Here is a 249859-nt window from a genome sequence, read left to right as displayed (position 1 = left end):
GCTCTGGTGTGGTTCTGAAATACTTTAAAATCGTGTGAATAGATAATTAAGTTACGTTAGATAAATTATAAATTTGTAAAATAAAACAGATAACTAATTATATTTTATTTTATATGTACATTTAAAACGAGCAATAACTTATTCACCTCGTATTATGTAATGTATATTTATATTTTAAAAATATGCAACATAATACTGTAGGTAAGCATATCACGGAGTTGTAGGTTATTTGTTTCTAATTTAATTTATTCCTAAAGGAAATAAAAGCATTATTTATATATTGTCACATCCACCATTATGGCCTCGGCCGACATTCAAGGCAGAGAAACAATTTTGATACCAACAAGGCCGCTTTTCCAAAGCAAGCAGAGTCCCACAGGCTTCTCTACGCAATCCTTGTGGTCTAGGCGACGATTGGTACCACAACAAAACCTAGATAGCACCAATCGTAATTGCCATTTGTTACAGTATTGTATAGCTGATGTACGATGTTAAATGCTTGACAGTGCTATGTGGTCTGAATTGTTAAATAGTGACCTTGATTGCTGGTTACTAGGTGACAGATGATGGCCTGTTTTTGTAATGTGTCCCTTTTGTATCAGTAATCATTGTATAGGAGAATTGTATATAAATTTGATATAAACCTACCCACACAGTGAAATAGTTTAATAAACTAGGAAAGCATTATTTCACTAGAAATGATATTGAGCTCTCATCCTATCTCTGGAATGACCTTCAGATAGGGATGCAACATCGCTCTTAAAAACATCGATATCACGAACATCGATGTTCAAACGAAAAAGCATCGATGTTAAAAAACATCGTTCTGACAACCGATACATCGATGTTTTAACCGATGTTTTTAAATATCAGGAAAAACATGCCAAAATGACTTAAACTATAGTATGTAGCCAAAAACCATACCTACTACAGATTCCTGACCACAATATCCACAACCTATTTACAGTCGTGTCTCGTGCAGAACAAAAACATGTATTAAATGCAAATTCTCTGCTACCAAAAACTTAAAAATCTGCATGAACTACTTGGCCAGCTCTCAGTAAACTTCAAAGAGTTGTGGACAAATTTAAATGACTACAACTTCACAACATTACCAGAAGTAAAGGTAAACATTAAAAGGGCATGTCTGTAATTTAAATGTATGTAAAGCTGGCCGTCTGTTCGGGGTTTATGTGTGTCGGTGAGGTGGGATGATAAGCGCGACGCTCGCTGGTGCTTCTAGCGCGGTGTCTCTTCTGTAATGGCGCGCAGTCTTCTCGTCGTCACATTAGCGGTGACCGTAACATTATATTGCGGAGAAATGAAGTTAAAGGTGTACTGCACTGCCCTTGAGTGGTTTCAAGATTCTGTATCGGTTATTTTATGCCTAAAAATTACTCCGAAAACACGCCTTTTAGCCATTTTCACTCTACTAAAAACACAGTTTAAAAACTTAATCCGAGTTCAAAAGTACCTTTCGACATTCAGCGAACACTTAAATGCTTTTTGTAAACAGACCCCACTTGGATATCTTGAGTAGTTTTCAAATCACGTTGGTTTTTCCTGAAGCTCTGCGCACCGTGTGTGTGCCCGGACAGACTGCAGCCTTCAGACACAGGCTTACTTAAAATAAAATTACCCTTGTTTTTTATGTTTTTAGTTATCATTTCATTAATATATTGTAAATAGTACAGATCATGGGAGATCTATTTATCCTAAAACCATTGCGATACGACATTAAGTTTTCAAAAACTTTTTTTTTTTTTTTTTTTAATTTTCGACACTTATAAAACTTACATTTTTAAGTATAATAAAAAGTACGTAAATGCTAAACCATTTTGGTTGGTATCCTTATCATTTTTTTCCCGTATTTTAAGATGTCCAAAATCATTTAAAAAATAACTATTTTTTTACACAATTTATTTATAATTGAAAAAAAAAAACAGGGAAAAAGCATGAAGTGTGTGTGCAGGTTTAAAATGTAATATTAATTTTCTCGATAGAGCTAGCGAGACCGTATCGGTACCAATCAATAGCTTGTATGTACAACAAGCTATGAAATTGTCCATAAAGTCTCGCTGCTTTTTCCCTATATTTTTCAAAATTTTAAAGAAAATTCTTATGTAAACAAGTTTTTTTAATGGTATTCATTTTTTCCTAATGATTTTACACATCTTTAAGAACTGGAAAAAATTTATACTGAAATAAACCAAATAGTTCAGTATTTACAACATTTATGATACTTACTTAAAAATGTAGGTTTTTATAGTAAGTATAGACAGTTAAAAAAATTGTATCTTAAAAACTAAATGTCGTATCGTAATGTTTTTTTTTATATATTCAATAAATCTTCATAAAATGATAGCCAAAATATTATCAAAAACTAGGGCAATTTTAATGATGAACGATGTCGATGTTTTTGGTCTTTTTCGTCGATGCATCGGCGATGTATCGCTCTTCAAAACATCGATGCTAACATCGATGCTAACATCGATGTTTCATGAACGATACATCGATGTTTTCAAAACATCGATGTATCGTTTGCATCCCTACCTTCAGAAGCTCGCTCAAGAATCCTTTCCCCCATTCCCCCCTTCCTTTGTAACAGCCTTCAGGGGCTTGCTCTAGATTCCCCACCCGCCCACCCCCTTGTTATTGTCATCAGGTGCTCGCTCTAGGGCTCTGGCTGAATCCCCTTCCTCGCTGAACCATGCCCGGCAAGAGGCTGTTCGGCGACGACGTGTGAGCACTCTTAAGCCCAGAGGGGTTTTACCCCCACCTGAGACTCACAACTGCCTTGTCCCGCAACCAGGGATAAGACAATATACTTAAATCAATACATACACTGCAAACATGAATGCCCTAATTTAAACTTCTCGATATATGTGTGGGCAGCTATCCACCCATAAGACATCGGGGTCGTTTTCTTCACTGCACTAACTTTTACCACAGGTTGCGTTCACTGTATGCATATGCTATAGAGACTGGCATCTATAGGTATTACGGCCTTTGGAACAAAGAAGCACAAATGTTTGTTTTAATATTTATGATTTATTTCAATTTTTATTAAAATTCTAATGTTGTATGCCTAACTAGCGTAAAATACCCAAACCAATTGAAGACACCCGGCCTCTATAGAAGGCTCGGGAAGTACCTGAATGGCGCTACGGGCGTCGCGATGCTGCTGTTGTCCGGGGGTGCCAGGCTAGTGGGACACTAGGCCGTTGGTGATGGGTCGTGGGTACTCTGCCCCTGCGTGCCCCGGCAGGTACGCAGCTTGAAATCTATCCTGAACTTCCCTACTTGGATGTGAGGCCGCTCGGCTATGTGGAGGGCGGAGTGGTGCGAAATAATCGTAAGCCACACAGTATATGTTAATTTGCATTTAATTCACGGACTTCTTCGGTGGTACACATGGGTACGCGGTACTCCCTATACATACACTTAGCGGTGGCAGAACCGCTACAAAAACTATGAGAATTCGATATGCGGTGTCTGAGCCATTGTACAGTTACATCAACACATGCTGATTACAGAACAAAACATGACACTAAAATAACACTGTAAATTTGCCACGGCAGTCTCGCGGGAGCGCGGTTACTAGTGCTCTGGAGACGGCCAGCACCGAAAATTAACTGCCTTAGGGGGGCTCAGTGAGCGTGATCCTAAATTACACTATACACTTACTTGAGGTTGCAACCAGCAGGCGTATGCATGGCGATCTTAGCGAAAGCGAGTTGGCTGGAGTCGGCCAGTGCCGTAAATTGCATGGTTCGCGATACGGTGCGGAACCACTAAGGAAAACGTTCGAAATAAGCCTGGGTCCGCGAAATACACGCCGAGTCGACGTGAGCAGCAATAAACTAAAAAGGTTTGGATATTAAATCGAGTACAGAGTGAATGATGGAACGAAATTGAAGGCTGCTCACGGACACACGTCATAACCCGGCGCGGAGTGGTTTGAGACTGCCGAACATGGCCTCCTCGCAAGGGAGGGAAACTTTCACCTCCTTTGTGTGTCGGTGCCAAAAACGTACATTAACTTAATTTGCTCTATAATAAGATAAAAACACGTTTCCAGGTGCCCAACTAAAAAGGAAGCACCTGGTAATTTGGTTCTTAAAGCTTAACAATTGTTTTAGAGTATTTAAATATTTGAATTGTGGACTCAAGTTGGCGACTGTAAATTTATTAACATATTGTATCCCTGTGAACTGTATTAATGGGATTTCTCCTAATCCAACTTGATCATTGTCAAGGGCACTTTAATTAAGGCCAGTGGCCGCAGTGACTGTTAATGAGGTTCCTTGTCTTCTATGTGCGTGCGGTGCTCGCTCGGAGTGGCTACGATGCACTTGTTTAAAGCCTGTGAATTAATAATTGTGTCCTAGTGTCTTGTCCCTTAATTGTTTTATGGGGTCGAGCCCCCGAAGTTTCGTGCCCTTAAGATTAATTGAGTCTAGTGGGATCACACCCGAGGCGCTCACCTGACTCATTCCCGCTGGGCTAGGGGTGCACTCCGAAAACGGAATCTGATACTAGCGGTGCGGAACATGAGCATAGAGACCATGGTCGGGACGGTGTCACAATGGACTGAGTTGTATATTTAAAGTTATAAATATATTGCTTCATTAAATAAATAAAAGTAATTGTACAAAGTTCTTTCAAATACAGTTGACGTCATCTAAAGTGCTCCTTCGGCTCGCTGATGCCATTATTGCCCGTTGCTGCATCAGGCTTGCGTGTGAGCCGAATGCGCCCGTGCGCGAAAGTGTAACAAATGGCCTTGGCCTTGAGGGGAACGCCCTGCAGAGGCGCAACCATAACAGTGGTGTGTCTTTTCATAAGGGTTTTGTATATATGTAATTATGTGAGTGTGTAAATATCTATTTGTGTGTTGTGTACCTGTAGATGTGTTTCCCTGGCGACTAAATCGCGTCTCTCCACCTGTGACCATATTGGGCTCCATGCACAAGCACACGAAGGGAAGGAGGGGAGTCATGTGCACGCGGCAAGGGGGGAGGCCGCTGAGACGTCGCGGAGCGTGGGTCGAGTCAGTCGCCTGAGTGGGATGAGAGAGTGCGGTCGTAGAGTTGTGAGTGGGAGCAGAATAGACACTGTCAGTCGCGTCAACATTGTCACATCCCCGTCATTCGCATCTTCGTCCGTCACGTCTCCGTCGTTCGCATCGGCGGTCCCGTCACAGTCTTTTATGTCATCATAATTCACGTCCCTGCCGGTCACATCACCGTCATTCACACCACTGTCAGTCGCATCACTGTCATGGCACCGCTAGTCAGGTCACTGCTAGTGAAGTGTCGCGCTCAAAGTGCGTGGAACCGGGTCTCACCTTGATGGACTGTCAAAGATGTGGGCCGTGACAGCCCATGTGCAGTGTGTGACTTGTGCAGTAAACATAACTGAACATTTTAAACTCTTTTATTTCACCCAAGTTAGGCTAGTTCCTTTGCAACATGATACGAACATTTTCTGAGGAGCAGCTGGGCAGCGACTCCGAACAACAGGAATGGCCCTAACATCGACAAAATGGCGCCAGACTAGTGCGGTTGACCATGAGCTATTACATACAAACGGACATAAAAATTGCGGATTTTCAAAACTTTTGGAAGCCGTGAGGATGCTGCAGGGAGTCGAGCAGGGACAAGAGCGGCACGGGAGTGGAAGCCGTCATGCCAAAATGGTGTGAGATTGTGCTGTCAAGTGATAAGAGCACATCACACAGGTATCGAGTTTCATTTGGCCGCGCGAGTGATTTCACTCTTCCCCCTTTTTCTCTTCAAGGGATCGCACCGAGTGAGTGCAGGCGAATTGCGCCCTTCGGGTCGAGCGGGAGAAGAGTCCAGCCGAGTGACGACGGATGCAGCCGAGTCGGACCATTCAAGATCACCGTACCGCCGGATCAACTTCCGCGGGACATAGAGCGTGCGGAAATGGGACCTCTGGCCGTGGAGGAGGGGAGGCAGGCCCCCCCTTATTTTCTGTTCCCCGCCACCCGACGTCCCGGGCCATCGCTCGGGCTGGTCAGCCACGCACGATGTGGAATACTACACACCTGTGCGCGTGAATATGGACGGGGTCTGCCAGGTGTGTCATAAGCCACATGGGGTGGGCAACTTGCGAGGGGAGGGAACTATGCTATGGTGCTCATGCACCCCTAAGGAAAAGACTGTAAAAAGGAAATATATAATCATGACACTGAGCAGGCCGTGATAAGGGAGAGCGTGACGTGCGCGATGGTAGGCTGTCCCGGCGCGACCAGGCGAGACGGTGCGGTGCTATTTGTGCAGCACTGTCAGATACAGGATTTGCACAATTGCACGCGAATTCTGTTATTTCAGGGACGGACTATTCCTATGTGCATCATGTAATGAAGGTGTGCGGCGCTATGGTGAGACACAACAGGAACCGGTACCGCGAAATGCAAGCGTGGTGGTGTCGCTGCCTGTATTCACGGGGCGAGCACATATAGATCTGCATGCATTTTTGCAAGCATGCTAAGACAGACTATCAAGACACACGGTGCCTGAGGACGAGTTCACGGGCAGAGTTAGTGGTCAGCTCCAGGACAGTGCCCAAGCCTGGTGGGCGATGGCAGGCAAATACCGGATGTATTGGACAGAATTAGTAACCCAGTTCGAAATCCCATTTTGATGATACTCATTCCTTTGTCAGCTGTTGGTACCAGCTGTACTGTCAACACAGCGGCCGGGGAAAGTGTGGAAGGCTTTATTTATGTAAAGCTACGCCTCCACCGACGTCTGACAAGTGGCTCCGTCTCCGAGATACTGCCTGTGATCGTTGATCTACTGTCACCGGAATTACGACATTTCATGCGTAATGCCACGGGAGGAAGCATGGATGATTTCCTAGCCATAGCGAGAGAAACATAGATAGACATCCAGGCCATTAAGAGTGCAACAGAGACCACGATGCGGTGGAGGCCCAACCCCACCCTGGCGGTGCTGTCACCAGAAGATGCAGGAGCGGTGGTGCGGTTCACTGGCCCACTAGCACCGCAGGAAGGATCCGCCCAGTCGCTGGGGTCGCAACCTTGACCCCAGGGCCAGTCGCGGCTGACCTGTTGGCAGGCCGACCAAGGGGAGCGACGTGGTGGCCCGACAGCCCGCGAAAAGCATCCTCCCCCCTGCAGGTACTGTCTAACAGAAATGTACCACTGGCACCACGAATGCCCAGTCAAGGCCGCCGGAGAAAGGGGAGGCGGAGATGACAAAACACCCTCGGGAAATGCCTAGATGAGATCGATGAGTCAGCTGGGCCCCGCTCTCCGAAACTCCAACCAGCCATGCTGCCCTGCCTACCTGATGTCGGCGGGGTGGTTGGCACCGGCCCGACATGCTGTGTCCAAAGTCTCCAGCGAGCTCTGCCGCTCGCCCCAAGTCGTCGGCGTCCCCGCCAGCAGCTGCAGGCGCCAGTGAGCTAGCACCCCGCCCACCTGATGTCGGCAGGGACGGTCATCGTTTGCCCAATGGGCCGTGCCCCGAGTCTCCAGCGAGCTCTGCCGCTCGCCCTACATCGCTGGGTGCCTCGACAGTAGTTGCTGGGCTAGAGTATATGCTGTCCCTGCTCGGGCGCATGGGCCCCAAGGAAGGCAGTCTGCTGCGCATATCAATCTGGGTGGATGGCCGGGAACTGGAGACACTGGTGGACATAGCCGCCACCCACAGCTTTATTGCTGCCCACCTCATCGCCGGTGCTGACATGATGGCTGACCACCAGGGGGGCTTGTGCGCACATGTCTGGGCGCGACTAGGAAAAAATCCACATAAGGGACCATGTTAGCCAAACAGACACCATAGTATTGCATGAGCTATGAGAGGAGATGATCCTGTGAGTCCCCTGGCTAGCCCAGGTCGATGCTGCAATCGAATTCCATGTCCTGGATGGCTACAAGGGCAAGTTTTCCCAAGCCTACCTGGACGATGTGATAATCTGGTCATGTTCGTGGGAGGAACACGCACACCATCTGGCCTTGGTGTTTTAGCGGCTCGCCAGGCACGAGCTGACGTGCCCCCCGAGGAAGTGCCACATTGTGGCGGAGAATATCGAGTTTCTGGGCCATATTGTGGACGCGGAGGGTTGCCGCCCTCTGCACGGCCGATGTCAAACGGTTCGTGCGTGAGTGCCAACACTGCCAACAGTGTAAGGTGCACCGACCTGATGGCGTGGAGCATTAAGTTCCCCGATGCCCTGACCACCCATTCCACGAGGTGGACCTTGACATTATGGGCCCCTACCCTCTCATCTACTGGGGAAAGAAGTTCATCATTGTGGTCACTGATGTGTTCACGTGATGACTGAGGCTATTGCTGTCGCCAATGTCAAGGCGGGAACAATCATCGCCCTACTGGGTCGAGAGTTGTTCCCACGGTATGGGTATCCGCGAGTGCTGCTCACGGATAATGTTGTCCAGTTTACAGATCACAGCTGGCGGAACACATGTGGATGGTGGGGGGGTCCATCATCACACCACCCCTACCTATCATCCCAGATCAAATCCCACTTAATGCCGCAACCAAGACATTAAGACCCAGCTTCATATCCGCCTTGATGAGGACCAAGTGGGACATTCACCACCCCACCCTCTTGTACTGCCTCCGACAGTGCACAAACGAGGTCAGGGGATATTCTCCAGCTGAGCTGATCCCCGGTCACAACTTGGCATTGCCAGCCAAACTGGGCGTCATTCACACAGAAGAGCCTTTCCCGTTAGAGGTCCTACGGGCTGGGGCATGCCAGTATCAGGCCCAGTTTCTGGATCATCGAACGCCCCAGTCCTCAAATCAACCCCTGCAGACCATTCCAAGCCAGTTTGTGCATGTAAGGCTCCAGCATCTGTCAGCCAGGGGCCATGAGTTTTGCACAGGCCTCGCGCCCAAGTGGTCCGAACCCAGGGAGGTGGTGGCTCGCTTGGGGACGACCACTTACCTGGTGCGGCAGCCGAATGGCCGAATGGCCAAAATACACTATGATGCTCTGCGGCTAGCAACGGTCCCGATGCCGCAGCAGCCGCCAACCACAGGAGTCGGGGATGGTTTTACAGACCGGGACAGCCCCAAAGACCAACCAGCGACACCGCGGGGAGGCTGTTGTTCCAATTCTGACCCAATGTCCTTAGACACCAACCCTGGAAAAAACCACTGCAGTAGGGAAGGAAGGAGATCGGACTTACCTAAGGTGCCAACGAACTTCAGCGACGAAATGGTCACTCACTGGCAATACCAACCCAGCGGGTTGCGATGTTTCTTTAAACCCCGAAGCTCCGGTATTTTCCCGAGAAACTGCGCCGGCCCAACAAGCATATGGGTACGAGCCCAACGGTTTTTCCAGGGACCACCTGGATGAGCTCGCTGACAGGCTGGACTCCAGGGATGCCCAAACTCTGTCATTAACACATTCCTTACCCCAATCCCTGACGGAGAGGACCCTGAGTTACCAACTATTGACACCATCCCTAATATCGTATTCTCCAAGGAAGTAGTGGAAGGGTTAAACGTGGATGGGTGCTACCACCACACATGTTATCCACCTGAAGGGTCCTGTGGCCCCAAGGAAGGGGTCATCATTGAACTCCTTGATGAGGTGAAGGAAGGGGACATATCTTCACCTATGCACCCAGACACCGCCCCGAATTCCCAGGTTCCAGAAATAGCCCGCCGTTCCACTCGTCACTGCAGGCCACCCTCGTACCTACTAGACTATTGGCCATGGGTACCCACCGAGCGGGTTACTCCTACTTCCGCCCATGGGACGCCGATATGAACACCCGAGTGCCCGAGTGTTAATGGTGAAGTAAGTGTGATAGTAACATCAGTGGGAAAAATGGCTTTGGGAAGGGGGGGGGGCATTTGACGTCGTCCCAAGTGCTCCTCCGGCTCGCTGAGGCCTTTATTGCCCATTACTGCTTCAGGCTTGCGTGTGTGCCGAATGCGCCCATGTGCGGAAGTGTAATAAATGGCCTTGGCCGTAAGGGAATCGCCCTGCAGAAGCGCCACCATAACAATGATGTGTCGTTTCATAAGGGTTTTGTATATGTAATTATGTGAGTGTGTAAATATCTATTTGTGTTGTTGTGTACTGTAGATGTGTTTCCGGGCGACTGAGACGCGTCTCCCCGCCTGTGACCATGTTGGGCTCCACGCACTCGCACACAAAGGGAAGGAGGGGAGTCATGTGCGTGCGGCAAGGGGGGAGGCCACTGTGACATCGTAGAGCATAGGTCGAGTCAGTCGCCTGAGTGGGATGAGAGAGTGCAGTCGCAGAGATGTGAGTGAGAGTAGAACGGACACTGTCAGTCGCATCACCGTTGTCACGTCCCCATCATTCGCGTCGTCAGTCACGTCATAGTCATTCGTGTCTTTGTCAGTCACGTCACCGTCGTTCGCATCGGCAGTCACATCACAGTCTTTTATGTCATCATCATTCACATCACGGCCGGTCACATTACTGTGATTCACACGACTGTCAGTCGCGTCACTGTCGTGTCACCGCCAGTCAGGTCACTGCTAGTGTCATGTCGCGCTCAAAGTGCATGGATCAGGGTCTCGCCCTGATGGACTGTCACAGATGGGAGCCATGACATCCTATGTGCAGTGTGTGACTTGTGCAGTAAACACAAATTAACTCTTTTATTTCACTCGAGTTAGGCTAGTTTCCTTGCAACGTGGCACGAACCTTCTCTGCCGGAGCAGCTGGGCTGCGACTCCGAACCACGGTATCAGCACTAACATCGACACGGTGTCAAATGTAATGAAGAGTCTTATAAGATAATTAAAAAATATGTTGTGCAGGAAGAAATTCGATCCCATGAACATACAATTACCAGGAACACATAATAAAGCAGTGCTAAACACACTAACTTAATTTATGAGTAAAGTATTGAGTTAGTATCGTTGTAATCCCCACAAGTATTATGTGACGTCGACCCAAGTGTCTCCCTGGCTCCTTCAGGCCGTTATGCCTCGCCAGCGCCATCTCTTGCGTGTTTAGTGCGACGCAAGTGTATGTGATGTTTCTGTACAGGATTTGACATATTATTTTATTGTAAATATATTTTTGTTTTACATTGTTTGTATATATTTTGCTTATATTTTATTATAATTAATTTTGTATTGAAGGGTTATGTATTTGTGTTAGTTTTATTTGTTCACCGGGCGCCAAGGCCGTGGCTTCCGCCTGTGACCAATCAGTGTGTTCCGCGGGCTCGCGGAGAGGGGAGAGACGCGGGCGCTCGTGCGTGCCAGGGGAGTGGGAGGCAGTCGTGGACCCGGCACAAGAGACAACGGACGTGTTTGTGACGTCACTCCGGGACGGTGAGATTGAGTGGGCGCGGTATTTATTGTAGCTCTAGACTTTGCCGTGCAGAAGTGATTTCAGCTTTGCAGTCGAGTTTGTTACCTATTTTGTCATTCAGTCACGTTCTCTCATCTTGTCATTTTTTTCACGTGTGTTCTTCTCTTAATTTTGCGAGTCGCTGTTTATTTTTGCAAACTGGACATTCGCCGTCGCATGTACTGTACTTTTACGTTTCTTCCCGGTAATTGTGGTGTACAGTCAGACAGCCATCTTATTGCACCCGAGTATTAGCGAATCCAATTCTTTGCAGTGTGAGTAATACTCGTCACGGGCGGGACGTCCCGTATTTTCAGTACCATATAAGTGCGCGGAATTGGGCCTCACCCTATAGAAATAGTCTCAGCCGGAAACGCGGCAGCCCCATGTAAAGTGTTAATCTTCTTGAATATAAAGAACCAGAAAACTTTATTCGAGCTGTTCTAATTTCAGTTCTGGAGACTAAGTCCCTCGGCCACGCGGCCCGAACCCCCCTCTTCCGAATCCTGAGTAGCCAGCAAAATAGAAACATTTCAGGGACTAGTCGACCAGCCTACGACATATGTACTTTTAAAATTGCTACTATTTCTTGTGTGATTATTTAAGTTTGTAAAATTTTATTTAGAATATCTTTGCTATTACCTACAGAAATTTATTTAGCACACCGATAAATTTCATGTGTCTCCCAATGTTCATGTAAGAGAGTTTAAATTTGGTTATTTCCGCGACACGCAGAAGTCTTAGGCACCAAGGCGAGCAGTTAACAACATCGTAGTTGTTGAACCAAACACTGCACTTACTTTACCAGCTATAATAAATAATTACAACTCCTTAAAACTTTGAGAAAACGTACATTCGAAATTGCCATAATATCCTCATCACAAATGCGCTAACATAGTATGATAGTATGATTAGACGCTGGCGTTAGTATGCGTTTCGTAATTTGTGTTCTTTTTTTTTCCTGACTTTCCTATATTAACCAACTACAACAATTTGTATGGCTAATGTTTTTGTAACGGTGGAAACGTCATGGCTTCCATATATGTTTATATGTGAAATGTTCATGTTTGAATTCATTATTTTTAAACCGATTGTTGACATCCCCGAAAATCACTATTTTCCTTTATACTTATTGTAGCTGAATATATTTATATATATTTAATTTATCCAATTGAAAAGGTTTTATTTCATAATGGATAGGTTTAACAAAAGGAAAAAGTTTTTTGATGGTGACTCGTACGAGTCTTACTCCCCAAAACGAGCGAAGCAAGAAGGTACGTATCTTAAAATTCCGGCCACATTCATTAGTCACGTCTGTCGGATGTGTCGGAGCTAATGGTGCAAATGTGATTGACATTTGAATGGTTAACGTGTTGTATGTTGTCAGGTTCTGGTAATTTTTCCGTGTCGCGGCTTTTTCGTAAATAAAATAATAAAATTCGGGAAATACCTTAATAGCACTAAAGATGTTCCTTTATTTAATCTGTAAACAGCGTTTCTTAATTCCTAATGTTTTTTTAAGAAATTACCGATTATAATTCACATTTTTGTTAGAAGATGGCGGCAGTAGAGGTGGTCGCAGATAGTCCAGGTGTAAAACTTAAGCGAAAATATAATGATAAATGCAAGAAATGTAAAAAGTCTGTGAAGAATGGTATATTGTGTGATAATTGTGATTTTTGGTTTACTTTTCGTTGTGCTAAAGTAGATGAAAATGAAATATTGCAGAACAATGAAGAATGGTGGTGTTTACAGTGTAAAGAAAATGGAAGTATTGAAACTGTAAGTAAGTTAAAGGGTGAAGTCAATGATATGGAAAAATCACTAAATAAAATAATTGATATCCTACAAACTGAGGTTCAAGAGTTACGAAGAAGTAACATTGAGTTTGAAAAACATTTATGGAAACTTTCTCAAAGACAGATTGATCAAGAGTTTAAAACACCGAGACGCATATGTCCTATACGTGTTACAATGGCAGAAAACCAAGGGATTTCCTTGTCTCCGAACAGGTACGATTGTCCTGAATTAACCGACACACACTTCCCAGTACTGCAACAGGGTGTGGCATCATCACAAGGACGGGAAACGAGTTTAACCCAAGCACAGCTGAATACCTTAACCTATATGCAGCGAAATACCATAAGTACAGCTCCAAGAAATGTGATGGATCGTCAAACTAATCAAATAAAAGTTCCGTATACAGAAGTTAATCGAGGTTTTTCCTATCAAGGTAATTTCAATAAAGCTCAAACTATGCCTCAAAATTTACAACATTTTAGTGATTCAAATGTTGATAACTGGGTAGGTAGGTCTAAATCTAGGAAGCTAACTAAGACATTGCAAGAAAATTTGAATAATCCTGTAATTGTGAAAACTGATTGCAATCATGTTAAGGTATTTAGTAAATCAAAACAAGTCAACCTATCGACTAAACCTTCAGTTCTAATTCTGGGGGACAGCCACACTAGAGGACTCTCTGGAAAGGTTTTGGATCAAGATCCAGGAATTCAAGTACTTGGCTTTACCAACCCAAATGCTCCGATGAGTGTGATATTGCGACCGGTGCAAGAAAAGTGTTCATATGTGGAATCTAGTGAATGTATTGTCATTATGGGGGGATCAAATGATGTTGCAAGAGACAAAGGAGATGTTGCCACTGCAAGTTTGGAAAGTAGTTTACTGTGTTTAAAAAATAAAAATGTTATAGTTATGAGCATTCCACATAGACATGACTTACGCGTATCTAGTTGCGTGAATACAGAAATTAAAAAAACTAATTCTAAGTATGTGAATATATGTAAATTACACAGAAATGTAACCTATGTTGATATAAACAGCATATATATAACCATGCATACTTCACATGGGCAACATCTAAATAGTATGGCTAAAAATTATGTGGCATCAATTATCTGTAAAATAGTATCTGCTACAGCAAAACAACATAATAAACAAACCTTTTTAGATAAATGGTTAAAGAATAACTCAAATAATAGTATAAAAAATAAATATTGTATTAGTAAATGTGTTGCTCCAACTTTTCTTGATAAGTGGATCATAAGGCGTAAGCAGGAAAGTATTAAAAAAATTTTTTTAGGGAATCATGTGATCCCCGACCAGTTAGTACTGTTATAGTTAGTCAGAAATTTCAAAATAATAATATTTCTAAAGTGCCAGGAACCCCACCTACCACAACTAATGATGCAACAAATGAAAATATTGGTAGTTCTGTTACTTGTAAACCACATAAATATAATCCCCATTGTAATCATTGTAAGTTATTTGAACTCCCTGATTCTCAATTCTGTGTGACTTTATTTCATCAGAATATTAGAGGTCTACTAAATAAGATTTCTGAACTGGAAATATGTATAAATAATGGTGAATTTTTAAATGTTAATGTTATATGCATAACAGAACATCATATGAAATCAGATGAAATTACACAAGTATCTATTGATGGTTTTAAGTGTGGCTTTTTTTTCTGTAGATCTCAATACAGTATGGTTGGTGTATGTATTAATATAGCTGATAAGGAGAATATTAAATTTTCTCCTTTAGAATTACCATTAATTTGCACTGAGAAGGTTTTTGAATGCTGCTCCTGCACTATGGAAATGAAGGGCTAAGGATTAGAAGGGGGCTATCAGCCAAAATTGCGAAAATGACTTTCCAGCATATTATTATAGGAAATTTCGTGTAGAATTCGTTGGTATCATTGGTTTTGTCCGTAGCCCACTTTAAACACTCAAAATATAGTTCTAAACTTCTCGAGCTGCATTTTCTGGCAACATTATAATGGAGCTATCAACCAATAATATTATAACGGGGCTATGAACCACATGCCAAAGAACAAAACAATGAAAAAAAGTTGTTTGGTGAAAAGAGAAATATTTGAATGTACAAAATGAAAACTCAGCGTTTTGTAGTAGTTTAATACAATACTTATATTTCCAAACAAAATCTTCTTTTCACTGTTCTCAAACATTATGAATTGGTTGATATCACCCTTCTAATCCTCAGCCCTTCAAATTGATAATTTTAAATTTATAGTAATAACTATTTATAGAGCACCATCTGGAGATTGGAAATGTTTTTTATTTATCATTGAGTCATTATTATTGAATTTATACTCTAAATCAATCAGTTTAATTGTATGTGGTGATTTTAATGTGGATTTCCTATCCAATAATGTTTTAAAAGATCAATTACTTTCTTTAATTTTAACATTTAATTTAATACAAACAGTAAATTTTCCAACACGTATATGTACAACTACCTCAACAGCTATTGATAACAATTTTGTTAGTCATAATCTCAAGATTGTTACAACTTTACCACTTGTTAATGCCTTATCAGATCATGATTGCCAAATAATAATAATTTAATCTAATCAAATTAGGCATACATTTATGAAGAATAAATATTTAAAACAGAGGGTTAGGCTTTATAAGAAAGTAAATTTAGAGTCCTTCATCAAGGAAATCTCCAACCAAGATTGGAGGTTAGTTTATGAATGTAGTAATACTATAGATAAATTTAATGTATTCCATTCTATTTTTATTCAATTATTCGAAACACATTTTCCTTTTAAATATATTCCTATTTGTAGTACTTCAAATGGTAACAAGGCATGGATTACAACAGGGATAAGAAACTCTTGTATAACTAAAAAACTACTTTATTTGGAATGTAGGAAAAGTAATGATCCTAATTAAAAAAAAGCATTACAAGGTTTATTGTAAAATCTTACATAGAGTCATATGCCAGGCCAAATGGATATATTTTGATAATATACTTTCAGTCTCAAACAATAAGGCCAAAACCAGTTGGACCATAATTAAAAACCAGTTAAATAAATCAACTGACAAGAAAGACATATCACTTAATGTGAATAATATTATTTTGAATGACTCTGATAAAATTGCTGAAACATTTAATTATTATTTTGTTACAGCTGTAGATAAACTAGTGGATCATGATACTGATTTGACGGCATCCCTACAATACCTATCCAGCAATTATATAAACTTATTTCCAAAAATTACCATAAATTATACATCAGCTGAGATAGTATATATTATAAACTCATTAAAAACATCTAATTCTTCGGGTTTCAATCAAATTAGTAGTACATTATTAAAGCAATTTAAATATTCTATTTCGAACCCTTTGAGTCATATATGTAATAGTATGTTAGAACAGGGTGACTTTCCAGATAGATTAAAGGTTGCAATTGTTAAACCTTTATTTAAAAAGGGCAATAGAGAAAAAGTTGAAAATTACAGGCCTATTTCTCTATTATCAACATTTGCCAAAATATTGGAAAAGGTAATACATTGACATTGACCGGGGCTACGCCCTCCCTTAGCCCGATGTGCCACGTCACGCCGCAACTGACCCCCCTCTCCTCCCACCACCACCCTCTATTCAAACCTCCCGCCCCGTGCATGTGTGTGTGTGTGTTGGGCGCCCGGCAAGAGGCGGTGCTAGAGTCAGTGCGACGACCCCTTTCTTTTATTAAAATAAACATAATGGATAAACCTTTTTATGTAATAAAATATCCCTCATTGTCACGCCTCAAGTTTTAGTAAGTAAGGACGGCCTAGCGCCCCATGCGGGCATCCGCAGAACTACCCGCCAATAGTTTTTAAACTTTAATAAGAAATAACACCATAACTAAAGGTTGTTAATTATAAATAAGTGTACTTAAATTATGTTTGTTTTTTTAAATAATATTTGTTTGATTAAGTATGTTACCGGACGGCTGCCCGGTAACAAAGCGGGAACTTAACCCTTCCTGGCGGCCATGATGCTCTGGTCTCGTCAGTCTGTTTCCGTTCGCCGCCTGGAGTAGGAGCGGCCCGCGCACCTCGTCGACTTCATCTCTTTTGTTCACTGATCCATTTTTCCGTTGCATCTTTAAATAAATCTAAAACCTTGTAACTTCTTCGAGGCCTGCTCCAGGTGGTAGACTCTTTCGCCCAAATATTTGTTTTCCGTTTACGGATATTTCGTACGCGTAATACGTGATTGACTCTCGAGGCCAGGCCACGCGGTGACCTGGTCAGCCTATAAACTGGTTATCACCCACAACGGTGTTTTTTAGTACTTTACGTAAAACTCTTTTAACATTTTTGTAACGTGCCGTGTAATAATTCGCCTGTGCAAGTTCGCTGGTAATAAAATCACTAGCTCAGAATGTGTGGTTCAGTGGTCACGTGTATAATTCCCTGAGTTCCGAGGCGTGTGGGACGCCTCAAGAGCCCACGTACACGACACCCGAGGGGGGAGATTAGCCTAGCCCCACACGGGTCACGTCACGACCCTGAGCCGAGAGTTCGTAGCCGGGTCCACGTGCCCTTCCATGTGGTGGCGCCCAAATTACTCCTTTTCGTCCATCCGGAAAAAAAACCCTATGACAACATATAAGATTAAATAAACACTTACAGTTTTATGATATTTTAACTGATTCTCAGTATGGTTTCCGAAGTAAATTGTCCACTAATGATGCAACATTTAAACTTACTTCTACAATATTGAATGCCTGGGACAATATAGGCTGTTTTGTGATTTGTCAAAGGCATTTGACTGTATTAACCATGAGATTCTTTTGAATAAGTTGCATTTATATGGCATAACAGGCATTATGAATAAATTAATTAATTCTTACTTATCAAAACGTAAACAACAGGTTTCTATATATAGGTAATAATAATTCACATAGCCATATTTTTTCTAATGCAGAATATATCAAGCATGGTGTTCCACAAGGCTGGGACCTTTGTTGTTCCTTGTATTTATTAATGATCTTCCTTATAGTCTGGGACCTGGAACTACCCCTATCCTTTTTCCTGATGATACTAGTATCTTAATTAAAATGAATTCTTATAATCAGTTATTGCTAAATAGAGACAGAACACTCTTACAACTTAAAGAGTGGTTTACTATAAATAAATTGACTTTGAATTATGATAAAACAAATTATTTGGAGTTTTCATTAGGTAATAATAATAATCAGATAAATGAACATATTGCAGTAAATGATGGTAATTATGCGAATGTTAAAAATGTAAGACTAACTAAATTTCTTGGCTTATCTTTAGAAAGCGCATATTTCTGTCATTTCTAAAAAAACTAAGTTGAGCAATTTTTACATTGAGATACTTGTCTTCATTAGTATCACAGGCTACTTTAAGGAAGGTCTATTTTGCTTATTTTCATTCCTTAATGAAGTTTGGTCTTATGTATTGGGGTAATTCTGTTGATAGCCGTAAGGTTTTTATATTACAGAAAAAAGCAATAAGGATCATTTGTTATAAAAATAAATTAGAATCTTGTAGACCTCTTATTTACATATCTAAAAATTCTTCCTTTACAATCTCAGTATATTTTAGATGTTTTGGTTTACGTATCAAATCATAAGGATAAGTTTGTATTAAATTGTCAAATTCATGAGTATAGCACAAGATCAAAAAATAATATTCATGTTAAATTTTCGTCACTGTCGGCTTCTCAAAAAGGCATAGAGTGTATAGCTGTTAAATTATTTAATAAATTCCCCAAAGTTCTTCAAATTTTCTGTTTTCAGAACAGTATGTTATTTAAAAAAAAATTAAAGGAATTTCTCCATATACACACCTTTTATACTATTATTGAATATTTGGATCACCAATATTAATATGTATAAATTTAATTCTGATTTCTGCATAATTATAGCTTGGTGTTGATTTTATTATAGCCCTACTGTGTGTGTGTATTTTATTATTTATTTATTTTATAACTGATATAGGTTTATATACCGTTAATTTTTATTATTGAACAATTTGTAATATGATTGTATGATTTGTATTGTTGATTTATAATTAACTTCTATTTTATTAAATTGTATTTAACTTGCTCCATGTCCCTAATTTGGGACTAAAATGAGTGCATGAATAAATAAAAAAAAATAAAAAAAAAAAAATTCAATAGCCTATGCTTTGAAGTGGCCGTCACCATTTTGAGCTTTAATTCCGTTACCCATCCTGTGGTTTTCTATACATTAGAACGTGTATAATCTAATAGACCAAGCAGAATATTGCTACGTTGGAAATTAAAATTTAAAAAAAAAAAATTGGTTGTCTGTAAAGTCGGTTTACGGACGATAGTTTAACGTAACATCATAAAAAAACATTGATGAAATGATTGCATACTTTTATGAATAAAATTTAATCATTTTTATTGTATATGGATACAAAGAAGGAGTGAAATGAAATCTACAATTTAATTGATAAATAAACTTTTATTTGCACTAATCAATTCAAATATGTTTATTACTTTAACGAACAGATTATTTTAACTATAACGTTTATACATGTTTGCTATTTAACTTCTTCCAATCTGTGTTATTCTGTTAAGGATAGGACAATGATAAGAAAAGTAGGAAACGAATGGGAGTGTTTAAAGTTTAATGTGCCTCGTAAAAGTCAAATCGATGGTTCCAATCGAGTGGAAGAGAGATAGATGCGACGCAAGAGTACAATGAGCGTAACGGGACAATGAGTCATGCTTTTACGTGCGTGCAGCCGGCGTTCATCGATTACTATAATTATGGTACCGTCAAGCGGGGTGACTACGGTCACGGGGGTGACTATGGTCAAAGCAAAGATATATTTTAAGATTGCTCCTATCCTACAATAAATTACACTACTAGCAATAACTATATTTTTTACAGAATATATGAACATATTGAAATATAACAGGAGAATGTTAACTTAAACTTCGCCAATATATATATATTTTTTGTTAAATTTTTTGTACCAGCAAATTTACCCCAAAATAAATGTTGGCTAAACTGTTTAACACAGCTGATCAGTGTCATGTGGTATAGCAAAAGGAGTACTTGTGTAACCTGCACCAAGATTTCAGGATTTTCGGTAAGTAAACATGTAAGCATTTATTTTAAAATTGCTGTATGCCATTAATATTTCTAATAAATAGTGTAAATACATAAATATTTTGGGGTTACTATGGTCATTTGTTAATTTTCATTATAACCTATGAAACATGCATATTTTTTAAAATATTAATGTCTACGATAGGTAACCTATTCAGAATTAACTAGCAATTAGGCCTTAAATGTATAAAAACAAGAATACAGATACTTATACCACTGTGTTCTTTTTATATTTATTTGCAGGTGATCTTCATGGTGAGAACCTATCAACGATCCCCTGGGTCGTGCTCCTACATGGATTACAGCCCAGAACAAATGGATTCAGCAATTACTGCTGTTAGAAAGGGAATGAGCATGACAGCTGCCGAAAGATACAAAGTAAAAATGGAAGCGTTGAGGAAAAGATGCAAGAACATGGACATGAAGAGACCATGGGGACAGACAATATTAACGGAAGCTGAAGAATCTTTGTTGTGTTCTTACACCACCCAGCTTGCTGAATGGGGCTTCCCAATAACCTCATTTGAGTTACGTTTGCTCGTGCGATCAAACTTAAAAAGGCAGGGTAAAACAATCACAAGGTTTTCTGATGGGTGTACCCCAGGAGTAGAGTGGGCTCGGTCGTTCATAAAACGCAACAGTGAAAAAATATGTTCCCGCATGGTCTCAAACATCAACCCCAATCGTTCTCAGTGAAATCCTGAAGATGTTAACAACTATTTTGACAATATGGCAGACATTAGTAACAGAATCTACAGACTTATGACTTTTCTTAAAAAATCTCGAGGGGGTTTCTTTATTTGGTCAGACAAGCCAGATGTTTTTGTCATTGACAAAGCACAGGTAATCAGAGTTCTTCCTGCATCAGTTGAAGAGAGAAGAGGCAGGTTAATGTTTCATGTAACGATTGATAGCTTTAATGTTGGTTAAACTGTTCAACCGAACGTATGTTTTTTAGTGACGTTGTTGGAGAATTTACAAATTGGTTGGCAAAATGAACAATTATGGAACTGCATGTAACATAACTATGGATACCGTAGCTATGATGCCCTATTTAGGCCTGTTCCACAATGACACGGAAACGGAACAGACGGAAACGGAGACGAAAACGGAGTATTGTTCCGTTCCGTCCGTATTTTTCTCGTTCTACAATACACGGACCCGTAAGAAATCTTGGCCAATAAGAAAGAGCGAGCGTGACGTAACTGAAAACTACGAGTATCAAGTGAGCTACCTGTTAAATCGAAATGTATGGTTGTTAACTTGGTAATGTAAGTCGATTTTTTTTTTTTTGCGTTGTGGCGGTGGTAAAGTAGTCCTCCGTATTCTCATATATATCAGGTATATCTTTAACCATGAAAATTAAATGTTCATCAAAATTCGTCATGATGAAACCCACGTGCACAATTCAAATTTCAAAACAAATCTTGTTTTGTTGTTCACGCATAAAAAAGTAGTCGAAAATACGGGAACCAACATTAGTCAAAACTAATATCTTAATTAACATGAACGCACAACTGTAGCTTGACAACTGCAGTGAATAAATAACGGGCTCCTATTGGTCTAACGGAGTAACGTAAACGGAAGACTTCAGCACTGCTGAGCAGGTCCGTATGGGTCCGTCTCCGTTTGCGTGCTATTTTAGAAGCTCTGTTCCGTGAAATCCGTCTTCGTTTCCGTGTTCCGTCTCCGTTTCCGTGTCATTGTGGAACGGGCCTTAGGACTATTTTATATATTTCACTCTTGTGTATTGCTATGTATTCATTATTTTGTGTGACCATGTTCACCCCTTTAAAAATTCACCATTTTCAGAATTTTTTGCATTGGTTTTGTGTTGTGACCATAGTGACCCCAATCGGTGAGGTGACTATGGTCACAATGTATTATTTTTTTACTTAAATATATAGGCTCAAAAAAATTCATGCTAATAGTATTTTGAAAGCCAGAATCAAGTACTGTGTTGTACAAATTTTTAATGAAATATATAATTACATATAACAAATGTGGTATGAAAAAACCATTAAAAGTGACCATAGTCACCCCGCTTGACGGTACGCGTTTCAAAACGAATCTGAGATTCGAATCTAACTTCACCTCAGTAGACGGCACACAATTTAAAATTGATTTTCGACAGCTTGTGAAGTATTAGTTTTATTACAAACGAAACAATTAAAAATATAACTCTTAAACACTGCCCGCCCACATGGTAAACATGTTGTACTTGATAGCGGCCATTTTACAATAAACACCGGAATTATGTACAAACTGCTCCTTCGTTTGAAAAATAAACTATATAGAGGCCATGGATGGACGAGAGGGTTACTAACGGACGCGACGGATCATTGAGAGTTCAGTTTAATGCTATTCAATGTCTATAAGTGCATGGTTCAATTATAATTTTTAGAACTTTTACAGATGAAATTTTATTGGCGTGGTCGCATTGAATTTTTTGGGTTGTTGACATGTTTAGGTTATATTTAATATTTTATTGTGTTGGTAGCCCTGAATGGTTGATTCAGGAGTCATAAATTAAAAAATGGCGTCTCTAACCTATTAATGATGTTTGTTGTGCGCGCGTGTTTTTAAATTTTTCACGAATTACTTGATTAATATTTAATATCAAGGATAGTGTATTGTTGCAAGTTTTCTTTTTAAAATGCTACGTAGACAAGCCCGATTACGGCGCGAGTACTTATACCGCAAGAGTATTGAAGGTAAACAGCGGGCCTTCCAAGATAAGAAAGACAGGTTGAAGCAAAGCCTGGAAGAAAACGTCCCTATCCAGACTGACCTGCGAAAGAATGCTCTGCAGCTGCAGAAGAAGATAGACTGGGAGGACGAGGGCCCGCAGCGTGCGGTCGCTATCGGGACGGAGGTCGGTGGCGGCGGCGGGACGCACGAAGACGACGAGTACCGCTGGGCGGGCGTCGAGGACCCGAAGATCATGATCACCACCTCGCGGGACCCCTCGTCGCGGCTCAAGATGTTCGCGAAGGAACTGCGACTTATCTTCCCCAACTCACAGCGCATGAATCGCGGTAATTACGAGGTGAAGCAGCTGGTGGACGCGTGCAGGGCCAATGACGTGACGGACTTCATCGTCGTGCACGAGCACAGGGGCGTCCCTGACAATCTGGTGGTGTGCCACCTGCCCTACGGCCCTACGGCCAGCTTCACCATCTCGGATGTGATCATGAGGCATGACATACCGGAGATAGGCACCATGTCCGAGCAGTACCCGCATCTCGTCTTCCACAACTTCAAGACCCCGCTCGGCCTGCGCGTTGTGAACATCCTGAAGTTCTTGTACCCCGTGCCCAAGGAGGACAGCCGGCGCGTCATCACGTTTGCGAACCATGATGACTACATCTCATTTCGCCACCACATGTACAAGAAGGTGAACGGCAAGGATGTGGAGCTGTCGGAGGTGGGCCCTAGGTTTCAACTGAAGCTGTATGAAATAAAGCTCGGGACTCTAGAGCATTTGAATGTTGCAGAAACGGAGTGGGCTCTGCGGCCGTACATGAACACTGCGATCAAACGCAGATTCTTGTCGAATGATGACGGCTGGAACCAGGAAGACGATGTGGAAGCCTAATGATATGAATTATACTTGGCACAAATACTGCCTGTGTATTTTGTCACATATGTTTTTATCTGAATTTAAACTAATAATACTGTTTGAATTAAATATAGACGTCATGTTTTGAACTGATAACCATTATTTGTGTAGTTTTTTATATACTCTAGGTTTTGCATTGTAATTTGTATAGGCCTACAAATTGTCTTCAGTTTGGTGACAAAGATGCAGTTGTTTAGGTGTAACTGAAGCCACAATCTTTTATTTTACGTGTCAGTTGTGAGTGTATTTATAGCACATCTCATCCTCAGTTTGCAGTGTGAGTGTAATGGACAGTCACGCTCTGCCACTAGTACCTACTGTCCTTGTGTGGGTGTGCTCTGTTGCCAGATATAGGCTATAGAGCACAAATTTTTATGCTTGTAATATTTCAGAAAAATTGCTATTCTGTAAATTAATGAAATAATTTTTATAAAAAAAAAAAAACTTTAAAAGAAAATTAAAATAAGTATTTTGGAAATAATGCATCTTCATGTATTTTGTCAAAAGCATAATTTATTTATTTTTTATTTATTTTATTTATTTATAAGCCTCCATTTCTCCAGGCAGCCTGAAGGGGAGTTGTCAATACAAAACACATAGGACACTCACATACAGAACTCAAATTCAGTACAGCGGATATTTTGTCATGGTGCTACCAGCAAATCATATACAGTAGCAATTATTATACAGTTTTGATACATTAAATTATATAACATATATTAAAAAATAAAAACAAAAGTGGGACTTATATACATATGTAGATAGATACAAGACAAGACAGATACAAGTCATAAATAGTCGATGTTTACAGAGCATTTAATATACAAAACAGATACAATAACTATATTTGCAAAGCATTTAATATAATCACTTTTCAAAAAATATGAATCACCCATCTAAAAACTCTTTAACAGAGTAGAACGCTTCTTTAGTTAAATACTCTTTTAATTCCTTTTTAAATTTCTTATCATTTCTAGTATTTATCATCTGTCTTGGAAGTTTGTTAATTAATTTTATGCCACAATAGTACGGGCCTTGTGCAAATATATTGGTTCTATGCCCTACTATCTGTAACTTATTTTGACCCCTGGTATTATATTCATGTATATCACTATTTTGTTTAAAATTTATATGTTGAGTTACAAACAATATGGTATGATATATGTACAAGGAGGGGAGTGTAAGAAAGTTTAGCTCCTTGAAGAGAGGTTTGCAATGGTACTTTTTATTTTTACCTTTTATTATTCTTAGTATTTTTTTTTGTAGGCGAAATAATTTAATTGCTTTACTTGAGTTTCCCCAAAAAATAATACCATACTCAAGGATAGATTGAACGTTTGAGAAATATAGAGCTCGGACAGCTTGAGTCGAACAAATATTTTTAATGGTTTGCATAGCATAACACATAGTGCTTAATTTTTTAGAAATAGTGTTTATGTGCACATTCCAGGATAGATTTTTATCAATTACTAAACCAAGAAATTTTATTTCATTTTTAATTTCCAATTTTCTGTTTCCAATAGGCTTAATATCGTCTTCCAGAATTAAATGTTTTGACCGTGAAAATTTCATTATAGTGGATTTAGAAATGTTGAGGACAAGTTTATTTTTTTGGAACCAATTATTGAGTTCACTTATCACTGTATTTGTTATGTTTATAAAATCTGTTTTTTCAGTTCCTGATATTATTACACTTGTATCATCAGCAAACATAGTTGCTTCACCTTTAATTAATCTTACTGTTTGTGGAAGGTCATTGATAAATAGTATAAATAATATTGGCCCCAATATCGAGCCTTGAGGTACACCAATGGTTACTGGATTTTTTTGCGAAATGTATTCTATTGATCTTCCATTGTTATTTCTATGAGTAAGTGCTGTAACTTGATAACGGTTATGTAAATATGATTGAAATATTTTAAGTGGTACTCCTCTTACCCCATATGATTCTAATTTTGTAATTAACAACTTATGATCTACACAATCAAAAGCCTTAGAGAGATCAGCAAAAATACCTAAGACATGGTTTTGTTTATCAAAAGAGTCAACTACTTTGTTTATAAAGTGATATATTGCTTGTTCTGTTGATTTCCCTTTTAAAAAGCCAAACTGATTTGGTGATATTATTTTATATTTTTCTAAAAATGCTATTAACTGGTGGGCAATGATTTTTTCAAGAATTTTTGAGAAAGAAGAAAGTACTGCAATAGGCCTATAATTGGTCATACTAGTAGCTTCTCCCTTTTTGTGGATCGGGATTATTTTAGCCCACTTTAGCCTATCAGGAAACACTCCGTTTAGTAAACAATGATTAAAAATATATGTTAGTGGATACTTAATGGCATGACAGCATTTTTTTATTATGGTCATAGGTATTTCATCTAAGCCAGCTGAATTCTTTGCTTTTAGAATATTTACTATTTTAAGTATATCATTTTCAGTAATTGGATTGAAAATTATAGATTCTTGGTTTATGTTTATTGAACCTTTGTCTTTTTGAGGGATGGTAATATCAGCTATTTGTGGGTCAGCTTGCCTTACTAGTTCATGAGGTACTGTTGTAAAAAATTTATTAAACTCATTGACAATTATAATTGGATTTTCAACTAGGCAGTCCTTTATTTTTAGAGATAGATTTACATGGCAGTGACCTTGTTTAGTTTCTTGTTTTATTAAATTCCACATTTGTTTACACTTATTAGGTGCTTTATCTATTATATTATTATTATATAGCTTTTTAGCTGTATTAATTAACTCTTAATATATCTTTTCATAATTTTTAATGTATATTTTTTGACTTTCACTTATATTTCTCCTTTTTTCTTGGTAGAGTGATCTAAGTCTATTGTATGAAATGTGAAGTCCTCTAGTCATCCATTTGTTGGAAGTGTTGTTTTTATCCTTTACTGTTACTTTTGGGAAGGCTCGTTCAAATATCCGTGAGAATGTGTTGGAAAACACATTCCACGCCATATTAGAGTCATTCTGAGAGTATACCTCGTGCCAGTTCTCCTTCTGTAGCAGGTTATTGAAAAGAGTAATTTTATCATCATTAAATTTTCTTATATTGTAAGTTGTAAACAACTTTTTAATTTTGATATTACTATCTAAAATAGATTTTTCTAGTGCAATGATTTGGGCATCATGATCAGACAGGGCTGTTACATAGTTTAGAGATGTGTAGTGTATGTGATTTATGTTTGTTATGATGTTATCTAGGGTGCTTCTATTTGAGTAGGTTATTCTAGTGGGTTCAGAAATTGAGCATTTTAAGTTAAATTGTAAGAGGAGGTTCTTGAAAGTGTCTGTTTTATTATTACTTTCACTCATATTAATATTAAAGTCTCCACAGATTATTTGATATCTGCTCTGTTTCCTTGTCATAACTAAGATTTTTTCAATACTTGTGAAAAAAATTTTTAAGTTAGAGGTAATAGGTGATCTATAAACTACAATAATACAAGATTTTAGATGAGGTAGTATTACACAACCTGCCTCGATAACCTTATCCTGGCACCAGTTTTCCAGTTTTAAGACTTTGAAGGCTGTGTTGTTTTTTACATAGATGCAGACTCCACCCCCACTATCTTTATCTCTACAATAGCTTGTTGCAAGTACATATTTATCGAAATGACAACAGGAAATCTCTTCCTGTTTTAACCAATGCTCTGATAAACATAGAATGTCAGGTTGCAGCAAATATAGAATATTTTCAAGTTCAATTTTTTTATTTCTCAAACTGCGCATGTTTTGGTGCATGATAGTAAATTTTTCAGATAAACTTGGCTTGGAAGCATTTGAGAGTTTAGAGTTTCGTATGGTGTGATTTTGAGGTTGGTTAACTTTAACTTTAAATGCAAGGGGTGTGCATTTATTTTCCTTTAAAAGATTTAATCTAAAAAGGTGGCTTCATGTTTTTATTTTTATTTCCAAGTAGCCATTTATCAAGAAAAGTAGATTTTTTATTGTTGGGTTGTAGTTGGGGACTATGATTGACTGTTTTATTTTTAACAAGGTTTTTTCCACTTGCTAACCAGTGTTCTAAAAAAGTGGGTTTATCATGCTGATGTTGTTTAACCATTTTAAAAATACTGCAAATTTTGGATGCTACATAAGATTTCCCAGTTCTATTGAGATGTTGTCCATGAGTAGTGTGCATGTCTCGACTAACATCAGTTACATCAATAAAATTTACATTTGTGTAAAGCATGCAAACACCCTTGATTTTACTATTAGTTGTTTTGATTGCTTGGTTAACACAAGAGTTTGGGACCAAATTTTTGCTTATAAGGAGACAACTCAAAGTAGCCATCTTGGTTTTAAATGCCATTGTAAACAATTTCTTTTTGCAGTTAAATATTAACATTAAGGCTGTGTTCAAGCATAGCTCATGTTAAATGGAATGTCTAACTTTAATAGTGACAGGCTGCTACAAATATTTCTTGGTTGAAGTTATTGGCATTTAGTGTTGAATTAGTGTTTTCAGAATGACTACTACTGTAATGATACATCAGTGGACACTAATTTATAGTCCTAAAAAAATTGAAAAATTTTACACTTAATTTAATTAATCATGGCATACAAAATAATTTTTTTAGTGTAAGTAAGCTATATGATTAATGTTAGTGGAATGCAACTAATCTGTCACCGAGTAGTATCATTCTGGCAACAGTGCACGCCATTTACTGTATATGTACTGCAAACCAGGAGTGAGACACTCAATAGTGACAGCGACTCACAACATGAAAAATATGTTACAAGCATTGAAAAATAATATTAAGTTCTTTAGTCAATTTTTAATAATGAATAATAAATTGGTATTTGGATAACATCTTTTTGTTACTGCAATAACACAGCACTGTCACTGCACAATCAACATGTAAGGGCAGCACAGCTGCTACTACCACGTTTTTCCAATTAATTAGGTACGGTGAAAATAGTAAATATTATTTATCATGAATAAATCTATCATTGAATTTTTTAATATGTAGGAATATTTTCATAATATTTTACTTATTAATGTAGCTGACCTTACTTAGCAACCTTTCACTTCTGGGTCCCGCCTACCTGGGCACACTGATGGTGTGCAGCGCTTCAGAAAAAGCAATCGGAGAAGACTGCGCCAGTTCATAGCCTTGAGCATAGAGGTGATACCACAGATTGCACTTATCGTACCGCCTCCCTAACATTAATAATACACCCCTGAGTACTAAGTAAGCAGACCCCTTAAAATATTACTTTCCTTATTTCTCCGAACTCTTGAGGTACTGGCCTCTATTTTTATATGAAGACTTGTAGGAAAACTGGCACCACTTTTCTTAATTGTAGTAAATTTAGCTCTATCTGCTGGCACTATTCTGACACTATTAGAGTGCCCGGGTGCATCATCATGCAAAGCTCTTGGCACAACTACGCCTAAGGTTGAGTTAGTAAAGCAACCAAACATACAACTTGAAATTGTAAAATGGTAGATATAAATTTCTTCTCCAGGCTTCTTTTGATAATTAATGTTTATCATGAAAACATATTAAATCATCAATAATTGTAATTAAGTATTATTTTCTTTCACTGTGCAAAAGTTCCACAAGTATAAATGTTGTGTTTATAATAAAAACAACTTAGTGGCCTTCCATACAAATAACACCTGTGTCTTTAAAATTTTTGAAACACTTAACTTCAAATATGGAAGGTGAAAACGCAAGCCAAAGTGCAATTTTTTGGAAGTGGGCAGATGCTTGCATTGTGTAGTTTATAAACCTGGCCAAGGTCATACTGTGCAGCAGGGTTGGCTGAATGAAACCTCATTGTTTTAAACCAAGTGGTTTTTATAAAATCAAAAGGTTTTTTTAAATAATGTATTTTTCAATAGAAGAACATATATTTTTTTAATGAAAGGTCTGATTCCACACTAATAGCAACAAAGGTTACCTCATTAATGTTTCTTGTGATTGACAGAAAAACAAAATTATATACTAATCAAGATCTTTATAATTTAAATTATCTGAATAAATCATAAATGATAGTCAGCTAAATACTCCTGTAAAAATTAAATTAATTAGTGAATTTTAGACAGAGCGTAAAGAAAGATGAAATAAAAGGGTTTATTATTTTTTTGAAAAAAAAAAAAAAAAACCTATTCTGTGTGAAATCCCTGACTATAATGTAAATCCCTATTCTGTGGGAAACACCCATTCTATGGAAAATCCTCCTCTTGTTGGGAAATACCCTTTCTTGTGGTTTAAGTCCCAGTCAGATGAGCTGATTTGCTGGATTTCAATTTGAAGGGTGTTTGGAGCCAGAATCCAGTTTCCCAATAAAATGTTTAAGTTTCTGTTATCATTTATTCCAGCCTGTGCACTTATATATGCTGGGTTATACAACATGAAAAATCAAAATTGGACATAATCTCAATAAATAAATCTCAAATAACTGTAGCTATGTGTATGCATGTACAAATAACAAAATATAACGGATAAATGCTGATAACCCAAATTACGTTACGTTAAATGAAAGTTGTATAGTTTTAACAAGGATGAAAAATAGGAACTATGAATTATGCTAGCATTACACAACATTACCAGGAATCGTAAATGAAATACGTGACATGTAAATGAGAGTTTACAAAGTGGCCAAAATATTACATAAGGGGTTTGCAACATAAAAATACTTCAACGCCTCAAAAACTTGAAGTAAAATATGTATAATATATTCGGGAGCACCAAACTGATTAACAATATTTTACTGTGAAAATATAGCATAACGCATACACATGAAACAAACTCTAACAAGCATAATTAATATCATTCTACAGCGTACGCACAAACGATACATAAGTAATTACTGATGTTATAGGCATTGCATCGAAACCTCAGCTACAAAGTTGATAAAATGGTAGGTAAAAAGGCCATACATAGACGGGAATATTCGTATGAAAGCAAACAGCATAAGGCAGGTACGGTACAGCACACCAAACATGAAAAGATGACAAGCTGCAAAAAAAAAAAAAACAAGACTAGATAGCTTATGCATTAGACCACAAGAGTAACATGCTGTGACAAAAGTATGACCGCTTACACAAACAGTATTTTAACTAAATATTATAAATGCAAATATTTTTAATTAGCAAACTTATTAAGCTACATGCAGCCATACTGAACAAGAGGAATACCAAACTTTAGTGATGGGCACCATCGAATAAGAACTATCGACTAAATCGATAGTACGAAACCATCGTTATTCGTGACTAAATCGAAAATCAGTCGAATGAATTTAGTCATTCATTCGTTCATTCGCTTGTTGTCGGTCAATCGGTGTGTTGTGTTTGTTAGTATTTACAGTATCAGCTGAAGTTAATCATTCTGTTTGAGCTACATTTTCATGATTATTCGTTTTGATGATTCTATCTCACACATATAAAATATCGTTGTAAGCAATTTCGAAAATAAAACTTGTTTGAACAATGTTTTAAAACCTTAATGTGCTAATATGTACTCCAGTCGCAAGTTCACATTCACAGAACGATAATCAAACTTTTTAAAGCTGATAACTAACAGGCGTTCAGCTAGCACAAAGATTTATTTTCTGAAAAATTGAAATATAAATTCCATATTGCATTTTTCAACTTTCCCGGGATGATTTAAAACAATTTATCAATAAGGGCATCGTGGAACTTCAAGTAGTTCATCAATACTTGACAATTTTAACATAAGAAATCTTAAGTTAGCTGCATTAAAAATACTGTATACCTAACTGAAAACTGCTGGTTAAGCTACATTTTATTTTGGTAATTTTTGACTCATTAACATAAGATTTTGCAGTATATTTAATGTAGCTAACCTAACCTAACAAACTATTGTAGTTTTAAAGTACCTATTTTAAATGTCACTAACCTAACTTAATTAACCATCGACATTAGGTTAAAGTGTTTTAATTGTATATAACCTAACTGATCATTCTCACTATAATAGTATTTGTAATGTGTAAACTTACCTCATTAAAATGTAAACTATTGGTAAATAACTTGAAGTATCACAATTCCCTGTTAGATAATGGTTCCAAATTATGTCATGAATTGTAAAAAAAAAATGCATTTTGGAATTTTTGTTTTACTTTTTTAAGAAATGTAGCTCTTCTTCAGAAATACCACTTAACTGGTAGTTGTGACTCTTATTTGAATATGAACACTAATAAATTTAAAATTCTTGTAGCATCTTTACTTAAAACACCATGAAAACATTATGAATAAATGCCAATCAAAATATATATTTTTAAACGTGAAATTACATTTTGTTCCGTATCACGTATCCAAGTTAAGCACTTGATTATGATGGCATGATCCTGTAAATATTGATCCTGTGGTAAATGATGCTTGCTGTTTTAAGTACGTCAACATATCCTGACATAATGAAAACTTTTGATATAAAAATGAACAATCATCTTCCGTTGAATAAAAAAGAAAATTTATTTAGTATACAACTTATGATCATAATTAATTTTTACATCATGGGTTTTTCTATTTACCTATGTATGTATTGGTCGTACTACATTAAAAAAGCAAGCATCATGTACCACAGGGTAAAATTATATCTACAGGATCATGCCATCAGGATCAAGGGATAAAATTGGATACGTGATACTTAACTTTTACCAAGTTTCTAATAAATAGTTTATTAGTATCACATTTCCTAATGCACATTTTTTGACTTGACCTGCTAGGCAAGATTCATATTTTAGTTTCATTTTCAGATAATTTGAGATGCCATTATTAACAGAGCATGCTAAATGAGAATGCTGGAGTATGTCGCAGCAGTGTGGGACCCTTACACAGCAGTACTTGAGAGGGAACTGGAGGGGGTGCAGAGGAGAGCAGCTAGGTGGGTGAAGGGCAAGTGGAGGAGAATGGACAGAGAAGGGAAGGGGGAGTGCAGTACCACAGAGATGATGATAGGAATGAGATGGGAGAGCTTAAAGGATAGCAGACAGGAGAGATTGGTCAAGATGTACCAGGTGCTGAGTGGAGTGGGGGGATGGGGAGAACTGGGGAGACAAGTTAAAATGGGATTGCCTAGAAGTAGAAGGGAAAATACTAGGAAGGTTTTCAAAGAGGAGGAGGACAGAAAGGGGAAAGAATGCGATGGTCGTGAGGACGGTAGGGGATTGGAATAGGCTGGAGGAGGAGTGTGTGTCGGCTGGGAGTGTGGATCAGTTCAGAAGAAGAGTGCAGGGGAAGTAGAGGGAATGCTTGCCACCGGGTATTTCTTGCCCAAACACAGCTAGTAGTTATTATTATTATTATTATTATTATTATTATTATTATTATTATTATTATTATTATCAGAGATTGCATGATTCATTTAGTATGTTATATTTCTCCAATGCCCATTTTATGCTTAATATGATACAGCAGATTCATACATATTGCACTCAGCAGTCCCTTTCATACAACTGAAGAAAATTTATTACAGTAAAATTATAGTTATTTTTAAGTGAAAACTTTAATTTTAATTAATTTTGTTTTGTATTAATTGTTTTGGTCTTTTAGAGAATACATACCTTAATGTGAATTAAAATGGGTCGCAGAAAGTCTTCGGTGTGGACATATTTTGAAAAAAAAACTGATACATCTGCAGTATGCTTACTGTGTAAAAAGGTTTATCAATCAAAAAATAATACCTCAAATCTACATGAACATTTAAACAGAAAACATATGACTGTCTTGCAAGCAGCCCAATTGATAGAACAGGTGGAAAACTTTCGTGTTGATGACCCAGATTCAGAACCAAGGAAGAAACTTTGCACCTCAAATGCAAGCCAACAAAACCTGTCTGTTGACAACCCTGGAATTTCAAGTTCTTCAGTTTCAGTTACTGCATCTTCATCAGAAACTGGAGCATTGCCACAGTTTCCTGCAAGCGGAAATGCTTTAAGCAATAGCCGTATTAACACCTTAGTGCCACGACAACTAACTCTGCACAGCAGCTACAGATTAAAAGAACTGCCTGAAATGCAAAAGAAAAAGTTGGATAACATGGTCGCTGCTTTGGTTTATAAAGATCTACAAACGTTATCTATCGTAGAAGATGAAGGGTTTAAGTTGTTTATAAGGGAATTAGAGCCAAGATATAGTTTACCTACTCGAAGAACATTAACGAGGAAAATCATTCCAGAATTGTACACATTGGCAAGACAGCAGTTGCAAAATAAGCTTAATGATGTTGAGTATGTAGCCATAACCACTGATGTTTGGACATCATTAAATACACAATCATTCATGACCGTAACAGTTCATTTTGTAGCTAACAATGAAATGCAGTCAGCTGTTCTTGAGACAAAAGTGCTGGTAGAAAACCACACTGCTCTTTACCTAAGCAGTGTTTTGAAAAGTTTATTGACTGAGTGGAATTTGATCAACAAAATAACAGCTGTAATAACTGATGGCGGCCCTAATATCAAAGCTGCAGTAAAAATTGTTGGACTAGCGCAACACCCTTGTTGTGCACACATGTTGAATTTAGTCGTTAATGATGCCATCAACAAAAATGAAGATTTAAAGCAAATTTTGTGTGCATGCAGAGCTTTAGTTGGACATTTCAAGTCAAGTGTAGTGGCAGCAGACAAACTCAGAGCTATCCAAAATCAGCTACAGATGACACAACTGAAAATGAAGCAAGATGTACAGACCAGATGGAATTCCACTTATATAATGCTAGAAAGACTTACAGAGCTTAAAGAACCACTTTCAGCTGTCCTTGCTTCCTTACCTACAGCACCAAGTGCTCTCTTAGTAGACCAATGGCAAGTAATAGAAGACTGTGTACCTGTTCTTAAAATATTCAACCTTTTAACAATTGAGTTTTCTGCAGAAAAGTACCCAACCATATCAAAAGTTATTCCCTTGGTGAGAGGTGTCCAAATGAAACTACAAACAGTAAGCATGAAAACTGCAGTTGGATGCGAACTAAAACGTAATTTGTTGGAAGGTCTCTCCAGCAGATTTAGCCAGTTTGAAAAAGGCAAAATATCATCCATTGCTACATTTGTTGATCCACGATTCAAAAAGATGGGTTTCAGAAATGATGCTAATGCAGCCTGTGCTCAAGAACTGGTAATGAAAGAAGTTCAGAATCTGTGTACGAGAAGTGCTCCACAGCATGTGTCTGAAATCGAGCCCAGTTGCACCAACATCAGTGCAGAAAGTGATGACTTATGGGAGTTTTTTGACTCAAAAGTGTGCAATTTGAAACGTAATTCGAATCCAGGAAGTGATGCAACAATTACTGTTCGACAGTATATTGAATCCCCATATCAGGATCGAAAACTATGTCCGCTTTCATACTGGAAAAAACACAAAAACTCAATGCCACATATGTACCAAATCGCACACAAGCCAGCCTCATCAGTACCATCTGAAAGAGTATTTTCCAAGGCAGGGCAGATAATGAGTGAGCGAAGGAACAGAATTAAACCAAAAAATATGGACATCCTTATTTTTTTAAATGGACAGTAAAAAGTGAATTGTTAAAAAATTGAAATCTCACTGATGTCCTTCAAAAAACAACTAATTTCAGTTTTTGGGTTATTTATGTAATTATGGTATTGATAAGAATGTTGTAAATACATTTATTATATAGAGTGCATGTATTAAACAAATTAAATTTAAGTATTTTGCAATGTAAAAGGCAAATGCAATCTTTTTGCAAAGCTTGCCTTTATAATTAATTTATGAATATTCTGAGGCATCAGTTTATGTATTTGAAATTCCCCAATTAGATGCTATCCACAACATGCAGTTAATTATTGTGTACATACATGAAACATGTTTAAAAATTACATACACATAAACTGTACTACTAAAATGATATATTACCAAGAGAACAAAAAAAAATTTGTGGTAAAATTCTTAAGTAGTGGCTTTTCCAATAATTAATAATAAAATTCAGAAATATATTTAATTTTTCAAAAACTAGAGACATTCCTGTATTTACAAAAGAAAAAAAAAAAAAAACATATTTTTATTCTTGCTGGTTTCTGAGAAATAAAATGTATAGCTTACATTACAAAATCTGTGCATTGAAACTGCAGCTGTGTGTTAAGTTTTGGAGAACGTAAGTCAAATTGTGAGAATGGTCGATTAGTTTACGTTAGCTACCTTAAAAATACTTAAAAATCTTTGTGGACAGTTGGTTAGGTTAGTATCCCTACACTCAATATACAGAAAAAAAAAATTATGGTTGCTTAGACATTACCAATTTAAGATGTAGCTATCCTGACCTAACCAACAGTTCTTACGATTTACAGTATTGTTACTGTAGCTATACTAATCCAACAAAACCATCCACAATATTTTTAATTATTTTTAATGGATCTAACCTAATCTAAACGACCATTCTCACTATGTAACAAACCTTTAATATTTATACTGAACATGCACAAATATGGCTTCAGAATGGAAGGTTGTGAATGTTAGGTTTGCCGATCCAGTGATTCTCCATGTAAAAAAAATTGCGATGGCTGTGTCAATGCATAGGTATTACAATGTAATCTATAAATTGTTTTTTCTCAGAAACCAGTAGGTATATAAAGATGATTTTTTTCTGCATAAATACAAGAACATCTATAGTTTTCAAAAAGTTTTTCCCCCCCCCCGCAATTTATCATTAATTTTCGGAAAAGACGCAACATAAGAATATTACCCATTTTGTAAAGATACACTTTAAAATTCTTGCGCTCAATGCTCGGGAATAAAATTTAATGCTTTTTAAGGTTAATGTATTGTGTTTGTGTATTTTAACAAAAGTTTTGTACTATGGTTATGCAGTAAGTCTTGTCTATTCATAATTTTTTTTTATTGTAACAATCGACTAGTCCATACTTAGATTGATAAAATGCTTTAAAAGATTTTTGGTTTTGTATTTGTTTTATTACCTTGCTACTTATACATGGTTACAATTACAATGCAAGTCATGCTTTAAGAGGTAATCCAAGTATTAAGATTTTTGAGGTTTGGCCCGTAAGATTGTTTTCAGCACAGCAATTATGGTTACAGTTTATTACACTTTTTTTCATTACTTTGTGCTCGCGGTATTTTATATGTAAATATTATTAAAATAGTCCCCTCAATCATTCGACTAATTTTAAACAATATTATTAATACATTAAACCTTTATGATGTTATACTCAATAATTTTCGTTATGTTAACACTGAGCCGGTAATTATAGTTTTAAAATTGGTATTAACAACAAAAATAATATTTATATTTGCAGAGTGAATATCAATTGGAACAGTTTTTAATCGTTCACACACATTTAGTCGTCAAAAACAACACCGTTCAGCTTGCAGCGAATGAAAAATAATTCGACTAAAACTATCGAATAATTATTCGATAGTCCAGTACGAATAATGATTGATTATTCGATAGTAGAAATTAGTCGATGGTGCCCATCACTACCAAACTTTAAGACATGGCGGAATGTACAGAAAAATGAGTCCAAATTATTTACAAGAAATAACTTTACGTTTAATTGTACATACGTGTCTCAAGTGGGAATGCAAACTGCAAATTACAGAAAAATCATGAATGACAGAAACTATACAAAGTGCCACAACTCTACAATAAATAGATATCACTAAAGGCACACTGGCAAGAAGTGCATTAAATAATAATGACAAAGAAAAGTTAAATTGGGTGGACACACACCCAAGACGAAGGCAACTGCAATTACGAAAAACACAATTTTTTATGGCGAACACATCTGCTATAGAACCACAACCCTAATTGAACGAACAAAGATAATAACATGTGATGAATCGTGTTTTTTTTACTTATGACCCTGAAACTAAGTGCTAATCCATGCCAAGAGCCAAAAAAGCTAGAATGTGCATATCAAAATTCAAAGCAATGATGATATATTTTTATTATTATTCATGGGATTCACTTGGTTCCTGAAGGTCAAACTATTAATCAACATTACTACCTACACATTCTTGCTGAACTCAGTGAAAGAATGTAAGGAAAAAATGACCAGAATTGTGGAAGGACAAGTCATGAGTTTTCCATCAAGACAATGCGCCAGCTTATTACGCATTGTCTGTCAAGAGGTTTCTAGCCAAGTACAGCATCCCAGTGTTATACCATTCACCTTATTCGCCAGATCTTACACCGTACGACTTCTATCTGTTGACTAAGGTAAAATCTGCATCAAAAGGAACAAGATTTCAGTCTGATAAAGCTGTGAAGAAGAAGACTTCCAGCACTTTTTTCCAACAATGGAAGATTCGTATGGAGCATTGTAGGGATAGAGGAGGGGTGTATATTGAAGGTGATAGTAAGTAAATATGCATGAAATCAACATTAAATTTTTACAGAATCAGTCTCATTATTTAATAGCCACACCTCGTACACTGAAGGTGTATGGCTACCACAGTTAAAGTTGTTTGCTATAAAAAAATGTGTAGCTACAAAATTACTTGTGACAAGCAAACAACTCGTTACTGTGAGTTAGGTATAATGTTAACTTTACTACAATCTAAATATGCCAAGGTACAGTGTGTTGACTTATAAGAAAGCTCGTGGCACCAAAACATAATAGACATCAAGTAAAATAAGAGTACAATAAAATATTTACAAAAAACTACACTATAAATGACCGCTTTATAAGCGCTATGTTTACAAGCATGGTTTATGAAATGTAATACTGAGCTTTCATAATGAATACATAAATTGAAAATTACTCAACAACAAAAGTACCAAATATTACTTAAAATGGTTAAAGTCCATTTCACACTTTGACAAGAAACTTCAAATATGTGTTAAAGTTTGATTACTTCATTATATATTTATGTGGAGCGACTGGCATTTTATAGAATACCCAGCGGAGATTGCGGTATGCTTGTGCATTCTTACTCGCCTTCTAAGTAAGTAGACTCGCTGAACTCGTGATGTGACGACGATTTTGGACACTAACCGGTGCGGTCACACCAGGCCGGACGAATGTCTTCTATCTCGGTAAGCTCTTTACGGCTCGAACTCGCTGAGTGGACAGCGAGCAGCCCTTCAGTAGTTCGCTACAATCATCCGTTTCGTGGGCTCGCGTTGCAGCTTCTAGACACATCTCAACAAAGTGCAATTAATGACTGTTGAAGTTTTATGGCAACCAAGACATTCCTCAAAATCAACAACTTTTTAGGACGAAACTGCACTCAATTTATCAGCGTACAACTGCAGAAGTAGGGCGTCTTAATAAAAACAAGTCCAGAAGTCATAAATGGCATTGTAAATATGTCTACACCAACACTGTCAGTTTCCAAAATCAAAGTCCGCATCAAAGTTTGATGGTTGCCCTCGCTCAAACACATGTCGCTCCCAGGCACACTGTTGCCACAAACCACACACTATTGTAAGCCCTGAACACATAAAAATTTCAAGTCACGACAAATATCAATTACCACTCGTAACGGCCGACTGTGAAAATCTAAGTCCCAATTGCCACTGACAACCACTTCAACAACTACAACTTATGACTTCTCATCTCTCACTCAAGGCTTATCGAGGCTAAGTCCATTTAGTGGCAGCGACTGGTAGACAACAGTGGGTGAGCTTGATGGTGTAGCAGTTGGGCAGGTCTCCCTTGGGCGTAGCTCCCTCGTCACAACATTTGTTCGGAGCGAAGTCTCTCTGTAGTACTCCAAATGGTGGGTATATATACTCCCAGAACCTCAGCCAATGACAAAATCGAATGATCTAGAGTCCTAATTAAACAGGAAGCGCCGCTCATGACCATTTCCGCCGCCAAGCCCGCGATGAAGAGTCTAACAGAAGATCCCCAAGTGGCTCTGATCTGTCATCGCTGCATGCTACATTCATGCTGAGCGCACGCTGCGTGGCAAGAGGCCTCTTCACGAGCGCAGGCGCAAAGTCACACTCCATGTATGCGGACATGGTCTGCGTAACAAGATGATGTCACGAGATAAGGATTAGCCTGACCACAATTAGTAAAGGACATCACCGCTGTGAACTTTCTGGGTTGTTCAGTGGTTTTACGGTGTAGATGTCACCGTGAAAGTATACACTGCCAATAATTATTATCATAAAATATTCTTATTGTTAGGGTTTTTGTTGCTTGCTCTCTCTCCAGTAGCGATCAGGAACACTGCTGTGGGTGTAATTATCCAGGCCGTTAGTCCAGCTAACACGTCACTGCAATGTGTTCCAGCTGAGAGAGTAATCATTCAAAAGAAAGTTGGTAGTGTTGTATGATGTGTGAAGTGTGAACAATTACGTTAACTGTAACCAGGTGTGTTTTAAAAGTAATTTAAAATAGCATGAATAAAATAAAAATAGAAATAGCTGGAAAAATGTGATTTTTATATGGTCTTAACTTTTGAAATTCACGTTGATTAGAGCCAGAGGATCAACCAAAGACATTAAATTGAATGTTAGATTATCTGCCAGACCTGTATGTTTGTAAAAAAATGTTAACGGGGTCACAGGAACACATCAACTACCATGCCGAGTCTAGCTACAAGCTGTCGGAGGCCTTCTTCTTTCTTCTCTGGACCACCAGGTAGTCTACCGCGACACTGGAACGCTGGAAGGGCAAGCTGAAAGTGGCGAACTAATGAAGTTCTGGTACAGCCGGAGGTCTGGTAGAAGATCAGCTTCCCTCTCGTCCTAAAAACTCTGTTCAATTAGGATCAGTCTCACCAAGTGTAGTGACAGATCGTAGGTGGTGCTGCATCAGTCGTCAGGAACCACTACGAGGACGGACGGGACCGACGCAGAAGTTGGCACTAGATCGCAGATACTCCCTATCTAAGACTTGTGCCGTCTCAAACTATTCTCCCAAACAGTGGTCTGGAGAATACTATTTAACATACAACCGCGGATGACGTGATTCTTCAATTTCTCAGGTGGCAACCAAGGCTTTGGTTCGCCCCAGCCCGAGAAACGTCTTCCCGCTGCAATATGGTGATGGCATAGAAAAGAGAGGGAGGGATAGAAAGGCCACTCTCTGAATAACAGCTAGAATGCTATTTACAGCGCTGTTGTGGCCGTGCACAGTACTAACCGTATAAAAATTGGTGGAAGAATGACCTAAGTAGCTATTTATCTTATGCTAAAACCACCTATGTCACAAGCTAGCATTTTCATACACGTGGCGGCATTGTATTTTACTTAATACGTAATTTTATACTCAATTTAACAATGTACCTCAATGAAAATATGGCCACTAAATAATTGAATAAATAAACACCAGATATCAGATATTTTCCAGTTTCCACCTACGAAGCAATAAGCAAGTAGCACGCAAATAACCTAAAGTCCTAAACAAAAATACGAAAGAAAAATTGCCGCCATTACAAATGAGCCTTGGCAACGAATCGTAAACAAACATTGAGCAGTGAGCACACTAGCGCTCTTACGGCCGTGCACACAATCAAAACGTTGTTCAAGCATCTCTCTAATGAGTGCACATCCCGTGGGTGATGGCCTCTCTTCTCTTTTTCCTTCCAACTATTTACTTTTTTTGTCCCTAGCAACCAAAGAGCTATAGGGCAATAAGCAAAAAAAAATTAACTGCATAGTGAAATAAATAAATGAATATCAGCATGTAAGTGTACTGAACTAAGGCAAATGAATAAAAATTCCAAGGAATAATACTTAGAAGACCCTGAGGTTAAAATGGGTTGTATCTGGCAATTAAGTGTGGTTTGTATGGCAAACTATGGTTGTCCTCTTTACAATAAAATATTTAAATACATTCAATTGGCTCACAAAATATACAATTAATTTACAATAATAATCAAAATATTAACAACATAACTGTAAACAGTTGGAATGGTTACAGAGCCGCTTCAATGTTTGTTGTGATCTTTTCTTCCAGAAAATCAGAATAAACTTTCTAAGTTGACATTGAATTAACATGATTACTCTTTTCTGGAATAACAAATATTAAATTTCTCACTTTCTTTCGTTGAAAGTCTATCAGAGTCTGTGTGAGATAAATTTCATGACGTTACATTCTGTATACTATAAAAGCAATAGTTATTCACATAATATTCAAATTAACAAAATCAAAACATATCCCTTGTCTTATTCTAACACATAACAGGACACTATCACTTCAATCAACAAAATCGCTTACTTACAATACAAATCATCATGGTATATATAGGTACACAACATAACATTCATCAGTACCATATACAAGAGATAATATATCATCAGTATCTCGTCTTGAATGAAATAATTCAGTGTCTTTTTCTTTCTTTGATAAGGATAAATAAAATTTTAACTCAGAATAAATATATACAATCCATAAGTTCAGCAAAATGTTAGTGATTAATTCGTAGATTGTTTGACAAAACACCTGACAATGTTTTCAGTTCAGATCATGCACAAAGTTACAAATCACAAAAAAAAAAAAAACACACGTAATTCTCGTGTTTTTGAAAACTTTCTCTTGGTCGACAAAAATGCACTCACTAGTGTTCACTTTCTATCGTTTATCTGGCAAAATATGTAAAATAAACTGTTGTCCTCTGCTTACGAAAATTGCTTATACCTTGTATGGAGTAGCTTTCTTATACAAGTTAAAAATAATGGTTGAGTATTATGATCCTCAAAATTAGCTCATAGTGTAAGCTTTTGCTTTTGTAAGAAGCATGTGTCAAATGACAAATACAGTTAAATTAAATCTCATCAGATTCATATGTTCATAACGAGAGTAATGAAATATTGGCTGCTTTGCTTAGCAAAGAGAAATAACTTGGAATGTTGAGTAGGAACAAATCGTAAATAGAAATGAATATGAGTGTTGAAGCTAGGAGAAATGAAACGAAGTAGTGTATGGGTAAGTGTGATAAGGACGGAGCTGTGTTCAGATATGTACGTAGGTTTGAAGGAAGGACGGTAATGTGAATTATACCTCAAAAAAGCTCTCAAGTATTAAAATGCGAATGTTACAGTGATGTGTTTCCCTTGACTAAAAGCTGGCTCTTCTCTCTTGTATGATGCCTCTCGAAGAATGCTACTGGATCTCGACGAGCAATCTTCATGATCTTCAAATCTTATATGACGTAGAAATACAGCAGATATCAAATTCTTCAATAATTTCAATAATCAAATAATTATGTAGCATGGCTTAAAACTTGCGCACTGGCTAATAGAAAATCACACCACTACCTATAGGTGTGACAAACATCGACAAAGAAAATCGCATATCAGCGACAACTGTCTGCACTGGCCTACATGCTCAGTGGACAAAAGAAATCGTCGATAAGTGCTCCATGCACAAAAATGTCCTCACTGGTACTATGATACAGTGGACACCAAAATTAGCCACCAGCATGCGTGCTTGTTTTAGCGATGCAACATGCTATTCCTTTATACTGTTGGGATAAACAGCATTAATTAATGCCAAACAATAAATCTGCTTCATGTCGAATGTCACTGATGACTTGACCAAACATTATCTCTTACATATACGTCATAGATCAGCGTATCTAAGCCTTAGGTTGCTTATAAAGCCATAGCTGCGTTAAATTAAATCTTCCAATGACCTTGTTGCTGTCAGTTTCCTTCAGAGTGTAACAGTTCTCATTTACTCATTCACAAACTTGAAATGGTCCTTCATACAATAAAAATAGCTTCTTCGTCACCTGTTTCCACATGTTACTAACGGAATTAGTTTGTTTAAGCACTTCGTGTCCTATATTTAACTTCGTTACTCGTTTCAGCTTCTGTGGCTTACTCCGACGTTCTGCAGCTAGATGTAGACGAGCTCTAACAAACTTCTCTATTTGTTCCCTCATATCTTTGCTTATCGGTTCTTGCTCTTTCGTGTCTTTATCATGGTCGCGTAACATGGCGATCTGTAACGCCTCTGATCGTTCCGCAGTAATGATCTCATGGGGTGTTAATCCTGTCGAACTGTGTACTGTGTGAATAAGGATAAACCCCTTATTACAGTTTACGATTGGTGCTCGGGGCATACCATCACCGATCACTTCAAGTGTAACTTTCTATTTCCCTGGCTACTACTGGCGCTAAAAGTCACAGTATTGGATGTAGACTTCGCCAGTATCGTTTCTATGCCCTGGGGATTTGCATAGTAGGTGATAGTGTTGACGGGTTCTTGAATCGCAAAATACCCTGCGTACTGCGATGATGATGAAGGTTGATTCTGGAATGTGTTTTGTGAGATTTGAATAGCTTCATTAACGGCGGCTTCGCTTCTCAGTTGGTTAACCGATAACTTGCTAGGGGAGCTTGTGTTGTGCGGCTGTCGGTTCCGGGAACCACTAGATGACTTCGCTTCTCCTCGATTTTTATAGTAATGTTTCAAGTTGTCGTAGTTTTTACTCGAATATTTGGGCGAACGTCTGTCGTCCTTGTAGCGCGGCGACCTGGGAGGCCGTCTTGGTGAGGTAGGTGGGGTTCTAGGCTGTTCGCCCCTACCTTCTCGCCTAGGCGTTAAATCATTGCTATTTCCTCCGCGTCTGTATTCTTCGCGTTCCTCGCTGTTACGCCGCGAGCGGTTGTGTTTTGGATTTCCCGACACACGTGACTTTGAACCTCTATGGTAGGAATCGCTGCTGTTACGGCCTGAATACCCAGTGTTTTGTCTATGAGCCGACTTATTCTTACACCAAATTAGAGTGTTCACCTGTGGCTGTTTGCGCTGGTTGTTGTCAGTATAGTTATCATTACGCCGCTGATTCCAGGGCTGATACAGCGGTTGTTGTTTGTTTACAGGCAACTTTTCCAATTCCTCTTGCTGGTTATTTCTATTTTGATGGTCGAGCCTGTCGTATGCGAGTAGCTGTTCCCTGAAATCTGATACGCCATCAAAACTTCTCCCTGTCAAATGCAATTGGTAACGCATCGGGAGTTGGCCTAGAATCATTGCCACAAATTTGTCGTCGCTCATGACAATGTCTAGATAATGCTTACGCTCGATCATGTCGCTTAGATGAGCTTCGAAAATCTTGTTTTTCTTCGGATCGTATTTTTCACTGTGTAACTGAGCGTGTAAATTTCCCTGGATTTTTAAGCTCCAGTGTTGTTGTAGGAAAGCTGCTTTAAACTGCCCAAATGACGACACAGATGTTTGGTGAACTTCCCACCAATAATACATGGTACTTTTCAAACAGTTTGTGCTGTTACTATTTTCAGAATGCACAGTAATGATTTATTCTAATGATATTATTATTTATAAAATTTATTATTTTGATTGTTATTATTATTATGAAATTTTATTATTTAATTTGTATATTGTTCGCCCGCAAAAGTTATTTAAATATATTTTTTTTAATTATGTATATCTATGAGAGCTATGCTCTATGACCTGAAATGGACTTATATGAACAGTCAATTGAGTATACCCCTCTAAGGACTAATCTTAACGAATGAACGATGATTTTATTCGGGGTATTACTTTAAGAAATTTTCATTGTTGGAAATTTTTGTTTTAAATTTACCGCATTTCAGTGTTTTCAGTTGTATTAATAAGTGTTATTTACGGTATTTATATTGTAAATTACGCTAACCGATTTTGGTTTCGGCCAATGAGAGGCCGTGTTTTAAAGGTGAGGCGTCTAGAACGTCTTAATTAATAAGAAAGAATGGTTGTATGAAGGCGTCTGATGCCGACGCAAAGGCGCGAGACCTATTTTAAATTTGAAAGATAGCTAGTTAAATTATGCCATCCGACACTCAGGATGAGCTTAATCGACGTATAAATAAATAATGTGTAAGATTATAAGAGCATATTCTGACGGATATGTTATTAGGAGTGAAAATCTGTAAGTAAAGATCTTGCATTTCGTATCGCCCATAGACATACCCAGCTATATGTAATTTCGTTGTAAATCACTCCGATTTGACTACAAACTGATTAGTTTTCACGTAAAAATTGTCAATTATCATGAACTACGTCATGAATTGTTATTTCCAAGATTTAAATTATTATTTTATTTTGTGATACCCAGAGGTGAAACGGGAGTACTAGTTTTGTGTCTCTACCATATAAACTGAGTTAAGCCAAGGCAAATACGACCCAAATATAAACGTTACAAGTAATCATACTAACTAATAAATTGTGCTAAGATTTCAAACATCTTTCTTTTATGTAAGAATGCGTCCGTAAAAATATTATTTGATTGATTTTCTGAACTTACACTAACGAACTTTTGTGAATGATTCATGTGTGCTACGTATAATCCTGATGTTTAATTTACATAAGCGCATATCCACGAGTCATGTTTAGTATCGTTAGGATTGTTTTTCTGTGATTTTTATCTAATTATATTAATATTGATTCTATCTCTACACATATGTTAGTTGTCCCTGATGAATAGCCATTTTATTCTTAATAATAAAAACCTGAATTCTATCCCTATGTGTTGATATATGTTACCTAGCTACCTGTGTCCAAGAGTGTGTGTTTTATGATAAATAACATTATATGCATGTTTCTAAGGGTCACAGTACAAGAGCATAACAGTACCATTGACACATGTATATATGTATATATATATATTTTTTTTTGAAAAATATTGACAGCCGGTGTATATTGTCCCGACAACACACACACACACAACAAAAGTGTCTATATATAAATCAACGAGTACTATTAATGGTACTGGCGCCAGCAGTAAGCATACACCAACAAGAGTAGCAGTAAGCAGCAGTAGAGAGAGTGGCACATAAACGTGGGGCCCGAGTGTGTTGAAACTGAGTTGTCACACCATATTTCAAGTTGTCATTTGGTCCTGCATAGTGTATCTAATCCATTATAATAACATGGCACACAACCACCCCACATACTCGCTCAGTAGTAGGCGTGACAGTATGTGTGAAGACTGCGATAACACAGGGAATTCAGGAAGTGACACGGCGACTGTATCATCAGCAGGGGGTTCACCAGGGAACACTTGTGTGGAGGGGCCTAATGATCACTCTACTACCGTGACAGAGAGGTTAGGGCGGCCCATGTCACCAGCAACCGGGGAGCAGGAGGAAAGGGAGGCCACTGTCCATAACATCACACCATTGCCAGATAATACTGCTACATCACCTGTGACACTGGAAGCACTCATGCAGTTATTACGGCAGAATAATAGGCAAATGGAGCAGCATAATGCATCCCTAAATGCGAAACTTGAACAGAATAATGCATCCCTAAATGCGAAATTAGAACAGAATAATACTCAAATGGAGCAGCATAATGCATCCCTAAATGCGAAATTAGAACAGAATAATACTCAACTAAATGCGAAACTTGAACAGAACAATACTCAAATGGGGTGGCTTACGAATGAGTTGGGAGCGCTGAGGAATCAGACCAACTCAGGATTAAAGAGCCTGGAACACAGCATTGAGGTTAGGCTGGCCCAGCAACACGAACAGGTCCAACAGATATCTGAGCAGGTAACACAGAACAGTAGTCGTGTGGACAGTCTGGAGACTCATGTAACATCCATACGAAACATGATCTCGAATGAACTTCAAGGACAAGCTAGCGCCAGGGAGGAGGTGCGAGGACATCTCCAGCATCTCGAACATAGACTAGAGGACATGGAGATGGCTACTGCCACACTAAGAGATAGAATCGAGCACCTTAGTGTACACCCCAGTCCCAGGAGTGAGTCAGCTGACCGCCAAGCTCCTGTACCGTCACACACAACCCCTGTGTCAACTGTACCGACTGCCCCAGTAGACAGGCAACCGTACCCCAGTGAGATGAACACAATTCCACTGCTACCCATCCACAATCATCCTACCATTCAAATGGATCTGCCCAGAGAAACCCCTGTAGTGAGCCCATCCAACATTGACGCGGCTACGCTCATGCACCATCCAGCTAAGCATTGGGCAGAAGCTATGCCCACATTTGCTGGCAGAGCTACAGAGAACCCCATCCGTTTTCTGAAAAGATTTGAGGAGTACACCTCAACCTTTCATTTGAGAGATACAGAGATACTGAAGTGTCTCAACAGCGCCCTGAAAGGACCGGCATTTTACTGGTGGGAGATGCTGAGTGCATCAACGCATAGTTACGCCCAGTTCCAGTCCCTGTTCCACAACCAGTATTGGAACATCCGAATACAGAGTCACCTCCGTGCACAGCTTCACATGGAGAAGTATGACCCAAGGAAGTGCGCGTCCTTGGAAGCGCATCTATCAGCAATGTTTGAGAAGACACGCTACTTGGATCAGCCCATGACGGATGATGAATTCATCGCGGCCATCCTCACGCAGCTTCCACTCAAGTATCAGAAGCAGTTATCAGGCCTGCCGTACCGTGATGTGACAGAGTTCCGCGAGCGCCTTCTCAATTATGATAAACTGGAGAAGATGGACAGAGCACCCAATACCAAGGAGGCGAGTGAGAGGGTACCACAGCCCCACCGACAACAGCCTGTCCACAACTACTGGCAGAATCGCGAGGGAAAACCCAAGGAGCTCAGACAGGCAGCGGTGAACACGATGAACTGGCAGCCAAGAGGAGGAAGACCTAGCCGGAATGATCAATACCAGACAGGCTACAGGAAGACCCCCTATTACAAGAGGAAGACGTGGTGGTCCAACTCCAGGAATTACCACAGCGAGGACGAAGCAAACCACCGCCGGAGGCAGGGGGACTACCGAGACAACAAGCGAAGATCATTCTCGCCAGAGTCATGGCCACCCAGGGAGTCAGCAGACCGCCGCCGGAGAGCATCGTCAGAAGACGAGCTGGAGTACTGCAAGAAGTACTGCCGTACCGACGAGCCCCGCTACAACGGCAAACCTGAGGACTACCGCCAGCCATACCACTATGCCCCCAGGACTCACGAGACGAGTGGCGGCCATGCCCAGAACAGCCACCTCTCGTACAACCGGAACACACAGATGACAAAATTCCCACCACCATTTGCTGCACCGTTTACATCTCAGCAGACGACGTACTACAACCAGGGACCAGCAAATCAGTTGGCAGCAGAATTCAAAGCTTCTGTGTCTGAAGCAGCAGGGAACCGACCGTGGAATCGTCAAGAAGGAGCCAGATCACCAGCTCCAGGTGGACGTGCCAACACGGGCACGTTAAACTAGAAAAGGTTTCCGTGCGATCGCCTCGAACGGAATCACCCCTAGCGAAGTTTTGAGCCTGGATAGATCGGCGGCGATCAACCCTGAATTTATACCCCATTGTGACAAGGAGCCCGAAAGGACAAGACTACCCACAGGAGAAGAAGTGGAAGCATTCGTAAGAATGAAGCTCACAGCAGAAGCTGATGTACGAAGAAGGAAACCAACATCCAAATTGTCTAAATTTACTATCGGCGACCTTGTGCTCAAGTAGACATCTCCTGTCAGCAAGGCATGGGAGAATGTCACCAGGAAATTATTTTTTTTTGACGGACCATATGTCATAATGGACATAGTTCAAGAGAACTGTTACGCTCTGGAAGACCCATCTACAGGCCGACCAGTAGGTTGGTATAATACTTCGCAGTTGAGAGCCTACAAGAAACCTGTGTCCCAGTGAACAAGTTCGACACAAGCTAGTGAGACACCTGTATGGTACGAGTATAGATATTATAACAGCTGAGCGCAATCGGAATGTCTAGGTCAGAGCCAGGACCAGACCAGTATGAATGTGAAAGGTATTAATTGGTTACTGTGTAATTTGATACGCCATGTGAGGCATATTGCAACCACTGACAGGTACCTAATGTGTAGCGGATGTGTGATACCCGCTTGGTACATTATCGTCGCGTTGATGTGGAAGTGCAATTCCCGCTTATTATTGCCTGTAGTGAGGTGAAGTGAAACGCCACCCACACAGATGTAATAATTCTTCGAATTTAATACTGTATTATGTGTATAATATTGTTTGTCAGTTGGTCTGCGTTATTCTTCGTGTGAGTATAAGTTCACTAACAGTAATACCTGAATCCATGTAATTAGATGCGCCTATCTGTAGGTACTATCATACTAACTAGCAAAAAGAAATGTCAAGCTTGTGTGTTGTCGACTACCTTGTGTGAGAGAAGTATGGCCTAGCTGTGTAAACATGGGTGAGCACTGTTCTACAAAGCATCTAAGAAGCACATGAACACTTTGCAACTACTAGCATAATAATAATAATGTTACCTTGAATTACTGATGTGGTAAATCCAATTTTCCGAAGCACAACACTTTACTGAAGTTACGAATAATCGCCGAGATTTATCTTTTTTTTTATTATTAAACACTGCTGGAGAAGAAGATAATTTTTTTTTTTGCGAATTTACTACTTTTGTTTTACACGAATTCTATGACTGAAGTAGGGCTTTGCAAACAATCTCATAGGGTTGCATTCTGCCCTGAATGCAGAGTAGAAAAGTATGCATTCCTTTCGCATACAAATCCACTCAGTATTAGAAAGCTATTTCTTTAAATTAACTTGATTTGGTTATTTTAAATAATGATATTTATGAAATGATAACAAGATATATACGAACGACTGTGTTATTTATTGTGAAAAAAAAAATAAAAACTTTACAAAAGACTTTAATTTCATTCAACGTGGCACTTGAGATTTTGTTTGTTTATGTTTGTAATCGTCGAGTAGGCGAATATGATGTCAAACGAAGACCTGAAAAACTCAATGTCTAACAACTATGTCGCGGACTTAGTACACTGTTGCAGTAAATGTCAGCAGGCTGTATTATAAACAAGTACTAAGTTACTGCAAAATTGAGCCAGCCAGAGAAAAAAAATTTTTTTGCAAGCTATCATGAAAGCATTTTTTTTTTGTTTCACTTAGCTTTGTCAGGATATAATTATCCTTTGCATTGAGATCATGAATCTCAAGTGATTTTAACAAGAAACAATTCCTATCAGAGAAATTTCTGAATGATATGAATACACAGTCAGGATCCTGCGAAGCCCTCATCGGATGCCTGAAAATGAAACTAATGGTTGAGATGAGAGGGAAACTGCTATGCACTTTCCAAACAGCTGTTTGTGTTATCTGAGAACCCAGCTGATTACAGAAAAAAAAATTACTACCTTGCGAGAAATGATAGGAATAAAAGTTCACCAGACACTCGAGTAAAATAAAAGAAATAAAAGAGAGGCCGCCTTCGCCGAGCGAAAGCTGCGATAAAAGAGAGATAAAAGAGAAGGAAACACTGTGCGTTCCCTTTCCAAGCACAAGTTACACATAATGTGTGTACTTAAATGAAATCAAGACTATTGTTGATTTGTTTGCTAACATAAACAAATGTCTTTAATGATATCATAGATGAAATGTTCCTTGAAGTGATATTGTAAATATGATGTTATGTATATGATATGAGATGTTAGTGAGAATTATAATGTTATCAATTGTTGATATTATGAAGTTATGAAAGATTGGGAGATGATGCTTATGGAAATGCACGAGATGCATAATGAAATTGTACATAGAATAAAACAGGTACAACCTGAAGGCATAAGGATGCCTAACAATGATGTAAACAAACCCTTTCATTATCATGAAAATCAGTTTAGTTAAAGTTATGCTTGAATGTTATCTAGCTAATGATACCTATTGTTAAGATGTAACAATTTCACTTTGAAAGTTATTAAATGGTTAACCTAAGTTACTATACTTATTATTTAATATCTGATGTTATTTGATCCCATTAGTTACTATTTGTTTTAATAGAGTTAGTTTATACTGAACTGGCTTGTGGATAGGCTACGTTAAGTACAGAAGATGTCTTAGCCTGCCGACATTCGTGCGTTACAAGTGCACGATTCACACGAGTGAATAGTTTTAAGACTGTTTAATGACCGGGACACTTGTTAGTTAAAATGTACACAATACAGTTCGCAACGGCTGTGTACCTATCAGTGATGGGACCCGACGAGTGCGTCCTTGTGAGAAGTGGCGGTTCCGCCGACACGAGCAGCACCGCAGACGTCCCAACGCCGCCTCTCACGTGTTTGTGAGTTAGGGCGGCAGCTGCAGCCGCAGTCCGCCGCTGCAGATGTTCGCCGCGGAGCCAGGAGCCGTGGTGTCCGGTACTGCAACGTCGCCACACGCCAATCCCGCCGATGTGAGGTGTGGAGCAGGTGTTGGTGTTGGCCGCTTTGAGGTCGGGCGCTGTCCCGATGCCTCCTCAGCCGCCGCCGTGGATGTCTTTGCACCGCGGGTGGACGTTGATCCACTGCCGTGACGTGTCCTGGAGAACGTCATATTGTTGACTCACATGTACATAAACCCGTTACAGCCATATGAGATTGCTACTTACAGTAAGTATGTCCTCCCACGTCCCTCTCAACAGGAGCGGCTCAAGGGAGTAGATGCCGTCGGAGAGCTGCAGCAGGTCCAGCAGAGAAGATTTTGCGCGGGAAAACCCGTGGACCATTCCAGCGCAGGTCTGCTAGCGGCGACGACCCGATGCAAAGTGATTAAAATTGCGCGAATTGTCTGGTCTAACGGTCGAAAGGACGATAGAAAAAAAAAATATAAAAGGAGGAGAAGGAGAAACTCGGTCACTCCAAGTTTTTTTTTATGTGTGGTGCACGCGCCGCTAGGCGACAAGGCTATTCGTTGTACATAGTGCGAGAGAGACGGTAAACTGCCAATCACATTGTACTGTTTTGAACAGGTCAACGATTGCAGTTCAATATGATTGACAAGGGCGGCCATTCTGTGCTGTTACTATTTTCAGAATGCACAGTAATGATTTATTTTAATGATATTATTATTTATAAAACTTATTATTTTGATTGTTATTATTATTATGAAATTTTATTATATAATTTGTATATTGTTCGCCCGCAAAAGTTATTTAAATATATTTTTATTAATTATGTATATCTACGAGAGCTATGCTCTATGACCTGAAATGGACTTATATGGACAGTCAATTGAGTATACCCCTCTAAGGACTAATCTTAACGCATGAACGATGATTTTATTCGGGGTATTACTTTAAGAAATTTTCATTGTTGGAAATTTTTGTTTTAAATTTACCGCATTTCAGTGTTTTCAGTTGTATTAATAAGTGTTATTTACGGTATTTATATTGTAAATTACGCTAACCGATTTTGGTTTCGGCCAATGAGAGGCCGTGTTTTAAAGGTGAGGCGTCTAGAACGTCTTAATTAATAAGAAAGAATGGTTGTATGAAGGCGTCTGATGCCGACGCAAAGGCGCGAGGCCTATTTTAAATTTGAAAGATAGCTAGTTAAATTATGCCATCCGACACTCAGGATGAGCTTAATCGACGTATAAATAAATAATGTGTAAGATTATAAGGGCATATTCTGACGGATATGTTATTAGGAGTGAAAATCTGTAAGTAAAGATCTTGCATTTCGTATCACCCATAGACATACCCAGCTGTATGTAATTTCGTCGTAAATCACTCCGATTTGACTACAAACTGATTAGTTTTCACGTAAATATTGTCAATTATCATGAACTACGTCATGAATTGTTATTTCCAAGATTTAAATTATTATTTTATTTTGTGATACCCAGAGGTGAAACGGGAGTACTAGTTTTGTGTCTCTACCATATAAACTGAGTTAAGCCAAGGCAAATACGACCCAAATATAAACGTTACAAGTAATCATACTAACTAATAAATTGTGCTAAGATTTCAAACATCTTTCTTTTATGTAAGAATGCGTCCATAAAAACATTATTTGATTGATTTTCTGAACTTACACTAACGAACTTTTGTGAATGATTCATGTGTGCTACGTATAATCCTGATGTTTAATTTACATAAGCGCATATCCACGAGTCATGTTTAGTATCGTTAGGATTGTTTTTCTGTGATTTTTATCTAATTATATTAATATTGATTCTATCTCTACACATATGTTAGTTGTCCCTGATGAATAGCCATTTTATTCTTAATAATAAAAACCTGAATTTTATCCCTATGTGTTGATATATGTTACCTAGCTACCTGTGTCCAAGAGTGTGTGTTTTATGATAAATAACATTTTATGCATGTTTCTAAGGGTCACAGTACAAGAGCATAACAGTACCATTGACACATGTATATATATGTGTGTGTGTGTGTGTGTGTATATATATATATATATATATATATATATATATATATATTAAAAATAGTGACAGCAAGAGTATATCGTCCTGACAACACACACACACACACAACAAAAGGGTCTATTTATAAATCAACGAGTACTATTAATGGTACTGGCGCCAGCAGTAAGCATACACCAACAAGAGTAGCAGTAAGCAGCAGTAGAAGTTGTTTAAACATTTCAGTTTTTCGCCGTCCGAAAGGTTAAATCTCGCTATGTACTCTTCAAATAGTTTTAGAAATTTACGTGGATTTTCTGTTGATTTTGAGGAAAATACAGGCATTTCATCTGCCCAATGCCTAGCAGGGTGATTTAAATCTGCTGTATCCACTACTATTACAGATTGAACGGTCACAGTGTAGTAATCACGGGTTGTAAACTAGAAGTAGGCGTAGCCTGGTGTGACGGCGCTGACGTGTCTCGCTGCGTTGATGTCATCGTTTCCGCCGTAGATGCGCTCGGTGATTTAACGTTTATCGGTGTTTGCGCTGCTGCTCCAGACAATGACAAACGCTGCACGCAGTTCAGACGCCTCCCATACCCCTTATTCACATGAACTAGAGCTGTAGTTTTCATACGAGGGATGCATACATAGTTTCTGTTACCATTATTTTTAATTCAAAGATGACATGAAAATCCTGATAAATATTGTGAACTTTATCAGATAGTAAGAATTGAACCACAGGGAATTCAGACTTCTCTTAAATATTTGGATGCAGAATATGGTGATAATAGAAGTATGGACCTGATTAAAGTTGAAATGAACAAATTGATGGCAAGTAAGGGCGGTCTGTTTACCAGTTCAATGATCCTGAACGGTTTGCTGACTTTGAATACGTTAATGATATTTCTGTACATCTCAATGACTTTACCTTACAAGCACATTGTGGTTAGTTGGCTCTAAAAGAGACTCGTTCACTTCCCAATTTTATCGAACTATCTGATCTACGTTCCATTGTTACTGTGCGTTTTCATGTGTGAAATACAAAGAAAATTTGTTCAGCATATTTTATATTCTATTTAGTGTTAATATTGAAGAGATACCTAATAATGTATTAATGGAGCTGACCTAACTGAACTGCTGTTTAGTACTCATTTAAAAAATAAATTTATGAATTTACATATTTTGTTTATTTGCTATAAATGTGTCGAGAAAGAACAATTTCCAAACATCCAAACTAATGTTCTATTTATTATAGCATTACACTTTGGGTACACCTATTTCTGTGATCAGATTTTTCTGAAAGATGAAGAAGAGTCGATACTTGAAAAGATTGGCTAACTGATGTCTGACTTAAAAATTTGCTTTGAATTGCTTCATAAGGCATTATAGATGATACTGCTTGATTGGTTAAGAAAAAACATTGTTATGTGTTTAATTCCGTGTGAATGTTAAAATTCAGTGCTTTTATTTTATTACAATTAAGTACCACAACATAGCACAATAAATGTAAGTTTGTAATTGTATTTATGTTACTTTTTCATCTTGAAAAATGACAGATCCTCATGAAAAAAGTCATCTGTGAATTTAATAAATGTGTTTGATTCAGTTAGTGCAGCTTGTGACATTTTATCTGAGAAAACAATTGTTTCTCGAGTCAAAACTGTTGCAGGCCACTACTTTATAGTGTTGTATCAAACTGTTATTAGTAATTACATTATTAATAAATTATATTACAATTTTATAATTCCACCTGAAATAAGCATGGCAGTTTATGTGATTTGTATAATTATAGAATGTTAAGTCATTTGAGATATAAAAGTCTTAGGCCTTGTCATTTTATTTAATAATTAACAGTGTTTAAAATATCCAGCAAATACAAAAACTTTTGACCACCACACAATGTTTACTTCCATTACAAACTCCTTAAGTAGGTAACCCCATTTGGTTACTAAATACAAAATTTTAAAATCTACTTAAATATTATTTGCCGCAGATGCACTCTACAAACACAATACATTATTTTAAAATTTAAAATTTAATTAATACAATTGTTTTGTAATTTAGAGAAATTTTACAATAATGGTCATGAAAACTTTAAATTTACAAACCTACCTGCACAAAAATACAATGTCAGACTGCAAAGGGAGAGATGCCTTTGAATTTATGAGAGTTAATGTTTCATCTTCTTGACTGTAAAACTGTGAAGGCCAGATATGGTAGGCAATAGCTGCTGGTTTCCATAGTACATGAAGTTGTTTACTTCTTATTCTAGTAAACAAATTTATTGGATCATGTAAATACTGTGATAAAATATTGCCAAAGCTAAACATGTTGTATCAGAACTTCCAGCTGTTAAAGCAGCTCCAAATAACACTTATTAGCTTAGAAATAATTTTTAGATGATGTAACATTATGATAACTAAAAATTTCACAAAATAAGAGTTAATGAAAAATGAAGATTTGGAAAAAACCGTCCAAGTCTATAAAATTTTTTCTCCCGGTCCTTTGCTGTTTCTCGACGGCTGTAGTGTTCAGTGATTTAAGGGCTTGCCATGGTGATCAAAACTTGGAAACAAAGATGCCCAAACAACAGCACTGTTTATAAACAACTCTAGTGGAAGCAAAAACCTACATTCACAAAGGAGGAATTGAACTAATAGATATGGCATGTGACGGGTGGTGTAACTTTCTGTGCCATTGTGTTGTGTTGTAACAAAGCTCCATTGAGAAACACATGTTCTAATTTATAGGGCGATTTATTATTTCCATTGTTCATTACCTTTAATCAGATGGGACAGCCATGTGCATTCAGCACTAACCTTCATCTGCGTAAGTGTGGCCACCCTATTTGTAAGGGTTTTAGGTCCTTAGCACCACACAAGTTAATTTGTGAACACGAAGTTGGTATCAAATTGATGAGGAACCACCCTCTAATCTTAGAAGTTATGCTGTCTGATGTCGTTCTGCACTTGTGTGAGCAATGTCAAAGTTCTCAACAATTTTGGGCAAAAATAATTCTTGAAAGTTGACTAATGTTAAAGAATGCATGCACTGAAAACTCAATTTTTTCATTGCTTGCCATTTATAATCAAGTTTTGTAAATAGTAGGATTATTATTTGTTTTCATTTAATTTAGGTGTGTAATTATTATACACCAAATTAAGATGCAACAGAACAGTACTGGCAAGAGGGACAGGACAATAGACAACAGTTCTGCCACCACATATTATGTATACATATTAAGTATATGTATGTATATATGTATATATGTATATAAATGATTTATATATATATATATATATACATACAAATTATTTATATTTATGTAACTGGTGTTTGCATTTTGTAATGCTCCTAGTGGTTGTTGACCAGGGACTTATTCATAGGGTATAATATAATTATTGCAGGTTATGCGTATCATGTCTTGTTTCTAAAGTAGCCATTCAAGAATTTAGCCTTTAAGACTTGCAAACTACCGTTATGCTGACAAATTCAAGATAAGTTTCTTTTATTCCTAGTTTTGATAAAACATTTTTAAAATTTATTTTTATAGTTGTTTAGTTGAATGTAAGTTTCCTGTTGAGTTGACACAGTGTATAAGTTGTAGATGGAAACTGTGAGGTTGCATGCTGAGAGCTGGTCTCTGTTGTCAGCAGATCTGGAAGTGACCGGTGTCTCGCGGTCGGGCCGTGTCCGCAAGAAGTCCTCCAAGTTGACCGACTTTGAGTCTCCAGATGAAATTGACAACCGCTACAAGAGGAGGGAGCGAGGTGATATGTCTCCCATGTCAAGTAAGTACTTACTGTTGTCTCAGCAGTGAACAGGGTATCCACAAATATCTTTAATAAAATTTCCCTGACTTTCTCTGACCAAAATTTCAACTTTCTTTGACTATTATTATAAATTTTTTAAAAATAATTTACCTAGTTTTAAATTTTTTTAAAGAAATAAGGAAATTCCACCCCCCCCCCCCCCCCCCCCAAATCCCCATAGCTCTCTCCCTTTCTCTCTCTGCTTGTTTTAATAACCGACTTCAAAAAAGGAGGAGGTTCTCAATTAGTCTGTATTTGTTTTTTTGTTTTTTAAATGTAATGTTTGTTACCTCAGAACTTTCGACTGGGTGAACCAATTTTGATGATTCTTTTTTTTTGTTTGAAATCTGGTGCTTCCCGTGTGGTCCCATTTCAATTTGGTCCAGTTATGACAATGGCATCCATTAGAAAACCTTATAAGACTTAAATTTGCATTAAGTATGTGCGCGATAAATGGACTAATAACTCAATATCACGCCAACCAATTTCAATGATTCTTTTTTTATTGGAAAGGATATACTTCAAGGGTAGTTTGATAAAAGTTTGGTTAGGTTCTGATTGTGGGATCCATGACAAAGTAACGGAACTCTTCAATTCTTAGGAGCAAATTAACGATACTCGGCCGAATCTTCTATAGGCTATCCAGATATTTTTGTCACCTAACATAACGTGGATCAAGCTGAGACGGTTTGCACGTTGCTCTTCTGTCTCTTTGGATAGACAATCGTGTATCACAGTCGGTGGACACATTGTTCCTCCGTCTCATTCGATAGACAATCGTTGATCAAGCCGAGACGGTGACTACGTTTTTCGATATTTTCCCTGTTCAAAACTTTTTCATGTAAAGCCACATTTTTGAAAGTCTATTTTTGCGCTCTTCGCAAGTCTTTTGAAATTGTCCTCGAGGTAGATTTCTTCTGTTGAGATAGGCGTTTCTCCCTGACTTCATTTATTTCATTTAAACGGCGCTGTCTCATATGAGCAGAACATTTAGTAGGTCTACCCATATTCAGACAAATTATTTAGTGTACTTCAGATTCACTAAAAATCAAAAAAATAAACACAAATTTTAACAAAAAAAATAGACTTGAAAAAAAACTATTCCAAAACAAATTAATATGCACTAAAAAGTAAAAAAAAAATATTTCTGTATTCTTCTACAACTTAATAATCAACTTACTTTTCTACTCATCAATATGTAGGTACAATCTAAGTGTTTACCACGCGTTAAGGTAGGTATAATGTAGTTACAATTATTGTTATTTTTTGGAGTTGGTGTCAGCCAAGGAAATACTACAATATTCCTAGCAATAATAATATGAGAATACTTTTAGAAATATTTTTTTTTTCACAAATTAATTTTTATACAAATGACAATATACTGTGAGTACTGTGACAGAATACCAATACCAAATTAAACCCATTTACAAATTAACTTTTATACGACAATGTACTGTGAAAATATCTGCGACCTTGAAACGACATAAATAATACATAATTAAACCAAACTAACTAACTTTAATACGACACAATGCTGAGACATAATGTAGCAAACGGTGATGCGAAAATATAGCCAATATTAAGTAGGTATGTGTTGAGTTAGATTTTAAGTGTGACACCGACTCCAAAATAAACAATAATTGTTACTACATTATACCTACCTTCTTGCGTGGTAAACACATAGATCGTACCTACATATTGATGAGTAGGAAAAGTAAGTTGATTATTAAGTTGTAGAAGAATACGCAATTATTTTTTTTACTTTTTAGTGCATATTACTTTGTTTTGGATTATTTTTTTTGTTAAAATTTGTGTTTATTTAATTTATATTAGACTTTTTACAAATCTAAACTAATTGTAAAAAAATATAAATACAAAAACAGTAAAAATGCAAAACAAACATGTTAAGAATACTACTATACATTAATTTTGCACAAAAAATAAACAGTAGTATGTTTGGCTATGCACTAAAACAGCATGATATTTTACACTCAAGTTGCTATCACTGGGGAATATCCATGACTTTCAGGATTTCAAAGGAATTCAGTGACTTTCCCTGACTTTAATCTGATTTTCCCTGACATTTGCTGTGTTTTTTTTTTTGTGGACAACATAAGTTAAATAATCTAGGTATTCCGAAAAATTATTTTTGATGATTACAAAATTGTTGGTTGAATTTAATTTATTATTTCTCTAAAATAGTTACTTGAGAAGAATTAGTTATACTAGAAAATTTTTGCCGTATGAATGTCACATGTTATCTGCTATAAGCAAATTTCAGAAAAATATTCATAGTTAAAATATTTACCTGGCTAGTTGCATTGTGGTTACTCTATGGATTTTTTTTTTGTAAATGGGTAACATATATAAAATTCCTTCTGCAATTTGATTTTAGGAATATTTTTGTTATCAAAATTTGCAATTAGCAAAAAAAAAAAATTAACTTGGAGTGTTAAGAAAAATTGAATTGGTTTTTGTAGCCTTGCTTGAAATCCACTTACAGTATTTTTCCTCTACACACCTTAATAACTTTGTCTTGAGCCTAGTGACTTGTAGGCATCCATCCAGCAAGATGAAAGATGAATGGCTATTCAGCATCACAACTTTAAGGAAATCTATCACACACTGCTTTAAGGAAAAAAATATATAAAACTTGCAAGTGATGACCAAGTGAAGTTTTAATGATGTGTAGACAATAACTAGGCCTGTATAAATTTTTCAAAGTTTCTAATATCAAAATGAGTAACTTAATATATTATTCATATTCAAAATAATAAATATTTGATCTTACTTGAAGTGTAGTGACGTATTAACTACAGACATTAAGGCCTGGTGGCGAGTGAGTGATGGCTGATGGCTTGTGCTGGCAGTGGGCTCAGGCCAGCAGCAGATGGCCCTGCAGCGCGGCCGCAAGCCCGCGGCGTACCTGGAGCCCCCGCACCAGGTCAACATCAAGGTGGAGCCCCAACAGGACCTGTCCGACTCCGTGAGTTGACGAGGCGGCAGCGCTCCTGTACTGTGTGTCTCTTACCAACGTATTTGCTATATTGATATAAGGGCATGGATCAAAAATACAAAAGAGTTTAATAAACTGTACCAGATTGGGCTCAGTTCATGGACCCATCAGTGGTAATTGTGTATATATAATATTCTTCATCCCCGACTTATTACTTTGGCAGCAATCTCCCGTATCCATGGCCAAGTTTTGCATCAACCTGTTTCATCTGTGAACTTTTTTTTTTTTCAAATTTAAATATCATTTTTAAAACTTATTTAGCCTAATTAAGTTTTTAAAACAGTTTAATATTGAACTTATCTTTTTGTAAGTATTATGACTATTTTGAATAAAAGTGGGGTAAAAAAAATTATTATAGTATTTTTTTTTTTTTAAAGAAATTTCATCTTAAGAATAAGGAAAAAATATATGAAACTTGCAAGTGATGACCAAGTGCTTCATATAGGTGAAATGCCTTGTGTTGGATACAGTTTTGACTAGGGACTCAAAAAACAGTTTGCTATAATGAGGTTTATTATTAGAACTTTAAGACATCTCATTACCATTAGCCTTATCAATGATCATGCACAACCATAAACTCTACAATGTAATAAATATACTTAATCGTACCTTTACCTTTTGACACAATGTGTCTCCTATTGTTCGTCATAGTTACAATTTCTGTGCAGGATGTTTTGGCTACTGGCAGTATTCTTCTGCCTGCTTTGAATCCATAACATTTTCATTGTAAGATTTCATTCTTATGGCATCTCCAAATTTCCAGCAGGACAGTAATACAAACCAGTAACTTCCTCAGCCATCCTAAATTGTTCATTTGCCTGCCGTTAAAATAGTACATCAGAATACTTTTGAGAGTTTGTAGGAGCCCAGGAATTTACCCACTGCTGGTGTTTCCAACCCCAGCACTCCAGCAGGGTTACTGGGACATCTTAGGTTTGTTTGACTTGAGGTCTCTCATGCTCCTCGGGAGTTGAAAGAGTTGGGAGCAAGTTGACCTGAGGGCAAAAAGAGTCTGTAACTTTTAATACACGAAGAAAACGCTATTTGTTGTAAAACAACGATGGCGGACAATATAGCAGACATCGTGAGAAATTTGTTTGGAAATGAAGATTCATCTGAAGATGAAGCTGCTATTGATTTACCATATATTGGACTACAAATTATGAGAGAGCTTGATGAAGGTAAAAAATATAAATATTGCTTTTTGTCTTCAAACCGCCTGTGGTATGCATAAGCTAACCTGTACTAGGAAACGATTGCAAATCTTGTGATTGTTAAATAAAGGACGCCAATTAAGTTATATTGAAATGTTTTTCCGCTTCAATGTCGTCATCTATTAAAATATTACCGTCATCACCAAATGTAACTTGATAACATATTGACTCCATCGTCAAAGTCGCGCCAAAACAACCAGCAGACGACTTGCCCTCGCAACTCTTCCTCGAGAGGAGGAGCATCGAGAGCATGACCTGAGTGACCTGAGAGCAACTTGCCCCCGCGAGTAAAACGACCATCCGCCAAACTGCTTCCGGAAAAGGGCGCCCCGAGAGTTGACAGATCAAAAGGAGACCTCGAGTCAAACAAACCTCTTATTTCTGTTTTATCAGGAGAAGAGAAAAACCAAATAGGTTGTGGTTGTGTCATCTTATTTTTTTTCTTAATTCGTATTGTAAAATTAAAAAAAAAAATCATCAAAAGTTTGTTTTCTCAACATTTTCGTTTTGGAAAACGGTGTATATGATATATGAAACCTGAAACAACACTAGTTTACTAACTCTGTTACAATAAAGAGGTTTGTTTAAAGCCCCTTTGTCGCAGATCAATTACAAAAGTAATCACAGTCACACACACTTATTGAAAGAGTGGAGGTCAACCTTTGCAGCCATCCTTGCAAGCAGAAGGTAACGCAGGACTAATAGTAGCTCAAGCTAACTTTGAAAACATGTACATTATTGGAAAATTACTGAACTTTCTTCTGCTTGTTGATCTTTTAACAGCATTTAAATATTTATCTATACAGTCATACCTCTCTGAAACGACCCCTCACGGTTCCCAGGAATAGGGTCGTAATAGAGGGGGGGTAGTAATAGATGTTTTCCGAAATTTTCAGTTGATTTCAACACCCCCCCTCCCCCTTCCCAAACCGCTACTCGCTAAGAAACCAGCCGTACAATTGCAGGATGCTGTCACTCACAATGCTAGACGGCTTTGCTTTAAACCCACTTCAACGTTCATGACAAGTCCGTCGCCCTACAGGCCACCTCTAAAGAAAATATGTCAAAAGACAGTTTATTTTTATTGGTTAGTTTACATGTACGTTTTCTGCTTGCCGTAGTTAAATACACTAGAACCCTGATGTCACGAACCCCAGATTTAACGAAGCAGTGATTTTACGAATACATTCTCGGGAACCGTAAAAAAATTGGACATTTTGACCAAAATGTGAAAATCAGAAAAAAAATTAAAAAAAAAAAAACGAAATGATAGATCATTAAAATCTGTTAATTTTAACACAAAGCGTATTTTTGTGTCTGCGTTAATACTTTCAATAATGTTCATTTAAGAATAACAAAAAAATAATGGCACATTTCCTTTAAAAATATGGCAGCGGTAGTTTCTGCAACGAGTGGGCGCACACGAAGCTCGCCCGGCTGGCTGGTGGCAGCGGCTTCATAACGCATAAGCTCACCTCTCCCTCCCCTCGTTCACATTCTTCAAGGCTAGCTCATCCCTCCTAGACACACGAACCATCTAGTGTCCTCCCTTATAACACCCCAACTTCACTCTCCTTTGAAAAACCTTCAGTGAGAAAATGCTCTTTTCACCCTCCCTTCTCCCGTAAAATTAGGCTAAGCTTTCAAACTTAAATATACCAAATCGAACTTCAAAAACTAAGCAAACATTGTCAACCAATAGTAATCAAAATCAAGAGAAATTCAGCAGGTAGCTTTGCCTTAACTGCGTACCACACTAGACACTCGCAAAAAGCTAAACGTAAACACGTTGCCACAAAAACCTATATCTGCACCCTGCCGGCAAAGGGACGTGGAATGGGGGTTGTCAAGCGCTGACAGCGGTCGACAGGAAGTAGTATCTATTTTTAGATATTCGCTGCCTACGGCAGTACAGCACTCGGCAAGAGAAACGTAGTAACATGCTACTCACCACAAGAAACTTATATTCTGTCCGATTTTCTTCGGATTTTCAACAATTTTTTTCACGGTTCCTCGAAATCGGGTTGTTTTAGAGAGGTGGTCGCAATAAATGGGGTCGCAACAAAATGGTTTTACTGTATTTGTGTCTGTTTCGTTGCTGCACATTAAAATGTAGACTTTTAAAATTACTTAAATCGGTATTTTCAAAGTGTATCTTAGGTAAGAAAGTTTTTATTATAGAATATTCTCTAATGTAGGTACTATAATCACATAGAACTAAACACAAATATGAATCAGCGCATCTTACGTGCATATTATCTTGCACCTTTCAGTACACAACAATGTAAAATACATACCAATTCTAGTATTGGACATGACAGCTTCTTTTATTAAGTGATTTTGTTAAGTTTACAGACATAATATTTGTTTGAGTCAGGCTAAGTTGATTTTGGAAAAATACAACCATAACACTGCATATTGCAGAAACAATGCATTATTACAAATGGACAGATACAAGCGCTGCTTTCCAATGCCACTCTAGAATATTGATTATTGAAATGTTAAATGCTAGTGAGTTAAGAATATACCACGATAATGATAACCAAAAATTGTGTTTACAGGTGCACTAAACAATTTATTTACAAATAAGGACTGCACCGTATCTGCCCATGCTAAAATATGCATACGCCTAACTGGAAATCAATAAGCACAACTAAGTTTTCAAGCACAGCTTGGTTTTCATCATGCATTTTCAGCTCTACCTGGATGTTACTTTTTCAAGCATTAATATTTACAACAATCTAGAACATTTAACCATTAATTACATATCAAGTCACATAGCTGGCGAATAAGGCAGTGCATGATGACTGGTGAAATTTGGCTGCAAAAGAAATAGCTTTGTGCAATCAAGGCGGCACGAGCTATACCGCCACGAAAGACTCAATGTCAAGGCCAACTAAGCTTGAGGGGAAAACTTACTCAACAAGAATGGTCACCAAGGGACATACATGAATAATCAAGAACCAGACAAACTTTGCGAAGTACATTACGAGCGACAATAGCATACTGAATCTAAATCACAATATCTATGTGGGGGTTGAAATTGATTTTGGAATAGTCCACACAGTTAAACTTTGCTACATGGTGCTGCCTATATCATCTACTACAACAACAAAGAACTTATTTACAAGCTCCTGGTTACTTTATTATTTATACTGTGCCATCTGGGAACCCAAATGACGACCAAACGAAGTGCTGTCCGCAGAACAAGAACGAGAACAAGCACGGGCCTCATCCCCCTAAATGCCTGCAGAATTTGTGAGTGTTTAAACCAGTGCATATGCGAAACTTGTCCAGCGAGCCAAGAGGGAAGGGATCGCCACCGGAGGTAGGCCACTAAACAGAGGGGTTGGATAACATTGAGAATGGAAAACAGCACGTTCTCGGGGATACGTAGACCGCAGAGTGCCACTGTCTATGCAGACAGGCGGGTTTAAGGTGTAATGGTTGCACACATGCGCACACACAATGAAAACTTGGTAATGTAACTGTCATGCATTCTAGTTAATATGATAAAATTTAGAGTATGATTTTGTTAGTAAAAAGTTTATTTACTAAACAAACCCAAGAAAGTGATAACCTTTTTTAAGGGTTCTACTGAAAACCTTTTTATTCTTCAAACAATTCACATTTTTATGTGATTAATAAATGTTTACACCGAAGGTAGGAAGTTATTGTTAGTGCCAATTTGGCATGTATTGGGAGAAATCACAACAGAAATTAATGAGAAATTTATCAGGCATTTTAGATTTGTTTGTTTAACTGCAAACCAGCTGTGCTTCACTAAACCTCGCTTATAATTTTATTCATTCTAATGTTGTAAAACACTTGCATTATGGAAAGTGATAGCATGCAAGCTACTTGAAGCACTGGTAGTGAGAGACCTGCTTTTTGCAGGATGGTGGTGACGACTACGGCATAAAGCAAGAGCCCTGCTCATCCGATAGCGACTCTGATGGCGGCATGATGCAGCCCGATGTAGGCGACGACTTCTCCAGCATGGACTCCATGGGTACGTCTGTTCCACTATGTGTGTTTCAGCTGTTCTCTGCCTACAACATCTAGATGATTATACTTTTCCAGCTTTTGTTGTGTGTTGGGCTATCACAAATTTGTTGTCACTTTTAATGAAATTTTTGTATATTTACTTTGATGCACACTAGAGGTGTACTGTTTTTAATGTGGATTTGTTCAAATATGCCATAATAACTCTGTCGGTAAATAATCCAGGGGGTCTACCAGTCACATAAGTTACAAAAAAGTTACAGAAATGTACATAGAAGTTCTGGAATATTCATTGAAGTTTTCTTGTTGGATACAATTTAACTTGTGAGCCAGAGATGGTTTTCAGTTTTGCTGGTACTGACAGAGATGTCATCTGAGAGTACCTGAGCCTCTCATGTATGTATTTTCATTGTATGAAGCGTTAATGTTTACATAACATCTTAAAATTTTGATTTTTTTCCTGGAGCTGTACCGAGTCACAAAAACAACTTTGCCGATATGCCAAACGCAGATATGCCAATACAACTGTTGCTGATTCACCGATTCCAAACCGATGCAGGAAGAAAACTCATTTTGGTTAAAATATTTTTATATATTTACTAATTTACCCAATGCAAATGCACATGCAATGCAAATGCACATCTATTTTAGTTTAAACTGAACCTAACCTCACTTTTTTTAACTCGTATTTTTGGATTTTTTTCATTTGTGTGTTGACAACCCATTAGTTGCTTATTGAAAAAAAAATTACTAACGGAGGCTGGAAAATTTAATTATTTAATTCATAATTATATGAAATAAGTTGATGTGCAGAGTAACTGCACAACCACGAGATCGGAGCCACTCACCTGGACACTGGCTGCGACACCACGGCATTTTGCCCCTAACGTGCCTGAACAACCTGTGTTCAAATTTTGCAAGGAAGAAATGTGCTTCCAGTTTACGAGTGCTTAAGCATGGAACTAACTTTGTTTGCCTTGGCATTTATATTTTTGGAAACTATTTCAGAACTTTGGTTACCACTACAGCTTGGCATAAACTTTTATTTTAGTTTGGAACTCATACTTTCACATGACTACTGTCACGTTTCTGTCACCTGCACCAAAAAACAGTTTGCTGTAAGCAGTGCGAGGGATTGCACGCTCAATGTAAACGAGCCTCGCAAAATAAACTCTCTGCATGCCGCACGTGCAGTATAATCGCTGCTGTGGACACCTGTGTGTCTGAAGGGGGAAGGAGGTGGATGTGAAGCGCTGACAGGATCTCTACACTAGTTGTGCTCCACAAAAACATTTAACGAAATTAGACTTTGGTACTTAATTATTTTACACAAGACTGCAACAATATCATTGAACATTACTTGATTTTTCATCCTGGCCCTGTTTGTGTGAACCTTGCAAGTTTGGAGTGACCTTTAACAAACATGCATTTTGTAAATCTTTTATTTACGAGTGGTTCTGTAAAGCAATCGTACAGACGTGAAAATTAGTAAGTTGGTTGCACACCCAATTGATGATCAAACAAGGAACTTAAGTAGAGACTGTAAGTTAAGCTATTAAGATTTACTTAATTTTTGTAGATTTATGTCGAATGTACACTCTTGTATAAAAATTTTGAGGGATACTTTAAAAAATATGTTAATATAATACAGTAAGAAGTCATGTTGAATTATTTCTTGCTGAATGGGCTTGACCTTGCCCTCTGTTACATTTGTCTCTCATTTACTCAGCAGTATGTAATGTTTATTTATATGTGGTTGGTATTTTGACTATTAGTTAACGTCTTTTGTGTTGTACCCCTGAAACAAGGAAGGGGGCGGGGGCTTCACCATCCTAACACATGCAGCGGCGAATATTTATGGTACCAAACATGTATACGGAAATGCATTTCATGTGGTTGTGTTGCACGGGAAACAGTAAAACTAATACGTTATGTGAAGTCCTGTATTATTTGGTTATGATTTTTGTATTCAATTTAAAAAACTTTATACGAGTTAGTTAAAAAATGTCTTCATCACGATATTATGAACATCTCTTTGCAGTTCAAGCAGTTAGTATTTTCCATTTTTGTAGTGGTAGCCAAGCTCTAAATAAAGCAAGTTTTTGTTCTTATGTAACTTTTCCATGCTAGTGATATATGTGTGTGTGTGTGTATATATATATATATATATACACACACACATATATACATACATATATACACACACACATACATACAATGTATTAGTTATAAGAACGTTATTAAAACATAGGATGTTTAAGTTTGATATGTACGGCTGGTACATGCAGCTAAGAAATAATGTTCAAAGTATGTAGTAGTACAAAAAGTGAAAAGGTTACTGGTGTATATTTAGGTTTTGACAGGCACTTTAATAAATAAATTGTTAATCAGCAGAAATGCTGATTCAACTAAATATCGCCAAAATCAGCTTCTGCCAATACATATCGGTACAGCTATAATTGTTATGCTTCATCTACTCAAAAACCAATCACCTAACGAATACCTTAAAACTACTATTTTTTTATGTGTAAAATCTTCTCTCATATACGTTTGGCATTTGGTAGGAGTAATTTTGTGTATGGAATGTAGATTGTATGGAACGGAAATATGAAACCATAGTGCTGTGCTATCTGTGTTTGGATGGTGTGAACCTAAGTTCACAAGGCCAAAGGGAAACTTTGTTGATTAAAATTTGGCTCTGGAAATTGAATGATTCAATAGTGGACGTAGCTGCTCTGACAATCAATTCTAGCAATGGGTGTGGAAACCACGCGTGATTCATGTCATGTAATATATTTGAAAACATAATTTTCATATATTTATCATGCTTTGGATTACTTTAAAGAATTCTATGGTAAATTTTGGGTCCAAATTTTGTATTATAATTGTATTTGAAATATGAGAACACATGAATTTTCTCGTTACCGAGGTTAGATGTTTCACATCTTTGGCAAGTACTGAAAGACTTGCATAAATAAAATATTTTTCATTACATAACTGTTTTGCTTGGGTATTAAAGCAGAAATAAACAATAATGTGATGTTTTGCTGTTGCATTATTTTAATACTAGCTGCAATACCCGGCGTTGCCCGGGCTGAACACAGGGATTAGTTAGTAATTGTCTTCTTAATTTGAATGTCAAGTGTGAAAATTAATTTATATCACTTTCAGATCCCGACAGACGTTGTTCTACCAGTTTATAGTTATTTACCTGGTCTGTATGTAATTTAGACTTTATAAAGCAATATAGAAAAAAGCTGAAAAATAAGAGATTACTAATATTGAAAAGATTCCATTATCTAGCTAATGCTTGGCCTGCATTGCAATGCCTCATTCAGTTTTGTTTTGTAATATTTTTGAAGTAGTTCCACATACACAAATCATCTATCCATCTCTCTATATATATTTATCTCTATCTACATCTATATACATCTATGTATCTCTCTATCTGTATTTATCTCTTTATATCTACATATATACTTCCCACTATCTCTATATCTTCTATATATAAGTCTCTATATAGCTCTATACACATCTATAGGTATATCTCTTTATCTAACCCATTTAATTCTCTATACCTCGCTCTATCTCAACTTATCTCTCCATCTCTATCTCACTATATATATATATATATATATATATATATATATATATATATATATATATATCACTCTATCTCTGTCTCTCTTTTATATTTAAATAAATTGTGTCATGCGTGCGCACTTATACAACAAAAACAGACGAAGTGCCGCTATATAAAATGAAATAAACACATTTTTTGACACTATTTGTGCTCCAACTTTTGAAAAATAGTTATACCGTCTCAGTAACCTTCATGGGCATGCGCATAACAAATTACCAAAATTTCATCGCAATCGGATGAACGGTATAGAAACGCATACGGCACAAACAAACGAAAATTAAAGACATGACACTCCCTTTTTCACTCCCTTAGGGATAGAATTTCATATTAATATGGGGTCTATGTGTTAATCCAGGTTATAAGCTAGCTGTAGACCAAATTTCATTCAAATCCAGTCAATAGTTTTTACGCGAAAGAGTAACAAACATCCATCCATCCATACTAACAAACTTTCGCGTTTATAATATTAGTAGGATGTAGTTTACTAATCAAGTTGATCATTCAATACAACTCTTAGGCTGAAATATACATAGGCATTGTAACTTGTGAAAATTTTTTTATGTTCAAACAAATTATCAATGTGTGTAAGCAATATATTAAATTTTGTAACAGGTTTGTGAGTCCTTTCAGTAGCACTGTGTCTTCAAATTTTTACATAAAGGAGTGTTCCTTCTACACAGTCCTGAATTGAAGTTTTTTTAAGATTTGGAAAAGTGACTTTACTTGTTGAAATTTGCGATTTAATATATTATTACTATTTAGTACATTGTCAAATGTTTGATGTGAGGGTGGATCATGGAACATAAACGGTTCTTTTTATGACTGGTAAAATAAATAATTGTAGAAAAGGTAAGCTTTATTATGTTGTATTAAAAGTCGCCAAGTGTAGGAAAGGATATGGTTTCAGGTTTTTTTCTTCACTTCTTAGATAACAATTAGGTGTCTTACTTTGACTAAATTTAAGCAGTCAACCTTTTAAAGATAAAAATAATTTTTGAACTACTTAATAATATTATTTCTGATTAGTGATAAGCAGCAAATTTTTTCGCCTAAATTTTTAAATGCTTCTCAAATGTTACCAAAATAGTCGTAGACTTATGTTGTGACTAAATATACACTCTTTACTCTGTATCCATAAAATAAAGGCTACTGTTAACCTTATCACTATGTAAAATCCTACTAAGTTTATAAAAGTAATTGTGTGTTTGTTTGTCCTTCATTCACGCAGCAACGGAGCAATGGATCTATATGATTTTTTTCATAGAGATAGTTTATGGGCCGGAGTGTGGCATGGGCTACTTTTTATCTCAGAAAAATGCATAGTTCCTGTGAGATAGATCTGGAGCTGTACAGATTTTGCTATTGCATTGTTCAATCTTTATTTGTATCCATGGCACGGGAATTTGCATTGTTGATGCCTTCTGCCTATCCATGACAATGGGCATTCCGTTGTTTGATTTTTTTTTTCCATTTGAGGCATGGCAATGGCGTACCTTCGAGTATGTGCGTGTATAATGAGTGATGCCCCAGTGTTCTGTCTGTACACTGCTGTGGTGAACTGCGGGTACTTCAGCTGGTACAATATATATAAATCATCCAGAGGTTGGAATGAAATATTAAACAAACCAGTTTTCAATTTTCATTCTGTGCTAATAATCATAAGATTTGAAGTATTAAAATTAAAATAAAAAGTATTATTTCTAAAAAAAAACTGTATGCATTTTTATAATTTTGTGGTTTTGGTGCTTTAATTTTGAGGGGGAAAAACATAATTTACCATTTCTCTTGCTGTTTGGTAATTGTTATAAACAATTGTTTGCAGTCAATGAAACTAGACTCTCAGAAATTGTGTGCAGGGAGCAGTGCTCCAGTATCAGTACCTTCCCATTTCACAGATTGTCTTTGTTGTCCAGCGCCCATATTCTCATTGCCCTATAACCAGTAGGGTTTTGAGAAGCTTCTAAAAGTCGGAGTTGAATCGAAGACTAATTTTAATTATAAATTAATTTTAATTATAAATTAATTTAATATTAAAAAACTTTGCAGATTTTATTTTCCTTCCAGAAACAGAATCAGCTTACATAGTGAGGATGGCAGATGTCCTTCCCTTCTTCCCTGCCTACTTTTAATTTCCTTTTTCGACTCCACTTACCTCCCCTCCTTTGATATTGCATGCAACTGTGATAGCGGTTATCTGAAACCATTGCAGATACAAAAAATTCGTAGAGACCTTTCTTAATTTAATTTGTTACAACATTTATTCTGTGCTTTTTTTACTATAGTAAAAACATGGTGTGACATTAATACCTTTTTGGAAGGTAACTTAGACTTAAATTTTCTACATTTTATACTATGAGTACTCGTAATTATGAGGATTTCTCTTGCCATTGTGTATTCGTAACAGCAAGGTTCCACTGTATTTTAATCGTAAGTTTATGGACCATTAATAGTCCATATTTTAATTTTGCTAAGATTAATTAAATGTAAGGTATACAAACAAATATATAATTATTTTAAGCACATCATGGTCACAATTAATAATGTATGTATCAAAGTTTGATAAAATAATTTACTAGACTGATATTATGTAGTAATGTAGTTTTTATGGAAAAATATTTTATAGTAAATTTGGTATAATGCATGTTCGTTGAAATATATTTTGATAATAATTTGTATTGTAGTATATCTTTTATTGTGCCAGATAGACGTATGATACAGGGAAAATCTTTGATATGGGACAGGGAAAACAATGAAAACTCAGAAAAATTAGTAGATGTGAGTGTGTGGGAACCCTGCTTAGCTTTGGGTCATGAGATGTAATATGAATTAGTTTTCGTAATCTTTTACAGAAAGTGCATATTCAAATTCATCCAAACAATTTAGCAGTTACTAATTTTACTATAGTTTACTTTATTTTAATATTGAATCTGCCTACAAACCCACAAAAAATTTCAATTTTGGTTAATGAGCATAAGTATGATGGTCCCTTTAGAACTGACATGAAGGCTTTCACTGTTTATCACCATTTTTTAACATTGGACTTTTGAGCACATTTATTGCGAGAACATGTTAATTAAAATAGAAAACCAGTTGTAATTATTAATTTCATTATTTGTGGATGTTGAACCCTAGTTTACACTAAAAGGCAAGAGTATTTTTGGGTTATTGTCTTCATTGTTTTATGATGTTTGTCATGTCCTGTAGCCTTTTAGACTATATTGCTGTATCTCTGTGAACTACCAGTTATAATGAAGTTAATAAATAGCTCTCTTTTGCAGGCAGTGACGACGATGATGACCTGGATGACGACGTAATGGACGAGCACGGGAGTGAGTTGGAGACGCACAGAGATGCATCAGACAGCACACCTTCTCAGGTATGCTGATCAACCTTATCAGTGACCTGGGAGTACTCCTAAATTATGAATGAACATTAGGTGCAGTGGTTATGAGTTTAAACAAATTTTTTTTTTAAATAATGTATTTCTGAATAGAATAACTTAATTTTTTTGTAATCATAGGTCTGATTCCACTCTAATAGCAACAAAACTTAGCTAATTAATGTTTCTTGTGATTTACAGAAACAAAAATTTATATACTAATCAAGATATTATAATTTAAATAATCTGAATAAGTTGTAATATATACCCAGCTAAATACATCTATAAAATTAAATTAAATAGTGAATTGTAAATGGAGAGTAAAAAAAGATATAATAAATACATTTATTATTTAAAATAATTTCCTATTCCATGGGGAATACCCAACTACTGTAAACCCCTATTCTGTAGGAAACATCCATTCTAAGGAGAACACTCCTCACATGGGGATATACCCTTTCTGTGTTTAAGTCCCAGTCAGAGGTGCAGATTTTCTGGACTTTAGTTCTTTGATGTTATAACTTTTCTGGTTCAACATGAGTAGCAGAAAGCAGAATGTTGTATGACTTTCATTTGAACATGCTGAGAACCAAAATAACTAACATAATAATAAAAAAGCTGGTTTAAACAAAAAAAAAACTGGTTTAAACAAAAAAAAACAGTTTTTTTTAATTAAAAAAACCCTGCTTTTAAGTTAATTTGAGTTTGTCAAATACCTCTTATAATCTTATGTCAATTTCAGTAGCAGGTAAATATTTAAAAAGGCAAATCCAATGTTTTTATTGCATATTTTTACAGTAAATAGTTTTGCTTGTAGGTTACCTTTAATAGTATAAATCTCACTTTTTGAATCTACTTACACCTGCCCCTTGAAGTAACGCTCTAATTTGTCCCATGGAAACAGAGCGCTAATGAAATACGTTTTTCCCATAATAGTGCATGTTAATCAAAATAATTTGTTTTCGAATCAGGTAGGTGTGCCTGCTGACTACCACTTTAATGCGTGTCTGCTATGATGTTCCACTAGTGCATTTGCTACTAGCGCATCCTAGAAAGGCACGAGGTAAATTAGCCCTGAAAGCTTCTGGCTTTACCAGAGCTGCTGACATGCAGGATGGTGTAATATAAACGTTGGCTGAACACAGGAGCGGCGGCGAAGATAAGTTGATTCGTCAAAATTAATTTGTTGCATTGTATTTAAAGCTACACGAAGTGCCATTGCCATTGTATGCACATGTAAATAAAAATTTGCTTAAACGAAAACAGCGCTGCTCGAATCTATGATTGCGCTACTTCAAATCACGCCTTAAAATATTGGTGTCATTACTTACAGCACTAATCGAACAGTACTACTTCGATATGCCTGTGTGTATCAGACTTTTTCATTTTGAATCACACATTCAAAATAAACATAAGAAATATTACCAAATTTTAATTAATTTGAAGTTCGTAGTTGCCATGCAATTAAAATTCAGTATTTGACACTTTTGTACAAATTTTGTGTAAATAGCTCACTTGAGAGTGTTCCCACAGACAGCCTTTTCTGTTAATTTCCATGTACGTGTTAATAGTGTTCTAAAAAGTGAATACTGCTTGTGTTATAAACATGATTATTAAAAAAAGAGTGGTAATCCCCATTTTATTATTCATGAGGGTTGATGTGATCTACCATTGTTTCACAGCTGTAAAATCTCAGTTATAAGAAACATTTTTTTCCTTGCAAATTTGTTGCTAAGCGAAGCAGTTTCTCATATTCTTTATAAAAATGGTGTTTGAAAAAAATTTTATGGTGTATTTTTTCTAATAATTCACTTTAGGAGAAAAGTTGTTAAGTTGTTTTGTCCTATTTTCTCATACGGACAGTAGGTGTTATTCATAAAAAGCCTGTATACTGCAAGCATATGTTTAAATTGGTCTCTCTTGTGTACTGCAATACATAATGTTATGTTTTATTCTCACATTACATTGCAAGCCAATTAAGTTCTTTAATATTAAACTGATCTTGTTTATTTGAACCATTCTAATTCAACTTCATATAATTGTGGTTCAAACCTTAATATTTTTTGCAGTACATTTCATGTTAATATTTTTACAAAAAAATGGGTACAGGAGAGGGAGATATTTTTTTGAATTATGGTGTGATATTGATAGAAAATAATAAAATTTAAGTAACATGTTTTGTTTTGCCTTAAAATAGCTGATATTGATTTAACAATGCTACAATTGTACTCCATCATGAATGAAGTTTTTCTCTTATTGTCACTCAAAGAATATATCATAGAATATGCAAAGTTCCATTATTAAATGGGATGATGATGATGTGCATTTCAGGCGCAGTCTCTGTACATGTTGGAGAAGTCCAGCAAGAAGAAGTTGATCATCAAAGATGGCAAGATTGTGGGCAGGATGAAAGCACAGCGAAAAGACAAAGGGGTATGTTACATGGTGCTTGGTTGTATACTCTAATACTAGTTATGCACTGTGTTGTTGACTATTAGGGGTGTGTGAAGCTTCAGAAAGTCAAGTTGAATCGAAGACTAATTTTCTTCGATTTAGTCTTTGGTAAAATTTTAAAAATTTAAATATTCTAAAGATTCTTTAGAACAGAATATTCTAAAAGTTGGATTTAACTTTGTATGGGGCCATAAATAACATCCAAGGTGTTGGGTGAATATTTTAAATAATAAAAAATGCCTTTAACTGGGAAACTAAGACACTTTAACCATCATTAATTGTCTCATTAACTCTTCACATGTTAACATTGTTTGGATCATTGAAGCTGTATGTATATGTGTATGTGTGTGTGTATGTAAGTATGTATGTATGTATGTATGTATGTACATATATAAAGAAGGGGGTGAGAGAGAGAGCTGTAGATAGATAAATAAAGAGAGAGGTTTAGAGAGATCATTATAGTTATAAATAGAGATATTAAAAGAGCACTAGTTATAGAGAGAGATATAAAGAGAGATGTATATGAGACAGAGATACTACTACCGGCAGACGTCTGTGCACGCGAGTCCCCTCCTGCTTGCTTGACTGAAGTTCGTCACGGCGCGGTCTCTAGCCGGGCGACAACGGTACGTCCCGGCGGTATACGCGCGGGTCTAAAAACATTTGCTCTTTGTAACAACAGTAAACATTAGATAACAATACGGAACACGGGGGTATTGGTTAACTACAACATATAACAGTAGTATTGTTGTGTGTAATATTAGTTATATAATTTTTCGTTAAGTGTATGCACACAAATAGTGTACAGTAAGCATCACTTTACCATTTCCTAACAAAGAACTATCGCTCATATGGGAAAGTTTGTAGTGTCCGGATACAATCAAATGAAATGTAAGAATTACGGTTATGAACAATAAAACACATGCATACATTTTTTTTCTTAACATAATACAATATGTGAACAGTCAGTGGGTACAGATCAACTTTCCCACCAATATTAATACAACTTGTACGAATAAATCTATAAAATCAAGCAAACACAAAATTTCCACTCTACAGTCAAACTTCATTATTACAAACCTGAAGGGACCATAATTTTAGCACTTTGTAATAACGAGGGTTTGTATTAACCAAACTATTGGGATATCACAACAAAAAAAATTGATTGAACTTTAAATGCCTATATTTACAACCATAAATAAAATTATATACGTACACTATTGGTAGTATAAGCTGGCTTCACTACATACATAACAATTTGTAAACACTGAAGAAAACAAACACAATGAAACACTTACAGAATAAATCATAATACAAACTTCAATAAACTTGAAATCATAACACATTTTCTATTCAAACATTTGGATTAAAAAAAGCATCAATTCTGGTTTGCACTATTTTTTTCTTATAGGCATTGTTTACCACATTACAAAGCTTATCAAAGGACAGTAGGCCTACTGATCAAGTATTGGTTGAGCAGTCTGTATCCAATCTTTAACTTTGGTCGTATCTACTGCTGCCGACTCCCTACACATAGTTTTGCCAACAAGATTGTTGCGAACCTTAAACCGTTGTACCGGAGTCAAAATTATGCATTTGGACAGCAACAGCAACAGACGCACACATACATTGCGGCCATGACAGTTTTCGCGTTTCAAAAACATTTACCCAAACATAAAATAGACAAAATGTAAGCCAAAATACAACTACGAAGTCATAAAGGCAAAACGTAAGGCTAGTTAATAATATTAAAAAAAAGTGAATTTTTATACGTAATGTTAAAATTATTTAAAAGTCAAATATGATATATATTTCAAAATATGGTATTATATTATAACAACTCCAGGACTCATACCAAGTATTGGCCGAATATCAGCCATGTACCAAATGAAAGCTGTAACATTTCTTAACAAATAATAGTTTTCAGAATTTTTGTCTGGGCCGACACTTTTAATGCTGACGGACAGCAACAGGATCGCGCGCCCAGTTTTCCTTGCAGGCAAAGGATTTACCCGCCCAATACAGGCCCTGAAAAAAACCATTTTATTTCTCCATTTAAAACTGAAATATATAAACCTAGCTAACAAAGTCATAAACCCAAGATATGACGCTTTGTATTTAACAAAAAAATAGTATTTATTAATAGTATTCTTAAAATTATTTAAATTAAAAAAAAGTACATACTTCAAAAACTTGCATTATATTAGAACGACTCCAGGACTCATACTAAGTATTGGCCGAACATCAGCCATGTACCAAATGAAAGCTGTAACATTTCTTAACAAAATATACTTTTCAGAATTTTTGTCTGGGCCGACACTTTTAATGCCGACGGACAGCAACAAGATCTCGCGCCCTGAATTACTTGCAGGCAATAGCTTCACCCGCCCATTAAAGGACCTGAAAAAACCATTTTATTTCTCAGTTTAAAACTGAAATATAAAAATCCAACTACAAGGTCCTAAACGCAAAATATAACGTTTTGTATTTAACAAAAAAAATAGTATTTATTAATAGTATTCTTTAAATTATTTAAATTCAAATAAAGTACATATTTCAAAAACTTGCATTATATTAAAACGACTCCAGGACTCATACCAAGTATTGGCCGAACATCAGCCATGTACATAATGAAAGCTGTAACATTTCTTAACAAAATATACTTTTCAGAATTTTTGTCTGGGCCGACACTTTTAATGCCGACGGAAAGCAAACAAGATCTCGCGCCCTGTTTTACTTGCAGGCAATAGCTTCACCCGCCCATTAAAGGACCTGAAAAAACCATTTTATTTCTCAGTTTAAAACTGAAATATAAAAATCCAACTACAAGGTCCTAAACGCAAGATATGACGCTTTGTATTTAACAAAAAAAATAGTATTTATTAATAGTATTCTTTAAATTATTTAAATTCAAATAAAGTACATATTTAAAAAACTTGCATTTTATAAAAACGACTCCAGGACTCATACCAAGTATTGGCCGAACATAAGCCATGTACCAAATGAAAACTGTAACATTTCTTAACAAAATATACTAATCATAATTTTTGTCTGGGCCGACACTTTTAATGCCGACGGACAGCAACAAGATCGCGCGCCCAGTTTTCCTTGTAGGCAATAGATTTACCCGCCCATTACAGGCCCTGAAAAAACCATTTTATTTCTTCGATTAAAACTGAAGTATAAAAATCCAACTACAAGGTCCTAAACGTAAGATATGACGCTTTGTATTTAACTAAAAAAAATAGTATTTATTAATAGTATTCTTTAAATTAAATAAGGTCAAAAAATATACATATTTCAAAAACGTGCATTATATTAAAACGACTCCAGGACTCATACCAAGTATTGGCCGAACATCAGTCATGTACCAAATAAAAGCTGTAACATTTCTTAACAAAATAGACTTTTCAGAATTTTATTCTGGGCCGACACATTTAATGCCGACGGTCAGCAACAAGATCGCGCGCCCAGTTTTCCTTGCAGCCAATAGATTTACCCGCCCATTACAGGCCCTGAAAAAACCATTTTATTTCTCCGTTTAAAACTGAAATATAAAAATACAACTACAAGGTCCTAAACGAAAGATATGACGCTTTGTATTTAACTAAATAAATATTATTTATTAATAGTATTCTTTAAATTAAATAAGGTCAAAAAATATACATATTTCAAAAACGTGCATTATATTAAAACGACTCCAGGACTCATACCAAGTATTGGCCGAATATCAGCCATGTACCAAATGAAAGCTGTAACGTTTCTTAACAAAATATACTGTTCAGAATTTTTGTCTGGGCCGACACTTTTAATGCCGACGGACAGCAACAAGATCGCGCGCCCTGTTTTCCTTGCTAGCAATAGCTTCACCCGCCCATTACAGGACCTGAAAAAACCATTTTATTTCTCCGTTTAAAACTGAAATCCAACTACAAGGTCCTAAACGCAAGATATGACGCTTTGTATTAAACTAAAAAAAAGAATATTTATTAATAGTATTCTATAAATTATATAAGGTCAAAAAAGGTACATATTTCAAAAACTTGCATTTTATAAAAACGACTCCAGGACTCATACCAAGTACTGGCCGAACATCAGCCATGTACCACATGAAACCTGTAACATTTCTTAACAAAATATACTTTTCAGAATTTATGTCTGGGCCGACACTTTTAATGCCGACGGACAGCAACAAGATCGCGCGCCCTGTTTTCCTTGCAGGCAATAGCTTCACCCGGCCATTACAGGACCTAAAAAAACAATTTTATTTCTCAGTTAATATAAAAATCCAACTGCAAGGTCCTAAACGCAAGATATGACGCTTTGTATTTAACAAAAAAAATAGTATTTATTAATAGTATTCTTAAAATTATTTAAATTCAAAAAAAGTACATATTTCAAAAACTTGCATTATATTAGAACGACTCCAGGACTCATACTAAGTATTGGCCGAACATCAGCCATGTACCAAATGAAAGCTGTAACATTTCTTAACAAAATATACTTTTCAGAATTTTTGTCTGGGCCGACACTTTTAATGCCGACGGACAGCAACAAGATCTCGCGCCCTGAATTACTTGCAGGCAATAGCTTCACCCGCCCATTAAAGGACCTGAAAAAACCATTTTATTTCTCAGTTTAAAACTGAAATATAAAAATCCAACTACAAGGTCCTAAACGCAAGATATGACGCTTTGTATTTAACTAAAAAAAATAGTATTTATTAATAGTATTCTTTAAATTAAATAAGGTCAAAAAATATACATATTTCAAAAACGTGCATTATATTAAAACGACTCCAGGACTCATACCAAGTATTGGCCGAACATCAGCCATGTACCAAATGAAAGCTGTAACATTTCTTAACAAAATAGACTTTTCAGAATTTTATTCTGGGCCGACACATTTAATGCCGACGGTCAGCAACAAGATCGCGTGCCCAGTTTTCCTTGCAGCCAATAGATTTACCCGCCCATTACAGGCCCTGAAAAAACCATTTTATTTCTCCGTTTAAAACTGAAATATAAAAATACAACTACAAGGTCTTAAACGCAAGATATGACGGTTTGTATTTAACTAAAAAAATTGTATTATTTAATAGTATTCTTTAAATTATATAAGGTCAAAAAAGGTACATATTTCAAAAACTTGCATTTTATAAAAACGACTCCAGGACTCATACCAAGTATTGGCCGTACATCAGCCATGAACCAAATGAAAGCTGTAACATTTCTTAACAAAATATACATTTCAGAATTTTTTTCTGGGCCAACACATTTAATGCCGACGGACAGCAACAAAATCGCGCGCCCAGTTTTCCTTGCAGCCAATAGATTTACCCGCCCATTACAGGCCCTGAAAAAACCATTTTATTTCTCCGTTTAAAACTGAAATATAAAAATACAACTACAAGGTCCTAAACGCAAGACATGACGCTTTGTATTAAACTAAAAAAAGAATATTTATTAATAGTATTCTAAAAATTATATAAGGTCAAAAAAGGTACATATTTAAAAAACTTGCATTTTATAAAAACGACTCCAGGACTCATACCAAGTATTGGCCGAACATAAGCCATGTACCAAATGAAAACTGTAACATTTCTTAACAAAATATACTAATCATAATTTTTGTCTGGGCCGACACTTTTAATGCCGACGGACAGCAACAAGATCGCGCGCCCAGTTTTCCTTGCAGCCAATAGATTTACCCGCCCATTACAGGCCCTGAAAAAACCATTTTATTTCTCCGTTTAAAACTGAAATATAAAAATCCAACTACAAGGTCCTAAACGCAAGATATGACGCTTTGTATTTAACTAAATAAATATTATTTATTAATAGTATTCTTTAAATTATTTAAGGTCAAAGAAGGTACATATTTCAAAAACTTGCATTTTATAAAAACGACTCCAGGACTCATACCAAGTATTGGCCGAACATCAGGCATGTACCAAATGAAAGCTGTACCATTTCTTAACAAATTATACTTTTCAGAATTTTATTCTGGGCTGACTTTTTTAATGCCGACGGACAGCAACAAGATCGCGCGCCCTGTTTTCCTTGCAGGCAATAGCTTCGCCCGCCCATTACAGGACCTGAAAAAACCATTTTATTTCTCCGTTAAAAAATGAAATATAAAAATACAACTACAAGGTCTTAAACGCAAGATATGACGGTTTGTATTTAACTAAAAAAATTGTATTATTTAATAGTATTCTTTAAATTATATAAGGTCAAAAAAGGTACATATTTCAAAAACTTGCATTTTATAAAAACGACTCCAGGACTCATACCAAGTATTGGCCGAACATCAGCCATGAACCAAATGAAAGCTGTAACATTTCTTAACAAAATATACATTTCAGAATTTTTGTCTGGGCCGACACATTTAATGCCGACGGACAGCAACAAGATCGCGTGCCCAGTTATCCTTGCAGCCAATTACAGGCCCTGAAAAAACCATTTTATTTCTCCGTTTAAAACTGAAATATAAAAATCCAACTACAAGGTCCTAAACGCAAGATATGACGCTTTGTATTTAACTAAATAAATATTATTTATTAATAGTATTCTTTAAATTATTTAAGGTCAAAGAAGGTACATATTTCAAAAACTTGCATTTTATAAAAACGACTCCAGGACTCATACCAAGTATTGGCCGAACATCAGGCATGTACCAAATGAAAGCTGTAACATTTCTTAACAAATTATACTTTTCAGAATTTTATTCTGGGCCGACACTTTTAATGCCGACGGACAGCAACAAGATCGCGCGCCCTGTTTTCCTTGCAGGCAATAGCTTCACCCGCCCATTACAGGACCTGAAAAAACCATTTTATTTCTCCGTTAAAAACTGAAATATAAAAATACAACTACAAGGTCTTAAACGCAAGATATGACGGTTTGTATTTAACTAAAAAAATTGTATTATTTAATAGTATTCTTTAAATTATATAAGGTCAAAAAAGGTACATATTTCAAAAACTTGCATTTTATAAAAACGACTCCAGGACTCATACCAAGTATTGGCCGTACATCAGCCATGAACCAAATGAAAGCTGTAACATTTCTTAACAAAATATACATTTCAGAATTTTTTTCTGGGCCAACACATTTAATGCCGACGGACAGCAACAAGATCGCGCGCCCAGTTTTCCTTGCAGCCAATAGATTTACCCGCCCATTACAGGCCCTGAAAAAACCATTTTATTTCTCCGTTTAAAACTGAAATATAAAAATCCAACTACAAGGTCCTAAACGCAAGATATGACGCTTTGTATTTAACTAAATAAATATTATTTATTAATAGTATTCTTTAAATTATTTAAGGTCAAAGAAGGTACATATTTCAAAAACTTGCATTTTATAAAAACGACTCCAGGACTCATACCAAGTATTGGCCGAACATCAGGCATGTACCAAATGAAAGCTGTAACATTTCTTAACAAATTATACTTTTCAGAATTTTATTCTGGGCCGACACTTTTAATGCTGACGGACAGCAACAAGATTGCGCGCCCAGTTTTCTTTGCAGGCAATAGATTTACCCGCCCATTACAGGCCCTGAAAAAACCATTTTATTTCTCCGTTTAAAACTGAAATATAAAAATACAACTACAAGGTCCTAAACGCAAGACATGACGCTTTGTATTAAACTAAAAAAAGAATATTTATTAATAGTATTCTAAAAATTATATAAGGTCAAAAAAGGTACATATTTAAAAAACTTGCATTTTATAAAAACGACTCCAGGACTCATACCAAGTATTGGCCGAACATAAGCCATGTACCAAATGAAAACTGTAACATTTCTTAACAAAATATACTAATCATAATTTTTGTCTGGGCCGACACTTTTAATGCCGACGGACAGCAACAAGATCGCGCGCCCAGTTTTCCTTGCAGCCAATAGATTTACCCGCTTATTACAGGCCCTGAAAAAACCATTTTATTTCTCCGTTTAAAACTGAAATATAAAAATCCAACTACAAGGTCCTAAACGCAAGATATGACGCTTTGTATTTAACTAAATAAATATTATTTATTAATAGTATTCTTTAAATTATTTAAGGTCAAAGAAGGTACATATTTCAAAAACTTGCATTTTATAAAAACGACTCCAGGACTCATACCAAGTATTGGCCGAACATCAGCCATGAACCAAATGAAAGCTGTAACATTTCTTAACAAAATATACATTTCAGAATTTTTGTCTGGGCCGACACATTTAATGCCGACGGACAGCAACAAGATCGCGTGCCCAGTTATCCTTGCAGCCAATAGATTTACCCGCCCATTACAGGCCCTGAAAAAACCATTTTATTTCTCCGTTTAAAACTGAAATATAAAAATCCAACTACAAGGTCCTAAACGCAAGATATGACGCTTTGTATTTAACTAAATAAATATTATTTATTAATAGTATTCTTTAAATTATTTAAGGTCAAAGAAGGTACATATTTCAAAAACTTGCATTTTATAAAAACGACTCCAGGACTCATACCAAGTATTGGCCGAACATCAGGCATGTACCAAATGAAAGCTGTAACATTTCTTAACAAATTATACTTTTCAGAATTTTATTCTGGGCCGACACTTTTAATGCCGACGGACAGCAACAATATCGCGCGCCCTGTTTTCCTTGCAGGCAATAGCTTCACCCGCCCATTACAGGACCTGAAAAAACCATTTTATTTCTCCGTTAAAAACTGAAATATAAAAATACAACTACAAGGTCTTAAACGCAAGATATGACGGTTTGTATTTAACTAAAAAAATTGTATTATTTAATAGTATTCTTTAAATTATATAAGGTCAAAAAAGGTACATATTTCAAAAACGTGCATTTTATAAAAACGACTCCAGGACTCATACCAAGTATTGGCCGAATATCAGCCATGTACCAAATAAAACCTGTAACATTTCTTAACAAAATATACTAATCATAATTTTTGTCTGGGCCGACACTTTTAATGCCGACGGACAGCAACAAAATCGCGCGCCCAGTTTTCCTTGTAGGCAATAGATTTACCCGCCCATTACAGGCCCTGAAAAAACCATTTTATTTCTTCGATTAAAACTGAAATATAAAAATCCAACTACAAGGTCCTAAACGCAAGATATGACGCTTTGTATTTAACTAAATAAATATTATTTATTAATAGTATTCTTTAAATTAAATAAGGTCAAAAAATATACATATTTCAAAAACGTGCATTATATTAAAACGACTCCAGGACTCATACCAAGTATTGGCCGAATATCAGCCATGTACCAAATGAAAGCTGTTACGTTTCTTAACAAAATATACTGTTCAGAATTTTTGTCTGGGCCGACACTTTTAATGCCGACGGACAGCAACAAGATCGCGTGCCCTGTTTTCCTTGCAGGCAATAGCTTCACCCGCCCATTTCAGGACCTGAAAAAACCATTTTATTTCTCCGTTTAAAACTGAAATATAAAAATCCAACTACAAGGTCCTAAACGCAAGATATGACGCTTTGTATTTAACTTAAATAATTGGTATTTATTCTAGTGTATAGGGTTTGCCCTGAGACACGCCTAGGTCCTACCTTAAACTGGCCCCTTTCCCACACACTTTAGCTTAGTTTAATTTAAGTTAGGAAAACATTTCAATTGTCATTCGAGTCAGGCTTTTCAGGGGGATTTCTCCACGCTCCTGGCTGGCTTTAGACACACGTAGAAAAGGGATGATAGTCGAAGTTCTGTCATTTATACTCGATCCTAAAACCGGACGATTCGACGGCCGGCCTGGAAATAACTTCTCATACACTCCAGAGTTCACACATTTTTTAAGCATATTACCATGGTGTTCGCAATAATTGGGGTTAATTGTTTCAAAATAAAACAATAATATACCATGTCATGCACTTTTTTAATACACAGTATTTGAATAAATTTTCCCTAACACATAAACCATACACGCTGACGTCATGAGTTTCTCAAGGTAACCTAATTTGGTACGTCTCTGGAGTTATACTTAATTTATAACCCATTTGCAAGAAGTCAAATGAATCGGAAACACATTGTCGAATAAAATTAGTAAGTATTAATTATTATATCTGTGACATCTTAATTATGTTACTTAGATACAGTGTGCTATCTGTACAAGAGTAAAATTTAACATTAGAGGTATGACAATTCATAATATTGTAAGTTTAATTGTACTTTTTTAATAACTACCAAAATACATACAAATTATGCAGATTTTCCTAGTTATATCCACTAAGAACACGGATATTTAATCATATAGGTAATTCATTTATTATTTATAGGGGAGACATTGAAGCAAACATTTTCTTTCAATTATTATACATATATGTGTAAGTATGCATGTGTGTATATATATAAAGTCCACATTCGGCATTATCAATATGTATGTAATTGGGAAATTCATACATTGGAAGAATTTTTATAACTTGCAGGGTTATGCGGAATTGTGTAAAAAAATATGTACCTAACAATGAAAGGTGAGTATGTTAACATTTTCTAAATGAGGCTCAAAGATAAAGTTACGACACATTTTAAATTTACCTTTTTTGATTCAGGACCGTAGCTTATCAACTGTTCTGGTTCAGAAACTATCTTAATTATTACAAAGTACATCAGAATCCAGTGACGACCGTTGTATGAGCTGCAGCAGGGGAGTCAGTTTGCAAGCGCACTGACATTCACGACAAGCTTGATTCACCAATGCCCACAATGTCACAGAGGAGCCAGCGATTATCAACCAGTCGCAGCCACGCAGTGCGACGCTGCGTCTACTGGAAACAATTCTGAAGAGTTGGAATCTGCTGCATTCATTCGCTAGTCACCACAATAACAATACATTAGAATAACGTTGTTTATATACTATTGAGACCTTGCATGTGATGGTAACGGGCCAGCATCTCGTTACCTGTATTTAAGGGGCGAGAACATATCAATTAGTTCTGGAAAAAAAATTCCCAAGAATTATTAAAATAAAGTACATGAAAGATACTGTTAATTGTACACCATACAAAGTACATGCTGCATTTCAACAAATGTGCTTGCATGGTTAACGCAACGTTATATCAATGAGTAAATAGAAAATTTTATTCGAAATTTAGTCATTAGCCAACCCCAAGTGTGAAAGATATTCAAGCAATTATTTGCAATGTTGCAAATATGTTTTAAAATGGTGCAATTTATGGCTTACTTTTTTCAATTTTTCTTTGTAATGAAACAAGAAACAACTTGCAACGTCACAAAAGGCTCGCTCAGGAAGGAGGGTGCAACCTCTCTTTGGAACGATCCTCTTGTTCAATGTCAAATGAGCTACTTGTCACTTGCATTTGTTATTTTCCTAGTGTTAACTAAGAGGTTTCTTATATTTCAATGGTGGTATACACCACAACACTTTATATTTGTTCGGTACATTCGTATAAGGGAAACTGTAATTACATAATCCAGAGAACATAACATCACTTGGAAACCACACGTACTAAGTGTAAGGTTCTATCATATAGTTAAACAAGTTTGGCTGGCAACAAACACAACAAATTATAATCGGCATTAAACGCAACATTCCCAGTCCATTGACCATAGTTCGAGTGCTTATAGAAGTTCTATATGAAACCAAATAAAAATAATTCTGTAATACTACTGTTATTATTCTCAGATGTATAGAAATATGGTTGTTCCTTCTTGTAATGGTACAGAACACAAAGGTTTACAGAAATATTGTGTCACTTAACAAACATTTGTATTTTTACATATGAACCCCTAATTCGGTTCCAATTACAATTTATCTTAATCTGTTTTAGCACAATATTGAGCTTAAAATTTCTTATCCTAATTACACTTCTCAACTACCTATGCGGAAATCGGATCAAATTGTTTTCTAATAAATAAAAAATCGAATAAATAGATACTTCAGCCTACATAACACCATACAGTTTCTGCGAGAATATTTATTACGTACTCATAACACTTAAGAAAATGTTACACAAATCATTGCTTGATATTCATTCGTTCTTCTGTTCTGTCAACTGTGAACATAACGGGTGAATCATCGTGAAGTTATATATGTATCCTTTTGCGCACCTTTCTCTTTCACTGGCTAGCAATTTGTGACGTCACTCTGGAGATATTTTGCTAAAGTAGGCTATGCATACGGAAATATACGTTAATCTGAGTTTTACATTTTGTTAGAACGGCGGTTATCAACAAATGATGATTCTAATGGCAAATTTATTTCCATTCAAGTAAATAAATTAAGAAATTAGATACCTATAACTAATTTTATTGCCTCATTTATTACAAAATAAGTTTTTTTCTGTATTTTGTTTTGTCTCCGCCCAATTTAGGTTTCGAATGGACGAAAGCTACGATATCATTTAATTTTGACAATCTTTTTTTATATAGCCTGAAGTGATTTTATTATTTATTTCAGTGTAATACATTCACAACACAAGTTTGGCTAAATAATGTTAAACTTTTGTAGCAGTGACACCAGTTAACTGTTGTTTGCCACAACCGTAATAAATTATTTTGTGCACTATATATTGTGTACTATATATTGTACTAACAAAATACTAGGCAGGAAAATAATAACGCGGTAGTTTAGATACGGAAATAAAATCATTTCGCTGGTTAGTACAACCTCATCCGAAAAAAAAAGCATTTATTTCAAAAATCAAGATTATATAATTAAAAATATGTCACTCTTGTAATATTAATATTGATTATTTAAAAATGTTGCATGGTTATTAATCGTTTCACAAAGCTTAAATATTTAAATTTTTCAAAAATTCGTACTTTTTATTCTGCAGTTTTAAATGCAAAATCTGCCACTCCTCTTCCCGGAACTTACCTAACACAATCTTTACTTCTCTACCTGCAGATTGTTATCCCTATTTCAAGTAATGCTAATTTTCTAGAGAAGGTTCTTCATTAAGAACATTTAATGGTTTTTTGAATAACACCTATCCCGAAGAACGCCGTTAAGTATTTTTAATGTGGCTAACGTAACTTACCCAAACATTTACACCAATATACAGTATTTTAAATGAATATTGTATACAACCAATCATTCAAATAATTGAACAGTGTTCGAAATTAAATTACCTTATCCCTCCAGCCATTCACACGATTAAACAATGTTTTAAATTAAGCTAACAAAACTTAACCAACCATCCAAATGACTTAAAAGTATTTTAAAAGTAGCTAACGTAATACAAAATACAAAACCAATGGTAAAATACCGGTAATCTACCTCAATTATCTCAACAACTATTAGCATAATCATCACACATAATTAAAGAATCTCAAAAAACATTTATAAGAATTTTATGTAAATATTTTCATAAGTGCTTAAACTATGAAAAATTGCCAAAATAAATAGCCAAACAATAAAGCACGAATATCAAAAATTTGAATTTATATTTCGCCGTTTTTTGTTAGTTCTATCAACATAACATGACATCAATTAATAATATAATTAAATGAAAATATTTGGTTTGCGTTTACAACCGAAAATTTGGGACACGTTACAATTGTTCCGAAGTTAATGCAAGTTATTTTAATAACGCAAGTAAGCGTATCAGATATATTAATTCATGTAACAATATGAGCTAAATTTATTTTCTAAATGAAACGTATAAACATTAATACTAATAGTTCAGTTTATAATAAACTTGCATCTGTATGTATCCTACATAAAAATTTGTGACAAGGTTATAATTCAGAAATTCATTAAAAAATAAAACACTTATTGAAATGCTGTGCCTTTGTTTAAATAAACTTTACTCAGCTGTCAAAGTTGAGGCCTACACAAACAAAAAAATCATTTTCTCAAGATCAGTTGCTATAAAAACTTATTTTGACCATTCATATAACCCTACCTCCCTTACTTCGTGCAATAATCTTTGCTAAAATTAGTCTTTGTTTGCACAATAACACTCAGTTCTGACACGTTATAGTTTTAAAAGAGATGGTTATTTATTATTTAATTCATTTTTGTTGTTTTAGTGTTATTTGGGTAACTATATTACACACAGTCTAGCAGTTTGTCAATTCATATCATCAAACTACCATTCAAACCCGCGCTCGTCGGCAGTATCACCAACGAAAAGTATGCGCGCAGAACGTGAAAATATTCGTCCGCGGATCGGGCAGGCCTGTACACTTAGGCCATTCGATTTTTCGCAGTAATCACTCGACAGTGCACCAACTCATACGCCTCACTGAAGAGATAACAAGCGCCTTCAACGTAAAAGATTATGTAGTTGCGACGTTTTTAGACGTAGAAAAAGCCTTCGACAGAGTTTATCACGCGGGGCTAATCTATACAAACTATATCAAACTAATTTCCTGGTCTGCTATACCAAGCTAGTCGCGTCCTACCTAGAAGACAGAACGTTTACAGTATCAACTTAAAGAACTATGTCTGACATCAAACAAATAAGAGCAGGCGTACCACAGGGCAGTATTCTAGGCCCTGTTCTATTTAACATATATAGCCTTCTAGAGATTTGCCACGCCCCGAACACCGCCTAGTGAAGTTAGGCTGCTATGTGCTATGCAAACGACACGTTTCTGTATAGCAGATCATACACACTTCACCTAGCCACTACCAGACTGCATTAGCTTAGATTAAATTAGGCTAGGAAAAAAACGGATGCATTAGCTGTGTGCTAGCAATGGTGTACGACCTGGCTTAGCAAAGTGAACACAACGATGTCCGAAGCTATTGTGTTTACTCGCGGAAATCTTCCACCTGTAGAACACAGGCCATAAATACGTTTGTTTGGCGAACAAATCCCACACAAGGACGTCGTAAAATATCTAGGCATCCACATGGACAGGAAGCTTCTCTGGCACCATCATATAGATGCCTAGAGAATTCAAACTGAGGTTAGACTAAGCTCACTATATCCAGTAATGAGCAGGCGATGTGGAGGCACAGTAACGAACGGTTTACTGTGCTCTACAAAACACTGATTCACCCTATTATTACGTACGCAGCCCCAGTCTGGGCAACCACTGCGAAAACACATTTATTAAAGCTGCAGCGAATTCAGAATAAATGTATTCGAATAGCTACAGACGCTCCAATGTATTACCCTACAGAAGCCTTGCATTGTGAAACGGACACGGAAACTTTGCAAGACTTTTACATTCGAACCCCAGAAACATTTTACGATAAATGCGTAAATAGTTAAAACCCACATGTTTTATCGCTCGGAAATTTTGATCCGGACGTAAGACAAAAATATAAGCGGCCGAAATCGCTCCTTGCCCACCGGCCGCCATAGTCGCGCGTGATTGGCCGCGCAGACTGCCGGCCAATGCGCGCGGAGCGAAAAAGCACAGTTCTTGCAATCCTAAGCTGGCAGCTCATAGTATTAAGTATTATTAAGTATAATATGGTTCTAATTGACATACAACGCCCAACACCGACGCAGCCCTCCCTGTAGGTCCTTCCGTGTAGGCGAAAAATACTGTCGTGTTTCGGCCCAGCAGGGCTCGAATTATCGTCTGATTTTCCACTTTTTTGGTCTCCTGAGACCTTGAATGGCGAAGCGCCCAAGAATAATCCCATACACATGTACACATTCATACTGATATTTCTAGTTTAAGAATGTGTGCTGGCTGGCATCATGGCGGGAACACGGACCAAACAGTCCAAGCTCACCACCTTCGCTTAGTAGTGCTTTTTTACTCTGTCCAACTCTTCTTCCAGAACAACCCTTCTGTTCCCGTAACCAACCTGCTTGTTAATTAATACATTAATTTTGCATCCAGCATGAATGAGCCCAGGGTTTTCCCTCTGTCAATAGAGGCTTCACCTGGGCCCACCTTATCTAGTGTTAGTCTAGAGTAGTCAGTGAGGGGAGTTTGTCATGGCACTAATGGTGGCCATGGCTGACCAATTCCCTCCTAGCACATGATGCATGCGACCTCTCCTGCATGGCTAACCCCTGCATGATTAGAGCGTATAGGCTTCGGCCTGAGACGGACCTAGGTCTCTCCCTAACCCAGACCCTCCCAAATACATTTGGTTTTAGTTAGGTTAAGAAAAAAAAGGAAACGCACAAAGCATCTAAGTAATCCATAAAACTTCTTTTACTCTTAGCAGTATTTATACTTATTTCACTTAAAAATTTTAATTTTGCCATCACATGTATTCACCAAAATAAAGAAAATAATTATTTCCTCATTAATGGAGCACTATGATCCAATTGTATCTGTAGGAGACTTTAGGGATAATACTTTAGAAAAACAATGAAACTACATATTTTGATTATCATGTATGAATAAAATGTTAGGTATCTGTTACATAACAACACTGATTGACAGCATTTTGACTCATACTCTAGCTCCTATTTTTAGAGTTAAAAGTTATTTTATCTAATTATCGTTAGCTTTAATTGCAATAGCAAAGTTAAGTCTTCGAATAGGCAGCAATAGAAGTTTTCCCGTTTTCAAATAGAATAACAGTGAAGTATCGCAATGGCAGAAAATGTTTTATACACCTGAACCGCGTCCTTAAGGATGGCACCTTGCGCTACGACTCTCGTCTTACCAGCAACAAAGCGTGTTGCATGTTTTGTTCTCACCACGTGGAACATTACCAAGTTGTCATAAATAAGAGCACAACGCTTTGGTAGTGTAACGTTTTACACGCAACTTTTTGTCAAATTTGTATTATTATAATATTCTCGTTCCTTTCCCATTATCGACTTGAAAAATCGGCTTCCACTGATCTTCTCAGGGCCGACGATACAACAGCGACTTCCGCCGAATTGTCCGCGAGTTGGTATTCACTATATTCCCAACAAAGAGCTCCTGTATTGGAAACCTCCAGGGCGTGACTGACTGCCTCTACGCCCTCCCCGCAGGCACACAGCCCGGGCGGGCGCCCCGGCTCCAGAGTGCCTGCAGCTGTCGCCCCCGGTTCTTGTTGCGAGGCGAGCACCCCGAGTCGTCCACGAAACAAAGCTTTCAATCTGTGAAAAATTTGCCCAAAGCTGAATTTTTGCACAGTGGTAGATCCTACTATGCTTAATAACATACCGAAAGTTTACTGCTGTAGACCTTGTACGTATCACCGAAAACGTGCAGTTAAGTCCTAGATGGCAGCGACTTACAGCAGTTCATTAAAATGATTCGCGTATACGCAGTTATTAACGTAGACTCTCCGTAAATGCATCCAAATAATCTAGAAACACCATTTTACACATTTATGTTAAAACATTTTCAAAATGTTAATACTAAAGGTACGATATTAATCGATGAAGTAATAAGAAGTGTCTTTTATTCAAAACACGATTAACATAAAGATATATGGTCCGCCGTAATAATCACTTTTACAAACGTTGTTGCATATTTTTAAAGCTTTAAAATGGTATATTGGTTAATTCTCTGACTCAATTGACCGGGCCTCTGAAAGGTTCCGAGCGTCGTAGTGTGTATCCTACCGTGTGGGTACTTAAGTCGCTCGGGTTGGAACAAATTTTGGTCTTAGGAAACAAAGTTTTTTAACATATGGAAAATTACATAAAACCTGAAATTTTGTACAGCAGCAGTATCAATATTTCTTAGTAACATATCAAAAGTTTACCGCTGCAAACCCTGTGCGTTGTACCAAAATCGTGCAGTTAAGGCCTAAGTTACAATTTCTTGCATTGACCCACAAAAATAAATTTTGTAAATGCAATTTCTATAGTATAATCTCATAATGAAGCCCAAAATGTTCTAGGAACTTAACTTCAATTGTTAAAAACAAACACATTTATAAAGATTAAATATATTTTCATTAAATAGGTAGTAGATTTCATTTCACTCCTTCTTTGTATCAATACAAAATAGTGATAATTCAATAAAATTGATTCAATTTTATTCATAAAAGTATGCAATCATTTCATCAATATTTTGTTATGACGTCACGTTAAACTATCGTCCATAAACCGACTTTACAGACAACCAATTTTTTTTTTAATTTAAGAAAATAAAAATACAATTACATAAACATGAAAGGCCCCACGTAAAATTCATTTAAACCAACGAAGTTGCATATTTTTTAAGCTTTAACAAATGGTATATTGCTTAAGAGTGTGACTCCATTGATCTGCCCGCTGGCGCTGAAGCGTTCCGAGCGGCGTAATGTGTAGGCCTATTCTACTGCGGGAGGTGCTGAAGTCACTTGGGCTGCGGTGAATTTAGCTCTTAGGAAACTAACACTTTTAATATAAAAAAAACATAAACGCTGAATTTATTTAGTAGAGTTAGAATCAACGTTCTGTAGTAACATATCAACAGTTTATCGCCCCATACCTTGTGCATCACTCAGAAAACTAGCGGTTATGTCCTAAATCTTAGCTCCTTGTTGCGCTCTACAAATATGAATTCTACAAACGTTTTTATTATTGTATCTTCTCAGTTATCAAATAAAATTAGTTTTCAAAATCTTTTATACTTTTGAAAGTTTAGAAGTGTGTGTGTGTGTATATATATATATATATATATTAATTCCTGCGATTTTGTAAAAAAAAACATTTCGCAAAATTTTGTTGATACAACTTTCTTATTTTGCATTATATTTTTTACAAAATCGCAGGAATTAATATATATATAATGCAAAATAAGAAAGTTGTATCAACAAAATTTTGCAAAATGTTTTTTTTTTACAAAATCGCAGGAATTAATATATATATATATAAACTACAGGAACTTGAAAGTCTTTTAAATTAAGTTTCTTGATATTTATTAGTTTTTAAATGGTATATATTTAGTTGTCTACAATAACCTATTGGGTCGCTAGAGCCGTTAGAGCGTCGCAATGTGTACTGCTCTAGGCTTCATGCTAAAGTCGTTTGTGTTGGAGTGTTTTAGTCACAGGCAACAAAGATATTAAAAATAAAGATAAAAATCGCTAGTAAATTCCTCCAATTAACTAATGTAAGTAGATGCAAAAGTTTATTTGATTTTATTACAATACATCAGAATGAAAATATTTACCTAAGATAAAAACCACAAACCTTTATGGGCGCTATGAAAACTGTAAATGTTTTGTTTCTAATAGACCATGAAGCCTGGATAAAAAATAGATTACGTTACTGAAGTAATAGAATAAGACAATAACTATCATATATTTATTTGTTGATTAGTATTGGTATTAATTTTAAATTCTTTACTTAGTTTTTCTAATCTGGTTTTTCAGTCTTTACTAAAGCATTTTTTTTTTAAGTTTACGAACTGAAAACATGCTCTCAAATATTGATATTGTGCCTCATCTCCAATGTGACGTCATGCGTCCGATGCCTAGAGTTATTACTTTAAAGTTCATTAGTGTTTCGATTTTCCCATTTCAAACAGATTTAGTCAAATAAAAAATAAAAGCTTAAATCGTTCTTTATGAGAAGGAAAGCTTTCCCAATTTTTTTTAGATATTTGTATACATAATTGTTAAACTTGGTATTTTTGGGTGTTCCTGTTGACAAGTTCTAACAAAATTGTTTATTACAACTTTATGGAGCCATCATAACTTAAGAAAAAATATTAGATTATTGTCTTATTTGCGATAATTTAACTGATTTTTTGTTAAATCGAATAAACGTAACATATCTGCAGCAATCCCTAAACTAAATCTTCGGAACTTTGAAACATGGCCATGAAGGTCGCGTGCAACGCTCGTCGCGCCGGCTTGCTGCGACCAAAGCACCGCCGCAGGACGGCACACACGCCGACCCTTGTTTTGTATGTAAATCATACTTTTATTTCAATGAATGTTTAAAAAAAAAACATAATCAATAACGTTATCGACTTTGTTTCAACTTTTTATTCAACATTGAATTTTTTTTTAACGTGATCGTGTTGAATAGTGTTTCTGGATTATTTTTATGCACTTACAGAGAGTCTACGTTATTAACTGCGTAAACGGGAATCATTTTAATGGACTGCTGTAAGACTCTAACTTCTAGGACTTAACTGCACGTTTTTGGTGATACGCATAAGGTCTACAACGGTAAACTTCAGGTATGTTATTAAGCATAGTCAACTCTAACAATTGGCAGAAATTCAGCTATGGACAAATTTTTCACAGATTTGTGATTCTTTTTGTATTTCCTAGACAAGGGCCTGGGCAGGGCGACACACCCCGCGCATGCCGTGAGTAAACGCTACGGTTCCCGCATCAACTCCCCTTCGGTGAACTGCCCGCCTCAGGTGATTCCCAAAGGACGCAGGGCACTCCCGGCCGTCAGCACGCGCGAGCGGAGCTAGCGAATGTACGCCCGACGACAAGAAGGCTATAGGGATGTTAGCTTCCCGGGTGTAGCCAAGTCGGGTGACTATAAGTTTATAGATGAGTTGACACTTTTATAGCCTGAGCGTCTTAGCAGAAAGGAAACCTTTCTTTATACTTTGAAAGGTCGGGTCCTTGCGCTCGTCATAAACCCTTGGAGCAGCTCCACAACACGTCCTCTTCCGATGGCAGCGCAGATTGAAAATTTTCCACCCCTTGCAGTATTAGTAAGACATATCAAAAACTTATATACAATAATTAAGTATGCAATAAATAATAAAATCTATAATAGTGGTTCAAATATAATGAAATAAATAAAAATATCAACATATTTGTCGGGTGAAGCTATTGCCTGCAAGGAAAACAGGGCGTAAGAACTTGTTGAGGACCGTCGGCATTAAAAGTGTCGGCCCAGTAAAAAATTATGATATGAATATTTTGTTAAGAAAGATTTCAGCATTCATTTGATACATGGCTGATGTTCGACCAATACTTGCTATCAGTCCTAGACTCGTTATCATATAATGCCAGTTTTTGAAATATGTACCTTGTTAGACCTTAAATATATATAAAAATACTTTTAAGAATACTAATTTAATTAGTTAAATAACAAGCCTTACACATTTAGTTTAGGATCCCGTAGTTGGAATTTTTTATTTCAGTTTCTGAACGGAGAAATAAAATGGTTTTTTCAGGTCCTGTAATGGGCGAGTGAAGCTATTGCCTGCAAGTAAAACTGGGCGCGCGATCTTGTTTCTGTCCGTCGGCATTAAAACTGTCGGCCCAGACAAAAATTCTGAACAGTATATTTTGTTAAGTAAGGTGACAGCTTTCATTTGGTATATGGCTGATGTTCGGCCAATACTTGGTATGAGTACTGGAGTAGTTTTAATATAATGCAAGTTTTTGAAATATGTACCTTTTTTGACCTTAAATAATTTTAATAATACTATTAACAAATACTTAGTTTTTAAATTAAATACAAAGCGCCATATCTTGCGTTTAGGGTTTGTAGGTGGATTTTTATATTTCAGTTTAAAACAGAGAAATAAAATGGTTTTTTCAGGTCCTGTAATAAGCGCGTGAAGCTATTGCCTGCAAGTAAAACTGGGAGCGCGATCTTGTTGCTGTCCGTCGGCATTAAAAGTGTCGGCCCAGACAAAAATTCTGAACAGTATATTTTGTTAAGTAAGGTGACAGCTTTCAGTTGGTATATGGCTGATGTTCGGCCAATACATGGAATGAGTCCTGGAGTCGTTATAATATAATGCCATTTTCTGAAATATGAACTTTGTTTGACCTTAAATAATTTTAAAAAATGTTTTTAAATTACAAATTTTTTAGGTTAAATAAAAAGCCTTATATCTTGTGTTTAGGACCTCGTTGTTGAATTTTCATATTTCACTTTTTAACGGAGAAGTAAAATGGTTTTTTCAAGGCCTGTAATGGGCGGGTGAAGCTATTGCCTGCAAGTGAAACTGGGCGCGCGATCTTGTTGCTGTCCGTCGGCATTAAAAGTGTCGGCCCAGACAAAAATTCTGAACAGTATATTTTGTTAAGTAAGGTGACAGCTTTCATTTAGTATATGGCTGATGTTCGGCCAATACTTGGTATGAGTACTGTAGTAGTTTTAATATAATGCAAGTTTTTGAAATATGTAACTTTTTTGACCTTAAATAAGTTTAATAATACTATTAATAAATACTAAGTTTTTAAATTAAATACAAAGCGCCATATCTTGCGTTTAGGACCTTATAGGTGGATTTTTATATTTCAGTTTAAAACAGAGAAATAAAATGGTTTTTTCAGGTCCTGTAATGGGCGGGTGAAGCTATTGCCTGCAAGGAAAACTGGGCGCGCGATCTTGTTGCTGTCCGTCGGCATTAAAAGTGTCGGCCCAGACAAAAATTCTGAACAGTATATTTTGTTAAGTAAGGTGACAGCTTTCAGTTGGTATATGGCTGATGTTCGGCCAATACATGGAATGAGTCCTGGAGTCGTTATAATATAATGCCATTTTCTGAAATATGAACTTTGTTTGACCTTAAATAATTTTAAAAAATGTTTTTAAATTACAAATTTTTTAGGTTAAATAAAAAGCCTTATATCTTGTGTTTAAGACCTCGTTGTTGAATTTTCATATTTCACTTTTTAACGGAGAAGTAAAATGGTTTTTTCAAGGCCTGTAATGGGCGGGTGAAGCTATTGCCTGCAAGTGAAACTGGGCGCGCGATCTTGTTGCTGTCCGTCGGCATTAAAAGTGTCGGCCCAGACAAAAATTCTGAACAGTATATTTTGTTAAGTAAGGTGACAGCTTTCATTTGGTATATGGCTGATGTTCGGCCAATACTTGGTATGAGTCCTGGAGTCGTTTAAATATAATGCAAGTTTTTGAAATATGTACTTTGTTTTACCTTAAATAACTTTAAATAATGTTTTTAAAAATACAAATTTTTTAGTTTAAATAAAAAGGCTTACATCTTGTGTTTAGGACCTCGTTGTTGGATTTTCATTTTTCACATTTTAACCGAGAAGTAAAATGGTTTTTTCAAGGCCTGTAATGGGCGGGTGAAGAAATTGCCTGCAAGTAAAACTGGGCGCGCAATCTTGTTGCTGTCCGTCGGCATTAAAAGTGTCGGCCCAGACAAAAATTCTGAACAGTATATTTTGTTAAGTAAGGTGACAGCTTTCATTTGGTATATGGCTGATGTTCGGCCAATACTTGGTATGAGTACTGTAGTAGTTTTAATATAATGCAAGTTTTTGAAATATGTAACTTTTTTGACCTTAAATAAGTTTAATAATACTATTAATAAATACTAAGTTTTTAAATTAAATACAAAGCGCCATATCTTGCGTTTAGGACCTTATAGGTGGATTTTTATATTTCAGTTTAAAACAGAGAAATAAAATGGTTTTTTCAGGTCCTGTAATGGGCGGGTGAAGCTATTGCCTGCAAGGAAAACTGGGCGCGCGATCTTGTTGCTGTCCGTCGGCTTTAAAAGTGTCGGTCCAGACAAAAATTCTGAACAGTATATTTTGTTAAGTAAGGTGACAGCTTTAATTTGGTATATGACTGATGTTCGGCCAATACTTGGTATGAGTACTGGAGTAGTTTTAATATAATGCAAGTTTTTGAAATATGTACCTTTTTTGACCTTAAATAAGTTTAATAATACTATTAACAAATACTAAGTTTTTAAATTAAATACAAAGCGCCATATCTTGCGTTTAGGACCTTGTAGGTGGATTTTTATATTTCAGTTTAAAACAGAGAAATAAAATGGTTTTTTCAGGTCCTGTAATGGGCGGGTGAAGCTATTGCCTGCAAGGAAAACTGGGCGCGCGATCTTGTTGCTGTCCGTCGGCTTTAAAAGTGTCGGCCCAGACAAAAATTCTGAACAGTATATTTTGTTAAGTAAGGTGACAGCTTTAATTTGGTATATGACTGATGTTCGGCCAATACTTGGTATGAGTACTGGAGTAGTTTTAATATAATGCAAGTTTTTGAAATATGTACCTTTTTTGACCTTAAATAATTTTAATAATACTATTAACAAATACTAAGTCTTTAAATTGAATACAAAGCGCCATATCTTGCGTTTAAAACCTTGTAGGTGGATTTTTATATTTCAGTTTAAAACAGAGAAATAAAATGGTTTTTTCAGGTCCTGCAATGGGCGCGTGAAGCTATTGCCTGCAAGTAAAACTGGGCGCGCGATCTTGTTGCTGTCCGTCGGCATTAAAAGTGTCGGCCCAGACAAAAATTCTGAACAGTATATTATGTTAAGTAGGGTGACAGCTTTCAGTTGGTATATGGCTGATGTTCGGCCAATACATGGTATGAGTCCTGGAGTCGTTGTAATATAATGCCATTTTCTGAAATATGAACTTTGTTTGACCTTAAATAATTTTAAAAAATGTTTTTAATTTCAAATTTTTTAGGTTAAATAAAAAGCCTTATATCTTGTGTTTAGGACCTCGTTGTTGAATTTTCATATTTCACTTTTTAACGTAGAAGTAAAATGGTTTTTTCAAGGCCTGTAATGGGCGGGTGAAGCTATTGCCTGCAAGTGAAACTGGGCGCGCGATCTTGTTGCTGTCCGTCGGCATTAAAAGTGTCGGCCCAGAAAAAAATTCTGAACAGTATATTTTGTTAAGTAAGGTGACAACTTTCATTTGGTATATGGCTGATGTTCAGCCAATACTTGGTATGAGTCCATGAGTCGTTTTAATATAATGCAAGTTTTTGAAATATGTACTTCGATTTACCTTAAATAACTTTAAATAATGTTTTTAAAAATACAAATTTTTTAGTTTAAATAAAAAGCCTCACATCTTGTGTTTAGGACCTCGTTGTTGGATTTTCATTTTTCACATTTTAACAGAGAAGTAAAATGGTTTTTTCAAGGCCTGTAATGGGCGGGTGAAGCTATTGCCTGCAAGTAAAACAGTGCGCGCGATCTTGTTGCTGTCCGTCGGCATTAAAAGTGTCAGCCCAGACAAAAAATCTGAACAGTATATTTTGTTAAGTACGGTGACAGCTTTCAGTTGGTATATGGCTGATGTTCGGCCAATACATGGTATGAATCCTGGAGTCGTTATAATATAATGCCATTTTCTGAAATATGAACTTTGTTTGACCTTAAATAATTTTAAAAAATGTTTTTAAATTACAAAAATTTTTAGGTTAAATAAAAAGCCTTATATCTTGTGTTTAGGACCTCGTTGTTAAATTTTCATATTTCACTTTTTAACGGAGAAGTAAAATGGTTTTTTCAAGGCCTGTAATGGGCGGGTGAAGCTATTGCCTGCAAGTGAAACTGGGCGCGCGATCTTGTTGCTGTCCGTCGGCATTAAAAGTGTCGGCCCAGACAAAAATTCTGAACAGAATATTTTGTTAAGTAAGGTGACAGCTTTTATTTGGTATATGGCTGATGTTCGGCCAATACTTGGTATGAGTCCTGGAGTCGTTTTAATATAATGCAAGTTTTTGAAATATGAACTTTGTTTTACCTTAAATAACTTTAAATAATGTTTTTAAAAATACAAATTTTTTAGTTTAAATAAAAAGCCTCACATCTTGTGTTTAGGACTTCGTTGTTGGATTTTCATTTTTCACATTTTAACAGAGAAGTAAAATGGTTTTTTCAAGGCCTGTAATGGGCGGGTGAAGCTATTGCCTGCAAGTAAAACAGTGCGCGCGATCTTGTTGCTGTCCGTCGGCATTAAAAGTGTCAGCCCAGACAAAAATTCTGAACAGTATATTTTGTTAAGTACGGTGACAGCTTTCAGTTGGTATATGGCTGATGTTCGGCCAATACATGGTATGAATCCTGGAGTCGTTATAATATAATGCCATTTTCTGAAATATGAACTTTGTTTGACCTTAAATAATTTTAAAAAATGTTTTTAAATTACAAAAATTTTTAGGTTAAATAAAAAGCCTTATATCTTGTGTTTAGGACCTCGTTGTTAAATTTTCATATTTCACTTTTTAACGGAGAAGTAAAATGGTTTTTTCAAGGCCTGTAATGGACGGGTGAAGCTATTGCCTGCAAGTGAAACTGGGCGCGCGATCTTGTTGCTGTACGTCGGCATTAAAAGTGTCGGCCCAGACAAAAATTCTGAACAGTATATTTTGTTAAGTAAGGTGACAGCTTTCATTTGGTATATGGCTGATGTTCGGCCAATACTTGGTATGAGTCCTGGAGTCATTTTAATATAATGCAAGTTTTTGAAATATGTACTTTGTTTTACCTTAAATAACTTTAAATAATGTTTTTAAAAATACAAATATTTAGTTTAAATAAAAAGCCTCACGTCTTGTGTTTAGGACCTCGTTGTTGGATTTTCATTTTTCACATTTTAACAGAGAAGTAAAATGGGTTTTTCAAGGCCTGTAATGGGCGGGTGAAGCTATTGCCTGCAAGTAAAACTGGGCGCGCGATCTTGTTGTTGTCCGTCGGCATTAAAAGTGTCGGCCCAGACAAAAATTCTGAACAGTATATTTTGTTAAGTAAGGTGACAGCTTTCAGTTGGTATATGGCTGATGTTCGGCCAATACATGGAATGAGTCCTGGAGTCGTTATAATATAATGTTATTTTCTGAAATATGAAATTTGTTTGACCTTAAATAATTTTAAAAAATGTTTTTAAATTACAAATTTTTTAGGTTAAATAAAAAGCCTTATATCTTGTGTTTAGGACCTCGTTGTTGAATTTTCATATTTCACTTTTTAACGGAGAAGTAAAATGGTTTTTTCAAGGCCTGTAATGGGCGGGTGAAGCTATTGCCTGCAAGTAAAACAGTGCGCGCGATCTTGTTGCTGTCCGTCGGCATTAAAAGTGTCAGCCCAGACAAAAATTCTGAATAGTATATTTTGTTAAGTAGGGTGACAGCTTTCAGTTGGTATATGGCTGATGTTCGGCCAATACATGGTATGAGTCCTGGAGTCGTTGTAATATAATGCCATTTTCTGAAATATGAACTTTGTTTGACCTTAAATAATTTAAAAAAGGGTTTTTAAATTACAAATTTTTTAGGTTAAATAAAAAGCCTTATATCTTGTGTTTAGGACCTCGTTGTTAAATTTTCATATTTCACTTTTTAACGGAGAAGTAAAATGGTTTTTAAAGGCCTGTAATGGGCGGGTGAAGCTATTGCCTGCAAGTGAAACTGGGCGCGCGATCTTGTTGCTGTCCGTCGGCATTAAAAGTGTCGGCCCAGACAAAAATTCTGAACAGTATATTTTGTTAAGTAAGGTGACAGCTTTCATTTGGTATATGGCTGATGTTCGGCCAATACTTGGTATGAGTACTGTAGTAGTTTTAATATAATGCAAGTTTTTGAAATATGTAACTTTTTTGACCTTAAATAAGTTTAATAATACTATTAACAAATACTAAGTTTTTAAATTAAATACAAAGCGCCATATCTTGCGTTTAGGACCTTGTAGGTAGATTTTTATATTTCAGTTTAAAACAGAGAAATAAAATGGTTTTTTCAGGTCCTGTAATGGGCGGGTGAAGCTATTGCCTGCAAGGAAAACTGGGCGAGCGATCTTGTTGCTGTCCGTCGGCTTTAAAAGTGTCGGCCGAGACAAAAATTCTGAACAGTATATTTTGTTAAGTAAGGTGACAGCTTTAATTTGGTATATGGCTGATGTTCGGCAAATACTTGGTATGAGTACTGGAGTAGTTTTAATATAATGCAAGTTTTTGAAATATGTACCTTTTTTGACCTTAAATAATTTTAATAATACTATTAACAAATACTAAGTCTTTAAATTGAATACAAAGCGCCATATCTTGCGTTTAGAACCTTGTAGGTGGATTTTTATATTTCAATTTAAAACAGAGAAATAATATGGTTTTTTCAGGTCCTGCAATGGGCGCGTGAAGCTATTGCCTGCAAGTAAAACTGGGCGTGCGATCTTGTTGCTGTCCGTCGGCATTAAAAGTGTCGGCCCAGACAAAAATTCTGAACAGTATATTATGTTAAGTACGGTGACAGCTTTCAGTTGGTATATGGCTGATGTTCGGCCAATACATGGTATGAGTCCTGGAGTCGTTGTAATATAATGCCATTTTCTGAAATATGAACTTTGTTTGACCTTAAATAATTTAAAAAAAAATGTTTTTAAATTACAAATTTTTTAGGTTAAATAAAAAGCCTTATATCTTGTGTTTAGGACGTCGTTGTTGAATTTTCATATTTCACTTTTTAACGGAGAAGTAAAATGGTTTTTTCAAGGCCTGTAATGGGCGGGTGAAGCTATTGCCTGCAAGTGAAACTGGGCGCGCGATCTTGTTGCTGTCCGTCGGCATTAAAAGTGTCGGCCCAGAAAAAAATTCTGAACAGTATATTTTGTTAAGTAAGGTGACAACTTTCATTTGGTATATGGCTGATGTTCAGCCAATACTTGGTATGAGTCCTGGAGTCGTTTTAATATAATGCAAGTTTTTGAAATATGTACTTTGAGTTACCTTAAATAACTTTAAATAATGTTTTTAAAAATACAAATTTTTTAGTTTAAATAAAAAGCCTCACATCTTGTGTTTAGGACCTCGTTGTTGGATTTTCATTTTTCACATTTTAACAGAGAAGTAAAATGGGTTTTTCAAGGCCTGTAATGGGCGTGTGAAGCTATTGCCTGCAAGTAAAACTGGGCGCGCGATCTTGTTGTTGTACGTCGGCATTAAAAGTGTCGGCCCAGACAAAAATTCTGAACAGTATATTTTGTTAAGTAAGGTGAAAGCTTTCATTTGGTATATGGCTGATGTTCGGCCAATACTTGGTATGAGTCCTGGAGTCGTTATAATATAATGCCATTTTCTGAAATATGAACTTTGTTTGACCTTAAATAATTTTAAAAAATGTTTTTTAATTACAAATTTTTTAGGTTAAATAATAAGCCTTATATCTTGTGTTTAGGACTTCGTTGTTGAATTTTCATATTTCACTTTTTAACGGAGAAGTAAAATGGTTTTTTCAAGGCCTGTAATGGGCGGGTGAAGCTATTGCCTGCAAGTGAAACTGGGCGCGCGATCTTGTTGCTGTCCGTCGGCATTAAAAGTGTCGGCCCAGACAAAAATTCTGAACAGTATATTTTGTTAAGTAAGGTGACAGCTTTCATTTGGTATATGGCTAATGTTCGGCCAATACTTGGTATGAGTCCTGGAGTCGTTTTAATATAATGCAAGTTTTTGAAATATGTACTTTGTTTTACCTTAAATAACTTTAAATAATGTTTTTAAAAATACAAATTTTTTAGTTTAAATAAAAAGCCTCACATCTTGTGTTTAGGACCTCATTGTTGGATTTTCATTTTTCACATTTTAACAGAGAAGTAAAATGTTTTTTTCAAGGCCTGTAATGGGCGGGTGAAGCTATTGCCTGCAAGTAAAACAGGGCGCGCGATCTTGTTGCTGTCCGTCGGCATTAAAAGTGTCGGCCCAGACAAAAATTCTGAACAGTATATTTTGTTAAGTAAGGTGACAGCTTTCAGTTGGTATATGGCTGATGTTCGGCCAATACATGGTATGAGTCCTGGAGTCGTTATAATATAATGCCATTTTCTGAAATATGAACTTTGTTTGACCTTAAATAATTTTAAAAAATGTTTTTAAATTACAAATTTTTTAGGTTAAATAAAAAGCCTTATATCTTGTGCTTAGGACCTCGTTGTTGAATTTTCATATTTCACTTTTTAACGGAGAAGTAAAATGGTTTTTTCAAGGCCTGTAATGGGCGGGTGAAGCTATTGCCTGCAAGTGAAACTGGGCGCGCGATCTTGTTGCTGTCCGTCGGCATTAAAAGTGTCGGCCCAGACTAAAATTCTGATGAGTATATTTTGTTAAGTAAGGTGACAGCTTTCATTTGGTACATGGCTGATGTTCGGCCAATACATGGTGTGAGTCCTGGAGACGTTTATATATAAAGAAATTTGTAAAATATATGGGCTGTGTTTATCTTGATATTTCAACAATTTAATTTTTTTATTGTTTAAAACTTTTTTTGTTAATATTATGGTACATATATGTTGTTATGTTGTATATTTAATACATTTTTCTTTCTTTTATATGCTTTTATTTTCGTTAAATTATGTTAAAAAAGTGATGTTTTCAGCGTGTGTAGTAGAATTCCCTCCCATACAGTATGGCGCCATGTTTTGCTGTTGCTGTCCAGCGCATTTACTTGACCACGGTAACCGTTGTAGCCAACCATTGCTGAACTTGAAGTCTGAAATTCCTACCTCAATGCTAGGTAGTCTGCCTTCTTTTGAATCATAGGTTCAGAAATAGGCAAGTTTACTGCACGCATTTCTTCAAACCACTGCAACAAGGATGCTTCTATTTTTTGATGTTTTGGGCCTCGCATTCTTTTTCTTGTTGATAATTTGCACGAACTCGCAAAAGCCGATTCAAACTTTTCACGATTTTTTAGTATTTTCGACAACGACGATTTCTGGATGTTAAATTCTCTCGCAATTTCATTTTTCGTTCTCTCTCCATTGTCTACTTCCTCGATAATTTTAACTTTCAATGTAAGGTCGTTGCGTTTACGTTTCGCAGTCATATTACAAAACAACTCTCACTCAAAATTGAGGTTAAGACACACGTGCGTGAACAATGGAAAATAGCAGAACTTTTTTCCATAGATTGTTTAAACTTCTACGTATGTACACTTCCGACGACTAATATTAATAAGGTATAGAGTACGTTCCTTTTCGTTTTCCGTTTACAACATGGCATCTTTTCTATTTTAGTTACTAACATCGCCACTAGAGTTGAACTTTTCATCTTGTTTTTCGACCATTTTGCGATGTAGGATACATACATATTATCTTTGGAGACACGTTTGTTTACATGACGGTTATGAAGACGTGATTTACTTTAGACTTCGGCTGTGAAATTCGTATTAACCGTTTACTTATACACGTTAACAGCTACTTGAGGGATCAAAACAACTTCGTAATTCATATTAACCGTATTTCGTATTAAAAGTACTGAATAACATAGGAAAGCATACCTTATTTTCTGGGACTGTGAAAGTACTTCGCATAAGCGGGAATTTCGTACTAAGCGGATTCGTATTAATGAGGTTTGACTGTAAAATGTTTTCAAATGGTTTTGATAGAGTACAACCACGAAACTTATCAAAACTTAGTACGAATACGAAACTGACTGAAATATACATATACTTACAGATTATCTGTGCCAACATTTAACACACACGTAAAGAAAATTTACATTTAAGAAAGAGTATAGTAAATATGTGCAAATAATTAGCTGTAGACAGAAGACTAACATTGATGTTCACTTAAACATTTTAGTATTAGACATTACATAATCGTTTACTATAATTCATAATATAAATGCAAACACAATTTATAGAAGGTTTTTTTGCACTTTGCAAACATTGTTAAGGCTAAGATCCTGAGTTTCTCGCGAGCGGGCAAAGACACGCGTAGTTATCTTTGTCCTCAACAGACCGCACTAGCAGTACGGTTGAACGATGTAGCGCCGCGCGGAAAAATGGAGGGGGGGGGGGGGGGAAAGAGGACGCTGTTCTCAGAATTCTTATCGCCCAGCGGGGTGTCATGTTTACGAACTGTCATGGCTAGGGGGGGTGGGGGAAGAGTGTACTCTGCCTCGGCGAACATTTAGATTTCTAATCCCTTTGCCTCTCTGTCCCTTTGCCACACCCACCCAAGACTACTCGATCCTCAACAAAGCGCAAGAGAATAAATATTACTATTTTTGGTACATTTCAGTTAGAAACCCGTACGTAACCGAGTGCAACCCAAGGTAATTATAATAAATATTAATTTGGTGCACTACACATATACGATATACAAATTGTATGTTTTACTGCGGTGATTATGTGGCCAAAACTATCAGATTTGGTCTCTTTTGCAAGAACGCTCGCTCACAGCTAACCACTTCATTCAAATAAGTTGGTCAGTAATGTAGTTTTCCTGCCCCTGTAAAAAAAATAATAATTTTTAACTGTGTACTACAAAGGTTTTGTGCTTCTACAAATTTTCTTTCTTTACACATTTTGTCACAGGTGTGTGCGTATGTGTATTACACAAACAGTTGAACGTTGACCATCTAATAGTATGACGTTATGTTGCAAAGCGGTATTATTTGCTATATTTTATATCTGATTGTAACTGTATTTTTCTGTGCTATATATATATATATATATATATATATATATATATATATATATATATATATATATATATATATATATATATATATATATATATATATATAAAGGAAGTGTAATCAAAAGCCACAGGTCAGCTAAAAAAGCAAACAAAAACTTTTTTCTAGCTCTAGCCTCATTTATACATACATAAAAACATAATACATTTAAAACACTAAAATTAATGCAATAATCGGATAATTTTTTGTAGCTGAATACGTATCTGTCTTCAAAATATTGCAGGTTATTGCATTAATTTTAGTGTTTTAAATGTATTATGTTTTTATGTATGTATACATGAGGCTAGAGCTAGAAAAAAGTTTTTGTTTGCTTTTTTAGCTGACCTGTGGCTTTTGATTACACTTCCTTTTTTATATGTGATGTTTAAAAACGATGTTATTAGTAAATTTCCTGGCATTCATACTTCTTGTAAAAAACATAATCATATTTTCAAAAATTAAGCTATAATTTAGTAATTTATTATTGCAATATGTATATACAGTAGAACCCCGATTATCCGTGTTAATGAAGGGGACGAGTGAGTCGGATAATCGAAAATCGCGGTTAGCCGAGTCATGCTTGCCTCAAAGGTCATAGCCCACAGACAACCATCTGTGGACATTCGGAGATTACATGTAAATAACGACCCTAATCTCGGGAACCGTGTGGGGTCGTATCTATTCTCCGTTCACTCTTAGCTGAGTTTTGAAATAAAAAACACCGTTGTATCACTGCGCCGCGTCAGCAAGTGATAGGCTGAATTTATCTTGCGTGCCAAGCACTAGTTGCAACACACACAAACTTCAGTACAGTCGGTGCTAATAAAATAACGGAGAAGTAATATAACAGGAAAATGGTGCCGTGACCTTTCACGACACAAAAGGAAACAATGTTTATTTTTTGAATAATCGATAAAATAGCACCGTAACGTAAGACAACAATATGATAGTGTTACGATTTGGTACTCGCCTAATCACTATCTGGCAGTGGTGCTATCCCTTCCAGACTTGAATCAGACCTACCACCACTATCTTCGTCACTACTGTCGTCACTGTCACCGAGAGGAATGATTTACTGGCCCCAACAGCGTGACACATTCACAGTGAGGAGTTGAAGTGGAGCGGTTTGCAATTGAAAACAAAGTAATTCGGTACAAACTTTTACAAAAGTTATCTTAAGAACATTATAAAACTAGATGTTTAGAACTTTGAACACATTTTAAGCATTTTAAGGAAAATATGTTAAGTCTTCTACAGTTTTTTAAAGAAGTCTGTTACTTTTTTCTGTCGCGACTTGTTTATTTTTCGTTTGATGTTTAATCTTACTTTTCTTAATGTAAGAATATCTGAGAACTCACTATCTTCTTCCTGTTCTATAAACTGTAAAAGTGTTTCTGTTGACTCTAACGCAGTTTGCAGATTCACACGTTTTGCTGGAGTCAAATCTTCCCCGTCGCCCTCATCACTTGAACTGACATCGGCGGCCGCGCATGTGTTCGAACTGACAATGTCATCATCACTTTTAATTTCATACCCAGGAAGCAAGACGTCAGTTTGTAGCCATTCCTCTATGTTTTCTTCATCAACATGAGCAAATTGCTCATTGTTTTTTATAGTCGATTGAAGCGACTCAGCAAAGTTTTCCGTCTCAATGTCTTCTTTTTCAAAGCCGTGGAAGTTATCAGCTGAACCTTCAATGTCACAATACAACTTCCTCCAAGATCTGACTATGTTTACTTTCGAGACCACTCCCCACGCCTTAACAACAAGATAAATTGCTTCCTTTAAGTTCATGTTTTTCCAAAACTGAACCATTGCCCTATCTTCCTCCAGCAGTAAGTTTAAGAGTTCTCGTCGGTAATGCCTCTTTAATGTTACAATAACACCTTGATCCATTGGCTGAATGAGCGCAGTTACATTTGGAGGCAAATAGGATACAAAAATATTCCCATCTGCTGATTTCAACTCGTTTTCATTTGGATGAGATGGTGCATTATCTAAGAAAAGCACTGCTTTGACCGGCAAACCTCTTGACTTCAAAAATTCAGAAACATGTGGTACGAATTTGGAATGGAACCACAGTTTAAAAATTTCTCGAGTCATCCAAGCAGATTTATTGTGATAGTAATCAGCTGGAAAATATTTCATTTCCGTGCCCTTAAATGATCGTGGCTGTTTTGCTTTCCCGAAACACACTAATTTTAGTTTATCTTCTCCACTAGCATTAGCACAACACATGATTGTGATTCTCTCTTTACTCGATTTGTGGCCAGGCGCAGACTTTTCTGCTGATGCTGCAAGTGTTTTACTTGGTAAGCACTTCCAGTACAAACCAGTCTCGTCTCCATTATACACTTGGTCTGGAACTAAGTTGTGTCTGTCAATAATCCACTGGAACTCCTTTTTAAATGCGCTTGTCCCTTCGGTATCGCCGCTAAGTTTTTCACCTTCCAAGGACAATTCTCTTATTCCATGACGATCTTTAAATCTTGCCAACCAACCTCGCGATGCACTGAATTCTTCTGTCAGGCCTAGTTTTTTTTTAAAAATTTGAGCCTGCTGTGATAAAATTATGCCACTTAGTGGTACACCCTCCGACCTTTTCTGTTGAAACCATTCAAACAAACAAGCGTCCAAGCTGCTAAATGTGGATTCTTTCATCGTCTTTCGTTTATTTAATCCACTTGAAGTGTCAGCCTGTGAAGCAAACTGAAGGATTTTTTCGCGATTTTTTATGATGTCGCGCACTGTTGTGTTACCGACATCAAACTCAGTCGCAAGTTTTGCAATCGTTTCTCCACTCTTAAATCTTTCTATAATTTTTGTTTTGCTGTCGATTGACGGTAACACTCGCTTTCTTTTCTGTTCATTTGATGACATGATTAAATGTTACGCTCAACACTTCCGCACAACACTACGGTATAATCCGTCGGAATGCAGATCACTGTTACAATACATAAAATTATCACCACCTTCACGCTTCAACAACGTACACTAATGGACTGTCTCCATGCGCCGGGTAATCTCTGTGGCACGGCGCCGTGCTGCGCGCGGGAGTGTACAGTCCGGTCATGCGGACATGGAATCGCGCACCGGTGTATAATCTATTCACATAACACGGAACACAAAAATAGTATGTACATACAGGGCTCGATTTTAGCGCCTGTCCGCCTGCCCGGGACAGGCAAAATCTCGTTCGGGCAGGCAAAATAAAAAAGGCAACTGTCCGGTGGACAGGTGCAACTTATGACGCCGAGGTTATTCGCACGCACTAATGCAGCAGAGGTGATTAATAACATTTATGCGACCACGACCGCAAATAAAACATCTTTGACAATATCTATAAATAAACAATAATGGCTGCTCTTTTGTGACGGACGACTCTGGCTATTGTATACCGCGGGAAAAACAAGTAGGTTATGTACAAACCGTACTGAAATCTTCTGAATCATAATTTTTAAAATCTTACGTTCACGTCATGATTTACGTAACATAGTCGTATTCGTATGCTAGAGATGCAATACGTCTCACACCGATGATGTTTGTTTTTGTTGCCATGTTTTAATATTAATTTCGTTTCAGTGCAGCCAACAATTACGTAATTTACCGTTGTTTACTTTCAAAATATAATTTTTTAAATTTATTGTCTTTATAAATCGCGACTTTACTAATTCCTTGCTCTACTTTAACATAGTTTGTTAACAGAAAAGCGTTTTCGCGTGGTTAACATTTCACGGCGTACTCCAGATGCAGCCGACAGTGGCCGCAGTGACTGCGACTGCTTGAAAATTCGCCTGTCAACTGTTGCATCAAAAAATAAACATTACTTGTTTACAGAGGACACGGTAATCTTTTACAGTTTATCTTGTCACAGCGATTGTTTAAGTATTTAATTAACTGCGTTACACAATGTGGAAATTCAGGTAAATATTTACAATCGCGGTAGATGCCAAAAAAAATGCTAAAAATCCGAAAATACTTTTATTCTATGCCCTTTCACTTCCTCTTTTCAAATGAACCGGCGGAGATAAGAAATTCCAAATACTTTAGGAGATATTGAATTTTTTAATTTCATGATATGTAGAGTCGCGGTAGATGCCAAAAAAAAATGTAAAAAATCCTAAAATACCTTTATCATATGCTCTTCAACTTCCTCTTTTCATTAAAAGCGGCGGAGATAAGAAATTCCAAATACTTTAGGAGATATCAAATTTTTTAATTTTGCAATACAAGACCTGTGGAACCATTCGAGCGGCGCCATTTTTGTTATTTTGCCGTGTGTTCGTGAATACGTGAATCGTGAATGCGTAATTAATAAAATGGTTGATTAGGTCAGGTCAGTTACATTATTAATACTTTCAAACTAAGCCGACATTAAAAATTATTTTGTGAATTAATTTTAATGGATGTTTAGTTTTAAAATATTTATAATGTAACTGACCTGACCAAACAAACCCGGACAGAGGGTGAACAGTAAACTAAAATGGTCGATTAGGTCAGGTCAGTTACATTATAAATACTTTAAAACTAAGGTGATATTAAAAATAATGTGAATTAATTTTAATTATTCTTTAGTTTTAAATTATTTATAATGTAACTGACCTTACCTAACAAACCCGTAACAAAGGATGTACAGTAACAACTCACGTAAATTTTTTTGTTACTTATTACTTGCGCAACAATATCAAAATAACAAATAAGACTTTAAAATTAGAAATGTTAAAAACTCACGTAAGTTGGAGGCGGTAATTAAACACCGTTTTATACAATAATTGAACTAAATAATCACGTATTAGTTCATTTGAATTCTGGCCTATCACGAACAATCACGTGACATCATTATCCAATAAAAAAATAGATACTCGTACGTAAACAAGAAACAATGGTGCACGCACGCCACAGGAATGCGCTGGTTTTGTGCTGAAATTTAAAAATTCGATATCTCCTAAAGTATTTGGAATTTCTAATCTCCGCCGCTTTTAATGAAAAGAGGAAGTTGAAGAGCATATAATAAAGGTATTTTCAGATGTTTAGCATTTTTTTTTGGCATATACCGCGACTCTACATATGATGAAATTAAAAAATTCGATATCTCCTAAAGTATTTGGAATTTCTTACCTCCGCCGGTTGTTTTGAAAAGAGGAAGTGAAAGGGCACAGAATAAAAGTATTTTCAGATTTTTAGCATTTTTTTTGGCATCTACTGCGATTGTAAATATTTACCGAAATTCATTACTGGTACTTCAAACCCACCAGAAAAGAAAAGAAAAACGGACGAGGACAAGTCAGAATATAATGTTAAATATGACAAAATCGCCCGGTCCCGTACCTTTTTAACGTCTTGGTGTTCCGAGTTTCTTTGGCTTCGTTACGACACAGAAACAAAACAAATGTTTTGCAAAGTCTGCGAAATGCATTCAAAATCATCTGGATCAGTTTTTGTTACGGGCTGCTCAAGTCTGTAAAGACTGAAGTCTATAAAAACAGACTGGCGAAACTGTCTAAATGATGATACACTGTCTGCCCTCATGCGTGTTCAAATACAGTCACCTTATGAAAGTGAGTTTGATCCAGCACCAGCAATAAATCTCTGGTATCATAATGTTCAGAGAAAACGTTGACCCTTTCAGCCTCCTTATCGAAGATATTCAAGAGAGAATCAGCAAAGTAATTCGTGCAGTGACTCAAGAGACTCGTCTGAAAATGATGATTAAATAAGGATGTTAAGTGTGTGATAAAAATAGGGGCAAAATATAGCAAAAATCCTTTTTTCTCACTTTTTCAGCGACTTTGAAATTTTTTTTATTTGGGTAAAACAGCGGACAGGCAAATTTTCGATTACACCTGTCCGTTGGGCAGGTTAAAATATTCCTTAAAATTTAGCCCTGTGTACATACGTATGTATCGACTAGTATTTTTTTTAACTTTCTTTGTATGTAAACATGACTGAGTCAAAAGTACTTTGCCCAACATACATTTTGCAAAGTATTTTAACATTTACATACATATTGAGTTATTGGTTATATGTAATTAAAAAATTGGACTTGATGGACATAAATCGCGGTTAATCTGCGAATCGGATGATCGAGTCGCGGATAATCGGGATTCTACTGTACTTGTGTATGCCAGTCGCTATTCCTACTGGTAGTTCGTCTTTTATGTATGAACTTGATGTCAAAGAGGCTCGAAATAAACATCAGTTGTAAATAATAATAATAATTTAATTATGAAAGGGCCACATACTCGAAGAATCGCCTTCTCTACGCAATCAAACGTGTTTTAAAATATCTAAGGAGTAGGCTACACGTCATAGGTTGTATAAGAATATTTCGGAGGGAGCTAACCAAGGATATTTTATTGTGCATATAGATAAAGTGATATTTTAAGATAAGTATTATTGCCCCCCCCCCCCCCCAACACCACCCCCAAACTGATGGATTTATTGGCACATCCGTACATAAAAAAAACACTGCTCCAGAATCTGCATCTGAATCGTCTTAGTGGGAAAAAGGTGTACATGAATTATTACGATCACTGAGGTTATACAGAAGGTAATCAACCAGAGTAAGTGATTAGGAGCAAGGAATACTAATGCAATAAATATGCCATTGATATAATTAAATGATAATTTTTACTCACGTTTTAGAAGTTGATATTGCTGAATAGCAAATTTTCATTTTAAAATATTGTAACAATGAAAAATTGCGAACCAATAAACATTTTTTGCTTAGTATATCATTTAATTATGTCTTAACACAAATGGAAACTAGATATTATGAGTACGAAATATTTGTAAGTAATAAAAATCTACATAATAAAATACTTACATTCATACAAAATACAAATATTTTTCCTTAGATATACAAGTATAACTACATTTCATTTTCGGCCAACGAACATGTTATGCTTTGGGCCCTGATAATAATACATAATTACATTTTCATTTTTCACCAAAAGTACATGAGGCACAAAAGTCAATAAATCTTAAAACATAATAAAAATATACCCGGTCTACATTATATTTTAATATAAACACCAATACAATACTAATTTTAACTGAACATTTTTTGGAGATATACATAATTTTATTAAAATTATTCAGAAAGTAATGCAGTTACATGTTTGCAACCTTACGTACTTCACTTGCCTTTTACGAATTCAGTATGGGTTCAACGTTTAGCCAGCCGAAAAGGATGTTTAGATTTTATTTTTAAACACATGTGAAATTAGTCCTTTTTTTTTAACACTTCATCGCTGTCACGTGAATTTACGGCAACTTACATTATTATTGTACTTTTGTTTTGTAGTACCGATCGGTAGGCTAAATATGTACATGTGCTTGTTGAAACTTAGTATTAAACATCCATATCCATAAATTAATTTTGTCAATTTATTTATTGATACCAGTAAAATACAAAATAAATTATATTTATTTTATGTCCTCTTAAATTATTTAAATGATATGATATATAAAATATGACCTTAAATTTTTTTAAATGAAGACGTATTTTCAACTTCAAGTACGCAAGAATTACACAGATTCATTTACTTGCGTATTGCATAGCATACTTCACGTCCATTTCTGACAGTCTTGCAAAGTCACTTCCAAAGTATCTACAAGTATATTCTTCAGGCGAATTCGGACACGGCATTATAATCTTCCATTATATCTAGAAGACGTGTTCTTACATTTGCTTGGAGTTTTAAATTATTTTTTTGAAATAATAAAGTCAATTTTAAAGTTTAACTCCATTGCAGAAACACGCAATATATTTGGTGGTTCTCTGCAAGTGTATTTTGTGTTTTATTCTAGTTCGATAATGAAGTCAATCTGAATTTATTGCCTTTTTTTTCAGATTTGTTTATACATTAGATGTATATAAATATAAAAATTTATGTAACAGGATGAATCTTAAATGGTTTGAACAATTATCTATAATGACTGAGTTGGTTTGTTCATTAAAAGCCTTTCTTTTTTACTGTTCAAGTTGGATTTCTTTATAACTCAAAAAAATTATCTTGTAACTAAAAAAATAAATAAAAGAGCAAACTTCTGTTCGTATGTAGGTGTTAATTTTGTTACCGTTTAAATCATGAAAATTATGTAATACAATTTGTTCTCTAGAATTATCTAGAGTCTAGATAATTAGATTTAGATGTAAGGCTACATATTTCAGTCATTACCATGGTACGACTTCCGGAAAAGTTTTACATATATTTTTTTTTTTTACAGAAGGTACCGGAGCTTGCAGGTTGCGCAGAAAGGAATTGTATTGTTTGTGAGAGTTCTCTGTTGGCAGTAACACCTATGATATATGTTTGATGTTCTGTTTCCAACTCATCATTAAAACTAAATTTTACAGACTGATTATTATCCTTTTATTTAAAATCTAAGTTATTTACAGTGTTTAAAATATGCTTTCTTGCGTTTAAGAATATTTTGTTTTGTTTGTATGATGTTTGAGTCACCGGCAAAGATAATGAGATAGGTAGTTATTTTATACTGCTTCTTTCGCAGTTTTTTTAATTTTAGTCTTGGCAGTGGGGAATCAATTATACAGGCTGTGCTAAATATATAGATTATGCTTTATGTCATTAAGATCAAACTCTTCTATTTTTGTGCATTTTGTAGTATTCCTAGTTTAGTTAATTTATCCGACAATATATTTATACAATCAAGGCCTTAGATGCTTTATAAAACAAACTCAAGTGATTCCTAATCAGTTGTCGTGTATAGATTTATTTTGTAGAAAATAAGCAGTATGTGATTTAGTGCTTAGAGTTTATGTAAAACCATGTATTAAATTTGAAAGTATTTTGTACTTTTCATACTTAAAATTATCATACAATGTTCAAATATTTTTCGATATAATTAAGGACACCTGTATTTCGCGAATACATCTCGTGTCAGGCTATTTCACACATAACTGTAGCTTTTTTCTTAGAGGTTTGGCGATTTGCGGGCGTGCAGCAGTACGGTAACTACGTCCTCATTGGCCCCGTCAAGTGCGGGAAAACAGCCTTCACCGACCACAGACAATTATTACAAGAAAATACCTTGACACGAAATGTATTCGCGAAATACAGGTGTCCCTAGATATAAGACGCAATTGCTCTCGGACGATAATTTTCTTTAATGGTATTATCACCTTTCTTATGCGGGAGAATAGTTTTTGTAGTCTTGTGATTCCCATTCTGAAAGAATTCCAATAATGGAATATGTGTTTATTATAGTAAATGGAGAAGTGTATATAATATTAGCAAATGGATCATTAAAAATATGAAAAGAAATTACAAAAAATTACAAATTACTCTATTGCACATAAATCACAGATTTTAAAAAGCCAAAATTACTATAACATTCAAAATATTACAGAGCGTGCAATGTAGAAAACACGGACGCATGTTGTCTAAATGAAATAAATAAAATACAAGTCTGCGGCTTTAAAAACCAAAGAAATAAAATGTTTCATAAATATTCAACGCTTGTAAGGGTACAACTATTACACTGATAGGACATAGTTTTTCTAGTACATCATACAAAATCCTAACCAGGCACACACACACATATATATATATAGGTATATATAATTTGTGTTACACTTCACTAAATTTGGTTATGATTTAAACCTAATAAATAAACAATGCAAACAAGCGAAACTCTACAGAGTATCGTCAAATAAAATCTGGGCCAAAAGTAAATCAATATTTTAGTGCTCAATACAATTCGAAGGAAATGGAAGATTTTTTTTAGTATTATAAATGATCATACAAGGATTGCTGATTTAGTTTTCAGGGATGTAGCTAGGAAAATGTGAGTGTGGGTTGCCTGCAAAAAAATGGCGACACAGCAAATTAAATACCACAACTTTAACGTCAATTGTTTTAGGAAAAACAACACCCCCGTTTAAATTTAACCAAATTTTCTCAACCATCGTTAACGTTCACTTCTATTTCAAGCGAATTCTTCTGTTCTTCTGTGCTGCCCAATGCTGAACTGCAGTTTTAAATGGGTAGTCTTGGACATCTGGACCTTCCAGCGAAATGCGAAGCTGGGAATCAAGCGTGAACTCACTCAGTCTGTTTCTCAAGTCAGTTTTTATGAGCTTCATTTGAGAGAAATCTCTCTCACAGTCAGCTGTGTGAAGTGGAATAACTCTGTACACTTGTGCGAGTTTGGCTATATTTGGAAACAAACTGCCAATTGTTTTGTCAGTGCAAAGAAAGTGGACCACTTCTGTACAAGTCTTTTTCCTGTGGTTATCAGCCATGTATTGCTTGATTTCACACCATTCTTGTAGGCAAAGTCTTGATTCTAATCCAAATCTTGCAGACAACAGTTTTATAGCTTCTGTTCCATACACATCAAAGCGATGGTCATGAGGAGATGGAAGATGTGTAGGGTTAAAAATGGAAAAACATGTTAGAATGTCACAATCGGTAAATCTGACTTGAATGTTTTCAATTAGTGTTTGGAGGTACTGTAATTTAATGTTCTTGAAATGAGCAGCATTTGTTGGCTTCGTGTGAACTGAGACACCTTTACTTGCACACATTTCCAAATATGATGCAATTTCCCTCTCATTTAATCCTTCAAAATCTTTCAGTCTCTGAAGTTTGTTGATGGTTGAATCTACAAAAGACTTCACAATACTCAAATCAGCATTTTCCTGTTGAAATATTTTAGAAAGGCGGTTCATGATGGGTAATACGTCACACATTAACAACAGTGTTGCAATGAATGAGAATTCAGTCACATAAGAACACAGACCCCGAAACCTTGCATCATTTCTTTCTTCACATTCCCTTTCAAGACTAAGTACAACACTTGGATAAATATCTTTCATCCGAAGTACACATTCTCCATAGCTCAACCACCTTGTATGACTAGGCTGCTTGACCTTGCCTTGTGGATCTTGAGGAAATAGACACTGTAATTCATGCAGGCCAGCACTTCTGACAGAGCTGTTTTGGTAAAAGTCAAATACCTGCCTCATAATGTCACAGAATTTTTTTATTCCAAGGGTCTTTTCAGCAGCTTGCGTGACGTCCCTCGGCTTCTGGTCCCTATTTCCCTGTTTGCTTGTAATGTCCGTTATGCCCGTGCTGCTCTCGTCGGAGAGGTGTGGGTCCAGGCCGAAGTGGCCGGGACCTGGAAATGCGGGACCTGGAGGGATGGTGAGGTAGAGTGACAGGTAGATCGAAAGGACCACTCGCTGTTAATCGGTTCACGAGCTCTTTTATTGCGTTCAGAGAGCTTGCCGCGGCCTGGCGGATCCGTCGCGGGTTGCGCGCCTCTCCCACGATGACCCGGACTCCCGGTGACCGTCTCGTACGGCCCACTCGTCCCGACGCGTACTGGCTTTTATCCACGTAACAAAGTTCCTGATAGTCAACTATGTTGTAATGGCACGTGACGCGTGCGCGGCCCCTACGTACTGACTCGTAACGTCGGCGATGGTTCGGCAAAGGTTAATTACGCCCCACACTAAGACACGTGAGGCGTACGCGGTCCTCACGTCCTGACTCGTAACGTCTGCGAAAGTTCTGCGACGCGTAACGAAGCTTACGCGTCCCGTAATACGTGATGCGTGACGTAACTTACGTACTCGCAACTCAGGCACCCACTCGCGTGGGCGGCTCGTCGTGGACAGCACGGCTGCTGCGAAAGATGCTCGTCCTACGGCTGAGTCGCCGGACCGTGAGCTCGACACCCGTCTCGCGATCAGCGCGGAGCGGAGCGCACGTCCGCCGCTGCTCGAGTCCTGAGTTCAACTACTGCTCTCCCCCGCTCGTCCGCGGACCGTCGCGCGCGGGCTGCGGGGGAGTGAAGGGGAAATCGGCCGGCGTGGGAGAGCGCCACCCCTCGCGACGCGGATGAGCGCCAGGCCGCGCTTACATACAGACACTGCGATACGTTTACAAGAATTACACGATAGTTGCCGATAGTTAATACATACATAACAGTTACACTATTTACACCCTTAAACAAAGTCACTGTCATTTAGAAAGAAACATATATACACGGAAATATTTACATAAAAACACTGGCGTGCTAGGGCGCACGCGGGTGCGTCCCTAGCCGATGCACACACTGGGGTTCACTGGGGTTCACTGGGGGGAAAAACAGCCCCCCTCAGGCCCGCGTCGGTGGCCAGGTACGGCCTCTGTATCTGGGAGGGTACGACGACTGTCGTCATGCGATACAGCCAGATTCAACCTGTGGCCTGCACAGTGTACACCAACAGCTTCACATACATTTTCTACACCTAGCTGTTGCTGAATTTCTACCTGTTTCTCTCTTATCTTTTTAACTGCCCCATTATGTTTACCTGTAAGAACAGGTGCACCATCTGTTCCAATACCACACAGCTTTGAGAAACATAGATCACTATCATGCAAATATGATATAACAGCATTTGAAATGTTAACAGAGTTCAGGGCAACACCTTGCAAATTTGAGGTACAATTTTTTGTACCACTAAGGCCACTATTTCCTAAGTCACTGAGAATGTCAATAATTTTCAGGAAACTGCTTTGCAGGACACCTTCACTGTCAACATAACGTGCATGAATGACTAATTGTTCAACTACAGCTGAATCTGTAGTCTCATCAATTTCAATTGAGAAGAATGGTGCATTTTGTAACTTGCCCAAGATCTCATTTTCTATCACAGTGGATAAACTAATTACCATATCTTGAATGGATGTTCTACTACAGTAATTAGCATTTTTTGCTACACGAATTGTGTCTTTGATGGGAACACCAAGAAAGCATGCCAAGTCCAAAATAGGCTCAAAGTTTGTTGTATGAGGAATTTTCTTTTTGCACAAGAAGTATAGACATGCAAATGCTTTCATGAGATCTTCCTCACACATGCTTGGCTGTATTTTGTCACTGATGGGACCATGAAGGCTGGCTTGCAATTCAAGTTTAAGTGAATCAATATGTGCAGCACAATTTTCGTGTCGAACAACACTTTCCAATCGCAAACGAGTGCATGGGGATTTTGTCCAAGTATCTCTATCAAAAGGAGTTTTGTTAAATTTTTGACACAGCAAGCAGAACATACCTTTAGCATCTGTGTTGTAAACCAACCATGCTCTGTTAGTTTTCCACTCTCGCCTAAATGTGACTGCTTGTTTTCGTCCCACTGCAACTGCAGAACTAGTTGAGGGTGTTAGTGTGCTTGCTGGTAGCTGGTCTTCTGTAGATACACCCACAACACTTGATGAGCTAGTTGATGGCACTGGTGGCTGGACTTCAATAGGCGCAGTGTTTGTCACAAGGCACTTGTTTTCTAACTCTGATACTTTACAATTTGATTTGGTAGTCTCTTCAGAATGAACATTCTCACTGCCCAGAAAAATTTCCCGTTTTTTTCTTGGTTGTGAAACGAAAAACTTTGTAATTGTCTGATTTCTTTTCCCATTGTTAGACATGTTTACACTACTGTAAAAGAAAGCCCTTTGTGAATATCTTAAAATAAATACAGAACCGACAATGTTATTACTAAAACTAATGGCTTATTTATGTTAGTTTTCTCACAAAAGTTTTATTAGTACCTATACCATTTGTCACAAATTCTTCACTCACTCCTTTGGCACTCTAGAAATAGGCCATTGGAAGTAACAAGTAAATATACTCATCACCTCATAATACACAAGCCTTCTCTCAATAACAAAGAAAAACTTTCACAAGTCCAACTGACCTATCCGCTCTGACACTCATACAACAGATTAATGTTTTAGTATAGGCCTACATGTCACTTTTGATGGTGCAGTAGAGTGGTTTGCTTGTCACTTAACACGGAAGATAGGAAGGTCCTTTGTTGACGCCTGGCGGCACTGTTATCTCTAAATCATCAGACGCGCGGCGGCAAACGAGCCAGGCTAGGCGGCACGGAGTGTTTGACCTTGTCTTTGTCCCTCCAACGTAAGGAAAGAGGGGGAGGAATGGTTGCCTAGCAACGTAGAGACTTGGGGTGGGAAGGAAGTAGCAGAGAGCTTCTCTGCAGCGGCACATCACACGCAGCAAGACTGTCTAAAAATAGCTCATCCCCCTTACATATTCACTCCTCCAGCTCCGCCAGGCGGCAAAAACTGCTTAGCGCAACAAGGAGATAACATTCCTTGCCATACATCCAGGAATAGAGATATGGTTTTTAGATAAAATTAGTGTGGGTCGGCGATTTCCGAGTGTGGGTTTCACCGCCCCATGCCGCCCCATGTGGCTACATCCCTGGTTTTGTATTAATTTTGAACGTAAAACTACCCCGAAAATATTGAATAAATTTTTCAGTTAAGCTGCATATAAACTGAACTGGTTTGCTAGCTGTCTTGCCATCGTAAACATGACTATGAGTCTGATTGGCCATGTTGGTGATATGCACGATTTTCAAGGCTGTCTCCCGATATTATATATGTGTTTTATTTTTATACAAAATGAAACACGAATATGTTTTATATTTCTTGTGTGAGATACTAGTTGCAAAGACGATGCAGTTTGATTTTATGGGTAGTGAATCAGTGAGTGGTATAAAATAACTTCATTTATTTTTTCCCGATAACATCTTTTTGACATTAGTATAATATAATCACTCGCCAAGCAGAGAACCTTATTTTTTGTAGTCATGAAAAAAATTGTTTGTATTCAATATCAGCTAATAACTTACTATTGCTTATGTGTTGTGTTTTGACCGTTTCGAAGCGATAATATTCCCGCCTGAACTCCTGCGATATTCGAGGCATCTAGTGAGTAAACTCGGAACTAATCGGAGCTCTAGCGGCAAACTGTTGAACTCGTTCCTTTCATCAGCGGCAAGTGACACTTAAATCACAATATTTTGTACTCAAATTATTTAAATTCTGTACGTTGTATTAAAAAAATTAATCGGCAGAATTGTTTATTGTACCTCCTTTAAGTTGTGTGCAAAGTAACAGCCGTGTACCGTTTAAATATATACCTAATATTTAGTTTTGAAAATTTAAAAATTTAAATTAAATAAGAAAGCATTTTTTGAGAAAATTTTTATCATCATATTTACAAAATTCAAAGTTTTATTTACAATTCTGCCGTTTATTATTTTTTTATCTACTACGATATTCATGGGAGAAATAATTTTCTTGGAGGTTGCAAAACTAAGGATCTTAGCCTTAAAGCGGTTTTGCTAATGGTGAACCGGCACTACAACAATTGTCACTATCATTGGCTTCTATGGACAAGTCATCGTCAGTGCTTTCTTCACCAAGATGAATAACAAATTCATCCAGTGCAATTTCCATTACACAGTCCTTCTTCAAATAATAATCTTCTATTTCCTCAACGTGTCTCACGTAGCTTTCCCAGTCATCTTTACTTACATTTTCAAATGCGTCTGTAGTTAACTTCAGGAGAGTTTGCAATGATAATTCTCCAGATACGTTCCGCTCGCGAACATGCTGTTTTATTTTTGCCCAAGCCAGCTCAATAGCATTGAGATCACACATGTATGGTGGCAAACGAAGTACTCTGTGGCCATGTTGTTTTAAAAGTTTATCCGCTCGAAATATCTTTTCTTTTGACCTGTGTTGAGCCAACAAGTCAAGTAGCGTAAATTTACGCATGCTTGAGTCACATGTTATGCCTTTCCGGTTCAACCACTCAATAATGTCATTTTTTGTTGAGTAATTTGATGGGCACTTGTCTTGCTGTTTTGAATGGTACGGGGCATTGTCCATAACAATTACCAAAGCCGGAGGTAAATTAGGAATAACTTTATCTACTAACCATTTTTCAAAATTTTCTGCATTCATTTGCCCATGGTAATCGCCACTTGTAGCACCGGCTTTAAAAACCAAAAGAGCACTGTGCAGAAAACCATTCGCGGAACCAATGTGCACAATTAACAATTATCAATCTGTTCGACGCATTTCCCGGTGTCAAAATACCTTTCACAGAGTCTGTTTTCTGCCAGCACTTATTCATAGTCAAGTTTGTATCAATCCACGATTCATCCAAGTAAAATATTTTGTGGCCTTCTTTTCTTAATTGCCTCATTTCCGTAAGATATATCGAACACCACATCACACTGTCACTACGTTCAATGAGTAAAGAACGTTTCTTCTGACACTTCTTCCACACAAATCCCATGTCGTGAAGGATTCTTCTCAGTGATCTCTCACTCCACTGCTATACAATTTTCTTATGTAAAACAGGCATTAGTTTACCTATTGTTGGAACAATCTTTTTCGTGGTATAGAATTCCTCTATTGTGTCTCGTATAACTCTCTTGTCGAAACTGTCCAGCTCAATGCAGCCTTTCGTTTTGGGCCTGTGAATAAAATTATTCTCTACTTACAATTATGCCAAATGCAACAATAAAATAATTATCATCAAACTTAAATTAATGCAGTTGTGAAAAACGTATCTTTCCAAGTAAAAAATGAGAAATTTATCTTAATTTTTTATATGTTACATGAACAAAAATAAGCATACAAAAATCACGCTAACCTAAAATACTTTCCAAATGAAACTATTAATAACATTGCTCATAATAACTGCATTTTGTAGTGCAAATACTAGCTAAATTATTCAGCAAATTTGGCAGCGAATCATTGAACATATTCTCTCTGGTGCATTTAATTGATATATTGATGGGATTAAGTGAAATGTTTATACTTTTGAAGCCAATGAAGATACAACTGTTAAATGCCAAATATACAAGTCAAACCTAGTTTAATAGTGTTATAAAAAAATTCATACTATCATACATTTAAAAATTAAAGTAATTGTTCTGAAAAAAATTCTAATGAAATTAAGGCAATTAGTTACATAATATTCGGTTACTGTCCTTGTGTGGTTAATAAAAGATTTATATTAATTTGGTTATAAAAGCCCTGGAAGCTGCTTTGAGTGGGGGAATGACACTACAGTATACTCAGAGGTACACAATGGGGGGAGAAAAAAAAAGGAACTTACTTTTCACAAGAGTAAGTAGAAAATGGATTATATTTGAAGAAATTAAAAAACGAAGGGATTTGCTTAAAGCTTACCCTTTTATTGATAATTATAGTTTCCATTATTTTCTTTTGATAGTTTCAAGAATTACAAAATTATACAAAGCAAAGTTACTGGCGCCCCGGCTGTTAAAACTTATCGATTACATATAGATAGGGGCCTGTTCTTTTCGCGATCGCGATTAAACGACGATAAACGCGAAATCACCGTTAAATACAGTTTTTACGCGAAATCGCCTTAACACAGCGTTTTTACACAAAATTTTGTATTAAAACGCGAAATCGCAGTTTTTTTACGCGAAATTTAAATACTGGGTAAAAGACTTGTCTCGTCAATGGTAAACAAACACCACAACATGGCCGCCAAACATTAATCATAAATGCACTAAAGCAAACAAAAGCTTACATACGCTCATGTTATAATGTTCAACCCAAAAATATACTGTAGAAATACGCAAAACTACGGCGTTTATTTTCCTTTCCGACATAATGTTTGGATAGATAAGACAAACAGGCAAAGTTTTAAAGCGTACGCACACCGCTCGGGGCACTGACGTCAGCTTGGAACAGTGACACCGGATAAATACAAAAGCAAGCAGATGATTGGGCGAATGGTGTTTGGAACAGCCTTACGTGAGTGGCCATATCACGTCAGCCGGGGGCGCTGGCATATAGTTGGAACAGCGTCGTAGTATCAAGCAGATTATCGGGCGAACCAGGCACAAGCATTTTAAATCGCGCCAAAAGGTGGAAAAATGTAAACAAACATTAATTTTCGAATGGTGTGACGATGATGATTAGTTGGCCAACAGTTTTTATAGATTTTGTTGGGTCGTTACCACAACGCGTAAATACCATAACGCCGAATGTCAAAATTGACCACAACGCCGAAATAACCACTGAATGAATTTGTGTGTGTTTCTTAAATGTACCTTAACGCCGAAATACCACAATCAAACCGAACCTTACCTAACCTAACCTAGTCTAACCTAGTCTAACCTAACCCAACCTTTGTGGCAGCCCTGTAATGACATTTTTCGGCGTTGTGGTACACAGCAGTTTTCTAGCTGTCGTGATCAATTTGGCATTTCGGCGTTGTGGTGCGTCCTCAAATTTGTTAAAGGGATTAATAGTTTTCCAGATTAGTTTATGGGAACGAACTAATAATCAGTGACTAAATCAAAAGTTTGTCATATAAATATATGTAACCTATTTGTTTAGGGTATTCAGTAATGAGTAGGTTCAAGTAAAATTATTTAACTTAAATAATTTCAGATATATTTACGGCAACACTTACTTTTTTTGTTTTTTTGTTTTTAGTTTTTAGCACCGCTTTTGTGTTTTTAAGTGAATTTTAGCACCGCTTTTGTGTTTTAAAGTGAATTTCAACACCGCTTTTGGTAATTTTTAATGACAAAATCTGAAAATTTTATTTACCACTTTCAGGGGGCCCTACATATAGATTATTAATTGTACTTGGAATACAAATTTAACATTTACCTTTGACCACATAAGACATGTCATAATCAAATTTTCACAAAATAGCTAACATAAATAATTTAACTAGGAAAGTTTGTTGTTAAACATTTCTTGGCCCCACCAGTGCGGGACTAGGTATAATTTAGGTAGCTATTTCTGATTTAACAATATCTGATATCATTGACTGTTCACTGGCAGTGACTAGAAGCGAGGAGAAGAGGTGGCGGCTCAAAGGTTAGCCGGCTTGAGAGACGCATGGAATTCATGTTCATCCAAGAAGGAAGCATGTAAATTTAGATGAATTTGGCGATGGACTTGACCCGGAGAAAAACCCAAACTCTTGGACCATCTCTTGGACCCCACTGGAACCAAACGAAAATAGATGTCCAGTGGTCAAGAATAGAAATATAGGTGACAAGAAACAGGGATCGTGAAATCAGGGCAAAAGTTAAGTAGAAAGTCAACTATAGACGAAAAGGAGTAGAATTTTCCACTTACCATTCCTGACAATAGCTTCTTCACTTTGCCATAATGGTGGATGTGACAATATATAAATAATGCTTTTATGTCCTTTAGGAATAAATTAAATTAGAAACAAATAACCTACAACTCCGTGATATGCTTACCTACAGTATTATTTGCATATTTTTAAAATATAAATATACATTACATAATACGATATACACTGGCTGTCACTATTTTTCAAAAAATATATATATACCTATACATATATACATGTGTCAATGGTACTGTTATGCTCTTGTACTGTGACCCTTAGAAACATGCATAAAATGTTATTTATCATAAAACACACACTCTTGGACACAGGTAGCTAGGTAACATATATCAACACATAGGGATAGAATTCAGGTTTTTATTATTAAGAATAAAATGGCTATTCATCAGGGACAACTAATCAGAACCATACGAATATGAATCTAGAAATAAATAAAATAGGAATCACTCCCTGACTCCCTGGGATCACATCCTTTAAGCTAGTCGCTGCGAGACTGCTTCACGAAAGGGGTCGCACCAGAAAGAAATTACCACGGTCATGGCAGAAGGACGAATCAATCAATCCTTTGGGTTGCATGTAGTTAAAACTCTCGCGAGGGGCCCGGAGGCCTAGAAAGTGGGGGAACTGGCCACTGATTTGCTGAGGTTGCGGTCAACAGCTCTCTCTGCCGACCAAAAAAAAAAAATTACACAGGTGGCTGTTAGCCTAACTTAAGGGGCATCGAAGTTAGTGCGCTCTGTTGGGGCACAGGCGAAACAGACTCGGGGTTAGTTCACAAAAGTCCTGCAAGAAGGACTAGCCTAAGCCTGGACCTTATGGGACCCACTGGTTTGCAATCTTGTCGGGCTGAAAGGAAAATAGAGAGAGGTGTGGTGGCGCTAGAGGCCTCAAGACTCGTTGAACTAAAATAAAGTAGTTGTAATCTTTGCCACGATATGGCGAAGGCAGACCTTTCGCCGTGCAGCAAGATGTCCTTGATTTCGTCTGGCCGAGAGCCAAGGTTAAAGCCCGGTCAATGCTCTGGGTGAAGTTCCAGGAAAAGGATGAAGTGGGGGGGGATCTGCTAGCTCGTGAGAAATGTGTTAGGGCGGGCGCCGATACGTATCTAACAGCCCCGAAATATTAGAATGAGGCATGTCTGGAGTTGCTAACCTAAGCTGAGCTCTGGGAAGAGCGCTACCCTGGGAGGACTCTGAGGAAAGCACTCTTGGTCGCGAAGCCGGACACTGTTACTGGTCACATTCGTGCTCTGAGGCGGGAAGAAAAATGATGTCTTAAACTTGGCTGGCGAAATCACACCAGGCTCTCTGTTGTGGAGTTAGGAAAACGTTGCGGGACTCTAATATAAAAGATTTGATCAGGATGAACAATGTGTTAACAAAGTATTTATTAGAGATTTTAGGCGAAGAAAATTTTTTTGCCAATTATTTAAAATTTGAGGCACAATTCCTTCATTTATCAATAATAAATTCACACAAATATTAGACACTATTAACACAATGTTATGTATGTGCCAATCATGTGCATTATAGGCACCTTTTTTTTATTTTAAAATAATTGAGTTATTTTTAATTTTTTTTTACTGAAATTCTTTGCTGCCTGCCATTTTATTCAGCCCATTGTACGGCCGGGCCAATTCTTTTTCAGCGTGTTTCTTTTTCTCTCCCCCCCCCCCCACCCACCCCACCCCCTACACCATCCGGTTCACAGCTTCGCCAATGCTACGTTGCGACTTGGAGTGCTGCTTGAAGCGCCTCGGTCCCATAACCCCCGCTTGCTGTCATGTACCAAGTCTTGTTACATGAAGCCATTTCGTGACCAGACTTGCGGGGGCAAGCAGACATTCAGCCCCTGGTGACTTCCCCGAAGTCTCGCAATCAGCACGCGTGGACAAACAGCCTGGTCAATTTCTCAATGCGGCAGACACGTCGCAGTGTTTCGTCGCCTCGGTTATCAACGAACCTTGCAGAATTTCCCCCGCACTCGCCAGTCCCCTCGTCCAGAACCCAAGCCGGGTCAGTCACCGGTCATAACCTCCCCCCCTCCTCTCTGGTCCATGGAGGTCATAACCCACAGCCGCTCTCACACTCTCGTCCGCACACCCTGCCGGCGACGAGAGGAATTAAGATTCGCCGGACTGCTAAAAGACGTATCCGCGATCCATCTAGCGGAAGCGAGAGACACTAACCCCTCCCTACCATCCTGGCTGTCCACCTGAGGGCAGCACTGTCGTGCCCATAAGAACAATGTTCAAGTTGAATCGACCCTCAACCTGACCGCTCGCCGGGCAAGTTGAGTTCCCCACTTCTCCGTCCAGAGCGCGCTGGCCAAGGATGCCAAATTCGTGTGTATATGGCGATGAGCGCCGATGAATACTGAAGACTTTCTTTCAAGGGAGACTTGGCCTTTTAATTTAGCGCCCCAACCGTGCCCCGAGGTCACTTCTCTTAGGGCAGCCAACCGCGAACATCTCCGGTCAGCGACTCTCCTGACTTATGCGAGAATTAGAAGACCGCCGATCAATCAATTGGAATGTAGTCTACTACAGTTAAGGCCTCAAGTGCCGATTTACTATTTTTAGCTTTTAGTCTGCCCTAAGTAGTCGCAAGTTAAATTTTGTTTTTTTTTCTTCTTTCAACTTTCTTCGTATCCATCATGGTTTCCAAAGCCAACCGTGTGCTAGCGCGTCGGTCTATGAGGCGGCAGCCAGGCAGCTGAATTCTTCCAGCAGTGGTGAGTTTTTTTATGTTTTTACCCCATTTACACCAATTCCGGTGGCGAATTCTGCCACCCTACCTAACGCCTGCATCCAAGGTAATTCGTACCGAATGGCCTTTGTTGCAGTGCGGGTTCGAGAACACCCCTGGAACCCAGTTCGTCCTAGAATATCCCACATCAAGATTTTGGCCCAGCAGTTTCACAACACTCGGTGAAACTCCTTCGTCATTTTGCTCTCTCTCTCTTCTCGTCATCTGCGGCTCACTATGCTTGACCGCCAACATATATCAAGTCTACCTACCACCCGTGCCAGTTTATAGACTTTTTATATTATTTATTTTATTGTTTATTTCATATTTCAGAACTGTAAATTTATAATTTCAAGTGCTAGCCAATGCAATGAAACAATTTTGTGTAATTATATGTTTACCTTCATAAGTAACCCTGTTGAGGCCCGGGCCGATTGTCAATTTATTTTTTAAATTTGTAATATGCAAACCATATAAAAATTACAAAAGCACAGTCAAAATAAAATATAAAATCAATTTTTAATCAGAATAAATCGAATAGATTGCCAACCAAACCTCGACTTCTCATTTATAAGCCTTACAATCCTCTCCGCCTTCTGTAAGCCCACAGGGGCGGTAATAAATTCTTGTTCACCCTTCTTAGTGCCCCTCTGAAGTATTATTGACATATCTTTTTATTATAAGTTATCTTTCCGGTGCATTTCCAAATTTTTGTAAGTTAAAAGTTTCTCTAAGAAATTACTTAATAGTAATTAGCACACTAAGGAGAGGCGTAACATGTAAAAGGTTAATTACGTTAACTATGAAGTAATTAAAATATCTTTGACTTAATTTAGACTGGCAAGTGTGTTGAAACAGTTAATAAATTATTCAAATTCATTAGCATACTAGCTTGCTCAGAGACATGACTCATTAGCTAAACGTAACTCTACCTCTGGTTAGTCAATAGAATTTTTAACTTTCCTTAATTAAAGTTAAAAGAATTTTAGTACAAATAATCAAACAAGATTAATAATACACATGACAATGGTTTAAAACATTACTTGTCGCAGCATGGTCGTGGATACTTGTGAAGTCCTTGGCGATCATCAGTGCTCGTTGAATTGTACCTCATGACAGTAGATGCGTTGACCCCAGCTTCGTAGTCTACCGATTGCAGATCTGAATGATGAATGACCAGGTACTGTTCGTTGATGCCTGGTACGAAGTTCCATCACGTTGGTTGTGGTTTTTTGATGTGAAATCAATGTATCTATACCAGGTCCAAAATTTCGCGATGTCAATCCCCAATGTAAGATATTAGGAAGACTCAAGGCGTTTGAGAATATTTCATAGCACTAATATCCGACGACTAGTTCAAGTCAATGTTCCCAACACTGCTACACTTATGGAAGTTTATGACTGGTTCAAAATACTTATACCATTAATATAGTTCTATCTTCGATAACTTAACAATGTTTATCCTTATTTCACAGTTACTTTATGACTGTTCTTTATAAATGACGTCTTAACAGAGAAACTATTCGCAGGTATACTTACAACCAAGACTATATTATTTCTCTCAAACTTTCTTGACAGCATTTCGTTTATTACTCCATTACAAATTAATTAATTCAACCAAAAATTCAGCCATTACTCCTAGAACAACTTTGACATAAAAGTTATGTGACTCTAGTCATGTGACTATTTGTACAAACAAATATTTATAAAATAACAATGATATTATACAAATAAACATATATTCTATAAGTACCTTTATATTATATAGAGATAAAAATGTATAGAGATATATAGAGAGATTATGGGAGGTAAAAAAAATATATAGAGATTGAGATATAGATATATATATATAGAGAGAGATCGATAAATAAAGAGTGATAAAGGGATAGAAAGGTAAGATTTAGAGAGATATAGATTGCGATAGATTGAGATAGACGGATAGAAAGAGTGAGATAAATAGGTATGATGAATATTGACACAATGGATATAATATAGAGATGGAAATATGTAGACAGATATATCGAGGGATAGAAAAATATGTGTGCTGTATGCTTATACATTGAACAGAAAAAAGGAAATATTCCTGACGTAGGGTTTCAGGTTTTGAACAACAGTCTGTTTTCATGATATTTGAAAATATGCTTAGTTATAGGTAGTAATTATTTGATTTATTTGTTCACATTTCAAATGTATTTCATATGTTAATCATGCTATAACAGAAGTAATTTTTGGTTTTACAATTTGTAGCTTTTCACTTAAAAAGAAAGACAGATGTGTTACTTGTTGATGTTTCCTACATGTTCTTATTCAGTGTGTGGTATGCAGTATATGCTGTTAAAAACGCCTTACTCAAGCACTTAAAGTTTATGGATAGCAAAATATATGAGTGATCTTCAACTTTATCTTCGGCGAAGATCCTATCTTTGTCCTCGACTTCAATTCAAGTTGAAAAAATGGTTTTCCCATACCTCTATTCACTATTCATTCATTCTGATAGTCAAAACATGGATTTATCTTACAACTGTCTTGCAAATGAACTAGTGCTCTCTGTACCCAAGTTTTCCTCATCACCACCTTTGTGACTAGTATTTTCATTCCAGAACCAAATAGTTTTACAAAAAAAATTCATTCATTTTTTTTTTACTCTATTCTACACCTTAAAACAATATGTAACTTCTAGTATTCAAGACAAAACTTTTATGCACATGTGTTGAGCTTAAAGCTGCTTCTTATGTTATATGATGGTACTGAAGTTGCTGTTGCATGAAGTCCACATACAGGCGAGAATTACATTGCTGTTGTTTGACTACTGAGTATGCAGTAGAAGGGAGAGGAGGTGGATTGGAAAGAGATTTTTTTTACAACCCTTCTTCTATTCTTTAAGCTGTTTAACTTCACTAAATAGTGACATCTGGCCTTGTTGAACTGTTGAGGTTGATAGGTCAGTGCAGGTTGCCATTTTTATGGATTTTATCAGTTTTCTTGGATATTTGAAGCTTAAAACAGACTAATGGATAAACGGCGACATTCATGGATATTTACGACGCTTCACCGATATTTTCAAATTTGAATATCGTTCGTGTAAATATTTACATTCAACTAGCTATTTGAAGTTGTCAAACCATACAAGTGTCCAACAGTAAAGCAACACTCACATTATGTGTAGCATCATGGAACTTTAAAGTGTTTAGCCACAAACCAAAAACATATACTCCCACATATCGTTTCATGAAGTACAATCAATACCTATGGTTTCAGGGGAAATGTTTTATGTTGGTTGATTTAAACTCTAAGAATTGTCATGGCGTCAATAAACATTTGAATTATGTATTTGCCATTTCAATGTTTTATAAACAGCGTTATCGTAAAGAATGGGAGCAAGAATTTAAATGGCTGAAACGTGGCAAAACTGAATTTTCCGCCATTTGTTCGACTTCCAACTCGGGACTGAACATGACAAAGGGCAGCTTGAAGGATCTTTGGTGACACAAAAAAACACAAGTTCATGCAAAAAACCAACAAGCTGCTTATCAGAGTTGTTCTTTGCCAAGTTTTATAACCAAACCAAACAAAATAATTGATGCGGAACTGTTATGGGCAAACTTCATTTGTGAAAACAATTTACCCTCTTTTATCACATAATCGTGGCACTCGCATAATCGTCGTTAGGTAAAGTTATTCATAAAAACAAAACCCATTCATGGAAAGTACGTTTATTTAAAAAGTGAAAAATAAAATAAAAGAGCACGCCAAACAATTAAATTAATAAGTTATGCAACAAAAACATTTTGTTCAACTTTAAATAGAAAAACATATTTTAGGGCGTTAAAATTTGGATAAATAATTCTCTCGCGTAAACGTCGCATGATGTTTTTGGTTCCGCTATTAGTATCCGAGTGCTTTGTGTGGTTAATTTTTTCCGTATAAAACGATGTATTTTAAAGTAGAAATCTAATATTTATTCGGACGTTACCATTTACTTATTTAATTAACGGAAACACGAAGTTTTCTGATGTGTAAATTTTCTTCTAAAGGCATTTTTAAACGTTATAGCCTTTATCGGTTCGTTTGCGTGGCTGCGGTGTACCGCTTATAAAAATGTAGCCAGCGCTAGTTGGCATCATTCATGTTTGGTTATGTTGCTTCTCGTACAAAGCGCGTGCACGTAGTCTAATATCGATATCTCGCCGAGTGCATGCAACGCGTGCTCTCTGTCAAGTGCTGAGTTAACTACATTTGGTAGCCCACTCTTTCTCGTGGTTTGTACTACTATAGTTATGCGCTCCGACTCTCGTTCGCGTCACAGTTTTGGTTTTTCTATTTAAAGTTGAACAAAATGTTTTTGTTGCATGACTTATTAATTTAAATTGTTTGGCGTGCTCTTTTATACTTCACTTTTTAAATAAACGTACTTTCCATGAATGGGTTTTGTTTTTATGAATAACTTTACCTAACAAAAAAAAAATTTTTTGCATAAACGTTGCACCCCTACTTTTCAAACTTTATTTTAGTATAAAATGTGCTACGATTGTGCGATAAAACACGGTATCTGGGAAACTCATTGATAATTTCACGAAAATTGTCCCGCAAATGTTTCCAGATAGCGAAATCGCAAGAAACTTTCATTGTTCTCGCACTAAAACTAACCAGATAATTATTCAATCTTTGGGTACATCAGCTGCAGATTATGTTTCCTATGCTATGAAAACACAATTTTTCTCGATGATTGATGAATCAACTGATGTTACAGGTACTAGGCAGGTTTTAGTGTTAGCAAGGTTCTTTTCGTCAGAGATGGTTGAAACTCTTCTGTACAAAGTAATGGCTTTGAGTAGTGCTGCAAGTGGAAAAAATCTCTTTGCTTTGGTGAGCTCCTCATTTGAAGAGGATGTTATTTCCTGGAAAAAATGATTAAGTATGTCAGCTGATGGAGCAAAGGAGATAGTTGGAGCATTCAGTTCAATGCTATTCAGGGTGAAACAACAAGGCAATGTATGGTTCTTACATTGCACATGCCACGTGGCTCACCTAGCAGCATCTCATGCCTGCAGTGAGCTCCCAGACGTGTGTGAACAGTTATCTAAAGATTTTTATGTGCACTTCAAAACCTCAGGAAAGTGGACGGATGAATTCAAGGATATTCAGGAAATGTTGGAAATGGAGACCCACAACATTCTTCGACCTTGTTTCACAAGATGGTTGTCTCTCCTATAGTGTGTGGAGAACTTGTTAGAGCAGTGGCCTGCACTGATCAAGTATTTTGATAATTTGGATGGGAAAGAAAGCAAATGAGATTGTTTTTATCGCATTGTCAGTACTTTACACTCAGATTTGGATAAACTTTACTTTTTTTTTCTTCAAGCTGCACTGCCAAGATTTTCCAAATCCAACACTTTGTTTGTGCTGCTCACGCAATTTGTTGCAAGCTACTTGAAATTTCCAATAATTCAGGAATGTGGTATTACTAAAGTAGACGACAAGCGTGAAAACCAACAGCCAGATGAAGGAATTTTTATTGGTCACAAAACCAGAGATTTCCTAGAAACCTGTAATTTAACCACCGAACAGAAAAAAATTTTTTTTTGGAATGTCATAAAATTTTATCAGACAGGAACTAAAGAGCTGTATAGCCTCCTGCCTCTTGAGGATTATGTGTTAAAAAATATTATGATTTTTGATCCCTGCAACAAGCTGACTGGCACAAAGTAGAGAAGCTTGCCAACAGGTTTCTGAATGTCATCAGGCCAGATGACATGGACAGACTGAATGATGAGTTTATCTCTTATTCATTATGGGAACCTGTACCAGCCTTACCAAAACGGGAAATAGATTCCTACTGGCACAGTGTCTCTCAGCACAGGCAAAATGATATGGTGGTTTTCCCTGTGCTCTCAAAACTTGCAAAAACCATGTTAATTCTTCCCCTCAGCAATGCTGCTTTAGAAAGGGCTTTCAGCAATCTCAAGATGGTTAAAACTGCTCACAGATTATAAATGGAATCACCAATTTTAAATGCGCTGTTGCATTGCAGAATGAGAACATCTGCAGGTCTGGCTTTGAAGCCCACTGACGAGATGCGGAAAAGAGCACAGAACATGAAAAATTAGCTAGTTAATGATGTGAAATACATTGGTTTTTTAATCTTGTAAATAACTTCAGTTGTATTGGATGTATTTATAGTTTGTAAATAAGAAAACACCAAAGCCTATACTGAAGAGAAACTTTTTAAACTACTTTTCATTTTATTGTGATACCAACTATTATTTTTTTAATGTATATTTAAAATTACCGCGAAAAATAAATGATGTCAATGAAGGCTATAAATTTTACAGCTTTTTGGTAGGCCTTTGTGAATATAAGTTTTTTTTAGTTCAAATCAAATACCAATATGAATTTTGAATTCCAGTAATAATGAGAATTAGAATTCACAAAAAAATAAAAAATTTTCTCGCCATGTAACAACTTCTGGAAAATTAGACAATTTATATTAAAGTGAAAGGTTGGTTAAGTTAAGTCAGCTAAAATAATTACATTAAAAATTTTTGTTAAAATATTTAAATTATAGATAAATAATTTTTTTAAATTATGGAGCCAACCTAACTTAACCTAATCAATTCAACTAACCTTTCATTTTAGTCCCTATTTGCTTTATTTTCCACAACCTGCTACTTTACATGTTGATCAAGAAAATTTTCGCTAACTTCAAAATTCAGTGAAAATCATTGCAATCCATTTCACAATAACAGTGAATCTATTTTTTTAAATGCCAAATTAGTGATTAAATGAGCTCATATTTACATATTTAAACCATAGTTATATACCCATTTTCGTTGTTAACGAGAGCCAAGTAAATTTTATTTTAGTTCAGCAATGTTATTAACTCATCTGATAATTTCCTCTAGAATCTTAAACCATTATTTTCATATTTTTTTTATACTTTTGAGTCACAATGTCTGTTTTGTCATAGATACATACAGAAGTAAGCTGCTACTATATCATATGGTGTTATATTGATTGATTATATGCAATTGAAACTGTGACATTTACTTCTTTTAATGCCCATGTAAATGGAGTGTCCGTGTTTTGTAGTGTTGGAAGCAGAAGCAGGGAATGTGTTTGGATTATTGACTCATGCTTAATCATGCTAGCATATTCAATGTGAAAATAATTAGCAACTCTCTGTTTCAGATCCAAAATATCAAACATCTGTATTTTATTTATAACTATTATTTTCAAGGATAACACGCAATGAGTAAATATAAAAATAATTACGAATACCTATAGAACCCTCAGGTACAATACTTACCTATCAAACATGATTCTCATACTGAACAATCTCATTGATTAAATATATTATACCTCACACTTATGTATTTTACCTCACACTTATATATTTTAACATCAAATGTCTTACATAAATGAACACTCAATGGTGGAGGGCCTTAAATATTCATAAATTATTTACGTGACAGAAGACAAGCATTTAAAGATATGCTAAAATTGCTAAACACTATATAATCTAATGTCATGACCTGTAGGTCTATCAAAAGTTTCTTTCATAGAAAACGTGCTCTATACCCATTTCCTACACAATTTGTGCACGTAAAACATTTAGCATAACAAGAAAAACTTAAGTACATGAAAAAGCATAAAATGTGGCCTCTAACAACAATGCAATTGACTAAAATTTAAGCATATCAATATCCCATATCACGGCAATGCAAGGCCAATACAAATACATGTCAACCACGAGTCATAGGTGAATGGCAACGTGTAAGTTTACACAGTAGAAACTAACCTGAATGCAATCTTTCTCAGTTACACAAATGGTAAAACTTAATGTCTTTCCAGGAAAGCCAAATTTGCAAAGAAAGGAACAATCAAAGTGACTCATTAATATTTAAATTCTTAAAGAATTTTTTTATATAACAACGGAACTCTGCAAATACTAGCGATTGTGATGTCTCACGATGCAACATGGTTTAAGGTGCAATACTGAAATAAGTTAAATTAATGCCAAAAGAAGCTAAATAACGGCGGGCCAGGAACTGCAATCCCGTCATAAGCTCACGTCGCACATGTACAATTACGTCTCTAGATTCAAAAGAAATTTCATGACCCACTATGATCATTATATCATGTTATTGTGAATACAGAAAAATTATAACAAGACAAAGTAATAAGCCCCAAGGACTTAGATAGCAAAAACCTAAAGCCAAGTGTGAATGCACGCTAGCAAGGAGTGGGGGTCAACAAGGCAAGAGAAGAAGGGAGGTGGCCAGCTAAGGGGAAGGGTGGGAGGGGGAATTGACACTCGCATCTCGCACAAATTTTCTTGTTGAAGTTTTATATTACAAGTTTATTATTCATATTTGTATTCGAAAATCCCAATACACGCACAAGCATTTTTTTGGCTTTCATTTGCTCTAACTGTGCACACTTCTAATAATACAAACCCAGTAGATTTGCTCTCACACTTGCATGCACTTGGTGCCATCTCTGCACTCGCATATTTTCCTCATAAAATGCCACACAAAAATTTGTGGATGTGCCTTTTCCATGCCCAATACCAAATGCCTTTCTTTACATCTATACTATTATAAAACGGTTTGTTTGTTCGAGTGTCATGCAAAATGCTACTTGACCGATTTTGATGAAACATTTTTTGTTTAAAAGCTTATTTTTGACTTAAAAACTGGTACATTTTTTATCTCGCTACAATAATGAAAGCCAGAGATATACCATGGTTTATCGCATAATCGTTGCACATTTTATCCTAAAATCAAGTTTAAAAAATAGGAGTGCGATTTTTATGCGATAAAAAAATTTTTTTTTAGTTTAAGTAATTCATAAAAACAAAACCCATTCATGGAAAGTACGTTTATTTAAAAAGTGAAGTATAAAAGAGCACGCCAAACAATTGAAATTAATAACCTTTCTTCAACTTTAAATAGAAAAACAAAATCTGTGACACGAATGCGAGCCTGAACAAACTCTTAACTATCATCATAGTACACACTTACCACGAACGAGTGTGGGCCATCAGATGTAGTTAACTCTGTAATCGACAGAGAGCGCACGTTGCATGCAATTGGCGAGATATTGATATTCGACTACGTGTGCGCGCTCTATACAGGAAGCAACATAACCAAACATGAATAATGCCATCTAGAGCTGGCTACACTTTTATAAGCGGTACACGCAGCAATGCAGACTATCAGATAGAGGTTATAATATTTAAAAAGTCTTTAAAAGAAAATTTACACATCAGACAACTTTGTATTTCCGTTAATGAAATAAGTAATTGGTAATGTCCGAATAAATATTAGATTTCTACTTTAAAATACATCGTTTTATACAGAAAAAATACCTTCACAAATAGCTTGGAATCTAATAGCGGAACCAAAAACATCATGCGACGATTACGCGAGAGGATTTTTTATCCAAATTTTGACGCCCTAAAATATGGGTGCAACGATGGCCCGCACTCTTTCGTGGTAACGATAGTTATATGCGTTCGTTCAGGCTCGCATTCGGATCACAGATTTTGTTTTTCTACTTAAAGTTGAAGAAAGGTTATTAATTTAAATTGTTTGGTGTGCTCTTTTATACTTCACTTTTTAAATAAACGTACTTTCCATGAATGGGTTTTGTTTTTATGAATAGCTTTACCTAAAAAAAATTTTTTTATTGCATAAATGTCGCACCCCTACTTTTCAAGCTTGATTTTAGTATAAAATGTGCAACGATTATGCGATAAAACACGGTATACTAAAAATTAAAAAAGGTTTACGCAGGACTTGTAAAATACATACCTAAACTGTTTTCTTATGAATTTAAGCTTTTATACACCTGACAATTAATTGAGTCCATTTCTTAAGTTAAAATGTTTAAAATAAATCACATAATTGTTTTTATAAATGTAAAATATCGGTAATACCCTGATATTGCATGAGCGAAGCCGTAGGTTATTGGCTAGTATTATATTATATTCTAAATTTTAATTTCTTTGAGCTGTGTCGTCTAATATCCCATAAACTACGGCATATTCTTAACTTAAACCACCTACATACACATTTTTATAGTATGTTAATGAAATTTTATGTAATTCAATCATATGTTACACAAAGGCGTTAAAGAAATTTATGTTGTATCACATCTTATGGTGGAAACATTAATAACTAGTGTCTTGACACAAAATTGTATTTTTTTGATATTTCCTTGGATTTTTTAGAGACTATATTTGTATGAGTACATGCATTGAAGGGTGATTGTTTTTGCCGTTTTACAGAAAACACGCTTCACTGCTTACATGTTGTGGGCGAAGGAAATACGTCAAGAGATAGCAAGAGGCAACCCTGAGATGGGTAAGCAAGCACTTTGTCCATTGTGTTATTTGTTGTGACGCGAACAGTTTGGAAACTAACCTTTGTCCGTGTCCACTTACAGTCTAATTTTAACTATGATCGGTACAGCTAAACAAGTTGGCTGCAGATAAGAATAGAATATTAATTCCTGATTGGAGACTTAACTTCCTGAATTGATTTGGCACAAGTTGGTCATCACAGTTGCTTATTTTATTTTGTGGAACTTTAGAGCTTTTCAAGACAGATAAGAGTACTGCTAGTAATTTGTAATTTATGACTAGGGACCCCAAAAACAGTAAACAAGAGTGACAACACATGGTTTTCAAATATGGCAAAAGCAGTGCAAATGTTGGTATAAAAACATTAACATAAAAGTGGTGCAAAATATCTGTGTGAAAAATATATGTTAGTTCTAAAATTCAGTATCATATATTCATGTGTGCCATTTATTTCCTTAAAATTCATATTCTGTACCCTATGAATTTTAACTTATCCATTTTTGGTAATTCTGAATAAAAGCCTCTTTTCCATTCCAGAAAAAAATATCACAATTGTTCCCTTATTATTCTCCAGGAGGGTGTTTTGGTTCTTAAGGTAGTTTACTGTTATAATGAGTGGTTAGGTTAGATACTTTAAAAGTACTGTAAAATTGTGTGAACGGTTGTTTAGGTTGCTGGATAAAATATTTTGTAAATGAATTGAGTTTTTGTTTAGAATAGCTACATTAAAAATACTATAAAATATCAATGATGATTGTTTAGGTTAAGTTACCTTGGTACATTTTGAATTTGTAATTCATAATGAATTTACAGTAATTTTTTAACGAAGCTTACCAAACATAACCAACTGTCCACACTATTTTTAAGTATTTTCAATGGAGCTAACCTAACCTAACCAACCATCCACACAATTTATAAATATTTATAAAATAGCTAACCAAACCCAACCGACCATTTTCATGATATATCCTATGCTAACCTCTCTTTAAAATGGTAAATTAATGGACATGTCACAATGCCCTTTTAAAGAATGTTAGGTAATTATAACAAAAAGTGAAAATCTGTTTAATTTTTTTTTTCAATATAAAAGGCTTGTCTTTAGTTAAATCCATACTAATATTATAAAGCTGAAGAGTTTGTTTGTTTGTTTGTTTGTTTGTTTGTTTGTTTGTTTGTTTGTTTGTTTGAACGCGCTAATCTCAGGTACCACTGGTCCGATTTGAAAAATTCTTTCAGTGTTGGATAGTACATTTATCGAGGAAGGTTATAGGCTATATTATATTATCAATAACATTAGGGATCCTTACTAAAAGTCCAATTTAGAATCAAATGCGTTGGAGGGGGTTAAATACAACATGCAGTACACGTACGAAGTGTGTGTTGACAATGCCGCAGGCGATAAGAAGTTTATTTTCTATTGCCTACTAACATTGTTGCCACGCACTAGATGCCTTATCATTCTTAATTTTCCCATACAAGTAAAAAACACCCGTGTGATATTAACAACGAAGCAATCAGTACCCTCATAAGAGTTCAATTAGTATTTAAATACTTTTTATCACTTTAAATCTCAAACCTAAACTATTGTTTTTTTTTCTCTGTGTTTAATTTGTTTTTTTTACTGCCCTTTTTTCAAGTATATATATTTTACAGACTTGAAACTAATGTTCCTTAAGTTACGCAGGATGACATTTTCCAAAAATTAGATCCCATGGGTGGTTAAAACCAGGCAACTGTGGGTACTTTGTCTGAATGAGAACAGGATTTTGCATTGTTCATGCCTTCTGCATCTCCATGGCAACGGGCATTGCGCGGCAGTGGCGTACCCACAAGGAGGGGCATGTATAATGAGCGGCGCAAGAGTGATCTGCTTGTAGACTGCCGTAGCGAAGTACGGGTACATCAGTTGTACGTTGCGTGCACGAGTCGGGAAACCATTGGTGCTATTCATTTTCTCTCCTGTACATTATACAGCATTGTAATAAATTTTCACTGAATTTTTTTTAATTTAAAATTACTGTAAATGGGAGATGTGGCTTAATTTTTTTCCATTAGTATAGCCGTGCGAAGCCGGGTCGGGCAGCTAGTATAAGTATAAGTGAACGTCTCTATAATGATTTTCAACCAAAAAACTAAATTAACTTATTGTTAAATCATTAGGACACATGGTAGGTACTAAATAAAGCAGTAAACCAACTATCATTTAGCATAAACATGCCAGAACCTACACATTGTGTGCATTTATAGATGTTGTAAGAACAACTTACATAAATATATAAGGAAAGGGCCAGGGCAAAATGTATGTAAAACACATATTAACAGGTATCCTCATACCATTTACAATTATTTCTTGGACTAAACCATACAATTACAAAAACGTAAAGATATCCATATCAATTGTTTGTATTTGTCCAGAAGTTTCCTGGAAAACAAAGTTTTTCTCAGCTTAAATAACACCACATTTTTTGTGTCATGTCACATACTAGAAGAGAAGTATAAATAAAAAATGTGTATTACCTTCTCTAGTAAATGAAGCCATCCTGCTTTTACACAAAATAACCAAAGATATGACAATATAAAATGCATAACTTTGTGTTGTACACACAGCTCAATTAGCAAAACATTGCATGTCAGGCATTCATAAATAATATTTAATGGCAGTGAAGTACAAAAAATTACAGTGTTCTAGATATCAGAATAGTTTGTTATTGAAATTAGCTTCCTGGGTTGCAAATATATGACGTACCGCATGACGTTTGCAAAAATGGTGTTAATCAACTCGTGGAAACATTTTTATTTCACACCAAACTTCGTGTTTCTAAAAAAATGTTTATGTTTTATGAATAACTTAAAAAAAAAACAGCCAAATTTTGTTGTGGGTTTTTTTTTTTTTTTTTTTTTTTTTTTTGGCAAATTTCAAACATTCCGTAAAGTATACTTCACACACAATACCTTTTTTTTTAATTTCTAAACATTTGTTAGTAACACCGATTTAGGATACATGTCACACAGTTAGATTTTTAACACAGCAAATTTCACAAAGAAATTATTTGGATATAAGTTTGACAATCTATTTTTAGAGTACCAATAGATTGTGTATGTGTGTGTCTATGTGTATGTATATATGTGTGTGTATGTATGTATGTGTGTGTGTATATATATATATGGGGCTAATAATAGTGTGCTGTATGTAACAAGAAAATTTTTCAGTTGGAATTTTTTTAATAATGGGGTTGGTGGTGGTGGTGGTTGTTGTTTTTTTTTTTTTTTTTTAAACAAATATTGATAAAATTTTATGGTATTTCTCAATACTCACATGACATTTAAAAATGCCTAAGTATTATTAGTATTTTTGAATTGGGCACAATCTTTGTTAATTGCATATTTTTTATGGTATGAAAATAATTTTTTTTGTGTTCGTTATATTTTTCTTACATGAATAAAGTGGATTACTTAAAAAAAACCAAACGTTGGCACTCAGTTAGTTCTGCTATTATGAATGCACAAAATTAATTTCATGCATAGTTATTTTATTATTTCTATTGAATGGTTTTAAACATAGGCCAATGGGTTTAATAATCATTACAAACATAATTCAAATATTATTTTTACTTCATTCCAGTATTTTAAGTAAGTGATATACAGCCTTTGCTGGGAAAAAAAATCACAATTTGATTTGACTCCACAAATATTTTAAACATTCAATTTGATATTTGCTTTGCATCAAAAAAACTAGTATTCGCACAGGCCTAATGTCTAGATCAATTTAAAATACATTAAAATAAATGTTTTTATTACAGTTTTAGAATAAACATTCTAAAAAAGTTCAAGGTGGAATTGTTTACATAATAAGCCTTGGGCATAATTAGAGGCACGGAAATTTGGCGACTAATGATATCACGAAATGTCACAGAAATTTATCTCAATTTGCAACAAAAAAAATGAAATAGTTTTGTTTTCACAAAATAAATATGAAATAGTTTTGTTTTCACTAAATAAAAATGAAATTCAACTTAAAACCTGTGATAACAATATTAAATATTATCAAGCGCGAAAACAAAAATGCAAACTGAAAGTTTTCATAATGTACAAACCAAGTTTATTCCTAGATTTAAAAAAAAAAAAACATCTCTCATGTATAGTGTCATCCATTGTTTTCACTAGAATACTTGAAGATGCACCATAGTATATGTTCGTCACTGAGAAAAAATTACTAAGTTTCCTCGTCAAATCAATAATTTTCTTTGAATGTGCAGGTATTACAATGTATTAAAAAATTAAAAAAACCTTTTAAACAAGAATATTGAGGATTAACATAAAACCACGTTATTTTCATTCTGAAACATAGTTTACCAACTTCTAAATAATGTTTAACTGTCAACTTTCTGAGCCATTCAAAAACAATCAGTATCTGCTTCCACCATAGACATATACTCCATGGAACAAGTGTGCTGTGTAATATTTTTTAGGAGTGTACCGACTGATTTTACTGCAACGTCTTTATTTTCAAGCTACATGCGCATATGATATTTGATTTTATTGCGACATCATTATTTTCAAGCTACTTTGCATATAAAAACAATGTATTCTAAATTTGGTTTTCAATGAGGCCTACTTAAAAAGAGTTTTATTTCAGAATCTTACTAAACCATTTTTTATATTTCATATATTATATTGCATGTGAAGGTTGCAAAAAAAAAAATTATTGTTTTGTGGTATAATTTTTATTTATTGCAAGTATGCACACTGTGACCAAAATAAATTTAGTCTGTTCAATTAATGTATTTATACTTTTGAAACATTAAAAATTATTTTAGACTTGAAATCACACAAAATTTTATAACATCAAAATAAAAACAAAATGTGATATTAAATGAAAACCATATATATGGACCTCTAGGCATTACATATCCTTATTAAGGAGGCGATACTATTTCCAAGTTTCAAATAATTATTTTTGTTAATAATATCAATATAAAAACTCTGGTTCAATGTTTAATAAGATTAAAAAAAAAACATTAATTTTACATTTTCCTTGTACAAGAAACCTGTTAATGTAATTTCTGATACTGTTGTTTATTAAATACATGTCTTCCATGAATTGCTAACCACATGAGTTGCCACTAGCGCATTCTAGTAGGTGCGAGATGAACATGCCGTGAAAATTTCTGGTCTTTCTTACCAGAGCCTATACTGACTTGCTGGATGGTGTATTATGAACATTGGCTGAATGCTGAAGTGTCAGAGATATTTCTGCATAATACAAATAATACAACAGTTTTAATTTGGCTCAAGTAAATAGATAGGAAGCTAATAGATATTAAAGAAAGATATGCTATCGTTTCTTGATTCTTCATATTATTTATTCTTTGCATCGTGTTTGATATTACACAAGTGCCATTTCCATCATACATGTATGGAAATAAAAATTCCATATAAAACGAAGATTGATATTTAAAATCAATGACTGCACTAGTGCAAATCATGCCTCAATCATTGGTGTAACTTCTTCAAAACCACGTAAATTGAACAGCATTACTTTGAGGGGTGGGTATATGTGCTTGGAAATAAAAATTGTGTACTTTATTGTATTGAAAGTGTGGTGAAGTTGTACATAATCTCATGGGAGTATCCACATTGAGATTATCATTTTTGTAAAGAAAATTGTGCACAACTGTTTTAATATGTGCACAGTGAACAGCAAAATGGATGAAATACTGATCACATGACAATCTTTAATAAAGAATGCCTTCATCCATTTATTTCTACAAGGTTAATAATTGTGGTGTGGTTCGTAGCTTTTGGTTTCAAACCTTAGTTTTCTTACATGGTCAATTAATTCCATTATTGATTTTTTCTTGCATGCGTTTACTCAAAAGTTGAGTTCATTATATTCAACAAGATGAGACTTGGCTATCTTTTTTATAACTCTATACATATTTGACATGGGTAACGAGCATAAATTCACATACCATTATTTTGCAAGCACTACATAGAAAATTTTTATATTTAACAATTTCTCAGTTTCTTTAAAGTATGGTTAATTTTACATAATTACACTACCCATAAAATATTTCTTCCAATATCTACGTTTAAAAACACTGGAAAATAAACCATTTTGGAATTACCTGCTGTACATTTTATATTAGCAACACAACAGACAAACTACAAATGGAAAATTTTTAATGTCCCAAATTTACGTTTTATTCTACTACAGCGGAAATCGATAGTTTAGCACCAAAATAAAAGTATCTTCATATTTTGACTATCAAGTCAGAATGGCAGCTGGATTTATTTTTGTCAACAACAAAAAGTTATTACAAATTTTACATGGAGTTTAATGCCTTTTTTTTTTTTAATTCTTGATGTGAGGTTTTTAAATGTTTAAGTTAGCCGGTTTTTAATGTCGTGACATTTATTTCTAACCAGAAGATGAAAAATAAAAGGAAAACTAGTACCAAGTGACTTTATCTTTGTTCACATTTGATGTGCCAGCATCTCCAGTTGCCCTAGGCAACCACACGGAGGACCAACGAATCAACCCGATCCTGTCCGACTGGCATCTACCCCCACCAGGCCGGCAGAGTGAACACGGCACGATAGCCACCTTGAGTTCCCAGAAACCCACCTTTGCCTTCGTCAACCCCAGGCTCTCAGGACGGGTATAAAAGGCCAGTCCTTGGCCATGCAAGGACAGTTGGTGTCGAGAGACACCACCAGCTGCCGAGCTTGCTCACCGCGCTGACATCCCTCTCTCTCTGGCCTTAGGTGCTATTGTGCTGGTCGCACTGCAAGTCGGGAGTACTGGCCGCCCGAGTAGTGACCCACGGTTGAAAGGATTGAATAGAGAGAGAGAGAGGAGCCGCGTAGTAGTGCTTAGAGGAATTGTAGTGTGATGACAGCCAAATCCAGACCTGCCTATCTACAGGCCGTAAGGTAGTAGGAATCAACCAGTTCTAGGTCAGGTTGTAAGGGGAGGCTGTCGGCCCCACTTGTGTGTCTTCCAATAAACCAATATACAGAAACTTGCGTGGATTCTTCCAGGGAGGGGGGAACCCACGGGGAAACCTTCTGGCCCTCCCTGCACCGTCTCCAGAGAAGAACCAGCCTCCAAGCTGCCTCCTCAGGACCCAGACGATTGTTAATAAAGAACGTTGGCAGATGCCAGATGGCAGGGGGAAGAAGACCCCTCAAAGCCCCTCCCTCTCGGTCATGACCCATCCCGGTAGACGAGGCCCCCTGGGTCCAAGCCAAGGCTCGAGACTGCGCAGCAGCTGAGCAAAGACAGTGTGTGGCGGTCCCTCACCGGCCTGCTGTTTCCTTCCCCGCACCAGTCCGGCTTAGACAGACTCCGGCCCCTTCAACCAAGGAATGACTAGGGGAGAATAAATGTGCAACACCAGAACAGCCACCCTCTCGAGGACCGTCAGAGTCCTCTGGTGATCTTCTGCAGGGCAACACTCACTGGGGATACTCCCCTGAACTAATCAGACCATTCCCTCCAACTCCCTCTATGAACCTGCACTTGGGCAAGACATCACCAACCATACACACATCACACAACAAATTTTTTGTTTTGTTAAGGTTATATTTTATGTGCATGATGACATTTAAAAAAACACACAAAGAAGATGATAGGATATTTTTTTGTAGAAAAATGTAAAAAAAAATTTGGAAAAATGTATATTTGAGGAAAGAAACATTTATTTAAATTTTACTGGAATTTTCCACAGGACTATGGAGTGTTGGAAGATAATCCTGAAGGAGAGCTATCAAAAATTCGAAATAGAAAATAACATTTTTTTTTATTTCCGGACATGTTTTCAAGATATTCTCTAAGAAGGCATTGTAATATGTAAATTAGTTTATCAGGAGTTCACCATTTTATTGAGTGGTTGTGATGGGTACATGAAAAATAGCATCAAATTGTGAAAACATTTGGTTAGTTTGGGATAGCTACTTTAAGAATACTGTGAAGTACAAATTTTGAAGGTAGATATTTTACTTCACCTATTTTTTTAATTTTATATTTTTATTAATATTTCTAACCATTTAAACAATTTTACCTTATTTTTAATGTGGGTAGTCTAACCTTAAAAAAAAAAATTGTGCGTGGAGACCATGTGCAACAGAAGTGAAACATCTTGCTTATTAGGTATAAATAGAGAAAAACTTTTACAATTTTTTAATTGAACCAGAGATAATAATTGAGAATAATAAGAATACAGGTATGATCTCAATTAAAAATAAACTGAGGAGTAGACAAACACAAGCAGTGTTACGAGAATTCCGTAGCATCACTGCTGCGTCATTTCTACCTCTCCCCCGCCGTCTCTCCTTCGGCCGTTACAACAAGCATATAGTATGCTAAGCTACCTACCTATCTCCTTCCCCTCCCCCTTGCTGTATTCTCATTTGACCGCTAGTGCATGCGTTGGAGTGGTGTCGCCTCTGATGCGCACTCTTCCTCTCCCGGTTGCCCCACAACGTGTTACATTCCAGAGTTGGTCCAGCTCGGCAACCCGGAATAATAACAAATACAATTGAAAACACTATTAAAATTTAGTTTATATTTTAAAAAAAATTTCTTGTTTCAAGTTACATTTTTCCTTACAAACTGCCGCTGGTTCAGCTGCACCTTGGGCCTACCGGACGACGACCACTACTGACCGACTGTAGACGATTACTGAACGACTGCTACTGAAGACTGTGTACAACTGAACACGCACCACGCAGTTACCGTCCCTTTACAAGACAAAACAAAGCCCGGCAACCCTGTGGGCCAACTGACGAATCACATTTTTTTCTGAAAAATACTGGCTTGGCGAGACACATCACGCTACCTCAAGGTTCGCCCTGATTGGCTGGCGAGACAGCGCCCAGCGAAAGTTCCAGTTTCTTGGTGTGCAGTAACACTTCCTCGTGCTGGGATTTTCCAACAACGCACTATCTTGAGGCGTGATATTGACCTGCTAGCGACAGTGTGTCACGCCCGTGCCTTCTTTTCTTTTTAATATTTCTAGACTGTTCTCGAAAGTTACCGTCCAACCATCCATTCTATACTTTAAAATATATAAAAAATGTAAATAATACACATGTTAATTTTAAATTATAAAATAAGCAAGTAATAAAACACTACTAAACATAACCTGAATTAATAATAATCATTAAAACACCAACAAAATATTTAAAATTAAAATAATATAAAAATATTCACAAAAACATTAAACATAAAATTGTTTTATTCAAATGTGAAAAATAGTAGGGGGCGGGAATTCTGCAATGTTACACACGTACCTAACTATTCCCCTCATAAAATTCGAAGATTGTAGTTCCCTCAGAAAAGAAGTTTCACTTCAAAAACTATTCAAACAATTTTATAATATTTTTAACTAAACTAACCTAACCTAACCGAACCAACCATTCTCACCATTTGTAAAGTAGCTAACATAACCATTCTTTATAATGGTGAACTACCAGTAAACTACTTGATGTATCACAACACTCTGGTCGGCCAGGCGTCTGCAGCTACCAGCCTTTTTCCTGACTCCTTCCTTGCTCCTGCCCTGCCCTGCCTCATGCCCCACCACAATAGGGGGGAGTAAAGCGACGGGACGACCTTGAGGTTTGGCTAGCTGTGGAGAGGAACTCTGCCAGGTAGCCACCTGATGCCCGTCATCTGACCTCACACACGCCAGGGCCTTAGTGAGATCCAGCCTCGCTAGAAAAGCCTCTCCACCAGCAGCCACCCGGCTGCCCTGTGGTGGGGCTGTCCCTCCATACTCATGGCGGGCGCCATTGTTATCAATATTTTTTTTCATTTTTATTTCACATCAACACAATTTTTCTTGACTATGTAGGCCTTTGCATGCACAGAGTTTTCCAGAATCCATTGGGAATTAAATTCTCAGTTTTAAAAGAAATTATGTTAGTTATACATTACTTATTCTCTTGACACTAATGGTACATTAACACAAACACCAGAAACAAAATTATGCTCTGAATTTCTGCACTTACTCGAGCTGAGCTTGATTTTTAAGGACTTGACTCGACCCAAAAGTTTGCAGACATGTCCATCTATGTATATATAAAGCATAGAAAATTTTCAAGAGGAATAAAAATTTTCCAATTATAGAAATTACCCTACTAGAGCTCATTAAAATCAAAGAATATATATTTTGATGATTGTATTCAAAATCACAATCATTAAATTCTCAGAAGCTGTTTTTTTTTGTAGTTCAGTGTTTTACTCTGGTTTTCCCCCCCTCCAAAACTGCAATTTTGTTTCACTACATCTAACGTAACTTTGAACTGCTAGTTCTTGATACTTAGGAGTCTGAATCAGTAGTTTCAGTTATGATACTTTCGCTGCCACTTATTACATAAGAAATTGTGACAAATAATTGATTTCTTGATTCCACTTGTTAATAATAAATGCCTTTCTGATAGTGTTAGTTGATTCTACTATAAAGAAGATTTCTTTTGTTTGCAGACTTCTCCACTATGAGCAGAAGGCTGGGAGAGCTGTGGGCGACTGTTCCGAACAATGAGAAATATGTAAGTATGAAAGTTAGTTGTGTTAAGTATACCTTGCATTTACCTATTTGTTTGTTCCTTGTTCTCTTAAAAATCTAACCCAAAATGATGTTTGAAACTAAAAGTTTGGGATTTATTTACACTGCAAACTCATTTGATTACATATATGTTTTGAGTGTGTATTCATGCTTGTGTGTGTTTTGTTTGAGTGTTTTGTAGGGTTTTTGTGTGTGTCTTGTGTTTTTTGTGTCTTGTGTGTGTGTTTTGTGTATTGACAGTGTGTATTGTGTATGTGTGTGTATAAAACTACTAAAATGTTACCAGAATTTCCCAAATCATTATATTGTTTTTAAACAAAACACAGCGCAAATCTTGATTGTTTAAAGTAAACATGTGTGATATAAAGTTAAAATAAATAGCAGAGGGTTTGTGAAACACAAATTTTTGTAAGAAATAAAGTAATTTTCTAGGGCTAAAATTTTGATTAGGTGATATGCACTCGACTGTAGCTTAAAATCAGAAATGTAAAGATTGTGAAAAATTATGTGCAGGAATATCAGCAACAACAATTGTCACCCATATTTTATTACTGTGAGCTTGCAAAAATATTTTGGATTTATTTTCATCCATCTTGCACGTTTGCTTTGATTTTTAAATTGTTATTTTGAGTTTTTATTGTTTGACACTTCTTACAATTGTACTCTTAAATTTTTTTCAAATGTATTTAAAGGTATTTTATTCTAAATTAGAGATGTGGCCAGAGTCACTATCTACATATTTCTTGGCTTCTGGGTGGAGGCCAAATCCATGGGAATGATAGAATGTATGACTTTTAAGCTGCCGTTCTGCAGCTGTTATCAATCACAATAAACACAGGATTGTAGCCCATTGCAAACATAAATATGCTGTGCGTAACCATTTGACAATAAACTCTTAATATCCTCTCATATTTTTTATTGAACTTTTTTAAAGGAGGTCCGTATCATTTATATTTCAAGTATGGTAATGAAGATGAGTGTGATCAGCATCTTTCTATACCACACATTACTTACTGTGTTCTGGTTTTGTCTTACCTTTTTGATTAAAAAAAACCTTTTGGCACTATCTGCTTTTAGACAACTACTCATTCAAATCAAAATGAAAACATGATAAATCATAAAGGTATGTGAAAATGTTTATAAACACTATTTGTAAATAGTATTACTCAGTTTTTGAAAGGTCTGTGCGAATATCAGTTTTTTTTAGTTTGAATCAAATACAATTTGAATATCAAATTATTCATGAATACATTATGTATATATATTTAATTTGAATATTAAGAATGAGGATTAGAATCCCACTAAAAATATTTTTTCTTATCATGTAACAAATTCTGGAAAATTATACAAATAATACTAAAATGAAAAGTGAAAAGGTCAGTCAGCTATAATAATTATATGGAAAATGTATGTTAAAATATTGAAATTATGAAATAATTGTTTTTTAATTATGCTGCTAATCTAATTTAATCTAACCTAACTTAACCTAACCAGCCAACCTTCCATTTCAGTTCCTGTTCACCTATTTTCCATAACCCTCTACTCTACATAGTGATTCAGAAAATTTTCGCGAACCGCAAAATACCCTGAAATCCACTGCAATCTATTTTATAAAAATCTTTAATCTTTTTTTAAAACTACGTATTCCCAAATAAACGATTGAATGAGCTTACATGTACATATAAACACTAGTTATTCACGAGTTTTCGTTGTTAATGGCAGCTACATAAATTGTTTTATATATTTTTGAGTCGCAATGTCGGTTTTTTCATGATATATATAGCAAGTAAGCTAATGCTGTTTCACATAGTGTTAGATTGATTATGACTATCGCTTTATACAGGATTGAAACTATGACAATTACTTCTTTTAATGCCCATCTCATTTGAGTGTCCATGTTTTGTGGTGGTGTAGTCCATGGTTGTTGAATTTGTTTATTTTTTTTCTTCACTTCTGTTGCAAGTGACAAAAAGAATACAAATAATATTTTGTTTTCAAGTTTGAAATGACAAATATCTCGTTTTTTGATTCGTTTATGTGATTTTTTTCCATTACTGTTTAGCGAGGCGGTTGGGAAGAAGAAACTTTGAATGCTTGTTTCAATGTTGCTTATTATTATGTTTTTCATTAAGAAGTCCTGTTAAACAAAAAACAAGTATTTATAATTTATATCACACAATTGACTTAATTTCAGCAGTTGGTACATGATAATCTCACGAGGTATGATATGTCAAGTATTTGTAAGTAAACGAATATTCATTATTTTGAAATGTTAGTATTTGAGTTCTAATTGAATATGAATAGTTTATTTTTCGTATTCGTATATTCGAATATTGCACAGGCCTAGTTTTTGAATAAAATCTGTACTGAAACTATGCACTCTTTTGGCAGCCCTAGCCGGTATCCGCCACTGAAATGGACATACTGGTACAGCACATGGTGGTTGTCTTGTGTGAGCAAATTACAGTCTTGTCGTGTAAAATATGCAGTGGGCTTTAAACACTGTTACGTCTTTTATAGTTGTTTTTAGTTATGCTTCAAAGTGTCAGTTTGTGCTGTTTGTAAGTTTTTATTTTTGTTTCTATTACCATGCATCCCACTAATGCTGTTGTTAAATTTTCCTCATTATGTCATATTTACTGTGTCAGTAATTTCAGATGTTTCCTTTTGGTTTTTAAAACAGTTTTGTAGCTGGATTAATGGTGATAATTTAGCACACACACATAATTTGAAGTTTCCCTTAATTTTTAGGCAGTTTAAAAATATATTATCTTAGGTTTTGTTAAAAATCTTTGCAATCACAGTAAATGCATTAAATCAATGTTTTTCAGGCTATTTGTGTGTTTCATGAATAGATTCGTGTACTGATCAGTCTCACATGTGTTTCGCAGAACTGGAAGAGACGTGCGAAGCGGCTGGCGGTGAAGGGCAACAGGGAGTCAACCAGCTCCATTGACACAACGCGGTGGAAGGTGCCTCCGTCGCGGTCCAAGTTCATCAACCGAGCCAGTGGCCGTCCTCCTGGGAACAAGCCCCTGACGCCTGTCCCCACGATGGTGTCCGCACCGCCCGTCTCCACCAACCTGGTAATCTCCCCTACAGAGACCAAGTGAGTCGCGCTGCCACACCTCACTACTGCTCTTTAAATGGAGATCATTTATGTTGCACGAAACCAAGACTTTTTAAAATTCACTTGCTTAATGTTGGAAGATTACTTTGTGGGGTCTGCTAAGCTTCTAAAAGAAAATAGTTTTAAAAAATATTAAGCTTGTGTGAATATGTGTTTTAGTTTGAATTTAATTTTAATATAAATTTAATAGTGCATTACCTAGGTATGTCATTTTTTTTATTTTTTTTATTATGTAGCAACTGATCTGTACTATTTCCCTTTTAAGAAGTTTTCCCTGTTAAGAAGTTTTTATTATCCAGTCCCTTGAAAAACGTCTTAACAGGTTTTTACTGTATAACCTTTTTTTCCTTCATATTGTTTTGAGATTATTTTACAGTATTTGCAAACTACATATTGTTCCACTAATCTAAAAAAATGTCAGATTAATGATTGCCATTTTGCTCATTGCGCACATGTAATAAAATATAGGTGATTATATCATGCCAATAAACATATTTTAACTGGGTAAATAAATACACATATATTTTACAAGGACTCAACCTCAATTGATGGGTCCACACATTAATTACCCATTATTGTGTTCTCCTTATGTATGAATAAACAGCAAAACACCATTAAAAATGCAATTAAATAAAACTGCACGATCCTGATTGTTACATTGAATTTATTTGCAGATCATCCTAAACATGCATTTTAACAATACTCTAGATACTTTATCACACATCTTTTAAACACACATAAATGCCATCTTGTATGGCTATTATATACTACAGGGTGTCTACTAGGTCACGAAAGTCATGAAAAAGTCACCATTTTTAAGTATATTTTGCTTAAAGTCACGAAAAAATTAATTACAAGGCTAATGTGTATTTATTGTGCACTGATCTTGTATATACCATATTTTTTGTGCTTTTGGCAGCTTGCATTTTCAGGAAAATCATCGCTTAAGATGTTTCTACACAATACATTTTCCCGTGTTAAACTAGGCCAGTCCCGCCATTTTCACCATAAGACGTTTGCTTTAAAATCCAGTTCAAAATGTTTCTTACAGCTTCTATTCTCCTATGTGCAACGTCATAGTTTTCACATAGAATGCAGAGAAAATTTTAAATATAGCGATTTGCTCTTCTTTATTTAAAAAAAAAAAGTCCATTAGAATGCTGTGAAAATGTAATAGGGTACACTAGAGTCCCGTTATAGCGAGGTGTCACGGTTCCGAGTTTGATCCTCGCTATAACCGTGTCCTCGCTATAACCGAATTGGACAAATTTTGGCACCCAAAAATTAAAATTAACCGAAAATAGCATAAAAATTGTGTTTAAACCTGTAAAATTGGAAAATAACAGGTTATATTAACGAAATCTTAATTTCTGTGAGCAGATGTGTGAATTCTCTTTAAAACGATGCCCCATAAGTACGGATGCGATCACCGATTGCGTCAAAATAACCAGAATACCCTGCCACGCCACGTAAGTATAGCATCTTGGCCCGCGGCCGACACAGCATTGTCCTGGTATCTATTGTCGACGCGGGCAGTCTGCTGGCGGCCATGTTGGTTCGGGATGTTGCTAACAGGTGGTGCTAGTGTAGCGCGACGATTTAATTCCTTGCAGGAGTGCGGCTGCGGCAACGCACGTACGCCTCAAACGAAATAGTTGCTGGAAAACTATACTTTTTTCATTTAAAGAAACCTGTCAACTCTTTTAGAAAATAAATTTGGGATTAAACTCAAACCATCACCACCCCTTTCCTGGACAGATACCCCAACAACTGACCGAAACAAAAGTTACAAGAAAACTGCCCTAGCGATTCGGAAATAAATACGGTACCTAGTGCCTACTAGAGGTGTAAAAGTAACGAAAAAATGTGTACCCGTATGTATTCGTTACTATAACAATTAGTACTCGTTACTATCGTTACGTTACTCGTTACTTCTGATACCGCATAACATGCTATGTTATGTTGCAGCAACGAATCCAGTCGTATTGCGTACGCCTACAGTATGACGTCGCGTAAATAATAATAAATAGAATATAAACAATTAACAATATTTGATAATTAATAGTTTTTGTTAACCAAGAAACAATTAAATCTCATTAGAGCGGCTATTTAATATTATCTCTTTTAAGATAACAATTAAAAAAACGTGAAAACACGCGATTATAAAAACAAAAACATATTTCTAATTTGTAAAAAATACTTTCTTACGTTGTTTCTGTTCCAATCTCAAACTTTGTCTACACACGGCACAGATAACTAACGGAAGTTTGATAAAAGAAAGAAAGGATGGGATTCTATTTTTAAGCCACGCACTTAGGTGGCGACTGCACGGCTGAAGAATGTGTCAGGCGTCAACGGCAAGATGTCTAGTGGCGAGTGAGAGGGGTGGAGATAAAGCAGACAAATAACAAAAGCGCGCTTCAAGCGATCACGCCGTAAATTCCTCAAAAATACCTCATTATAGCCGTGTTCTCGCTATTACCGTGCTCGCTATAACGAGATTCTACTGTATTTGACATGTTTTAGGTATATGTCTAAAATTGTTTATTATGACATAATACCTAAGCAATTTGATTAATTCTTTGTGAAGTTATCTATTTTCTATGAAAATCACCATCAAAGTTTAAATGAATAAAAAAAGCCGCCAAAACGGTGAGACGCCATGTTTGCAGGTCACCTGATGTCATGACGTCACATGCTTGTAAACAAACCGTCAGCTTTCACGTCGCAATGTGGCTAGTGAGAACTTTGATATTCTTACTGTTATGTGAAATGGCTTACAAATGGTGCGTAGTGCCACAATGCACTAACACGTCCATTAAAACACCGGAGAAAATATTTGTGAGCATTCCGAAGAACTGTAAGATTCGTAAAAAGTGGTTAATGCTCGCTCGCAGAGACCCGAAAGATATAGCAACAAGTACTAATAATGCTTTCATGTGTTCCGTATCACGTATCCAGGTTTATCCCTTACTCCGAGTGACATGATCCTATAATTATTGATCCTGTGGTACATGATGCTTGCTGTTTAAATTTAGTACGTGGAAATATACTGCATAAAACAAAAACTTGTGATCTACCAATGAATTATGATCTTGATTTGAATAAAAAGTGAAATATATCGTACATTCAACTTACGACCATTAGTCATTATTTTACCACAAATTTTGATTATGTCCAGGATCTTTCGACGAACTAAAACAGAAAAATTATGTACCACAGTAACAAAAATGTACAGGATCATGCCATCCATAGCAAGATACCAATTTGGATATGCGATACGGAACTCTTACCTATTAAAGTAATGTTGACATAACTGTGGTTCACAAAACGATAATTTGGTGAATAATTTTATATCTATATACATTGAAATACATACTTCATTTCATTTTTATTCGCTTTAAATTAGTTCTAACGGGAGCCCTACTTTTGTTATTGAATGGTCAATCCAAACAATCTGTCAACATTATATAAAATGTTTACAATCATAAAATGTTTTTAGGCCTTTCTAATTTACTTCATTATTTAAAAGTATATTTTAATAATTCATAATAACACTTACAACGCTACTTTCACGTTCTTTAATTCTGCAGCATAAAAATCGGGATTGTTTTTAAAAAATAGTCCGACCATTATTGCGTCTATTCTCGGGAAGTTTCCACTGTCAGCTTTAATGAAGTTGGTCTCCATCGTATTTTTTCTAATAATTACAATAATTTCTTACTTTTAGTCAGCATTAGATAAGAATACTAGTTAATATGATGAAACAACCTTGAAGAAAACACCGATGCACCGTACAAAATTCGACTGGCATTTACTGTTTACAAGCAGGTGACATCACGCCAGATTCAGCCAATCCCGTGCATTTTCAATCACGTAGTCAAACATGAAAATTTAATTATTTTATTAATGATTTCTTATAATAATCATATATATTTCTGAATAATGCATTGGCTAAATTGGTTTTGAAAAATGTTTACTGTAAAGTTAACAACATTTAAATCAATATTTTCACTATAATCAAATACCCTATTTATTCAATTCTCGTACCTTACACGCTTAAAAAAAGAATGGTATTCGTTCCATGGTGGCCACGGCGTAGTCAGTTTCATTCTTACTCTACAGAGCGCACAATGATCGCACATAATCGATTGTAGCTGTCAAGGCGTCAATGCGCGCGACCCGCGTCCATATCGATAAGTTGTTAGCCAAATGGCGAGCGTTCATAATCGAACTTATAGCATTGAGTTTGTTTGTTTGTTTACTGCTTGCTTGTGTGTACAAAACGTAAATTTATGTTTGGCTAGAATAAAAGAAAGCCAATATTTGTGCACAAAATGTGTGATGTATTTTCGTGTTTTGGTTTTGTTAACGACTACGTTTACAAATTACAAAACACAAAATCCCTAAATTTCTGCCACATTTTATTTTTCAACTGAAATCATTATCGAAGAGGTTAAAGTGCTACGGAATGGAATTGTAATATTTTTTTATGATAAATGTGCTGAAAATGTTTGCCAACAAATGTTAACGTGTTTTATTCGTGGTAACACTTCAGTAGAAATTGTCATGAAAAAGTCACTAATTTTTATTTTTGTAACTCAGTAGACACCCTGTACTACCAAAACTGAAAATATTTACATCCTTATTTTCACATTGTGACCATTACAAAAAAAAATTCAGTAAATCAACAAAAATTTGGTTCATATTCAACATAGTCTCACCTTTTGATTACAGACAAATAAATCAAAATAAAAAAAAATTTGAGTCATCAATACAAAATTTATCCGTCTTTGACAAATCTAGATGGAAGTTTCACAACTCTACCACTCTTTCTTAATTTAACCTTATTTGTAGGAAGAGTAACAGATTTTTTTTAATATGACAAGGTCTCTTGGACTAGAGACTTTTAAATGGTACAGTCATTGTATGTCTTGTATGTCTTGCCATTCATGGTCTTCAAATGCATCATTCTGACTTTGTCATCGTTCCCCATTTTATCACCTTAGCCATGGGCAAGTCTATTCTTTTTTTAACATCACTGCCGACGAGAACTACGTCACCCTCTTGTATGTCCAACACGTTTTCAAATACTCAGTCCTACAAGTCTAGAAGTAAAATACTGTAAATTATGTGAAATTGGGGGAACTACAATGCTGAAATATGTTGAGAAATATGTCCGATATCTTCTGCACACAGTTTTTTTTTTTTTTTTTTTTAGTGATTATTCTCAAAGGGTGGGTAAAATTTCAGAAAATCAAGGTCCAGTCAAAGCCTAATTTTATTTGATTTTTGGAAAATTGGAAAACTTTGCTCCATGGATGTTGACGACTGGGGACTTGTGGTGGGTTGTTGCAGGGCGTCGAAGCCTGGCCTGGTGACGGAGCCGATGGTAGGCCCAGGGCTGTACAAAGTGGTGGGCACCCAGCCCGTGGATGTGGCGGCACACCTCAAGCTGCTGGGGGAGTCTCTCACCATCATCGGCGAGCGTCTCAAGGAACACGACGTGAGAGGCGGCCAGCCACGGGGTGTCTAGTGTAGGAGTAGTGTTACCGTACAAGCTAGCTGGGAGGATACACTGACTCGATGGACGGTTCTCGCTTGGGGCATCATGTCCAAATGGCTGCTGGACTTCACACCCATGTTGTATTACCAGAACCACAAAAACCTGACCCAGTTCCGGAGTGGGGCATGCTACGAAAGATTACTTACAGGCTAAATGTTATATATCTTAGGGCTCTTTTGGTTCTCACATGCCTCAAGTCTGGACACGCACTCTCTTGAAGTTGAGTAATCCACCTTATAATTCAGATGAATTCATATATATTTTGTTTAGCATGGCTTGCATTTCCAAAAGGTTTAAATGGTTAAAAGTAGAGTCAGCAGGATCCCAGTTTTTCCCAAAAAACTGAGAAAGTTTCTTTTGAAACATCAGGCGGTAAATTAATATTTCCGGTTTCCAAATTTTATTCTAGTAGTATACATTTCCATGTGCCAAACTTGTTTTAGACTATTTTCAAACAAATCACTGCACTTACTGCTCTCTAACCTGATTCAGTACATACATGCAATCGTAAAAGCACCATTTTAAGCAGTTCCAACTCAAAATATTAGCGATGATGTAAAATACATTCACAGAGACAATATTAAACAAGCACGTTATTCAGCATTTGCAATATTAACCAAATACACTAGACCCTCAGTTTTAAGCATTCTAATGGTTCCACAGATTGCATTTGTAAAATCACTATTTTTCGTAAAATTATAGATGGCCCATTTGAACGCCCCTTCTGATCCACCCAAAGAAAAATTTTGTTTTATTTTTTGAACCAAATATATCTATCTGCCATCTGGTATTTTTTGTTTGTATTTGGTTTTAATAAATAAAATACGATTGATACACAATATTATTAAAGCAATTGGAAAGAAACCTCCTGCTACGAGTGAACATGGAATGTATGCAGCGGAGCCCACCCTCGACGGTCCACCACCGCGCAGCAAGTCTGCCTCTCATTCGCCGTCCCTTCTCTGCGCTGCGGCCGGTTTTAGATGCTTTAACTGCTATGCTACCGTCTCTCCCATAGCAATCATTAACAAATATGTACTGTACGTTAAGTGTATCATGCAGTGTAATCGTGCTCATCTTTAATACACACTGTTATTCCTACGATTGCATGACTAGTGAGTTCTTCCAGTTGTGAACAGTATGTGGAATTTTAATTAATAAGTAATAACTGCTCATATTTTTTAGTTGCCGACGCATTTTAGACATATCTCACTTAAAATAAACAAGTAAACAACGTATTCGGCCTTCTTTCCCACTTCTTATTCTTCCACCACTGATACTTTTCTTGTCCCCTCTTTTATTAATTCCCTCCAAGGACATGCCAGTATCCAATCTTTACGGAAGAGACCCAAGAGTTTGGAAAAGAGCAACAGAAGTACAATAAGTTCTCTATTAACGAACATTTGATATAACAGACATTATATTTTGTTGCCTTCAATTTATTTGACCAACACCAAACTCATGACTGTGGACATTTCCGCTTCACAACTTAATGAACAAGCGGTTTTGATACTACTTGATTAGCCTGTACATATACATGTATCCTGGCACTGCATTACTTACACAAGTGAATAGTTCTTGCATGCATGCATCATGGTTATCAAAGGATGAATGCAACTGTTTTAAAACAGTGTCTGCGTGTCTATTCTCCCATAGCTATAAAAAAGAGGGTAAGACACTGCGCTAGTATTTATGATGCACGTGGCAAATAAAATGACAGCCATCCCACATTTTCACCAACCCATGCGTCTCGTGATGAATTAAGGAATCTGTGCAGGTCATTCACCAACTTGCCGAATGTTGACGAACACAAGACAATTTATTCCAAATAGTATCATAGACAGCAATTAGTCCTTCACAGCACAGGCACTATGTGTTTGTGCTATATGTTTACCCAAAATAAATACAGATGAAGTTCTTATAGTTCTTTGTGTTCAGTAAAATCTCGTTGTGTACGTGTTTAATTCTATATAGCCAAACACCACAACTGAACAATTATTATGTTTTAATATTCTCAGAACAGTTTTATGGTATCACTGCTAAATCATTTATACAACATTCGCTGTTCTTAAGCCTTAATTTGAAAACAAATTTATATCATAGTAACCATTTGTTATTCTTTAATGTAATTTAAGAAATTTTAAAATGCTATTGAACTATAATTAACTAAACAAATTGACAAGGTGTAAAATAATGGTAAAACATTTTTCTCAATTGTTTTTTATATCAAGTTATGCATCACTCCGAACTCAGTAGTAATGAGATTATGTTTGTTTTATCTTAATACAGTGTAAACCAGTGGTTCCCAACCTTTTGTGGTTCATCTCCCCTTTCTGGAGGTTGACTAACACCTATCGACCCCCCCCCCCCCCCTTTTTTTTTCAATTTCATTGAGTGCCTAATTTTAATTTGAAGTAAACTGTAAAAAAAAAGTTTTATTTATTAAAACATTTAAACAATTTTATTACCGTATTGACGTCAGCCGGGGCTTCGCCCCACGAGCCTGATCATCCTCCGTTCCCTTTCCCACCACCTTTCCTACCCGGCATTTGTGTCGTGACGTACGTAGCAGTGTGAGATTCAAACTGCGCGCCACAAACTACAGCAAGAGGGCGCTTAGCTGCAGTGCGCCGCACCCCTAATTGGTAGGGCCCTCTGAAAGTGGTAAATAAAATTTTCAGATTTCGTCATTAAAAATTACCAAAAGCGGTGTTAAAATTCACTTTAAAACACAAAAGCGGTGCTAAAATTCACTTAAAAGCACAAAAGCGGTGCTAAAAACTAAAAAAAAAAAAAAAAGTGTGTGTTGCCGTAAATATATCTGAAATTATTTAAGTTAAATAATTTTACTTGAACCTACTCATTACTGAATACCCTAAACAAATAGGTTACATATATTTATATGACAAACTTTTGATTTAGTCACTGATTATTAGTTCGTTCCCATAAACTAATCTGGAAAACTATTAATCCCTTTAACAAAATTGAGGACGCACCACAACGCCGAAATGCCAAATTGATCACGACAGCTAGAAAACTGCTGTGTACCACAACGCCGAAAAATGTCATTACAGGGCTGCCACAAAGGTTGGGTTAGGTTAGACTAGGTTAGGTTAGACTAGGTTAGGTTAGACTAGGTTAGGTTGGACTAGGTTAGGTTAGACTAGGTTAGGTTAGGTTAGGTTAGGTTATGTTAGGTTAGGTTGTGTTAGGTTAGGTAAGGTTCGGTTTGATTGTGGTATTTCGGCGTTAAGGTACATTTAAGAAACACACACAAATTCATTCAGTGGTTGTTTCGGCGTTGTGGTCAATTTTGACATTCGGCGTTATGGTATTTCCGCGTTGTGGTAACGACCCAACAAAATCTATAAAAACTGTTGGCCAACTAATCATCATCGTCACACCATTTGAAAATTAATGTTTGTTTACATTTTTCCGCCTTTTGGCGCGATTTAAAATGCTTGTGCCTGGTTCGCCCGATAATCTGCTTGATACTACGACGCTGTTCCAACTATATGCCAGCGCCCCCGGCTGACGTGATATGGCCACTCACATAAGGCTGTTCCAAACACCGTTCGCCCAATCATCTGCTTGCTTTTGTATTTATCCGGTGTCGCTGTTCCAAGCTGACGTCAGTGCCCCGAGCGGTGTGCATACGCTTTAAAACTTTGCCTGTTTGTCTTATCTATCTAAACATTATGTTGGAAAGGAAAATAAACGCCGTATTTTTGCGTATTTTTACAGTATATTTTTGGGTTTAACATTATAACATGAGCGTGTGTAAGCTTTTGTTTGCTTTAGTGCATTTATGATTAATGTTTGGCGACCATGTTGCGGTGTTTGTTTACCATTGATGAGACGAGTCTTTTACTCAGTATTTAAATTTCGCGTAAAAAAACTGCGATTTCGCATTTTAATACAAAATTTCGTGTAAAAACGCTGTGTTAAAGGCGATTTCGCAGTAAAACTGTATTTAACGGTGATTTCGCGTTTATCGTCGTTTAATCGCGATCGCGAAAAGAACAGGCCCCTACTAATTGGTATTAATAATTTTGTAACCCTTTTCTTTTCGCCCCAAAATAGTGTCACGACGGCTATGTATGTGAGTGTTTTTTGTTTAATTAAATCATGATGTTTTATAATTCAATACGTGCAAACACGGACAAGGACGCTCCCTAGCAGGCGGCGGAGGAACTAGCACGTAACTTGATTTAAACTGTTTTCTATCATATAAGTAATTATTACAGACGGTCTGGGTATGGATGTGATGTACTTATTTTTGTAAAAGAGTTTATGTTATTTTTAATAATAACCCGGGGCATGCCATAGCTAAGTTGTAACGGTAATTGTGTTCTGCGCGAAGGGCGCCATGTTGACTTCCGCAAGCCCGGGTCTCTGCCCAGTCTCCTTCTACAGCCGGCTGAGAGCGGACGTCTCTGCAGACACCCCGAGGACATCACCGTTGTTTCACCGAGAAGTAGTTCTGTTAATTAATTTATTCAAATCGTTTTCTTTTTATCCTCGGGGCCTCTCTCGGTCGGAGAGACTGCTTAATTAATAGTTATTTACTCTCCGGAGTTTTCTATCATCTGTGTATTAAGTAACGGCTTGAGGTGACCACGTGCGTGGTTCGCCTCCTCACCTAATTCGTTTCGTGCCTCGGGCGTTTTATAGCAGTATCAAATGAGGATTGTGTAAGGGCGTGTAACGTGAGTAATAAAAACCAACTAATTGAGTCACGTGTTTTGTGTTCGGGGGGCCACGTGGGTTCTTAACCTGGTCAGCGGCGTGTGGGACGCCCTGAGAGCCCACTGCGGTAATTAGAAGCGTGCCCGACGCTGAGAGCGGGCTTAGTTAGGGACAGGTGTTGCGTAAAAATCAGGAGGGCTAATATCTCGCCGCACACGGGCCACGTAACGCCCTGAGTTAGAGTTTCCAGCCGGGTCCACGTGCCCACTCACGTGGTGGCGCCCATTAATTTCCACCAATATTCCAACCTCAACCCCGGTACGCCCTCAGTATATAAAAAACAACCAAAGCTGTTTTATCCGGTCACTCTGAAATAAAATATAAAAAAATTAAAATGTACATTTTTTACAGATTTATTTTTAAGAACAAAGAACTAAGATCATTGACATACGTTAAAAAAAAAGAGGAGTACATGTTTTCATTTTTAAATTGGAATCTGGAAAAATTAAGAAAGTTGACAGTTAAAATTTGAAAAAAAAATATTCAAATAACTTTATTAACACTAGAAACAGCTGTAGCAATCATTCAAGGTTAATTGAAAGTTTGAAAACTTTGTTATTGTTTTATTTTACCTTTTCAATGGCTGCCTTGTGCTTGGTGGATTTCAGTTAAAGCTTGAATATGCGGCTTTATGTTTGTCAAGTTCAGACGCAAGTCTCCTTTTAGGCAAGTGTCCAACTTATTTCTTTGTTTTGTGAGGAGCTGAACAACAGAACTTAATCCTTTTTCAACTAAATATGTTGACGGGAACAAGATTAGAAGTGGTTCAGTTTTTCCCCACAGTTGTGGATAAGTGTCCATAAGCTTCACCCATGCTAACTCGTAACCGCTTTGCTTGAAAATGATTTTCATCTCACAGTCATACTTCAGATCTAGAAAATCCGTCTGCAAAGAGTTATCAAGCTTATCCACAGCTTCAAACGAGAATGGATCTAGAATCCAATCCGGAATTTGTAACTGGGTCCAATCTTCAAATCTTGATTCCATGTCAGTTTTTAACTCGTCAAGGTGATCAGTAAAAATTAGGATTTTGTCTTCTGGGAGTTCAGGAATCTCGTTATCTGACACAGAACACTTTTTAAGGTTCGAAAACTGAATCAGCTCTTTACGGCCAATATTTACCTTGTGAATATCAAACTTGTCGATGAATGATGACCTAATTCCTTTGGCCTTGATAAGGTACATCTTGTTTCCTTGAAGTCTTATATTGACTTTGCTTTTTTTTTATTTTTATTTTTTTATTTTTTTCCCAAAAATATTTGTAAGGTACGCAAGTTCAAACTTGTGTTGCTTCAAATTCTCACTTAAAACAGGATCAGACGTGTTGAGAAACTCGGTAACCGTGTCAAATAATTTGAAGAAACGGCGCAAACAGTTTCCTTTGGAAAGCCACCTCACGGCCGTATGTAGAAGCAAGCGTACGAATTCCTCATCATTTTCATGGCAACGTTATCGGAACAAACGGTCATTGAGGGGATTAGCTTTGATCTTGTTGACACCAGCAATAACCAGTTGTAGGGTTTCATGCAGGACACCACTCAATTTTTTTGCAGCTAAGTGTTGACGATGAATGACACAGTGAATAGTGATGACCTCTGGCACTTCTTTCTTAAGGTGGGCTAGATAGAAACCCAGCATGATGACCTGATATGGCAGGAGCACCATCTGTTCCGCAAGTACTCACGTTTTTTGGAGGAATCTCTTTTTCCTCAAAATAACCTTGCATCGCTTTAAAAATTGACGATCCCTTCGTATCAGTTAATTATTAAAGTTCTAGCAAACATTTCCTCAGTAATTTCTGTTCATTGATAAACCTCACATAAGCTAATAAAATTACTTTGTTATCAATCACAGTTGATTCATCAATCTGCAATGCAAATTAACTTTTTTTCAACAAATTGGTGAGTTTGGATTCAACGTCCATGGCCATTTCGTCAGTTCGCCTGGAAACTGTATTGTTGCTCAAAGGAACCGATTGACTTATCTTATTACTAGGGCCCTCGCCTAGCATGATTTCAACAATTTTTTTGGTAGCAGGTAAAACAAGAGTCTCGCCAATTGTATGAGGTTTACCACATTTGGCGATCAATAAAGACACCTCGTAAGAAGCAAGAAGACCTTTGTCAAGATCGGTTGCTCGTTTTTTAAATAATTCACTCACATTAGTCCGTTTATCAGCTTTAGCTTTGAGGTGTTGAAAATAACTAAGTTCTTTACTCACTTTATCACTGTTTACTCTTGATAAATGATCTTTCATTCACAAAGGCTTCATGGCTTCATTACTAGTAAATGTTTTATCGCACAAAAGACAATGTGGAAACTGCACATTTTGCGGTGACGCGATAAAACCAAATTTTAAATACTCAGCTGAGTATTGACGACACTTCTTTTTCGATTCCATTATGCATGAACTTCTACAATTCAAAACAAACGCACAAAAGCAGAAAAGACACGCACAAAAACTGATGGTGAGGCACAAAGACTGGTGAAGACTGAAGACAAATGTAGGTCAATGGCAAGTGTGTTGTGATAGCTGGAGGGGGAGGGGGTTGAGTCACCAGTCGGCCACGCTGAGCAACAACAGGTGGGTGACTGTGGAGAGGGGTAAGTACAGTGAACTCGCCGGCTAAGAATAGCTAGCGACTCATGCTATACGGCAACTTGTACTGTACAGTATTATTTTAATTTTTCCCCTTTTGAATACTCATCGCCCCCAAATCGCCCATCACTTATTTATTGCCCCTCTGATAACCCAAATCGCCCACTTGGGGGCGATCGCCCCCAGGTTGGGAACCACTGGTGTAAACTCTACAACTTCACTTGATTTATTGACAACCTCCTTAAAATGTCGAAATTGCTTGACATTGGTTGGTTTACCTTGTTTTCTATACAATAATACACTTTATATAGCGTCACACTCACTCTATTTAACGACAACAATACGGCATTATAAATCATTTAAGCAGTACTTTCTAAGTTGCCGAAGTTGATAAGAACTGCAGCTGTGTATGTTCTTTTGTTTGCTGTTTTGTTGTTGTGTTATCTGTCAGGTGTTTACTTCGACTGACGTACCGGAGATTCTAAGAAATTTTGTCTTTTGTTTTTGTATGATGAGCTTGCACATGTTTACCTCGATCACTAGACTTTTGTCAAGTTTTTACACGTTATCATTATCGCAGTTGCTTACAGACTTTCGAAATGTAAACATGGCGAGTAAACAATAATCTTTGCGTATTGACGAAAAAGTTTTATTTATACGCTCAATAGAGGCGGGAGAAAAGATCAGTGATGTTGGAAGACGCTTTGGATTTAGCCGCTCTACTGTGTCTACAATATGGAAAAACAAAGAAAAAATCCTGCAGACAGAGGATGGAAAATATGCTAAGAAATTAAAGAAACCTCAATACGATGATCTGGATCAAGCGATGCTATCATGGTTTTATAGACATGAAAAATGTGTACTATATTAGTAAATACATATTATTATAGAATAGTAAAATGATAATTTTTTTTCTCTCTATTAACGACCACACACTATAGCGCCGAAAAATGCTCAGTCCGTTTAGTTTCATTATATAGAGTTTACACTGTATATGTCAAATAATCAGTACTAAAGATTTAAAAAATTAAACATTACAAATAGAGTATTTCCATAGTCTTCAAATTATTTTTAAAAAACACTAGATAGTAAAAAAATTACTTTCCAATTCAATTAGTGACTAACATTCTTTTGAAAACTCTTTAAGGACACATTTTAGAATCAAGAAAAATACTGTTACATTGATTATAAATTCAGATTAGTACATTTCACACACTTCAGTTCATTAGATGATAAACTGTCAATACTACAGTTAGGGTCTGAAGCAAGCTCAGCTGCAATTGCTTCTTTAAAACTAGCAATCTTTTCAGCATTTGAAACTTAAGAGTTCCCTCTAGTCTCCACATCTTGAATAACTTCAAGGACAGTCTCAAATCTTACAATCTTACCTGACGTTGCTTCTGTTGAAGACTTTATCTAGCTGTGGAGCTTCTAAATAATGCCCAATAATTTTGTAGGCTTTTTTGCATATGTTCTCAACTCCTGGAGTCATATTTTCTGCATCATGAATTATAATTTGTAAAGAATGAGCAAAACATTACACTGACTTCCATGTCATAGAATTCACTGCAGCACAGATATTGTGTCCATTGTCAGTTACCACATACACTGGTATGGTCACAGGAATCTCCCACTCAGTAAGGAGATTTGTGAGCATAATCTTGATGTTCTTTTCAGTGCGAGACTCTGACATGTGAGAGCAATTAAGCATTTTTTGATTTTAACTCATACTTATCCATAAAATAATGTCCTGTAATAGAGGCTTAGCTTTCTTTTGCCCTGGAACTCAAAAAAATCAATGGTCAGGGAAAATGATTCCACATTTTTACCCATGTCTTCATGTACTTCTCTGTTCAATTCTGCCTTGGTTGACTGAAATAAACTTGGAACCACATTTCTTGAAAATGCTGCGACAGTTGCTTGGCTTGGGGTTTGAGACAGACGAGCATCCGGTTGTTGCTATGTATTATCTACCCGAGAAACTTGCTGACCAGTAAGTCACTGTTAGCCAACACTGTGGATGTTGTTTATGGTCTTAATCAACGGCATTAAATCCGGCTTCTGATGGCTACTGCTCTAAAGCATATGGGTTCCTCGCTATTTTCTAATGCAATTTTCTAATTTTTTTTTATCTTTTACACAAATTTATACAAAAAATATCTCTCATTTTACAAATGTTAACATATTCACGATTTTCTCGGTTAAACTATATCAAAAACAATGCACTGTAGGGAAAAAAATGCATAGAATATAACTTAAGTTTTAATTATGAACGAAACAGTCTACTAAATTTTTTCATTTATCTTTGACCATTTTAATTTTATTGGCAAATCTCCAAATGCCCTGTTGTGCAGCAGTTTTTTTCTTCTTCTGCTGTAACTCTAAGCCCTGCGGGATGGCTGTAAGCTACTGGAAGAACCAGTTGAAAAACTACTTGCTCTGCCTCTAAACTGTGTCACATATGACACTCTTGACTGCCTCCTGAACCGGCCCCAGTGTGAAAGATGAGACAAGATAACCTTTTGAAATGCTTGAGGGAGGTAGAGTGGGAGAGAGAGAGCGCACTAACGGTCTTTGTTACAAAGTCCTTCCCACTTCCTTTCTCTCTTCATCCCTTTGCCGGTCATCAAGAGCTCCCTCTCCACACTGCATTCTCGTGTCCCCTCCCTCTCTTCATTCTTACATCCAGGCGAACATGTCTGTCGCCAACCAAGTCTATCGCCATATTCTTTACTTTTTTTTTATATGGTTGATTTCTGAATGATGACTTTTCTTTTGCGATGGCCCAACTCAGTATTTTTTTATTCATATCAATTGCTTCCTGTTTTAAAAGAAGCTGCGTAAACTACTCACACTGATAAAAGTGAAACCAGAAAAGCTCTCGTGAATACCACTAAACCATAAAGAAGCCAGTATTGAAGTTTTCTTTAAGCTGTCTTTCGATGACTAAATTTAAATTTAACATCGACATTTATATTTTTTTGCACCGTACCTATTAAATGTTGTAAGATAAGACATTTGTGAATTATGATTTCTGTGAATTTATTTGTAAGAAACAGGTTGATATATAATACATACCGTGTGTATATATATATATATATATATATATATATATATATATATATATATATATATATATATATATATAATGTTCTAAGTCTTCAAGCAACTTAAGTTTTTGTTATGAATTTTGTAAAAAATTACCACTTTTTTTTTGGGTCTCTAGTAATGTAAAATCGGCATAACGGTTGACTTACCCAGCTCTAATCAAAATGAACTGAGCCATGGTTATCATGAGCTTTGTTGAGATAGCTTGATGAATGGTGCATGAGGGCATTGTTGTGTGTGGGCAGGGCCAGATAGCCGTGTCGGGCAGCATCTCTGTGCTGCTGGACTCGTTCCTGTGTGCGGTGGGGCCGCTCATGTGCCTGGTGCAGCAGCACCCACTCATCAACGGCTGCCCCCAGGACACCCTGAACAAGATACTCGACAACATCGCGTACTTCATGCCCGGCCTCTAGCTTTCCTGGGCGCTCAGACAGATCTTGTGTGTTCAATACTGTAGTGCTCTGTTGACAAGCTGCTCAAGGAAATCAATAAAGTGGCCAGATATGTTTTACCTTTTAATATGCAAACTGACATAATGTAAATTATTATTGTTTTTGTCAGATTTTAGTAAATTTTCCTGCTGCAGACTATACAGTAAGAATTTGTTGAATTTTAGTGATAGGAAAAGCTCAGAGCATAATTGAAAGTGAGCCAGAGGTGCTGGAACAGTTTTGTTTTAGGAGGGTGTTCTCTATGTTGTAACCTCAAACAGAGGCCAATTTAATGGAATAGGATAAGCGAGGGTGTTGTTTCTCCCAGAATACGGTAGTTCGGTGAAGACATTTATTAACAAACAGCAATAGTCACTAAACTCAAAATTATGGGGTTCTTTATTTATTGCAGACTACTCATTGTTGTCAACCTCAGAATTTTTGGGACAGTACATTCCTCATCCACCAACTATGAACAGTTGGCTATAAAGAATGTAATCCTATGTATAGTTACGCTCATCACTGACTTAATGATCGCTAGAGCCCACGAAAAATGGTAAATAAAACTGCCTGATTTTGGTGCTATATTTCGGTAAAAAAAAATAGTATTCCGTCCTCGTTGCAGATGGCAGCATCTCGGGAGTCTGTGTGCTGTGTCATCAGCTCGTTCAGAGGTGTTCCAGTAGTGTATGAAATCCCAATTGATGCACTTGTTGAAGCGTCCATTGGCGCTGGTTGTTCCATGTGGAACTAAGTGTTTTGGGTGCTTAGATTTTTAGAAGCCATAATTGAAGTTGATACTCCAAAGCATTAGGTCGTCTCCGAACGTGGTGCCTCGGGAAGTGGAGGGGTGATTACTCCTACAACTACCCCCATTGTTGTAGGAGCTTTTGGTCATTGGAGCGGAAATAGTCATCCGTTCCGGCCGTATACACTCTTTCTTCATAGGCTTCCTAATGCTTCCAATGGAGCGGCGCATAGACGCCGGGAGCCACCACGTACACTGTACTGAGCAGATCATTTCACACATCCCTTTCGGGCAGCATCACTACACTCGCTTGCATACATGACCCTGTGGTTTTTGGTGGTGGTTGACCTTCCTCCTGACACCACTTTTTTGTCCGCGGGGGCTAATTTTTTTCACCCCTATTCGCCAGTCTTAAAGCTGGTTAGGACATTCCTCTATCCGCAATCCGGGGACACGCTCGGTAGGAGTTGGGTTTCACCCCCGAGAGTAGTAGTAGTAGTAGTAGTTTTTTTTTTGGAGAGAGGTTTAAAAATCTTCATAATACACCAACAGGTGGGATTGTTGGTAGTGTCAGATTTTTACTGACTAAAAACAGTCCTCTCTTTCTGCCCTTCTTTTAGAAAGGGGGCCAGACCGAAAACCGCTTTCGCATTACTTCAGTCTGGCCCAGGTTACGCGACTAGACGCTCTTCTTGGGTAGTTCTCAAGCTTCTTTGCTCTCAGTACTGCTTCGGTGTAGCTCATTATTGTCTTCAAGTTCCGCGGAGAGCTGCTCATAAGGGGGATTATGTTTCCTGGGCTCAATTTAGCTCCGATTGTTTCTTCGGCCGCTGTTCTTTCTGTCTCCCATCTGCCGCAGTGGAAGAAGGTGTGGCAGGCATCATCGGTGTTTACGGGGCAGTATTTACGCGCATGGCTGTAGTAGTAATAGAACAAAAAAAGTTATGTATAGCTTAGTATTAAAGATATCTTGTTATGTAGGCATATATATGGTGGCAACTTCATAACCAGAACCATACAAGAATATACCTGTAGCTATAATCATAATGTTTTATCTGCATCCCAAAATGTCTTCTTAAATCCACCACTGGTACAATGAAATTGGGTTTGTCTCTCTGTGTAAATGCGTGGGGATGCGCTTCCTGTTACACCGATAGGCAGGCGGGAGCGCACAGGCAGGCAAGCCAATTACGCATTACATTAGGGTGACCTCTTCCCAACGACCGCATCTGGTTTGCAGCCCCGATAGCTATGCGTTGCCCTGACATAGCTGGCGGAGTAACTAGTTGCTTGTGCCTCACATAGATTATTAAAATAACTGTCACTGAACTTCTCCAATTGACAAATATTTTAAGCCCTAAACAAGTAGCGCATCAAAGAGTTATTTTTTTTATGTTATTTGTAGCTGCTGTCACTAAACGACTAAAAGTAATTTTCAAACTTTTTTGAACGAAATAATTTCCCTGTGTTAAATATTACATGTAACTGCTGTCACTAAACAGCTAAAAAGTAATATACATTTTTTTTCATACAGATTTTTGCAACTTCCTCTGGCCTGCATTGTAGTGGAAGCACTAGTTAATAAATGTTATGTGTAGCTGCCAAGTAATATTTACCAGCTAAATTTAACTTGTAAATATTTCCCCCTCTCCCCCTCCCCCCCAATCGCAAGTTTTAATAATATTACATGTGCTTGAATAGCCTTTCATAATGGAAACAATACACAAGGAGATAAATTTGTTTGAAATGCTAAAACCTTTTTTTGTCAAAAATTTCAATTATTATAATTTTTTTTTCTTTCCCATCGCCAGCAGCCTGCTGACAACCCTGGCCCACGACAGTGTGGGTATTTGTTGGGTGAGGTTGCAAGGCAGTATCCCCTGGCCTCGGCTGGAAGGGTGGGGTGTTTTGCCGTTCCCGAGGGCTCTGCCACTACCTCCACGTCATCCAGGCTGGCGAATGGAAATGGTACTGGCTGCCAAGTATCGGGGAATTTTGAAGTAGGCAATGAGGTACTGAGGAAACAGGAGTGATTGCATTACATTGGCCTTGACACCCTTCACTTTAAACATACAAGTACCATCCTCCATCTTGTATGGATAATGTTTAGGATGTTGACCCATGTACTCTGTGATGATGTTGCCAGTGGATTCATCTTTAATCACTCCTGTTGTACCCTTGTGGACTAAGGAGAAGCGTTGATCATTACCTGGCACATAGTTGGAGGTATCGAAACGTGAAGCAAAATTGGGATGAATTGAATCATAAATATTCTCACATGATTGTGATAGATTAAAGAGTCAGTATCCGAGTACAGCATATGGAGAGACTGGGGAGGGAATTTCGCTTGATATATGTAAGTTGTATAAAACTAATTTAGACGAATCCAAAATGGCAACACCTGTGTACAAAGGTTCATATAAAGGTTGTCAAACCTTTGGGCAGCTCTATGATTACTAAATTTCCATCTATGATTTGTCGGGCCTTGAATGTCGGATGTTGAATCTGCTCAGCTGCCCCATAAATAGTATCATACCACGAAACAACACGTACATCCTTGTGTTTTCTAAAATTTTCTATCGATTTCCCATACACAGAGTTATAAAGTAATTTAAAAGATAGTTTTCAAGGGATTCGCAGCTCGGGCACGATGCTCAGCAACAAATTTAATGAAATCATTCATTAATGCCATCTGCTCAAACCTTAAAACTCTGTGAACCTGGCTGATGTCCACTCAATACTGAACGTAGTGCTACAGTTTTTTTGGCATGAACAATGTAATTTTTGCACAGTGCAAGAGTTAGCAGTAATTTACTAATACTGGCATTTTGTTATCAATTCAAGTCAGGGCATCCCATGCGAGCGAGGGAGTGGTGATGCAATGAGCCAGATCTAAAGAATAATACTGTAAATAAAACTGAACTAAATTACTCAAATACATCAGCCAGCAAACAAGTATCAATGTTTAGGTAATAATTTGTGTACTCATTCAATGTGACACACTGGAATACATCTCAAGCCCTTTGGGCATGAGTGTAGTCCAAATCACTCACGTCTGTGCCACTCATTACTTTATGGAATGATTCCTTACTAGGAGCAAGGCAGTCTGCAAACTTCCTTGGATTTTACAAAACTCCTTTCCTAGTAGCTCTCTCATACTGTGCATCATCTGGAAACATTGAACGGGTGATTTTCAACTGATCTGGCATTAGATGGCCAGCAAGGGTTTCAGAGATGAATTAAAAAATGTATTGAATCTATGAATCCAAGTCGCATAGTGCACACTGCACATTATTAGGTAAGTATTTGTAATACACTTGTAACTCTCCAGAGTCATATCTATAACCTTGTCATCGCTGGGGTTCTCAACGACAAAGGAACCATCCGGCTGTGCAGTTCGTCGTAATACTAAATGTTTTATCAAAAATTTGAGTCATAATTTTGCAAATTATGAAATACAGCAATGATTTTATTTTTTGCCAATTTGAAAGCCAAGTTGCACTTTCCATGGGCATAACCACATATTTCACCAGACAAGTGACAATGGTCGAGCACCTTCTGCCCAGCCAATACCTTCGTACAGATATGGCAATGTGTTTGACTTGCTAGCAGTGTAGAATCGGCGTGTTAACAGCGATGGTCTTTGAATAAATATATTTCTAAAAAAAACCACTTGACATAGAAACTAACTTTGAGACAATTTCGGCAATACAATTTTTACATTTGAATTGCATATATTTTGACAGAGAGCTGTCCTACCCACAGACACAAAATGCTACATGCACAGGTTACATGTTCTTTCACCCGAGTGGTGCTAGAAGATTTGTCACCGGGAAAACAGATGAAGAAAGGCTTAAGATAACACTCAGTATCACAGTATGCAACAATACTGAGGCGATCCTATTTTTAAACATTCCTAAAATCTAAAAATGTTCTCTTCTGTAAGGAAACATGACCGCATGCCTTATGCTGGCTGCAGAGAACATTGTGTGAATTTAATCTGTCTGCACTCTGAAAATACTGAAGACCACACTCGCAAATCCATTTCTTATTTTGATGTTTTTAAAGTTGTGAATGCAATAATCTGGACACAGATTTAATACATACAAAATGTAGGTGTTCTGTCTCACCAGTCGAAGGAATCGCCAAAATGTTTACATGTCTTTCTTTCTCTTTGATCAGAAGATATATGAAGAGGCTGGATGGAGTACTTAGATTTTCCAGTAAAACATTCATCTACATTATTTCCTTTCCCATCCACGCAAGCGTAGCCATTAATGGAAATATTTTTGTTTCCCTCAATTGTTTAAATCTGATGCGGAGTGGAGGGGAAAGTCAAGCCAAGAGTGGATTCGACTACGAAATGGCTTAGCTAACATTTCCTTCTGCATTCGTCACACCTGTCATGGTGGCGTAAAGGAAACTGACGTCGACCAGAGCTATGCCCTCCCTAAGCCCAATGTACCTCACGTCTCGCCCAGCCCCTCCTCCCCCATCTCCTCCCGGTTTCAAACCTCCCGCCATCGGAACCAGTGTGTGTGTTTGTTTGCCCGCCCTGCAAGAGGCGAGTAGAGTCTGTGCCACGCACCCTTATAATAATAACTTAATGAATATAATTTGTAATGTTACTTATGTAATTATAACCCCTAGTGTTTTGTTTTCTTTCAGCGTAAGTAAGGACGGAGTAGCGCCCTATGCTGCCGTTGTCAAAACTAGCTCCGGCGCGGGCCTCTCTCATTTAAACTTAAACAATTATTGAACAGCTTTTTAATTAATGTTTAATCAGGGTAACACGTATAATTTTTAGGTAACTAGTAGTAAAGGGTTTGTTCTTTTATGTGTTCTCTTACACAGTATTCGGCAACTAAAGCCTAGTCCAGACTGTACAAATGTTTCGGAACAATGTTCCCGATGTTCCTGACAGTGGCAGATTCATAGGGCGGGGGCAGGGGGCGCGCCCCCTCCCCCCCCCCCCCCTTGACCAGGGCAGCCCAGCACCAAGCATGGTTCTTGGCAAGGGGAGGGCGCGCACCCGGCCGCCGATGTTATACAATACACATTCATACACTTACCTTTAATATTCGGGTGAGACGTAAATGAAACGGATAGAGCTTGGAAAAAGATCTCTGGCTGCATCCAAGCAACCAAGGTGACGTAACGTGAGTGTGTGGAAGAAGTAGACCTGCGCCCCCCCCCCCCCCTCCCTCCCTTGAGATTTTTCTGTATCCGCCACTGGTTCCTGAACAGTTCAAATTTGTTTATGACTTGTTCCGGAACTGTTCAGAAATGTTGCGAAACAAAATCAGCCCTGTTCCTTGTTTCCCGTTGGAGATGGAAAACACGGGAACATTGAACAAGTTGTGACAAGTCTGGATGTGATCCTGAGCACAGTTCATTTGTTTACAACTCTCTAGCGTTGTAATAATAATATTATTGATTCCTAGTCAGGCGCGTAGGAAGCAAATATTTAATTTGGGGGGGGGGGGGGGGGCAAAAGAGAGTATCATTATAACTGGTGTATTTAACAAGGGGGTGTCCGGGGGCTCTCCCCCGGTAGAAAAAATAATTGTATTCTAAGGAGCAAAATGGTGCTTTTTAAGCATCGTTCGTACATAAAAACAGAATGTACTACTAGCAGAAATTTTAACTTTTTTTTATAACAATTTACTTAAGGCTCGGCATCACAAAACAGTGTTCACTTTTCAGTTTTCGCCTCGTAGAATTCATTTTAAAGGCAATTTGTTGAATTTTCCCACTGCACATAGTACATAAATTTCAAGCACCTTCAAATTTAGTCCCCAGATATCATCAAGTTATCTAGAGCTGTAGAAAAGGCAAAGATGTGTTTATAATTAAAAATATGTTTTACTAATTGCATAATGATTACATGACGGTGGTTGAAGATTAATATTTGTAATGTGAGATAATATATTTTGCCTACTATCTATAGCTATAGTTACATTTTCTTAATATGTGCTAACAAACAACTGCAATAATCAAAAAAGCTATAATCAAATATTTAAGTGAGGCTGAGCCTTGAGTAAACAATTTAACAAAGACGTCATTATCCCACTCATTGCCCACTCTTAAGTAAATTCATTTGAATATCAGGACAGGAGAACTTCTAATGTTACACACCTTTAATTAAATATTTTTAGATGATGCCAATATTCAGAATGTATTGTCATTGACACAAGCATATGGTGTACCTATTGTCCACTGAATATTAATTTAAAATGTGACAGAAAAAATGCTTTACCATCTGAAAATCTAAATATCTTATAAGTTATATGACAAAATAACACGTTCAAATTGATAAAGTCAAATCACAATATAACAAAACTCGGAATAGTGAGCCGTATTACTATCATAATGTACCAACATACTAAACTTTAATGTTAAATTAGGTATATTACATATGGTTTTCGGGAACATGTAAAAATTTGTCTCGGTCTAAACTGCTCAAAAGTAAGATCTGAGTTAAAGGAATCCAACGCTTCTTTAGGATCTTTGTCTTCACAGGCATTACAGCCTAATGTGCACTGCTTTTTAGGCGGTGGTTGTGATGAACTGCAGGACTGTGCAGAACGGTTGTTGAAGAAAAAGTTGATGCTTTTTTGAGTCATTGTACGCCGCAAAAGTTAAAATACTGTTATAAATTTTCTCCTTAAACCCTAAATGTTTTTTATCACTGCCATTCCGCACTACTCACTCACGATACTACAGATAAATAAGTTTATTTTAAACAGTTCTGTAGAACAGCTCACAAAGTTTCTTGGACTTAAAAGCAAGACGTACAGCTGTTGAATGATTACTGATGTGGAAAGCGCTCTGCACGTCAGGTAGTTACCGTTAGGTAGAAACGAGGCGGGGTGAATGCAAGGGTCTGAAGGTCAATTAGACAATGGTGGACAAAAACGGAGCTTAAGCTACTGCAACGAGCGGTCTTATATCCCACAATAATATTTGCGCTATCAGCACTGTGAAATGTGAATATTTAGAAGAAAACAAGAACAGTTGCTGTATTTATTGTACCTGTACACTTATCGAAAAGTCTTAATTTATTTTAAGAATAAAGTAACGCACAGACAAGAAAATCCCACAAAACCACTTAGCATTGCAATGAAGACAATGCCTCTTGTTCATCTGATGCAATGGCCGGGCAAAACCATCACTTTGCCCGGCCATGAAATGTTATGGCCGGGCAGTCACCTGGGTCGCCCCCCCTGTTCCTACGCGCCTGTTCCTAGTGTTGTGATGATAATAATTATTGTGATTCGTTTGTGGTTTATTATTATTTGATTTCACAATGTGGAATCAAGAAAAAAAACCTCGAACTTATTGAAATGTTGCATAGCAACCCGTGTTTGTGGGAAGTCACATGTAGTGATTATAAGAATATAAATAAAAAGAGGGATGCGTTTGAAAAAATTGCACAGCAATTGGATTTAACAGTCGCTGAAGTAGAAAAGAAAATTCACATGCTTAAATCCCAATTTTGATGGGAGCAAAAAAAAATTTAGAAGAGAGTAAGAAAAGTGGCTATTCCTCGAAGAAGTGCAGCTGGATTGGATATGAGCCACTATTATTTCTTTTACAAGGAGGTGAAACAAAAATGACCCGAAGCACTGATGGAAATGGAGTAGAATATGTAAGTGAAAAAATTTATTACAATGTATGTACAGTGGAAACGGAAACCGGGTTATTTATCAAAGACGTTATTTCGACAAAAATATAGGTAATAAAAAAATAATTATTTTATTACTGTTACTTTTTACTTTTATATAATTATATAAATGTAAGAAGTAAATTAAATTCTACAATTTGTAGCGCTTATCCCGATTTCTTTTTCCACTGTACATTTTAACTCATTTTAAAATTATATTTATTTTCTTATAAGTAGGTACAATAATATATATTGTCGTCCCTCCGGCCCTAAGTCTCCCGGTCCCCCATAGGCGTATCCAGGAATTTTTTTCGGGGGGGTGTTCTTCCAGATTTTTAATAAAAACTGCATGAACACCAAAAATTAATTATTTTTTGAGTAAATCAATAGATTAGTCTCAAATTTCAATTTTTAACCTGGGCTATTGTTGATATGTACTTTTTCTTTCAATTAACTTAAGTAAGTTCACATTACAATAATATAATACCTACAAAAAAAACCAAAAAGATTTATATAATTACATAACGAATTTACGTACGTACTTTACAAACTTATTCCTAAATAGTTGACGGTATTACAATAAAATAATTACTGTATAATTTGATTGTAAGGCTGTTAGCAACTAAGGCCGTAATTACAATAGCCCGTCCATGCTTTATCCGTCTGTCAATTATGTGACCTGCACCCAATAAGATGGACCGAAAAATGTCATCCACTCGTCCGTCTAAAAGCTTGGTAACTTTATACTTTTGACGGGTGAATGGATGAAACTATAACCTCCTAATGTCATCTATGTGTTTGCATATAAAATATAATATAATGTATTAAAATTAGTTTAATTATTTAGCCGATTCCAAAATCATTTCTTAGCTTACGTTTAGACATTCCGAAAGCTCTCTTTTGAAACAAAACAAAAATTGGTTGTCTGTAAAGTTGGTTTATGGACGATAGTTTAACGTGACGTCATAATAAAACGTTGATGAAATGATTGCATACTTTTATGAATAAAATTGAAAATTTTTATTGAATTATCACTATTTTGTATGGATACAAAGGAGTGAAATGAAATCTACAATTTAATGATAAATTTACTTTTATTTGCACTCATTAATTCAAATGTGTTTATTACTTTAATGAAGAGATTATTTGAACTTTAACTTTTATACATGTTTGCTATTTAACTTCTTCCAATCTGTATTATTCTGTTAAGGATAGGACGATGATAGGAAAAGTAGGAAACGAATGGGAGTGTTTCAAGTTTAATGTGCCTCGAAACAGTCAAATTGATGGTTGTTCCAATCGAGTGGAAGAGAGATAGATGCGGCGCAAGCGTACAATGAGCGTAACGGGTCAATGTGCGTAACGGGACACTTTTTCGTGCGTGCAGCCGCAGTACCGGTGCAAGGTAAATTGGCGCCCTAGGCGAAAAACTTTAATGCCCCCCCCGGACGGACACCACAAAAAAAATTTTCCTTGCCTCAAAATACATCACGTAAGCCTAAGATTTTGTCAACAATCAAATGTAAGCAGGCTTGTGTTTTTTTGTTACTTTTTTTACTTATTACAAATCATTAACAGGTCGAACAGGTCACCGTGGACTTTAAATAATTACTTATATCAATATAAACATTCCAAACTGTTACAAAAATCCATTTTCATCTAGTTTCAATAATCGTTAAACATATTATATCAGCTGTTGTGTGTTGTGCTGCGCCGCCCCCAGCTACTTGGCGCCCTAGGCGGATGCCTAGTTCCCCTATATGGACGCGCCGGCCCTGTGCAGCCGGCGTTCATCGATTTATGGGACGTTGTCACGTCAAAAATGGTCTAAGTCACGGAAGTATTATAATTACGTATGGTACAACTGTGGAAATGTGAAAATACATACAAAAAATACTCTGAGTTTAATGAGTTTCAAGTACTTACTTTACATAATTGTTTAAGTAATATAATTACATATGATAATTTTTTCCCCCAAATTGTTAAGTTTTCTCAACAGTTGTCAGCATTGACATGGAGAAATATTATGACGGACGAGCGGAGTGTTGTAAATCGCCAGCCGACCTCCGTAGCGTACCTAGTCAGATGCACACCGGCTTATGGTGGGAGAGGTTCTGGGTTCGAGTCCCGGGTAAGGCATGGGAGTAAAATTGAGACTTATTCAAAATATACACTTGCGATAAAAGATGATGAAAAAAAAAAATAATGAAATTGATATTTCTGGCTAAACGGATACCGCTCAAGGCCAAAATCCAAGCAGTGAAGTAAAATACAGTAAATAGGAATACCGGACACTCCTGTCGTTTAACATGGGAAAGCCTGGCAACCACCGACGCTAGCGCTTTCTTGCGTGAGGTGTTGTATGCTAGTGGCGGGAATTCAAAAATGAATGTATTTCTAATGACATACACGAGTTTGTTACAAACGTTACAGTCATTTTTTCAGTGGTTTGGTTAAAATAACTGTCAGATTGAAATGCGTAATATTGGTTGTGCATAATAAACAAATTTGACGTGATGACATTGTGGCAAATATTGAACATACTGTCCTAAATGTTTGTTGTCATTGGAAAAGCAGAAATAATCTTTGTTGTGACATGATCTGAACAGGCGAAAATATTGGAAATTATTATGTACTAGAGGTGTAAAAGTAACGAAAAAATGTGTACCCGTATGTATTCGTTACTATAAAAATTAGTACTCGTTACTTTCGTATCGTTACTCGTTACTTCTGATACCGCATGACATGGCACATGCTATGTAACAGCATCGAATCGAGTCGTATTTCGTACGCGTACAGTATGACGTCGCGTAAATAAAAATAAATCGAATATAAACAATCAAAAATATCTGATAATTAACAGCTTTTGTTAACCAAGAAACAATTAACTCTCATTAGAGCGGCTTTATTATAATATATCTTTTAAGATAAGAACATAAAACGTGAAAATACGCGATTATAAAAAACAAAAACATACATATTTATAATTTGTAAAAAAATACTTTCTTACGTTATTTCTGTTCGAATCTAAAACTTTGTCTACACACACAATACCTTTAATAAACAGTAAAAAACTTGGACGACGAATTTCCAAATTATACTTTTATTAATAAACAAACATAGTTCTTTGTAACGAATACGCGCGCGCATGCGTGAAACATACGAAAGATGCGAGTAACGAAATGCATTCGTGTGTAACGTTTCGTTACTCGTTACTAGATGCCGCACCCGTTACTCAGTAACGAATACATACGGTTTGCTACAGCTCTATTATGTACTCTCTTGCTAGTGCTGGAGGACAGAAATGGAAACGAACATGACCTCGGAACGAATTAAAAGAGAACCAAGTGATGAAGACATATTTGTGTACCAATTAGGTTAGGGTGAACATGATGTTATAAAAACAGACTAAACATGCATTAAAATATTTTTTTTATACATTTTCGTAAAGGTGTTTTGTAAGCTACTTAACATTAAATATGCTTGCAGTAAGTTTATTCTGTTTCCAAATTTTTGTTTACTTATGTGTATGTAGGCCTATATAGACTGTTCTTTGGCCTGGCCGTGTCGCAGCTTTCAAGAGTGTGTAAACTCTCGTTAAAAACCAGGATTGCACTCTCTCTTAGTTGGGACTGGAGAAAGGACTTTCTGCGACATCAAGAGTGGGCAAGAGAGTGCTTTATGAGCGAGTAGAAACACAGTGTTTGTCTCAAACAGTATTGTAATTATGCACTCCAAGAGCAGAACTCGTCATAGTGGGGAGGGCTGATGAGATCATTAAAATTTTGGGGTAAAAACAGTTAAATCAGTAGTATAAAAGTGTAAAAATACTTTACTGAAGGTGATTCAACCTACCTTAACCTAACTATAATTTTTAGCTCAAAGAATGCTGTAATAACAGCTGGTAGTAAAGGTCATGTGTCAACAAAGAAGTAGAAGCAACAAAAAGTAAAATAAGCATGCTCTGTAAAAAATTACTATAATGTCACTGTTGTTGACACTAGTAAATTTGGTAAGGAGCTTTACAGTGCTCATGGGCATCATCTGAATAAGTCAGGAAAAATCTTTATGTTTATATTTTCAAATCCTTCATCAAGTTTACCAATAGTACTATTTACAACATTCCATATAACTTTACTTTTATTTTAAGCATTACTAATAATTTTGTTATTCCTCAGTAATTTGGCTTTGTTGATGATCTTTAAATAAACCAGCTTATAATTTTTATAATAATTTTTTTACTTAGCCTAACTGATGTGTCTCTTTTGCTTTAAAGATATTTTAAATGCAGTGCAGGATAGAGGAGAAGACTGGAATAAATTGAAGGATGAGGAATTGTGGAAAGACAGAGGATGATGGAGGCATTGTACTTAGCTGACCCGTAGACAGGCTGGAAACAGTATAGGATGACTGATGATGATTCTAGTTTAAAATGGCCTATTTCCTATGTTACAGAGACCTAACATAACACAATAAAACATAACTAATATACTGTGGTATTCCTTACAGGAAAGTGTGTGACCTGAATATTACTTGTGCATTATTTTCTTGGCTTTCATGTTTTGCTTCTTCTTTGCTTTAATTATGTGACTTTCATTTACTACTTTAACAAAACACTTAATACTAGCATTAAGAAGTTTTGATACAAACATGGTTTTACACACTGAACACACTGACAAAGATGGCAACCTACACATGATTTCTTTCATTAGAGAAGATCTTACACCAACATTACTTTGCAAAATAATTTTCTTCAACATACTTTTAACACACCCATGTACAATTCTTGTCACTTGCTTTGCTTCATCACTGGGGTATAACAATGAACAACCTTGATACTCTTTCATGCTGATGTGAATTTCATCTATTTCCATAGACCAGTTCTCTTTGGTAAATTTTCTTTTGCAGTCTTCATGTTGAAGCTGACTACATGCCCAGCCAGCAAGGTATGTAACTGCATTCATTTCGATTTCATCACAGAATGGTATATGATCTGGGCAATCCTTCAGTGTTACCTGTGGCTCAATATATAATTTAAAACTAGCATCATTTATTTCTTTCCGCTGCAACAAAAATGTTTCCATATCCATTTCAACATTGCTGTCAGGAGATGATGTAAGAAGCTGCTGAACCATAGCTGCCCTTAGAGTTGCTCGAAATTTACTGGCATCTGGGGTCACATTATTACCCCCTTTCGATCTCATGACAGAAAAAAAACTCTCCAAGCAATCTTGTGTCAACCTTCTCGTCAACAAAAACTTGAAATGAAATTTTGTAGACAGATCATTCCACAACAACTTCAAAGCACAGATGTTTGTCTTCCATCCACGTATACAGCGAATTTTTTCTCTGCTACCACCTGTGAAATGAACGGTTTCTAACAAATGTGATGCCTTCACTAAAAATTCCCAGTGTATTGAATTATCTTGAAGAGGTTTTCGGAAGATGTTATTTGCACTGAGCGATGACGAATTGAAACAATCAAATAAATTGTCCATGTGTTCCAAAAATTCTCTGGTATGGGCAGCTTCGGGAGCCATGCTATTCAGCGCTACATGCGTCAAAATACCCCTACTGACGGAGTGACTTAAGACTTGGGCAGCCAGACACACCCTCATAGAACTGAATGGAGGCAATGTTATATGAATGTTCTTCAATTTTGGGGCTAATCTAGGATACATATCCTTATCTTTGTGATAAAATTCTTCAATGTGTTTCCATTTAAACGTTTTTCCACCAGCAACAATAACATATTTTTTGAAATTGTTTCGAACAGATTTCAGTAGATGGGGAACATCATAGAAAAAAAATACCTTCTCCCCATTTTCTTCTAGAAATGGTTTTTCCTCTGTGATACCTAATAAATTTCTGTATTGGACATTATTACTTCCCTGATCAGTAGTGACTACTTTCGGAATGAAACCAGCACCCTTGACTTTGTTGATCGCGGTCAGAAGGATGTTTTTTAAAATCTGTCCTGGAATAGGCCCATTTGAAAAAAAGTAACCTATTACCTGTTTGAAATTTGTTTTAATACCTCTCATCATGATAACCAACACTTGGTTTGCTAGAGGGATATCCGATTCCACTCCTGTGCATGTACTGCTTACATCAAACTTCCAAGGTGCTATCCCTTCAATGATGTCACCAGCAGCATGGTATGATACTGCTTCTTTCAACGACATTTCATCCATGACCAACGAGACAACTTTGTCTTCTGTACGCATGTGTCTGCTTTTCATATTCAGCAATTGCAATATATTTTCTGCAAACCCAGGGCACACAGCTATACCTCCCAACCATCGCCGTAATGAGCGAACAGTAGGCAGGCATATAGTTTTCCTCAGAAATCTGTATGCAACAGGCGAACAATAATGAAGAGCTAAAGCAAAACTCTTATCTGACTCAGTATATCTTCGAGCCTTCAGTTTTTTACATTTCAGTTTTAGCTGGTGGAAAAGGAAGCTATCTTTATCTTTGAAAACACTAGCCCAACAATTCCCATCTTCAATATCAGTACAAGTTCTAGGGAGTTCTTTAGTTTCTTTTAGTTTTTGTATTGTTTTCTTCAATTTCGAAATTCTGCTTCGTGCTAACTTCAACTTCCTTACCTCAGCTTGCATTTGCAAATAAATAGCAGTACTATTTCTTTTTGGTAGCCTCGCATCTGGAAGAGGCCCTGAAAACAAAAGTTAAATTACAATTGCACTGCATCCCACTTCAATCGAAGTTACATTTGTCACTCTGATAAAAAAAATATAAGTCACCGACTGCTTATTATATTCGCTGCCCAACCAGTTTGTAAATATTGATCGCAGATGTGAGAGATCATTTCAATGCTATGTGATCATGCACCACAAAATAATGTTTTGGTTTAGGCAAAACAGACAAGTATTTCAATGAAAACAAACATAATTCCAACACAAATGATTTGTTAACTGCTGCTGTACAGTACACAACATAAAAACTGACAACTGCAATTAAGTATTTTCTCTGACCTCGAGCACACTTGCTGGACCAGCAAGAGTTACAATTGTATTTGGCATTGAAAAAATTTAAAATTTTTATTTCAGAAGGCCACACCAGAAAGATATGACAAGCACAATTAGTTTTGTGAAGCAATTGGCATACTTAAATTGATTAGAATATGGCCTTGTACATAAGCAACTGAAGAGTTTTATACTTGGTACTGATTATGCTATTTAATAACACATAAATCTGGAATCTTGAAGGAGGAAATATCACAGAATTTTACCTGAATTTTCACAATTTTGTGGCAGTGTATTTGTTCTGTTTGAACATCTAGAGGGGCTTGATGTATCCAACCGAGGCCGTTTCTTTGGACTCCTCCTGGAATCTACCTTCGTGCTTCCATTATAAACATGTAGACTTGGAACAACTCCTTTTTTTAACCTGGAAATGGATTTCAAAATAACATTAACACACTGATATTCTTTAACAAACAATCCATACCAACTATAGCAACCAGCTAAGAACAATAGTACATAACCTGACTTGATAGACACAGGTGGGAGGAGGAAACAATATGAATTATGACAGAAGGTACAATTGTGGACTGAAGTGAAAAAAAGAAAATATGTGTGAGACAAAGACTGTGGGGTTTACAAGCAGAATAGTGAAGTGTATGGGCATACATAAACAGATGGGAGGGGCAGGAGCGAGAGCATTAGAATAAGAGTGAGAGATTTAAGTCAGTGCTTAAAATCCAGGTCTTTAGCACTGGTACAGGGTGACTAATTAACATGGAGTGACAACAGAATGAAAGGGTGGGGGAACTGGGAGATGCCCAAGAAAACCCACCAACCAATGGCATTGTGCAGCATATTCCTACATGGAAAATTCTGGGGCATGGCCCCACTGTGAAATGAACCAGGATCAAACTGGTGGGAGGTAACAGGACTGACTCGGCCACCGTGGCCTTCCTGGCAGTTAGTAGGGAGGTGCAGCAAAATGGTGCCTGTCTGTGAAAATAAAGGCACATGAGATGAAGAATGTGTAAAACATTAAAAAAATGTTAACGTGCTTTTTCTTGCGTTACCAATAGATACACAGGACGGATATGATATTACACTAGTAGGTTTGAATATTATGACGTTTAATGAAACATTTCGAATTTATAATGCTTATACGTTGAATACAGAAGTAATGAATTATATTGTGATTTAAAAATAAAATTTGTTCTGCAAATAATTTCCAACACTTCTACAGTATGCAAAAATTTTACATGTAAACCTGTACAGTTTCTGAGTGGGTGTTGTAAATGATTTCGACAATCAGCGCATGTTGTTGCAAATGCAGCCTAAACTCAAAAACTGTAACAGACACTGCACTGCATTACTTTCAAAAAGCTAACACAATTATGGAACAATTAAACTGACTTTAACAAACTTTCTCAAAAACCAAACATTTAAAATATGTACCTGTAAACAAAACACTTACCCTTGGGATTTATTTCTTGGATTTCTAAAGTCATCATCCTTGAAATGTATTTCACACACTTTCAAATATTTGAGACAATCTGGACCTCTAAGTTTGACACTTTCATCAAGGTCAGCTCTCTTTGTTTTGTGCACCCACTCTTTATAGCTGCAAACAAACACAGAAGAATATTTTGTAACTAAAACATTGAGATGTATGCCTTATGTTTCTGCACACTATTGGCACCCTTCAGGGCTCTCCCCACCATACCCAGGCCCCTTCTTCCCTTGAAAACTACTCTTCCACCTTACCCTTCCACCCAAGGTCTTCCTGTAATACAACTCCCAGGTACTTATTACCGTCGCCTCCCCATTCTACTGATCTCCTCATCTGTAAAAGAGCCTGCTCTTTACCCTCTTCTTAGTGAATCTCAATACTTTCGTCTCCTTGACATTATTCTTCATTTTATCATTGCTTGATGCCCAGGAAGCTTGCGATAAAACTTTCTATAATTACAACTCAAAATGTAAAGTTAATACTGTTTCACTACTTATAATTTAAGAAACAGGCTACTGCATATAGTTTGAATTCTTTTCAACCTGAAATCTCTTCAAAATTTTACAGCAAAACGCAAACAACAATGTACTTACATGTCAGACTTCGGGAAAGAAAAAAATGACTTGGCATCCTTCTGAACTCTGTAATTACTGCACCCATACATTGCGCATATACTGCCGCACGTACCAAATGTCGGCGGATCCATCTCAATTGCGCGTTATAAATTATTTACCACAAAATAATCACCGTCAAAACACGTAAACAAATGGGCTAACAACGTTACACACAACACTGCCCGATAGGAGCGCTGATCGCAGTTGTTTCCAATATGGCTACCGAGTGTCCGGTATTCCTATTTACTGTATTTGGTGAAGTGAAGTGAAGTGAAGTTGTATATCGCTTGGTGGCTGACGGACGGACGGATCCGACGGGCTGTTGTAATTCAGGCTTTACAATTCAAGTGTAGCCAAACAGAATTAAATGTTTATATATAAAAATCTCGTGTCACGATGTTGGTCCGGGCTAATTTCCGAAACTACTGCATTGATTTTAATGAAATTTCGCACAAATATTTGTAACTTTGTCCAACTTTATATATAGGCTATATTTTATTTCGATTAATGACAGCGTTTTCCGAAAATCAGCTCCCAAGGTGGTTAAGCACTGGCAACAGTGGGTACTCCATCCCCATGACAACGGGATTTTGCATTGTTTATGCCTTCTGTGTCTTCATGGCAACGGGCATCGCTTAGATCGATTTTTTTTCTTCAATTCAAGGCATTTTTCTTTAAAACATTTTATTATTATTTTATGTAAAATTATTTAAATTTAAAAATATATAATTGTGCGAAATACCACTGACTGACTCATTACGATTGACTTTAAATCTTTCAACCGATTGAAACTTAGCATAGTTACTCATTTTGTGATATATGTAGACGCTCACTAAGATATGATTTTCCGAAAATCAGCTCCCAAAGGGAGTTTAGGGGGTGTAAAATATCAAAATTCCAGTTTCTGGTAGAAAATCACATAGCAACGACTGTTGCTTTGTTGATGCTTCATTCGTCTCTATGGCAACAACTAATTCACTAATTTACGGGGACTTTAAATATCAAAAATTGTCCTTTTTTTTTTCAATTTTTTATCCTACAGACTTGAACTTGACAGTAATGTTCCTCATGTTATGCAGGATGACGTTTTTCGAAAATCGACTCCCAAGGGTGGTTAGGCCCGGGTAACAGTGGGACAGCGGAATTTTGCATCATTTATGTCTTCTACGTCTCCATGGCAACAAGCTGACGCCGTCCCCGCTGCCTGATCTGAATTTTACGTGAATTAGAAATGTTTTGATTAATTTTGATCTCAAGGGCGGGGTTTCTGGCCTCGTGGCTGCAGGCAGGGACGTGTTGGCAAAGGGCTCCCCGGGCTGTTATGGCCTCCCAGGACGCCTTATTAATAAAAACACACACGTACTTTTAGCTGGTTTATTCCGTCGCACACTTTACACGTTACACACTCACGTGACTGGCCGCTTCATCGTCGACCTAAGCTCCACGCACGCCACCCTCTATTGGCGGACTTGTTACGGCCACACGGTAACCCGGTGGCTAGTACGTTAATAGGGGTTGTTCCCGGCGAGTTGCGAGTGGGATGCTCGGGTGAGCGGTAAGTCTGTTCCTACCTACGTGAAAGTCTGCGGAACGCAACGTGAAATACGTGGACGACTGGTCACACAAAATTACTTAATACAAAACACTACACTACAGTCACTGTGGTTAGTCCCGGGTTCGGACCAGGTCCGGGTGTCCCACACAGGTGGTTATACAATGGCGGCTACTCCGCGTGGTGGCTGGGGCCACGTTACGCTGGGTACGGACGCGGCGGAATCAGGCAGGATATCGCACCCGCGACCGTGGCACGTCCCAGTTAATGACTCGTCTTAAAACTTGAGGTCGCGTTTGGCGCAGTGCCGCCCCGCGTGGGCGATGAACTAATTCCCGAGGTGGGATTTCACTAGCGTGAGGCGCAGGTGCCACGGAGGGTCACCTAATTAATTACGTAGCACACGAAAAGCCCTGTATCGGGCTGCACATTATATTGAAGGACCGTGCGAAATCTCGAACGGCCGATTCGGGCCGACCGGGGAGCTGAGTTAAACGGTTTGACTATAATTACCTATTGCAGTGACTGGTGAAGTTGGCGCGAAAGTTGAGAGCTCCCCGTGCGTGGGCTGCCGGCCCTGGCGAGTGCTGGATGGCGACTGGCTAACCTCCCTGGCCACCGGGGCCAAGGAGGGGGGAAATTCCGCAGGAAACTGCGGAGCGCCGGAAGATGATTTCGGCCAGTTTTGTGAATGATCCCAGTTTACAAAATGATTATTAAATTAACATTAATTATTAGTTATTTACAAGTATTAGTTTTTGTTTGTTTTATCAAATGCATGAACAAATTATTTAGTTGCGCAGTGCCACACCCGGCCGGGCGCTTTGCACACGTAGGGAGCCGTGACTTAAGTCACGCCGTTCGGGGCACTGCACTATGTTGCTCGCACGGGCGCGTTCGAGGCGCGGCACTGATCAGGTGTTGAGGACCCATAACGGCCTGTGCTCTCAGAGGGAGCACTGACGGCGGCGTCAAAGCATTGCTTTGTTTTTTTTCCATTCGAGGTGCGGCAGTGGCGTACCCACAAGGAGGGGCATGTATAATGAGCGTCGCAAGTGTTCTGCCTGTAGACTGCTGTAGCGAAATATGGGTACATCAGTTGTACGTTGCGTGCTCGATAATCGGGAAACCATCGGTGCTATCGTTTTCTCTCCGGTACATTACAAAGAATTGTATTAAATTTTTGTCGAAGTTAATTGCATTTTATTTCATTTATAATTACTGTAAATGGGATATTTCTTCTTATTTTTCCCCATTAGTATAGCCGTGCGAAGCTGGGTCGGGCAGCTAGTGTATATATATATATATATATATATATATATATATATATATATATATATATATATATATAATTATATTGTTCTATTACAATATTCGCTAAAAACGCCTACACATTGAGTTGAGGCCATTAAGCTACTGACTCAAACACAACTTCACACCATGTTGCACTCAACGAGGTCCCTTTCATCTGAAGCGAGAAATTTACATTTCAGCTGACGCCAACCATTAGTGCTCCTCGAATCTGCACAGACCGCTATGGCACGTCGCCGCCTCGCCCCGAGCGTGTGCGACGTGAATGCACCAGGGTGCAGGGTTTTGCAACGCCTCGAACATAAGCTGCCCCGCCTAATCGACTGTCGCCCGCGCGATAGTCGACCACGGGGGTACCGTGAGGTGACCTCATTATCTGGACATTGTAATTAACTTTCAGCGCTCTTGAAAACAATCTTAATTGCGTAACGGCTATGGTTAAATGATATTTGTAATTCTGGACTTTAGCGCGATTAGGCGGCGTGCATGACCCGGGATTACTTTTGCACACGACACGTTTTCGCGGGAGTGAGGCTAGGGAGTCGTACGGACGCCACAGCCATCGCCAGTAGTATCCAAAGATACTAGTCGCGGGTCGCCTGCGGAGCCTCATGACCTTCGCCCTTGCCGTCCCTACCGGAATTGCGTGAGATTTTAAACCCGTCAGCTCCGAGTCTCACGGACAGCCCAGCTAGTCTACCTGAGTTCACCGATAGCCTTACTTAATTTGTGCTCATCACCAGAACTCCCTGTGTTACGTGTATCCTTGAACTGTGTGTAACTTCAATGTAGTGATACTTAAATTCCGAAACTGTTTAAGGTTAGTGTAGTGTGAAGTGTGCACGGAACATTATGGTAGAGCGGCACAAGTCCATCAGAAACGTGGCCTGTAGAGCCCCGCTCCCAGTAAGCGGGCCATGCACGACGCAGCGCATGTATAGCAAGCCTTGTAATAAAACACTCTAAATTGAGCCTCAGCATATCTGTTACAATGCCCGTAGCATAGCATCCCTGGTGGCTAAAACAGCCGGGGGTAACTCTGACGGAATGACCCCTACTGCCTGCCGGCCACGTGGCGACATCACACCCTGAGCCAAGAGTCTCGGCTACGCACTAGCACGTAGTTAATATTGCTAGTTGGTGCCAAAAGCAACACCACACCCTTAATATCACCTCGGCAGACGGCAGAAGGCATCACAGCTTTTCAATGTTTGTAACAGTCGTTTAAAATTACACACCTTGCAATAATCGAACTTTTTTCTTCGTGTTATACGTACAGATGTAAAGTATTTAAATGAAAGTACCTGACTTGACAAAACGACCATAAAAGTCACATCCCCCCTACGTTTTAATAGTTTTATAGAGTTTGTATGAAATTAGATCGCAAACACTACTGTTACTCAATGCCCAATTCTACTAAGTAAATCTAAAACATAATCAAAGAAGAGTATATCTGATAATTCCATAGACCAATCACCATGATTTGAGAATTTAGACTAACCTATTGTCGTCCACTGCGGGCCAGGCGCGGTCCCTGTACAAAGCTACACGATTCAAACAAAACATATAACTACCCTATTTGAATACACAATTACAAGTTAAGTTTTTACAAATAATTATACAAAGATGTCCGTCCTTGAGCGGTCCAGAAGCGAAGTTAGGGCGCACGCGGGTGCGTCCCTAGCACCGAGCACTCACTGCACTGCACAGAGGGGTTAGGGGGAAATAGCCCCCCTTCAGGTACCCGGCGGTGGGCAGAAACGCCTCCGTCCAGCGGGTGAAGACGTCCATGACCACCACGATAAAGCGTCGGCCGCGGGACATGCGAGGATACAGCCCCATGATATCCACCACCACAGTGTGGAAGGGATCCCAGGGCCATCGTGGGACCTGCTGCTCCTCGCCGTCGGGTCTCCGGGACTTCCGCTCCTGGCAACGCTGGCAGGCCCTGACATAACGACGTACCTCCGCCGCGTCCCCCGGCCAGCGGAATGTCCGTCGGATCTCCCGCAGTGTCTGCTCTGCACCGGGATGTCCAGCCAGGGGGTGGTCGTGCAGGTACCACAGTGCCCACCGCCTGGCCTCTGGCGGCACATGGGTCCGCCACCTGCCCTACTTGTGCGGCCCCCTGGTCTGGAGCACGCCGTCAAGACTCCGGTGGCTCGGTATCTCTTTCTCCCCGCACTCGGCCAGCCGGGACTGGGTGTCTGGGTCCCGGAGCTGCTCCACCCGCACCTGCGAAAGCAAGTCGGCTAGCGTCTCCGGTGGCGTGTCTGGTTCGGGTACAGCGGGGTCGGGCAGCGCATACAACTCGCACGGCCGCGGCCCCGGGTTCTCGACGACGGGTTCGTGAATCGTGGGAAGCACCTCCTCCCAGCCCTGGTCGTCGCGGAACACACTCGTGGGATCCGGATTCCTGGACAGCTCGTCGGCCAGCTGAATTTCCCGTCCCGGGAGGTGTTCCACCGAGAACGAGAACTCCTGAATCAGCATGCCCCAGCGAGTGAACTTGGACTTCCGGCCCTGAGCGGAGTTCAACCAGCGAAGGCACTGGCTGTCGGTCCTAAGCGTGAACGAGCGGCCTTCGAGGTGGTGCCGATAGCGCTGAAGAGCCCAGACGACTGCCAGGCACTCCTGCTGGTTCACGTGGTACCTCCTTTCAGCCGGCCCAAACTTCGCACTGGCGTACTCAATCACACTCCGGACACCGTCGCCGTCCACCTGGTACAGCACCGCACCCATCCCCTCCTGACTGGCGTCCGTCTGGACGAAGATGGGTTGGTCATGTTTCAGTCACAACAGCGTGTGACAGTTCCGGAAACGGTCTTTAACCTGGCGCAGGGCCTTGTCCGCGGCGGGCGTCCACCGGAACTTGGCCTTCGGCGACAACAAGTCAGTCATCGGGGCCGTGATCGTCGCGAAGTCAAGCACAAAAGACCGCAGCCAGTTCAGCAGTCCCATAAGCTTTTGGAGCTGCTTCCTGGTCTTCGGCGCCTGCTTCTCGTCGATGAGTTCCAGCTGGGCAGGACGTGGACGGCACCCCTCCGCCATCACCAGGTGCCCCAGGAACACGATCTCCTCAGCCACGATGTGACACTTGTTCGGGGCACAAGTCAGTCCGTGTCTGGCCAGCCTTTCCAGGACCAGTGCCAGGTGGTGCGCATGGCCCTCCCACATCCCAGAATAGACGATGACGTCGTCCAGATAGGCACTGGCGAAGACGCCGATGTACCCGTCCAGGACGCGCACCATCATAGACTGGAACGTGGCCGGGGCATGAGCCCGAACAGCATGGCACAGAACTGGTACCGCCGACCGTCTGGTGCAGCGAACGCCGTCTTCGGACGGTCGGCGGGGCATACCGGCACCTGCCAGTAGCCCGACTTCAGGTCCAGCGCCGTGAAAATTTTTGCGTCCCCCAGCCCGGCCAAGGCGTCAGTGATGTTGATCTGCGAGGGGGGGGGGAGCGGGGATCGGCAGTCTGTTGACGGCCTTAAAGTTTACGCAGAAGCGTAAACTCCCGTTCTTCTTAGTGGCCAGCACCACTCTCGAGTTATGTGGGGAGGTGCTGGGCTCGATGACCCCGTCGCGCAGCATCTCGTTCACCTGGGACTGGATCACCTCGCGCTCCCGGGGCCCGGACCCATGCACCCTCTCAAACGGCGGGCGGTGCGACACCATAGGGATACTGTGCTCCGTCATCGTCGTGTGCCTTAACCGGTCCACCGCCTCAAATACCTGAGATCGGGACTCAAGGGCCCGACTGATGGCGTCAGCATACTCTGCCGGGACGTTGTGCCGGAGGTCCTCCAGGCGGGTTACTGACTGAGGAGGGGGAGGGAAGCTCTGGTGGATGTCGTACACCGTCCAGGGCCCGCGGGTGCCGAAGTGCATCCGTCCAGCCCGCACCTCCAAAGTGGCATCGACCTCGTGCAGCCATGGTGCTCCCAAGATCAGCCCCTCGCGCAGGTCGGGGACCACCCAGGCCTCGATGCGACTGACATGACCAATGATGTTCAGTGTTACCTGGGTTGTGCCCCTCGCCGTCGTGCTGGTGTCCCTGATGGCCAGCTGCACCTGCTCCGGGCGCGGTACCACCTCCTCCTCGGCGACCAGGTGAGCCGCGACAAAGGACCAGCTGGCTGCGGTGTCCACCAGGGCCAGCATCTCCCGGTCGTCGGCACGAACTGGTATCCGCAGCAGCTCTGGTTCCTCGGGTCCAACTCGCTCCAAATGGACCGGCACCTGGCCCACCTCGCTCGAGATTACCATGTCATCCAGACGTGGGGAGCCTAGGAAGGGCTCCGCTGGCAGCTCCGGCACCAGCACGTCGTCCCCTCGGTGAGCTCCTCCGCTGGCGGCAGGCCGCCGGAGAGACACGTCCGGCCCCTGGACGGCTGGTGTCGAGGCCACGGGAGTCGGAATGGCATTCCTCTGTCCCGATCGCAACCCCGGCACGGGGGCGTTTGGCTCAGGCCGCGCCCGATTCCCACCGTCGTCCGACGGCGCTCGGTTCTGCTCCGCAGGCGGCGTCCGGGTCTCCGACGGATGCCATAATCGGTGGATTAGTACCGTCGCTGGTTCCGCTGGTGGTTGACGCCCCGGGGCGCGGCGCCCAGCCGTCTGTCCGCCCCCGGCTCCGCGTTTCCCGTCGACGGCGCGCCTCCCTCGCGCGCTCCCTCCAGCGCGGCCTTTGTGGGGCACAAGCGGTGCCAGTGTCGCTCCTCTGTCGGGCAGTAACGGCAGTGTGGTGGCCGCTCATCGCTCTCCTCCCGACCCGTCTGGCGCCACGACAGGTCTGAGGGGACCGACTGTAATGAGCCCCCTCCTTGTGATGGTCCTGCTGCGTCTCTCTGCTGCGGGGGTGGGTGGACGTCCTCTAGTGGCAAGGGTGCGGGAGGCGGTGCTGCATGCCGGGAGTGTACCGGGCCGCGTGTGTACTGCGCGGCCTTGAGGTCCTCTTCTATGTCCCGTGCTAGTGTGAGGAAACTGTCCAAGCTTCCCCCGGCTGCCCCCCGCAGAAACGGGCGTAACTCCGGTGTTAGCAACTCGACAATACTGGACAGCATGTCCCCAAACCGGCTGCCCATCGCGAGGCGTCTGTGGAGGCGGAGTTTTTCGTGCACGAAGGCTTCCACGCTCTCGCCGCGGGTCTGAGCACGACAAAACAGTTCGCGCTGGCATCGCGCGCGCGAGAGAGAGTCGTTGAACCGCGACTCGAGGCGGTGAGTGAAGTCGCTCCAGTCCATGTCATATTCGCCCGTCTGCTGCCACCAGGCGTGGGCTTCGCCTCGCAATTGGCCGCTGACACGCTCCGTCCACTCGTCAGCCGCGACGCTGTAGCGCGTCAGTTTGTCCTGACACACACGTGTGAATAAACACGGGTCCTCATGTGTCTGCCCAGCGAACTCTGGAAGAGTGATTGGTCCTCTTGCGATGCGGGAGATCGGCAACACTTGTCCGTGAACCGCCTTGCTTGTGTGTTCCTCGCACCCTCCGCACATAAACAGGCCGTCACGAAAGTTCAAAAACTCTCGTGCGTCAGTGCATGCACGATGTTTCATGACGCCGCATTGGTGACAGCGTGCGGTCTCGTCGGGGCGCCCGTGACACTGTACTGCTGCGCATCGCGCACTAGCTCTGTCCTCTATACTGTCCGCCTGGTGTTCGGCTTTGATGCGTTGCTGGCACATGCAGTATAGGTAAGAATATTCCTCGGCCGGGCAGATGGCCGCGCGTGGTTTCCGGCAGTCCCGGCATAAGTCCTCCATGTTAATAGTTATGTGCGCGCAGTCTTGCATTACGCGGGCCGTAGCGTCGGCGGCCGGCGGTACATGTCGGGAGGGAGGGTGAAAAAAACTCCCCCTTGTTTGGAGAGCACTACCCGAAAAAAAAAGCGGGGGAAGAGCGTTCGGCCAAGTCACTGGAATGCCGCACTTTCACCTCGCAAACAAAAGGTTGCGGGTTCTGCCGCCCCCTTCCGTTAGGCCGCCCCTATCGCTTTCCCTAGCGAAGCCAGGCGCGAGTCCTGCCGTACGTACTCACTACTCCAGCCTCCGCCGAGCTACTCAACGAATTTGGCGAGTTATAGTTACACCTTGGCCACTCTAGTTGGGCGCCATATGTCGTCCCCAGGCCGTGGCCCTTTCCCGATCCCCGATGTGCGACTATGAATTTATGTTGTAATTATTTTGGCCGACTAAATCAGTGAGAGGTGGGGTTCGTGCCTACTGTGGCCGGGACCGGGAGCTGGGGAGAGGGGGAGATGATGATGAAGAGGGCAGGAGTACGGCAGTGGAGATCGAACCAGGAAACGTCCGCTGTTAGCCTACAAGATGTTTTATTTAGTCCTTTTCCCTGAGCGCGCCTGACCCACAACGATGTTACGGGACACGTCCCCCGCCGCGCCGTGAACGAACGCAAATTGCAGGTCATCCACGAAGGTGCACTACTCCGCGACTGAAGATGTCGAACGTGGGAGCTAACCGAAACGACGGTAGCGACGCTAGCAACGCGCGTGGCAGAGGGCCTACGGACTCGCGGAGCGCAGCGATACAGGACCTCCCTTGACGGCAGCCAAGCGGCGACTGACGACTCCCTGCCCCGCGCGGCCGCAGTGCCGCGCGAGAGGTGGAGGGGGAAGGGGGAAAGCGGCACGGAGGGTCGCGTGTCCACTGCAGGCCAGGCGCGGCCCCTGTACAAAGCTACACGATTCAAACAAAACACATAACTACCCTATTTGAATACACAATTACAAGTTAAGTTTTTACAAATAATTATACAAAGATGTCCGTCCTTGAGCGGTCCAGAAGCGAAGTTAGGGCGCACACGGGTGCGTCCCTATCACGGAGCACTCACTACACTGCACAGAGGAGTTAGGGGGAAATAGCCCCCCTCAGGTACCTGGCGGTGGGCAGAAACGGCCTCTAAGTCTATGAGGGCACGACGACTGTCGTCACTATCATAAACCAACCACTGCAATTCAAATTTGTTTACATTTACTTACCAATGGGGCTGCTTGGTGACGTTATTTCTCTCATTGCTCTGTGTTTAGAAATTGAGCTCGAATGACATGAGTGTTCATAATTTTCTTGCCTTATTTCGGGGATGGGGGGGTTGGGGGTTTGAACCCCCAACCCCCCCCCCCCCCCCCCCTGGGTATGCCAATGCAGTCACCGACGAAGCTCGCCCTGTGAAAGTCGTTTTGCCCGAGTAGCTCCAGCTGGAGAGTGGCGAGTTCAGGCCTAACGTGCAGGTTCAGGGGAAGGAATTAAGGAGAGTTTGGGGATGTTGACGAAGGCGGTGGAAAAAGACATCTCGCTCAGATCTGAAGGCGATATTTATTGATAGCAAGCTTTCCCCGCAAACCTATTCGCGGCCTGGCCTAACACAACAAGAGACTGACGTTTCTTCCACACCGCGACCCAGACTCCCTGATTATAAACAGAAAACAATTGCTGTGCAGTAGGGTAGCCGATGACTACCTCGTGGTACAAGAAGCTAATCGCGATAGCTCGACCATGCGTAAACGTGCTCGAGACGAATTTTTGCTTACCGAGCGGAGCGATGCAGGTCTTCTCCGCGCAGCAGCTAGACAGCGTTTGCGCTCTCCGCTCGCCCGCGCGTGCTGCTAGGCCCGAGGAGGGGGGGGGGGGGGAGAAGCCGGCGTGGAAGACGTGTTCGCGGCAGGCCAGGCGGCGGGTCTTACAAACTAATTACACAAACACTGAATAACAATATAAGATTAATTACAAAATACAAATACAATGTTAATTATGAAATAAGCATACATGAGTTACACATATACGATATTTACACTAAAACGTGGCTGTCCGTGAGCGGTCGTTATAATCATGACGTAGGGCGCACGCGTGTGTGTCCCTGACCTTTTCACTGCAATGCACTGCACTGCACCAGTGGGAAAGGTGTCTCCCTTAGGCACACGGCGGTAGACAGGTACGTCCTCTTCATCTAGGAGGACACGACGACTGTCGTCAATATTATGTGCAACTACTGTGATAAAACTACAGTTTACAGTAATTTGTAGAATATCAGGATACTTGTAACAACAAAAATCCATGGGGTTTTATGAGTAGGAAAATTGCCATGGAACTAATCCTTCCGCAGACATAAAATAATCCCGAAATTCATCACGAATTATCTTTGCTTCGGATATTGGCCTCCTGGGTGTATTCTGTAAAGGTATAAGGGCGTTGGAGTTCTCAACTTCTGCCCTCCATGTGCCGGGAATAAGATTATAGTCAGAATCCTCCGAATCAAATGTACCAGGAGGCGAGTATGAAGCCCTTGAAGGTGCATTTCTTCGCAAAAAATTATGTAAATAAATGCATGCCAAACTTATACTTTCAACTTTGTTGGGATGCAAAGAAATAGCATTGAGAAGAATCCTAAACATGGCACTCATTATGCCAAATACATTTTTAATTATTCTTCTTGCCCTGCTCAGTCTATAGTTAAATACCCGTTCTGGAGATGAATGGCCAGGGTTGTGGCCAGGATATGGCTTCATAATGTTATCTGATAATGCAAATGCATCATCAGAAACTATAACAAAAGGAACAGGTTTCTCTCTCGTTTGTAGGGCTTTTGCAGCTGGCAGCTGTAACTTTCCTTTTTGCATATCATTGTAAAGTCATGTGTGTTTGAACACACCACCATAAGAAATCCGTCCTTGACAGCCTACATCTGCATATATGATGTTGTAATTCGCGTCTGCAAAAGCCATCAGTACAATGCTGTGTGGACCCTTATAATTGAAATACAAACTTCCACTATGCTCAGGCGCAATTATTCTTACATGTTTCCCATCAATACTTCTAATACAGTGGGGGAAATTCCATTTGTTTGAGAAATGCTGTGCAATTGTTTTCCACTCATTGCTCGTTTTTCGCATCTGAAAAAAAAACAAACATATCTTCAAAGCATATAGATTTATTATTAATATTATGTCAATTTGTGCTATTTAACTAGTTATATGTTTTATTTCCAGGTTGTGTTGAGTAATGAATATCAAAACGATACTGTTGACGTTGATGAACTTTAATACAATAGTGGAGAAAGGAGTGATTTAAGCTCAGGAAGCACTGAATTTCGAACACCTAAATTGCCACTTAAGAAGGTAAAAAAAATGATGCAGCCATTAAGGAAGCATATCAGTGCATGAAAACACTCACTGATAGTGTTTCCAAAGGAGACAACTTCTCCACTTATGGAGAACATGTTGGAAATAAATTACGAAGATGTGGTGGGAGTGATTTTGAAGTTGCTATAGCCCAGAATCATATAGACAACATTTTATTTAATTTGAAAATGGGTCGGTATGCGCAGAACATTAATCAAGTCAACACTAACCACAACAATGAGCCTACTTACACACCTTTGGTCGTGGCAACTGGTTCAACAGAGCATGGTTGCAATCTGTCAGGACTATCCAGTAATTTATCTCCTAGGTCCTACCAATGGATGCCACATCCACCAAGTTCAAGTCCATCAAGTAAAACAGGCCACAAAAATGTAAATGACATAATAAATATTAATAGTAACGATATGTCTGCGATCCAACAATATGTAAATAATTTTCAAGGAAATTGATAATAAATAATATGTAAATAATTCAAATAAATTTTTAAATAAATGTTTTCTTACATTTACATATTGGGTTAATGAAGTTATGAGGGCCTCACACACTTCAGGAACAATTTCTGATATAGATTGTTTTGATATTTTGAATGTGTACATAAGACATGTATAGGAATCGCAGCTGGCAAGAAACCGAAGTGTGACAGCTAGCCTAATCGACTCTGTAATTGATTGTCTAAATGTAGTATTTCTTATGTATATTTTCCCTCCAATCATAACTAGGTAACAATTCTTCAAAATCGCTTGGATACATCCTAGTAAAATTTCTGAAATCTGCCCCATCTTCAAATTTTAGGTCCCTCATAAGGTCATTGCCATAACTGGTGCCTTTCATTAGTGCTTTTCGTATCCACCACCTTCTTTTCTTTCTTCGATTCCTTTGCCTGTTAAGTAAAATAAAAAAATTGGCAGCACAAATTCCTGCAATAGCCTCACTCGAGATGACTCAAGTCTGGACGCGGAACATTGTTTCGGAACTGTTCCGGAACAAAGTTTCATAAATGTTTATAAACTATTTGGGAACATGTTCAACACTGTTCCGAAACATTTGTTTACAGTCTGGACTAGGCTTAGCTGTAAAGAGGAAGCTTCCTGCCGCCATGACACCCTGGCAAAACGCCAGTCACTCTCGATCGCCACCTGGAGTAGTACGTAGCTGCTACACCTCGTGGACTTCAACTGTTGCATCTCTGATCTGTTAACATCCGTCTGGTATTAATTAATTCTTGAACCTTTTATTTTGCTTCGGGGCCTACTCCGGGAGGTAGACTGTTTTAATATTCATTTAAGTCCCTAGGCGGACATTTTTAACCAGACGATTTTAAATACTAGGCCAGGACTGGGGTGTCCTGGCCCGCCGTAAGCTGATTTCTTTGCAGTTGGCACTCTGTGACTGTGATATTGCGAGATTATAGGGTGATTCAGGTGTAGAATGGAAAGTCAACTGTGACACATGTTCTTCTCTATGCCAAGGCTGAGGCGTGTGGGCCGCCTGGAGAGCACAGACAACCATCCTTCGGTAAGATTACAGCATGCTCGACACGTAGAGTGGGTTGGCAGGTTAGATTTCGTTGTATAGGGGGTTGCGAGCCTCGCCACACTTGGGCTACATCACGGTCCTGAGAGGAGATAGCCAGGTCCACGTGCCCTAAACCACATGGTGGCGCCCATATCCGGTAGACACTCACAACACGTAGTTTTTTCCAACTCCAGTGCGACAGCAAAACAATGCTGCTCAGGACACTCAATGTTAACACAAGCCTTCTTTGCAGACAAAAATTCCTGCAATTTCGTGTGCGGCGCGCCAACCGTGAAAACTATAGCTTGAGACATGTACATTAATGTCTATCAAATGCTTTAGAACACAACCACTGCCAAGAGCAGCGAAATCGCTAAATACTGAAATGTAGATTTCTCCTACCTCATCAGAGAGCAGTACTGCGGTTGAGTGGGTGGTGAAATGTAATGTCTCACTCTCGTTTCCCTCCGCAGTTTCTTTAACAAATGAAGCGGAGAGTGAAACATAAATTTTGATGAGGCAAATTAATTTGGAAGTTAAGGCCAAGAAGGGAATCCTACATCTATGTATAAACCGGTCCAAATCTGTATCGATAGTTCCAAAATCATTAGCAAATGCTGTGTCCAAGTTTAAGTCCAGGAAATGTAAGGCGTTGGACTCGTGTGCTCCCACTCCTGACCCCTGCGTGCCATCTCAAGAGGCAGAGGTAAAAGGCTCATGTTCTCCAAGATGGGCCCACTTTGTCTCGGGGGTGAAGACGAAGGTGAGGACATGGTGAGAGTGAAAGAGGAATTACGTTCAGCAGTACAGACAATTCTGAAAATACAGCAAAGAATAAAATGTTGTAGAATTATGTAAAAGCTGATCGAAGACAGTGTTATAAATTAAAAAAATTAAGTGAATAAAATATGTATTGACATGTGCGGGTCTTAGTGCGATGCGAGACGTATGCATGTGTCCTAGCACTCCGCTGGAGCCCTACTGCTTGTTCAAGAGGGGAGACAGGAGTATATCACAAAATGTTACCATAACAGTACCAAGTTATTGTGTGGCTCCTGATAAAAATCACAACAGTTAGGGCCGAGGTAGCACCGACAGGTGTCATCACTTTATTAAAGTGTTTTTATTTTATTTTAAATAAGTCTTCATAGTGTTATAAATTTGCTTATAAGAAGAGTACTACTTCTCAGTTGTAGACATTACTTAGTTTATTTTATAGTATATAATAAATACTGTGGTAAATAAAAAATAATGTTCAAATAAGTATGCTTATAAGGATAAAAAATTGCAAGTATAATACTGGTTTTCTATAAAGAAAAGTCTCAGTTTCAATGGTATATTATAACAGTTTAATTTAGACTATTTACAACAAATCATACATCAAATTGAAGGTAAACTAACCTAGTATTTCTTTAAAATGCTCAATGTGTGCATCTTTAGTTATACGGCACACATCCAACCTAAGGTACAATTATTCCCACACTTTGGTTAACAAGTCCAGAGTAATGGAAGCAATAGTCTCTTCAATTCTGTGTCTCAACTCTGGCAAATTATTAGATAGTGGTGGGACGTAGATACAATCTTTTATAAATCCCCAAAGGAAAAATCGCATGGCGTTATGTCTAGTGAATGTGGAGGCCATCGAAAAAGAGCTCTGTTTTCTCGACCATTACAACCAATCCAACAGACCCAATGGGGAGGGGCTCAATCCTGTTGCAAAGTAAAATTTACAGGTTCGACCTTTTGTAATCGCCATTTTATGTAAGGCGCTGCATGCGAGAAAACAACATAGCAATCTCACGCATGTGCTTATCTAAAACTGTTATGAGTTACCCTTTAATTGTGACCTTGAACCAACACACTACAATGCGTACAGTTGATACTATTAAAATTTATAACGGGAACATTCTTTTATGGATATAATTTATATATGTTCCGCTTCATGCATAACTAACTATGATACTATAGTGATAGCAGTGGCGAGGCGTGGGTTGATTGCATGTGTAAGCAATGCATTAAACCATTTTAACTTAAATTACTAAATCATTACGAACTTACTTCTAGGAGACAGTTCAGAAAACTAACATGCCTAAGGAATTGAGAATTTTGTTTTAGTAAAATGTTTATAATGTTTATTTACTAATTTTTCACGAGTGGATGTAAATCCCTGCCTTAGTAGATGTAAACTCACCCTCATATTTGATGAGCCTAGTACTGGTGGTGACTCGCTCCACCAAGATGGACGACGCTCATGAACTTAATTCTCTGTGTCATGAAAGGAAAGTTATGCACTAATGTCTTTAGTTCTAAAAATACCAAACGTAACCCAAGTGTTCAGTCACATAAGCTGATTTCGACGGCCTTGCTTCGCAAACATGTTGATCACATCGTCGTAAAGCGCATTATTTTTTGTTAGGTCTTGCAATACCTTTTTTTTTTCAATTGATAACAAAGACAATGCTGAGACCCGCGATTGCCCTTGAGAGTTACGGAAATACCTGTATATTTTATTCTCATCAGGACAGAAGGATCTTTCTGCAGATGAACTAGTGGTCGGAATCGTCAACACCAAACAAATAAGTTTCTATGCTTCGTGGAAAGTTTCGTGCAAATCATTCAAGTACAAATATTTATGTAACACGGCCACGCTGTTCTTGTGAAATTCTTTTGAAGAATAAACCACGGAAAGTTCACTTCTCAGTCTGGCAAAATCGAAGAATTTTCCATAAGAAAATTTTAAGGACTGGAATAGTTTTTCGGGGAATGATCGTGAATAAACAGAAAACTCAATGAAATTGAGCAAACCAATGAAGAAGAGACTGCCATTTTCACGAAATCTTTGACTTATTTTTTCTTTAATTGTATCTATGATTTTAAAATATAATCGTCTGTAACAAGTATTCTTGTCATCCGAAATGTTATCTATCCCTTCTTTTTTTGGGCTGACTATCTTCTGTCAAGCTACCAAATTATCCTCAATTTTACACCAGAAATCATCGAAACTGTCACGTAGTTTCTCAAGATATTTCTGAATTTGTTCTACCCTTTCAATGCATTTTTAACACCACATAAAATAAAAAAATTTCTAAACCTTGTTCCTGATGCGTTTATAATATCTCGCACTTTAACCACGTTTCAATTATTGATAATCGCTATATGTTACATGATTAAAACAAGAAAGCTGTTGACAGGCCAATCATGGCGCTAAGATCGTCGTAGAGGAGAGTTTCCCCTTTCCCCGCTTCGATAAGCGGTGTCTGAATTTCCAGTCGGCTGATAGTGGCTGCAAGCAGGAAACAATCTGCTTACAGCGTGCACGGCTGGGTTGTCAACTTACAAGCGGATGGTTGCGGGATGCCCAGCTGAGCGGACCTCCACCCTCCCTCTGGCACGCACATTCGTGGGAAGGGGTGACAGTCTGGCCAATAAGAGCTCACAGCTGCCTGTATTCAAGAGGAGAAGTGCTTACAGAGGGGTGTTGCGCTGCCTCAGAGGGGAGAGGGCGAGTAGGCAGCTCGGCCGGCTTCAGCCAGTCTGTAGGGATGACGTGCGGTTAGGGAGGGGTGTCCACTGTCTAAAAATTACAAACAGCGAGTCGTCAATGCGGTGGTATGATAAAAGACTGTGTGTTAGCTATTCAAGCGCTTATCATTGATAGATGCCACTTCAGAATGCATTACCACATATGTAGGACATTTTCAAACTGTAAGAACTGCTTACAATGCTTACGTAGAATATTCGCCCCTGAGTGATAGTTAAATAATATTGCAAATGGAACTTTAAATTTTAACAGTATTTGAGAACCAATAACTGATTAAATAATAAATTGGACCACTAGGCCGGTGATGACAGGCATTGCCCCGGACAGGTCGTTGCCAGGGGAGATGCGGCGGAAAAGTTGGAAGTTCATGGCTATGAATGCCTCGACAGTCTCGCCGTCCTTCTGTCGTGTCCCGTAGAAGTGAGCGGAGTACTCGACAAGGGGCGATCCTGTGTCGAATCGGTGGTTGAGTGTGTGGGCGAACTCACTACACGGCATCGCCAATCGGCCCCACATGCTCCACCAGCTACGAGCGGCCCCTCGCAGCTGCTCGCTGACCCGCTCCGTCCACTCCGACGGGTGCGTGCGGCACTCGACTAGACGCGCCTCGCACAGTGCCAGGAATTCCCTCGGGGCTTCGTGCGGGGCTCCGGCGAACTCCGGCAGAGTCACTCTGCTGGGTGGCAGGGCTCGTGCCAGGTCCTCCAGGGCGTGCCACATGCACTTGGCCTCTGTCGCCTCCAGCGCGTGCGTTGCGCGGTCGGCGTGCGAGCCCCAATCGCAGGCATGGGTGGTCGGAGGGGCGGTGATAGCCAGGGTGGTGTGGACCAGCAATGGGGTGTGGTTCACCGGGGGTGTCCTCGCTCGTGTCTGTATTCCCGTGTCGTTGTGCCACGATTCCAGGATCGCTTCGGTCTTGACTTTCGGCGAATTATTTGTCCGGCGCGCATTTTTAAGTCTGTAGTGGATTTGCTTTTTCCGTCAGCAGGTCCCTGCCCTGTGGCCAGTAGCAGACTCCACATGTATTCGTCTTGAGCGTGTCTGCCATTGCGTCGCGCGGTGCTTTGATGTGTTATCGGCAATAAAGATATTTTGTGTCGTAGGTATAGTTGTAGCTACCGAGTTGGTAGCACTGCTTTAGTTTAGAGAGTTAGGAAATGGAGGAAAAGGTGTGTGGGAGAAATGACTGTTATTATGTGAATAAAAGGATATGGTTAACAGCATCACGGTGTGTCGTTTTTTTGTGAAAGACTGACACCAGGTTATGGGACCAGGATGCTTATAACGGTCATGAGTGATCTTCGCACAGCGATGTTTAAATTGTGTCGGCCGGCAACGTATTTCTCTGCAGAGTGGTAATGGCGGCGTGGGAAGCTTCTGTGGGGTAGCAGTACCGGGGTGTGGTACACATTCAGTCGCTTTCGTCGTCAACAATTTATAGGCGGTGCTTGTTGACTCCGGAAAAATGGAGCAGCTAGGGATGAATACTGTAGGAGCGATAAAGTTGGAGGGGCAGAAGAATTGGAACGTGTGGAAGTTCCAGGTGTCGGTGTTGTTGCGGGGAATGAATCTTTTTTCAGTTCTGGATGGAACAGACAATAAACCGGAAAAAGATCAAGGTGAGTGGCAAAAAACAGATGCAAATGCTCAGAGTATTATTGTAATGTGTTTGAGTGAGGCTGCAATGATGCACATACTTACTTGCACCACTGCAAGCGAGATGTGGAGGAAGCTTCTTAGTGTGTATGAGCAGCAGTCGAGTATAAGTGTACACTTACTGCAACAACGTTTTTTTCAGTTTAAGTACGAGCAGGGTTCTGACATGTCTACATATTTGTCAAAAATACAAGAATTGTGTCACTTGCTTAGACAGGCAGGAGAAGAAGTGTGGGAACAGTTCACGATTACAAAAATATTAATGTCACTGCCAGAGAGATTTGGTCACTTTGTGACAGCATGGGAATCTGTAGAAACTAGTGAACAAAAACTCGATGACCTGGTGGCCCGACTACTAGTGGAAGAAGAGAGGTTAAGGTCTAAAATCAAGGATGAGGATGTGGCCATGGTGGCAGGATCATATAAAGGGAACACAGTCAAGATGACGGGGGGATTAAAGTGTTTCAAGTGTGGATTCTTGGGACATGTAGCAAACCAATGCAGAGAGGAAAAAGACTTACGAAAGTGTTTTGAATGTGGCAAGAAAGGACATCTGAAGTTTCAGTGCAAGCAAAGGTATAGACCTAAACATGAAAATGCCTTTGTAATGTCAGAAAGTGTATTGCATAGTGTAAGTGATTTGGAGAGCCATAAAAGATCCACCTCTTGGATCATTGACAGTGGTGCAAGTGAACATATGACATTTGAACGTGGCCTCCTCATGAACTTTACACCAGTATCGAATAAATGTGTTCTCGTTGGTGATGGACGTAGTCTTCAGGTGCAAGGTATCGGACAAGTAAATGTGAAAGTCTACAATGGACAGAATTATGTGCAGTACCTTGAACCATGTATTGTGGGTCCCTGAGCTGAAAAGGAACCTATTCTCAGTATCAAGCGCAATTGAAAAGGGTCATACTGTTAAAATGGCTGGCGATCATTGCTATGTATATAAAGACAGCCAGATTCGTGCGGTGGCAAATAAGGAGGGAAATTTGTATATTCTGGACGTAATCATAGAACAAGAATGCTTAGTGGCGGTACGCTCGTTGAGAGAGTGGCATGAAAGCTTATGTCATCAGAACCTGGAATACGTGAAAAGTGTCTTAAATCAAAACAATATTAAGTACTCAGACAACAGTGAGTCATGTGGAGCATGTCTGGAGGGGAAAATGAAGAAATTACCATTTGGTGAAAGTAAACAACACACATGCTCCATTGCAATTGGTACATGCTGATGTGTGTGGATCAATGGAGGTAGAGTCTGTGGGAGGGTCTCCATACTTTCTGCTACTGAAATATGACTACTCAAATTACCGGCAAGTGTATTTTCTCAAGAGTAAATCTGAGGTGTCCCAGAAGCTGAAATACTACATAAATTTTTCTGAAAAAGCTACAGATCTGCCTGTGAAAGTGCTTAGAAGTGATAATGGGAGAGAATTTGTGAATCAGGAAGTGAAAACGCTGCTTGAGGACCACGGAATACAACACCAGACAACAATACCTTATACACCAGAACAAAATGGAAGAGCAGAACGAGACATTCGCACCTTAGTGGAAGCTGCTAGGTCCATGCTCAGTGGGAAAGGGCTTAACAAACAGCTATGGGCAGAGGCAGTAAATACAGATGTGTACGTGTTAAATAGGACCTCAAAGGCTCGAGAAAATAATAAGACTCCATATCAAGTCTGGGAAATGAAAAATGTTGATTTGACGAAACTAATTCATGTGTTTGGAACAGAGGTATTTGTCCATATACCGAAAGAAAAGAGACTGAAGTGGGACCCAAAAGGAGAGAAAGGTGTTTTTGTTGGTTACGAAGATTCCAAAGGGTATCGAATTTACTTCAAAGACAAGAAGAAAGTTGAAATAAAAAGGGATGTGGTGTTTGTGAGACTAAAGGGACATGAAGCAAGGACTGAAACTGAAGTAGAAGAGATTGAAATGATTGGCCTAGACCTGACTCAAAAAGATGAACAAATAAAATCAAATTCCAGTACTGATTAGGAAGAAGTACAAAGTGAAGGAATGTCTTCTCCCTTTAAAGGGTTTGAGGATGCAGTGACTGAAGGAGACCAAAGAAAGGAGAGACCAATTGACGTGTCAAGCAGAGAAACCTCCAAAAATAAGCCATCTAAAACAGCTAGTGGATGGAGTGTAAGAAAGCCAGCATGCTCAGAGTACGATCTAGGACTCGTAGCAACTGATGCGGTACCGAAGAGTTACAAAGAGGCAATGAATAGGGAAGACTCACAATGTTGGGTGGAGGCAATTAAGGCCGAGCTTCAGCAGTTACATGAAAACAACACTTGGACGGCCTTACCACAGGTGCCAGAAGGAAAAGAAGTCGTTAGTTCAAAATGGGTGTTCACAAAAAATGGGACTGAAACTGGGGAAACTAAATACAAGGCAAGACTAGTGGCAAGAGGTTTCGAGCAAGAATGTGATGTGTATAACTTGTATGCTCCTGTGGCAAAACTTAAAACTTTCAGAGTGTTTATGTGTGTGGCCACCAAACTGAACTTACCAGTACAAAAAATGGATGTATGCAGTGCATTCCTTAACAGTGAACTTGATGAGGAACTCTATATGAAATTTCCAGAGGGTGTAAATTCAGAGTATCCTGTTGGTAAACTAAATAAGTCTATTTATGGCCTTAAAAATGCTCCCAAATTGTGGAACTCTAAATTTGATAAAGTAATGTCATCACTGGATTATGTACGTTCCGACAAAGATGCCTGTGTTTATTCTAAATGTAAAGGCAACATCAAAACGTTTTTGTTGGTGTATGTTGATGATATTCTATATTTTGGAAATTGTAAATATGAGCTCAGTGATCTTAGAGATGCACTGTGTAACACCTTCAAAATGAAAGAGCTGGGTTGTGTAAAAAGGTTTCTAGGTATTGATTTCGAGCAGGATTTAGCTAGTAATCGTACAACCATAAGTCAGAAACAGTATCTGCAGAACTTACTTGAGTTGTATGGTATGTCAGAATGCAAACCTTTGTCCTTGCCCATCGACAGAAACTTCAAGTTTGAGTTATTAAAAATGAATGCTCAGAAAATGAGGAAGTAGAGTCAAAGTGTAGAAAATTAGTTGGATCCTTAATGTATGCTGCAATGGGATCACTACCTGATTTGTGTGATCTTGTTACAATCTTAAGTAGATATCTGAACTGTGCAAGCACTTTACTTTACAAACTTCTGCAAAATGTTCTTAGATATATCAAGGGTACGTTAAATATGTGTTTAAATTACTATGGGAACAGGAATGATGATGTAGTAGGGTATGTGGACAGTGACTGGGGAGGCAGTGATGACTGTAAGTCTACAATGGGTTGTTGCTTTAAGGTTTTAGGCTGTACTGTTATCTGGTTTTCAAAAAAACCAACAATCAGTGGCTCTGTCATCCACTGAAGCAGAATTTGTTGCTCTTAGTCAAGCTGCCAGTAAGGCTTGTTGGTTGAAAGACTTGTTGCATGATTTTAAAATAGAAGTTGGTCCCATCACTCTGTTAGCGGATAATCAGTCTACTATAAAGCTGGCACATATGGCCACTGACAACTCTAGAGTAAAATATCTAAAGATTAAGAAGTGTTTTGTAAAAGAGAAACTGTTTGAAAACATCATTAGGTTGGACTATGTTAATACCAATGACCAACTAGGTGATATTTTTATTAAGCCTCTTGGTGGTGTACTGTTTGACAAATTTAGGAAAAGTTTGTTTGTTTTTTAAAAATATTTTATTGAGGGGAGGTGTTATCGGCAATAAAGATATTTTGTGTCGTAGGTATAGTTTAGCTACCGAGCTGGTAGCACTGCTTTAGTTTAGAGAGTTAGGAAATGGAGGAAAAGGTGTGTGGGAGAAATGACTATTATTATGTGAATAAAAGGATATTGTTAACAGCGTCACGTCGTGTCGTTTTTTTGTGAAAGACTGACAACATGATGTGGGTATCTAGTCCGCGCGCGTACGTGGCTCTGTTGACAAACTGTTACCGGAGGTTGATGCGGGGAGAGAGGGGTTGGCGCGCGCGCTGATTCAGGCCGCTGGCTGAGAGGCGACCGTACAGCTGCACAAAAAGGAGGGCCGAGACTGGCAACTGCGAAGGGATGATGAGGGGGGATGCGGATAGCCGTTTGTAGCAGCGGCCGAGAGCGCCCGGACAGCCGCACGAAACGGAGAGTGCGAAAATGTGATGGGGTGGTGGGGGTGGTGCTGGGGCGGGGATGTTCGCTGAAAGACCGAAGGGGAGGGGTGGGGGTGAAAGTGAAAGTTGTCGGAGGGTCGGCGCGGGCGGTGACATGCTTTTCCAGGTGGACCCTTTGTCGCTGCTCCTCTGTGCGCCAAATTCCACTGCGCGCGTCCAAAATGGCCGTCTTCTGTCCCCTTTGTTGATCTTCGTGATTTTGGCCATTGTCTGATCTTGATACGATTTGTGTGATTTTGGTTCCGTTAATTATGCCCAACTCAATGGCGCCATTTGCCGTCACCCGACCTCTGATTAAGGCCCGGGAAGTACCTGATTGGCGCTACGATCGTCGTGGTGCTGCTGATGTCCGGGGGGTGCCAGGCGAGTGCGATACTAGGCCATTGATGGTGGGTCGTGGGTACTCTGCCCCCGCGTGCCCCGCCAGGTACGCGGCGCTCGGCCGTGTGGAGGACGGAAGGGTGCAGAATGACGGTAGACGACACAGTTTATATTAAACGGTGTTTAATTCACGTACTTTCCGGTGGTACGCGAGGGTACCTGGTCTGCCCTACACGTACACTACGTGGTACAAAGTCACTACACAAACCGCGCTAATGTGCTTTGCGGCATCTACGCTGTATTACATTTACACTTTAAAACAAATCACAATACTACAACAACCCTTGGGTTTTACCGTGGCAGTCTCGCGGGAACGTGATAAATGTTTGCTGGAAATGGCCAGCGCCGAGAGTTAACGAGTTTGGGAGGGCTTGACGAGCGTGTCCCTAAATTAACTGTAACATTTACGTGACGTTGGAGCCGGCAGGCGTATGCGCGGCGAATTAACTAAAAAACACTGTGGCTGTAGTCGGCCAGTACCGTAAGTGGCGTGATCCGCGACGCGGTGCGGAATCACTAAAAAGACGGTCGGGATAGGCCCGGTTCCGCGGAATACACGCCGAGTCGACGTGAGCAGCAGCGAATTAGAACGTTACGTGATTACATTACTTACAGAAGGAGCGATCGGTGAGCACAAGGGTGAAGGCCGCTCACGAACGAACACGTCTTGACCCGGCGCGGAGTGGTTCGAGACTGCCGAACATGGCCGCCTCGCAAGGGGGGGGGGAAACCTTCCCTTCCCTTGTGAGACGGCGCCAAAAACTTATATTAATTGGTTTAATTATAATAAAAAACACATTCCAGGAGCTTAAATAAAATGTAGCACCTGGTAATTGGGTTCTTAAGGCTTAACAGCTGTTTTGTATTATTTAATGATTTGAAATGTCGCACCAAGTTGGCGACTGTCAATATAGTGACAAATTGTCTCAATGTAAATTGTTTAGGTTGGATTTCTCCTAATCTGACTTGATCAAGTTCACGGGCACTGAAATTAAGGCCAGTTGCCGCGGCGACTGGTAATGAGGTTCGTTGCCCACTCCGTGTGTGCGGTGCTCGCATGGATTACCTACGACGCACTTGCTTAATGCTTATGAATAATTACTATTGTTCTAGTGTCTCATTCATTGATTATGTTATGAAATCGAGTCCCGGGGTCTCGTGTCCTGAAGTTTATTCCAGTTTATTGAGGTCATGCCCGGGGCACTCGTTTGACTCATTCCGGCTGGGCTAGGGGTGCGCTTTGAAAACGGGATCCGGTACTGGTGATGCGGAGCACGGGCTTAGAGGCCATGGTCGGTACGACGTCAACTTTAACATGTGTAAAATGTCTACCTATATTGATTTTAGATTTTTTTCCAATTTGGCGGTGATTGAAACAACAGCGTGCCAAACTTTGCCTCGTCGACGAAGGCGCGGGAGTTTTTACACACTTTTTTACACACTTTATATTAGCTTCACCTGTATGTTTGTATGTTTGTAATGGCCCGTCTACAATAGCAATGTCCTAAACTGTGTCCGAAGGGCACTCGTCGCTGATTGGTCCACGTGACCCTCTGACGTCATGCGTCAAGTGGGCGAAGGTCCGAACCTACCTGGTCCGAAGACATTCGTCAATTTGAACATTTGTCCCAACCTGTGTACTTCGGACACAAAAAAAGAACAGAACACTCACGATATTTGAATTTCCGGTTCCTGTTTGAAAACATGGTGTTTGTTTTTGTTATTGAAGGAAATGGAAGGTGTTGTAAGTCAAGAAGAGCCACTTTGCTTTACTGAATAAATATATAATATTGAACTCCCACAACTTTCATAAGTTCAATCTCAAACTACAAAGCATCAAAACAATAAACAAAAACATTTGGTTTGGCACATTTACTGCGCTCTGGTGACAACTTTAGAAATCAATACATTCGGACATCGGACATCGCATTTGTGGACAGGGCAGTTTTCCGTGTGACAATGTGACGTCACTCACATTCGGATAAGGACACTGTACTTAGATAAGTGACAGAATCAGTGTGTGTTGGGCTCCACGTAGTGGTAGCCACTTATCTGTGGTGTGCTCGTTATATAAATATACACAAATACACAGATAGTGTGTGGTATTGTTAAGTAAAAAACAATATATATTTGTCATTTAGATATTAAAGTTTAAATAATAAATAATTATCTATGGATGTTTATGGCTCTGGAAAATAAATATATTCTTTAATTAATTTTCAAAATTCAGATATGGGCGCCACCCTTATGCACTACGTAAATTCCTTAATAGTTTAAAGATCATGTAGTATGATACACAAGGGAAATATTAAATATTCTCACACTATAAAAACCTTCACAAGGCATGGGAATAGACAACAAACCAATTAGAATTATGAAGGTCACATACACATACACTGTAAAATAACAACATATAAACATACGATTAATATAAATATTCTTTAATCAAATAAAAGTATGTTTTGTTTCTAATCAATCCAGTGGTATGTCGTTTTATATTTGATAAAATTACAGGAGTTAGGTTGCACACATGGTAACATGAAACAAAAGTTCATATGGTTCAAAATAAAAATGTTTGTTGAAAATCTCGCTTTATAATAAATTATTTACGTGAGAAAATAATATTTATTTAAAATGTTCGTTATTAAAATTGGTTTTTATTTTCCGCGGCTGAACTCATTGAATATTTGCGGTAGAGCATCTCGAGACATCTGTCTCAGTTCACCTCTGGGTGATTGAACAAAAGTCAAGTATGGAAAACAGGATGCGTGATTGTTTTAATAAAAATGTTTATCTCAATATGATTTTATAATAGCTCAACAATGAAACGTAATATTTGAAAGTCCGTCGGCAAAATCACGATGTAGGTAGGTAGAAACCATTTAAATTAGCATAGCATCATGAGTCGCTGGTTACTCACGGTAAAACACACTTCAGTACACGTCAGTTATGACGTGCCCTAGTTAAATAACAAGGTAGGTTACCCTAAGTTCGCCACCTTAAGAAACTTTTAATTTTAAAATGTGGAAATATTTTTTTGTCAAACTATGTAGGTATTTTATTGTAAAAGAAATATATCAAGGCACCATAAAATGGATGTGAAGCCAAAGAATACTGTATGCGCACTTGTATACACATAAAAAATTGTGTGTCTACAAATGGCGAACTTAGGGTACATATGTACCATAAGTTCGCCACATGATAATCAAATATAAAACATACAAACTGAACAACTACTTCCAGTACCTATGTAAACATTCTACATGCGGTTACTTAAACATCCCACTATACTTCACATGTAGGACACACAAATACTTGTTTGTCATGTTTGGTAAGTCCAACACACTCTTCATGCACAAACCGTTTACACAAACTGCAACACCTCATGTCTATCACTCTATCTTCTTTGCACAAAAAGCAGTACCAACTCCCTTGATGCAGTGATTTCTTAGTTACAGAAGATCTTCGAGGTGAAGTGTAAAGTTTTGTTGGATTTTCTTTGGAACCAACAGCTTTGGACTTCTTGGGAGGATTCTTCTGGTTGTGTGCTGATGGTGATGCGGAGAGATGGACATTTTTGGAGCTGCAGGGAATGGATTGATTGTTTGAGTTCACAAACAACGATTTTTGCACTTCTACTGCTCGACTGTTAATTGCTGGATGGTTTCTTTTGGCTGGTTGGGCATTTCTGGCAGGTGTACTAAGGATTTCTGAGAATAAGACATTCGATTGCTGGTTCCGAGTACCATTGTCTCCATGCGAGTTATCACTGTCCCATGCACTGCTATTATCTGTTTCTTCAGAGTCATTGTGTGGTTCATCCTCGTGGTGGTTCCGTATGGCTTCTTGATGTTGAGCTGGCTCAGGAAAAGGTGGCAAGGTTACTCTTGGTACTGTGGTGGTTTCACTTGGCGCGAAAGCTTGTTCCGGAATTCTGTTTGGATTAAATGGGAAAATTCCACAAGCTTCAAATCCAGTTTTAATATTTTTTGGAATTGTAGACTTCTCCCATACGGGTGAAAACACATAACCAAAGCGCTGCTTGTTGAATACTCGATCCTCATATGTTGTCCAGAATTTCATAAGTTCCTCATCCCAGTAAGCTTCAAATGGGCCAAAAACTGATTTGTCCATCGGCTGGAGCTCGTGGGTGGTGTTACTGGGTAAACATAACAGTGAAACACCCACATTGTCAGCTGCCTCGACTATGGAATAATCTAAGTGACACTTGGCTCCATCCATGATTAGAAGGCATGGTCCTGCAGACTTGTAACGGCTGAAGTGATGCAGCCACTTCACAAATGTTTCAGATGTCATTGAACCCTTCGCTGTCATCTCTACTACACTTCCAGCTGGCAAGTTGTCAGCCCACTCTGGCTTCAAGCGTTGTCCCTTGAAAAGGATCATAGGCGGTATAACATTGCCCAGTGCATTGCCACATGACACAATAGTTACATTTTCACCATGTTCTTTACCACGGAAATGTACTCTCCGAGAGCCTGTCTTGGCAAGTACGAAAGGCTGTCGATGTAAACTGAGACGACAACCTTTCTCATCTACATTGTAAATTCGTTCAGGCATGTGTGCAATATCAAGCTTTGTCATTACATCCTTCAGTGTTCGGAAGTAATCATTCACTATAAACTTATTTAATTTTTGTGCCCGAGCCTCATTAAGATGCTGTGCCTTCCTTCTAGCGATTTCAGGATGTCTCTGGAGAAAACCTTTAAGCCATTTCCTGCCAGCATACCCTTTCATAACACTGAATTGCTGCTTTATCCTATTTTTTTCGCAAAAGGTGTAAACACATTTCCTTAAGACTTTAACAGTCAAGGGAAAGCCTACATCTGCTAATCGCGTTATTCTAACAACCAACTGTACTTCTTGCTCACCTGTCAGGACTGTAGGGCGTCCATTTTTCTTTTTGTTCCAAACTTGAGATTTGACATAACCTCCTAATGTTCGGCGCGGTATGTTATATCGCTTACTTGCTCCCAATATACTGATCTTCTTGCTTCTGATCATGGCCAAAGCCTTGTCCAAATCCTCCTTGGACCATTTGCAATATTTTCCACGCAGAGTACTTTTATCCATGGCCTGAAACAATGTTTTAAATACCAGCAGTGAATAATGGAGTTTATAATTATAAAAAGAAACAAGTAAAATATAAGTTCATGGATGTTTTATTAAATAACTACACACTCCAAATATTTATCCAAAATTATGAGTTATTTATTTTTTAATAATTTTAAAATACATAAATTAATATCATGTAATTATATTTACCAATGCAAAATGATTTTCAAACCTCTTGACACTTTTTTAGGTATTGAGTAACTGACAGAGGTAAGTTTGTCATACTGTTCCTAAGTTCGCCACATAACATGCTATGGTGGCGAAATTAAGAACACATACACGATTTTCTAAAATAATGAACCATTAAACATTTTTTCATAAATCCACACAACTATTTATTTCATCATAAAGTACACAGAAAACTCTTTTAAAATATATATCGAACTTTAAATTAATTAAAACGATTAATATATCACAAATGGATACTTACAGAACAATTTTTATATCGTGATGAGCATTTTCTACAATATGGCGACTATCGCGTCACTGGCAACGGAACTGCCATAGATTTTGTAAAGGTTAAAGCTTTAGAGGTGTAAATATATATGCTTGCTGCCACCTGTTGGCCCACATCAGTACTTTTTTTTTAGGGCAGGTGGCGAATTTTGGCACACTGGCGAACTTAGGGCAACCTACCTCATATACTTAAAATTTCAATGACGTTTCAAAACATCCTGATCGTAGGATGACCTATCCAGCTATTCATCTTCATTGATTTTTAAGGGAATTTCAACCCGGCCTATGCAGCCATCATCGCCGTTAATTTCAGACTCGTTTTCCGTTAATTCTGTAGTGACGCTTATCTTAAGTAACAACGTCGCTGATTGGCTGAATCACTAAAATTGTTGACTTAATTACACGTTCAAAATCACTCACAGACAATTAACAAAACAAATTAATACATCACAATTCCTTAAATTTAAAATAGGATTTTACAACAATGGAAATTCTCTTATGTAATTATTAAATAAAAAGTTCAATTTGCCGTTTTAGGTCCAATGTTCCCTAGAGGGGTCTTGTTAATTGAGCTTCGGCGTCACTTATATTACACCATAGAGAATGGTAGTTGCAGATACGTCCAAAGACGTGAACACAGAACAAAAACATAAAATGTCAATAAATAATAATAATAATTAAAAAGTGTTATTTAAATAAAAGAAAACACTTTCTGTGCGTATGACAGTCATGTTTCAGCACAGTATTGCCGCCCTTGATAAGCATAGTGTGTTGCAGTTTTTAAATTTTAAACAATACACGGTGTGCTTTTCAGTTGAAAACTCGCTGCTCGAGTTAAATAAAAAAGTTAGTTGCCAGGCAACGACTCGCGCGACACCACAAAACGACGAAAGAAAGAGGGGGAATAAAAAAACTTTGGCGCGAGAAAGGACACCTGTCCCGCACCCCTCCTCCTGCTTCGTGGACTAGCACCTCAGTACGCGGCACTCCGTCACAGAGTTCAGACCTGCGCTGGTCTTCGGTGTATTTTCGCGGGAAAACTTGCAATCTTGTTGAAGTTCTCAGCATCGTCCGTCCTGGAACTAAGTTGGGTTGCAGTGGCACTCGGAGGATAATACTTACAGTAAGTATTCGTCGCAATCACAAGGGAAATGTGTGAGAAAAATGTACATGTGGCATAACAATGGGACTTTATCCAGGTCATCACTGTAGCAGTGGATCGGCCTCCATCCGTGGTGCTGGCAGCATCCTGTGGAAGGCGAACCTGGGACCATACATCACCGGGTGGTGATTCAGCTGCTCTTGGACAGCCCTGCTGACCAAATCAGCGCGAGACGTCGGCTGACGTTACAGGCGCGCGGCGGCGACGAAACAGCAGGCGGGGTCACCGCCACCTGCTCCTGCTGGGGTAGTGTCTCGGCGCGATGACACCTACCGCCCTGGTCCTGGCCCAGTACGTGACGCGGCGGAGCACCGCGGCGCCAGCACATCGTTTGCAGCACACGTCATTGTTAGGTACACTTCCGAAGGAATTCGCGTCTCTGTTCGCTCCTATTGTTGAGTGTAATCACTGCACTCACTTAACTTAAACCTCTCATTCGTAAATCAAAGTTTATCAATTATAACATGTGTGATCGTGCACTTGCAAGCACGAGTGTCTGCAGGCCTATCAACTTCTACTCTTGCCGCTAACATACCACTGGATAAACAAAGATACTTAAAATATTAATGCTTAAATGTAAATAAAATCATTTAGATAGATTTCGGTTTGTAACCTAATAACAAGAACAATATATTAGCTTAATTAACAATAAGCTCATTAACCATGAATAACATATTTCTTGAAAGTTTTAAATTCAAGTTACCATAACTTTGCATTAATTAACTAGAAAAATTAATACATTTCTCATATTGTAAAAATGTGATTTTCACAATGTTCATTTGCATGCAGCCTAAGCCGAGTGCTGCCTGTATGTTTCACAATATCATTACACATATCAACTTCATGTATTTCTTACATCTACATTTCATCAACAATTCATAAAAAAAAATTACAATTCACAATTTCATATCATAACATTTACATTACATTTATATACAGTGTTATAGGCTGTTATTATAATAGCCTGATTTTAATAACATTTTAAAAGAGTTTTTTAAATTCTTTAAACAAAATTTGTTTTAAGCTAAACAAAGTAATTTTTAGCTAGGTAACAAGGCTGTGTGAAAGAAATCACATCATATGTTCCTTTTCTTGCTTAATTTTCATTCGCCTCTTTTCTTACAGGAACAGACGAATTCTCTTGTATTTTCTTTTTTTCTTTTCTTATCTTATATCAGTCGTCTCGGCGAGTGAGTAACTTGAACATTTTTTATCTGACTGGTGGTCTCCGATTGCACTCTGGCGACTATCGGAGCAGATCAGCTGTTCGATGCTCTTTCATTTCATTCTCATTTTCATGGTGTTTTATCGACCCGTAGCGGGCTTCGCTGGGTCGTAAATTCACGTTCATTTTTCACAGTTATATTCCTTACAGGAATTGAGCATTGTAATGTGTCTGAGGCTCCTAGCCTCAGTGTAGATAGCAACATGCTATATTATCAATTGTAAACAAAACAACATATGTTTTTCAGGATAGCTTGCAACAGCTCCTGTTAAGTAGTACATTTTTCATTTTCTCTTTTATCAGAGCTGAATTCATATTTTGAAAATAATTTATATTTTCTTGAATTTTCTAATTTTTGCTTGGAGGATTGTTTTAGCTTGAAGTTGGTTTATCTTGAGGCTTGTGGACACTCACTGCAAGAGCGTGTCATCTCGCGACATAGGATTCTACACAGTGTTTTTCAGGTCAGCCTATACCAAGATTTTTTTTTTTTTTTCAAAGAAATAAAATTCATAAACAAACTTCGAAGAATCGAGTGATTCATATAATGAAAATTTATAAATTTTCTGTATAGGGTCCTTTTCAAAATAAAACTTCATATAGACGTTTTCTGCAAATTTTCTTGTTATCATTTCATAGCAGATCAGCATACCCCTTTCTTTTTTTCTTTTAACCACAAACATAGGAATAAAACCTAATTAAATTCAACACTACTAACAGATTGGTTTTGTATGCGAAATGGATGCATACTTTTCTAATCAGTATCCCCAAGTGATACCAACCTAAAACATAAAAAAAAAAATACTACTTCCAATTTCATTAGTGTTCTCATATCAAACCAAAAATAATATATCTATTTTCATCTTAAATTGTGGTGATCTCTGCAAGAAAAGTGTTACAGTGCAACGAAATATCAACTGGAATAACCTATACCAAGGTAACCTAGAATAATTTTGCTTGTAGTTGCAAAAATTTTTGTGCTTGTAGAACTGCTTTGCATGTCAGTGTTTACACATGTGTACACAGCTAGGTGAAATAACATCTCACATGTATTTTGTCGAGCACAGTTACACTCATGTCTTCTTGCTAGATAATTACATAGCTCTTCACAGTAAATAGGGCGAGTCTAGTGCTTCCCAATATGTGTTAGTGTTAGTGGGTCAGTACCCAAATCGAAGAATGCATTAGCCGTAAAATACTCAAATACCTTATAATTAATTTATACCCATAATAGCTTCACCAGCTACTCAAAATCCCAGTGCGGGTGGCATGTCACTTCACCTCGTCACAGGACACTGGCGGGAATTACACTTCCGCTCTTACGCAAGGGTATACTCAACGGCTATATTACGCCTCTCCTGGCGTACCATAAACATAACAACATAACACATCATAAACACGGGGATTACATGGCTCTTGTGCTAGCCATCACCTACAGACTGCTCTCAGCTGTTACTCCAGCTTACTCGCTCACATGACAATGAGGTAAACATTAATTAGTGCTTCGACCAACATTTAATTTGCAGTGGTAGGGTCCTTATATTCCCTCAGCTGTGCAATGTTGTAACGGCCTATTGACTGGCCTGTTGATGGCTCGGCTAAAGCATAGCAATTCTCATGAGTGGATCCAGTAATAACATATGGACCATCAAATAATAAAAACAATTTCTTAGTTACATTTTCCCAAGCTCTGCTCACTGGATTAGTTTTCTTGAGCACTAGGTCACCAATTTTGAAGGTTGCTAATTTAGATGCGGGGTGCCTCCTCTTGCGGACTGCAGCTTCTGCTGTAAGCTTCTTTCTTATAAATTGCTCCACCTCTTCACCAGTGGGTAACACTTCCTCCTCTTGCTCTTGACTCAGTCGGGGCAGGTAGATAGGGTCGATCGCCTCAGACCTATCCAGACTCATGGCTTCGTATGGGGTGACTCCTATCGAACTGTGTACTGTGTGATTTATTACACATTCTACATATGGTAGTTTATCCCTCCAGGATTGCTGTGACTTGTGACATAATATACGCAGTAGACCTCCAATAGTTTTCATCAATCTCTCGACGGGATTGCTTTGAGGTTGGCGTACAGAAATGGTAGTGGGGAAAACGCCTAACTTGCGTACGCCCTGCTGCCACACTTCACTAGTAAACTGTGTACCCTTATCTGAGAGTACCATCTTTGGCATACCAACTTCATCAGTAAATAATTTTAATTTACCCATAACTGCTTTTGCAGTGGGATTTACAATAGCGTACAGCCTTGTGAATTTTGTGAATATGTCTTGAATCACAAATATATATTTTACCCCTCCTTTGGACTGGGGTAGTGGGCCAAATAAATCCACTGACAATAACTCTAGTGGTGCCTTGGGGAGAATAGGCTGTATCTCTCCATGCAGGTGTTCTTTAGGTGATTTTGTCTTTTGACAAAGATCACATGCTCTAGTGACCTGTATGACAAATCGAGGCATATTGGGCCAATATACTTGTCTCCTTAAAGCCTCAGTTAGCTTCTTGCTTCCTGCATGCCCAAGTGCAACATGTACTTCCCATGTGACTTGCTGTATCATGCTGATTGGAATTACTGGCTTCCATGCATCTTCATATAGGTATTTCTTCCTTGAGTGTGCAAATAATACTCCTTCAGGGGATTTGCAAAAATACTGGTGAATCTTATGTTCTGCTGGGTGACTGGTCAGCTGTTTGACAGTGTCTTGGCAGAATTTGTCCTCCTGCTGCTTGTCTTGCAGGTCCTTTAGTAGTTCTTTGAGCTTTGGATTAGATTTCAAAACATTTGCTGCTGTTGATGCCACTAGGAATTCCTTCTGGTGGGCTGGGCTGGTGTTGTCTTGAATTTCTTCAAGGCGGCTCAGATAATCAGCTGTTGTGTTAGATGACCCCTTGATGTGCTGAATCTGTACATCATACTCTTGCAGCAATAAACACCATCTTGTAAGTCTGCTCCCAAACAACTTCCCAGCCTTCAGACAAGTTAAGGCCTGATGATCAGTTAGCAGCTTAATGGTCTCACCTAGTAGTATGTCACGGTACTTCTGTAGGGCCCACACTATGGCTAACGCTTCGCGTTCAGTCACAGTGTAGTTCCTTTCAGCTGGACTTAATGTTCTGCTGGCCATTGCCACAGTTTTTTCCACTCCTTGGTGTTCCTGTGCAAGTTTGCATCCTAGTGCAGTATTAGATGCATATGTGTACAGCAGAAATTCTTTCCCTTGAACAGGATGATAGATCACATGCTCTTCCAGGAATAAGTTTTTCAAACTTTTGAAGGCTTGGTCATGCTCTTCAGTCCACTTCCATACTTTATCTTTCTTAAGGAGCTGGAACAAAGGTACTGCACACTGGGCTACCTTATTGGAATAGTTTCGGTAGAAACCAACTATGCCTAAGAAGGCTCTTAGTTGTCTCACATTCCTGGGTGTGGGGAAATCTTGAATAATTTGGAGTTTCTCTGGAGCTGTTTTAATTCCTTCTGGAGTAAGGATATGCCCTAAGAATGGCAGTTCTTCTCTACAAAATTTTGATTTGCGTATTTTTACTGTCATACCTGCATTTTGTAATTTATGTAACACAGTAGCAATGTGTTGCAGGTGTTCCTCAAAAGTGACAGATGTTATTAAAATATCATCCACATACGCTCTGGCAAATCCTTTGCACTCAGGCCCTAGAGTAGTGTCAAGGCACCTGGTGAAATCTGCTACAGCGTTGCAGAGTCCAAACGGCATCACAGTAAAAACGTACTGCTGATTGTGGAATAGGAAAGCTGTGTATTTACATGACTCAGGCTCAAGTGGAATCTGCCAGTAGCCAGATGACAGATCCATGGTAGTCAAATATTTGACACCTTGGTACAGCCTCAGAATTTCAGATGTCTGTACCGGGCTCTCTCTGTCCTTGATGGTTATTTTGTTTAACTCTCTTGCGTCAAGACAGAGTCTCACAGTCCCATATTTTTTTCCAACACAGACAATAGGGTTGGCATAAGGGCTAGCCTCCCTTCTCACCACATTCCAGTCTACCATGAGCTGCAAATACGCAGTAGCCTCTTGTACGTATTTAGCTGGAACAGGGTAGGACCTCCTATGAAAAGGTGCATTCTCCTGGATCTTAATTTGTGCCTGATAAAATTTATTTCTCCCTGGTTTATCCGAAAATACCTGCTGGAAGTTTCTCAACACATTGAATAGCTGTTGCAGCTGAATGTGTGTGACAGTTCTGGAATCATGAACTGACTGTCTGATGTCCTCAATGGTAGCTTGCAGCTGTTCGTTGGCTTGGTTATTACACACTTGCTTGCACATAGGTGTGTTACTCAAAATGCCTATGAAGTTGTTTCGGACATGCCATTTGTCTGTTAATGACACCGGTGTAGTACTGTCACTAGGTTGTATAGTGCTTTTCCTGAAATCTATCACTATGCCGAACTGTGACAGAAAATCAGTTCCAATGATTAGTGGTTTTGCTAATCCCTTTACCACTAGTGCTGTCAACTCCTTGGGTTTTCCAAGTCCATATACTGTTATGAGCACTTGCCTGTTCACAATAGGACTGGCTCTAGAAGTAACACCAATAATTTTGATGGCAGGTATTGGAATTTTTGGTACCTTCATGCCAATGCGTTCTAAGAAACATACCAGCTCCTCACTGATACAGGTCACCTCTGCTCCACTGTCAATGAGTGCAGCCACTTCTTGCCCATATATGTTTAGGTTAATTTGTGGGCAGACCGTGTGAAATTGAGGTACTACTCCCTCGTCGGTCTCTTTGTACAAAAATTCCCTTTCATTATCTCTCATCATTACAGTACACATAAATTTGTGGTAGCTTATACAACTATAAATACATGTCACATTAGTCACCCCTGAGTCTGGAGGTCGGGTTTCGGTGTGGGGCGATACAGAAACCCTTTCTAGTTTAACGTGCCCTTAGACACTCGCGCATCCTGCGAGTCTGGCACATTTCTGTTATTATTGTACCATGTACTGGTACCAGCTGCTTCCTGTACTGCGGACTTAAACTCTGCTGCAACAGGGTTTTCCATCAGATAGCGTGGACGTGCTCCATGCTGATTAGTCACTTCAGGTTGTTGGCCCTGGCGAAACGTCCTGTTGGGCGACGCCGGTTGCTCAGACGGGTGGCTGTAGTGGGGCTTGCCTCCACCGCTGTCTGTCGTCTTGGGACTTCGATAGTATGGCAGGCGGGAATCTTCACGCTGGTCGTGGTATTGTCTCTCCTTCATCCTACGGTGTTGGTTGTAGTGATACTCCCTCTCGTCATCGGATGAGGCACGACGACCGTAGTTGCGGGACTCCCTGGGTGGCCGTTGCTCCGGCGAGTAGGACCGCCTTCTCTCTTCATAACGGGCACTCTTCCTGGCTCGTTCTGCCCCTTCTTCACCACTGTGGTATCCCTTGTTGCTGGGCCACCAGGTACGCTTCCTGTTGTAGTGTGCCCCTTTGTATCTGTTGTGGTAGGGCCCACCGTTACCACGAGGTGCTTCCCCCATTACTTGCCAGCTCATGTAGTTTACTGCTGCCTGGCGTTCTGGTTTCTGTTTACCCTCACGTCCTTGCCAGTAATGGTTGACCTGGTGCTGCTTCTGATGAGGTGGTGCTCGTTCTGCCTCCTCTGTCCTGGGTGCTACTCTATCCAGTTTCTCGAGCTTATCGTAGTTTAGTAGTCGGTCACGAAACTCAGTGACATCACGATAGTGTAGGCCAGACAACTGCTTCTGGTATTTCAGTGGCAGCTGTGTCAACATGGCAGCCACAAACTCCTCATCAGTCATAGGGAGATCCAAATACCTTGTTTTGTCATACATGTTAGACAAATGTGCCTCCAGAGATGTGCCCTTCCTTGGGTCGTATTTCTCTGTGTGGAGTTGTGCCCTCAGATTACTCTGGATCCTGATGTTCCAGAATTGCAATCTGAACAGCTCCTTAAATTGAGTGAAACTGTGTGTATTGGTGCTGGTCAGCTCCCACCAATAGAATGCCTGACCTTTCAATGCGTTGTTCAAACATTTCAGAACCTCTCCATCGGTGAGGTTAAACATAGTCACATATTCCTCGAATTTTCTGAGGAATCTCATAGGACTCTCATTTGCCCTGCCTGCGAAAGTAGGCATGGCCTCTGCCCACAGCTTTGCTGGATGGTGCATCAGAGCTACCGGGTCCAGATGGCGCTCTGTTGATGTGGTAGTTGCCCTAGGTCCAACTGCTGCCCTAGTCTCTACAGTCTGCCTGGGTAGTGATTCTGTAGGATAGGTGCTGTAACTGCACCCAGGTGTGGTGTCCAGTGGTCTACATGTACTAGTAGGAGGTACTTCAGTTGCTTCTCGCTGTGTCCTACCAGTTGCGTCAGGTGTAGGGCTCTGACTTACAGTCAGATTCTGTAAACAATCTCGTAGACTAGAGGTCGCCACCTCTATGTCCTCCAACCTGACCTCGAGTCGTCGAGTCTGTCCATGCAGCTCGTCCCTCATGCTGACTTGACTGCGCTGACAAAACTCCCTCAGACCATGTTGTTCTAGGGTCACATTTTCACGAATGGCTAGTAATTGCGTTTCCAACTCTCCTACCCGCTCAACTGTCTGAGACACCTTTTCCACTACCTGGTTGATCTCTCTTTGTTGTTGCAATAGCTTCTCCTCTATGCTACGTTCCAGACTTTGTACACTGGAACAAGTGAGGTCTAGTTTTGTCTCCACCTGCTCTGTCTGCTTAGAGAATTGTTCGGATTGTGTTGTGAGTTGGGACATTATCCTATTCTCAGATTGCGCTGTGTGTTCGGCCTGTTTGGCGAGCTGTTGTAACACCTGCTGTAGCATCTGTGTCATGTCAGGGCTTGATGTGGACATGCCTGGTGTAGTCGTTGTTTTGTCCTGTTCTAGTGTTACATTTTCTGTGGGAAGAGGTGACACTGGCCGCCCTAACCTCTCACTATGCTGCGTGTGTGGGTGTGTGGGTACATCCATTACTCTTGTCTCTGGCGAACTACATTCCTCCATGGCCGATGATGTGTCACTGTCAGAGCTGTGATTCTTAGGACACTCTTCACACATGCTATTGGCCCTACTTCTTAAATTATATGTCTGCTGAGCCATTGTGTTTGACCTCCAACAAATTAAAATTTACAATCACAACAAATACCCTGCTTACTTGACAGTTCAATGAAATACTTGTTTGTATGTAAACAAACCTATTAGCCTTGATATAAACAAATCGGGCCCCACTAGTTGGGTTGCCACTCTTCTGTATTTAGACAAGTGACAGAATCAGTGTGTGTTGGGCTCCACGTAGTGGTAGCCACTTATCTGTGGTGTGCTCGTTATATAAATATACACAAATACACAGATAGTGTGTGGTATTGTTAAGTAAAAAACAATATATATTTGTCATTTAGATATTAAAGTTTAAATAATAAATAATTATCTATGGATGTTTATGGCTCTGGAAAATAAATATATTCTTTAATTAATTTTCAAAATTCAGATATGGGCGCCACCCTTATGCACTACGTAAATTCCTTAATAGTTTAAAGATCATGTAGTATGATACACAAGGGAAATATTAAATATTCTCACACTATAAAAACCTTCACAAGGCATGGGAATAGACAACAAACCAATTAGAATTATGAAGGTCACATACACATACACTGTAAAATAACAACATATAAACATACGATTAATATAAATATTCTTTAATCAAATAAAAGTATGTTTTGTTTCTAATCAATCCAGTGGTATGTCGTTTTATATTTGATAAAATTACAGGAGTTAGGTTGCACACATGGTAACATGAAACAAAAGTTCATATGGTTCAAAATAAAAATGTTTGTTGAAAATCTCGCTTTATAATAAATTATTTACGTGAGAAAATAATATTTATTTAAAATGTTCGTTATTAAAATTGGTTTTTATTTTCCGCGGCTGAACTCATTGAATATTTGCGGTAGAGCATCTCGAGACATCTGTCTCAGTTCACCTCTGGGTGATTGAACAAAAGTCAAGTATGGAAAACAGGATGCGTGATTGTTTTAATAAAAATGTTTATCTCAATATGATTTTATAATAGCTCAACAATGAAACGTAATATTTGAAAGTCCGTCGGCAAAATCACGATGTAGGTAGGTAGAAACCATTTAAATTAGCATAGCATCATGAGTCGCTGGTTACTCACGGTAAAACACACTTCAGTACACGTCAGTTATGACGTGCCCTAGTTAAATAACATATACTTAAAATTTCAACGACGTTTCAAAACATCCTGATCGTAGGATGACCTATCCAGCTATTCATCTTCATTGATTTTTAAGGGAATTTCAACCCGGCCTATGCAGCCATCATCGCCGTTAATTTCAGACTCGTTTTCCGTTAATTCTGTAGTGACGCTTATCTTAAGTAACAACGTCCCTGATTGGCTGAATCACTAAAATTGTTGACTTAATTACACGTTCAAAATCACTCACAGACAATTAACAAAACAAATTAATACATCACAATTCCTTAAATTTAAAATAGGATTTTACAACAATGGAAATTCTCTTATTTAATTATTAAATAAAAAGTTCAATTTGCCGTTTTAGGTCCAATGTTCCCTAGAGGGGTCTTGTTAATTGAGCTTCGGCGTCACTTATATTACACCATAGAGAATGGTAGTTGCAGATACGTCCAAAGACGTGAACACAGAACAAAAACATAAAATGTCAATAAATAATAATAATAATAATAATAATTAAAAAGTGTTACTTAAATAAAAGAAAACACTTTCTGTGCGTATGACAGTCATGTTTCAGCACAACACGGACCACGCACAGGTTCTGACTATTGTAGACGGGCTCTTAAACAGACAGATTTAATCTAAACTTCGTACACTTATCGAGGACCGGTGACAATACACTAATTTAATAAGTTTATCTCATTATCCTGATTAGGATCGACAGGATTAAATAATTTCCTCACCTAGCCTCTGTGTAAGAGCAAGTGAGACAACAATGCAGTCGGCGTATGCGTACCAGCTCGAGCACTCGGGTTATTAGTATTATTACAATATTTCCCTGACAGTTGGTTTGTTGGCCGAGCGGATTAAGGTGCGGGGCCTATCGCGTATTCAACTCGCTCTCCCCCATACTCCGCCCCTACAGCCCCCTCCCAGACCAGGACCGTGTACGTCTCTTCAATGCGTACATAGTTCCTATCTTATTGTATGCATCAGTAATATTTGCCCATGTACCCGACATCCGTTTCCACCAACTAAATACTTGTTCCAATAAACTACTCAGAGCCACACTCGGGAAATACAGACATGTAACCAACATACAGCTACATGACCTTGCAAATACACAATCACCAAGATCTCTAGTCGCACAATACACAGACAAATTCTTCCACAAAGCAGCACAACACCCGTCTACACTCATACAGAACATTGGCAAACACAACATCACCAGACCCTATCCTCACAAACTCACTACAGACTACCACCCCGGCAGGCCACCCTGACTGGGCAGCCCCAAGAACACCACTGGGACACCAACCAAAGTGCAAGTGCAGTGTTTATAGTGTACATATGTATATAGTATGGACGCCAACCACAGCGCCATACCGGTGTAGCCATTAATGGACGCCAATCATAGCGCATTGTTTGTTTGTTAGTTGAATTTTAAGTCAATAATAAGTATTTAGTTTTCTTGTAATACCTATCTGTAGGCTACATATTCATTTTTAATTTCTTTATAATAATACCTGTAAATAATACTGAATGCAATAATGTGTTAATCTACCAGTGATATGAAGACACAAACCCAAAACAAATGACATTGAGCCCAACGGCTCCAAAAGCAAAGACAAAAGGTTTTTTAAAGTTTCCTTTTATGATATGTATATATTCTCAGTGCTTTGTAAATAATGAAGTGTTAATATGTAAAAATTTGGCAAAAGAGCAGGAAACTGCTGGTATGTCTGAATTAACCTGCAAAACATGTACCGTGACAATAAGAAAAAATAAAAACCTATTAATTGTTAAAAAAAAATTGTTGTCTACGATGACGTGAACCTATGGTTTCACCGGTCGTAGGTTCTATTCTTGTCCACGGCTGAAAAAAAAAAAAATTTTGTTTTCTTTTCAACCAATTTTGGGATTGGTGCCGTAAATCCAACTGTAATTCGTCTGGAACTTCGCCAATCCTTCTATTCAAACTAAAAAGTAAAAAATAAATGTAGTTTTAAAAAACTAATAAACATGCTATTAAAGCACATCGAACTAAACAGTGAAAAATAATTTTTAAAATAAGCTTAAAACAATAATGAATGAAAAATACTAGTATTATTGTGAAAAAAACATGGGGCGATTTGTTCCATATTTATCGTACATCGAGCGCCCGATGGTAGAGCAGCCGACATGTCATTGGAAGGCTCTGGGTTCGAATCCCAGTCCGGGCTATCCGAATTTTTCTCACATATTCTATACACTCTCAATTGAGTAGGTCCTTTCCTCATCCTTTCTCAATCCTTATCCTTCCCAAAATTTCTGTTACGTAAATGTGGAACGCTTCACATTAATAATTTGGAAAATAATTACAGTTACTTATATTTATCACGGAATTAATAGTAGATTAGAACAATAAACAGTTTTAAAAAATTTAAAAAAAGTGCTTTGATAAATAAACCAAACTTAATGTAGAAAATAAATGATAGTGTAAATAACTAAAAAAACATGCTTTTATAGAAAATCCAACTAAAAAATAGAAAATAAATTTTAATAAATTTGAATTAAAAATAGCGTAAAATAAAAAAAAATTATGTTATTTAAAAAAAAAGTGTGGGTTGCTTTTGAAGATATCAAAATGATAATCCTTCTACTCATATATGTCAATAAAATAATTATAACCATTGAATATATATAACATATAGAAGTCACGAGAGGATACGATTTATTCTGCCAGTTTTGGAATCCAAACTGAAGTAGTTGGAAGCTCCCCCGCCAGACAGCTCTGCTTTCGAAAAGAAGGCACTCGTGGTTAATGTCTCCCACGCTAGAGTGCTATAGTATCGCTTGTCTCAAGGTCACGCGCGTATTATCTCTCTCTCTCTCTCTCTCTCTCTCTCTCTCTCTCTCTCTCTCTCTCTCTCTCTCTCTCTCTCTCTCTCTCTCTCTCTCTCTCTCTCTCTCAATCTTTTGTACGTATTTTGTTTCCGTTGCTGTGTGTGTGGAGGCCAGCGCATTGACAAGGCGGGAGGTTATGTTCGTCAAAACGATGCGTAAATATATTTAACACATGCGTAAATATATTTAACACAAATGTATTTTGTTTAAAGAACCGAAAGCAAAAAATAAATCGTTGAAATATTACACAGTTATTTAAAAACAGCCACATATATCAGTAATTCATTGGTGTTTGATTCCAGATGGTGTAATAATTATTGTATTTGAATAAAAATTGGTCCAATTGGATATAAAATAAATATTTTATTCACCAAAATAAATTAAAGTACCTCAAAGAATCCACTTTAATATAAATTCAACCAAATGTATACAAATCGGAAATTATAAAATACCGGGCACTATTATATAAATAGTTAATTAGTGTAAATCTGTGCACGAAAGTAGTCATACATACATAAAAAATTTAGTAAGCTCTAACACAAGAAACTCGTTTTTATCGGGGAAAAAAATTACAACAGTAAACATGTACAAACATGTTATTTATGTTTGCATACGTGGAGTGAATATTATTTTTCAGTGATAAATTAATATTTTATTAACATGGCTAGATATAAAAAAAGTTTATAGAAAATTTTAAAATATTTACTACCTATCGTCGGTCTAATTAGCAAACCTCGTAACTCCCTGAAGACAAATTTTACAAGAGAAGCAAAAAACTGAATAACTTTTTTGTTTGTACTTAATGTGTGTTTAATTCATCACATAAAAGTTAAAATCCCCCCTTACGTGTGTCAATAAACTCTGTGTCAGTTTTTAATCATTAAACCTTTTTTTAATGGAGTTACGAGGTTTTACAATCATAAATTCAAACTAAATATGGAGATACGAGGTTTGATAAGATATAAATCTTCTTATTGGCGTAAACTTAATATTGATATTAAAATAATTTTGAGATGAATAGTTATAGCACCAAATTTATTCGTATATTATAAAAAAGTATCTCTAACAATACAAGGGTTATTTCCGATATTGAACAGTAAGGACAGTATACAATACACAACAGCAATATTGTATAGTACATAAAATCAACATTGACTATGAATTCGTTTGAAAGAACATCAAGATAAAACTAGCTTTTAAATACTGATAAATGAGGCAATAAATATTACTCCAACAAATTGGAAAAAAAAAAATTACCCCTCAGAAAATGAATGCTTCAGTTTTGAAAAGGAAGGCTATCATAAAATAAGTGCAAATGGTCGTATTTAGTTTTCTTTAACTTCAGCCTCTCAGTGTACAGTGCTGGCAAACTATCAAATGGCTTAGCAGTAATGTTCTTTTTGCGAATAGGCAAGTTCTTCCACTCTTCTGTGAAACCCAACTTGTAGGAAATAACCCCATCTGGAGTGTACTTCAAGGCTCTGATGTCGGTAACACATGGATCCCCAGTTATTCTGCCTGGTCTGATATAGCTATACACTTGAGAATGATCAAATTTTTTATAAAAACTGTGAGTAGAATAATGAACTTCATATGGACGGAGATTTCTGTGTGCTTCCCTGCAAGTTGCAATGTAGTCAGCTGGAACATTTATCTTCTTGTTTTTCAGCTTATTTACTATCTTCGAGTGCATGGAGTCTGCCTCCATTTGTGTGTATCCGACCTCCAGAAACTTTTGCTCTATCGTTACACACTTTGTCACCGATATCTGTAAGAGTGCATTGGCGAGAGTCACATTTCTGTTCTGATAGCAGCAACCATCACTATGCAGTATCAATTTGTCGGCATCGTTCCTCAAAGGTAGTTGCGACAAGATGAAGTTGCAAATTATTGTAGCAAACTCATTTGAACCAAGGCCCCTCTCAGTCTCGTTCCACAGATAACAGAAGCTATCTTTGGCTTTCAAATCGAAAACAGTAAAAGAAAACAATGAAAGTGCCAGTATCGTTAAGAATGTATGATGTTCTACAAGGGGTACTCATGAGATCCATGCCGAAATCATTCATGGCTCTTGACATTCCGAAATGAAGAATGGATAGCTAAATCGTATAAAATAGTTTAGACATTACCTCCAAAAACATTTGATATTATGGCCTTTTATTACAAAAGTTAGAAAAGTATAATTTATTGCAATAAGTGTTTTGTATGCATAAATAACCGATGGACAATAGTTAGTGTGAGATAATAATAAAATGTACCTGTCCATACGTACAAACAATATCGAAACTGGAATATTATTTTAAAAACAATTAATACAGTCCAGCAATAACACTGTGTTTGTTTACTAACAAAATGGAGTTACGAGGTATGCTAATATGTAGGAAATCGACAGCTGGAGATAAGAGGTTTTCTGAAAATAGTATTGTAGCCCATAGGGATTGTTTATTGTTATGATCTTTGGAATGGTAATATAACACATAACTGAGTATATAGTAGTACCAAAAACCAATTTTTGACAAAAAGTGGAGTTACGAGGTTTGCTAATTAGACCGACGCTATACTTTTCAGAAGTAAGGTTGGTTTGTAAATTCTCCTTCAGGAGCATTATACAACACAGTGCATTAAATTGCATTACAAGTCACATTAAAAAAAAATTAAAAATGGGTGGAAGTAAAATAAAAATACCACAAACAAATGATTATACGTACTATTTTATCATCTTTATAATTTCCAAATAATGAGGGCCCAGTAACTTTGAGTCAAGTTGGTGTATATGCCGTCGCCCGGGTTCTCGTGTTCGAGACTCGGCGGTGTTCCTAGCGGGAAGGCTGTTCTGTTGCAGGGAAGCGTGTCCGGCAGGGCGCCAGGATAACGCGGCGGTTAGCCACGAGGTGGGTCGTGAGGTCCGAAAGCCCCTGCGTGGCCCACTAGGAACGGCGGCGGTGGTGATGATGGTGTTAGGGATCCCTAGTGCTTGTTGCCCCACTGGCCCTGCACAGCATAGGACGCTGATCACTAACTGGATTGGTGAGGTTCAGAAATAATGTACACGGCTTTGCACTGTCGTTCACACGTCCCGCACAAAGTGTGCGGAGTGGACGTTTAATTACGATGGCAAATTACACTGCACTTACAATCACACGAATTCCCTAACATAAAGTACATTGTCAATTACACACTAGGCGCTCTGACGCGTCGTCACTAACATTATGTCCTCACGCCAGTCGCAGTTGAGGGAGAGTGTTTGATTAGAGTCGGCTAATCCCGTAATTGGTAAACGGCGACGCGCGGGCCCAACTGTGTGGACCGCGGCTCGCTATTAAATTAAGAACACGTCTACGATTGGATGTAGCCAGTGCCGGTGCACTTGGCGATTAATTAAAAGTCTGTGGTGGCGGGAGTCGGCCCGTACCGTATATTGCACGGCCCCACGTAATGCGTTGTGTGGGGCGTGTTAAGTTGACGTGGCTGGGTTAGGCCCTACACCGGAAAAGGACCGGGCGCACACGGGGAGTATTTAAAAAAGGTTCCGGGGTCTGACTATAATTACCAGTTCTATGGTGACAAAGAGATGATGGCTCCCCGTGGGACGTGCGTCCGTCCCGGTCCGCGAGTCGCGCTGTACTGGCGTCTGGCTCTGGCGCCAGAGTTTCTAAAGTTCCGTTATTCGTACAATTTTATATAATTAACTAAATTTAAGTGGCTCTAAATTCATACAATAAAACTTAATGATTAACTTAATATATATGTTTTAGAAATGACATTTAATAAATTTGTATAAAATAAGTTTGAATTATTAGAGTCACACTGGAGACTGTTTGTTGCTTGATAACTACTCCAATGGCGAATGATAAATTCTAATTTGGGCGGTTTGAGTTACATCACATATTACACTATTGAATTCAGGCTGAAGGCCGCAAGGGTTGCACTCACAGCTGTTTTAGTAGAAAACTACACGTGAGTGACCCGGGCACTCCTGCGTCGCACTTGTGTTGCACGGTGTTATTAATTCAAAGTGGCGGGTTCATTAAAGTTTAGTGAATTTACTGTGTACATGACTCGGTTTGTCTTGCCGATTACGTTAAGGGCGTTGATAATACCTAAGTCCTGCGGCGCTCGTCTGACTCGGGTGGGCCATGGCTAGGGGCGCGTTCCGTTAGCGGGGTCGGATACTGGCAGTTGCAGGTCGGGCTTTAGGGTGGCCTTCGGCCGGACGACGTCATATAAAACTCTTGAGAAAAACAGTTCTCTGTATTCTAGAGTTTTTTGGAGAGTTTATTAACATGCACAAAAACTTTCAATGTAAAAAAAAGCCACATAATCATCCTATCATTGTAGATTACATTTTTGACAGGTCGTACAACGAAATTTGAGACTTTGACATGAATTATGTGAAGCATTAAGAATTTGTGAAGCAATAAACAAAACTAACACATATTCATGTAGTGCAAGAATAGTTAATCATGTATTAATATTTTTTTTTATTTTACAGTAAAATATTCAGCGGCTAAAGACTTAAGCTGTCGCAATAAATGTAATTTAAAGCCACCTTAAGTAAAACTGACTGTGGCTAAATGAGGCCCAGTAGTTTTGGGCGAAAATGTAATCGTGCAAGTTCCCATGTACCACAGCTGTATTTACCTTATATTATATGTATATGCACAACTTAACAATTAAAAAAAAGAGTACAAAATAAATTTCCAAGAATGATTTCATTCTAAATATCAGTATATAAAACTCTTCCATTGCGTATAAAAATTTTGTAACTTTTACTTTCGTACATTCTTAACGATACGAATCATGCACAATGCCATCTCGTAATTACATTTAACAAAACTATTATGTTATTGTCCCTAGGTATACGTTACGTATACGTATTACGTTAAGTAAAATAATCTCATTATTAAGTAATATTTTTTAAACATTACTTACTAATGTAAAATATTTCATTGTCGAGCTTATGCAAACGACTTACACACGTGCAATCACTGACACGTATAGAGGGAGGTTTATAAATCAATGACTCGTTAGAAAATGTACGTGATTGTTTCATCATCTGTGAAATATGTAAAAATATGATCGTGTAAAACGCAGAGGAATAATAAACTGTCATATGTCAGGACTGAGATTATTTGTCAGAAACGTTTGTTGACTAGCAATAGTTCTAATGAAGGAATAGCCCAGTCATAATATGCTAAAATTTCGCTCGTAGTCGAATTAAATCTGATATTTTTGTTACACTTTACATGTATTTAGTAGTGTCCATGGGAATTAAAATCAAAAGTCCCGATGAATAGGAAGTGAGGTAGTAGAGTCAGAAACTAGAAAGGATTATCAAAATAAAAGGCATTTGTTTTAGATTTTTAAAGAAATATCTCGTAAATGATTAACCTTAAAAGAAAACATTTTAATAAAAAATGAAAGAGCATTAAAAATCCTATAAAAGATTATTTTAACTTTTTTCATATATCCAATATTGTTTGAGATAGTCTCGCTTAAAAAAAATACTTTTTTTTATTTTATCTCAAACCTTTTTCCTATAGCAACTTGACGCCGTCCCCGCTACCTCCTATGATTTTTACGTGATTTTGGTTTGGATTCGAGATCTCTGGGAGGGTTCGGCCTTGTGGCTAGAGGTAGGGGTTAACGCAGTAGGGCCCCCCGAGCTGTTATAGCCACTCGGGACGCCTGAAGAAGGACACAAAGTTTCTGGAGAATAGTTGATGAATTTATTACGGCACAGCCCTATACATAGTGCTGCCCATTCTGGCCGTAATGGTTTTCCCGACGCGACTAGTCACACGCGCAGCTCACTTCCTCAGTGGCGGCTCACGATTTTAAGGGGCGTGAGGGGCGGACTTGTACACACGATGCGGCGGTTACAAAATACACTCTAACATGACGAATTATATCTTGACGAACAAAACACTTCACTATTACCTAACACTTAATATACTGGGCTAGTGGCACGTAGGCCCGTATCTCCGGCGACTCTACGTGATACCCAGATGTGTCCCAGGGAATGATTCGTTAGTACATTTGGTGGCACGATACCATGCAGCGGTGGTAACTAAACTCTAACATGACAAATTATACTTTGACAAGCAAACACTTCACTACTACATAACACTTGTCTTATTATACTGGGCTAGTGGCACGTAGGCCCGTGTCTCCGGCGACTCTACGTGATACCTAGATGTGTCCCAGGGATTGATTCGTTAGTAGGTTCGGTGGCACGTGTCGCCTTCTGGCAGCCCCGTGCGGGCCAAAACTAAGTAGCCGGTAAGCTAAGTTGGGGCGTGAAGCGCCGACGTTAAGTCTCGTAGACTCCCCACAGTACTTACATATTACGTAGAACACTCATCTTGGAGCACTGATTTAATTAAGTGACATACCTCATGGTAGATTGAGGCCGATCGCGGAACTGTACGTAAATATTAAGAAGATATTATACTATTGAAACTACATGTCGGTGAAAGCAAAGGTTGATGGTTCCGCGTTGCGCGCAGGCTGCCGGCCTCTCGGAGCTCCTCAAGGACACTGCGTGTCTCGCCGCGCGCGACCCCCCTTCCCCCCGCCATCCCTCCCGCGGAAACGTGTGAATTTCGCGGGAAACTGAACCGGCCAGGTTCGGGACGAAGCGCACAGTGAAACATGATTTTGAAAGGACTGAAATATTAATTGATGAAAAATAATGTTTAATAAAAACCTGTGGAAAAATATACATAAATTAATTTGTTGTAGTGCGGCGGAGGGATATGCCACACCCGGCTGGATCCTTCCACCGACGTAGCACTCGATGCCTGGCGTTCGCCTCGTCGCACGAACTACACTTCGCTGCGCTCACGAGTGCGTTCGGTGCACACGCCTCTAGGAGACGTTGATGAGGCATAACGGTCTATGCGACATAGAGGAGCATTGGCGGTCGGCGTCAAACTGACCTATATATTTGTGAACCGTGCCTATTGTATGCCAAATGCTGTCACTTGACTTTACAAGACATGTTTAAGTTAGATTCTATGATAATCCCAGAATTTAACATTTTTGCATATCAGGATTACTTCTCAAAGAAAAGAACTCATAGCGTTTGGTCAGACAGACCACAGAACAGACTTAAATGCATAACATGAAAATTGTTGGAAGCCTCACACGAGGACGAGGATTCACTGATAAGTTCTTGAGCGAGTGGACCTTGGGGATGACTGCAACTGCATCTGCTCATCATTGAAGAGTTATGCGCTACTCATTTTATATCTTTGAACGACTATATTTCTGACAATCTCGAAGAAGTAGGGATGCCACAGATTAATATAAGATCTCAGCTTTGCTAAATAATCACCCATAATTTCCTGGATCATAACAAATCATGTCTATAGCAAATGGACTAGTAGGGGATGCCACAGTTACCTTTTTCAATGCAATAGTAATTGGCAAGCAATCAATACAGAGTAATGTTGGAAAAATTTAATCAAGCATTGTTACGAAAAGATCAAGCTCTCCCTCTGGCGAATATTAGCTACACTATTACTTTCAATTGTAATAGCTCATTTATCATTTGTTAGTTTTCCAGAGGATAACGATAAGTGAAGAAAAATAGGATGACTTGATCATGTATATGCAGCATGAGTTGGCTCCATTTCATTTAGCTCTCTTTGACGAAACTGGGATACGCAAAACCAAGAAAGCAACCCTGTAGCCTACATGTTTTAGGTGACTAGGGAGAATTTGGACTTGGAGAACGCTGACTTTGTTCTTAATGGTGGATTGTTACTACACAGTCATATAGCCGACAAGTGGTACTGATTCATCTATTTGCCCAAAATATGTCAATTACATTATCATTTTCTATTTATCATGACTGTTAATGTGACATTCCGTGCAGACCACTGAACAATTGAAACACAAAATCATAAATATCGGATTGAATTTGAGCACATAATATACTTTGACTGGGCTAGAAGTCTATAACACCTCGTGTTTAAATGAGTACCTAATTTTTAGAATCTCAATATAAGTGTCTTCCGGGTTAATTTTTTTTTCTGGATACATAATAAAATATTTTGGAATTTATATTGTTCATAACTTAGGTAATAACGGTAGAATTCAATGCTTTTTAAACAGTTTTATCTGCTTAAAAAAGTACTGAGGTGGTTGTGTGAACCAATTTTTACCACGTTTTTGTTTTTGTATAAAACAAAAGTTCGAACATATGTTTTTCTTACACTAATCCACTTACAAAGTATGCCCTACCAAAAATTTACAACAGAAAACAACATAAAATACAACAGAACTTTACAACAGAAATTAACTGAAATACAATAGGATACAACAGGATTTTCTGTTATTTTCTGTTGTATTTAATGCGGGAATTGGCCACTTTCTGTTGGTTTCTGTTGTAAATCTTAGTGTATTTCAGTGGTTTCTATTGGTTTTTGTTGCAAAACATTCTAATGGATTCTGTTGCTTTCTGTGGGTTTTATTGTATTATGGTGGATCTTGTTGTTTTCTGTTGCAAAGAGTTCTGTTGGTTTCTGTTGCATTTCAGTGTTATTTTGGGTATTGTTGTTTTCTGTTGCAAATAGTTCTGTTGATTTCTGTTGTATTCCAGTGTTTTTCATTGTATTATGATGGGTTGTGTTGTTTTCTGTTGCAAAGAGTTCTGATGGTTTCTGTTGTATTCCAGTGTTATTCAATGTATTCTGTTGGTTTTTGTTGTTTTCTATTGCAAAGAATTCTGTTGGATTCGGTTATATTTCAGTGTTTATCATTGTTTACTATTTCAAAGAGTTCTGTTGGTTTCTATGGCATACCTGTGTATTTCATTGTATTCTGTTGGGTTTTGTGGTTTAATGTTGGAAAGAAAGAGCTGTCTAGGCTTGTTTAGCCTGCATGATATATACATTTCCCTTCTACAATCGTTCATGTTACAACTTTACATATTGCTATTCCTTTGGATGTTTTCCTTTTACAATATTATTTACAAGGCTACGAAACATACTTACACTACACACTTAATAATCTTCATAAATATTTACAATCATTACATGTCTTAACATAACTATAATAAATTGTCTGTTCATATTTTACAACTGCCATCTGGTGACGAGTGGTGGCACTACAATGGCCATGGCCGGAAAATTGTGCCGCGGACAGGACTCTGACCCGGGTTTTTGTTTAAATAAAAAAGAGGTACAACGTCAATCTGTTGCAAGAGTTCTGTTGGTTTCTATTGTATTCCAATGTTTTTCATTGTATTCTGTTGGGTTTTATTGTTTTCTGTTGCAAATAGTATTGCATTCCAGTGTTTTTCATTGTATTCTGTTGGGTTTTCTTGTTTTCTGTTGCAAAAAGTTATGTTGGTTTCTGTTATATTCTAGTGTTTTTCATTGTATTATGTTGGGTTTTGTTTGTTTCTGTTGTATTCCAGTTTTCATTGTATTCTGTTGGGTATTGTTGTTTTCTGTTACAAAGAGTTATGTTGGTTTCTATTGCATTCCAGTGTTTTTTTATTGTATTCTGTTGGGTTTTGTTGTTTTCTGTTGCAAAAAGTTCTGTTGATTAATGTTGTATTCCAGTGTTTTACATTGTATTCTGTTGGGTGTTGTTGTTTTCTGTTGCAAATAGTTCTGTTGATTTCTGTTGTATTCCAGTGTTTTTCATTGTATTCTGTTGCAAAGCATTCTGTTGGTTTCTGTTATATTCTAGTGTTTTTCATTGTATTCTGTTGGGTTTTGTTGGTTTCTGTTGTATTCCAGTGTTTTTCATTGTATTCTGTTGGGTATTGTTGTTTTCTGTTACAAAGAGTTGTGTTGGTTTCTGTTGTATTCCAGTGTTTTTCATTGTATTCTGTTGGGTTTTGTTGTTTTCTGTTGCAAAAAGTTATGTTGGTTTTGTTATATTCTAGTGTTTTTCATTGTATTCTGTTGGGTTTTGTTGGTTTCTGTTGTATTCCAGTGTTTTTTATTGTTTTCTGTTGGGTATTGTTGTTTTCTGTTACAAAAAGTTCTGTTGGTTTCTATTGCATTCCAGTGTTTTTCATTGTATTCTCCTGGGTTTTGTTGTTTTCTGTTGCAAAAAGTTCTGTTGGTTTCTGTTGTATTCCAGTGTTTTTCATTGTATTCTGTTGTTTTGCTGATAAATTTGAAGCATATATGTAAAGTCTAATTACCATCACCATGTATCCCGTACATTAATACTGATATAATATCAATAGGTAAAAGTTCTGTATCGCGTATCCAAGATTATCACTTGGCCCTGTACATTTTGTTCCCCCATAACCTGAATAAAGATTATAATTTCTTTTATATGTCACATTACGTGCTATCGGACGTAACACGTTGGCAATTCGCGCCTCCTCACTGCTAAAAAAATTCCTGCAAGGCTTAACGCTTGGGCTTGGGTACACAGTAGGGACTCACATATTTTTTTTTGTTATTATTTACGTTGCATCAAGTAAAACAACAAAGCATATTTTTTATTTGGATATATTAAAGAAATGTAACATAAATAACAACAAACAAAAATTTACATTATTCCCTACTGTGCATCCAAGCCCAAGCGTCAATCCTTGACGCAAGCCTTAATGTTTAATCAATCTTATCTATAACCCCTAAATATATATTAAAAGAAATTATTATTTTTTCAATTTCTTCATTCACTTTCGTAGCAAACAAATGTCACATTCGTAACCTTGCAGTGTGTCCCAGCCTGTACAAAGAGAGTGAGCCATAAAAATGTGTTAAATAGTTAATGAAAACGTATTTAGAGAAATGTTATTATCCAATGGTAATTTTACACTAATCAAACTCGGTAAGTACCTAAATAAAATATGTAAACGATAAACAGACATTTTTCTTAAATGCCAAAAATTATGTGGGTAATGCCGATCAGTGGTGGGAAATGTGATCACTGTAATCTGCATTACCCCCGAAGGCATCCGCCATGAAGCAGGTTATGTACAAGGAAAAAAAAAACAATTATACAAAAATCACTTAAGAACAGCAAGAAAAACAAAACAAAAAAAACAAAACCCAACAGAATGCAATGAAAAACACTAGAATACAACAGAACTCTTCGCAACAGAAAACAACAAAACCCAACAGAATACCATTAACAACACTGGAATACAACAGAAACCAACAGAACTCTTTGCAACAGAAAACAACAAAACCCAACAGATTACAATGAAAAACACTGTAATACAACAGAAACCAACAGAACTATTTGTAAAAGAAAACAACAGAAACCAACAGAACTCTTTGCAAAAGAAAACAACAAAACCCAACAGAATACAATAATAAACACTAAAATACAATAGAATCCAACAGACTGCTTTACAACAGAAAACAACAAAACCCAACACTTTCTGTTCCAATATCTTTCACAACAGAATCCAATAAAAACCAATGAATTCAGTGGGCTTTGACAACAGAACCCACTAAAATACAATGATGTATTTTTGTGTGTGTGTAAATTTTCCCCAACAAAATACACTGAAACCCAATGAAGTCAGTGTGTTTACAACAAAACCCAACAGGATCCAATAAAATACACTGAAATCTCATCTGTCATACAACAGGATACACTGAAATTTCTGTTGTATTTTATTGGTTTCTGTTTTAAATTTTTGGTAGGGTGTTCTCTGGTAAATAAACGCAAAATTTTTCACATGACATTTTTTGACAGCGATCGTTAAGCTACTAACATCTTAGTATTATAAAGTAATAAAAAAAAAAAATACTAATGCAGCTGCAGTCTATCTACTCACAAATAATTAATTGTTTAGTTATTTCTTAAGCATATTTGGCAATCGATCATAAAATTTTTGTTGAAATGCTTGCCAAACAAATGCAGTTTATGTGAAACAGACGATGTGGGTAATACTTGGCTAAAACTTTGCGTTTATTAAAATTTACAACGAAAATTAACTAGCGTTCACTCGGTTTTAATCAAAATGATTCAATTAAAAATATGTGGTTGTTCGGTTGTTGTAATCTAATAAGTTTTTTAATGTAATTAAAACGTGGATATTTTAAATATAAAAGATAATAATTCTTTACTAATTCATACTAAATAATTAGGACTTTCATCGAATACTCGCGTCAACTTTTTTTTACACAGTATCTAACTGACCGTAAAACAAAATTGGCAAGTTATAATTCACAACTTTCCTGTCATTATTTTTAACTGGAAAACGGAACATTGATGTGCCTCGTGAACTGATCCTCGTATTCTGACAACCCGTGTACGCACCTTTTTACCCTTCAGAATGTTTGACATTATAAAATTATCAATGCGAAATAAAGTTAAAATAAATGGGTATTTTACTTTTAAATTAAATCATATTTTAAACTCAACACTGACTGTGGGCCTGATACAAAGTTATTAGGAGCTAATTTTCACGTTACTAGGGTACACAATCCCTCCATAATCCATTCCAGTAACTGTATTCTCCCGGGGTTTCGTGGCTCTCAAAGGCAGTGGTAAGGAATACTTATCGTCAAGGTCGCCGAGCGGTGCTGATACCAGCTTCCCGAATATGTGATGGTGAAGGGAGGTGGCATGACTGGCTGGTTAACGTAGTACGTCCTAAGACCGCTAGGGGCGTCCGCTGTCGATACCCAGCGATTGAAGCGATCGCTGCGACGGAGCTTCCTACTACAACAATTCTTCTGCGAAACTGGACATAAAATTTAACCTGGGCTCGCGACTTCTATACATTATATATATTCAATGTTATAACTAATGACACCATGCACCCCACGTTTTTTTTTTTAATAACATACATGTTTTTATTTTACAATATTTTTTATTAAAATTTATTAAAATTTATTTTCTATTTTTTAGTTGGATTTTCTATAAAAGCGTGTTTTTTAGTTTTTTAAAACTATTATTTATTCATACAAAGTATTGCCATTTGAGGGTTCTCATTCTATCATTAATATTAGTAGATTATATATGTACATTTATTCGTAATAAAGTAGATGTTTTCTGGTATTGAATTTCATTTCAAAAAAAAAAAATATATATATATATATATATATACATATATATATATATAACATGACGCCGTCCCTGCTGCCTGTTTTAGAATTAGTGAATTTAAGCTGTGGAAATTTAGAATTTTGACTATAGGGCGGGGTTCTTTGCCTCGTGGCTGCAGGCAGGGACGCGTCGACAAAGGACTCTCCGGGCTGTTTAGGCCGCCCAGGACGCCATAACGATTAAGGGAAAACACTTGAATGTTAACTTATTTTATTCACACATCACCTGGTACAGTCCATCACATGGTACATGGCGCCGTCACGTAACTGGCCATATCATCGTCTACCTAATAATCTCCGCACACGCAGCCCTCGAATGGCGGCACTGATTCACAGCTTGCGGAACGTCCCGGAATTACCCCACCAGGGGTTGCAGGCTATCCTGAGGCTAGCGGTAGGAGATATGATGGCGCGTGACGCGTTGGGAGGCTGCGATTAAGGATGCGCCGCACGGCGAAACAAGTGAATGACTATGACTAACTAATTAAAACACCTACAAATTGACCTGGGCGAATACTGGAGTTACAAAAGAACACTTAACACGTCCTTGGCATAGGTAGATCACACACGTGGCTGATAGCTGAAGCTAAGACTAGAATTATTACCGTAGGATAAAATCTTACCTGGAATTGTTCTGCAGGGCGAAATGAATTTGGAGCCACATACAATTATTAAAGGACCGCGCGAAACTTCGCACGGTCGATTTAGGGCCGGCCGTGGAGCGGATGAAAACGGATTAAAAGATTGAACTATTGAAAACTACATGCAGGTTTTGGCGCGAAAAGTGAAGGCTCCACGTGTGCGGAGCTGCAGGCCCTGATGAGTGCTTGATGGCGACTACTGACTTCTCTCCCTGGCAACCCGGCCAGGGAGGGCTCGATTTCCCGTGGAAAGTTACGGAGCGCGGGAAGATGGTGACGGCCAGCGTTGTGACACAAAAGCACGTAAATCAACATGTATTAATTATTTGGAGATTTTAAAGACATAAAGTTTTATATTTTCCCTTGATTACAATTGCATGTGCACTATGTTTCTATGGCGCATCGCCACACCCGGCCGGGCGCGTCGCACAACACAGCCGGCCGTGACTAGCATCACGCCGTTCGGTGCACTGCCCTAACTTACTCTTCCTGGCACGCGTGGGTGTGTTCGTTGCATTCGTCCTAATCAGGTGTTGAGGACACATAACGGCCTGTGCTCTCAGATGGAGCACCGACGAGCGGAATCAAACACACAAATAAAACTCACAGCAGTATAATTAAATAAACAATATGACAGAAAATTATGTTTGTTGAAGAATATTTAATGAAAAATATCTACATTATTTCCCTGAAGCCGCTACTAATCTATAAATTTACTTATTTATTTTCTTCCCCAATTATTGTCATTCATTCGCACCATTAAAAGGTTTTATTTAGTTATATTTTACATTGATTATAAAACTCAACATACAAATTAATAACAGACTTATTGAAAGAGTAAAAACTATATAAAATTTATTTTTACTTTTATGGCCCAAAAATGCAAATAGAGATTGAACTTAAGCAGAAACGGCATGCTGAAAGAAAAAAAGTTTGGTTTTAAAATGATTCTATTGTTTATAAAGATATAATACACGAATCGTAAATTTTTCATAAATACAGTTTATGTTTTTATTTAAACTCCTACTTTTTTTTTGCTATGTGGCCCACAACTTATGCCAAAAACCAAGGGGTAAAGTTGTCATTGTTCAAATATCGTTATCATATCCTAATCAAATTTCTAGCATTTATATGTTTTACCAATGCTTTGTCTGGGACTTGAACCAATGACCCCTTGCACCGAAAGCCGCTACGGAGGTCAACTCATACTCCTTGTTTAAACTAAAGTACTTATTTCCACAATAAATGAAGTTCACTTGTTCATTGTAAAAGCTATGGGCGAAACTCATGTGGCAGGTTATTCTATAGAAACGTCCATTTTTGCTGCCATGAAGGCCTGGCTAGTAGTTTTGTTGGAACCTTGTATGCTCGTTCCTTCTAGCGGAGCTTGTATGAAACCTTCTATCGTATACTACCCTGCTAAGCACAGAAGTCGTAACTGCAAATTAACTGAAAGAGATAATGATGTTTACAGTTTGAACAATGTATTTTGGTTAATAAAAAGGTTAGTAAGTTTTTATATTGATTTTTTTATATTTGTAAATATTTGGTTTATCTTGTGAAAGTGCATAGTTGCATAATTCCTTGATAAGAATTAATAAATGCAGTTTCAGCAAATTTCATTTTAAATTTCTAAGTTAAATACTAGGTTATTTTGGCAGTAAGTGCTTATTACTAGTGATATATCGTGGTATCTGTTCAGATACTGCTAAATTAGCTTAGTAAAGTAAACTTCCTACTAAAAAAGCTTAGCAATCGGGTAGAATTATTTTCAGTTAAATGTGGTATCTTCTAACTGAAACAATTCTAGTACCATATAGAATTTTCCTTAACATACCCAAGATTCAAAACTGTAATTATATAAGCGGTTACAATGGATAAATAAATATGTCAGAATTCAATTTGTTACATTTTACACATGCATTTTATTTACGAGTACCTACTTATACAAACTTGCAAACAACTGCTTACTATCACACACAAAAATACATGCATCTGCAGCATAATAAAGGAAACAAACATTAAATGTACCCAAAAATATTCATTTTGGTCATTTACTGGCAATTCATTCCAAAATGTTAAACGACTTGGGGTGCAATTGCTTTGTCAGTATCAAGAAGAATTTTTATTATGTTACCTTTCTTGATACGGAGATTCCAGATGGATGTTGATATCTTTGGGGAAGTTTCATACCAGTTTTTAACACTGTATTGTTGAGAAAGTTCAGTTATTCCTACACAGATGACTCGTAATCTGATTTGTAAAACAAAATATTCTGGCCTCTTCTAGCCTGCAATCGAACAATATCACGCAATTAGGGTAGCTTGTTGCTTCCAGTTTTCTCTTTGTTAGCTGCAGTTGGATCTTGATCACAGTTTTTTGACCTTGTAGAGGATTTGTGTTTGATTTTGTTGTCCTTCTTACTTTCTATTTTTTTGGCATAGTCTTTCCACTGGAAAAAATCACTTGGCTGCATGTCCACGACATTCACTTTTGGTGATGTAGACTTCACAACATTTCTGAAGTCATCAAAATCGTAGATCTTTTTGTGAAGGGCTTTCTCGACCTGGTGATGGAAGGAGTCGCAGGACATAAATGTGTGTCCTGGCTCAAAGTATTTTATGTCAATGATGTCTGCATCAATGTAGACTGAATTAATGCAGAAAACAAGAAAGCTCAGAAATGCCCAATTCTTATTTTTGGATGAACAGTTGTCCATCTATAGTACAATGTTCTTTACATCACGACAAGCTGTTATGGAAAACTTAAACACTGTACTGATTATTTCTTCTTTGTTTCGTCCTCGTATGGCCTCATGCCATACACATGCAACAATAAGATCCTTTGATTTCTTACCGAGAGGAACGAAACTTTCATTGTAAACAGTGAGTCGTCGCGTGAAAATAACAGATTTGAACATTTCACATCTTGGCAGCATTATCACCTTTTCCATGTCAATAGAGTACTTCAAAGTTTGATCAACATAAACCTTTTCTGCTGCAGCATCGTTCTTATATTCTGATCTTGCCAAATTGGCTCTTTTAATATGATTAGTCCAAACTTGATAATGATTGCATTCCAATTGGATATTATCTTCTTTGCGTTCATGCAAATGAAAATGCTCGCATTGTTCACATTCTTCGTTACCCAATTTTACGAACGATATTTTCATGTTTGCCACTTCATTTCTGTATAGATTGTAAGAACATGTAGAGTCGGGATGATTTCTTGTAAAGTCATCATGCATTTATTTAATTTAAATGTCGCTAGGCAAATAGCGCCTATTTGGTGCATGCTCTCTTCTGTAATCTGCTATTTTAGGTTCAAAAGATTCAATGTGCTCAGTAAGTAATTCATGATTAAACTTATTTCTTGGAATCCTCCCTTTTCTCTTGTCAGGTTGAGGGGATATGTTTTTTTTTTTTTGGCCTGAAATAATTTGAAGTATTTTGTCGTTATGTCGTTCATACCCTAACGTAGCGAGGAAAAAGACTTTGCAAACCCTTACTGATGTTCCATCATTGGTTTTCAAATGGTATTCATTTGTATTGGAACGCCTTGAGTCAGGTCCAGATGTTTTCCGTTTAACAGGCATTTGACTTATCATGTTAAGGACAAAACTATTTCTGTCTTGCACAGAACTTAAAGCCCAAAATTGCTCATTTTTTCTTTTTGTCTATCTGCTGAGATTTTTGATGTACATTTCTGTTTGCAACTCTCTGCACAAGGATTCCCTGCAGGATGGGATTCAATTACTCTCTTTCCTGAAAATAATAGTAATATTTTTTTTTGTTTTTCTTGCATTTCCTTCTTTTGTAACCAAGCTTGAACACTTAAGTTCTTCTCGCTGATTGACATTGTTAGGGGTTGTTAATGTCTTTTCTCCTGTAGATACATCATGGCGAAGTTCATCTTGTGCGGTATAATTATTAGCATTATTGCAGCCCTTGTGTTTTTCACATGCACTAGACGATAAATCTGTTGACTGATTGTGGCAGTTATTGTTGTCAGTTTCGTCTTCAGCACCTGCATTGAATACAATAGATTCTTCACTGGATACCACTGGCACTGGTTCTTCAGGGCTAAACACGAAGTCATCTGTACAATCTAGACCCAACTCGTCTTGATTTGAAGAAACTGGTAGCAACGAACCATCTTCATTTACTGCATATAATTTTATGTTAGAGAAAACGTCATCTTGGTAAACAACATAATGACATTGGCTACTAGGGTTAGGCCTATCCCCTGTTGTACTTTCGTTGCTAGCAACAGTATTGTTTTAATTAATTACACTATGAATAATGTTGGAATATCCATCAATATGATCACTAAACATCGTACCTGTTACGATAACTTCATTGTTAGGAATATCTTCATTCGGTTTTTCATCAGGTTTACCCACAGTTATCTTTTTTCAACACAAATCTAGCATTTTTCTTCTTTTGGAAAATTCCATCTTCTAGCACTTTATTTAGACCTTGGCCATAATTAATTTTTCAGTTCTAACACTTATTACTTTTCTTCGATAACGAACACCATTTCAATGATTAGAACTTAGTACATCGCAGCTGCATCACAACAACTTTCAGGTAAACAATATACCAATTTAGACAACCGCGTCACTCGGTATACTAGATATGGCCAGTCATATTAGTTATGTTCAGTTTGTGCATCCCTGTTAGTCTGTCTATTTTTCCATGATTAATTTGCTTCGTTGAGTGTCTTGCTACCTTGTTCATGCAAATTATATTTCAATGGCTTACCCCGTTTTCATGTATAAGATTGTGTGGGACTCAAGCGATGGCCAGCGATGCTTCACGTCAAGCCACACTTACACTTGCTAGATGATTAAGAGGCCTCTGCTCAGCCTAGCGGTCCGCATTTGTCGCTGTTTAGCATTATCTGTCAACTTGTTCTTCTGTGCCCGATGTCTTATGAATATTTAGTTAATTGCGACGCGTCACCTACGCTTAACAGTTGTGTAGGGTCTTGCCCGCTAGCCATGTACTCCGCCCATAAATGCGTATATAGTCTTTAAGTACTGTTAGCTAAAACTTATCAAGCTTGTAATTGTTCAAGACTTTATACGGAAGTTATTTTGTTGTAACATAACGTTTTAATAATTACCGTATAAGAACTTATAACAGTATTTGTCACACGGTTTATCTTAAAGTAATTTGTAAGCATTAGTTATTGTTATGTTAAAGCTGTTTAAAATTGTTTATAATAAAAGTCTATTTTTCCTAGTAGATACATATCAGACTCCACAATACTTAGGTTCTATAACCTATTGATTTCTTATAGTGATACGTCCACTGGAGTCAGGCCGTGTGTCTAATGCCTAGGCCTGGCTTCAAGAGAGTTCAATATGATAAGGTAATCACTTTCTTGTATTTCATCATATGACACATGTTTCTTCTGTTGCTGTTCCTTCTGTCTAGATGATTCTTCCAGCTGGTGATGATTTACATTGGGACATTCCAGACTTGAACTGATACTTACATTATCCTCCAAACCAGACAAGTTGTTCACATTTTCGGCAGCATATGAATCTGACGCCTCAGACTCAATATTAGTCGCACCTTAAACCTGGTGGTATGTTTAGTTTCCTTTTCCTTCTTGAAAATGTACAATTTTCACCATATCTTAGTGATTTCAGCAGTTCTGAAAGGGATCCTTCCATTGCATGATTAATGGAACTTGTATCACTAGGAGTAGGGAGCTGTGCCAAAACCTTTTGACGGTTCAGTGGAATCAAACCACATTGTGCAAAACCAGATTTTATAGTTGCTGGTGCTGAATCTTTAATTTTTTCCATCAGTTTATTCAGCATTACTGGAAACTGATATTTTGGCAATGAGCCTCTATTTACTTCGGTAAGAATTTGTATCCAGTATCGTTTTGACGTCGTACCGACCATGGCCGTTAAGCCCGTGCTCCGCACCGCCAGTACCGTATCCCGTTTTCGGAGCGCGCCCCTTGCCCAGCCGGATTGAGTCAGGCGAGCGCCTCGGGCGTGACCCCAATAGACATAATGAAATTTAAAGGTACGGAACCCCGGAGGCTCGAACCCATAATTCAATTAAGGGAAAAGCCATTAGTACGAAATTACTAATTACCCGACATGTAATAAGTGCATTGTAGCCACTCCGGGCGAGTACACCACGCACGGAGCAGACAACAAACCTCACTAACAGCCACTGCGGCCACTGGCCTTAAATAAAATGCCCGTGACTATGATCAAGTCAGAATAGGAGAAATCCCTCTAAAACAATTCGCAGTGGGACAATATGTTAGTAAATTTACAGTCGCCAACTTGATGTCACAATTTATATAATTAAATACATTAAAACCATTGTTAAGCCTTAAGCACCCAATTACCAGGTGCTACATTTTAATTGGGCACCTGGAACATGTTTTAACTGGTAATAGAGTAAATTCAATTAATATAAGTTTT

At 37.8% G+C, this 249859-nt stretch overlaps 4 protein-coding genes across 5 annotated transcripts; 3 read left to right on the top strand and 1 right to left on the bottom strand.

The window, feature by feature from the left end:
• Nucleotides 1–12365: 12365 nt before the first annotated feature.
• Nucleotides 12366–169873, top strand: LOC134527416 (HMG box-containing protein 4). 2 transcript variants are annotated; one of them, XM_063360087.1, is made up of 11 exons: nt 12366–12644; nt 57623–57757; nt 60649–60764; nt 65906–66020; nt 72935–73032; nt 75367–75468; nt 139531–139606; nt 150098–150162; nt 153071–153288; nt 158668–158815; nt 169577–169873. In XM_063360087.1, the coding sequence occupies exons 1-11, from the start codon at nt 12563–12565 to the stop codon at nt 169742–169744; spliced, it is 1323 nt and encodes a 440-aa protein (XP_063216157.1). In that variant the 5' UTR covers nt 12366–12562; the 3' UTR covers nt 169745–169873. The 2 variants fall into 2 exon arrangements, with proteins under 2 accessions (XP_063216157.1, XP_063216156.1); XM_063360086.1 differs by having other exon boundaries at nt 57620–57757.
• On the top strand, nt 20445–24029 carry LOC134527417 (U3 small nucleolar ribonucleoprotein protein IMP4). Its single transcript, XM_063360088.1, has one exon. It carries the CDS (start codon nt 22968–22970, stop codon nt 23907–23909), a length of 942 nt encoding a protein of 313 aa, XP_063216158.1. The 5' UTR covers nt 20445–22967; the 3' UTR covers nt 23910–24029.
• Nucleotides 33428–36601, top strand: LOC134529877 (E3 SUMO-protein ligase ZBED1-like). The gene has a single exon (XM_063364435.1). It carries the CDS (start codon nt 33502–33504, stop codon nt 35437–35439), a length of 1938 nt encoding a protein of 645 aa, XP_063220505.1. The 5' UTR covers nt 33428–33501; the 3' UTR covers nt 35440–36601.
• Nucleotides 169874–193400: 23527 nt separating the features above from the next.
• Nucleotides 193401–194704, bottom strand: LOC134546255 (uncharacterized). Its single transcript, XM_063388955.1, has 3 exons — nt 194654–194704; nt 193654–194583; nt 193401–193598 (listed from the first exon to the last, which is right to left on the bottom strand). Exons 1-3 carry the CDS (start codon nt 194702–194704, stop codon nt 193401–193403), a joined length of 1179 nt encoding a protein of 392 aa, XP_063245025.1.
• Nucleotides 194705–249859: the final 55155 nt, after the last annotated feature.

The sequence above is a fragment of the Bacillus rossius genome, chromosome 1, assembly GCF_032445375.1.
Source record: "Bacillus rossius redtenbacheri isolate Brsri chromosome 1, Brsri_v3, whole genome shotgun sequence".
Lineage (NCBI taxonomy): Eukaryota > Metazoa > Arthropoda > Insecta > Phasmatodea > Bacillidae > Bacillus > Bacillus rossius.
This window is presented reverse-complemented; position numbering and strand designations above follow the sequence as displayed.

Coding starts and splice junctions, on each gene's coding strand:
- LOC134527417 (XM_063360088.1), top strand. CDS start 22,968: ATGCTACGTAGACAAGCCCGATTACGGCGCGAGTACTTATACCGCAAG.
- LOC134527416 (XM_063360086.1), top strand. CDS start 12,563: ATGGATAGGTTTAACAAAAGGAAAAAGTTTTTTGATGGTGACTCGTAC. Junction 150,163..153,070: donor TTCCGAACAATGAGAAATAT/GTAAGTATGAAA, acceptor TGTGTTTCGCAG/AACTGGAAGAGACGTGCGAA. Junction 153,289..158,667: donor ATCTCCCCTACAGAGACCAA/GTGAGTCGCGCT, acceptor GGGTTGTTGCAG/GGCGTCGAAGCCTGGCCTGG.
- LOC134546255 (XM_063388955.1), bottom strand. CDS start 194,704: ATGGCATCCGTCGGAGACCCGGACGCCGCCTGCGGAGCAGAACCGAGC. Junction 194,584..194,653: donor GCGGAGCAGAACCGAGCGCC/GTCGGACGACGG, acceptor CGATCGGGACAG/AGGAATGCCATTCCGACTCC. Junction 193,599..193,653: donor ACGGGAGTTTACGCTTCTGC/GTAAACTTTAAG, acceptor CCCCCCTCGCAG/ATCAACATCACTGACGCCTT.
- LOC134529877 (XM_063364435.1), top strand. CDS start 33,502: ATGGGTCGCAGAAAGTCTTCGGTGTGGACATATTTTGAAAAAAAAACT.